General features: G+C 39.0%; 4 protein-coding genes and 1 long non-coding RNA gene across 10 annotated transcripts; 2 read left to right on the forward strand and 3 right to left on the reverse strand.

The window, feature by feature from the left end:
• Positions 1-2,395: 2,395 nt before the first annotated feature.
• On the reverse strand, positions 2,396-16,524 carry LOC134538150 (baculoviral IAP repeat-containing protein 7-B-like). Of its 4 annotated transcripts, none has more exons than XM_063379194.1 (5): positions 16,275-16,524; positions 13,049-13,407; positions 10,014-10,187; positions 6,786-6,967; positions 2,396-2,601 (listed from the first exon to the last, which is right to left on the reverse strand). In XM_063379194.1, the coding sequence occupies exons 2-5, from the start codon at positions 13,374-13,376 to the stop codon at positions 2,578-2,580; spliced, it is 708 nt and encodes a 235-aa protein (XP_063235264.1). In that variant the 5' UTR covers positions 13,377-13,407; positions 16,275-16,524; the 3' UTR covers positions 2,396-2,577. The 4 variants fall into 4 exon arrangements, with proteins under 4 accessions (XP_063235264.1, XP_063235266.1, XP_063235265.1 ...); XM_063379196.1 differs by having other exon boundaries at positions 2,396-2,604; XM_063379195.1 differs by having other exon boundaries at positions 13,049-13,451.
• A 1,346-nt stretch (positions 16,525-17,870) lies between these two features.
• On the forward strand, positions 17,871-26,401 carry LOC134538634 (peroxisome assembly protein 12). The gene is made up of 7 exons (XM_063380068.1): positions 17,871-18,224; positions 19,224-19,332; positions 19,760-20,093; positions 21,133-21,286; positions 22,646-22,731; positions 24,156-24,305; positions 25,802-26,401. The coding sequence occupies exons 1-6, from the start codon at positions 18,105-18,107 to the stop codon at positions 24,271-24,273; spliced, it is 921 nt and encodes a 306-aa protein (XP_063236138.1). The 5' UTR covers positions 17,871-18,104; the 3' UTR covers positions 24,274-24,305; positions 25,802-26,401.
• Positions 26,402-47,109: 20,708 nt separating this feature from the next.
• LOC134538147 (otoferlin-like) lies at positions 47,110-218,423 on the forward strand. 3 transcript variants are annotated; one of them, XM_063379189.1, is made up of 36 exons: positions 47,110-47,245; positions 80,507-80,565; positions 122,059-122,247; positions 142,969-143,228; positions 144,306-144,497; positions 155,253-155,439; positions 157,067-157,129; positions 158,987-159,071; positions 162,698-162,854; positions 165,157-165,343; positions 168,215-168,401; positions 169,894-170,108; positions 170,282-170,471; positions 172,429-172,622; positions 173,630-173,827; positions 176,183-176,299; positions 178,022-178,174; positions 179,829-180,029; positions 181,497-181,748; positions 184,137-184,298; positions 184,560-184,690; positions 187,881-188,049; positions 189,622-189,808; positions 190,646-190,758; positions 193,239-193,379; positions 196,344-196,583; positions 198,136-198,270; positions 200,188-200,459; positions 201,871-202,041; positions 202,891-203,060; positions 204,715-204,863; positions 208,351-208,538; positions 212,389-212,627; positions 213,930-214,108; positions 215,331-215,431; positions 217,513-218,423. In XM_063379189.1, exons 1-36 carry the CDS (start codon positions 47,164-47,166, stop codon positions 217,691-217,693), a joined length of 6,096 nt encoding a protein of 2,031 aa, XP_063235259.1. In that variant the 5' UTR covers positions 47,110-47,163; the 3' UTR covers positions 217,694-218,423. The 3 variants fall into 3 exon arrangements, with proteins under 3 accessions (XP_063235259.1, XP_063235260.1, XP_063235261.1); XM_063379190.1 differs by having other exon boundaries at positions 204,733-204,863; XM_063379191.1 differs by lacking the exon at positions 47,110-47,245 and adding an exon at positions 54,580-54,703.
• A 6,270-nt stretch (positions 218,424-224,693) lies between these two features.
• LOC134538148 (uncharacterized) lies at positions 224,694-226,304 on the reverse strand. Its single transcript, XR_010076098.1, has 2 exons — positions 226,222-226,304; positions 224,694-224,846 (listed from the first exon to the last, which is right to left on the reverse strand). It is a non-coding gene; the product is annotated as an uncharacterized LOC134538148 (long non-coding RNA).
• A 2,708-nt stretch (positions 226,305-229,012) lies between these two features.
• On the reverse strand, positions 229,013-235,113 carry LOC134538149 (COP9 signalosome complex subunit 9). The gene is made up of 3 exons (XM_063379193.1): positions 234,918-235,113; positions 230,499-230,571; positions 229,013-229,175 (listed from the first exon to the last, which is right to left on the reverse strand). Exons 1-3 carry the CDS (start codon positions 234,984-234,986, stop codon positions 229,138-229,140), a joined length of 180 nt encoding a protein of 59 aa, XP_063235263.1. The 5' UTR covers positions 234,987-235,113; the 3' UTR covers positions 229,013-229,137.
• Positions 235,114-266,492: the final 31,379 nt, after the last annotated feature.

Genomic DNA, 266,492 nt, shown 5'->3' on the forward strand with positions numbered 1-266,492 from the left:
AGTAACTTGTGTCTCTTTTCTTCTTTTCCTTCCAACCAACCATTCAGTTGTCGAGAATCAAAAATGTATGTTCAACGATGCTCAGTACGTAACATTCTGTGCAAGAATAACTTCAGTAGACTTCAGCATATAGGTACATGCTATTCAAAGAAAGCAATCCTACAGGTAATCATAGTACCTATAATGGCTTCTAATTAACATTTAAGAAGGGCATAAACACATCTTGTGCCAAAATTTTAGTGAGTGAAAAGCCTATTTTTCAGTTACCTGTCAAATAAAAAGTATCAAAAGTCAAATTAGACATACTTAGCATCTAGTTTTCACCATAACAACCCACAAAGTAGATACTACATTAGTGTCTTTGTATGGGAAAGTTAGAAATATTTTTATCAAGAATAAAATTAACTACAGCAGACCTGCCAACATTCAAATTTAAAAAATCATGAGATCCTCGATAAAAATTTTCAGGCCCATAAATACAAGTTAGAAATAAAAAACAACAAATGAGAATCTTTAAATTTAAGTGACATACCTGTACATATGTTACATGGTCTCTGCTTCAAAATTTATTTCAACAAATTATAGGTTGCAGATTTAATTTAGTTGAACATAATTTAGCGCTGTCGTGTAGTGATCATGCAGGGCCACAACTAAAAAAGATGTAAAATAACATTCTGCTCGTGTAACAACATTATCACTGTTCACAGCAAAATTAGTTTTTTTTTTTGGAAGCAATGCACTTCACGTGTTAGTTGTGTTTTTTTGTAGCGACATGTTTCACAATGTCTCCTCTTCCACTATGCGAGATAGAAAAATCAGCACGGCACATGCTACAAAACGCAAAATTGCTTCCTTTACGTGACTCGAGTATTGATGGAAACTCGTTACTGTAAGCGTTCGTAAAACTTGTTTTGTAACATTTACAAACAAAATCTTGGGGCCCCAAAAAATCGTGATGAAACACTATTTTGGCGTGAGGGTGTGAGATGGACCTTAAAATTGTGAGCCTCACACCAAAATCGTGAGAGTTGGCAGGTCTGCTACAGTAGATAAGTCTAGGTTCAAAATACGTAGTACTGACTATAAAATCCAAAGGACCTACCCACAACTAGGTGTGAGTAGCAATGCATTTTGATCCTTAAAAAAAAAAAAAATAATCTTTCAAGCTGCTTGTTTGTAGCAAAGGGAAATTTTGTAGGCCTGTCCAAATATGGTATTTTTGGTTGGAACTAAATTTGGATACCAAATTATTCTCCAATACAAATGTTGAGTTTGAATAGAAAAAATTAAATTTTGAATATCACTTTAAAAAAAAATTATCCATATCACATAACAAATACATAGAAAAATAAAAAAGTAAATATATAGTAAAGTGACTTCTGGGAAAGTAGACAAATGAAATAATACTGAAGTAAAAAGTTAGATTAGTCAGCAACAATAATTATAAAAAAAATGTCGGTTTTATTAATTTAATCTTGAGGGGGGAAAAAGTGATTTTATGTAATCTTATTACACTTCAGTTTTCATTCGCATAATTTCCCAGAACCAGTTACTCTACATATTGATCTTAAAACATTTTTTGCAAACTGCAAAATCCAATCCAAACATTTGATGAAGAAAGTGGAAATTCTTTTTTCAATGCTGTATTTGCAGAAAAAGTGATTAAATTAGCTCATTTTTACATATTTAGAACCTAGTTCTCACATTTTTGTTGTGAACAGCAACCAGGTAAACTGTATTTCAGTTCCGCAATATTACAAACACATGCGAGTTAAAGAAAACTTAGTAGGTAATTCAGTAAAACAATGTCTAATTTCACAAGGATTGACATTTTAAAACTTTTGTCACCCTTGAAATTCCATTTCCATTGATAAAGTTTTACAATTCTTAAATGGTTTCATTCAATTATGAATAAGTGGAACTGTGGTAATGGAAAGAGAAAAAAAAAAAGGGGGTGGGGGGGTAAGAGATTCTATGATTTTTAAAATAAAGACATTTGTTTATATGTTACCATTTAATTAATTTATCGTGTTTAATTTTCCTTTGAAGTAAAAATAAATCAGTGCTTCAGATCCATAAAATTATATTTAAACAGGAAAAACAAAATTGCAGATAAAAGCTGCAAAAATATTATCACCACCACAACTGCTAAACTGGACAAAAAAAAAAACCTACCTATTTACAGCCTAGTGTGAAATGCTAGTGCAATGATGTGTTGCAAAATACAAAAATTAATAATGATTAAAATGTGAAAATTCCTACCATGTTACTGATACATACCAAGGCAAAGTTTTAAATAAGTTAAACACAATTACACACACACACACACACACACACACACATTATTTTATGAAAGCAAAAGATATCCTAATATAAAAACTTAATACCTATGTAATTTTTGGTGATGTTAGCAAACGACAGAATACGGCGTGTCCTAATTACTCCTCGAAATTGTGGCCAAGCAAAGTCACAAGCACTGTTCCGCACGGCTCCTGATTGGCCAGAGCCACGCTAGGTGGGTGCACACAGAACACGATCGCAGTAACTTTGCGCGAAGGAATGCATCTTCCACTCTTATCAGCTCCCTGCCTCAAGAAACTGCTACTGCAAGCAAACAAACAAAAGCAATTCAGCTTCACATTTGGACAAGATGATATCTTATTTTGAATAAATGAGCTCATTTTTAACTGTTATACTATCAATGTACGATTAAACTTTTTCCTTTCAAAAAAAAAAATTACTTTAAAAAAATATATAAAAAACAGTACACACAATAGAATTGAAACTTGTTTGGCAATTCAAACCTCAACTCTAAGTAGGGTATATCGTAAGGGGTAAAACGGCAGAGAGAAAGAAGACAATTTTCTAATAATGATTAATTAACAATGAATATTGTTACTCGTGTCGAAATACACCGTAAAGAAAATCTGTGCGTGTTACTGTTTCCTCAAACAATTCTGCCATTTGGAACACGCCAAAATCTCTGAATGAAATATGAAATTCACAACACGCGGCGCTATCTACGCGGGAAATGCACATAGCCACGTCACTTACCAGTGCCGCCCTTGTAGCTGCCCGTCACAGCTTGACGACGCAGTTCACTATGCTTTACACGCACCGCTGAGATATTTTGACTAAACAATTTATACTTGCTCCTTACATATTTATTAAAAACCAACACAGACTAGTCACTTACGCACTTATTTAACCATACAGTGCAATGTTAATTTTTTTTACACAAAATGAAAAAAATGGCATATATCGCAGTACATTTTACTAAAATAAAATGTGCTATCCATACGTGGGTAAATACGGCAATACAGCAATTATGTTATTTTTATATCTGAACTATATCTCTGGAAAACCCCAGGATGCAACCGGAAGTTTTCTACGACGCGCCGCCAGCATGCCCTTGCATACACTTTGAGAACCACTGCCCTAGGGCCTAGACAGTGACCAAGCTGTTCGAAGCGCAGGAAGCCTAAGATGTACATAAAGTTCTGTCCCTGCCCGAACACGCAGGGATATTCACCTTCGGACAACCTCGGGTTCATTTATATATATATTTATATTTCTCTGTTTATTTTAATGTAGCTATACTAACCTAACTAACCGTCCATAGTGTTTTAAAGTGTTTTAATGTAGCTAACCTAACCGACCACTTTTAATATTTGAATTCATTTTTTCCTGCGCAAAAATAAAACAAATCCCGAGGTTGGCCGAAGGTGAATATTCGGGCGTGTTCGGGCAGGGACAGAGCTTGATGTACATCTTAGGCTTCTCTCGAAGCGCACTATCATCTCAGAGGTCTCGTCAACTTACACCTCTGCCTCACATGCCAAACTGGCTCTTTGATTATATCCTGATCACTACTTATATGTGATTTTCCTCGAAACTTATTACATGGTAGTTCTTTAGCATCTAGAGTCCATTTTTTTCAACACTTACTTATCGTTACTTGGGTGATGTGAAATATCACACAAGTGATTGTAGTCATGAACACTTGTGTGGCTTTTGACTGCTGTTAGTTCAAACAAGATTTTATGGTTTTATATTTCGTCTAGAGCTGGGCCGATGCCGATCCCCGATCGTAATAATCGGCCGATTTTGTTAATTTTGCCGATCATAATGATTGGCAAAACGTAGCCGATTATTTGAGCCGATCATTGGTCTCCTACTGCAAACTTATAACATTGAATAATTACCTATACCTAACAACTTTCCATGTTTGTTTACGGTACTTTTCGGGAAGAAAATTTGATTATTCATCGAAAAATAATAGGCTTTAATAATTTAAAACTAACCACACACGAAAAAATATACCAATGAAGTAAACAAATACCGTAAGTTTTATAAACATTGAACAGTTACATACCTAAGTATCAATTTCCACGTATATTTACGGTACTTTCGGTAAAATAATTTTCCATTATACTATTTGCAAAGTCATTTATCATTTACGAACCGAAAACTATGTATTTGTTTACCATTTACGGTTAATATTACCGGAATGGCGAATGGCGACTGTTGTTTAGGTTGGTTATGTGACGCCAGAGATTAGAGTGACGCGCGTCGCGCGACGGAATTCGTACGGATTAATGGCGCTAGTAGTTTTGTGGTTAGTAAAGAACTACTCTTCGGGAATTCATCTATTTAGTTTTTTCTCGCTAAATATGGCCTATTGAAAGTTTTGTTTAGCGAAATTAATATTCTTATCCTGTTTAGTGGGAAATAGAGCTTAACTTTCTTTTGTATAAAAACCTGGTTGATGAAGAGTTTTGTTTCCCACAGTAAAACCTCGTTAATCCGTGACGCGCTAATACGGGAATCGGATAATCCGGGACGATTTAAAAGTGCAGAAAAAAAAGAGAAGCTAAAATTGTCAGCGCTTAAAATTAACCGTCACGCGGGCCGGCGGCCGGCAAACAATGCAAGCCATTGCGTGGGCCCAAAATCTGCAACGCTGTTTGTACCGACCCTAAGTGTCGCCCCCCCCCCCCCCCCCCCCCCCCCTTTTCAACTGTCACATTTGTCACTCTTTAAACTTGAGGGAGATGTCCTGACTTCTGCTTCCGGTCTCCCGTTTGTTCGAATGTTGTTTCACGTGCTGCTGAGTTACTTTCCGCCCGCCAACGCACGGCAGGCGCCTGGCGAGTGATGTGTCTGTCTGGCATTCGGCTGGTCGAAGGGGTGGAGGGGGGTGGGGAGCTACCCAAAATTTATGTGTACAAGGTCAGCACGATCTTATCTTTCTCTCTTCGGCTGCTGTAAATGACAGTGAACTAATGGCTAGGCAGTGCCGTATTTTTTAAAGCCGAGACAACAATTCGAAGGCGGCCCTTACCGTTAACCGATTATCCGGGTTTATTATTTTTTTTTTTTTTTTTACAGAATTTCAATTATCCGGGCATCGGGTCCCAATGAACACTAATAATGGGGAGTTTACTATTTTTATCCATCTGCTGCCAAGGTGCAGTAAGCCTCGGGAGATGTTACGTCACATGACCTTGGCCTTAACCCAGCTGCACGCTGGTGTCTGAGAAGCTTGACAAGACCTTCCGGGCTTACCTGTATAATCGCTAGTCCGTGAAATTTATGTCGTGATTTTTAAGTAATCATGTCAATGAAAAGTAGTTTTGTCTGGGAATACTTCACCGTTTATAGTGATCCGTCAAAAGCAACATGTAATCAGAGGTACTTGAAAGGCTATAATCGGCTCAGAAGATCGGCAAGATCGGCAGCAGATGATCGGCATCGGCATGATCGGAAAAATAGGTGATCGGCCCAGCTCTAATTTCGTCCAATTTCATTTTTAAAACAGACAATTCTGATGTTGCTTTTATTTTTATACACGTAGTTTTGGAAAACATACTCAACAAAACAGTGGTACTATTTATACGTTGCATTTTTACAATAAAAAAATTTGTAATAAATTGGTCAAAACAGATACATTCAGAATAAAAATAAATTAGTGAGCACTTGCGGTTTAAAAGTGATTCAATAAGAGATGAACAATAAAAAAATTAAGTTAATTTTTCTGATCCATGCACTTGGGTAAAATCTTTTGTCCAGAAATAGACATTTCTTTAATTTTAAAACATTTAAAGATTACTTTTTTTTTTAAGATCTGAATCAAGTTTTGGTTAAATGCTACTTAATTCTTTGACCATTTCGGAGATATATCTCGCATTAACTTGCATTTTGGTTTAATTGTAATTCACCGTATAATCTTGTCCCCAGCTATCAGATAATATTTAGTAAATATCTGTTGATAAAATATGATATAAAACATAAAATGCAAGAAAATTATCATGATAAATGTATGGGAAAAGCTCTCAAATGATAAAATATGAGTAACCAACGTGGCACATGAGACTAAGCCTTGAAACTACGGGTAGAGACCGGAAAAATTCGCGAATTCATTTCGCGATAGGCTAAAATACAAATCGTTATACCTCGGTGCTGCCTCTGATATTGGTTCACAACTCACCTGGATGACTCCGGGCCAGTGAGAAACGCCCGACCAAAGCTTTATACGAATCACAGGCTGCTAACGTTGGGACGTCTCACAAGACAGCAAGCAGCCAATGAGTGGGTGGCATTTGACCGAGTGTACGTAGAACTGTGGAGTTCATCCTGGAGGTCACTGAACACGCGAATTTTTCTGGTCCCTACCTATGGGCAATAACCGTGCAATGAGAACACAGTTGAAGGGCCGGTGATCATCTTCCCGACGGTGGAGCGTCCGGGAGCGTCGAGGTAGGACCGGCCGGGCAGCTCCTCACCTTGGCAGCGGAGAGGGAGGCCTCTTTGGCGCAGGCCTCCCTCACAAACACGTCCCCCTTGGCGCGGAGCACGAACAGGCAGTTGGGGTACCACAGCGCGTGCTGCGACCACGGCACGTCGCCTTCCTCCCAGTTCTTCAGCGGCCCGCCGCAGTGGAAGCACACGGTCTCGTCGTCCTTGCCTGCGACAGAACACTTCTGCTCTCACCGGCCCTGGCGACTGTACAGCTGAACTTATCAACGAGGAGGCCTCAGCGAATCAACCAGAGCTCTCTTCCAACATTCGATCCGACTCCACCAGGAAATTCGCTACACTCGTTTCATTTGAAGCTTCGGGTTCTGGTGCAAAGCCTTGCGTTTTTTTGCGAAGCTTCAAAACGTTGGAAGCCTAAGATTCGCTTGTGAAACTATTTTCGATTTATTTATTTATTTTTCTGCTGCAAATGTGTTGCTCGAGCAAAGTTGGTTACTCGAGAGAAAAAAAACACAAGAAGGCAATCCATTAATCACTTAATTAGGTCAAACATTTCAAGAGCTAAACGATTTTTAAAATTCAAACTTATATTTTATAAAAAATAAGTGTAATACAGCTTCGCAGAGAACAATATTCACAATCCGATTCTATTTTGTGGATATTTAAAACATTCAATTTGATATTGGCTTCGCATGAAAAGAAACTATTATCCACACAGGCCTATCAACTTGATCACCCGACCTGGGGCCCTATGCTGGAGTTTTAAGTCGTATGCGAGTTGCCAGCCGAGTGGTCTTTTCCGATCGGTTTGATGCTTTGGTATGCACGAACTGTTCCAGTTTACTCGTGTGCGACTCGAGTGTTCGGAATGGAAACCGAGGGGTCCAACTCGAATGAGATAACCATTACGAATGCGAAAAGTCACGAAAACAGTGAAAATGGCGGAGTGGTTGGATGTTTTGGACATTGAAGAGCTTGAATTAGCTGAAATAGAAGCAGCTAGAAACCCTCGTCGATTCCTAGAACGGAAGGATGCGTTTGAACTGGACGACAACAAATTTGTTAAGTTGTTTCGTCTTAACAAGCGGTGTGCCGTAGACCTTATTAGCAGTCTGGAAGAGGTTATGCCGGCACCTTCTCGTACAACTGCACTTTCTGTTGAAACTTTATGTGCTTGCTTATGTGTAGTTTCGGTGACAAAACAAATGGTTCGTTAGCTGTCAGAGTGCAATGTTATGCAGAAGGCAGTTAGGCCTGTAGTACATTTTTAATATAATTATTGACTGAAGTCAAACACTAAAGCATCATTAACACAGAATGGCAGTTTATCCCTCCTTGGAGCATACCTGAATTAAGTTACCAGTTACAATAAATAGCTAATCAAAGATAAACATAGTAAACCCCCTGTTTAAGCATTATACAGGTTTAAATAGGTAGGCCTATTTCAGTTATGTTAAAATGCTTGGTTTGTTCCTGTGACAGTGGTAATAACTTGGCATATTTAGTTTCAAGTGTACGTCTATGTCTTGTGTGTATCCACATTAAAATTAGCCTATGTAGCCTGCTCCCTAACGCCAAACTGAACATTAATGGTTAGGCCTACATGTTCATTACAATACTGTAAACACAACACTAGTTAAGGCTACTTATTCTTAATTTTGGTAAATATGTAGAGTAGCGGTATTTGCGGAAAAAAAAATGCTAAAAATCCGAAAATACTTTTATTATATGCTCTTTAACTTCTTCTTTTCAATAAACCCGGCGGAGATAAGAAATTCCACATAATTTAGGAGATATCGAATTTTTTAATATTCATATTTGGGCGATATTTGTTTAAAAAAAATTAAATTCCGAAAATACTTTTATTCTGTGCTCTTTAACTTCCTCTTTTCATTAAATACGGCGGAGATAAGAAATTCCAAATACTTTAGGAGATATCGAATTTTTAATTTTCATCACAATACCTGTGCTTTCATGCGGCATTCACATTTGTTGCTTGTTTACGAGTATGAATTCTTTTTTTTCGCGACGTACGTGAACGACATTATTTTCTACTAATGGCAAAGGAATTGTACCCGCCTCTAACTTAGGCGAGTTTTTAACGTTTCAAATTTTAATGTTTTGTTATTTTGATATTGTTGCGCAAGTAATAAGTAAAAAAAAAATTACGTGAGTTCCTACTGTTCAGCCTTTGTCCTGGTTTGTTAGGTCAGGTCAGCTACATTATAAATACTTTAAAACTGAACAACCATTAAAACTAATTCATATTATTTTTGATGTCAGTTTAGTTTGAAAGTATTTATAATGTAACTGACCTGACCTAATCGACCATTTTAATTAATTAGGCATTCACGAACACACGGCAAAATAAAAAAAATGTTTTGATAAAGAGTTTGTCTTCTTCCTACCAAACACGACAACAAACGAAACGGCGATCGTTGATTGGCCAGTTGGAACACGAGCAGAGTAGCCATCCTGACAAATTCACAGTTCTCTCCGAATTCCCACAATCCACTCGACTTCTCCGTCTCGAAGACTTTTGTGTAAGTCGCATGCGACAAGTAGCACCTCGAGCATAGCAAATGTCGAACACACCAAGTCGTATGCGAGTTCATCACTCTACTCGACTCGAATGGTCTATGAAGTCGAACGATTTCGAGCATCAGGGCCCTGGGGAAAGCAAAAACTCGAATAAGACAGATATATTTATGTATAAACAGAGTTCATATAAAAAAAAAGACCAAAATCTCCTGTATTAAAAACGAAAATAGCATTAGAATAAAACCATACAATCTTTGTCATTGGACATTACTGTCACTATTTGACTGTTGTCGATAGGTGATGTAATGACACACAAAAAAAAAGGTGGGGGTGGTTTCTCTGTAAAGTCGCTTTACGGACAATAATTTTACGTGATAACGTCATAAGAAAACATTGATGAAAAATTGCATACTTTTTAATTTTCAAATATTATTTACAGTTTTTGCAAATTTAATTTAAATACTTGTTTCAATATAATCCACGAAAAATTAGTTAAAAAAAGCCCGCCTTAACCTGTTTGATATCATGGAAGATTTTCTCGCACGGTGGTTGGCCGGTTCTTGCACGCTCGGCCCAGCTCAGGCGGAACGTGACAATGAGTCATGCTTTTACGTGCGTGCAGCCGGCGCGGCGTTCATCGACTTATAAGACGTTATCGCGTCAAAACAATCCGACGAAGGACTCGGGACTGCTGCGACGGCACACGTGCTCACCGGTGTGGTAGAAGCCGGCCTCGCTGAGGCTGGCCGGCTCCTGCTTGGCCGTGGTTGGCCAGCCCGCGAACGAGGAGAGGCGCGCCTCGTACGAGCTGTACTCCGGGAACGCAGGCGCGCAGATCGCGCCCAGCGTCCTCAGGGACAGGTCCCCCAAGTGGACGTCGTACACCACTGCAAAGTACCGTCACGTGGCCTACTGCAAATGTACCTTAATTTATACCACCCCAAAACAAGTAGTATCAATACATATCGATGGCTTAGAATGAAAACCTTGTATCTCATACCGAACATAGGAGGTTTTCTTCACAATGTGGAGTGCTACTGATATACGTGGTTTCTTTTTTTCTCGATAGAAAGCAGTAGGATGCACATTTTATTTCTTTCAGCCAAACATTTTGTGAGATACGAGGTTTTCCAGCCAAAAACATAAAAAACGTATTTTCGTCCAAAAATTGAGATACGAGGTTTTCATTCTAAGCCATCAATATAAAACATTTTTAATTCTACAACATTACAAATACTGTGTTTTATCACATAATCGTCGCCCATTTTATACTAAAATCAAGTTTGAAAAGTAGGGGTGCGACGTTTATGCGGAAAAAAAAAATTTTTGTTGGTTAAAGTTATTCATAAAAACAAAACCCATTCATGGAAAGAATGTTTATTTAAAAATGGAGTTTACAAGAGCACGTTGAACAATTTAATTTATGAGTCATGTAACAAAAACCTTTCTTCAACTTTAAATTGAAAAAAACAAAAAGTGGATGCGAGCTTGAACTAACGCATAACTATCGTTGTAGTACACACTTACCACAAAAGAGTGCAGGCCATCAAATGTATTTAGCTCGGCACTCGACAGAGAGCACGCGTTGCATGCAATTGACTAGATATCAATATTTGACTATGTTTGCGCGCTCTATACGGAAAGCAACATAACCAAACATGAATGATGCCAACTAGTGCTGGCTCCATTTTTATAAGCGGTACATTGCGGCGACGCAGACGAACAGATAAAGGTTATAACGTTTAAAAACGTCTTTAAAAGAAAATTTACACATCAGACAACTTCATACTTCCGTTCATGAAATAAGTAAGAGGTAATTTCCAAATAAATATTAGATTTATACTTTAAAATACATTGTTATATACGGAAAAGATACCTACACAAAGCGCTCGGAATCTAATAGCGGGACCAAAAACATCATGCGACGTTTATGCGTGTGCGATGATTATGTGATAAAAGAGGGTAAAGAGTAATTTATATACTTGTAATAAATAGCTTAAATTTTCATTATATAGCAGGCCTCCCTAAAATCTCTGTAAGTTTTGAAGCCAGGCATAGAATTTAGGAGCCAGCAATAAAAAATATATATTATAATTATACTTTTTGTGATCAGTTATACATTTAGATTTTATTCAAGCATTTAAGTACTAAACTGTACCTATAAGCAAGTTATCAGAGTTAACTTATTTCAATTTAAAATACTGTCCAGGTTTCTTTTATAAAAAAAGATTTTTCAACAAAAAAAAATGGTAAATCTACATGAGGAGGTATCTACTCAAGCATTAATATTTCTCATAAACTACTATACAAATTAGATATCAAAATTAAATGTGCCTAAACATTATCAAGTTTGAAAGAACTATAGCAATGTTGTGTTATAATGGGACCAATTTTTAAATACTTAGCTCTAAAATCACACCGAGAAGAAAAATCAAAATGCACAGCCAATAGGGAAGTGATTGTTCCACTCTAAAAGGGACTTAACACATATATGTTGGATTTTCACATATTTATTTATTCATAACTTAACTTTGGACTTTAGTGTTTAAAAACTGGCCCCATTGGCCACTGCAGCACACATAATATTGTGATGACATTATTTCTTAATTATTCTTCTTGTTTGCTTTCACTTAATTTTGGTACTTTTAACCCTAATCAAACTTAATTAAAGGCCCCGCTCATATGGACACACACAGTGTGCACACATTTGTTATATGTTTAAGAAAATCATTCAAGAATTCGCTGAGTGCAGATGAGTACAAGTTCAGTTTCAGATTTTTCTTAAACAATAATTTTAGAAGAGTACGAATGGCTGAAATGCCTCTTTCTACAATAAATTTTAGACATGAAACATGCAATACAGCACTCAAGGGACCTGCATTACGTTACACCTTTATATTTATTCTTTCGCCATAAAATGTTATGGTTACTGAACAAATCTCACAGTCGGCCTACGCACGATGAGAAGACTGCGCCCCAGTCCAGAGGCGACACCGCGCTAGAAGAACCAGCAAGTGTGGCACTTATCATCCTGCCTCACCAACACAAACAGGCATCTTAATTATATTTTCTATAAAAAAAAAAAAAAAAAAAAAAAGGGTGCGTGTACTTAGGTGCGCGGGTGAGAAGTCACTCACTCACATTTGTGTGTCTATGAAACATGATGATTTTTTCTGCAACTTAAATTGTAATATACAAAAAGGGGTATTGAAAATTGAAACAAAATATGGCGACACTACAAACTGTCAGGATCTTTATTTTTTTTCTTATTCTCTACTTAGTTCCTTACAATAGCGCGTTCGAGTGCCACGCATTCGCTCTCGCTCTGTCTCTTTCTATTCCCCCTCCTTGTTGGAAGTTGCATCTTAATTATATTTTCAAAAAAAAAAAAGTGTCCCAATGTGTACCTAATTATCTTTGAAAGATTTGTGCAATGTGAGTGCATGACTTGATGTAAGTTTTTGGACATACGCCATTGCTAAGCACATGTATGTCTGTAGACTAGGAAAACTACAAAAACCCACCTACTTAATATTTTTTTTTTTGTCTTTCGGGTTTTTGTAGTTTTCCTCTACAGACATACATGAGCTTAGCAATGGCGTATGTCCAAAAACTTACATCAAATCCCAGTGTGTGCCCGTGCCACAAGATGCTGATGAGGGGACGACAGGAGGGCACGGACCTCGCTCGCCGTGCATGCTGCTGAATAAATGTGTGCCTAACGGGGAGACGACGGGAGAGCACGGACCTCGCTTGCCGTGCAGGCTGCTGAAGCCGCAGCTCTCCAGCGCGGGGCCCGGAGCGTCGCCCCGCCCGCCCAGCGGCACGTTGCCCACGGGCCGCTCGCGCAGGAACGGGCAGCGCGGGGACTCGCGGCGGTGGTCGGCGACCGCGCTGTCCCCCTCCTTCCACTGCCACAGGGACACCCCGCAGAAGGCGCAGCGCACCACGTCCCCCGAGTTGGTGTAGTAGAAGCCGTCCCTGGCCAGCGCGCCCGGGTCCATGAACGGCACGGGCCACGAGCGGAAGGTCTCCAGGCGCTCCGCCTCGCGCTTCAGCTGGCAGCCGGCACTCATCCCCGGGGCTCCTCGTGGGACCGACCCCGAGCTGGGGCAAGGTCCGGAACCTCACTTACTCCGTCCACCGCCAAGCTTCCAACCACGTTCCTTATTACACACTGCACTATGAAACCTGACACGAGATTGTAAGGAACAAACACATATATTAGTAGAGACCTGCAAGATTCGCGGAATCGATGGCCTTCAGGATAGACTGCACATACCCCTGTACACTCAGGCAAATAACGCAAGTTCATTGGCTGCCGACTTGTATGTCGTCACAGCTGGTTTGTCTGTGATTCGATCCTTCCTTGGTTGAGGGCTTATAACTGGTTGATATTCGTCCAGATGAACAGTAAGCCAATAGCAAAATTATCTAAGAGGTATGTGTGTTTGAATTCTAGCCTATCACCGAATGAATCCGCGAATTTTGCAGGTCTCTATATATTAGTATCTTTAAAACTTGAAATTACTCTTTACTATGACTATTTTAGTTCACCAAATATATTTCAGGGTAATTTCACTACCATAAAGTTACATTTGGTATGTTCCCTAATTTTTCATGAAAGTAACTATAGGTATGGGTTTATGTAAATTTTGTTGCATGGTGCACGTACACAGTAAAAAATTCACTCTCGTCTTTTATTTCATAACGTGCCTAAATAAGCATAACTTCAAAAAAAAATGCTTTCATGGTCTGGATGGAAGTTGACTTGAGCAAGGGGCTAGTTTCGATGACTTTTCCAGGATTTAAAGTAAAATCCCTGACTTTCCAGAATGTGGCCACCCTGTGGGGCTGTCTCTGCGGTCTCTGTGGCAGGATGTGGGGTGGGGTAACTGCCGGGGAGGATCCCGGGAAGTACGGGCAGGAGCGTAGAAGTCCTTGAACAGGCGGACGCTGGGATGTGTTGCTGCAGCATGAGACCCATTCCTGGCGAAGGAGGGGCGTGAGCTGGTGTCAAGTCCAAACAGAGGACAGTCGGACGGTGATGTGAGGAGGGAGAGAAGGAAGGGGAAAACGCAGAGACGGTCCTTGACGGCTGGTAATCTGGGGTGGGGCATGTTGCACGGTAGTAGGCACACAGAAAGGCTGGTCAGGCTATTTTAGGTTGTCAGGATAGGGGTGGGCCGATAAATAGGCTGCAGAAGGAAGTTTGTAGGAGTAAAGATCAAGGGCGTAAGCTACAAAAGGTTCGTAAAAGGACAGAGGGATAGAAGCATCCCTTCTCGGTGATGTCTGGGACGAACTTGAAGGAAAAAAGGTAGCGACGTAATGGGTGCGGGATGTTAGGAGATTGAAGGACCTTTAAAGTGAAACCTTCTTACCACGGGGCAGATGCCCAACAGCAAGAATTTAAAGATCAGAATGACGCAACTGAACAATTTGTCACCACTCACCACCTCCGGCTAGCTCAAATTTGGTGATGAGTGGAACATACAGGTTGCAGGTCACGAAGAAAGAAGAAATTTATACGCAAAGTTCGATGTATTACCTGTTTGTATTTATTTATGTAAAAAAAATCACACTATAAATTGTACGACAACACAAAAAAAACTAACTGTAAATAAAAAAAATAATACACCACGAGCCATCGCTCAGCCCGCCGCCCGAACAACGACCGCTCGGCCCGGTGCTCGGACAATGACTAAACTTTACAGCCTTCCTTCTTTGTGCAGGCAGTGTCCTGGGCTCGCTGACATAATTTTCAGCCAATCACGGCGCATGGTAACAGAGGCTTCCACGAAATGCTTACCTCTGTTCCCACGACGCAGCGATTTTGTGTCTTTTTCTCACACTCCCGTGACCGTGACACACACGCCTAGCGTGTGAAACAAAGCCTCGGTCGTGGAGAAAAATTAAGGAAAATCACATCAGCATGCCTTCCCACACAAAGAAGCCAGCAAAAAAAATCAGATGAAATCAAGATGGTGGTCTCTACTAAATAAGATGGCTGCCTCCGGCACACAACGATGGTATATATTTTTTATTTTGATAATAAATTTATTTTAAAGAATCCGGTGTAACGAAAAATTGTAACAGGGATGAGTAGGGTGTTCGATGACTATGTCATTGTAACAGAGGAGTGGGAGTGCTAGATGGTGTATTCGTAATGTAGAGGAGTGGGGTGTTTGATGCGTAGGTTTTTAATTAAAATTTTATTAAATAATATTTTTTAAATTTTATTTTAAAATTTTGACTACCTATATCATTTTTTTATAATTTTTTAAAAATTTTTCATTAAAATAGTATAATAAATAAAGATTTACAAGATGGCGGAATGTTCTAGATTACTACAACATCTACATTACCTAACTAAAGTTCTTAAAAAAAAAAAATTTAAAACCCTCAAGTTAAAACAATGAATGTCTGCAATCACGTGATTACATAGGTATTGTAATTTAAGCTGAAAACTGTTATTTTTCACAAACCAGTAGGAATTAAGAAACCATCCTTTCAAGGTTAAGTCAGGAATGTCTGAAATATGTGGAAAACATACATTGATTTTGATTGATTGTTACACTTGCGATTGTCCTTTAACAGGGAAGTAATGAATTGCAGCTGCAGCATGAAAGCACAGGTATGTATTGTAATGTAGGATACAAAAATTTAATATTTTTATTAACTAGTAGGAATTACAGAACTATCACTTCAGAGTAACTTTATTAACGTGTGTAGTGTGTGAAAACCATGTTTTCCGATTTTTTTATCTTTCCGTTCTATAAAGCCGCGATATCCGAGTATTACCCCTACAGGTACACGCGCACACTTTGCGCTTATGCTGGCGGAAAATTATGAATAAAAACTAAGAGAGGGGAGAGCAATAGTTGGAATTCAGAACCGTGCAGTTTACAATAGATCATATAATAAAAAATTAACCAACTTACGAATAAAATAACATTGTATAATAAACTTACCAGTAACTTATTGGTCTTCCATTCTAGAACCACTTACTAAAGTAGGTCTACAGAACTGTAATTCGATTCAAAGAAAAATTTTTTCTAACAGCTTGTCGGCTAAACCGTTTAAATTGTTATATTTGTATTCAACAGTACAAATGCCCAATTCTGCTTCATGATAAACAACACAAGAGCTGAGACGCACACGGGTCAAAACATATTATTTACAAAGAAGAAGGAAAAAAGTGTCAATAAATTGTATCCTCAAGATAAAAGTCTAAAGGTTAAACCATAGAGTGCACTATCTACTAATACTTTACCTGGATATCATAAAAGTAGCAGAACATGCTTTCCTTTGAGTATTATATATTTTATTATTTATTTATTATTTATCTCCATTTGACCGTATACATATTTTTAACAAAAGGTAAAAATTTTACACACCACATTCGTGCAAGAAGTGGCACCCATTCCACTTACAAAAATATGCCAACTAATAATAAAGCTTCTCAAGAAGGTATTAGTAAGAATTTATTTCCCGGCCAGATTAATTCGAGCCATGATCGCGGAATGAGTGTATTGAGAAGTTTCGCAATACAGTATAGCTTGTGTATTTGTTCCAGATGGTATTTAGAATACCAGTAAACTAGTGTGCAACACCCCTGCAGCCTAGCAATTAACCTGGCTAACTTAGTCTCAGATCAATGGTCAGTGGTTATTGACTGCAAGGTAGGATTTTCTGAGGATTGAGGAAATGGCAGTTAGGTTAGGTGCTACTATCAATATGCCGTAGAGTGTATCGATGCGCCCCTGCTGGATGACTAAGAAATGAGTAATGATAGCTTCACCACTGTTGGAAATAATCTGAAAATGGAGGGAAAATGCTATAGGCTGTGTGCCCCGCTCACGGACTCCGCAATCGCAAAGCAGCAGGCTGAGCGAATCCATAGAAAAACTAAGACAAGCAGCAACTTGGCAGCTAACCCAAGTAATACGAGTGCAGGTTCGAGCCCTGCCCCGCCAAACATTGTCCCACTGGTAGAGAAAATACAGGTGAAACCCCTGTCCATGTTTGTAAACTCGGGTGTTAGGTACCCAGTTTTCAAAGTTATTTATTTATTTTCTTAGCACCAAATAGACTCAGTTGATGAGCAGTGGCTCTCTGAATATAGGGCCTGTCAACTTGCACTGGACAGAGCCCTACCAACTTGAAAAGTGATCGTGCATCAGCCGTGGTAGTAAGCAACTGCAACAGCGGATAAGTGTACCACAGGGCAGTGTGCGCACTGCACAAGGCCAGGTTCAACTTTCCATGCTGTTACAGAGGGATGAGATCCCCCAACAAATTCGTTTCCTGCCGCATACACAGCAGCACAGACAAAGAATTCATCCAAGATAAATTCAATAAGATGCAGCTGCCTGCTCAGAACTCCTGGTTCTTGATGAACATGCAGACCAGGAGCTCGATTAACAAAACTCGAAGTCGAGATTCCCAAAAGCATAGAGCCTAAGCATAAACAGGCATATGTTGATATTGGATTATGATATGATAAAGGTGTTTGACCCTATGGCTGTTGGTGTAAGCTGTAGGCCACATAGCGAAAAAAAAGTCTTCTTTGTATGTTTACAAACATTGCTTACTATACGATAAAAATAGTTGCAAATTTGAACAGAAAGTTAATATAAGTATAAACAAAGAAGTTTTTTTTAGTTGTATCCAGAAGCCGTTAATCGTTCCTAAAAAAAAAAAAATATTAAGTGTCTTTGGAGAGATGTTAAGTTCAGCTTTTTGCAATATTTAATCGGTTTTTATCAGGTTATGTTTTATATAAGCCAATATATGAGAGAATGGCTGAGCGGGGAGCAAATGTCACGTCATCTCTACAGATAAAACCTTCAATATTTGAATTGGTTGCCCAGGAATCATTGACCGATGCTTTGTATCCTGCGTATAAAAGGATTTGCACTGTAAGTACATTGGAAACCTGGGACAAACTTTTAAACTTGGATTTGATTTTGATTTTATATGTTACTCTCGCAATTGGGCTTAGACCCGGTGGCACTCACTTCCCCCCCTCTTTTAATGTTCTCCTCAGATCCCTGGCATCTCTCACCCATAATAGCATTCGTTCATCAAGTTCATTTCACTCCCTCCCTGTTCTCCCAAGGAAAGTGTTCCTATCGCTTTCCATTCCCGTCAGTTTCTTTCTGGAGCTTCCAACTGCGTTCTCTCTGCCCTTTTTACCCACCTCTGGATACCCTAGCCCTCATCTCCCTTTCTCGCCTTATACAGTCTTAATAAACTGTCCACCCTTCTCCTCCCTTGTGATGTTTATCACCCTAGCTTCTTAATCATCTCAGAGTGACTGTGCATTTCCCCCTCTTGCCCTTACTTTCTCCTCCACATACCCACCTCGCTTGTCTACACTGCACCATCACCAGCTCCGTTACCGCAGTCTCTAGGTAGGGGTCCCAGATCACAGCCGCATACTCCGTCGCTGGCCTGACCAATGTGGAGTGTCTTCTCCCTTGCCCTCCTCCCTGCCCCTTGCAGGGTCCTGCCAAGCAGCCCCAGCACCTTCGCACCCTTACTCACCATCAGCTGAACCTGTTTGCACAATCCCCGGTTATTGTGCAGGGTTACCCCTGTCTTTCCGTTCTAGCTGTACACTTCCCTCATCACCTCGTTTGTTTTTAGTCTGTTTTAACTTTGGGTTCAAGCAGGCTGCACCTTCCTCTTCCTTGTGAATCTTACCACCTTTGTTTTTTTTTCAACATTCAGCGACATCCCATTCTCCTTTGCTAATGTTTTATACATTTAATTTTTATATGTGCTTTGCATAAAAAAAAACTAGTATTTGTACAGGCCCAAAAAAAAATATTGCATGTATGTACACAGTGCTTATTCACAATGGGCGTCAGCTGTTTTGTCTTTTAATATATATATATTTTTTATTCATATTTCAGTGGCTGGCAACCAATTTCCCAGAAAAATTAGGATGGCTTGCCAGGTGGTTTGACGAACTTTATTTGGCGTACAACGCTGGAGTCGAGCTCGACAGTTTGCTCAGCAACGGTAAGACTGAATACTTGCTGATTTGAACCAGTTGCGTTTCGGAGCCTCTTGGAAGTCTCTGGAACCCGGCTCCGTTTATAAAAAAAAATTAATCTATAGCAGATGGAGCAGAAGTAAAGTAGTTGTTTGAAGTATTAATTGCTTAATTAATTCCTGCTTGAATGAATGAATCTGTATGAATAAGAGAGTTTTTGTCTCCAGTGCGGGACTCCTGACTTTGAAGCGATTTTTTTTGGCTTTAGTCTTAGTTTTTTTTGTTAATTTATTTTTTTTAGTGATTTTTGATTCTAATTTTTTTTATAATCTCCATGGCAGCCTACTAGAGCCAGTATTTCTGTCATTATCTTTGCCTTCATACCATTATAGAGGTTCCTTCCGACATGCAGTGCGACCAGCAATGAATGAGGCTTCGCGGTGTCGGTTGCAGCCGCGTCCTACTCGGAGCACTTCTACTCGCTCCGGAGGGTGAGCACGCGCGGGGACCGTGCCGGGAGGCTGAGCGCGGCCCAGCTGTGCTGGTCGCTGGCGAGCCTGTGTGCACTGCCGTACGCGCGGGGCAAGCTGGGGGCGACAGCGGGCCGCCGCTGGGGTCTCGCGGCCTCGACCCTCCTGCTGGAGGGGGCCTCCCTGGTGTGGCTCCTGGCCTATCTGCGGGGGCGCGCCGCGGCCCACTCCCCGCTCCTCTCCGCCGCGGGGCTGGCCCTGCGCTACTCGGCTCCCGCGCCGGAGACCCCGCCGGTCCGGGGCGCCACTTCCTGGACGTACGTGTGTCTACACTCTACAGGTTACTCTTAGTCACAAGGAAGTTACCAATTTAAGTGACTGGTTATGAAAGTAACCATATTAAAGTCACTCTTAGTCCCAAGAAAGTAACCAATTTAAGCGACTGGTTATGAAAGTAACCAAATTAAATGTCTGGTCACTCTTAGTCACAAGAAAGTAACCAATTTAAGTGACTGGTTATTATATTAACCAAAATTAAATGTCTGGTCACTCGTAGTCACAAGAAATTTACCAATTTAAGTGACTGGTTATGAAAGTAACCAAATTAAAGTCACTCTTAGTTCCAGGAAAGTAACCAATTTAAGTGACTGGTTATTAAATTAACCAAATTAAGTGACTGATTATGAAAGTAACAAAATTTAATGACTGATTTCTCTTAGTCACAATAAAGTAACAAATTAGATGACTGGTCACAAAAGTTACAAAAAGTCTCTATAAATAAACGTAATGGTGTTCAAAGTCATGGAACATAACATTTCTTTTTACTAACTGGAATTTGGTTTTTTTGACGCCTCGCCACATTTTATAGCTGCACGTTAAGTTTGAATAATTGAAGACTGTCTACTTGATCATGTGCAAATCATCTCTGGCAACTTAAATTTTTTTGTTTGCTTTTCAACATTTTACTTTAAAGAATAGTGCGAGGGTCTATTGTCAAAATAAACAATATATTTTTTTTAAATCTATTTAATAATAAATTATGGCATTTTTCTATTCCCATCCATGTGTGGTGTTATTGTATGTTTAATTCTTCTCTTGTACAGTCAATTAAAAAAATTCGGTATTTTATATTCAAATGGTTTTAGCAAAGAACTTGTATGCAACAGAGAGAAGTGTACTAATCTTTACAGAGTAGAGAATGTCATACCACTCCGTGATGTTGGGAGTTTCGGTTTCTCGCCAACTTGAGATCCGCCCGTGATAAGCCGGTGGTGAGCGAGCCTGGCGGGCGGAGGGGACAGGGGGACCGTCTCGGAGAGTCGTCGAGGATTGTGGTTGTGGTTGTGGTTGTGGCAGCGCCGCCCCCCTGCTGCTGCTGTCCGTGCTGCGGGCGTACCGCCGCTGCGAGACGGCCGGGCTCTTCTTGCTGCAGTTCCTCCACGCCTGGGAGTCCGACCCGGGCCGGCCCCGTCTCGGCCGCCTGCCGGTACCGCCCCCGCCCCCTCGCCCGGTGAGTCTCGCGTCCCCGTCCCGGCGGAGGACGACACGGTCCGTCCTCGTCGGTCGCCGGACACATGATCTCGTGGTTCAATTTCTACAGGCCGATTTAATTTTTTTAAAACGGGAAAATACGAAATACAAAATTTTGTACAAGTTATGTTACTGTCCTGAAACATTTGAAAATATACACTATTTTAACCATCACCAAACATACTTATAAATTCAAATTATTGAATTTATTTTTATTAATTTACAAGTTATGAAATTTTGATAGGTTTTTAGAGGATAAGAATTTTGGTACATTTTATTATGTGGGAAAATAGCTATATAGACACAATACTTTTTTTTTTGGTATCTTAGTGTTATATAAAAATACATACAAACAAACAGAGAAGAAAAATTCGTAGAACATCCCTTTTTTTTATGATTTTGAAAATAAATTATGAAGAAAAAAATCAGCCTTAAATTTACCTAAATTGAAAATTATGTATTTTGTATACAAACAGAACCAGCAACATGGATAGGCACACTCTTATGAGCCGGAAAGAAACTAACTAACACTAAAAATCCCATCTCACTAGCTTTGTTTTACAGAAAATATATATTATTCAATTATGGCTAATCAAGGCTGATTTTTCTTCAAAAGTTAATTTGAAAATTATTCAAAAAAAGGCTGTTTCTATTTGTTTTTTTTTCTTTACGATATTTATTGATGTGATTAAAATAAAATAAAACTGTAACACTAAGTTACCATCATGTTTATTGTGTCTACATATTAATGTAAAATGTACCAAAATTCTATTTTTATAAAACCTATATTATTTCATAACTTGTAAAAAATAAATAATTTAAATTTATATAAAATGTGTGGTGATGGCTACAAAGGTGTAAAAATGTACTAAAAAAAATATATTTCCATGTATTTGAGGAGAGGAACTTACTCATACAAATTTAGTTATGGTCCTAAACTGTTGACAGGTACTGTACTTACGTGTCTGGGATGTGGACTTATGTTCGTGTGGGGTTGGCCAAGTGGTGGAGGGCTCAGATTACTCTTCTTCCTCGAAGACGATCTGAGCTCTAGTCTCGACTTGGTCAAGTTGTATTTTTCGCAAGCGGGAAACACATAGCGGTTAATCGATGTGTTTTCTTGGAGTGTCCTGGTTTTCCTTCCCCAGTGTTTCTGTCATTGACATTCTCATTTTTATTTTCTTCTCTTTGTCGTCTCCAGCGACATTAAATTCGACGTGACTTTAGGTCCTGTATTCATTCATTCACTCATTATTTTGTTCATTTAGTTAATTTTTTGTAGTATTCACTAGTTGTTGGGTGTTTGAGGCATCGCACACCTGTTTTGATTCCATGCCAGTCGGGAGAGGGCGGGAGAAGCATAGCTGGGAAATGTCCCGTGTGCCTGCTACGTCCGAGCGTACCTACCGTCCTGCCAGTCAGCGGGTGAGTTCGGTAATTAAATAAAAACTCTCACTTTATGTCAGTTTTAAACATAATGTTGGATTACACATCTTGAGAGGTAAATTTTTTTTTCTTTCTTTTGCATCACACAAAGAAAGCCTTTGTGATAACATTTGCAAGCTAAAACAATGAAACCCTTCTGAGCTAGTGCGAAACCTTTGAATATATATACTGTATAGAAGTCGCCAGCCCAGGTTAAAATTTCTAATACGGTTTTGAGGTAGTTGGTTAATTCACCGCCGCAATCGCCACCATCTCTAGGGCATTGACTTGTGGTGGTCCCTAGCGGACAAGTGTCGAACTCTTCAAACACCCCTTCCCCCTCCCGTTGAACGACGTTGAGCTGCAGTGAATGATGGTTGGGGGGTGCGGGGAATGACAGCGGGCGACAGTGCTGCGCTCTAACGTCTAAATAACAACTAAGACGATACAGAGCATTATGGCAGCGCACTGCAGCGGTGAAGTTCCTAAGCTGATCATCATACGCTTCTGAAAAACGTAGAGTAAATCCTATCCACTCGCGACTTCTATACAGTATATATATTCAAAGGCGAAACTAAACTACGTATTGATTCAACCCTACTATTTTTACATTGAAAGGTGAACACAACTGAATATTTCCATTAATTTATAATGATTTCTAATCAGCACAACCTTAAAAAAAAATTAATTATTTACGTTCTAGTAGTGGTTTATACAAATTTGCTTACAAAATGATTTTTAACATAGCAAAATAGAACTAAGGACATTTATTTACAGGAGAAATCAAATGCAGCTTTAAACTTATAAATAGGATAATTTAACACTGTGTTTATGAGAAAATTGATGTAGAAGTAGATAAAGCGATGTAGAAGTAGATAAAGCAGTTGAGTATCTGCGCTGGGGAAACATATCTCTTGGAAATGTTTTAAATTATTTCACTTTTTTTATTTCTTTCACAAAAGTGCCACCACGATCTATGCAAGTTTTAATACAGCAGATTACATAAATACATCCTTTAAAAAAAATTTGGGTTAGAGTTTATTAAAAAGCAAAGACTTACTGATTGATTATCAACCACATTTTTTTTTTTGTTGGCACATCATATTTGAAATGTTAAACCACCATGCCTATGTTTGTTATGTTGGTATGTCGCATTGTCCTACGTATTAGTTTTTGGTTGCTTGTATGGTTCATAATTTTTTGCTTGGATCACATTTAGTTGATTCCATCACCAAAAATAATCTTGCTAGCAAATATTTTGCGCGGGCTCATAATGTCTGTGAGCGAGATCCTCCCATGGACATACATTGTGTGTTTGTATTATTTTTTGTATAGTGCAGTGATTATGTTGTCTCCTCTGCGGTTTACCACACTGTTAGCCAAGGAAAATGTCGGTGAAATTCTAAATATGTACTTTGTTCCAGTTACGTGTTCTGTTTCCGTTGTATCACGGAACATCTTTCTGCAACTTCGAGATGTCCGGTAACCAAGCACCCTGCGTTGGCCACTGATTTGATCAGGCTGCATGACCTGAACTCCTGAACTCTTCGAAGTTAACTGCACTAGACAATTTGGTAATTTTTTATTTACTTTTTTTTTTTTTTTTTTTTTCATTTTTTAAGGAATGATTCGTAAGGAAAATATCGTTTGAGTATGTAACGTAATGATTGGTCACCGCTCGGTTCTTCATTCAACTTCTCATCAGCCACTTATGGAGTACGTTTTTCCTTGGACCTAACTTCCGCTAATTGTACTAGCATTCCTTCTCGAAATTGTCAAGCCTACGAATAGTTATTCTTGTGCAGTTGCAGGAATGCTTTTCCGTCTTAAACTTTCTTTCTTGATACATACTATTTCTGTCACGTAGGCCAGTCTTCAGTGAATTGTAAACATAAGATTGCAGCTGCCGACAGTCACTGTAAATGATTTAATTTAATTTAATTTGGTTTTTGAATCTAATATATATATATGTATATATCTGAAATATATTTTACAGTAATAAATAAAATGATGATAATTTACGTCAATCATCATTACGCCAGTGTTGAATGAAGCTACAAGACTATAACATCTTATTGATGATTCCTTGGAAGAAAATTCTTGATGTTGATTTTTAATTGAAGTCGGAAAGCCTCGATTCGATTTCGACTTTTTCTAAGGAACCCCCTTTTAAATGGGTAGTCTGATCACTTGTGCTTTCTTTTAAGCTTCCAGATGACTAATGTCTAGTGCAGTGGTTCCCAAACTTTTCCTGATGGCGACCCACCTTTCCTTTTAGGAATATCTCCACGGTCTATCGGTCCATGGTGGAGTTAAAAAACCTTATTTGTATCGTATCCCTATATAGTTTACCATCAAATACTGCATATATTTGCTTTTTTTTTTAAGATACCGTTTGATTATTGATAAACAATTTGTGTTTTGATTTGAAAATGGTTGACAAAATATGTAAGCACTTTGTAGAAAAAAAAACAGTTATTTATTTAACAATAGATATGTGTTCACACACAATTCGATTTGTTTCAATTTTTCTTATCTTTTCTGATGGTTTATTCGATGGTATCTGATAGTTTTAGGATCGAGTCGCGACCCACCTGTAACCCCTTCCGCGACCCACTGGTGGGTCGCGACTCACCGTTTGGGAACCGCTGGTCTAGTGGAAGGGGTGGTTGCTAGTCCTGAGGTCAGGTTATGCTGATCTGAATTTACTCTCCGAACAGTAGTTATAAAAATCTCATTCACTAATAAATGAAGAATTTACAACATGAAACGCCAAATATCATAACATCACATCTTGATGGGGGTCTTCTACTTAAGTTGCAGTGTTCATAAAACTGTTATGCCATGATTTTTTTTTTTGTATTTGAGCTGGTTAGAACTTTGAAACTTAATTATAATGAATGTGAAAAAGTTGGGTAATTTTAAACTTATTTATCAATAGTTTTAAGTCTTGATTTTGTGTACTTTTGATCTTTGAATGCCTCTGTTAATGCCAGTGTTAATGCCAGTGTTAATTGTTCAATCAGTGAGTGCATGTAATATTGCAGTAGTCTTTCTGAACTGTTTGCAGATTTGTTGGTTACTCTTATCACCAGCTCCAAAGCACGAGGTGCCTACAGGTTACGAAAGACGCAACTTGAACGGGTGGTCACAAGAATCACGAAAATAACAGTGCTGAAAGTTGTGAAACTTCAATTTCCAGCAACCTTTCATAACTTACATTTTGTATTCTGATGCCTTACTTTATTTTCTAGTTACAAATTAAATATAATTAGTTGTAGACTTCCTCTTAAATCATGCAGAAATAATCTCTGAAAAGGTTTATTTTTCTAACATAAAAATTACTATGTTCCTGTGTAAAGAAGATATATTTCATATTATTTTGTGGTATGAAAATTGTAAGTAAATTTTATTGAAAACTGGTTCACCTACTTGTACACTTCCTGAAGTCATTGCAGACTGAACATGCTCAATTATCAACAATTACTAGAGATGAAAAACTTTTATCAAGTTTGCTATAGATGTTTTTATTAAAATATTTTTTTTCCGTGGTGAGAAAACATGTAAAATACTATTTTTTTTTTACAAATTGTAATAACTTTTTGTGAACTGTACCTGTAGTTGATTTATGTGAAGATGTATGTTAAATATTAAAATAGTTTATTATTTTTAATGATGTTGCTTTATTCATGGTGCTTCCTGGGTACATTTTATTATTATTTTTTGCTTTGGTGGTACATGACATTTACGTATAGTATCTTCTTATGTAGGTTAAACACAAATGAATAAAAAAAAAATTTGTTCATAAATTAAGCTAAATATGGTTTTCAATTTGCAATATTTCTAATCAAATGTTTCTGTATACATTCTCATTTCCATCTGAGTAGTACAATTTAAATAATGTTACAAGATTTATTCTATTTTTCAGTCACTTAATATTTAATCTGCATGTCATGCATATTTACTTAAACTATAAAAATTAATCTACAAGCCATTAGGCTTTGAAGTAAATACTTATCTATAGTGTCAGGTACCGCGCGGACATATTTAACAACCTCCCCCCTGCCGCGAGCTGGGATATGCAGCCCGCACAGCGCCGGAGGTGGTTGTGGAGGGGAAGGGAGGGGAGATGAATCATTCATCCCGGTTGACGTCACAGCGCCGCAGGGCGGAGCAACACAGCGTGTAGCGTCGCGTCGATTAGCCCCGCGCGAGAGGGCGCTGTTACTACCCTTGTAGAGGGAGGGGGTGGGACAGAGCACGTTTGACGGAGGTACTCAATAAACATAGCGACGCCGGCGCTGCCTGGAGCGAGCGACGCCAGTGCGCCGGCCATGATGGTTGAAGCATGGGCGTCGCAAGGATATATTTTTTTGGGGGGGACTTCAATTGATTTAGTTGTTGGGGAATATCCATCCCTTAGGAAAAAAAAAAGCAGGGGGTCCGGGGGTCCTCCCCCGGGAAATTTTGGAGTTTGAAGGTGCAAAATGGTAGTTTTTAGGCATTTTTCTTTCCTAAATTTTCTAATTATAGTTGGTTGCAATATATTATTTATTTTTTATAAAAAATATTTTCAGAGAACACATTTGTAAAAACACAGTTAACATATCTGCTGGTGCTATATCCACACAAAATCATTAATTTAAACATCAGGAGAAACTACCCCCCCCCCTCCCCCCCGGTTTTGACGCCCATGGTTGAAGGGCGCGTGGCCGCCATCACAGATAGACGTACCTGTATGAGAATGTGTGCGAGCGTGCAAATTATATGAAAACTAGCTTTTACCCGCGGCTTCGCTCGCATCGAAGCCATTAAATAAGTATCAGAGATCATTACAATAGAAATGAATCAATAAAATATATTTCTCTGTAACAAAAATAAATAATTTTGTAATTTTGACCGTCGATAATACAGTGCAACGGTATTACAGTACTCGGGGTTGGAACTTCATAACTGGAATGCTAGATGGCGTTAAAGTAGCTAGATTTTGAGATTTTTTGACAAACATTTTTTTTATCTTTCGTAAAAAATATATTTTTTTTTTTTCAATAAAAAGTATCATATGTTACTTCTAATACCTCCAAGAAAACGTGTACAAAGTTTCATGATGATCGGTTAAGTAGTTTTCGCGTGAAAGCGTAACAAACAAACTTACATTCATAAAAAACCACGCAGTTAATCCATATAAATTTGATATCATTATATATATTTTTTTATTGTTGAGATAAAAATAGTTTGATTTAAAATAGTTCATTACTGAATTTTTTTATAGTATTTATATTTTATTATTCAATTTTTGTCTGTTTGTTCAAGTATTATTATAATTAATAAAAAATGTATATATTGTATCTCGCTACAATGACGGCAGTCAGAGATATAACAATAAAACGATAGTTGTTTTTTTTTTTCATAACCAAATGCAACTAATACCTACATACACACTCTAATTAATTTATTCCATCGCAATCAATAACTATTACCACGCTTGATGATTACTTTTTTAATCACACGATGTGATAATTAAAGAAGGAAAAAACGACCGTGTGATTATTCGCACGGGGATACACACTAGTAGCTGTTCCATAATGCAAATATGTTGACCCCCCCCCCCCCCCCCCCCTCAATCCGTCCTGTTTGTACGCCGCGTATTTTTCCGGTCTCTAGCTATTAAAGAGGTTAAAATGTGATAAAACTAAAATAATGTTAATATGAATGTCGCGTGCGAAATAATTTTATATGTAAAAAGCATTTTATGTATCTGTCATTGAATTTAAAAGTAACCACTGAGTTAAAAAAAAATTCCACAAAAACATTAGTTCCTGCAGTTCAGTCAGCATTGTGGTGCGTTAAAATAATTTCAAAATTAGATTAAAATTGAAACGTTTGAGATGGCTCAGACCAAAAAAAAAATTATAACTTTGATGGTGTGACATGATTAAAAATATTATTCAAGAATATCTGTCCAACTTTATTTTGTAGAGAACATTGGAAGCCATTTCCTGTCCGACTCTATTGTCAAATATAGTTGGAGGGAAAAAAAAATTTCACACTGACAACATTAAAACTGACAAAGACAGATAGGCGTGTGGAAAATGTTTGACAAAATAGGATATTTCCATTACTGATGATTAAATCCAGTGAAACGTAAAGAGAGAAAAAAAAAGAAAATATATAATTTAAAAGGCATTGTTACGTATGTTTTGAAGTCGTCATTTCAACGCAGAGAATTGGATTCAGCCCGTTATACAATGGCACGGAAGCGGAGACGAATCACGTAAACGGAGACGTATCTCACTGAAAGAAGTATCTACAATAGTACGCATTCGGACACGGACCCGTATGGGCTAGTTCGGCAATGCCCAGCTCTTCCGTTCACGTCGCTCCGGGTGACGAATAGAAGCCGAGTTTTTGGACGCGGTGGTAACCATGTTTGTTTACGTTTCCAATACGTTAAAAATGGTTCGAAGTATACAAGGACATCTAGTTTTATATCATTGCTTTTTTTTCTAGTTTATTTTATATTTTATACGTAAGTTCTGACCGAGTTATGTTCTCGTACACATTTTTTTCCCCGTAACTGTAAAATTAAATCTGATTGGTAGCCATTTGTTGCGTTGCGTGCATTGTGGAAGCGGCAGACGGATAGCGAAACGTAACTATATTGCCAATCCGTTATCCGTTTCTGTTTTGACGTTTCGTTCCGTTGTGGGACGGGCCTTAGTAGGGAAATGTAATAAAAAAAAACTTAATATAGCTTCAGAAATCAATAACCAATCGGAAGCGACAGAAAACGTAATAAAATATTCACAGGGAGTCAATCCAAAAGAATGCGATTCGTTGTATTAAGGCCCTTGTCCACTGTCGAACACCTTCCAAATAGCTCAGCCACGTTTCTTTCAAATGTTGTATGACTTAAGTTGCCAACAAATAGTTTGTATAAAAGACTGGTTATAAAATATGTTGCATATTAGACGTAATCAGATTCGTACCCTCCGAAGAACATATGAGTGATAAATAATGTTATAAATGTAAAATAATCCAAATAATGTTTACATAAAGTCCCATGGGGAGTAATTTCATATGTAAAAAAAATCAAATGATATGTCTTTAACTTAAAAAAATCACAGAAGATTTTAACATACAACAAATATTAATGTGATTTAAATTTACAGACGTTTTAAAAGTTCAGAAATACTCGAAAATTGTAATTTCGAAATTCTGATCCTGCACTGGGGTGCACCATTTTAATTTCGAAATAAGATGAAAACGGAAAATTTTGAGCTAGATAAGTCCAAAAATAGAATTTTGATAGTGCAAAAAATATTTTAAACATATATTAGGTTATCTATCCAACTTAATTTGGTGGAGAAAATTTAAATGGCTGGAGGCAAAAAATTTAAAAGCGTGACAGAGCATTTATACACAGAAATATATATATTTTTTGTACTTTTACAAAATATTATTTTGGAAACCAGTTGTCAAGAAGTTATGTGATACTACAAGAATAATATTCTAAATTCGTAAAACACATTCTACGGTTAATTTTTGCATTTATGTTTTATGCCTAAAGATTACTCCGAAAACGCGCGTCTTTTAGCCATTTTAACTCTTCTACAAATACAGTTTGAAATATTAATACAGAAAACAGAACAACTTTTCTGACCTCAACAGACTCTCTAAATGCTTTTGCAAACAGGCGCCACTGGGATGTCTCGAATAGTTTCGAAATCGCGTTGTTTTTCCTGAAGCTCTGTGCACCGTGTGTGTGCCCGGGTAGGCGGGGGCCTTGTGGGGTCTGCTTACGAAAAGCACTTAAGAGTTCGCTGAGGGCCAAAAATTACTTTTGATTCCGGATTAAGTTTTTAAACTGTATTTTTAGAACAGTTAAAATGGTTAAAACGCATGTTTTCGGAGTAATTTTTAGGCGTAAAAACAACCAGTACAGATTCTTGGAAGCACTTAAGGGACTTGCATTACACCTTTATCTTCATTTCTCGGCCATATAATGTTACGGTCACCACTCATATGCACGACGAGAAGACTGCGCGCCAGTCCAGAGGAGACACCGCGCTAGAAGCACCAGCGAGCGTCGCGCTTATCATCCCGCCTCGCCGACACAGATACACCCCTGACGAGGCGAGGGGAAGCTTAAGATGTAGGTACATAAAGTTCTGTCCCTGCCCGAACACGCTCGAATATTCACCTTCGGCCAACCTCGGGTTTATTTATATATATTTATATTTCTCTGTTTAATTTCAATGTAGCCATACTAACCTAACTAACCGTCCATAGTGTTTTAAAGTGTTTTAATGTAGCTAACATAACCGAACACTTTTAATATTTGAATTCATTTTTCCCGCGCAAAAATGAAACAAATCCCGAGGTTGGCCGAAGGTGGATATTCGGGCGTGTTCGGGCAGGGACAGAACTTGATGTGCGTATTAGGCTTCTCACGAGGCGATGGGCCTTAACGCGCGTGCGAGGGCTGCCGCCGACCCGCGGGTCGATTAGGGCCAGCCGTCCATCACGCGGCCAGCACCCGCACGCCCTTGGAGACCGACACGCGCGCGAGGCAGCTGTTATAATCCGTCTCGTGGCGTGCGATGGCCCTGCGAGCTGATTGGCCCCGGCAGCGAAAGGTGAAAGAAAAGCACGTCTTTAAGTTTTACGCTCTGAGGCTCGTTCAACAATGTGACACGTAAACAGAGGCGTCTCACGGAACGGAGTACATTTATCTACAATGACACGCATACGGATTAGCTCGGCGAGGCCCAACTATTATACGTTTACGTAGCTCCGTGCCCAGTATTTGGCTGTAGTGGTAGCTGTACGTAAAATGTTTCAAATACAATTTGTACAATACAGTTTGTACAAATCCCCATATACATAAAATATAAACAAGTTTGTTAATAGGCAAAATCGGACCAAAGGTGTAAAGTAATTAAATATCACTATAACTCTCTTGATATGACATATCGTAATTGTTTTCAGTTATTATAAACCACCACCCCCCCCCCCCCTCCCTCCCAAGAATAAAACCAAAACAAATTTTGTTTTAAAGGTGTTTCTAAAACACCAGCCATTATCTCAAGGTGTAAAAACTTTGGGTTGAAAAGTTAACCCTATTAAGTTTCTGAAACAATGAGTGAAGCGATAAACCTTCATTGCTAAGGGGTAACATTTTGGGCGAAATTTACCTTGGCCCCGCTTTGTCCCAACGCACAGAAATTGGAACTTGGAAATATACCGGCGCCTATAGGGCGAGCCGAAAGGGATAATTTATTTTTTCCTCTTTTTTCCTCACGATGAGCTGGACCCATTCTGCTTGCTGTCAGGGCAACGAGGTTAATTGAAGCGGACAGTTCCGGAAATTAGGAGACAACAAGAAAGAACACAGGACCCCTGGGATGCCCCTAGTGCTTTATTTTGTGTGTTAGAGAGAGAGAGAGAGAGAGAGAGAGAGAGAGAGAGAGAGAGAGAGAGAGAGAGAGAAGGCAGTTTCCTGGTTCATCGCAGCGAACCCACGCTGCCGAAAGAAAAGAAAAATGCTCTTCAACTGTAAAACCATTTTCATTGCAGCAAAGAAAGAAAGAAAAAAACATTATCCAAACTAATTGTTTCTTCTTAAATTATAAAATACAATTTTAAATAAACTATTATCCCTACTAATGCATCCCTAATAATATTACAAATGCGATAGTGTGTTTGTCGGTTTGCCAGTCTTTCACGCAACAACGGAGCAACGGCTCGACATGTTCTTTTGCACTTGGATAGTTTTTGGGCCGGAGTTTGATAAAGACTACATATAATAATAATAAGTGAAAGAAGGGGAAAATTCAGTTTTATAATAGAAAATCAGAGGAGGTAGGACACAGACACACAACAGAGAGTTTCTCAATGTCCACCACACGGTCATACAGTAAGGTCTGGCCACTTCCTATCCTTCTTGGCGAAACCCATCTGCTTAGTGAAGCTCGCGGCTGCCAGCGAACTAAAGGCGCTAATAACAGTTTAGTGTAGAGCTTCGTTTTATATATAAAAAAAACTGCGCGTGTTACTGTTTCTTCAAACAATTCTGCCATTTGGAACACGCCAAAATATACGAACGAAATTTGAAATTTCTAAACAAGTAGCGCTATCTACGCGGGAAATGTAGGGACTGTCTCAACAGCTCTCTCTACGCTGCTGGTTGAACAAGGAGGAACGCGAACGCGCTGGTAGCAAATATAAAATTGAAGGCACTCACAGCTGACTGTATAGGATACATATATATATTTTCTGAAACAAGCCCATGCGCACACACTCTGTCTTATTCCTTTGTTCATTTATCTCGCTAGGTTCTATTTGTGGAGGGGGAGGGGGGTGAGAAACGAATCATCGCACAAAGAGAACGAAATCGAGCCCAGCAACGTATGTAGCATAGTTATCTTTTTATATCTCTTTGGCGAAGCACCTTTTTTCTGTACTTTTTTTTCGTGAACAATGGTTCACGAAAAAACGTTGCATTAAAATTCGGCCTTTAAATTTTTACTCTCATCGCGTGCAAAGAAATTTCACTTGTAAAACCTTTTTATGAACTATAAAAAACGTGGTTGTATTATGAATTTATTTGCGATCACGCGCAAGAACACGAAATTGGGTTGCTACCCCATAACCGGCTCTTATGCAGCCGCACCGACTGTTACATGTGGAATAAACTCGCTTCTCTCTTCCCATAACACTCTCTCTCTCCCTTTTTCTCTCCCCCTAACACTCTCATTCTAACCCACTCTCTCCCGTGTCCCTCCCCTTTCCCTTTCTGTCACCCATTCTCTCTCTCTCTCTTTCTCTCTCTCGGGTCGGAGCAGTTTACGGTCGGATTACTATGCAAATTCGCGCGATTCCGAAGCCCTTGAGGGCCCCGCAAAGGGCGGAGTCAGGAGGGCGTAGCCCCTCGATAAGACGTAATGAAGCGGAGCATTTCCTGCGGCGCGGGCTTCCAACTTGAAGCAGCGCGCTTCGCGGCGGGTCCCGGAACTACAGCAGCTTTTTTTTTTCCACCGTCGAGGCACCGAGTTGGGCAGTCGGCGTGGGGCAGCCTTCTTTTCACTGACGAGAGAGCCAAAACCCGAAGTTCCCCGAAGTTCCCCGAAGTTAATTTTTTTTTTTCCGTATCTTTAATGTAGCTATCCTAACCAAATCAACCGTCCACTATGTTTTAAAGTATTTATAATGTAGCTAACCTAACCTAATTGACCATTAGTAGAGACCCGGAAATTTCGCGGATTCATTTAGTTGCAAGCTAGAATGCACGCAGTTGTTTGGACACGCCCCTCTATAACCGTGAGCCAATGATGCCCAGCTAGGAGAGAAGTAAGCGAATCAGGTAGTGCCAAATAACAAGGATAAAAATGTTCTCGCTAAGAAATCAACCAATGGGTACGTAAACATGGGTCGAGCACACCTATAACTTTTAATTCTATCCTGAGGCCAGAAGAATCCGCGAAATTTCCGGGACTCTAACCATTAGTATCCTTTTATCAACACCGCCATATTTATTTACAATTAACAAAAAAAAACCGAAGATGCATGATCATGCGTTTGGCTCTCTCGTCTGTGAAAAGAAGGCTGCCCGTCGGCGTGTGCAGGCTTTGTCACGTTTGTGTTAGAAGTAAAAATGAGGATTTTTTTTTGCGCAGGGAGGGAATTTTGAAAAAAAAAAAATGTTGAACATATGTATTTACAAAAAAAAAAAACTACAGTACTTTTGACCTTAACACACTGATATATGGACCTGCCTACGGTTGTAGCAGTAGGCTACTCACACAGTAACATACTGTCTTCACTGATATTTTGGAAAAGATTTCTTAACTTCGGAAGACGATCCCCCTACCATACCACCTGGAAATACTCAGTAGTGGGAATGTTAGGTTTTCCCCACGTGTTTGTGATGGTTGCAAAGTGAAGAGTCAGTTGGGCTACATTAAAAAATAAAATAAAAATGTTTTTTATGTGTACTGAATAATAATACATAATTAATGTAGTTGATTTAATCATATTTTTCTTTGCATTTTTATTTTTATTTTAATCCCACAATTTTCTTCATCGTTCTTCTAATAATCTACAGACATAAGTTGTGAATTCAAATACTATTTTCGGGAGTTCTGTTTTTTTTTATTTTTTATCTTTACGGTGGTGCCGCTGAAGTAACAAAATGCGTATTATAGCTTTAGCTGATACAGCCAATAATAATATATAGCTTAGCCATTAGCCGTTATGTGAAAACATCAGAAGCGTTTGTCACACTTTCCTTCCTTCCATGTTTCGATATAACAGTTTCTCACTTCGGCACTTGCTTGAACTCTGTAAATCGTCGTACATTTCTGTGCTTGTTGCGTAAAAGGGGTAAAGTCCAAAATCATAAGTTTGAGAAAATTGCGATTGAAAATCGTCAGGTTTCTTGAAGTAAGTTTTTTTTTAGATTTATTAACTGCTTTGGAACTTAAGAAATTAATTAATTGTTTAAAAATAATGTCTCTAATCTCCCTTATCAATTTCGCAAACTTGTCTGTTATAATAACTCATTTTTTAACCATTTGTGACTTAACCCCCTTTGCGCAACAAGCACAGATTTAATACTGGGAATTATGACTAACTGCAGGGAAGAGCTGGACAACGCAGTGACCATGGAGGTATCAGTCTTACCTCCTCCATGGCAGGAACACGCATTTGCTCTTGAAAGTCGCCGCTAGGGTCGCCAGCGAGGACACGTACAAAGCTGTATCTCACTCGACCAGCGCGAAGCTCCCGTACGGCTTAGAGCAGTATTTATCTCCGGTATACTTCCATGGAGGTATTAGTTTATGGAGCGAATGTTCGTCACGCCCAAAAAAAAATCGGAAATGGTGTGTCAGATCACGCGTGAAGATGGTTCGTAAGTAAGAATTAGAATTTCCACCGTTAAATATAGCCACTGCCATGTAATGCAGTCGTTTGAAAACTGTTTCTACAATGCAAACATTACACTTCAGCCAGTATTTTTTTTTTGGACGTCTAACCAATATGGCGAAGACCTTGTGTTAAAAATAAAGGGGGGCTTTCACCCGGTAACCATGTAATGATGCAGACGTGGCCAAGCCTTGCTTCTAACCGGTAATCTGAACGATTTGGAGGAGTATCCTTAACAAAAGTGTGTAAAAAAAAATGGCTGCGTGTACTTATGTACGCGCGTTAGAAGTTTTACTTACTTGACGTAGTAAAAAAATAACTTTCATTTCTCATGCAAATAATTAATAGAAATAAAATAATAAAAAGGCTGGAGTGATATTAAATGTATATGGCTGGTAACTAATAAATCCAATCAAATTAGAAAAAAAATGGATACTCAGTATTCAAAATAAATTTAAACATGTGTATAAAATTAATTATTTAATTTAGTAAAACTATCGAGATAATTTGTATTCTTATTGAATATTTATTCAAATGTATTAATTTGAATTATTTATTAAATACTTATATGATAAATCATAATTTATAATGCAAAAAAATTTACATACTGGAACATAACCTCACTTATTATATAAATACATTTGAAAAATTTTGCAAACATAAATCTTGTCACTAATATTAACAATAAACATATTGTTTTTAATTATATGGACAAGTATCCAATATCGATCACTCAAGTAGATATATGATTTAAAAGCACAAGTATAATTTTTTATTTGTGATGTAATATGCATCTACTTTATTACCGAGTTCTAACACTGTCCGCCCGCCGTGCTGTGTTACGTTTTTACCGTCGTTGCCTAGCAACAAACTTTATTTGTTACAAATATAAACAGTAAACATTCCAGACTTATTTATTTTAATTTTTAATACATTTGGACGTTTTATTTGCGCTAATTTAAGCCATTTTCAGTGAATAAAGAAATTAATTAGAAATTCAACAGCCGTTTCCGCGATGGTGCGTCGTGATTGGCCGGCCGAGGAGCGGCCGGTACGAAAGCGACAATGTAAAAAATAGAAGGTTTTTCCTGGACGGCTGTCCTGAGTGCGTGCCGTGCCGACGGTGTCTCGGCAATCGGGATATTTTGTTAATAATCCGCGCACTGACACTCTTGTCATATATAAATCGGTTTCGCGACATCGCCGTGAACATTTGTGTGTAATAATCTCCGCGATTATTACGTGCGTGAGTGTGATATCTGCGTTCACATCTGGACCCCAGCAGCCATCGGCTAAGGTAGGCTGTTTCTACTACGGTTTGAGGTGAAGCCACGTTATATCACGTTTCCCTAGTGACTTTAGGACTTCAAGGTGAACTATTTCGACATTTTAACAAATTCAATCATACATTTTCACACGCTAGAGTTATCAAGACTAGTAGTCCTGAGAGTACCGTTTCGTTGAAATACCTTACCGAACTACGCCGGAGCAGTTTAAAAAAAACATTCCCTGAGATTTTTAGAACATTATAAATATAAATGAACTTTTGAAATAATTGTGTGCACCGTAACGGCAACTAGCTTTGAACATTATTTCTTCCTTGGTCATCATACGGATTGTCCTTATTATAGTGTGCTGTAGTGACCCAGTTGCTATTTCTATTTTTTTTTTTAATAAATATCAATTTGCTATCACAGTAATTCTATATGTATGAATCTAATCCTGACCATAGATAATGTACGTATTTTGCTAGCTGTTAAATGTCGTTCCACGCATATACTAGAGGGCCGCAGTAACCGTCATAATTCATTTAACTTAAACATTTGTCACGCCACTTTGTGGGGCCTTATAGGTTATATACAGAGTTAAAGTGTGTATCATTTTATCCTGTCAATTTTCGTTGCGTGGTGAGCGCGTAACGTAAAAATTCCCTACCAACATTGTTTTTTCATAACGCGCCCAAAAAAGTATAACTAAATATGATTTTTTTTGACGTGACAACGTCTAATAAATCGATGAACGCCGGATGCACGCACGAAAAAGTGTCCCGTTAAGCACATTGTTCCGTTTCGCTGAGTCCCGTTACGCTCATTTTATATTGCTCTTTGCTAACTCGAACCTCCTAGCATTGCGACCGAGTCCGTGGCGTAATTCTGTTTTCATGCATTTCAATGTAACATTTTCATTGCTCTTTGACAACCCGTTCCTTCTAGCATTGCTGCAGAATCCGTGGCGAAAATATATTATTTTTGACTGCATCTTGGTGTTGGGTAAGCCATTTTCCTTCACATCATCCTTGAAACACTCCCATTCGTTTTCTACTTTTCCTATCATCGTCCTATCCTTAACAGAATAACAGAAATTGGAATCAATTAAATAGCAAACATGTATAAATGTTATAGTTAAAATAATCTCTTCGTTAAATTAATAAACATATTTGAATTAATGAGTGCAAATAAAAGTAAATTTATCAATTGAATTGTAGATTTCATTTCACCCCTTCTTTGTATCCATACAAAATAGTGATAATTCAATAAAAACGATTCAATTTTATTCATAAAAGTATGCAATCATTTTATCAATGTTTTGTTATGACGTTGTCACGTTAAACTATCGTCCGTAAACCGACTTTACAGACAACCAATACATTTTATTTTCATCGTCATGAAGTTGGTGTGGTATACCTGAAACTAATGCCACGTGGATACAGGGCACACATTATCTGCGATCCTTCGGACTTGCGTGGTAACAACGCCAGAGATGTCTTGATGCGTGTTAGGTTTTAATGTACTCGTTTCGAGGGCTACGTGGCCATTTCGTGGAGCGCAGGCAGTTAGCCCGGTCAAAAAGGTTGGAGGGGGTGGGGGTTGGAAAGAGGGGAGGCTGCACTTTGACGCGTTAAGCCGACGTGACGCTCAAACCACACTGTCCCTGTCACAAGGGTCGGGCTACCGGGACAGATCAAAGGCCGGCGACGGGGCGACACGTGTGAACCAGGCGGCAGCTGCAGGGGTTCGTCATGTGACGAGGTGTCGACGTGACGGGCAGCACCGGAAGCAATTAGTACACTGTTAAAAAAATCTTCATCTCAATTTTATGAAAAACGCTGGTTACAAATCATCCATGTTCACTGTTAAAATTTTCCACTTTAAATTTACGAAGAAAAAAATGCTGGTTGCAAATTATTCATGTACACTGTTAAAATTTTTAGATTTAAATTAACGAAACACAGGTTACAAATCATCCATGCACACAGCTAAAAAATTTCACTTTAAATTTACGAAGAACACAGGTTATAAATAGAGACCGGAAAAATTCGCGAATTAATTTCGCGATAGGCTAAAATACAAAACGTTAGACCTCAGTGCTGCCTCTGCTATTGGTTCACAACTCACCTGGATGACCCTGGTCCAATGAGAAACACCCAACCAAATCGAATCACAGGCTGCTACGCTGGAACGTCTCACAAGACAGCAGCCAATGAGTGGGTGGCATTTGACCTAGTGTACGTAGAACTATGGAGTTCATCCTACAGGTCATTGAACCCGCGAATTTTTCCGGTCCCTAGTTATAAATTATCCATGTACACTGCTAAAATTTTTGGCTTCAAATTTACGAAGAACGCTGGTTACAAATTTACCAGGGATCCAAATGTAAATTTACGGACACCAAGTTATCCTTTTTTTTTTTTACACCTTTTAAATGGCTCTTGGTAAATATCTGTTAAAAACATTTGTGAACAAAAAAAAAAATGCAAGAAACGTATAAAGTTAGCTTTCCAGAAATAGCCCTTAACTAACACTAACGACGAAAAAATTAACAAAAAAAAAAAATTGGGTACGCGTACTTATGTAAACCTAGCTAGAATTGATAATTACTTGGCGTAGTAAAAAAACTAACTTTAACTTTAAATGCAAAAAAAAAAAAGAAGAAATAAAATGATAAAAATACTGAAGTGATATAATACGGTTGGTTAAGTATAAATTTAGTCCAATACAATTTTCAATAAATACCTACTCAATACTCAATATTAATATAAACACATGTATACAATTAATTATTTACTTTAGTAAAATATTCCAGATAAAGTTTAATAACTAATGACAAAAAATATTCTGTATGCTATTCTAATTTATTATTTATAATTATTTATTAAATAATGAAAATTTATAATGCAAATAAATTATGCGTACGGGAACATAACCCCAGTTATATAAAATACACTTGCAAAAAAGTTTCTAAACACAATTTATATCACTCATATTCGCAATACATAGATATATATTTTTAATTATACAGACCAATATTCAATATCAGTCTCTAAAGTGTATATATATATATATATATATATATATATATATATATATATATATATATATATATATATAGTAAGAACATATATAATTTTTATTTGTATCTGTAGCCTTTTTTTTCGTCCTGTCAATTTTCCATGCATTGTGCGCGCACTTCGGAAAAATTCATTCTCATTATTTTTTTTTCGTAACGAGCCCCATGCAACAGTAAAGGGAGACAGCGCTGTTGCCCGGGGCAGGACTCGAACCCAGGAGTGGGAGGAGACGCCTGGTGAATGATTGGACGGACCGGACAGCCGCGGCTCCATTATTGGCTCTTGGATCCTCAACACGTGGTTTGGTCGATACCGACCAATTAGCTGAAGAGTTCCAGGAGCGCGTGTGGACACCTCCGTGCCAGAAGGGAACAAGGCTCGGCCTCGCTTACGACTAGAGACCTGGATGATTCGTGGAATCATTTTGCGACGGTTAAAACAAAAAAAAGTGTTGTCTGTAAAGTCGGTTTACGGACGATAATTTTACGTGATAACGTCATAAGAAAACATCGATGAAAAATTTCATACTTTTTAATATTCAAATATTATTTACAGTTTTTTGCAAATTTAAATTTAAATAATTTGTTTAAATATAATGACGAACGATTAGTTAAAGAGCCCTCCTTAACCTATTTGATATTACAGAAGATTTTCTCGCACGGTGGTTGACCGGTTCTTGCACGCTCCGGCTCAGGCGGAACGTGACAATTTTTTTTCGTGCGTGCAGCCTCCGGTCATCGATTTATAAGACGTTATCGCGTCAAAATAATAATAAATAAATAAAACAATTTTTTTTTTCCTTCGTGCCGCTTCAGTGATAGAAACAAAATTAATATGATGGATTCAGAGACAATGAAAATCCTTCAACGCGGAAATTGTCGAATCACATAGGGCTCACAAGTCATCATCCAATGAGGAGTTGGCATTTGGCCAAATTATTTTCATTTTGCACAATATTAAAATTAATTGATTTTTTAAAAAATATCTCGTGTATATTAAAGTTTTTGTTACATTCATCATTTTTTCAAAGGCACCTCAAGGCACTTTACAACTAACTAGTTATGAATATAATGAAATGTAGCAACGAAAGTTTGCCTTGTGCGATAGCGGCGCGGAAGGAGGAAATTGGAAGGAGGTATAACAACAGGAAGGAGGTAACAACAGGAAAGAGGTAACAACAGAAAGGAGCGGTAGTATACGTGCTAGGTCACGTGACGTACAGTCCTGCCGCTCGTGCATTGTTTATGCGTGTGCTAGAGGGCGGTATTGATTAGGGCGTGAATGGGCTGGCGGGTTGTGGAGAAGGGGGGGGGGGGGGGTTGGGGCGTTCTGGCCGTTTGCAGCCGTGCCGACTGTTATACGTGTGGAATAAACTCGCTTCTCTCTTCCGCGCTCTCTCTCTCCTTATCCCTCTCTCTCCCCCCATCCCCTCCCTCTCTCTCTGCCGTTTCTCTCCCCCTAACACTCTCATTCTAACCCACTCTCTCCCGTATCCCTTCCCTTCCCCCGACTGTCAGCCATTCTCTCTCTCTCTCTCTCTCTCTCTCTGCCTCTGGTTAGGGAGCCCGCCAATTTACTCGCTGTGCGACTTTCAGTTTTTTTTCCCAACCAAGACCGCATTCTACACTGGAATGATCCTGTAGAAATAAAAATTGGTTTGTCTGTAAAGTCGGTTTACGGACGATAGTTCAACGGGACAAAGTCATAAAAAAAACATTGATGAAATTATTGCATACTTTTATGAATAAAATTGAATCATTTTTATTTTAATAATAAAATAATAAATACTTGAAATTATACTAGTAATCAAATTTTTAAAATGCAAGAATAATTAACCTTTATTGCCGAAATTGTTGTTGTAATAAGCAATGAAAACCACATAAACTTTTCACTTCACTTTATAAACAGTCGACGAAACAGTTCACGCCTAGATGTAAGTTGTGTGCTGCCGCTGTCTTTCTTCTCCTCGGACGCATAGGCTAATCGAGTGGAAGAGAGATAGATGCGGCGCAAGTGTACAATGAGCGCAACGGGACACAGCGCAACGGAACAATGTTCGTAACGGGACACTTTTTCGTGCGTGCACCCGGCGTTCATCGATTTATTAGACGTTGTCACGTCAAAAAGGTAAAACATACCGATTTTGTATAAACATGTTGAATTATTTCTGATTGTTTCCCCTTGTTTTTATTCAAAACTAAAAAAAAAACTAAAATAAAATAAATTGAAAACACAAAGTTACGAATTTGCATTATTGTTTTAAACGTTTTTTGACGTGTCACGTCAAAAAGTTAACTTTTCTGTGTCTTTAAAACCAAATAAATAAAATGTTTATACAATAACTTCATGCTTGTAAGCACACACATATTTTAACTTAACACACTCTTTTAATATCTAACATTTTTTTCAAAATAACTTTACCATCGACAGTGCAAGCTATTACATATGTTTTTACTAGTCTATATTTCTATATAATTATTGTACAGCGGGACTGTAAGTTTGTTTGCAGGAAATCCACTGAAAAATTTCCAGACTAGTTACACAAATTATATTTCACTGGTATGAAATTATATAATTCATGCTGAACGAACAACATAAGAACACATAAATTTGTTCGTTACCGAGGTTAGATGTTACTGCACGAAACTACAGTAAACTCGTGGAATAACATCATGTCAGTGTTAAGAAGACTGCAAGTATCCGCTCTACCACTCTGGTTCTGGGGTAGAGCGCCTGCCTTGTGACTTGTAGGACCCGGGTTCGCGCCCCGGCTCCTCCAAGGCGGATTGCCCAGACAAAATGGTGGCATTTTCTCTGGTAGGAATACAATCCCTTGTAACAAGTCAGGCTACCAAAGAAACGGTGGGTGGAACAGAAAAAAACCTTCCAGGTGGCTTCCAAATGGGGAGCCCGTTTCTTTTCTTGGGCTCCCCATGCGGTGGCCATTCCGGGGGTTTCTCCGGGGGAACGGAGTTTTGCAAAAAATATTTTTTTTTTTTAGTTTTGTAGCGTTTTAGTTTTTATTAACTTTTATAAATAAAGGTCAAACAAAAATTAAAAACTTTTTTTTTTTTTTTTGCTTTTGTACATAAAATATTTGAATTAAGTGTGGATCAGTCAGTGAGTGGTTGTATACCGTTGTATCGGTATATATTCTTGAAGTATTATTGACCGTTTTGTAGTATTTTAGAAGTTTTTGACGAAAAAAAAATACTTATAGGCACATGAATTTTATTCCTGTAAACATAGTTTTCAATCAGGAATATCGTCTTTAACATTGCATTTGAAAATTTGCCTGAAAAGCGTCTATTTGTAAGATAATTAAAACATATATACCACGCATTGCTTGACGAGGCTAACAATTTACTATGTTTTCATGCAAATGTACAAATTTACAGATATCTGTAATTTTACACGTATAAAACATTTACCGAGTGTTATTAACAAACAAAACTTTTTATATATTCGTAAATTTACCGATACTTAATTCACTTACTTTAAACATCGATCCACAAGAATAATCCTCGGTATGGTAAAATAGAAAGCAATAAAAAAAATTTGTTTTCCCTTCAGTCAAACACTATTGTTTCTTTCAATTGAAAGCGTGTGTACGCCCCATGTTTAAAACGGAACACGATAGTCCACCCGTCTAGAAACAACGCAGAAACATTCGTTTATTTGAGGTTAATTCTTCGTTATAAATGACGTAATTTTTCTTGAAAATCCAAAAACGTAGGTACATATGCCTAATCTAGAAGAAAACTCAGCTTTTTTCTGGATAGTAGCGGTTCGTACACGAAAAAAAAACCTATCAGATATAGATAAAGTACCAAAACATTATATGGGGGGTATTAGGCCTACAGCTAATCCATGATATCTCATATAAATACGTTCAGAAAAAAAATATTAAGTATAGGAAATGTATCTTATATAGTATGGTAAATCTCGCATAAACTTGTATACACTAACAGAAACATTATCAAAAATCCTTTGCAGTGGAGGGAAGCAGTTACCAACACCAGTGCGATAGTCTGTATAGAGAACGTTCTGAACCAGATACTGCAACAGGCTAGGGACCGGAAAAATTCGCGGGTTCAATGACCTGTAGGATGAACTCCATAGTTCTACGTACACTCGGACAAATGCCACACACTCATTGGCTGCTGTCTTGTGAGACGTTCCAGCGTAGCAGCCTGTGATTCGATACAGCTTTGGTCGGGTGTTTCTCATTGGCCCAGAGTCATCCAGGTGAGTTGTGAACCAATAGCAGAGGCAGCACTGAAGTATAACGATTTGTATTTTAGCCTATCGCGAAATGAATACGCGAATTTTTCCTGTCTCTATGCATCAGCTAGGGACACTTGTATTTCGCGATTTAATTTCATGTCAAGGTATTTCACAAAACACAGTAGCTTTTTCTAAGAGTCATGGCTAGATACCTGTAAAATTCGCGATTTCAAATCCCTAAAGGATATACTCCATGATCCTCTATGCACTCGTGCAAATTACATCTGCTGATTGCTTACCGACTCGTAACACCTGTTGATTGGAATGATCGTGATTCGCTAATTCTTCTGTTAAAGATTTTTCATTGGCCCAGAGTCCTTCAGATAAACTGTTGCCCAATCACTGAAGCAAAATAATGTCAAAAGTATTTGGACTATATCCTATTGCGAAATGAATCCGCGAATTTTACAGGTCTCTCGTCATGGCAAATTGTGAGGGTGCAGCAAGCAGTACGGTGACCACATTCTCATTGGCCCCCGTCAAGAGCGGGACGACACCTCTCACCGACCTCAGCCAATAACCACAGGAAGAAAGCTACAGTATTTTGTGAAATACCTTGACACGAAATGTATTCGCGAAATACAGGTGTCCCTATGCATCACCAATGCCGTGAGCTGAAAACGCACGAGGAAAACGGGGAGGGGAAGCTCGGTGACGTAATCTCGGCCTTACCGGCCGCACTATGGTCTGGTGACAGGGGGTGGAGTGATAGAGCAGCAGTGGTCGTACCACCCGCCCGGGAGGCTGACGAGAAACGACGTGGTGTAGAGTAGCTATTGTAGAGCTTGTGTCACAAATTAGAATCACACAAGATAGAATCTTCTAAGTTATGCCAGTTCTAAGTTGCGAGTTTCTAAGTTATGACTAGAGACCGGAAAAATTCGCGAATTCATTTCGCGATAGGCTAAAATACAAATCGTTATACCTCAGTGCTGCCTCTGCTATTGGTTCACAACTCACCTGGATGACTCTGAGCTGCTAAGCTGGAACGTCTCACAAGACAGCAGCCAATGAGTGTGTGGCATTTGTCCGAGTGTACGTAGAACTATGGAGTTCATCCTGCAGGTCATTGAACCCGCGAATTTTTCAAGTTGTGTGGGACCAAGTTACGTGTTTCTAAGTTACGACGTTACTAAAGTTGTGTGATTCTGCGTTGTGTGTTTCTAAGTTATACGATCGTTCTAACTTTATGCCGGTACTAAGCTACGTGGATTTTTTTTCTTTCGGGGTTTCCAAGTTACGACTGTTCTAAGTTGCGTCTTTCAAAAGTCACGTGTGGTTCTCGCCATTGCAATAATTCCCGCGCGGAGACCGTGGCGTGAAGACAGGGATGCAGAGTGTTAGAAGCAGTCAGGGCATGGCCCCCGCATTCTATTACGGGCCCTGGACCCAGGATTGGAGACGCTCCCCCCCCCCCCTTCCTTTCCATAATTTTAATTTTAAATTCATGTGCTACATTATAATCGCATTGTTATTTATTACCTACACTATATTTAGAACGTTATTTAACCTGAAAATACAGGGTATAATCATGGTTACTATTTTATAAGTCCAAACTAAGCTTTATTTATAAAAAAAAATTGGTTGTCTGTCAAGTCTGTTTACGGACGATAGTTTAACGTGACGTCATAACAAAACATTGATGAAATTATTGCATACTTTTATGAATAAAATTGAATCATTTTTATTGAATTATCACTATTTCGTATGGATACAAAGGTATGAAATGAAATCTACAATTTAATTGATAAATTTACTTTTATTTGCACTCATTAATTCAAATATGTTTATTACTTTAAAGAACAGATTTTTTAACTATAACTTTTATACATGTTTGCTATTTAACTTCTTCCAATCTGTGTTATTCTGTTAAGGATAGGACGATGATAGGAAAAGTAGGAAACGAATGGGAGTGTTTCAAGTTTAATGTGCCTCGAAAAAGTCAAATCGATTGTTGTTTCTATCGAGTGGAAGAGATATAGATGCGGCGCAAGCGTACAATGAGCGTAACGGGACAATGTTCGTAACGGGACAATATTTCGTGCGTGCAGCCGGCGTTCATCGATTTATTAGACGTTGTCACGTCAAAAAATATTCAATATGTTTTTTTCTAGTTCTTAAAAAAATTATAATAGTTAAAAATTTAAAAATAAGCAGGCCCGGGCCCTGGACCCAGGGGTCATCCCAGCCCCACCCTTGAGGGAAGGGGGCCATGAGTCATGGTCTTACTACCGGCCTTTGAATATATATACTGTATAGAAGTCGCGAGTGGATAGGATTTACTCTACGTTTTTCAGAAGCGAATGATGAGCAGCTTGGGAACTTCACCGCCGCAGTGCGCTGCCGTAACGCCCTGTATCGTCTTAGTTGTTATTTACACGTTAGAGCGCAGCGCTGTCGCCCGCTGTCATTCCCCCGCACCCCTCATCCATCATTCACTGCAGCTCGAAGACGTTCAACGGGAGGGGGAAGGGGTGTTTGAAGAGTTCGAGACTTGTCCGCTAGGGACCACCACAAGTCGATGCCCTAGAGATGGTGGCGATTGCGGCGGTGAATTAACCAACTACCTCAAAACCGTATTAGAAATTTTAACCTGGGCTGGCGACTTCTATACAGTATATATATTCAAAGCTACCGGCCTTTGGGAGCAGGACAATACACAGGATATGGGGAGTGATGACGCAGTGACGGCCGTGCTACCTGGCCGGGGTGGGGGGTTGCTGGAGTGATGACGCAGTGACGGCTGAGAAGGGGAGGGGGGAGGACGACCCTCTGCGCGCGCACGCGCAGTAGCGCAGGGCCCCGTAGACCCGGCAACGCACCGCCAGAGACACCCCAGTGGCCAGTAGCAGTGTCGCCCGCGCCGCGTCATGGCGCTCACGCTGCGAGTGCGACACCTGCAGGTGCCCGCCAAGTTCCGCGGAGAGAAGATCGTCAAGGCAGACTTCAGAGGTCAGTTCCTCGCACCTACATCCCCCACTACCATCTGACATCGCTCCTACCCCCTCTTTTTTCACTTTACAAACAACAATGGCTACTTTTTAAAAAAAATATGTATTGTTGTCAGGATCCTCATTCCATCTAACATCCCTCCTCCCCTCTTTTTCACGTTACAAACAACAGGGGCTACATTTTTTTAAAATATGTATTGTTGTCAGCATCCTCATTCCATCTAACACCCCCCCTTTTTTTTCTTCACTTTACAAACAACAGTGGCTACGTTTTTTTTTTTAATATGTATTGTTGTCAGCATCCTTATCCATCTAACATCCCCCCCCCCCTCTTTTTCACTTTACAAACAACAGTGGCTACTTTAAAAAAAAAAATATGTATTGTTGTCAGCATCGTCATTCCATCTAACATCCCTCCCCCCTCTTTTTCACTTTACAAACAACAGTGGCTACATTTTTAAAAAAATAAGTATTGTTGTCAGCATCCTCATTCCATCTAACATCCCTCCCCTCCTTTTTTCACTTTACAAACAGCAGTGACTACTTTTTTTAAAATAAAATATGTATTGTCAGCAACCTCATTCCATCGAACATCCCCCCCCCCCCCCTCTTTTACACTTTACAAACAACAGTAGCTACTTTAAAAAAAAAATCCATTGTCATATGTTCATAAATTCACGTTCCACAGTTTCATCGTACGTCATCCGATATTCCGTTCGCTCTGGAGAACTCCTTGGCAGAATTCTCACATGATTGCATTTCGCGGATAGGGTCGAGATCACACGAGCCGACTTCTCGTGCCGTCTGACGTCATTTAGTTCACGTGAATCACGGAAGAATGGGCCATTGAATTGATGACTTTAAATCACAGTGACGAAGAGAAACAGTACTAATTATCAAAATTACCACGTAAATTATTTCAAATTCTAATGAAATTGTGAAATATACTAGAAAAAATTGAACTTGTAACGGTAAATTGCTAATTTGACACCTTGTTTATTAATGTAAAATTGTATAACTAAATGTCTTTATTGTAAATGTAACGTAAGATTTTGTGTTCCGCGCTATTGTTGCGCGCGGAATTGATGTATTTTATTTAAAGGATTTGTAACTATCATTAGTTCTCGGCCAATCAGGAGCCGTATTTTAAATGTGGCACGCATTCTTAAACTACTTAAATTAAGAAGGTTTTAAAAAAGGGAATGTAATGGCCTATCAATGAATGGACACGTATCTGACTTCGTCGAAAACTATCTTGAAGAATAGCTATTTAGAAATAGGCATCCGCATAAAAGGATGAAAGAAACGGATTGTTTAAGTGTCATTGTATATCCAAAAGGATAAAGATTCTAGGCGTGCATAAATACGTGAGTAATATATGACTGTTTGTTACTCCATCTCGTTAATACGAAACACGTATCACGCCCATAACGAATTATATAATTTTAATAGGATAAATCATGATTTTTTTTTAATGGGACAGAAGAATTAAACTACCTGAACGATAGTGTGTTCTGAAGTTATATGGATTTTTGGATGGGCGTGTGCAAACTTAAGAGCGAATCTTCAAATTACAATGCAATCTAGAAGTAGACCACTTAATCTGAAGAAACATGTTCTTTTCTCCCGTCTAGCGGGCTACCGAGTCTCATCAAGCGATATTGAACCTTAATCGCATCTATGGGGGTGTTTTCGGCAAACTCAAGAAGTAGTTTGTAGCACTACAAGCAAGATATTATAACATTTTACAACACATGGCTATGGTTATTTTTGCATATATGTAACGTTTTAGAGATAATACTGAGTATTTCTTACGAAAAATGGCGCATAGTTTAATATTTTATTTCATGTTTTATTCAAGCATAATTTTTTTAAGCCATGGAAAAGATAATAGAAGATTCAACAATTTGACTTAATTTTATTGTATCATGCTTATTGTGTGAGCAGTTAATACTGGAAAGCTATTCAGGGAACGGTTTACAAATAACATTAACTATTGGAGGTACTGGGACAACACACAGCATAAATGACCGGGTAATAATCTGAACCCAAAATTACTGCAATCGCAATTTTTTTGTGATTCAGTAATTGTCTTCATGTACATGTAGAAATTTACAAATAGCTATATTTTTATATGAACACTAGCTGATGTCCGGCATTGCATTGCTATGCTTCTTTCAAATATTTGTAATTTGTTTGAAGTAGGTACACACTTACAAGCATCTCTATCTCTCTATATATGTCCCTCTATATATCTCGCAATCTGTCCATATATCAAAGTCTATTTTTCTCTATACATCTATATCTCTGCATGTCACTATATCTCTCTATGCATCTATGTTCCTATCTATATATCAATACATCTCCCTATCTACATCTCTCTATATATCTATATATTTCTAGCTCTATCTCTCTCAATATCTCTATCTCTCTGTCTATATCTTCCTATCTATATCTTTATCTTTACAAAACATAAGACGAACACACAAACATTAATTTATATATATTTACCTAGCAATATTATTATCTATAGTTTTACCTGTCACAGTTGTGACATAGGTATATAAGCACGCGCGTATTCGAATACGACGTCGTGTCAAAATGTCATAGTAATCGGTGAAGAAATTTCGGAGATTTCAGATTTTGAACGAGCGAACATTTTCATTCTTATTTTTATAGGTTTCTGTTCCATTTACGAAAAAAAAAAAAACAGTGTATCGCAACTGTCTGGGACCACGTCTTCAGCTGCGGTCACGAGCACATCTTCAGTGATAGTCGGAGTGAAATAAAACACGCAGATAAATGTAAACAACTAGACGGGAGTACCAGCGCTTCGCTACGGCAGTCCACAGACAGAACACACTCGCACTGCTCGTTATACTAGCCCCTCCTTGTGGGTGCGCCACTGTTGCATCTCGAACGAAAAAAAAAAACTTAATACAATTTTGAAAATCCACTAATGAACAAAAAAAATTCGTTAGAACCAAGTTATCTGAAAGAAAAATTAACCAAAGACGCCATCCTGGGCTCAACAGTTATTAAAGACCTTAAATTCGCCTTTATTTAAACAAATGAAGTTGTACAGTTATGACGTCACCGTAAACGTCACTAGAGCAGCCATATTTGTTTGGCATGCCTACTGTGCCAATATAATGATAGAAGCTTAAAGACCAATTTTAATGCCAAACTTATCATGAAATAAGAGAATTAATTGTTTTTTTGTGAAGCCTTTGGTATGTACTGATTAGTTTTTTTTGTATTTTATTTATAAATGAATACAAATTTGGATATCCCAAAACTAAAAAAAAAAAAAAAAAAATCTCCTGTTTGTAGGATTGTGGGAAACCCAATTTTTTTGTTTGTTGATTTATGAATGTGGTCTGGTAAAAAATTCCCGTATTCTTTGACTTCCAGGATGGACTACACGGTACTCTGCGGGAAAACGTCACATGTTCATTGGTTGCTCGCTTTGAGACGTTTAAACTGGGTAGCCTGAGATTCGTTACTTTTTTGGTTGAGAAGTTCTTATTGGCCCACAGGCTTCCGGGTAAACTGAAAGCCAATTGAAGAAGCAGCACAAAGTTGTAGTAATATGAATTTAATTTTAAAATAATTTATATTAGGGTAGACCGGGGGAAATCGGGTCAATTTTTTGAAATTCCTGAATAAGTATAAAACCTATTAATTTACCATAAAATAATGTACAGTAATATCAGTCATTCATTTATGTACATATTTACATACAAACATTAGCCAATCTTCCTTACGAATTGACATTAAACTTGATTAAAGGAAAATGAAATGTTTTGACCCGATTTGGACAGAAGTGGGGTAAATCGGATCACAAGTGGGGCAAATCGGATCAACAGATGTTCTTTACTGTTTTGACAGACACATTCCGCATAAAAACTGTTTACACTGAAAAGCATTGACACAGCGCTCATGGTACCACATTTTACAAGACTGGCACTGAATTCAGTCTCCAGCAGTGCAGCTTCTGATGTCTTTGTATGCAATTTTGCACATGTTGCAGAGAACATCTTCCTCATCATCCTGGCCTTCTTCCAAAATTTCCAACTCGGATGTGTTTTTAGTTTTTGTTCGCTTCTTCGTCTTCAGAGGTTCAATTTAGCTTTGCTTTGAACTTAATTTAACACCTGCTTCTTGCTTTTCAATTTCCTGGATTCCAACAATGTGCGATTCTCTTTTGACAGTAGCCTTAGAGAAGCAACAGTTTTTCGTTCACCTATTCTTTTTGGTGTTAATTTTTCCGGTGTTGGTAACAGGCATCTCACTTCTTCTGTGGTGCTCCTTCCACTTACATCTTTGGCAGTGAACTCGTAATTCTATATTTACATGGATAATATTTTCATTATTTTAACATGTCCTAAACTTCAATATTATTATAAGTAGGTACTTACAAATTTTAACTAAAGTTGAAGTCATGTGCCTTAAATTCATTTTTTCCACTTATTTAGAATAGGTCTTGACTTAAAAATTGAGAAAGAAGAATAAAGTGCTTCACAATATATAGCAAATATATGAAGCGACCCGATTTCCCCACTGTATGCAGTGACTCGTTTTACTCCAACGGCAGCGACCCGAGTTACCCCATTTCGCACTTTTAAGAAAATAAAAATATTATAAATTCTGTCAAACATATAGAGCTTCAGTAATGCAGAAGAATGTTAATTGGGTACATATTTTCGTACTCCATTACTTAAACTATAATACTATTTCGAAATGCGAACGTAAAGGCTTATTTGAAACAGAATAAAACTTACATTGTTAAGAATTTTCCACTTCAGGACTACACAGGTTCGGGTTCATGTCGCACAGACTACCAGAATGTTGTTACAGACGATGTTCGCCTTGTAGTGGACGGTTGTATAGACAGATAGCAGCACTCTTTGGTAGGTTCCGTAGACTGCAGTTCATTCTTTCGCCACAAGACAGCAGATCTTGTTACGATGACCCGGTTTACCCCGTGACCCGATTTCCCCCGGTCTACCCTAATTACGTTTATAATTAATTTTATTATAAAATATGTTACTATTAACTACTGCATATTAATTATATATTTATTAAAACCATTATTAATTTATACTATTACTAAATTTTATTTTATTTGATAATAATTTATAATACCAATATTTTATTAAATCTGAATCTTTGCAAAATTAAACTGCGAATTTTTTCCGATTGCTATTTATGAATTACATACAAAGCTAATCACAAACGATTCATTTAAAAAAAAAAACTGTATACTAAACGATTACATGATCTCAGTTCATGCTAGAGTCAACATAAAAATTTGGCTTTTAAATTTTCTTAAAAACAAATAATGAATGAATAAATACGTATTACATTTATAAAACATTTAAAAAATATATATATGGGTGTATTTATAAAAATCGTTTAAAATAACGAGCAAAAAAACATGATAGTTATGGAAGCAAAATAATCTAGGTTACTTCCCCTTTAATGCGATGTACAAGTGTTTTTCCCCCCTCCCCCTCTCCAATAGTGGCATCGTTTCAGCTCGCGCTAACTTGGGCCTCGCTCGACGGAAGAGAAGACGCTCCCACAAAAAAAAAAAAAAAAAAAAAGGAATGAAAAATTAATTGGTTCGGAAACCGTTTCCCGGCGAGCCACTGGAGCTCGCAGATTGCGACGGAGGAGGCCGCTGCAGATAAGAGCACTCCCAGCTATTGATAAGGGGGGGAAATGGAGGAAGGGAAATTGGTAAAGTGGAGAGGGGTTCCCGCAATATTCCCCGCATCCCGATACAAGTGTTTGGTGCCCGTGTGTGTGTGTGTTTGTGTTTAGTTCCCAGAATATTTTTTTTTTTATGGCCAAGTCAGGGGTATATTTGTGTTAGCGAGGTGGTATTACAAGTGCTGGTGCTTCTAGCGCGGTGTCTCCTTTAGTTATAACCTCTATGGACTGGCGCGCAGTCTTCTCGTCGTGTACGGGACAACAATTATATTTTGAGCGGTGACCTGTAACATCACACGGCGAGAGAATTGTTCCTTGGATGCTTTCAAGTATCTGTCACCTGACGGTTTCGTTTCTAGAAAGTATTCCGAAACAAAACAAAAACAACGCGTTTCAGCCCTTTAGTTATACAGAGTTGTGGTCAATTATTTGGCTGTTAAACAAAACAAAAATTATAGTTTTATTTTTAGCCCATTCAATGATAAAAGCTTTTTTTTATAGTTTTTTAAAACCTATGTGTTTATTTAAATTTTAGCTTACACAAAACAAACAAAAACACCAAATATTCTGCAGTCGAAATTGAAACCACAAGTAGTGAGTGACCTTTTTTTATAAAATAACACGGCAACAAATTTTCACATGCCAACATCATAATCGAGTTTCAGATATTAATTTTCCCTGGCGGTATTTCTCTATAAGAATTAACATTTAACAGGTTTATAGCTAGCCTGCATGGGATAATCAGTTTAAGTTCTCCGTATTCCCAGGGCAAAATTTGATCAAATGTAACTAAGCTTTAGACTTTGTCGAACGCAACAAGTCTAATCATTTTATCGGCAAAGCAAGCACATTTTTTTCAGACGAGGTGATTGCCAATCATAAATGTAACTGGTTTATTTTGAATATAAGCGCTCCAATGAGATCTCGAAAATAAATCTCAACTCCCACACGAGTAGTATATAAATGTCGGTTCTGCGGCTGGGTTCTGGGTGTGGTGGTGGTGGTGGTGGCGGCGGTGTCCGCCATCTTGGATTGTGACGTCACGCGGCCATATTGGATGACCTTGACATTTGACCTTGACATTTGACCTTGACCTTTGACCTTGACCTTTGATCTTGACCTTCAAAATTGCCAAAAAAATACTCAAAATTTACCAAAAATTCACCATAATTTTTGGTTTATAGGAAAAAAATCCGCCAAAAAATCTCAAACAAATCAGAAAGATAAAAATTTCCCTATTCCCACTTTGAAGAAACATTTCTCGTTTTAGTCCTCAAAAAATGCCAGAGGCTTGAAATGAAATTCCTCATGTACAATCCTTCAATAAATTCTGAGGGATTTGAACTAGACCAACAGGATGTCAGGGGCGCCATTTTGTTTTATGACGTCATAGTAGCAATTTTCGTTACGGTCGCCTTATTGAAAATCAGTATTTTTTATGCTAGAAAATCGGGAATTTTTTTAAAATTAATAAAAAAAATTATAATATATATTTTAATAAAAATTTCAACGTTTTTATATTATTACGTCACGTCTGCCATCTAGAAAATCCGTAATTATTTAGCTAGATATACGGGAATAAACTATAATTTAATAAAAAATAATTTTAACAAAATTTTTATGAAAAACGCACATTCATAATGGAGTCCTCGTTCGAGTTCGATGAGAACAAAAAAATTGGCGATGAAACCTTCCTAAATGGAAGCCACCGACAGACTGTCGTCCCACCACCAATGCCAAGGTAAATATATTCACGTCACGCCCGCATTCTTGTTTACATCTGGTAGAGGAGCCATCTTGGATCCAACATATTGTTTTCGTCTGACAGAGGGCGCTACCGTCATGTTAGTTTAATTTTTACATGCTAGAGTGCAGTAATTATTTATTGCCAGGGCGCCCGCCATCTTGTTGGCTGTATTGGCCGCCATCTTGGAAATATGTAGTTATTAAGCTAAAAATTTGGGGAAAATTCCAAACACTATAAAAAATCACTTATTAAAATAATGTTTGATTTGATCGATTCCGATTAGGGATAAAATCAATTACAAGCTTCTAGAACAACACAACATGTTTTACGCTTACTAAAGGACCAAGAATCCTGAAAAAAGTTTTATCAAGACCAAAATATGTTTTGAACCAGTAAATATTCAGAACTGACTACAGACTTGACTATGCACATTTAACGAAAAATCACGCAATAATTATAACAGCTTAGTTAACCTTTGATTGATATTTGATATTTATGCACCTATACATCCACAAGTGAAATTAATCTTGAGAAAAAAATGTCCTTCGCCTAAGCTACTAAATGGCAGCCTCAGATAATTACGCTTTGCAGAATTTTTGGCCTAAAATGTTGATTTGACGTGGAGTTGGAGGGAGTGAGAGGGAATGCGAATTACCGTTTTTAATCACGTCGTTTGAGAAGGCTGATGTTTTCTTTCCCCGGGGGAGGTGTTTCCGAGCAACTAATTAAGTGCCTTAATTACTTTGCTTCTCGTTCTGTTGCGTTCGTTCCACCGGCAGTTCGACGACGGCGGCGTTTAAGTCCGCGCGGCGCACATTTCAAACGGCGGCGGCGGTGAAACCGGGCACACACCTACGTGAGCTCCCGATTAAAATTTTAATCACCCCGCGACCCGACGACAGCATCAAGAACTAATTATTCGCGCTGTTGGTTGACACAGGCAAGTGCATAATTGTGGGGGAAAACATAATATTCACTGATCCTTAGTCGGACGCCCGAATAATTCACGTTCCTGCATCTTCGGAAATTTTTTCGTGTCGTGTAAAACGGGTTTTTGTTACGTAACGTCGCTTAGCTAACAATGCCGCCTAATCATAATTTTAGTAACTTTACTGAGGGTAAAAAAAATTTAAGTACGCGCAGTGTGTTTTTTTGACGTGACAACGTCTAATAAATCGATGAACGCCGGCTGCACGCACAAAAATGTGACCCGTTACGAACATTGTCCCGTTGCGATGTGTCCCGTTACGCTCATTGTACGCTTGCGCCGCATCTATCTCTCTTCCACTCGACTGTGTAGAAAGTGAAGTGAAAAGTTAATGTGGTTTTCATTGCTTATTACAACAACAATTTCGGCAATAAAGGTTAAATATTCTTGCATTTAAAAAATCTGATTGCTAGTATAATTTCAAGTATTTATTCTTTTATTATTAAAATAAAAATGATTCAATTTTATTCATAAAGTATGCAATCATTTCATCAATGTTTTGTTATGACGTCACGTTAAACTATCGTCCGTAAACCGACTTTACAGAGCGGCAGACAACCAATTTTTTTATGTTATGGTAGTTTTATTTTCTGACAAAACTTGAATCCTTTTCAATATGAAGCAAGTGTAAAGAAATACACTCCTGTCTCAGCATGAAACCTCCTACAGTGTCTGGTTTGTGTATTTTGGGCGGTTTTATTTTTGTGCGATGAATTTTTTTTCCCGTAAAAATTGCACCGGTGGATGCGGAACGTTGGAGCCAAAAAAGTTAATCTCGTTAAGAATGTAAAGCAGTATTGTTTGCTGAGTGACAAAATACAAATTTCGCAAAAAAATGTAATTTTTTTTGCGGAGAGGGCAGGTTTTAGTACGTTTGGTTATTTTTTTAACTCTAATGAAAAGTTAATTAGGTTATAAAATCTAGCTTTTTTCCCCCTCCCCATCCGTGAAATTGCACGAGTTAGCGGCGAACTTCAGATGTTTTTGGGGACTGATCTTGGGTCAGTGAATCGTGAACGTTTGGTCTGGTGTTCAGGATTATTGACTGTGCGAAGATTACTCAACCAAAGTTGTTCATGCAAGCAATGATATTTTATTCACTGTGAAATATGACAAAAAAAGTTTTTGTTTCCAAATTTTTATCATCCACGTTCCTGTTTGTAAAAACAAAATATATGTATAAAATTTATTAATATAAAATCTAGCATTTTAATAATTATAATATAATATTTATAACGATTAGTATAACCATTATTAATTTATATTTGAAAGATTGAATTAGGTATTGTTTTAAAATAAATATCAAGTAATATCTAAAAATATATTTTAATAAATAAAAAAAATTAGTAAAAAGAATTATATTTTAAAAGTGTATTTAATATATTTTTTATTATTAAAAAAAGTGGCCGTCCGCGAGAATAAAAACCCAAGCGTCTGGGCTGCAATTTCAATCCGAGAGATGTATTGACATATAAAGGTACATACACTTTACAATGGTTTGGCATATTACAGAATTGAACACCCGAGCACATGGTGCTCTTTTACCAAAATTTACGCATGGTAACAACATATAGTTTAATGAAATGGATAAAACAGGAACAATATTAAACCATAAAAGGAAAATTAAAAAAAAAAAAAACATTTTACAAGCGTCTAGGCTGTAAGAAAGTACGTTACCTCCATGTCCGCTCCGCACTTGGGCAGAGTAAAACTTAAATAGTCGGCCATATAAACTGTGCTTAAATTTTAAAAGGCTTTTTTTTTCTTCTCTAGGAACTGGCGTGCCATTTCGCTTTATCATATTAAAGGGCGGAACACCCTATAAAGTTATACAACTAATGCACCGAGTCTCATCCCGAAATTAATTTCCCAATTGAGAGAGTGTATAGGGGCCTTAACAAGACGTAAAAGTTCCAGACGTTATTTACTTCAAATAAAAAAAAATTTCCCCAAGAAAAAAATGTCGGAGAATTTTTTTTTTCCGCAACGGATTTTCTGCGAGAAATTTTTATTTTTCTCTCACGAAAGAAGCAAGTTTCCAAACTATACAAAACACGACTCTTGTATCTTTGTTTTGAAATAGTTATGTAATACAAGACTCAATTTAAAACTGGTGAGTTTTTTTTTAGGATTGGTACTGTGACGTAATTTATTTCACGGTCCGCCTCGGTTCCATCTAACCGGGCGTTCATCAAACATGCGGCGACGCGGCCAGGCAGCTTTTACGCGTGTATCGGTCTGCTGTTTTTTTTTTCCCGTCGGAAACGGTCGTTAATAATTCACGAGGTGCCAACACACCGCTCGCAATATTTTTTAAAAAAAATTTAAAATTTTTTTTTACACCCGGTCACAGGAGCCACAATTTTGTTTCTAAAAATCATAATTGGGGCGATAGTGACGTCCGTCTCCATGACAGGACATGTACATGTACGCAGTTTTTTTTAAATATTTAATTTCTCTCTCTTCCCCCCCCCCCCCCCCCTGCCACCACGGTTCTCACTACGTCACAACGCGTGCGCGCGCCTGCATTAATTAGCGAAGTCCGCCGCTGGGAGCTCTGTGAGCGGGAGAGCGGGGCAGGAAACTGACGGTTGACCGCCGGGCGGAGAGGAATTGAATAAAAGATGAGTTGTAGGGGGGGAAGGGTGATGGGGTTTGGCGCGGAAGACGTGAGGGTGGCTACCCTGCTTCCCCCCTCCACTGCTTCTCGTGGTGCCTTCCCCCCTTCCCTTAAAAAAATCCCAGCAGCTGTTGCACCGCGCTTCTGTTCCGGCAGCGCGCGCCTGTTTCAGGCCAGACGTGTTTCGTGGCCAGCGCCATTTTTTAATGCCCCCGTCTCGTCAGGGCTGTACGTGTGTCGGCGAGCTGGGATGATAAGCGCGACGCTCGCTGGTGCTTCTAGCGCGGTGTCTCCTCTGGACTGGCGCGCAGTCTTCTCGTCGTGCATATGAGCGGTGACCGTAACATTACATGGCCGAGAAATGAAGATAAAGGTGTAATGCAAGTCCCTTGAGTGCTTTCAAGAATCTCTACTGGTTGTTTTACATCTAAAAATTGCTCTGAAAAAATGCGTTTTAGCCATTTTAACTCTTATAAAAATACAGAATAAAAATTTATTCCGAAATCGAAAGTACTTTTCGGACCTCGGCGAATTATTTATTAAATGCTTTTCGTAAGCAGACCCCCACTCGGATATCTTGAAGTAATTTGGAAATCGCGTTGTTTTTCCCTGAAGCTGTGCGCGCCGTGTGTGTGCCCGGGTGGGCGGGGGCCTTAAAAAAAACTCAAGCGAGCCATGCACACGACTGTGCTTGCACACCTGTGCACACCACCTGTGCGAAACCGATTCACGATTGAAATTTTGCTGACAATTTCGGACGATGGAAATTTCGCGACTTGTCCGACATCTGTTGGTAGCGTTAGTAGGCCTACACAACTATATATCGACTACCAAATGATTATCCCACGACGTCCGGCCAGCAATTTGTGAACCAAAGTTTTTCAACATATAAATGGTTTTTGGTTATGTACCATTTTTATTTTACCACTCTACCCACGAAACATTTTTATTTTTTACTAGCTAATGCCCGGCATGAGTTGCAATGCCTCCTTCTTTTTTTTTTTTTTTTTGTAATTTGAAGTAGGTACGCCTATACAACGCATCTCTCCATCTCTCCAATTCTCTATATATCCCACTATCCCTATACATATCTCTTTATATGTATCACACCATATATATCCTCTATACATATGTATCTATGTATGCCGCTCGATAGGAATGAAAATATTAAAAATATAGGTTTTTACTTCTTTATCTTTTTATTTATCTTTTTGCTTGTCACGATGGTGTATCATAGGTATACAAAAACCACACGCGTATTCGAATGCAACGTTCTGTCAAAATTTCAAAGCGATCGTTGAAGAGAACTTTCTGAGATTTAAGATTTTTTGAAACGAACAAAAATTAAAATTTTTATGTATGTAGATTCACATTAATTGCTAGTGACGTTTTTTTACAAGCCATGGCAAATAAATAATTTTCAAAGCAGGAATTATATACACATGAGCATTTTAACATCTCGACAATTTATCGCCACGATATTTTTGATTACCATAAACAGTTCTCTAGCCCCGCCAAATTGGAACCCCACCCTTCTGCCGTTGGACGCTGCGTAATGCATCCGTAACAGAAATAAAATATATTAATTTTTCTTCTGTGCGAACGACCTGTCTCTCACACACAGTACCGTCCTATGCGCCATTGTGAAACAGTAGGTTCGAAAACATGGTGGTCAGATCATAAGCGCGCGACCTAATGTTATTGTTACAGTTTTTTTTTGATGTGACAACGTCTAATAAATCGATGAACGCCGGCTGCACACACGAAACAGTGTCCCGTTACGCACATTGTCCCGTTACGATGTGTCCCGTTACGCTCATTGTACGCTCGCGCCGCATCAATCTCTCTTCCACTCGATTGGAACAACCATCGATTTGACTTTTTCGAGGCACATTAAACTTGAAACACTCCCATTCGTTTCCTACTTTTTCCTATCATCGTCCTAACCTTAACAGAATAACACAGGTTGGAAGAAGTTAAATAGCAAACATGTATAAAAGTTATATTATCTTTGAAATATTTGTGCAATGGGAGTGCATGACTTGATGTAGGCTTTTGGACATACGCCATTGCTTAGCACATGTATGTCGGCAGAAGAAAACTACAAAAAAACACAAATGACAAAAAACACAAATTAGGCAAAAATTGCTGTTGTCAGGATTTAACGCCACACAATATTCCACAACAGGAATATTCATGTGCTAAGCAATGGCGTATGTCCAAAAGCCTACATCAAGTCATAAAAGTTATAGTTAAAATAATCTCTTCGTTAAAGTAATAAACATATTTGAATTAATGAGTGCAAATAAAAATAAATTTATCAATTAAATTGTAGATTTAATTTCACTCCTTCTTTGTATCCATACAAAATAGTGAAAATTCAATAAAAATGATTAATTTTTATCCATAAAAGTATGCAATCATTTCATCAATGTTTTGTTATGAAACTATCGTCCGTAAACCGACTTTACTGAAAACCAATTTTTTTTAATATTGCACCCAGTTTTATTAAGCACATACATGAACCGAAGGACGCCATCTTGGTTTTAACAGCTTTTAGCTAGAATTTACTTTAACAAAATAAATTTTTAAGCTTTGCGAGAGGGATATTTCAATTATTTGTCTGTGTTTCATGATAATTGACAATGATAAGTTAAATTCCATGCAAAAATTTTCAAATAGTTACAGTCTAGCTAACTGAGTTTTCCGTTTATTTTCAGCCCGAGAAAATGCTAAAAAAATGGGACCTTCCCTCGTTTGTCTTTTTTAGGGATTTCATTCCGAGCACTTCTCCTTATTAATGTCTGGTTTAATTTATTCCAAGGCTTTAAAACTTTGAGTAACTCGCGTCTCTAGCAGCACCGCGCAATGCACCGAGAAGAAACATTCCGATAAAGAAAACAAGCAGTAAAGATGAGCTTCCTAGAGATCGCAAGAGGGAGCCTGCTTGAAAAAGGATGAAAAAAAGAATAGAAGAAAAAAGTAAAAAATTTAAGAACGAAATTGGTGGGCATCGCCTCTGGAGAAGTAAGATAAAAGAGGGGCGAGGGAAACGAATGGATGTTTGCAATGTCTGGAAGCTACTAGAAATGAAACAGATGGAGATGAAACAACTCGCAAAGGAAACTAGGAAAGCATTAAAAATGTAGATGGTAACTACAAGAACTGTCGGTCGGGGTTATACGTAGACTTGAATTCATAAATTTTATTACAAATGCTCTTAACATAAGTTTGTGTACATAAACTATTTACGCGGGCTGTTTATTTGACGTTACAACGTCTAATAAATCGAAAAACGCCGGCTGCACGCAAGAAAAAGTGTCCCGTAACGCACATTCTCCCGTTACGCTGTGTCCCATTACGCCATTGTACGCTTGCGCCGCATTTATCTCTCTTCAACTCGATTGGAACAATCATCGATTTGACTTTTTCGAGGCACAAACTTGAAAAACTCCCATTCGTTTCATACTTTTCCTATCATCGTCCTATCCTTAACAGAATAACACAGATTGGAAGAAGTTAAATAGCAAACATGTATAAAAGTTATAGTTAAAATAATCTCTTCGTTAAAGTAATAAACATATCTGAATTAATGAGTACAATTAAAAGTAAATTATAGAATTCATTTCACTCCTTTTTTGTATCCATACAAAATAGTGATAATTCAATAAAAATGATTCAATTTTATTCATGAAAGTATGCAATAATTTCATAAATTCTTTGTTATGACGTTGTCACGTTAAACTATCGTTCGTAAACCGACTTTTCAGACAACCAAATTTTTTTTTCAACCTCCGATGTACTGTATATGAAATGACAAATTTACACAACATAATAATTTTATCACCAAACGTATAGTAGGGACTTACTTATTTTTCTACATAATCGCCAAAAACAATCGAGGCATTGGTCATATCGCAACACAATCTTTTCGATGCCTTCTTCGAAGAAGTCAGCCGCCAGTGAATAGAGATACAGGGCCAACGCCTGGACTTCTCTCACCCTCACGAAGCCGCTGTGAGGCGGGTGGACTAACAGCGCGGCGCATTCCGCCCAACTATTAGCAAATTTTGCGATAATTCTTGACGCGGGAGCCTTTTATAATACCTCTTATCTACTTTTGCTCTTTTTATTATTTTTAGGCATGATGTTAAATCACGATCACCATAAAAAAATTGTTTGTCTGTAAAGTCGGTTTACGGACGATAGTTTAACGTGACAACGTCATAACAAAACATTGATGAAATTATTGCATACTTTTATGACTAAAATTGAATCATTTTTATTTTAATAATAAAAGAATAGATACTAGAAATTATACTAGTAATCAGATTTTTAAAATGCAAGAATAATTAACCTTTATTGCCGAAATTGTTGTTGTAATAAGCAATGAAAACCACATTAACTTTACACTTGACTTTATAAACAGTCGACGAAACAGTTCACGTGTAGATGACTTGTAATTAATTTTAAAAACTGGCGTTTAGCTATAAAGTTTAAATATAATTATGAACAAGTTTTCATATAAATAAACTGTAATCAAATATCTATCATCAATTATATGAATCACCATACTTTTTTATTCAATTTTAACATAACCTATTATTACTGCGCTCGCCGACATCGTAACGGAACACAGCGTAACGAAACAATGAGCGTAACGGGACACAGCGTAACGGAACAATGAGCGTAACGGGACACAGTGTGACGGGAAAATGTGCGTAACGGGACACTTTTTCGTGCGTGCTGCCGGCGTTCATCGATTTATTAGACGTCACGTCAAAAAAAAAAACAGCTTCACGTCTGACGACTAATGCTCCATCTGTATCCTTGCCTGCTCTGTGGTGGAGACCTGGAGTGGCGTGAAGTAACCTCCGGCGACAGCACGTCCATTGATCCGCGCCGTGACGTCACCGCTGGGGGACGCCGAAGCGACGTCTCCTCTTCGACGCCCGTCCGTCAATCGCGGCCGTAAATCACTCCGGCTTCTGGGAATCATCAGGCGCCTATAGCTTTCCTCAAGTCCAATATCGCTCCAGCACGTCGAGCTATGCTTTTATATTTGAACCGATTTCGTTTGTGAAATATATATAAGATTACGTTTTTTTTTTGACGTGGCAAAGTCTAATAAATCGATGAACGCCGGCTGCACGCACGAAAAAGGATGACTCATTGTCCCGTTACGCTCATTGTACGCTTGCGCCGCATCTATCTCTCTTCCACTCGATTGGAAAAACAATCGATTTGACTTTTTCGAGGCACATTAAACTTGAAACACTCCCCGTTCGTTTCCTACTTTTCCTATCATCGTCCTATCCTTAACAGAATAACACAGATTGGAAGAAGTTAAATAGCAAACATGTATACAATTTTTAGTAAAAATAATCTTTTCGTTAAAGTAATAAAAATATTTGAATTAATGAGTGCAAATAAAAGTAAATTTATCAATTAAATTGTAGATTTCATTTCACTCCTTCTTTGTATCCATACAAAATAGTGATAATTCAATAAGAATGATTCAATTTTATTCATAAAAGTATGCAATCATTTCATCAATGTTTTGTTATGACGTCACGTTAAAACTATCGTCCGTAATCCAACTTTACAGACAACCAATTTTTTTACCGTTTTTATTTTTGAGGTTATACTTTTTTAGGCGCGTTCGGATAACGTGTCTGAAGCACACAGTTTCTTAAGAATAAAAAGGTGCGTATGTTTGTGAAATTTTCAAGTTTATTCCTCTGAGTATTTTATGCATATTTGACTAAGTGAGTAAATTTATATGTATTATTTCGTTATTAAAATAATGTAAATGTATTATGTTTCTGTTTTTTTTTTTGTTACTGGTTATTTATACATTGAAGTGAGAAAAGCGAGAGTGGTGGTTATGTAAACTGACACACACTGATGTTTCGCTTTATAGTATCAAGTCGCGACGAATAATTAAATACTTGCTTCTAACCTGCACTGTATTTATTAGTTTTTCAGATGACGTGTAAGAAAAATAAAAAAAAAACTGCTCAAACTTACTGTTAACATACAAAACTGTACATCGGTTTTGGTGTTTTCCTACACTATAAAATTAATATTTGATTTAGATAGTTCATAATTGTTTAAATTTAAATAAATATCTAAACTGAAAGTTTTGCGAATTGAGGGTCACATTAGGTGAATTTTGGTTTTATCACTCTTTATTATACAGTCTTGCTTACAGGTAGGTATAAATTAAGTACAAAATTATGTACATACTTAAGTTCATATAACATTTACGCTGTTGTAAAAGAAGACTGATTAAATAAGATAATAAAAAAAATTTCATGTAAACATTTTTATTTAACAGTCTTTATTGTTTATACGCCTTACGCATGTACTAATGTTTCATTCAAATACTTAGACATTGCATACAATTTTCAAAACGTTATAGAAGCTATTGTTAGAGAGCTGTGAGAACAGCGTGGCTTTCCATCACCGGAAGTTAGAATCCATGTTTTCATAAAATAAATTGGAACGCCGTCTATTTCCTTGAATAGCGCCCCAAAAGCGGGGTGAATTAATGCATGTTTAAGCATGAGTTACACCAGTAATTACAAATGCCAGAAGAGCATAGAAGTTCAGAGTGCTTCAAATTTGGCTCATTTACAATCGTGAATGGCAAAACGATGTTGGTTAACAAACACTGTTGGCAAAACTAACAGCGGCAGCATGATACGCCGACCCGTGGAACTACTTTTGAAAACTATCAAATTTGGGGCAAGACACAAACCTTATTCAATTACATATATGCAATAAACTATGTTAGCGCGAATAGCCTACGCATCATCCTAATAAAGATTAATGCATAGAGACCGGAAAATATTCGCGAATTCATTTCGCGATAGGCTAAAATACGAATAGTTATACCTCAGTGCTGCCTCTGCTATTGGCTCACGACTCACCTGGATGACTCTGGGCCAATGAGAAACACCCAACCAAAGTTTTATCGAATCACAGGCTGCTACGCTGGGACATCTCACAAGACAGCAGCCAATGAGTGGGTGGCATTTGACCGAGTGTACGTAGAACTATGGAGTTCATCCTGGAGGTCATTGAACCCGCGAATTTTTCCGGTCCCTATTAATGCACTATGCAATATGCTTTGAAATACGTTTTGTATGATGTTTTAAAGATTAAAAATAAAAAGAGAAGGAAAATAAAGTTGAGTTAAAAATTTCTATGTGCATATTTTTTTTCGGTTGTTTAGTCGCCATTTTTTGAAGTAGAGTTAACACCAAAGTGACTCGACTGTCTAATGGGGTTAGCCAGCCACGAAAGCCCTTGGATGAGTGGGTGCGTGGAATATCCTCCGGAGCAGAACAGACGCTTGCGTGGTAACAGGTTATTGAATTTCTCCGGAAGCAGTAACCTCGTTCCCTGCTTCTGGGGGAAACGCGTCGAAAACTTGGTATTCGGCGAGAAACTCGCTGTTCTAGCAGCTTCCCCGCGGTACAGTCGCGATCGCAGGCAAATAGGCACTGCGCTTTATTCGATTCCGGAGTCGGTACTGGGGCCACGGCTTATAAACTACGCGAGAGACGTGGGAACGTGATAAATTCCAGACGCAAAAAAAGAAATTAGTTCAAAGTCATGAGTAGGAGCAGGAAATATTCGCGAAAAAATCTGAACGCCCACTAGACTGCAACAAGTTATATACCCACACCAGCGGATTCTTCCTTGTGATTGGCGGCCGTCTGCGACAGAAGTCGTTACCTTGTTTTCACGAGCCACTAAGGACGAGTTTGCTTCCACACTGAATTAGTGTGATTGGTTGTTGTAACAATCGACATGCACCTCAAAGTAACTCACCCAATCACGAAACACAGACGACGCTACAGTGTTTTAACTTCCAGCTACTCTCGGGATGTTTTCGCGAAATTTTCATGGCCCTAGTCACGAGGACTGCCGACAGAAATGAAAACTTAAAATTATAAACAAACAGTTGTTATTTTAAGATATCCAAATTAATCTTTGATTAAAATAGGAGTTTTTTCGCCATTTTTACGAAAAAAATATTAGGCCCTATCACTCAACAATTTTGTTTTATCACGTTCGTAAAATAACTTCTAAATTACTACACAATACGCATTGCATGGTAATTGTAGGTATTAAAAAAATAATTATGTACTTCATTTTTAGGTTATATTGCTACAATGACTCCGTTTTCTTCGTTATTCAAACAATATACATATTTATATGAGAATATTAATATATTTTATTCTCACTTTTTACTGCATACACACATTCGATTCACATATACACAGCACTGATGTACAGGGACTGAAGACGTGTATTAATAAGATATGTATTGGCATAAGTTATGTCGTGTGCATTACTTGTCGACCTGTGTTATGTGTACTGGCTGCGCGCGCACCACTGAGTATATATTCACAGCTGACGTCACGTGACCATGTCGATAACGACTTACATGAATTAACTCCCTATCCGAACCTTCCTATATAAGTTTTCACTTCAAAAAATTAATGATTTTGAAACGTCTATTCTCTCGTTGCAATGAAGTCGGTTGATCTTTCTTGTGTGTCGAAATACCGTCACGTTTGAATCGCTAATAAACTAAGAGACTAAATAATGCGTCAGAAACGGTTGGGGCCCACAGCGGATGGATCATGTCTGTACGTGTTTGTCGCGCAGTGTTTTGTTTCGCCTGTGACGTCATCGCACCAGTGTAGGCGTATGCGCGTGACTTGGTGTAAAGTTGTGAATTGATGAAGCGTGGGAACACGTGTAGCTAGGACATTGATTCGGGTGTCTTTGTGAAGAGCTTGCTAGCACTACTAGGACCAAAATGTGAAGTGAGACAGTAAAAAAATTGGTTGTCTGTAAAGTTGGTTTACGGACGATAGTTTAACGTGACAACGTCATAACAAAACATTGATGAAATGATTGCATACTTTTATGAATAAAATTGAATCATTTTTATTGAATTATCACTATTTTGTATGGATACAAAGAAGGAGTGAAATGAAATCTACAATTTAATTGATAAATTTACTTTTATTTGCACTCATTAATTCAGTAATGTTTATTACTTTAATGAACATATTATTTTAACTATAAAAGAAAAGAAGGCTTCCCCTTCACTGCAGGGTGGTCTGTGCAGTGCAGGAAACACTCGGAACAGAAACGCGCTCCCGCTGTCTCCATGGAATGGGCAGGCGGCGGGGACAAACAATGACAATAGCCGCGCGCGCAAACCTCTCTGGGAAATGGCCGCGGGCTCGCACGCGACGCTGCACGCTTATGGGAGGAGAACAACAACATTCTCCTGTTCGCCGGCGGTGCGACTGCATTGTGCCGCTGCTTCCATTTCTTTAACGGCCCTCACTTCAGGGGATTGTCTCTACCCCCCCCCCCCCCACCCCCAACCAACCTTCCGCAAAACACCTCACAGATTATTATTTTTGAAGTGAAAACTTCTATAGCAATACTTAATGAATAGGGGCATGCAGATATTTCGCGAAAAGATTTCGAGACTAGATTAAAGTTAAAAAAACTGTAGCACCGTCTATGTTTCGTGATTGGGTGAGTTTCTCCCAGGTACATATCGATTGCAACAACACCAATCACAGTGATTCAGTGCGGAAGCAAACGCGTCCTGAGTGGCTCGTTCGAATAAGGCAACGACTTCTCTCGCTAGACGGCCGCTAACCACAAGGAAGAAACCACAGGTGCGGGTATACCTTGTTGCAGTCTAATAAGTGTTCAGATCTTTTCGCGAAAAAGGCCTGCTCCTATTAATGAATTGATGCCTGGTTAGTAAATTTTGTATAAAGCGAAATGAACTCCTTTTAGTTAACGAAATTTCCCTTAATTATTAAGATTTGGAAATCAAATCAGCGTATTCTTGCTGTAAATTTTTTTTAACTGGATTTAGTTTTGTTCAATTCACAAAAAAAAAATCACAAAATTTAATTTTTTTTATGAGGAAAAACCTTTTAAAACTGATGGCTATAATAAACACTTTAATTTAATACACAAGAAATATTTATTAAAAATAAATTTTTTAATGTTGGGCAAACGAAAATTATTTCTGATACACACACACACCTACACACACGCACACACGCATATATATATATATATATATATATATATATATATATATATGTGTGTGTGTGTGTGTGTGTGTGTGTGAGTGTGTGTAAAAAAAATTGACAAAACATTTTTCAATAGGAAGGTTTGGATAGGGAGTAAATTCATGTAAGTCGTCATCTCGACATGGTCACGGGACGTGTTAATTTTTCTATATTTCAAGGATAAAACTTAATTTATTCTATTTTCAAAGATACAAGTTATTAATTTTATCTTTGTTTTCCAAGGAACTTTCAACGTTATAGTGTGGTACATATTGCGAGTATTGGATATTTTTTTAGTAGGTAGTTAAGTTGAGGTTATGTTTTTTTCTTTTGTTTATTTATTTACGATGTGAATTCCTACAAAAGTCAGGTTATTGATTTATTAGAGATAATGTTGATTATTTGTAGATATAATTCAATAATTTTTTATTCTTTCAATGAAATTTTTTTTTTATTTCTTCTAGTTTTAAAGTTATTATTGGTAGGGGCAAAACTTATGGGTTCGCGTCACCGACATGCTAGTGATATAATACTTAAATATTTTTTTGCGTACATTTGACGTAGAAATGATTTAATATTACACATTTACAAACAAAATTTTAAGTTTTCTCTTCTATCAATTGACTGACTGACTTTCAGTTTTTTTTTAATTTTTATATTTGAAACATGCAAGCCTGCAGTTGTGAAACTATAGGTGTGTGCACGAAATACAATCAAATACAATACAAATAAACAAGGAACAAATAAACACGATCACGTGTAAAAAAAAAGGGAGTGGGGGGAACAGGTAACAAAAATCATAAACGTAAACAAAGAAAAACACACAATACAAATTTTAGGACACATACCGAACAAATTATCAATTATTAATCACAAAATAAATTGTGAAATTTTAAAAATTGAACTTGGAAATTATCTAAAGATAAATGAATTATTTGTGATATTATTTTTTTACTAAAATTAAAATCTAACTTAATGATATAAATCGCAAAAAAAAACATATTTGTTAAAATTGATATTCAACTGTTAATATGTTTATCAAATTTATAGAAGTTTGTAATTCATCTGAAAATAATGTCGTTGTTATTCAAAGAAAAGAAACATATCCCAGTTATAAATTTTAATAGTATCAAATGTAAACGTTGTATAGTGTTGGTTCGAGGTCACAATTGAAGAGTAACTCAAAACGTTTGAGATAAGCGCAGGCGCGAGTCCTGCTTTGTTGTTTTCTCGCTCGCAGCGCCACCCACGCAAAATGGCGACTCCTGAGCGTATAGCGATTTGTGTTCTGCAATTAGCTAAGAGTGAATGTGTAATTTCAGTTCAACTCGCGTTTCATTTAAAGTTTAATTGTGATCCCCCGTGTGGCAGAAACATCCGCCGATGGTATAGGCAATTCGAAACGACAGGATGTGTTTGTAAAGGGGAAAAGGACGGGACTAACATAACGCCATGCCATTTTTTTTTCCTTTGGGGCTTTATAAAAGATCGTGTCTACGTTCCGCCGCTACCTAATGATGTTCCCGAGTTTATTGGAGAGGCTATTGCTTCCATTACTCCGGACGTGTTAACCAAAATGTGGGAAGAATTGAACTACAGGTTGGATGTGTGCCGTATAACTAAAGATGCACATACTGAACATTTGTAAGAAAAACTGGGTTAGTTTACCTTAATTTTTATGTATGATTTGTTGTAAATAGTCTAAATTAAAATTTTATAATATATCATTGAATCTGAGACATTATTTTGTGGACATTATTTAATTCTTGGCATTTGGTTTCCAAAAGGAATTTTTTGTAAAAGTACAGAACAAATGGATCTTGGTACAAAAAGGGCGTCATTTAGGTTGATTTGATGAAATGTGGATCAACAATTTTAGCCAAAAAATTACAAAATAACGATTTTCAACTGGTCTAATTTCCAGGTGGTGAACCTTTATGCGGAGGAGTTGAAGAAACTGTTGGAGCGTTTAGAAAATTGATTAGAACTGAATGGCGATTCTATGAAAATGTAAAGTAGGTCGTGTCTCGTTTGAACTGTTGTGCTGAATTTTTTTGGGTTCATTATTTTTGTGCTGTCATCATTTGTGGGCTTTTTTTTTCTTTCTCTTCTGTTTTGGAAAACTATTGTGTTTGTTTCGTCTTTTCGTTTTGTCGTGTTTTTGTCTCGTTTCAACTGTTGTACTGAATTTTTTTTAGGGTTCAATATTTTTGTGCTGTCATCATATGTGTTTTTTTTTTTTTTTTCGTTCTCTTAGTCCATTTTCTCTGTTTTTTCTTTGTTTGTTGACCATATTCCTGTTATGGAATATTAAGTGATGTTTATATCCTGTTGACAACAGCAATTTTTTTGCTTAATTTGTGTTTTTGTCTTTTGGGTTGTTTGTAGTTTTCTTCTACAGACATGTGCTTAGCAATGGCGTATGTCCAAAAGCTTACATCAAGTCATGCACTCCCATTGCACAAATCTTTCAAAGATAATAAACACTTTTTCTCAAGTGTTAATTATTTTTTTTAATGACCAAACGGAGCTCGCTTTAAGGATAGCCACTTATAGTCTTATCACACGATATTGTTGCGTCCGGTATTTTTTCGACGCGCCGCGCCGGATTAAAACAGCAAGCGTCCTGCACTATACGAGCGATGTGCGCGGGTCCGTGCAATCAGTATCGAGCAATAAACCAGGGACATGTGACTCGGAACTTTCACCCTCCGGATGCGAGAAGCCTTCTTTTCACAGACGAGAGAGCCAAACGTCCGATCTTGCATCTGCGGTTTTTTTTCCATTGTAACTCATGATAACTAATGGTAAGAGACCTGTAAAATTCGCGATTTCAAATCCCTAAAGGATAGACTCCATGATCCTCTACGCACCTCGTGCAAATTACATCTGCTGATTGGTTACCGACTCGTAACACCTGTTGACTGGAATGAACGTGATTCGCTATATTCTTATGTTAAAGATTTTTCATTGGCCCAGAGTCCTTCAGATAAACTGCAGGCCCAATCACTGAAGCAAAATAATGTCAAAAGTATTTGGACTCTATCCTATCGCGAAATGAATCCGCGAATTTTACAGGTCTCTACTAATGGTCAATTAGGTTAGGTTAGCTACATTATAAACACTTTAAAACATTGTGGACCGGTTGATCCGGTTAGGATAGCTACATTAAAGATACTGTGAAATTATAAATAAAAAAAAAAAAGCGAGCGTGAACTTCGGGGAACTTCGGGTGTGGCTCTCTCCTCTGTGAAATGAAGGCTTTCCTCCGGATGCCCCTGTGGACTGAGGAATGCGTGAGGGGGAAATAATTCCCCGTGTGTCGCGACTCCCGTGGGAATGTTCTCTCCGAGGGTTGGTGCGCATGTGTGTGTGTGTGTGTGTGTGTGTGTGTGTGTGTGTGTGTGTGTTGGCTGGGAAGGGGGGGGGGGGGAACCGGACCTCCGAGGCTAGAGACTGAATACTCACTACGGGGTTTCAAGAGACCAGAACTGTACTCACACACTTTTTTGTCCTGCTCAAACATTCGCGCAGAACGAGGATTTTAATTACGCTTTATGTTGACATTAAAGGAGAACGCTTTCGACCGCATAGAAAATATGATGAACAGGTCCCCACACGACATTTATTCACGTCGTAAAAATTAAGCGAATGAAATATGGTATTTAAGTTCTGGTACGGACTGATTCCTAACAGCAATAATAAATAGCAATATTAAATGAATTGCCGCCTGGTTAGCAAATTTTGTAGAAAGCGAAATGAACTCCTATTCGTTAAAGAAATTACCCTTAGTTATTAAGATTTGGAAATCAAATCAGCGTATTCTTGCTGTAAGATTTTTTTTACTAGATTTAGTTTTGTTCAAATACACAAAAAAAATCACAAAAACTTATTTATTTGAAGAGGAAAAACCTTTTAAACTGCCTAAGGCGCCCATTGTAAAATGATGGCTATAACAAACACTTTAATTTAATATTCACGAAATATTTATTAAAAAATCATTTTTTTTTTAAATATTGGGCAAATGAAAATTATTTCTGATACACACACACTCCTACAAACACACACACACATACATATATATGAAACAAATTGACAAAAATTGTTTTTAATAAAGAACCTTTTGAAAAACTACATTGCGTGATAATTGTGTCTGTTCATTCAAAAAAAAAAATAGTGCGTGGAGTCCCTCCGCGCTGAAGAAGTGAAATATCGTAATGTGGAAATGAAATTAGGAAGGGGTAGAAATGGATTTTTAGTGAAATCATATTGTTTCTTTAAGACAAACTTTATTAACATTGCTTACAATTCACAATTGATCGCATCTTTTAATTATAATTTTCGAGTGGAGAAATATCCAAATATATAACATTTGCAATGGGATTATGGTAACTAAAGTAAGATACGAAATGTTTGAGTTCTGTTTTTTCAATATTTCTTGCAAAAAACTGCATCAATGGTAGTTCCCCCTTTGGTTTTCACGACGCTCACACTGTTTACTTCGCTGCATAGCAAGAACACCACGCGCATGTGCTTGGGATCTACCGGCTCACTCTCTTTTTGTCTCCTACTTTCTACCTTTGTGTTTCTTTCTTTCTCTCTCCCTCTTGCGTTGGAATATTGGACGCTACTCGTTGCTAACGCTCGCGCTGGCCTGTAACAGGTATACCTACTACGCGCATGCGTTCGAGTGCCACGCATTCACTCTCGATCTGTCTCTTTCTATTCCCCCTCCCCAGGAGCGTTGAACGTTTAACGCAACCTTGTTGGAAGTCGCATTAGAAGTTTCACTTCAATAATCTTCCTTGCTGAGGTTTCGATTCAGTACACACCAGGATGGCAACCATATTGGCAGTGCGATTGGTAGGAAGGTGCTCAGCAACTACATCAGCGTGCTAGTCCCTGGGCACCGTCGGACAGCGTGGTCGGACAGCGTGGTCGGACAGCGAGGTCGGACAGCGTGGTCGGACAGCGTGGTCGGACAGCGGACAGACGCGAACTGCGCGAATGTGGCAGGCCGTTAAGGCCCCGCCTACCCGGGCACACACACGGCGCACAGAGCTTCAAGAAAAACAACGCGATTTGATAACTACTCAAGATATCCGAGTGGGGGTCTGCTTACGAAAAGCATTTTAAGAGTTCGCTGAGGCCCGAAAAGTACTTTTGATTTTGGATCAAGTTTTTAAACTGTATTTTTTTTAGAAGAGTTAAAAATGGCTAGAGAAAAAAAACGCATGTTTTCAGAGTAATTTTTAGGCGTAAAACAACCGGTACAGATTCTCGAAAGCACTTAAAGGGACTTGCATTACACATTTATCTTCATTTCTCGGCCATATAGTGTTACGGTCTCCGCTCCTGTGACGACGAGAAGACTGCGCGCCAGTCCAGAGGAGACACCGCGCTAGAATCACCAGCGAGCGTCGCGCTTATCATCCCGCCTCGTCGACACAGATACACCCCTGACGAGGCGGCGGGCCTAACTCCGCGCGCGTGCGCAGTAGGGGAGAAAATACGACCCCAGACGCGCACTCTTTATCTCTCCAACTGCTGACTTGAAGCTCGTGGCTGAAGAAGAGGTACTGGGAAGGGGTAGGGGGTGGAGCGTGGCTTTTGGCTTCTGTGCGCGCGCAGACTTGCACACCTGTCACTCGCCTCTTCCTCGTCTCATCTGTCATTCACTCGTCATACGCTCAGTTAGTACTTTCGTACTAGATCTAGTACTTTTATAAGTTTTTTAGTGGTCTAGTACATTAACGCTCAGGTCTAGTACTTTTTTTTCTTTAATATAATAATATTACAGTAACGCCAATATGTGTTATTATTAAGCATAATTATTTTTAAAAACTAAGGAATGTATGTGTGTGGTGTGATATTTAAGTTAAGAGCATTGCAATTTCATAATAACTTCCTAAATTGTCAAAACCATAACAAATTATAATTTCAATTCTATATTTTATAATTCTATAATTCAATTCTATAATTTCAAATCTAGTACTTTTTTCTCGCCTAAGTTGGTACAAAATATTTTTTCCTTGTGGATACCCTGCATCCGCTTCCCGGTCGACGCGTTCAAGCCAGGCGGAAGACTCGGAACAGGAAGGATTTACGAGGAAGGAAGGGGGAGGGGGATAATATGCTGGAACCGTGATAGCGCGACAGCAAAAACATCGTGTTGTAAATGAAAGTTTCTCCAACCCAGCAAACAATAAATAAATATTCTTGATAAAAAAATATACGCTAATCACTGACTCACGGACTGACTCTGTAACGCTGTGTGAAATCTGTTTCCATGCGCTTACTGTGTAGCATTTCCATTGCTCTTTGCTAACCTGTTCCTCCCAGCATTGCTGCCGAGTCCGTGGCGCAAAGATAATGTGCATAGAGTCATATTTTGACGAGGTCCATAGTTTCTGCATTTTCCAGTGATAAATATAGCGAGGAGTGGCTTAGTTTGCAACGTTTCGGCCGCGTACATCTCTTCAATGTAATCGCCACCTCGTTCCAAGTTTACTTCGCAACGCTACACCAATTTCTTTAACCCCTCTGTATAGACGTTCGCCGCCGGGAAATAAAACAAGTTGACAATAGTAAATTTGTAATTTTTGCTGTAATTGTTCCCCCATGTTTCATTTAATCAACCAAAATGGCTCCCTTTTCTTCCTAAAAAAAAAAAAAAAAATTGGTTGTCTGTAAAGTCGGTTTAGGGACGATAGTTTAACGTGACAACGTCATAACAAAACACTGATGAAATGATTGCATACTTTTATGAATAAAATTGAATAATTTTAATTGAATTATCACTATTTTCTATGGATACAAAGAAGGAGTGAAACGAAATATACAACTTAATTGATAAATTTACTTTTATTTGCAATCATTAATTCAAATATGTTTATTACTTTAACGAAGAGATTATTTTAACTATAACTTTTATACATGTTTGCTATTTAACTTCTTCCAATCTGTGTTATTCTGTTAAGGATAGGACGATGATAGGAAAAGTAGGAAACGAATGGGAGTGTTTCAAGTTTAATGTGTCTCGAAAAAGTCAAATCGATGGTTGTTCCAACGTTCCAATCGAGTGGAAGAGAGATAGATGCGGCGCAAGCGTACAATGAGCGTAACGGGACACCGCGTGACGGGACAATGTGCGTAACGGGACAATGAGTCATCCTTTTTCGTGCAAGCAGCCGGCGTTCATCGATTTATTAGACGTTGTCACGTCAAAAAAAAAAGGTAGCCTTCATTTTTCGACTATAGTACGGAAATCGCTCAAACGTTTTCCGGGAGATGTTTACTGAGCGCCTGCACTTAGGCTACACGCATTGCGTACTCGAAGTTCACGAAGCCTCTGGCCGAGGCGTGCCTTCCATTCCCAGGCGGCGAACTTCTGTGCATGAGTATTTATGTTCCGTTCGCTGAAACAACATTCATAGAGAAAGGAAAAATTCGCTAATTCATTTCGCGACAGGCTAAAATACAAATAGTTATACCTCAGTGCTGCCTCTGCCATTGGTTCACAACTCACCTGGATGACTCTGGGCCAATGAGAAACACCCGACCAAAGCTGTATCGAATCACAGGCTGCTACGCTGGAACGTCTAACAAGACAGCAGCCAATTAGTGGAGTGGCATTTGACCGAGTGTAAGTAGAACTGTGGGAGTTCACCGGTACCTAAACATTACTGTTTGCTTGTGATCATAAAGGCGGGGGGCCTGAACCAGAGGGACATGTTCTTACCTGTTCACGGAACTCGCCCGCCGAGTACACAATCGCGGAGAGACTTAGAGACGTAAGTTCCCGGAAACCCGACCGTCGAGTTCCGCTGGCTCGCCGCGAGACAAGCCGAGCCGAGCGCAAACAAACTTCACCCGCCGCAAGAACAAACGGAAGTCGATGATTGGCTGGGGCGCCGTGTTCAAATTCCCCGATCGGGTGTGTTTGGATTCCGCGAACTTCATTCCGTTACAGCCCGTCGCAGCGCCGTGGCAGCACCGTGGTCACACACATTTTCCGTTCCTTACGACTTCCGTTCCACTCGCGAAATTTGTCCTACCAAATGCCGCACACCGAGAGATACGATGTTACATTAAAAATATTGTTATGATTAGGGACCGGAAATATTCGCGGGTTCAAGACCTCTAGGATGAACTCCATAGTTCTACGTACACTCGGTCAAATGCCACCCACTCATTGGCTGCTGTCTTGTGAGACATTCCAGCGTAACAGCCTGTGATTCGATAAAGCTTTGGTCGGGTGTTTCTCATTGGCCCAGAGTCATCAAGGTGAGTTGTGAACCAATAGCAGAGGCGGCACTGAGGTATAACTATTTGTAATTTATAGCCTATCGCGAAATGAATTCGCGAATTTTTCCGGTCTCTAGTTATGATTTATGATGGGGGAAAACTGGGTTAGTAAGGGATTGCTCAAATATTTTTATTACATTTCTAATAATTACTAATATTTACATTAATAAATAATTGTACTTAGAAATTTCCGCTCACAAATCACTGGCACTTGAAAACGTTTATTCGCAAGTCACTCAATGTCTTGTCAAGATCCGCGGTTCGCACTCCTCGCTGGAGCTAGGCTCAGCAGTGGTTCGCCCCTCACCTCGCGCCTGTCCACGCACACATTCTCGGGCCACTCAGTCGCACTCTCTCAATCCCGTCGCTCCGCGTCGCGCCACTCTCGAGGGGGTCTCTCTCCCTCCTCGCCGATGTCGCACTTCCCTTCACTCTCGGAACTCGCTCGGAACTCCCACTGAGGCCGGCGTCGCTGCTTAAGTACCTGGGGCGCCCTCCTCGAACCGACGAGAACGGCCGTGACGAGTCGCGTCATACCGGGCCGACCCGACGCCCGAACAGTACAGAAGGGCGGCGTTCATTCTCGCCACACCGCGCGGCGGCCCGCGGAATTCCCAAGGCCGCTCAGCGGTAGATAGCAGCGCCGAGGCAGGACGATGCGTCGGGTGTGGATAGGGGGGAAGGGGGATAGCTACGACCCTTGTAATCCGGCCAGGCGCGCGTGGCATGCCTTACGTCAGTGGCCGTGCAGGGCCACCAGCCAGCTCCGAACCTGGTCTCTCGCGTCCGTTAACAACATTCTCATAAACGGTTGATTTTTTTGTTTGTAGTGTGAGACATAATTTTAACGTGCTCGGTGCCGGGATTTTAAGTTGGCCGACCTGGCAACACTGCGCGGGCGATCCGACCTCCCGTCGGATCGGACGAAGAGGAACGATTCTCTCGTAGATGGGGGGGGAGGGTGTTTCCCTTCAGACCAGTCGGGGACGCGGAAGAATTCAGTTCCCCTCCCTCCCCCCCCCCCCCAACTAACCACGATTCTCTTCCGCGCCCCACCCACGCAGTGTTTCCTCCCAGCGCCGCTGTTCCGCCCCGCTGGAGCGCTAGCGTCGCCTCTCTCAGCCCCCCCCCCCTTCTCTCTCTCTCTCCCCTGCAGCGGAGAGCTGCAGTCCGTTCAGACCTGGGTTCTGTGCAATTCTGTCCCTGCCCGAACACGCCCGAATATTCACCTTCGGCCAACCTCGGGATTTGTTTTATTTTTGCGCAGGAAAAATGAATTCAAATATTAAAAGTGGCCGGTTAGGTTAGCTACATTAAAACACTTTAAAACACTATGGACGGTTAGTTAGGTAAGTATAGCTAAATTAAAATAAACAGAGAAATATAAATATATATAAATAAACCCGAGGCTGGCCGAAGGTGAATATTCGGGCGTGTTCGGGCAGGGACAGAACTTGATGGACATCTTAGGCTTCCCAGATCAGACAGTCGCGTACTACATTATACCTGCGTGGTTATTTCTCACATACACTCTTTTTTTTTAGAATGTAATTCAACCTGAAGATGCAGGTATTATGGTAAACTATTTTGTAAGTTGAAACTGAACTTTAATTATATAATTATTTTTCTCAACAATGACCACACAGCGAGCATGTTCTGGAGTGGCGTCGCCGCTGACGCACTCTCCTCCTCTACCTGTTCCCCCACCAAGTACCTGACTATTACCCAAATTGGAATCTGAATTATCTCAACGCTCAAAAATCGTAGCCTCCTCGGCAAAAAAGTTTCTCTTCAAAATTTAAAAAAAAAAAATTGCGTAGGGTTGGGCCCGGGCCCTCGACCCTGGGGTCCACCCAGCCCCATCCTTGTGGGGGCTACGCGCTGTGCACGAGTGAAGAAGAAAAATATAACAGTAACGGTAACGCACAAGATTCGACCGCCGTGTTCCACAACATATCGCTCCCCAGTAGCGCGTAGTAGGAAAAATTCGCGGGTTCAATGACCTGCAGGATGAACTTCATAGTTCTACGTACACTCGGTCAAATGCCACCCACTCATTGGCTGCTGTCTTGTGAGACGTCCCAACGTAGCAGCCTGTGATTCGATAAAGCTTTGGTTGGGTGTTTCTCATCGGCCCAGAGTCATCCAGGTGAGTTGTGAACCAATAGCAGAGGCAGCACTGAGGTATAACGATTTGTATTTTAGCCTATCGCGAAATGAATTCGCGAATTTTTCCGGTCTCTACTGATACGCAATGGCTTGTGTTTTTTTTTTTTTAAATTGGGAACCCAGCATTAGGTCCGTTCTACAAAGACTTGGAAACGAGTCGTTACCGTGGTGCGACTTCCAAAAGTTTTTTATATGGTTTTTCGTTTCATGGTCCATAGACCCCAAAACCATCGTCAACTCTAAAGTTTATATAAATAATTAAATCCGTTATTATTAATTTAAAACTCCTAAACTTTATCTAAAACCCTTGACGGAAACAATTTTCTATGAAACGAACTATTACAGTAAAACAGAGGTTGACATTAAAAAAATTTAAAAAAAAAAAAACTTCTCTAGTTCTCTAGTATCAAATTTGGTAGGAATTTATTTTTAACCCTTTTAATATTACTTTAAATCTTGGTCCCAAAAAAATTTATAAGACTATATGTTGGGATGAAAAATATTTGTTAAAGGTAAAAAAAATTATTGCATAACAATCTTAGTATATATAAAATGATTTTTTTTTTTAAAGTCTTTCAATGCTGGATGCATTGAGTTAAATCATTCAAAATATTCTTGCTGTATGTAGTATGAGAAAATGTTTAATGTATAAATTTTTGAATACTAGTGAACATTAAGTATGTTGTGGACGTTAAGTTATTAAAAAGTTCCCGGAGTTTATAGAAGTGATAATTTTTTTTGTGTGTGCGTTTGGAGGGACGTGATGTTGAAAGGGAAGGGAACGCGTGTAAATGTTTCCTGCGGAATGTTTCAGCTGATGAAAGTGTTTGAGTGAGTGGGAGTGGGGTGGAAGGGGTCTTCGTGCCAGGTCTAATGGCGTCGTGCGCTGCAGTTAGGCCCCTGTATGCGGGGCGGTGAGGCTCACCAACCCTCTTGCAACCCTCTGAAACCCTCCTAGGACTAACCCCCCAACCCCCAGAGGGATAAAAAAAAAATTAATCATCTTCAGTCCGCACCTAAAGTTTGCAAGCTTGGTTCCTGTGTGTGTGTGTGTGCGTGTGTTGTTTTTTTTTTTTTTTTAGCTGTCAATTTAATTTTTTCTTCTGATACATTGCTCAGTACTTTTTTTTTAACTTTAGTAATACTACTCTTAAAAATAAAATACAACCCTTGTGATGACGACTTTTCAAGAAATGAGTATGAAACAGCTTTTCAAGTTTCGATGTCACACGCCATGTTATTTTTTTTCTTTTCGCTTTTTTTATTTAAGTGATATTTTCTAAAAATGTTACCTCTGTAACTCCCTTGCCACAAATATTTTCAGCACAATGATACACGTCTATTTTGGCCATTTGAGTTGCGGGAATAACATAAACAAATAAATTACAAAAAAAAAACACGTCTGCATTAAAAAAATATATTTTAAATTATATTTTAATTTATAATTTAACTATCTGATAAAAAATAAAATTAAATTTTTTTCCTTTTTATCAAAACTTATTCAGTGTTTGTTCTTAAAAATCTAATAATAAAATAAATAAAATATTTTGTCGAAAAAAAATTGTGTTCTTTTATGGTTGCAGGGGTGTCGCATTTCTCCAGAGTCCTTGAAGACACAGGGGAAAACATCGCAGTGGAAGAGGTAATGTACCAACATGTCCTGTCTTTAGAGACCTGCAAAATTCGCGGATTCATTCGGTGATAGGCTTCGAAGTCAAACACATATACCTCTTAGATAATTTTGCTATTGGCTTACTGTTCATCAGGACGAATCTCATCCAGTTATAAACCCTCAACCAAAGAAGGTTCAAATCACAGACAAACCAGCTGAGACGACTTACAAGTCGGCAGCCAATGAACTTGCGTTATTTTCCCGAGTGTAAAGTGGTATGTGCAGTCTATCCTGAAGGCCATCGAAACCGCGAATTTTGCAGGTCTCTACCTATCTTGGGGTTACTGGAAAAAAAGTTGGTAACCATCAGAAATAGTCTCAAGTATCTTCCTGTCAACAAATGAAACCAAATACTATGTAATTACTTGCCGAATCAGCCAATGACTGCAACAACTCAAGTAATAAGCTCAGCACTTTCCGATTTATTTCCGATACCGAAATAGATTTCTTTACTACAGATACGATAAAAACACCCAGATTCAAGTAACTCGATTCGCTAACTTTTTTTTTCCCATTAACCTCACTAATGAAGGATGTACCTATGTTTTCTTTAGCTTTGAATAAATCCCTGAGCTAAATTGTTGTTTATTAGTAGACGGAGAAAAATTTCATGAAGGTAGTCTTATTTAATGCTTTCATAATCTGTAACTTTAACGTTGAAGTTAATAGGCGTTAAAGGCTATTTGCCGAATTATCTTTGGTTATGTTACTTACAGTGACAAATACACTGTGACTTTGAAATGGAAGCTGCAAAAATATTGTTTATTCAAAAAATATTCTACGCAGCTACCCTGCTTTTAAAATTTTGTCCTTCAAAAAATTTTTATGTAGTGAATTTACATATCAAATAAATATATTCAAATTATCTGCCTTTAAAGCTTCTTAAGCTATTCAAGACAAAACTCTAACACATGTCGTTTCCAAATAAAATAAAATCTTCTTTAAAACACTGTTACAAACATTAATCTAGAATTTAATTACTGTTTTCACGGAAAGTTTTAATTTGCGTATACATTAACCCAAAAGTACGTGCCTTCAGTAAGAGACATTAATGCGATTAAGAACTTTTCTCATTAGAGAAGAAAATTTCAGGTAATTTTTCTGTAGTAGCTTATATAACTTTAACTTTAACTAGACAATAGTTTTTACAAGTTTTCTAGTTTAATAACAAGAGTTATCTGGAAAAATTTTTTTCCAAATCGTACAGTATTTTTTTTATGTCCACAAACGTGTTTACCCATGAATTATTATTTTATAATTCCGGCACCCGAAACTTAAATGACTGGAATCGACGCAACTTATTATTAAAATTTAACGTAATTTTTACACATCTTTGTTTTAATTTCTGTGTTTTAAATTTGTATTAATTTATAATGAAAATTAATTAATTTTTTTTTCTACTGGAGTACACAATAAAGGTCGTTTTAAAACTGATTAAAAATACTTCCACATAGTTTTTATGTATTATTGTTTTAACTAACAAAATTTTGTGGTGAACAGAAAAAAAATTCAGTGCCTTTACAAAAGATTCTTTTGGAAACCAGTTGCAAAAAAATATATTGTAACTTTTACAACACATGGCTATGATTATTCATGTAAATATGAAATACCTTTATCAAGATAATACTGAGAATTTCTTACGAAAATTGGCGCATAATTTTATAGTTTCATTGATGTTTAATTCAAACATTTTTTTTTTAAATCATGGAAAATATAATTGAATTGCACTTTATTTTAGTTTATTATACTTATTAATGTGCGCAGTTAATACTGGAAAGCTATTCAGGGAACGGTTTACAAATAACTTTAACTATTGAAGGTACTCGGACAACATACAGCACAAATGCCCGGATAAGAATCTGAGCCCAGTATTACTGCGAAAAATATTTTGTAGTGACACATTTGTTTTCACGTAAATCTACAAATTTACAAATATAATGTACAGATGTACAAATCCTAATGTAATTTTACATGAATATTTCTGTTCCATTTACAAAAAAAAAATATGTTGCGTGTACTTATGTATGCGCGTTAGAAGTTATACTTCCTTGGCGTAATAAAAACTAACTTTAATTTTGCATGCAAATAATTAATAGAAATAAAATAATGAAAGAACTGTAGTGCTAATGTAAATACAGTTAGTAAAATATAAATACAATCAAATCAAAAAATAAACATTAATCATCGATTTCACCATTTTGTATGGAGAATTATGACTGGTCCTTGCTTTCAATGAGAATTCCGATTTCCCCGCGAAGAATTTTAAGCGGTTGAATTCAATTTCTGGCTCGCCGACACTTGACCGGAGCGGAAATGGTGCTTTTTCCTTGTGATTTGCGGCCGTCTGCAAGAGAAGCCACTGCCTTGTTTGACCGATGTTTGCTATTTAACTTCTTCCAATCTGTGTTATTCTGTTAAGGATAGGACGATGATAGGAAAAGTAGGAAACAAATGGGAGTGTTTCAAGTTTAATGTGCCTCGAAAAAGTCAAATCGATGGTTGTTCCAATCGAGTGGAAGAGAGATAGATGCGGCGCAAGCGTACAATGAGCATAACGGGACACAGCGTAACGGGACAAGGTACGTAACGGGACACTTTTTCGTGCGTGCAGCCGGCTTTCATCGATTTATTACACGTCGTCACGTCAAAAACTGTACGCCCCTCGTTTGGGAAGTCGCGTGCTCGTACGACGCCGCAAGCGAGATCTGACGCAACCCGGGCAAGGTTATGTTTCCCCGTCGTGCCTTTGCACGCCGATAGCATTTTATCGCCGGGTAATTCCCAGACCGCGAAGAAGGCGTATAGCGTGTGGCCGCACCGTTACTTCGCCTCGGATATTCGTTGTTACCTGGGCGTGGGTCCGACTGGAATATTTTTCCCGTTCAGCCATGCAAATAAGCTCATGGAAAATCACTTGATAATGGTTTTTGCGGTAATAAATTCTCCGTGGCTTTTTTTTTTTTTGGGGGGGGGGGGGGGAGAGAGAGAGAGAAATATCCGTCGCTGCGAACTGTCAGTTCATACGCCACTTTTCCACCGGTTCGGGCTTTTTTTAGTTTTGCCACTCGCGTTACAACATTACCTTTTATTTTTTTTCGTCCATACGTCTGACACTCAATCAGTTCTTACTTTGCCGAAGAACATGTTTCCTCAACTATCAAGGAAAAGGTAGAAGTAAAGGCCAGCTTTGGAGAAGGAAAGATACGGAAAATGGTGACTGGGAAACAAAGAATTTCGGAAGTTGAAAGCACCTAAATTAGAAGGAAAACGCACTTAGTAGAAATCTGAAGAAAAAAATATTAATTAATTAATTTAAGACTAACGTATTTCAAGTTGTAGACCGTTACAGAATAGACCGTTTCATAGAAGACCTTCGTAGAGAATACCTAAGCAGACGTGCAGAATAGACCTTCGAAGAGAAGACCTTGGTAGGAATTTGTAGAGCAGATCTTTGTAGAGTAGACCGTTTAAAAGAAGAGATATGTAGAGAAGACCTTGGTATACTTTTTGTAGTAGAATGTACATTTGAAGAGTAGACCGTTGCAGAGTAGACCTTTCTAGAACAGACTGGGGCCGATGCGGTTTTCGCCGCGTCCCATTGCCAATATTCATTCGGCCGTGTTCCTTTCCCACTAATGCCTTACCACCCTCCCTCCATAACTCCTTCCTATGAAGAGAGGGGGTGCTTATATTAAGGGAAGGGGTGGGAGACGTAACCCATTATGCGAAAAAAAAGGGGGGGGGGGGGGGGCTCACTTCACGCTGCGTTCAAGTGCCGGCGAGAGTCAGAAATTGAAATTCAACCGCTTAAAATTCTTTGCGGGAAATTGGAATTCTCATTGCAAGTACAGGACCAGTCATAATTCTCCATACAAAATGGTGAAAGCGATGATTAATGTTCAATTTGTTCGTACGAATTGTATCACGTGATGCTTCACTTATAGGATGTGTTCCATGTTGATGTCGTAATGACAGTCGCTCTAACAAATTTCGGCGAACGCGTCACAATGTTTCTTACACACACACACACACACACACACACACACACATATATGACTTACCATGTATTGTCATTAAATCCTTCGTTACGCATATTTATTATCCCGAATGTGAGGGAAATTTTGCGAAAAGTAAGGCAGGAATGCATGCGTGAGGATATGTAAAATATGTATTTTTTAAATTTTTCATCATTTTTGTTCATTAAGCCATGTTGGTTATTTAATTTTCCTGTCATTTCTATTACGTGAAGCTTTTAGTGTGAACATATTACCACAGAGATCTTGCGTTTTATATTTCCTCTCAAATTTTCTTGTACAAATATTTTCTAATTGAGTTAAAGAATTTAACGCAATTCTTTATGAATGTGGTCACTTGGGTGACCTTTCAAGCTCGAGAATAAAGTTTAGTAAACACCCAGTGAGAAAATTAGTGAACAACGATAAATGCAAGATAGTAATTGAAATAACTTCACGGGTAAAATCCTTAATTATTGAAACGGAAAGAAAATGTTACAACCAACTCTGTCAATGAAACCGAGCCGTTAGACGCACAGCGCATGCAAAACTGTTGCAGTTGATCTACGGCTATTATCAGAGCTGTACTTTATATCTTTCAGTTTTTTTTGTTGTGTCGTCGGGGCTTGTGTTTCCTTTAGGTTGGTCATAATCTCCAGTGCTTTACTCAACAATGTCTCTCAACTCGCTCGACTGGTTACATTAGTATTTTTGACGCGAATACGTCTTTAAAATTGCTTCCACAGTGGGAGGCAATTAAAATAAAAGACTAGTGATAACAAAATCGGGGGATATAGTTTGGTGTTGCAGCTACATATCTATAATCTCCATACAAAATTTAATTACACCACTGGATAGCTAAAGGATCAAAGAATTCGTTACACTAAGTGAGGACTGTGACGCATCGCGCGCGGTGGAGAGGGAAGCGCCGCCATTTTGAGGTCATTTTCCTACGTTTTCGAGATTTCCATTTAGTATAACTTTTGACTCGGAGAAGCTACGACGTTCGTTTGAGTTTCAATTGTCAGCTCTCGTCAAAATCTATCGATTGCATATAAAAAACATTAGTGTAAAATCGTTGCAGTGAATATATATGGTATTAAAATAAAAATAGCGTATTTTATATTTTGCATAGATAATATTACCTGTTACGTACACTTATTCACGTACAACACACGGTCGTGTCCATAACACAGCCACACCCCATTTTTCATTCTTTTTTTAACTCCTGTTGTGCAGCCAAATAAAACAGTGATGACACTTTTTTTCAACACACACTGTCAAAAATTTTCACCTTAAATTTCCGAATAACGCTGGTTACAAGTTACCCGGGAATCTTCGTAATTTTGCTGTTTATCTTCGAAAGTTTACGGTACTGTGTTAAAGTATTTTAAACATGGATCGACAGTAATAATATTATTATTATTATTATATTGACGAAACATTCATAACCCTGTTAAATATATACAGCAAACACATTTAATTTTTCCCTCCTCCAAGCTTGTGTTCACCCTGTTTATGACGAAATACTCAACTCAGAAGTTGAAATCGGGCGTTGTTCCTACGAAGATCCAATTATCTGAGATTACGAATAACTCTTCGTTTATTTGATCTAAGTGGACAAAACTAAATTTTTATTCCCGCATTGTTGTATTTGTATCGATACAAATCGATACAAATACAACAATGCGGGAATAAAAAATTAGTTTTGTCCACTTGGATGGTTCGGATGAAACACCGCGCGACCGAGGTGACTTGGCTTGAGCGAGGGGGAGGGGGTGGAGGACGCAACAGGTCGGGCAGGGCTATCTCACCCTCACGCAACCCTTCGTGAGGTCCACAATTGCTGTCAACCACCCTCCATCCCCCATCCTTCCCTTCCAGTTCCAGGGGCAATTCATCAGCTACACCCCACCCTCCTCGCTCTTCTGTTGTTATTGGCTAGGGAGCAGATGGAGGGGAGGGGAAGTATGGTCCTCTCTAATTGGCACCGCATCGAGGATCGACACAGCGCCAGGGAGGGTGGAAAATTGGGGCTATCGGAGGACTAAAAATACCGGCAGGGCAGTGTAATTTTCTCTCCCCCCCCCCCCCCCCAAAAAAAAAAAAACCACCACCCAACAGAAAATGTTTTTCCAGACCGGCCGGTTGTTAAAAAATTTGCAGTATTTGTCCGTGTTTCGTGGCTGGCCGGGTGTGTGTGTGTGTTTCAGTCACGTGCCTAACTTGTCGCCACACCGACCATTAGCTGGCCGAAAAGAGAGAGAAAAAAAGGGGGGTTGTCTGTAAAGTCGGTTTACGGACGATAATTTTACGTGATAAAGTCAGAAGAAAACATTGATGAAAATTTTCATACTTTTTTTAACGTATCAAATATTATTTAGTTTTTTGCAAATTTAATTTAAATATTTTTTTTAAAAATATAATCACGAACAATTAGTTAAAAAGCCCGCCTTAAGGCGATTGGTGCATGGAAAATATTACGACAAAACTAATTTAACTGTACATATTTATTTTTGATGCTTCTTTTTAAGACATAATATACCTAGGATATTTTTAATAAACTTTTTTTTACTGAGTTATGTCATTTTAAATGCATTTATTTTTATTCCAAGCCAGAATTATTTAGAAAACACATAATTATGTTAAACTTAAGTATAGTTCAAGAAATGAGTGTACGAATAGGTTTCTGCACATATAAAAGTAAGAAGAAAAAATTTTCATCGTCAAAATTACAGTTTAATATTGACAATTTCCATTGATCACTGCTGGAATACTTCAGGAGCGATTTAAAGAATAAATTTAAATGAAAATGAAAACATAATTGGCAGAACACTATTGAGTTATATATATATTTTCATATCCTTTTGTTTTTGATACGATCCGACTCAAAACACGCCCTCTGGAGTGACAGTTCTAGTGCTGCGTGTAAAACTCTCGCCGCCGGGAAGAATGTCCCCGCGACGTGGCGCTGAGGGCGGCGCTTGTCGCAACCAGGTAGTCCGGCGGAGCTCCAGCCGGCGGGCCGCAGCCTGCGGGTGGGGAGGGGGAAGAATGGGGTGTAGAGGGATGACGAGAGAGGAGACCGAATAAATGAAGGGTCTGTCAAGGTCGCGCTCATGGAGCTAATATACAGTAATACATCTGGAGAGGACAAGGGAAGACCAGCAGAGGATGCGAGGTGAAGCCGGGTATCGGCTTCCTACGCTGGAAGAAAATGAAAAAGAGCCAAACACGCCTCGCGCGGCCGAAGAATCCTCCAAACTAAACTCGCAACAGCTCCGAAACTATCAAAACAATCAAACTGAAAATTTTACTGGATTATCTATAAACATTTTTCCCCACATCACTTTAATATTTTTTTCGAAACATGAATGCTTTCATTTTTAAAAATTAAATACTTATTTACTGCCAAAATTTTTTGTGATTACGCAGAGTAAATTACAACATCGAGGAAAAAATTTTGTTTGCAATTGTAAGTGGGGGACACTAGCATATGAAATAAGGAAGAAGCCTCAAATTTTATTTATATACCCCTTTTGACGCATTCAACCCCATGCTTTTATTTTTACAGAGAGTTGAAGTGGGAATAATGTTTCAGTGGGTAACACTACCGACATATGTCTTCGGAACGCACTTCTTTTTGTTATTATACATCTCAAAATTTATAATTTCATACACAATGTTTATAAAAACGAATTCTTACTTACCTCATTTAATCTATTACAAACCTCTTGTAATATACGTGTATTAGTAGAAGAACCAACGTAACATGCAAACCTTAGGTAAACAGTGGTAGAGAATTGTTTGGAATAACTGTAATGCTATGCATATACTGACAATGTAAGAAACTTTCAATTTTATTAATTGTTTGCATAAGAATTAATAATTTTAAAAAATCATAGAATAGGCCTTTATAGACTGAAAACCTTTCACGTAGTTTCAAGTCGCGTACATAAAAGTTTTTTAATATATATAATTACCAAATATTGTTGAATATATTTAACATTTTTATACATGTTACAACACACATATAATAACAAACCTATATAGTATATAAAAAGACAAACGCCAAATTTTAGCATTTTGTATTTCTTTTCTCTGTGTGAATAAAATAACAGTTCTTAACGTAGTTGCTAATACTGTACTATATTTCTAAAAAAAAAATTACGAAAACCCCTGACATCGTCACCATAACAATGATAAATTTGCAAAATAATTAAGGCACATTTTTTAATGCTAAGAAACACACTCTTAAGAGAAATGTTTTAAACTTATGTTGGGATGTAACTAATATCTTAAAAGCATTGTGAAACCGTTACTTTGAGGGAAACCTTAATATACCGAACACCATACCATCCTTTAATCGAGTACGATTTTCGCTTCTTAAGACCCATTTGTCTTCAAAATGCACTGTACTGTGTAAGTAATAAATCAGTCTTAAAATCAGTTAATTATTTTATCTTCCTATTTCGTATTCTAATTGAGATAAATATCAGATAAGCATGTGTTACTTGTATCACGACATCAAGGTATTATTTATCAGTAATTAATATTTCATTTTATTTTTTTGTTAACTAATGTGCATAGGGCAGTGCACTAGACATCACTACCTGTGTGTAGTGTTGCGTTACACTTTTTAACGCATTAGAGTTTACATAAAATGATAAATTCAAAATTTCGTTTAAAAGTATAAATATCAGCGATCAATTTAATTAATGTCCAGTATAACTCAGTCAGTAAAACATTCGGAAATATGTATAGGACCTGTTAACCTAAATATTTGTAAACAGTTAAACTGAACTAAGATGTGTTAGAGTGGTTTTTTCTCTGTCCGTATATTAGAGGTATGGAACATCAATAAATATAGTTTAAAAAACTAAAGAAACATGCTTTTAAAGATTATCAAACTAAAAAGTTAAAAATAATTTTAAAATTTAATTTATGACAATAGTATATAAGCAATACTAGTATAAATGAGAAAAAAAACTTGAGGCACTTTGTGCCATATTTTTTGTATATTAAGCGCCCCATGCTTTTTTCTCATTTATACTAGTATTGCTTATATACTATTGTCATAAATTAAATTTTAAAATTATTTTTAACTTTTTAGTTTGATAATCTTTAAAAGCATGTTTCTTTAGTTTTTTAAACTATATTTATTTTTAACTTTTTAGTTTGATATTTTTTAAAAGCATGTTTTTTTAGTTTTTTAAACTATATTTATGTATAATTATCATAGGGAAATGAGTTACCGACACTACCTATTACCATCTGAGATAACTATTTGGAGTTGCAACGTCACAAAGAAATGGTCAAGTCTCTCCGAATCATTTACAGTTAGATGTATGGATATAATCTTAGAATTTACCAGAAAAAAAAACATTTTTTTTCCGGCGTGGCCGGGAGTTAGAACCCACGATTGCTGAATACGAAAGCTGACGTCTCAGAAGTCGCGCGCCTTAGACCGCTCGGCTGACGAACATGATGAAATTGGTGGGACATTTTACAGTGATAAGCCACTCACTCTTAGTCGAAAGAGTTACAGACGGACAGACAAACAAACATACAGGTGAAGCTAATATAAAGCATGTAATAAAATACGCATCTGTCGCCCATTTACTTTAAATACAGAATTATAAACTACATATTGTGAAAACATTCTGCAGCAGTTTTTGCTGAACGGAAAAACACGGATGAGAAGACAGACGAAATGTGTTTGGTAAGTGATTTTTCGTCAAATGAAATGGAACAGGACAGTGCTTATCAGAGTGTAATTACAGAACTACTTTTGTACAAGGAAATGTATTTTACAAAGACATTTCAAGAGAAATCACCTTTAAATGAAATAGATCTTGCTGACATGGAAGAAATAGACTTAGATTTAGAGGCCAGGCCCCTTTCAAGTGACGAAATTTCTTTTGAAGGGCTGAAATATGTTTCTGGCTATATAGCTCACCGTTTCAGAAATAAATATCCTGACCTTGGCACTACGGATTTCAATTCGGAGGACGATAGCTGGATACATGTACAATCAAAGGGTAACTTAAAATGTCCCACTAATGAATTTTTTGAATTAATAAAGATCGCTGAAATGTGTTTTGATAATATTCATGGCAACAATTTGTGCCAAAAAGAGCGGATTTTTGAATCACTGACTAAAATTATTTGCGGAACTACTGAAAATAAATATCCAGAAGAAGTTATATACTGTTTTGTCAGGACAAGAACGTATATGCGTATCAAGTATTTGAACATGAAATATTTTAACGAACAAGACCAAAAACGCAAAGAAAGAAATAAGATGAGGAAAACTACCCTCTAAGATTTTTCAGTGTGATAGTGTCCACTTTCCTTCACCATATATGTATGTTCATAATTTATTTACGATGTTTTTTAATTACTATATTTAAGAAAAGCATTTATTGTGAATATCGCAGCAATTATGTAGGGCTTAAGGTATTTATTGTATTCCAAATATTGAGTATGTCATTTTTATTGCCTTTATTAAAAATAATATATATATTAACAATGTAACAAAATTGCGATATTTTTAAATTGCTATTGCAATTTCGTTTCTTGTAAACATTATTGTAGACTTTTTCATATTGAAATTAAATTTGCTATAGGGTTGTTTGTATTTTAATTTTACAGTTATAAGATTTTTTATATGTTGTTTACTGTTTACAAACATTTGAAAAATATTTCCTTAAACATATTTCCATTTCCATGGCAATAGTCTTGTTAGCTTTTCGGGTAACTCTTCTACATTGATGATAAGATGGTGCGACATCTAAAACATATCACACCACCTTTACATAACTATAAAACTAAGAGGTGTTTTCTTTACATAATATTAAAGCACAATGTTTCCTTGTGGCGTAGGTGATTTAGAATTTCCATTTATCTAGAAAAATGGGCTTTCAGAATGTTTTTTAACACCCAGTGTTTGGGAAGGTTTTTGAAGAAAAAAATTGACTACACATTTTATTTTTTTGCAGCTGAATTCGGGCACTTGCGTGAAATATAATTAATCCGTAGGAAGCGCAATGGTTTAAAGTATTGATGTTGAAGATTTGAAAAGATTTATTGAAATAGTGTGAGAGAATGAGCGAGTTGAGTGAGAAGAGTGCGGGAGTGGCCACATGACGTCTGCGCAGTTGCGGACAAAAAATAATCCATTCCGCCTCCCCATGGCGAAGGACGAGTGAAAGAGAAAACCTGATAAACCTTCCCCTCCTCCGGGCACGATAGAACCGTATCGGCTGTGTGTTAGAGGGAGAGGGAGATAAAACCTTCGAGGTTCTGTTAATTCCTCCTAGATGGCAGGCCGCAGAGCGACCGCCAGCAACACCCTTCCCGTATGAAGGCCATCTCGCCACTGACGAGCTGGAACTAAGCTCCTGACCTCCCTACATAGTAACGGTCACCCACATAGGCATCTAGACTCTTTAGTGGTCATATGATACAAAATTCATTGTTTTCGGGCCTGTGACCGGTTTTTACCGTGCACCAATCGCCTTAACCTGTTTGGTATTATAGAAGACTTTCTCGCATGGTGGTTGGCCGGTTCTTGCACGCTCGGCTCAGGCGGAACGTGACAATTTTTTGAGCGTGCAGCCGGCGTTCATCGATTTATAAGACGTTATTACGTCAAAAAATTCTAGGATTTATTTCGTGATAGTCTGAAGTTCAAAAACGTAGGCCTATGTTTTTTTTTGTTACTGGCTCACTGTTTGTCCGAACGGATCACAGGCAAACAAAATGACGACGGCTCACAAACCAGCAGCCAAATGAACTGGTGTTATGTGCCCGACCAATGTTGAGGCTTTTGTGGTCCACCCTTGGAGGTGATCAAGACCGCAGCCGTCAATTCCTGACGGATGCCCCGGTCAAACAGGGCAGTGGCTTCTCTCGCAGACGCCCGCCAATCACAAGGAGGCAATCGCTAGGGCGGCTGTACCTTACAACCCGATGAGTAGAGACATGCAAAATACGCAGATTCATTTCGCGATAGGCTAGAATCAAAACAACTATACCTTCGTACCGCTTCTGCAATTGGCCCACATTTTATCCGGCGAACTGTGAGCCAATGGGAAACACTAAACCAAGAAAGTGCCGAATTACGGACAGCCTAGTTGAGACGTCTCACGCGTCAGTAGCCAATGAACAGGTGTCATTTCCGCGAGTATTTAAATGACTGTGGAGTCTATCCTAGAGGTCAATGAATCCGCGAATTTTACTGGTCTCTACCAATGAGGCGTTCAGATTATTTCGCGGGGTGGGGGAGGGGGTAGGGGAATACATTTCCCTAAGTATGGGCCACAGATCCTCATCACTAGGGACCGGAAAAATTCACGAGTTCTAAGACCTGTAGGATTAACTCCATAGTTCTACGTACACTCGGTCAAATGCCACCCACTCATTGGCTGCTGTCTTGTGAGACGTTCCAGCGTAGCAGCCTGTGATTCGATAAAGCTTTGGTTGGGTGTTTCTCATTGGCCCAGATTCATCTAGGTGAGTTGTGAACCAATAGCAGAGGCAGCACTGAGGTGTAACGATTTGTATTTTAGCCTATCGCGAAATGAATTCGCGAATTTTTCCGGTCTCTATCAATAAGAGAGAGAGAGAGGGAAAATGACGAATAAAGCAGTGTGTCAAGACAGCTGTAAAACTGTCTGCAGGGTTTATCGACGCCATGTTTGTTAAAATTGTGAACATCCAGCGTAAGCCTCCGCTGTGCACTTAGCCACATCTTAGCTAGGTATCAATTTTGGTTTTGCCGAAAACACAGTTGGCATCATTGCTCGATGGCATGTTTGCAACGAAACACACTAGCGCACTTTCATACGCAAAAACTTGCATACTCGCACATGTTATCATACACTCGCATACATGTATACTATACCATACTATACGCTCGTATACTTGCACATTTGTACATGAGATTCAATTTGTGTACCCCCTCAAATTTCGTATCCCTCTATCCGTGAAGTTTCACTTCTAAATCTGGAGTTCAAATGCCACGACGAATACGACAGACAGGTCCAAACCATTCGGTAGCCAATGAAATACAACGTCGCCGTGACGTCAACACGATAAAATACGCGCTCCAACGGCCCGTTAAAAGAGTATTATGTTTCTACCTACTTGGTAAATATTTATGCTGAAAAAACGAAATATCTTTTTAAGTGACCTCAACTGTTCGTAACGTTTCCTTTTAGTTCTTCGCATAGCTTACAGCTAAATTATTTTTTCTGTCCCTTATTAACATTTCTAAATCATGCTTCCTTGTATCTAAAATAAACCTAATCTCAATTAGTCTCAAAGACGACTAAATAGTAAGCTGTTATGCATCTCAACTATATAAATATAAGGAAATAAAAGATTTTATTTTGTCTACGCTGTTTTTGGCGCATCCTATAGTGTATTTTATGGACGCATTTGGCATGGAAATATTTACCGACAGCCGTGTTAGAGTTCGCCATATTAATGTTTATTGTGGTATTGTGACCGCATGCTGTTAATTTTGTCGTGCTGAAACGATGTATGACGTATAATCGGATTTGTCGTATCGGGTTCAACGTGGCATTATGACGCCAGCTTAACTTGTGTGGTAGCCCCGCACTTATTTTCGTTTATTTTATCATAAATTAAGTAAAATTTGTAAACTCGAACGACGTAACTGTTAACACTATTGAAAATCAGTGAAACTGCATTGAAAAACTGGTTGAAACCTCAGAGGGGTTAGTCTATCGATCGGATTTTTGTTATAAATTTGAAGTCTCTGGTTAGAAATTGTTTAGAAAAACAGCCAGCATAAATGTATAAATAATGCCATAATGAAGTGAGCATGTAATTAACGTCAAACTTCTACACAGACTGTAAAACATGATAGGGTCGTTCTCATATTCACTTCAATTACTAACATTTAACATCAGAAAAAATTCCATTCACATCCACAGTCAAACTTCTTAACTTCACGATTAAAACTGTTCCTATCAAATTTGTGATTAAGCATTTTTGGCAGATTTTATGTGGTTTTTTTTTCTTTTCCTGATTTGTGGAGTTTTTATAGATTCATATTATATTAAATAAGTTTTCAAATGCTTAAATAAAATTATTGACGTGCTTTCAATAATTTACGCTATTGCAAGGTTGAGGGACGAATAATTGCCTAGTTTGTTAAAATTCATTTAAAAAAAATTCATGTCTGCTTCGGTAGGTGTAAATAAAAAAAAAGAGAGAGAAAGGTAGGCCTACACAAGGAAACCTTAATGTTTTTAGTCTACTTATTCTGTAATTTTTTAAACAAAACAAAAATTGCTGAAACCATTCTCACATATTTGCCTGGACTGAACAAGGATTTTTATTTAAGGCAAAGACTTTCCTTTTAAGTACGAAAGTAATGATAATATTGCAGTTATAACGTCATATGGTTACAGTGATCTACCCCGTCTGTCCGTCCTGCATCCTTTCATCCGCCAATCAGCCGATAGATTCATAAGAATCTGCTCGTCTGTCATTATATATATATATATATATATATATATATATATATATATCCCCAATTTGGCATCTGCCAACTAGTTGTATTCTAGATTTTAAGATGGAGGAGTTGGTCATGGTGATGCGGTGGCTGGCAAATCCCCGAACACATCACACGGCGCATGCGACCCTCTCCCTGCATGGCTGAAGGCACATGTAGGGACGACGTAAGACTGCCATACTGGAAAACTACCATAACGGAAAAAAATTCCCGCCTGGCCTCCTCCGAAAAAGGAGGAAAAGTTACCATAACGGAAAACTGCCATAGGTTTTCAAACGACGGGGCGGAATTCTGTCGTATTTTTTCCTTGTGCACTCCGTGTATTATGGTAGTTTTCCAGTATGGCAGTCTTCCGCGCCCCCGGCGCGTGTACCCCTGCCTGGGACGCACCTAGAGTCTATCCTAACCCGGTACCCTCCCCAAACGAAGACGCTTGGTTTTAGCTTTGAATATATATACTGTATAGAAGTCGCGAGTGGATAGGATTTACTCTACGTTTTTCAGGAGCGTATGAGGAGCAGCTTGGGAACTTCACCGCTGCAGTGCGCTGCCGTAACGCCCTGTATCGTCTTAGTTGTTATTTACACATTAGAGCGCAGAACTGTCGCCCGCTGTCATTCCCCGCACCCCCCACCGATCATTCACTGCAGCTCAAGGTTGTTCAACAGGAGGGGGAAGGAGTGTTTGAAGAGTTCGACACTTCTCCGCTAGGGACCACCACAAGTCGATGCCCTAGAGATGGTGGCGATTGCGGCGGTGAATTAACCAACTAACTCAAAACCGTATTAGAAATTTTAACCTGGGCTGGCGACTTCTATACAGTATATATATTCAAAGGTTTTTGTTTGGTTGAGGGGGAGGGGATTTTTTTTTTTTTTTTTAAATGAAATTTCCACGTCTGTGATTGGCGGAGGGTTTGCGGTTCCTCCGCGCCGCGACCGGAGATTGTCGGGTATCGATCCCGGTTCCTGTGTCGGTGCGGCGGGCCCGGGAGTTCTGGGAAGTGCGGCCTCTATTGTCGCCGTCGGTGACAAAGGGTGGAGGGAGGAGGGAGCCACAGCCACAACCCCAAGACGTCGAAAACCGCTAACCCCTCCCTCCCCATAACCCAGTCAACCCTAGCGGCCACCACCACAGAACAAGGAGGGAGACGTATAGTAGAAGCAAGCTGGCTTGCAGCCCGGCGGAAAACGATGAAAGTCGCCCCCGAAACAAACAAGTGCCACCAACAGATCTGCGGACAGCAATGTCTCAAATTCCCGCTCTTTTGCTTAGCAGTTTTTTTTCTACTCTGTCCAACTCTTCTTCCGGAACCATCTTTCTGTTTCCCGTAACCAACCTGCTTTGTTATTAATGCGTGAAACTTTTGCATCCCGCATGTAAGACCCCCAAAGTTTTCCCTGTGTCTATGCAGGTTTTACCTGGGCCCAGCTTATCTAGTATTAGTCTAGAATAGTCAGTGTGGGAGTTAGTCACGGCGCAAATCGCAGCCAATGTTGGCCAATCCCCCTCCTAGCACATTATGCATGCTATCCCTCCTGCATGGCTAATACCCTGCATGATTAGAGCGTATAGGCTTCGGCCTGAGACGCACTTAGAGTCTTTCCCTAACCCAGACCCCTCCCGCACACTCATAGCTTTAAGTTATGATAGGGGGGAAAAAACGACGTAGAAGTGAGACTCTTACAGTGGAAACTGGAACCTCGTATCGCGCGACGTGTGACGCTACCTGTTGGGTGTGTCCGTAACTACTAGCAACAACAACAACTCTGGATAGAGGTTCAAATATAAAGTTTTAGGTTAGTAATACTAATTTTTATTCTTGACTAATTGAGCAGTAAAACTGATTTAACTGTGCGAAAATCTTTTTTTTTTTTTTTTTTTTTTTTTTCAGTTTAAATCAGTACGACTTTCGATCTATTGTGTCTCGGTCAAACGACTTTATGTATATTGAGTGTAAACGACTTCCGGTCTATTGCCTCTCGGTCAAACAATTTTTTTTATAGCCTTTCTCTCAAACGACCTTCGGTCTTTACCTCTCGGTCAAAGGAATTTACGTCTTTCGGCCTATTGCCTCTTAGTCGAACGACTTTACGTATTTCGGCCTATTGCCTCTCGGTAAAACGAGTTTTTTTTTCTATCGCCTGTCCATCAAACAACTTCACGTCTTTCGGCCTATTGCCTCTTAGTCGAACGACTTTCGGTCTTTGCCTATCGATCAAACTACTTTACGTCTTTCGGCCAATTGCCTCTCAGTCAAACGAGATTTTTTTCTATCGCCTGTCCGTCAAATGACTTCGCGTCTTTCGGCCTATTGCCTCTTAGTCGAACGACTTTATGTCTGTAGCCTGTCAGTCAAACGACTTTCGGTCTTTGCCTATCGGTCAAACGACTTTACGTCTTTCGGCCTATTGCCTCTTAGTCGAACGACTTTATGTCTGTAGCCTGTCTGTCAAACGACTTTCGGTCTTTGCCTATCGGTCAAACGACTTTCGGTCTTTGCCTATCGGTCAAACGACTTCACGTCTTTCGGCCAATTGCCTCTCGGTCAAACGAGTTTTTTTTTCTATCGCCTGTCTGTCAAACAACTTCACGTCTTTCGGCCAATTGCCTCTCGGTCAAACGAGTTTTTTTTCTATCGCCTGTCCGTCAAACGCCTCGCCGTCGCGGGCCCGGCTCGGGCCCCGTAGACCCCAGGCGAGACGGGCCCCGGTGCCGACTTCTGCCCCTCTGGCCCGTCCCGGGACATCGATCCACGAGCACCTCTTGTAGCCGGAGGGGGGTGTCTCTCCCCTCCGCCCTCGGCCGGGCTGTTTGACACGCTTCCCGCCTGTTGAGGCGACCGCAGTCCCTCCCCATGCCCTGCTGCAGGTGGCAGCACCGTCCAGGTAAACAACACCTTGCCCGTCGAGCAGGTCGTCATATTAACAATCCATAGAGACCGGAAAAATTCGCGTATTACCTTCGGGACAGGCTGGAATCCAAACTCGTTTAGCTTAATGCTGCGCCAGTGATTGCTAGGGACCTGAAATATTCGCGGGTTCACTGACCTGTAGGATGAACTCCATAGTTCTACGTACACTAGGTCAAATGCCACCCCACTCATTGGCTGCTGTCTTGTGAGACCTCCCAGCGTAGCAGCCTGTGATTCGATAAAGCTTTGGTTGGGTGTTTCTCATTGGCCCAGATTCATCCAGGTGAGTTGTGAGCCAATAGCAGAGGCAGCACTGAGGTATAACGATTTGTATTTTAGCCTATCGCAAAATGAATTCGCGAAATTTTCCGGTTTCTAGTGATTGGACCGCAATTTACCTGAAGGACTCTGAGCCAATGGCAAACACTCAACAAAAGAAGTATCGAATCATAAGAATCGCAGTAAACAGGTGTCCCGAGTCGGTAGCCAATGACCAGGTGATAGTTGCCCGAGTACATAGAGAATCGTGGAGTCTATCCTAGTGGTCATTGAAACCGCGGATTTTTTCCAGTCCCTAACAATAACTATTCACCACTAACGATAACAAAAATAGCTATGATCTCTAAAAATAACCCTTGAATTAAAGATGCCATGTGTCTGCTCTTATCTTCCCCCTTTAGTAGTCGTCTCCGCACGCCATGTTGTTACAGCCCTTGTATAGTTAAAGAAAGAAAAACTGCACATGAATTTATTTATCAAAGTTCTGGAAGCTGCCTTATATGTGCTGCACAGTAACTGGGACGCAAGGGAGAATCCATTTAACAATTTAGTTAGTTCTCACAACAGGAACTAGGAAGGTGGATCGTATTCTAAGTGAAAAAAACAAAATCTGGTTTGCTTATCTTCTACCTGTTTTTTTATATTGTTGATTAAGATTTGTTATGTTTTCTTTGGATATTCCTTGAAATTACGAAATTTCACAATGACAGAATGAATTATGAGGAGGGCCCGGGCCGCTAGTAAATATCAATTAGAACTATCTGATACATCTTACAAATTTTAACAATCCTATTTTCACCGAAATAAATCTAACATTAATAAATTTAATTGATTTAAAACATTAGTTGTTCTGGTTGGTATCCTCGACATTGCTATTATTTAAGTGCTATATAATAATCATGATGTTAAAATTAACATGTTCATCACACCACGGAATTAGTTTATGCCATAATGATATTAATACAATGAACGATAGGGGTTGTGAATGGATATCGCATATCGTATATCCTAGATCGTAGGTAACATTATGGGAGGAATTATTACTCAAGCTGAATGATTTAAAGATTTTTCATCTTACAATGACGCTGACATATATATTCATGCTATATCCGTCTATTTATTTAAAACAGCTCACTTTATACAGCAACTTTTTTCACGATTAATTCTGCATGAAAGATGTGACAAGTCGAAGGGTGTGGGCCCGTCTGCGTCCGTAATGAGTGCATTAAGGCCCGTCTACGTCCGTAATGAGTGCATTAAGGCCCAGTCGACGTCCGTAATGAGTACATTAATACCCAGTCGACGTCTGTAATGAGTGCATTAAGGCCCGTCTACGTCCGTAATGAGTGCATTAAGGCCCGTCTACGTCTGTAATGAGTGCATTAAGGCCCAGTCTACGTCCGTAATGAGTACATTAATACCCAGTCTACGTCTGTAATGAGTGCATTAAGGCCCGTCTACGTCCATAATGAGTGCATTAAGGCCTAGTCGACGTCCGTAATGAGTACATTAATACCCAGTCTACGTCTGTAATGAGTGCATTAAGGCCCGTCTACGTCTGTAATGAGTGCATTAAGGCCCAGTCGACGTCCGTAATGAGTACATTAATACCCAGTCTACATCTGTAATGAGTGCATTAAGGCCCGTCTACGTCTGTAATGAGTGCATTAAGGCCAAGTCTACGTCCGTAATGAGTACATTAATACCCAGTCTACGTCTGTAATGAGTGCATTAAGGCCCGTCTACGTCTGTAATGAGTGCATTAAGGCCCAGTCTACGTCCGTAATGAGTACATTAATACCCAGTCTACGTCTGTAATGAGTGCATTAAGGCCCGTCTACGTCCGTAATGAGTGCATTAAGGCCCGTCTACGTCTGTAATGAGTGCATTAAGGCCCGTCTACGTCTGTAATGAGGGCATTAAGGCCCAGTTGACGTCCGTAATGAGTACATTAATACCCAGTCTACGTCTGTAATGAGTGCATTAAGGCCCGTCTACGTCCGTAATGAGTGCATTAAGTCCCGTCTACGTCTGTAATGAGTGCATTAAGGCCTAGTCGACGTCCGTAATGAGTGCATTAAGGCCCGTCTACGTCTGTAATAAGTGAATTAAGGCCCGTCTACGTCTGTAATGAGTGCATTAAGGCCCAGTCGACGTCCGTAATGAGTACATTACTACCCAGTCTACGTCTGTAATGAGTGCATTAAGGCCCGTCTACGTCTGTAATGAGTGCATTAAGGCCCAGTCTACGTCCGTAATGAGTACATTAATACCCAGTCTACGTCTGTAATGAGTGCATTAAGGCCCGTCTACGTCTGTAATGAGTGCATTAAGGCCCAGTCTACGTCCGTAATGAGTACATTAATACCCAGTCTACGTCTGTAATGAGTGCATTAAGGCCCACCTACGTCTGTAATGAGTGCATTAAGGCCCAGTCTACGTCCGTAATGAGTACATTAATACCCAGTCTACGTCTGTAATGAGTGCATTAAGGCCCGTCTACGTCCGTAATGAGTGCATTAAGGCCCGTCTACGTCTGTAATGATTGCATTAAGGCCCGTCTACGTCTGTAATGAGTGCATTAAGGCCCAGTCTACGTCCGTAATGAGTACATTAATACCCAGTCTACGTCCGTAATGAGTGCATTAAGGCCCGTCTACGTCTGTAATGAGTGCATTAAGGCCTAGTCGACGTCCGTAATGAGTACATTAATACCCAGTCTACGTCTGTAATGAGTGCATTAAGGCCCGTCTACGTCTGTAATGAGTGCATTAAGGCCCAATCGACGTCCGTAATGAGTACATTAATACCCAGTCTACGTCCGTAATGAGTACATTAATACCCAGTCTACGTCTGTAATGAGTGCATTAAGGCCCGTCTACGTCTGTAATGAGTGCATTAAGGCCCAGTCTACGTCCGTAATGAGTACATTAATACCCAGTCTACGTCTGTAATGAGTGCATTAAGGCCCGTCTACGTCTGTAATGAGTGCATTAAGGCCCAGTCTACGTCCGTAATGAGTACATTAATACCCAGTCTACGTCTGTAATGAGTGCATTAAGGCCCGTCTACGTCCGTAATGAGTGCATTAAGGCCCGTCTACGTCTGTAATGAGTGCATTAAGGCCCGTCTACGTCTGTAATGAGTGCATTAAGGCCCGTCTACATCTGTAATGAGTGCATTAAGGCCCGTCTACGTCCGTAATGAGTGCATTATGGCCCGTCTACGTCCGTAATGAGTGCATTAAGGCCCGTCTACGTCTGTAATGAGTGCATTAAGGCCCGTCTACGTCTGTAATGAGTGCATTAAGGCCCAGTCGACGTCCGTAATGAGTACATTAATACCCAGTCTACGTCTGTAATGAGTGCATTAAGGCCCGTCTACGTCTGTAATGAGTGCATTAAGGCCCAGTCTACGTCCGTAATGAGTACATTAATACCCAGTCTACGTCTGTAATGAGTGCATTAAGGCCCAGTCTACGTCCGTAATGAGTACATTAATACCCAGTCTACGTCTGTAATGAGTGCATTAAGGCCCGTCTACGTCCGTAATGAGTGCATTAAGGCCCAATCGACGTCCGTAATGAGTGCATTAAGGCCCAGTCGACGTCCGTAATGAGTGCATTAAGGCCGTCCACGTCCGTAATAAGTGAATTAAGGCCCGTCTACGTCCGTAATGAGTACATTAAGGTCCGTCTACGTCTGTAATGAGTGCATTAAGGCCCAGTCTACGTCCGTAATGAGTACATTAATACCCAGTCTACGTCCGTAATGAGTGCATTAAGGCCCGTCTACGACAGCCCGAACCTGTGGGTGGTCCGTGTGTCCTTATCCTAGTGCGAATAACTAGTCACATTGTCTCACGGGAAACTGCCCTGTCTACAGTTGCGATGTCCGATGTTCGAAGCTACTGATTTCTAAGGTAGTCTCTAGAGAGCAGTAAACATAGAGGGCCAAAATTAATGTTTTTCGATAGTTTTTTTTATTTTATTGTTTTCATGCAGCATTGTAAAATGAGCACGCAGTTAAGTTCTAAATACCCATTTAACTTTCGAAAGTTGTGGGAGTTCAGTAATATTTATTTATTCCGTAGGCGAGGCAAAGATAAATGCTGAAAAGAAATGAATTTCTAAGCAGACTGAAAAAAAAAATGCATTCGTGTGTTAGGCTTTTCAAAAAAGCGCCGGTCGCAGACGGCTTCCTACCACAACGGCCGTTATTTTACGTTTGCATATTTTTTTGAAAAGGGGAACAGGAAACAGCGAATGATCACGTCACGAGTGTTCTTCTTCTTCTTCTTCTTCTTCTTCTTCTTCTTCTAAGCCACGATCGCAGGTTTGGGAAAAAAAAAAGGGTTCAAGCTGACCCGTGTGTTTCGGGAACATCGCCCACACAGCCAAGTGAAATTCCGAGGGTCACGCGAAGCAAATTCGGCGATCAGCGCCCGTCGGACACACAGGACAGAGCAGTTTAGGACAAGGGGGGGGGGGGTGCTCTCAGTCGTGCGCGACCCGACTCGAGAGTGGTGTTCAATTCAATTCAAGAGTTTTTATTCGCATATAGATAGGGACCGGAAAAATTCGCGAGTTCAAAGACCTGTAGGATGAACTCCCATTGTTCTACGTACACTCGGTCAAATGCCACCCACTCATTGGCCGCTGTCTTGTGAGACGTTCCAGCGTAGCAGCCTGTGTGTGATTCGATAAAGCTATGGTCGGGTGTTTCTCATTGGCCCAGAGTAATCCAGGTGTGTTGTGAACCAATAGCAGAGGCAGCACTGAGGTATAATGATTTGTATTTTAAGCCAATCGCGAAATGAATTCGCGAATTTTTCCGGTCTCTACATATAGAGTACACTTGACATGGTTCTGGTACAACACATAGTGACACGCCAGCACCTCTGTGCTCTTTTGTCCAAACTTACATTTGTTAGATTATAGTTTTATAATATGGATAGAAAACAATTATATATGATTTATTAGAAGGAAAAATTAAAAAAAAAACCAAGGGATTGTCTTTAAAGTCGGTTTACGGACGATAATTTTACGTGATAACGTCTTAAGAAAACATTGATGAAAAAATTGCATACTTTTTTTTTAATTTTCAAATATATTATTTACAGTTTTTTGCAAATTTAATTTAAATAATTTGCTTGAATATAATCACGAACAATTAGTTTAAAAATCCCACCTTAACCTTGTTTGGTATTACAGAAGATTTTCCTCGCACGGTAGGTTGGCCGGTTCTTGCACGCACGCTCGGCTCAGGCGGAACGTGACAATTTTTTTTTTCGTGCGTGCAAACCGGCGTTAATCGATTTGTAAGACGTTATTACGTCAAAAAAAACCTTCTTGTAGTGTGGTGTTCCAGCACGCCGGTACTGGATGCCACGCGAGAGGCAGTTCGTGTCGCGGCTCGGAGAACTCCTGCAAGCGGGGGAGGGGTGGAGTAGGGGTGGATGGTGGGAGGGGAGGACGTGACGTCAGCGTGTAGTTCGGGCGCGCCGGCCAACCAGGGGCCACCAGCACGCGCGCCCCAGAGCTTCGGTCGACCCCTCGCTGCGAAATCGCGTTATCGACTTCCCCTCTGGCCGGCGCGAATCCCGCCCGCCTCACCCCGGTCCGACAGGTGTTACGTTTTTAAAGTTTAATATGAATGTTCTTTGATGGATAGGCTACAATTTACGAGCGTCACTAAAATTCTAAAATTCCGATATCGTAGAGGAATAGTTAGGTACGTGGTGGGGAACTAGGAAATAAGGGGAATGGTTAGGTACATGGTGGGGGAACTAGGAAATTAGGGGGAATGGTTAGGTAAATGGTGGGGGGACTAGGAAATGAGGGGAATGGTTAGGTACATGGTGGGAGAACTAAGAAAGAAGGGGAATAGTTAGTTACATGGTGGGGGAACTAGGAAAGGAGGGGAATAGTTAGGTACATGGTGGGGGGACTAGGAAAGAAGAGGAATGGTTAGGTACATGGTGGGGGAACTAGGGAATGACGGGAATAGTTAGGTACATGGGGGGAACTAGGGAATGAGGGGAATAGTTAGGTACATGGGGGGAACTAAAAAATGAGGGGAATGGTTAGGTACATGGTGGGGAAACTAGGAAATGAGGGGAATGGTTAGCTACATGGGGGGAATTAGACGAGGAAATGAATAGTTAGATAAAATGGGTGAGGGTTCCTTAAACAGGGAGACCCAATAGCTAGCTGCGAACCAGTCTCTTGGGCAAGCCCGCGTGAATCTTCCTCACCTCCATTAGACGCGACGCGCAAGCACTGAACCCAAATCTGGAACATCTACCAAGGCGATGCCGAAATAATCTTAACAGACGGAGGAATGGAAGTAGTCACAGCTTTTCTGGTAAGCGACCAGGATGTATTTTCCTCAGGGGATCCTGACCTTGGTAGAACAAGCCTGGTCTATCATCACATCAACACAGGCGATGCAGAGCCGATCCGACAGGCACCACGGTGGCTGCCTCTAGCAAAACAGGAAGAAGCAGATAAGTTGATTGCGGGTATGATGGAGGGTGGTGTGACAGAACCATCAGCGAGTCCTTGGGTTGTCCCCAGCCGTTTCATTGGCGAAGAAGGATGGCCAACTGAGGTCCTGCGTGGACTACTGGAAGTTGAATGACATCACCAAAAATGGAAGGCTACCCCCTCCCACGTATCGATGACACACTTGATACACTCTCTGATACACAAGATGGTTCTCTACACTGGACCTGAAGAGTGGTTACTGGCAAGTGAAGCTACACCCAGAGGATAAGGAGGAGACTGCCATCACAACAGGTAGTGAACTGTTCCAGACCACTGTGTACCATACGGGTTATGTAGTGCTCCTGCAACGTTTTGAGAGATTGGTGGAACTTTTCCTGCGTGGCTTGACTTGGAAAACATGCCTAGTATTCCTGGACGACATTTTTGTGGTGGGTTAATACAGTGAAGCAACATTTTCGAAATCTCCAGAATGTATTCGACAGGCTTCGCCGTGCCCAACTTAAGTTAAGTCCTAAGAAGTGCTTATTGATCCAGCATTAGGTAACTTTCCAGGGGCATATTGTATCACGGGATGAAGATCCTGAGAAGATCCTGTCTGTTAAAGAATGGTCTCAATCTAAGAATAAGCATGAAGTATGGACTCGGTACGTACTATAGGAGGTTTGTTCGTGCCTGGGTTCTCGATAATCGCAAAACCATTGCATCAGCTGACCGAGGACAAGATACATTTTATATGGACTTCAGCATGTAAGACGGAAATGAACGAGTACAGCAAAGTTTTGTCTAAGCCTGAACGCAACTATCGTGTCACACGAAGAGAACTCCTGGCTTTAGCATGGTCTCTGCAACATTTCCACAAATATTTAAATGGGAAAAAATTCCTTTTACGCACTAACCATGCCGCACTTAAGAGGCCACTCCAGTGTTGCAGGGGCACTACGCAACCCGCGTTAACCTCATAAGATTCAATGCTATTTTCATTTTGCTTATAACTAATTACTAATATAGATTTCAAAATGATGCTTGCTTGATATGTAAGACAACGATGCTCTTATCAAAGCCCCTTTCTTCAAAAACGTGCATAAATTATGGTTCAAACCTAGACAATACACTTATGCATATTAGTAAAGATTAGTATAAAACCATAATTTATGCATGTTTTTGAAGAAAGGGGCTTTGATAAGAGCATCGTTGTCTTACATATCAAGCAAGCATCATTTTGAAATCTATATTAGTTAATTAGTTATAAGCAAAATGAAAATAGCATTGAATCTTATGAGGTTAACGCGGGTTGCGTAGTGCCCCTGAAACACTGGAGTGGCCTCTTAAGTGGCTACTACACTTCAAGTATACAGGAGGACAACTTGCTAGGTGGATTGCAAAGATACAGCAATATGATTGTCGGATAGAAAACAGTAAAGGCCGAATTCACAGCGATACCGATTTTCTCTCCCGGGGTTTAGTATTTTCTTCAAGTCTTTTTTTTTTTTTTTTCGCTTTTATCGGAGCCGTTCTATTATATATTAAAATTTCGGTCTTCAAATGGAATGATTCGATAGTCAACGTAGCTGCTCCGGAAATGAATTCTAGCGGCGGGCGCGGAAACTACATGTGATTCTCGTCAAGAAATGTTGTTGAAAACACGATTTGCGTATTAATTTGTCACGCTCGGCATTATTTTAAATGATTATATATTAAATTTCGTGTTGGAGTTACGTTTTATAAGTGTATTTACGGCATGAGAACACATGAATTTGATCGTTACCGAGGTTAGGTGTTAAATATATCTGGCGAGTGCTGAGGAACTCGCTCATATGTTTTTCATTAGTAACATAAATAATTATGTGGTATGATAATCATAGAAAAAAAATTGGTTGTCTGTAAAGTCGGTTTACGGACGATAGTTTAACGTGACAAACATTTATGAAATGATTGCATACTTTATTAATAAAATTGAATCATTTTTATTTTAATGATAAAATAGTAAATACTTGAAATTATACTAGTAATCAGATTTTTAAAATGCGAAAATAATTATTGCCGAAATTGTTGTTGTAATAAGCAATGAAAACCACATTAACTTTTCACTTCATTTTATAAACAGTCGATTGGAAGAGAGATAGATGCGGCGCAAGCGTACAATGAGCGTAACGGTACACAGCATAACGGAAAAATGTGCGTAACGGGACACTTTTTCGTGCGTGCAGCCGGCGTTCATCGATTTATTAGACGTTGTCACGTCAAAAACATCAATTAAAAAAAACTTGTAACTGAGTTCTGCTATGCTTTATTTGTATTCTGAATTTAAAAAGAAAGGGTCGTAACTGAAAAATAAAGAATAGAAAAATATTCATCGGTTTAATGTCCACGAAATGCCCTCAGTGAAGGTTGTGAAGCTAAGATGAGGAAACTGGAAGAAGAGGGAATCTCTTCAGTATATGGAGACGTTCTCTTAAGTCCACGTCGCGTGCATAGAGTCATCCTTGCCGGAGGAGTTTAAATTTTCAGTGCTCGTGTGTCGGCGGCGACTGAAGGAAAAGGAGGGGTAGGGAGGAATTAGGGAAGGAGTGGGGAGGAGGGAGCCTGACTCATTTATGTAGCCGTCCGTTCTCTAGGAGTAACAGAATCTTCAGTGACCCGTGCGGTCTGCCGCGAGAGAAACACTTACGTCCACTGACCTCGAGTCAGACACCCGGACAACCCGCATTCCTTCATTTCCACCTTCTTTTTTTCTTTTGACGTGATAACGTCTTATAAATCGATGGACGCCGGCTGCACGCACGAAAAAAGTGTCCCCGTAACGCACATTGTCCCGTTACGCTGTGTCCCATTACGCTCATTGTACGCTTGCGCCGCAAGTATCGCTCTTCCACTCGATTGGAACAACCATCGATTTGACTTTTTTCGAGGCACATTAAACTTGAAACACTCCCATTCGTTTCCTAATTTTCCTATCATCGTCCTATCCTTAACAGAATAACACAGATTGGAAGAAGTTAAATAGCAAACATGTATAAAAGTTATAGTTAAAATAATCTCTTCGTTAAAGTAATAAACATATTTGAATTAATGAGTGCAAATAAAAGTAAATTTATCAATTAAATTGTAGATTTAATTTCACTCCTTCTTTGTATCCATACAAAATTGTGATAATTCAATAAAAATTATTCAATTTTATTCATAAAAGTATGCAATCATTTCATCAATGTTTTGTTATGACGTTGTCACGTTAAACTATTGTCCGTAAAACGAATTTACAGACAACCAATTTTTTTTTAACTGAAACCTTCTTTATCCGCGTCCAGCGATTTTTAGTAGGTGCAAAACTTACGGGTTCGCGTCACCGACACGCTGTTGTAGCAGTAAATGAAGTTAAATTGACCGCGTTGAGTGATTTTCTTAGGTTTTCTTTATTTATTTATGAAGTGAATGTTGATTATTTGAGGATTTTAGTTCATAGGTTTTTTTTTTCTGGGTAAAACTTCATTTATTCTAATTTTAAAGTAATAAGTATTCCAGATTAGTTTTATTTTGCAAGGAACTTTTAACGTTATTGTGTGGTACATATTACGAGTATTGGCTATTTTTTTTTTTTTTTTTTGGTTATGCTTTTTCTTTTGTTTATTTATTTACGTAGTGAATTTCTTCAAATGTTGGGTTATTGATTTATGAGAAGTAATGTTGCTTATTTGTGTGTTTAAGTTCTTTTATATTTCAATGATAAAACTTAATTTCTTCTTATTTTGAAGTTATTTTTGGTAGGGGCAAAACTTATGGGTTCGCTTCACCGACATGCTAGTGATATAATACCAAAATCATTTTCTTACGTACTTTTTAAGTCTAAATGATGTCATTTTACACATTTAAAAATAAAGTTTTCAGTTCTGTGGACAGTTCCCATGACTGCCTTTTTGTGTTATTTTTCTTTCCTGAAAGTTTTGATGAGTTTTCAGGATGTGAGTGACGTGAAGGACACATATGTGGGTGTACTGTATATATATACATATATGTAATTAAAGGGAAAGTAATTATTAATGAACCGTCTTCCCTCTCGTGAATACGTGAGTCGTCCCTTTTACGTCACAGCTACAGCCATCACGTGATTACACCGTGGAAACTGACGTAAGGTTCTCTTTGATGTGGACCTTTTTTGTAGCAAGCTGGTTGGATGGTTGTGTGTACTTAGTCAGATGGACGTTCGCAATTATTTCATTTGCGAGATTCTCATCTTGTTTGCATTGTTATTTAGTATGAATTTTATAGTAAAATATATAGATTTAACATATCAGATTTTTTTCTACCGCTGTGTGAAGATGTGCATATCTACCAAATAAAAAAAAATGGTTTACGGACGATAGTTTAACGTGACAAAGTCTTAACAAAACATTGATGAAATGATTGCATACTTTTATGAATAAAATTGAATAATTTTTATATAATTATCACTATTTTGTATTGATACAAAGAACGAGTGAAATGAAATCTACAATTTAATTGATACATTTTATTTTTATTTGTACTCATTAATTCAAATATGTTTATTACTTTAACGACAAGATTATTTTAACTATAACTTTTATACATGTTTGCTATTTAACTTCTTCCAATCTGTGTTATTCTGTTAAGGATAGGACGATGATAGGTAAAGTAGGAAAGGAATGGGAGTGTTTCAAGTTTAATGTGCCTCGAAAAAGTCAAATCGATGGTTGTTCCAATCGAGTGTAAGAGAGATAAATGCGGCGCAAGCGTATAATGAGCGTAACGGGACACAACGTAACGGGACAATGTGCGTTACGGGACACTTTTTAGTGCGTGCAGCCGGCGTTCATAGATTTTTCAGACGTTGTCACGTCAAAAAACTAATAACAACATGGCGAATAAGGAAGTACGTAGCAATTTGACTTCTGCGCGAAACTCTGTCCTGTTACTTAACTTCATAGCTTAATGTTTTGGGAATAATATAATCATGTGACGTGAAATGCCATTGGCAATCAATTACATAAAAATATTTTTGGAAATATGCAGGACATTTAGTGGTATATATAATAGGGCATAGGCTATAAACACTTTCACTCCGATTCAAGAGGTTTTCAAAAGCCTCAGCGACACTTTCATTCGCCTTTAAAAAAAAAAAAAAAAAAAAAAAAAATCGAAATTCGTGGTTTTCTGATGATAAAATCCCCATATTCTTCTTGCTACGCCCCGATGACGTCATTGCTTAAATTCACCCGACCGGCTATAAATAAGTTTCACTACAAAAAGACACACAATACACTCTTTGAGTCCACGCGTTCATATAACTAACATTATCTTCAGGACGCCAATAATCAGTAACGGTAGTACGATGTCCGAACCCACTGATTTCTAAAGTTTTCACTAGATTGCTGTCTGATGTCCGACCATGCTGTTTGGTAAGTTTCCTGGCCATACTCACTTTTCTGATACAATCTGAGTTTATCTTGGTTTAGGGAAAAACCTTATTTTTTGTTAATTTGTGAATTACACACTAAAAATAGTATGAAGACAAAGGCTACATACGAATGTTTTACCCAAAACTGTATAACAGATAATTTCATGCTTCCAGTACATGCAATAAAAAAAACCGCCTTAAGGGGAGAAGGCATGTATATTTCAAATATTTTGATACCGCTTTGTAATAAAGCTTCCGTGTGAAATTATTTTGGTTTGACATGGCATAGTAGGTACTTAGCTTTGTCTACTTCTTGGAGTCATCACTTGTGAACTTGTGGAAATAGCATCTTAGTTGTAGTGCCCACGGGAAATAATAAGTAGGGACCGGAAAAATTCGTGTGTTCAAAGACTTGTAGGATGATCTCCATAGTTATACGTACACTCGGTCAAATGCCACCCACTCACTGGCTGCTGTCTTGTGGAGGTGTCCCAACGTAGCAGCCTGTGATTCGATAAAGCTTTGGTTGGGTGTTTCTCATTGGCCCAGAGTCATCCAGGTGAGTTGCGAACCAACAGCAGAGACAGCACTGAGGTATAACGATTTGTATGTTAGCCTATCGCGAAATGAATTTGCGAATTTTTACGGTCTCTAATAATAAGTTGTTCCGTCGTGGCACTTACAGAGTAGGGCCTGTTAGTAAATATGTGGTTGTAACAAGGTATAGAAAATTTGGGAGATATGATTAGTGCCTTAACAAGCTAAAAAAGAAGAATAAATGGTTTAAAATTATAATTATTAGCAAAAATATGGAAATATCCGAGAGTGCATGGCCATGCCCCTCTTAAGTTCATAAAAAAACAATTATATAAGGCCTTGTTTAGTTGAAATAAAAATGTCATTACAATAAGATATGGTTGTATCATGAATTTATTAAAATCATTTATTTAAAAACACGAATTATTGTAAGTAAAATAATTTAGCTTACTGTCCCCTTAAGGGGGAGATATATAAACCGAATGAAACTATCTCGGTTTCATCAGGTTTTAAGACATGCCAATTTGCTATCGTTTGGTTTTCAAAATAAATCTGGCTTCGTTAAAGCATCATATGTATACATATGAAATATTTTATGGGAAAGCGTACCAATGTAAATTACGGCCGATAGAAACAATATGATCTCTGAATCTATGAAGGAAAATTTTCAATCCAAGTTTTTTTTTTTTTTGAGAATGGAACAGAAATGTGCATGTAAAATTACAGATAATTGTAAATGAAAACAACTGTGCAAAATTCGCGGATTCATTCGGTCATAAGCTAGAATTCAAACGCATATACCTCTTAGATAATTTTTCTATTGGCTTACTGTTCATCTGGACGAATATCAACCAGTTATAAACCCTCAACCAAAGAAGGATCGAATCACAGACAAACCAGCTGAGACGACTTACAAGTCGGCAGCCAATGAACTTGCGTTATTTGCCCGAGTGTACAGGGGTATGTGCAGTCTATCCTGAAGGCCATCGAAACCGCGAATTTTGCAGGTCTCTACAAATTAGGGTTCGCAGTAATACTGGGTTCGGATTCCTACCGGGGCATTCATGCTTCGTATTGTTCCAGTACCTCCAGTAGTTACCGTTCCCTGAACAGCTTTCCAGTGTTGGCTGGGCCCGCTTAATAAGCATGATAAAAACAAAATATGATTACTGAATATTCGATTATTTTTGTCATGTTTTTTTTAAGGTATGTTCGAATGAAACATCAAACTAAAATATAAAATTTAGCTTCAATTTTCGTAAGAAATACTCAGGTTTTATCTCGGAAAACATGTGCTGTATAAAGGTTACAATATCTTTCTTGTGGCATAACGGACTATTTCTTGACAATTGGTTTCCTAAAGGGAATCTTTTGTTGAAAGTGCAGGGAATTTTATTTATTTTTTTCCCCCCGTGTGCGATATAAACGTGCAGTGGCGCGAGGGATTGTCCTAGAGGCCGTGGAATGCCAGGGGGGAGGGGGGTTGTTGCGCCGCAGGTTGGCAATAACACTAGGAATGTCACGGGGTCAGGAAGGCCTGGAAGGGGTTGGAAGGGGTGGTAGGGGAGGCGCCCCGCACGCACAAGGCATCACGAAGCTGTGACCTTCACAAGCTTGTGCCGTAAATTTGGTATTTCGACACTTTTTTTTTTTTTTAAATTTTACTATAATATTAAATTATTTTTGTAAATTTTATTTTTCATTATAATTTGGTTTCTTTGGGTGATTTACACTTTGTTAGGCTGGTGTACTCCCCTAAGTTAAACTTTGTGCCAGTAGTCTGAAGCACCTTTCCCAGAGACGTATCTGATATTTTGCAGATCTAATACTTTGTTGGCAGCTCGCTTAAAATTTCCCTCGCTTCCAGGCACGTCCCAGTCCTGTAACGTTACTTCACTTCATGACTAAAACTGCATACAACAGCTCTGGACGAGTTGTTACCTTTTCTCAGAGGCAAGCTGACCATAGCTTTTACTGTCACGAATACGTATTAGGTTCTCTCCTCGAAAAGCACGTTATGGATGCTTGTTCCCAGCATCGTTGCGTTTTCTCCCCCCCCCCCCCCCCTTTACTCCACCAACCCCCTCTTTCAGTTCTAAGAATTCGTCTAAGTCCAATGACCGGTCAGAGACCCCAGCAGACAGCGACCGTCTCCAAGGACGCCTTGCATAAAAAATGTGTGTGCCAAGATGGACCGCACACGATACCTAGCGGCAAACTCGCGAACCGCCCAGCCAACTTACCCTGTAGGCCGCCAGAGTGTAGCACTAGACTGCGCCCTTTTATTCCCTTGGTAAAGCAGACGCCTTGGGCGAGTCGATTCTTTTTATCTCAGACACCCCTCAACAGGTAGCGCTAAAGTCGGCCAGTGCTACCAACTTAGAGACATAAGTGAGAGTTTTTTTATGGCCCTCACTCGGGGAACTTCGGGACCTTTCGGTCCGGACTCCCAGTCACCCCCTCCACTTTTAATAGAAGACTTACTTTTAATTACGAGACGCGGTTCTCCGCGAGACACTTCGCGTCGCGACTGCAGACGGTCCGTTTGATTATCGGCGAGTCGACGAGACACTGCAAGACTTCCATCCGGCCGCAACAGACTATGTAGTCGCCTAAATAAGGGATGCTATCCCTATAATCTTTTTCAAGTAGTTTAGTCCGTCTGCGTAGTACAAGTGTAATAGTTATTTTTCTTTTAAGTTTTTTTTTTAAATTAATCAATCAACCGCGCCCAGCCGCGTAATCGCGGGATCCAGTTCCTGGCTGGCGACGCATCTGTAAACAGAAGCCAACTCCCCTGTCTGGTGAGTGACGTTCCGCGACTTTCCTCAACCTCCCCTTAACTTTTCCGGGCATTTTCTGCCCCGTATACTGTCTGTGTACAAGTTCTGATCAGTTTTGATTCGGACTGTTCCAGACAGGGTCCGAGAGCCAGACGCCGAATTGGCATTTTCATCTCCCTTCCACAACAGGACACAAGCGCCCTGGCATCATGTTCCCGCGTGATCTCCGGGAAACGAAGCCCCGACCTCCGGTGCTTCTGTATCTTTTGACCCTTTTCTGAACTTTCTTTAAATTACGCCGTCAGATGCGGTTAATTAGATAAACATAATTTCTGGACGTTAAGTATATATCCTGGGATCGTTTAAACATATTTGTATTTTTTTTATTGTTTTATGTATTTTTTAGTAAACGAAACTTTTGATAATTCCATGTACGGCCGGCCAATATTTTTTTTTGAATATACCTAAGAGCTGTTTAAGAATGTTATTAATATTGTACGTTAATATTTTCTTGTATCTGTTATAAGTTTCCTCAGTATGGAGTAATTATATTGCAGACGGAATCACACCTTGTTTTTGTTCATTTCTAATAGACTGGTGAAACCTAAAGATCCACCCAGCAAGGCAAAGATGGTAATCAGACCGTGGTTTGCTGCTACAAAAATAATAGCAGTTAGCATGGTCAGAACCTTGCTACAAGCTGTGCTCGACCGTCACGTGACCGCCCCCGCCCCCGCGCCCGTAGACAAAAACAGTGGAGGCACATAACGCCGAATGTCAAAACTGACCACAACGCCGACAGCTATAGGAAACTGCTGTGTACCATAACGCCGAGATAACAACTGAATGCATTTGTGGGTGTTTCTTAAATGTACCTTAACGCCGAAATACCACAATCAAAACCTAACCTAACCTAACCTAATCTAACCTAATCTAACCTAGCGTAATATAACCTAACCTAACCTAGCCTATCCTAGCCTAACCAAAACTAACCTAGTCTAACCTAACCTAACCTAACCTCTGTGGCAGTCCTGCAATGACATTTTTCGGCGTTGTGGTATTTCGGCGTTGTGTTGCATCCCCGAGGCGCACATATGGGCCAGTGAGGCACATTGATGTTCCAGAACTCGACAAAATTAAAAATTTCAAACCTCTTTATTATACATATTAACACTACACAGTTTTGCTTGGTTACATGAGCATTCCAGCATTCATTGCTCCTTTGCCAAAAAAAAAAAAAAATTAAAAATGGTTGTATAATTTAACTTACATATAATAAAAAAACATTACACTAAAATAAAAGGAAAAAATATCCTTTTGTGACAAGCTGAGAACGATTACGGTTATGAATTAAAAATAATAAATAAATAAAGTCTCAAAGTTTTATGGTTAGGCCTATAGACATTTTTTCCAAACTTTTTTTAAAATTCCCCACCATGAACCAAATTATCAGATACTGTTACTACAAAATTTTTTGTTACGCAATCATGAATAACCCTACAATTCTTAAAGGGGGTATATCCGAATCCAGGCCATAATTTAATATTTATATTGCTGACTTTTTGGAGTGGCTGAATGTTCGCAAAATATTTAAAAATATATATAATATATAGTGTATAATTTTCACATAATTAGCTGGCAAAGTTGCATTTTTAACGTTTTCGTACAGTACGGATGAGAAAAATTATATATATATATATATATATATATATATATAAACTGGAACTTTTTATGTTTAGATTCTATTTTACTGGGTACTACAGGTATGTGAAATGGTGATTGCCTTTTTAAATCGTCAACATTTTTTATGATTTTCAACGAATAAATAATTTTTTTTTTTGTATTTTTGAAAGAATTAAAATCATACCGTGCACTAGCCACCGGCATTGCCTATAAATCCAAACATTTTTAGTTATTTATACCATTAATTCCCATTGTCCATACTGCACAAAAATGTAAAAAAATTAAACATTTTCAGCTAATTATTAAAATATATATATATTCATTATATATATTACTTTTGTTGAAGTTTGGCCATTCAAAAAGTCTTCAATTTTAACCATGTTAAAAATAAAAATAAAATAAAGAACCTGGAATCCAAAATAAATCAAACATTATTTACTTGGGCGGGGGGGGGGGGGGGGGGGGGGGAAGAGGAGGAGGATATTCTGTACACGATTTTACTGCAAAATCTTCTGGGTGCATTAAATTTGACTATTCATAAGTGCTGTAAAAAAATTTCCTAGGCTAACTCAGCATTTTTTTTTAAAAAAGGGGGCTCATTCAAGCAAATAACTTACTTAGATAGCATAGTCTAAGTTACCCTATTAAACATTTTTGCCATGTAAGTCATGCAAGGAATTTTTTTTCTCAGAAGTATAGCATGTTTTATTTTATTTTTGAGTGGCAACGTCTAATAAATCGATGAACGCCAGCTGCACGCACGAAAAAGTGTCCCACTACGGATGTCCCACTACGGATGTTCCTGTTTGCTCATTTGTACGCATGCGTGGCAGCTCTCTTCATGCTCATTGTACGCATGCGTGGCATCTCTCTTCCACTCGATTGGAACGACCATCGTTTTGACTTTTCAATCATATTTTCGTCGTTTGAATTATTAATATTATGTAATTTAACGATAGTCAACCGATTTTCAGCACAATCGGTACGGTTATTTAAAAGTAACGGTGAATATTCAAATACGTTTTGAACCAACAATGGTGTTTTACAGTTACACATAATAATTCAAATTACAATCGGGATCTTTTGCACAATGTTTTAAAAAATATTGTAACACCTTATAAATAAGTTTGGTGTATTTGGGATGCGTATTTGTTATAAAATCGAGTTATTAAAACGAAATAATATTATTCCCCTATCATGAACAAAATGATTATATATAAACTGTATATGCCATCTGAAACAAGGACATTTCATGCATGGTCTCGTGGCTGAGCGGTCAGCCGCGCTAGTTTTAATCGTAAAATTGTCGGTTCGAATCCCGGCAGGTGCGAAGTTTTTTTTTTTGGACTTGTAAACATAAATACGGCGCACGTAACATTTCAAAAGTAATAAATATATTTGAATAATGAATGCAAATAAAAGTAAATTTACTAATTAAATTGTACATTTCATTTCACTCCTTTGTATCCATACAAAATAGTGATAATTCAATAAAAATGATTCAATTTTATTCATAAAAGTATGCAGAGGTAGATTTTATCATACAAAAGATAGAAAAATTAAAAAAAATTCTTCCTCAAAGAATATGATATTATTAATGCCTAAATGGTTTGGTTGCAAAAACCTATTACGGCTCAGTCTCAGGCCGAATATGATATTTCCTTTTCTTCTGGATCAATCATTTCATCAATGTTTTGTTATGACGTTGTCACGTTAAACTATCGTCCGTAAACCGACTTTACAAACAATTTTTTTATTGTTATTTATAGTATGGTTATTCATGAATGCAGAACAAAAATAATAATAATATACTTAATAATTGAGTACAGGTTGGAGATTTTAAAGATTTTGAAAAAAAAAATAGTTATAATTTAAAACCTACTATACTTTTTTAATTTTGTATTATTTTATTTAGAACTATAATTATTTGGAATATCAGCTGTTCTTGGGTTTACGGTTAGTTCTGGAATATTTTTTAGGTATAATTAGCAGCGAACTTAAGGGCAGGAAATAGTGTACAAAATGGTTTGTATCGGTTTGGTCGCACGGTTATGCGATATATTCATGTCGCGTTTGCTTTCTTCGTGTCTCTTCTGTCGCGATTACAGCATCACCTTGCCACTTTGCTATCGGAATAAATGATTTCAAAGCAGTGCAATATTTTGTACCCCGCGCTAGATAAATTCTACTTCAGGAAGACAGGCATTACTGATTCAAAAGCTACGGGATTGCGCAGCTCAGCGTGATGTCGAAAGTTTTGAATAATTCACGACCTGATCTTCCGTGATGGTCCTCTGCAGAACTACGACATTACATAAGGACACTTACTGTGTCGTAGCCGTTGAAAATAAGTGCTCAAAGAATCACGCATTGTGTGGAGGAGGTAAGTGGTAAGGTTCTACTGCGAGCATTTAGGTTGCCTGGGGTAATGCACGCACAAGCTACGAAGAAACGGAAGAGCAAAGTTTGAAAAATTGAATTACAAACTTAAAGTGGAAAAGTTCAGGAGGTACCTAATGTTGTTGGTACACAGTAGCATTTCTTAAGGGCAGTTCTACCTGTTAACCCGTTTGGTTGGCATCAAACCTTCAAGTTTATTTAACGTAAAGTTACGTTTAATAAAATGAGAGAAAAATATATATATTTTTGCTCAATTTAATTAAAATACAAATCAAAATTCCAATTTAATTTATCATATAGTTTAAAAAATAGTACAATTGCGTTTAATAAACTGAGATATGAATATAACTGAATTTCGGTCTACTTAATTAGACACTGTCTGTATTAAATTACATAAAAATGTTTTTAATTTTTAAAATCTCAATATCTTAGAAGTGCTTAAAGAAGTATAACCTAACCTCACTTACATAAATACACTTGAAAAAGTTTATAAAAACAAAATATTTCACTAATATACACATTTAATATGTTTTAATTGTATAAACCACTATTCCATATAAATCACTAAAGTGAATTATTTAAAAGCACGTTTATAATTTTTATTTGTATGAAGTCATTTTTTTTTAGCCCGTGAAAATTCGTTGCACGGTGCGCGCGTATCTCGTCATTTTTTTTCCATATCGCACCTAAAGAAACATAACTTAAAAAAAACGTTAAAGCAAAGTATATAATTCAAAAGAATTTCTGTAGTTAAACATTTCTAGCTGCTACAAATAGTTTCCCAAGTCAAGTCACTTACGCTTAGTATTTAAATCATTTTTGTTTATGATTACAACTTTAATAATAAATGTATAGCCAAAATATTATGGTCTTTTAAATATGTTAAGTGTGATATCTGCTTTGACGAAGGACAATTAAAAATATTATGTTATGGTATAATATCTGTTTAAACCAAAATTGTGTAATTATTCTAGTATCTGTGTGTGATCAATCGTGATGTTTGTAGCGTAGTAGGGAGAATTTATAGCCACACAGATATAAATACCTAACTCGGTAATTTATGCTAACAATAGTAGGGAAAACTTTCAGGCATTCGTTTTTTTTTCGCTCTAAAATTTTGACAAATTTCTAACAAACAGTCTTTAGAAAATTCCTTAACATCGAGTGCTCACATAATCGTCAAACATTGTATTACATTTGTTCGATTGAATAGGTCCAAAATTCTTTAATCTGCGTACAGATATTTGAACAGTTCTGTTCACCGAATAGATTTTTGAAGGTAAAATATTTGTTAGAAAATATTTCAAAAGCTAACAATATGATATATAAATGCACTAACAATATGAGGTATAGATAAGCTAACAATATGAGGTATAGATAAACTAACAATATGTGTTACAGACAAACTAACAGTATGAGGTATAAATAAACTAACAATATGAGGTAGAGATAAACGTCGTCTATCCGATTTTTATAAAACGTTTACTTTTTTTAAAGAAAGAAATTATCTAAGTAGATTGGAATTTGTCGTATCAAGCGATGTCACAATCAATTGTGAAATAATAAAAATAAGTCTTAGCAGTAATGAATAAAATTGTATTTTTCATTAGGCACTTATAAGATACCTGAAATTCGGGAAAATATGTCCCATCAAGATACTGTTTCAATAAACTACAGAATTTTTTCTATTGTGATGGAGAATCTTTAGCATTCAGTTTTAAAGGAACCCCGTTCTGATTCGCCCAGTCAATGACAGAAAGCACCTTCCTCCGAATCTAGCCAATAACAAAACATATTGCAGAAACATTAACACAGTGTGTCGAAACCTAACAAACAGTCAGTATTTCTTTTAAAATACAAGAACCTCTAGAAATTTGTTGTTATGATTTTGGCAGCGCGAAGCAGGTATGCTATAGTGTATTGTGCTTTCTAGAAAAGGGGGGGGGGGGGACGCAAATGTACAGGTAAAATATGGCCACTAAAAGAACTGTGCTTTTGAGAAATGCCAACATAAAAAATTAAGTTTTAAGTATAAAGAAAACAAAAACTTTAACATTATTACTTTAAAGAAAGAAAATTTACAAACATTCTTAGTTCAGAATTTATGGAACGGTGTTTTAACGGAGTGGTGTATTGAGTACAATATTGCAAAGCATTAATTTTTTTGACAAGTTTAATTACCTTGGTAGCAATGAAATAATCATGGCTGCCATGTGCACGTGTGTAGACGTGTGGACGTGTGTATTTTTTTTTTTTTTTTTTTGCGATTGAAACTGAAGTTCTAATTTGCAGCACTCCTACTTTGTGGCTATTCAGTTTTTTTTTAAAGATTTGAAACAAAAGATAAAGCACTTTAACGTAGTGTTTCGATATTCCGTATTGGAATATATGGTGAATATGCCCAACAATGGAATGTAAAAAAAAAAAAATAATAATCAAGGTAGTAGCTTGGCTTCTGGGTTGTAGCCATATCCTTGGCGAACAATTCACCGACGTTTCGGTCGACATTGCAGTCGCCATCATCAGGGAGCAGTTACCTACTGTAGGCTACGTACCAGTAGGTAACTGCTCCCTTATGATGGCGACTGCAATGTCAACCCGAAACGTCGGTGAATTATTCGCCAAGGACACGGCTACAACCCAGAAACCAAGCTACTTCAGACAATGGCCGTGAAAGCCTACGAACATTAAAATAATCAAGGTAATCAATATTAGTAGTTTGTAAATGGGTGTCCGGGCGCAGGCTTCAGGCTGTGGTGACTGGTGCCGAACCGCCATCTTGGATTGTGACGTCACGGCGGCCATTTTGGACTCAAAAATTCCTCAAAATTCCTCAAAAATGACTCAAAATTACTCAAAAATACTCGTTTTGAGGAAAAATTTCTCGTTTTCTTCCTCAAAAATTCAAAAATTAGGATTTCGAAAAACCTCAAAATTCTTTTGCCTTAGAAAGAACAAAAATTCCTAATAAGAGGCTTAAGCATCCTTGTCTACAGCCTCCGATAATACTCTTTTAGGATTATGACGTCTCCATTGCAATTTCCGTTACGGTCGCCATCTTGAAAATCCGTAATTTTTGTTAGAAAATCGGGAAAATGGCCGCCGTGACGTCACAATCCAAGAAGGCGGATCGGCACCAGTCACCACAGCTTGAAGCCTGCGCCCGGACACCCATTTACATACTACTAATATTTTCTTTCGAAAAGTTAATGGCTTTTAGGTTGTTAGGTTGGCCGATGAATACCGCGCCGAAGAAAGCGAGAGCGTCAGTTTCAGGGATAGAGTTGCTACTCTTGTGCATCGCTTGCTCTGTGATGCTCTGAGGAAGCACGAAGCAAAATCACGGCGTGTGCTCTGTTGCCAAATGTTCGCTTTATTTCCAAAGAATGTAAGAGCGTCAGTTTCAGCATTGAGTTGCGACTGTTCTTCATCTTGCTTGCTCTGAGGAAGCACGAAGCTAGCTCGCGAGGTGTGGGTGCTCTGTTGCCAAATGAATACGGGAAGCCTTCTTTTCTCAGACGAGAGAGCCAAACGCCCGATCGTGCATCTTCGGTTTTTTTTCCCCCTTCATTGTAAATAAATGTGGCGGTTTTTGATAAAAGGATACTAATTGTCAATTAGTTTAGGTTCGCTACATTATAAATACTATAAAACATTGTGGACGGTTGATTTGGTTAGGATAGCTACATTAAAGATACGGGGAAAAAAAAAAAAAAAACATGAACTTCGGGGAACTTCGGGGTTTTGGCTCTCTCGTCTGTGAAAAGAAGGCTTCCCGATGAACACCGCACAGTTAGCTTTATTTCCAAAGAAAGAAAGTGAGGGCGTCGGTTTCAGGAACTGAGTTGCTACTCTTGTGTATCGCTTGCTCTGTGGTGCTCCGAGGAAGCACGAAGCTAGCTCACGGGGTGGGGAGACCTAAGATGCACATAAAGTTCTGTCATTACCGATTACACCATAATTCAACTTAGGCTAACTTCGGGATTTGTTTAATTATTGCGCAGGAAAAATGAATTCAAATATTTAAAAGTGGTCGGTTAGGTTAGCTACATTAAAACACTTGAAAACACTATGGACGGTTAGTTCGGTTAGTATAGCTACATTAATATAAACAGAGAAATATGAACGTATATAAATAAACCCGAGGTTGGCCGAAGGTGAATTGTTCGGGTGTAATCGGGAATGGCAGAACTTTATGTGCATCTTAGGCTTCCCCACAGGGTGTGTGTGCTCTGTTGCCGACGAACACCGCGCAGTTCGCTTTATTTCCAAAGAAAGAAAGTAAGGGCGTCAGTTTCAGGGATAGAGTTGCTACTCTTGTGTATCGCTTGTTCTGTGGTGCTCCGAGGAAGCCCGAAGCCAGCTCGCACGAGGTATGTGTGTGTAGCGGTTCGAGTGGCCGGTTGCGCGCCCCGTGGAGAGCCACGAGCAGCTGCAGCTGCAGCTGCTGTCCCGCAGCAGGTACCTCAGCAACAAGCTGCTCGCCGCCTACGCCCTGGTGCTGCAGAAGGTCGTCCAAGATGGCTGCGTGGCGCTCTCCGACACCATGCTCGACCTCAACAACAAACCACTGCAGGTCGGTGCCTCCGTCTCCGCTCCTTCACTACACCCTTTTGGTAGCGACCGGAGAATAGACTCCATGATCCTCCATGTGCTTGTGCAGATCACACCTGCTGATTGGCTACTGACTCGTGACACGTGTTAACGGGGAAGCTTGTGATTCGATACTTCTTTTGTCGAACTTTTTCATTGGTACAGAGTCCTTCAGATGAACTGTTGCCCAATCACTGAAGCAGCAAAAAAAAGCAAATGTATTTGGTTTCTAGTCTGTAGAGAAATGAACCCGCGAATTTTTCAGGTCTTTACCTATTGGGTAGATAAGGGGGCGGGGGGGGGGGGTGGGGAGTGAAGAAAAAGTACATACGTTCATTGGGACCAAACCCCAGCACCCTCAGCCCGTGCAAGACCACAAAGGCCCGTCTACCATGCAGATTTCGCGGAAAATAAAACATTTCGAGACTAGCTGCCCTTGGGGACAATAAATGTTTTACTACACACCAGGCTACAGTGTACCTACTTAAAATACTAACCACATAAAAAAATTAGGAAAAACCTAGATAAAAGAAGCTATGCAATAAATAATAATTAATGGTAAAAGTTTCGTATTCCCGCATTTATGTGTATCCGTTCATCCTGATGACAATGATCCTGTATGGATTGATCCTGTGGTACAAAACGATTGCTGTTGGTAATTTAGTACGCCGAAAGATCCTGGACAAAAAAAAACTTGCGATGTAACAATGATTATGATCGCAAACTGTATACGAAAGAAAACATTACCACAAGACCTGACAATTTGTTCGTATTATCATATTCAAGTTTTCGTTATGTCCAGGATCTTTCTACATACTAAATTAAAACAGCAAGCATCATATACCACAGTATTGATGTATACATAGGGACCGGAAAAATTCGCTGGTTCAATTACCTGTAGGATGAACTCCATAAGTCTACGTATACTCGGTCAAATGCCACCCACTCATTTGGCTGCTGTCTTGTGAGACGTTCCAGCGTAGCAGCCTGTGATTCGATAAAGCTTTGGTCGGGTGTTTCTCATTGGCCCAGAGTCATCCAGGTGAGTTGTGAACCAATAGCAGAGGCAGCACTTAGGTACAACTATTTGTATTTCAGCCTATCGCGAAATGAATTCGCGAATTTTTCCGGTCTCTACCTATTGGCGAGCGGGGCGGGAGGGGGGGGGGGGAGAGAAGAAAAAGTACATACGTTCATTGATAGAGACAGGAAAAATTCGCGAAATCATTTCGCTAAAATAGGCTAAAATACAAAATCGTTATACCTCAGTGCTGCCTCTGCTATTGGTTCACAAAACTCACCTGGATGACTGGACCGATGAGAAACACCTAACCAAATCTTTATACGAATCACAGGCTGCTACGCTGTAACGTCTTACAAGACAGCAGCCAATGAGTGGGTGGCGTTTGACCGAGTGTACGTAGAACTGTGGAGTTCATCCTACAGGTCATTGAACCCGCGAATTTTTCCGGTCCCTACAGATCACAGTGATTCAGCGCGGAAGTAAACGGGTCCCGAGTGGCTCGGTCAAATAAGGCGACGAATTTTCTCGCAGACGGCCGCCAATCACAAGGAAGAAACCGCAGAGTTTCGTTGCACCTTAAAAAATTTACTCTCACCCTTTTTTTCATCGTAACTTGCCTAAAGAAGTGTAACTAAAAAAAAAAGTTTTTACAACGAAACTCTTTGAAAACTAGTCACCAAAATATATTTCTTTGTTATCCCACGAGCGAAACGTAAAATAATACACTCTTGCTAAATAATTGCTATGGATATGCTGCAAGGATATACACAATAGATCTGAAGAGGGGCGAAAATCTGCAGTATTACCCAGGGGTTTGGGATGACCCGTGGGTTTACGTTTATCATTCCTGTTTCACAGTAACGGTTTTGTAAGCGGAGCACGCCGCCCCCCCCCCCTCCCCCCCGCTCAGGGAAGGGTTTTATAATTCCTGGGGGGGGGGTCCCTGCCCCCCTACCCCCCTCTTCCGATGTTCGCCCATCGTCCTACTAATCCGCGCTCCACTCGTGCGCACATCCGATTAATCCGCCGGGATTCTATCACAAAGACTTTTTTTTGTTTGATTAATCCTAGGTCGATTCGTAGTTAAAAAAAACTATGGCCTACGTACACAGCAGTCTCTACACTATTATACAAAACTGTTAACAGATGCGTGACTTGTCTGTTCATCTGTGTTTGTTCGGGCATCACGCAAAAAAAAAAAAACTGCTGGACCGATCTGGATGAAACTTTGTGTGTTCAAAATCTCATGATAAAACTTTAAAAAAAAATCTGGTATGTATTTTTTGTTCTAGCTACAGTGATGTTTGCCGGATTTATATAAATGAAACCACTTCTTTTTCCCACTACCAAGTGCAATGCAAACAGTGAGTGTGCGTCATTTTTCTGTGTCCGCCACACGGTCATACAGTAAGGTCAGGCAACTTCCCATTCTTCTCCTTGACGAGACACGTTCGCTTAGCGAAGTTCGTTGTGGCTAGCGAACTAACGGTGCTAATAACAGTTTTTAGTTTGTAATACGCTCAATAGATGGCGTTGCCTTAAATGCCACAACAGGTCTGTCCCTTGGGTAGGGCAGCGGGGTATCCTATGGCCGGTATTCCAAGATACATCAAATGAGGGTTTGGTGCACGGTAGGACACGGACAGTCCCTTATTTTTAGGGAACGTATTTTGGTGACACGTCCATTGCCGATTTGTTGCCCAAATTCCGTGCATGCGCAGAGCTCACTTTTTTTTTTGTTGATTTCGTCCAGATGCCGGACTCTCGTCTGGCGCCATTAACTCGTATATAGTCATTTTTTTATGATAATCGGGGGACGTACCAAGCGTGTTTGTGTGCCAAATGAGTGTCTATAATAGCGACACTATTCTAGAATACATTATGTACACTTAAATGGTCATAAAATGAAATAATTACAACTTAAAAAGTACTTGAGAAACTTTGAAATGCCATATTATTTGTTTTTAGCTATTGTGCTGCTCTCTCTAGTATTTTTACCGTGACAAGTTTATCGATGGTTGCGAAACGTCCGCCAGAATGCGTTGAAACCAGTTTCTAGCCTCGCGCGGGGCATTGTTTATTGAAACGGTTACCGATTTGTTTCCTCACTGAGATTCGGTTTTTGGACACGTTCTGGAATACGGTCCGCGAGTTAGGTTGCGGTTGTGTCCCCAACACGGCGGAGCTCATTCGCTACCTTACCCGAACGTTTTGGAATACCGGCCTACGTGTTTGGTTTTTTCCAAACAAAACAGCTGCGTTATCCGCGCCCGGACTGCGGTGACGTCAGAGGCGCGCGAGACGACGGGAGCGCTAATTGGACGTGCAGCTGACGGTGGCTAAGAGGGGGGGGGAGAGACGGGGGTTCGTGTGCACAAATCGCCGCGAGCGAGCGTCTCGTCTCGGTGTTGATGGCGTCTGGACGCCTGCTGCCACGGGGTAGAGGTGGTGAAGGACGAGGGGGGGGGGGGGGGTTTGTTGTTAGCTCTAGCCACTCGACGTCCGGCGAAACCCTCCCCCCCACCCCCTTATCCGCTACCCACAACTCAAGCAAACACAAGGGGTGTTGCTTCCAAGCCCCTTCTTCGCTTCTCGCTCTTCTGTCGCGATGCAGGCTGCATTATTTATACACACAGGCGTGAGTCGGGAATGCGACCTGCGAAACTTCAACTCCGGGTCCATCGCGTCAAAAAATGTAGGTAAGTCCAAGGGCGGTATTCAAAGACATTGTCGGGCTACGACCGTAACCTTAACTCGCGGGCCGTATTCCAGAACGTGTCCAAAAACTCAATCCCTGTCAGGTAACCGTAAAGGCGACAGTTTTAATAAACTGCGCCCTGTGCGAGGCTAGAAACTGATTCCACTGCATTCTGGCGGACGTTTTGGCAACCATCGATACAATTGCTGCGCATCCTGCATCCTACCGATAGCAGCACGATTACCCGGATTAAATGGTGTTCATTTTTAATTTTCTCTCGAGTACTTTTTAAAGTTGCGATTATTTGGTTTTTATGACCATTAAAGTGCACAAAATGTATCCCAGGATAGTTTCGCTACCATAAAGTTTCATTTGACACACAAGCACGCTTGGTACGTTCACCGATGATCACGAAAGTGACTATATACGAGTTAATGGCGCCAGATGCGGTTCAACCCATCTGGGTGAAATCAACGAAGAAGTGAGCTATGCGCATGAGCGGGATTTCAGGTTACAGAACGGCAACGGATAGGACACATGAATCGGTTGGCCTAAAAATAGATAACTGGCCGTGTCCTATCGCGCACTTAGGAATACGGCTATGTTACAGGTGTAGCATATTCAGCATCTAAACCCTTATTTTTATGTCTTGGAATACAGACCCAAAACATATATACGACTTATGGTAGTAAGTGCTTTCCAAGTCTGGGTATACGTCTTTGATGTTGGGCTTAGCAACATTTTAATTGTAAACTCTGTAATTCCCTGCATGCGTTGTAATTAGGGACACCTGTATTTCGCGATTTCATTTCATGTCAAGGTATTTCACAAAACACTGTAGCTTTTTCTGAGAGTCATGGCTAGAGACCTGCAAAATTCGCGGATTCATTCGGTGATAGGCTAGAATTCGAACACATATACCTCTTAGATAATTTTGCTATTGGCTTACTGTTCATCTGGACGAATCTCAACCAGTTATAAACCCTCAACCAAAGAAGGATCCGATCACAGACAAACCAGCTGAGACGACTTACAAGTCGGCAGCCAATGAACTTGGTTATTTGCCCGAGTGTACAGGGGTATGTGCAGTCTATCCGGAAGGCCATCGAAACCGCGAATTTTGCAGGTCTCTAGTAATGGCAAATTGTGAGGGTGCAGCAGTGCGGTGACCACATTCTCATTGGCCCCGTCAAGAGCGGGACGACACCTCTCACCGACCTCAGCCAATAACCACAGGAGAAAAGCTACAGTATTTTGTGAAATACCTTGACACGAAATGTATTCGCGAAATACAGGTGTCCCTAGTTGTAATGCATCTTTCATTTTTGTTGTTGATAATTTTAAGTAGTTACAGATACACACTGCATCTCTTTCTATATCTCTCTATCTCTACGTATATATCTCTATATACATCTATATCTCTTTCCGTTTCATTCTAACTCTATCTTTCACCATTCGTGCGTCACCATTATTATTTGGACCGTATAAAAGAGGAACGGTCATAAAATACTTACTGGAAACTATCAGATACTACTTTCGCGCCACCTTATTTTGCTTTAAGGATTTTTTTTATCGAAATCTTACCTAGGCAGTGACCTATCTCGCGTTTGGTGGGGTCGAATGTGCAAAATTTAATCGCAATCGAATGAATGGTTGTAGCACGCCACGCATTCATTAAACCCATTTTTTTTTGTTTTTCTTGTGAATTCAAATTCGAATTTAAAATTTCAAAAATGTTTTATATAGTAAGTTACTTTATTAACGATTAATAGTATTCTATAATTTATAGTATATTATATATTTACATTTTGTAAATACTATCAAAAAAATTTGTAAATGTACAATTTATGAGCACGGTTTATTTTTTTTCTCAATATTTTTTATTATTTTTTTTGTCTTGTTATTGACGCATTGTTTGCTTTGTAATGTTGCATTCTGTTTATTCTGACGCGGCTAATAGTACGAGAATTACGGCATGACTTAACTTCCCTAGTGGAAACCAGTAGCTAAATAAGTAGGCTAAATAAATCCATCGGAAGCATGCGCACAGTTCTCAGACCAAACGCGAAAGTCTCTTTCTGCCGGCAGAGAGAGAGAGAGAGAGAGAGAGAGAGAGAGAAATAGAGAAAGAGAGAGAGACCAAGCGGGCTTTTCGCAGAAGCAGAATTATTTTCGAAGCGATCTCGAATGACCGTTATCTCACCCGCCCTCGAGCCAGACTCCTCCCGCCCTCTGCACTAAGCATTCCCCGTCCCACGGGAGCAGCAGCTACGGATCACGTAATGCGCGGGCGATATTGGAAGCGACTGCTGGTACGGCCTCCTGGGCAATTGGCCCGGCAAGAGTTAGACGTACCATTTTTGTGGTACGTGCACCATTGTTCTGGTACATGTACCATTATAATGGTAGAAGTACCATTATTCTGGTACACATACCATCATAATTGTAGAAGTATCATCATAGCGGCGCTTGTACCATTATAGTAGTATTTTACCAATATAGTGGTGTGTGTACAATATAGGGGTGTATGTACCTTTTTAGTGGTGCATGTACCACTATAGTGGCGCATGTACAATTATAGTGGTGCAATTAGCAATATAGTGGTGCATGTACCATTACAGCTGCGCATGTACATTTGTAGTAGTGTGCACACCATTATAATGGTACGTGTACCAATATAGTGGTACGTGTACCATTATAGCTGCGCGAGTACCATTATAGTTGTACATTTTTAATTATAGTGGTGCATGTACCAATATAGTTGTGCATGTACCATTACAGTGGTACGAGTACCATTATCGTGGTAATTGTGCCCATGCAAGCTTCATGAGAAATGCTGTGTGTCCACATGATGGTTTGCGCCACAATTGCGGAACACTCTAAACGCTGGCTGAATTGTAGGTTTTGAATTGTGGAAACAGTTTTTAAGGAATGTATTGTATGTAGGTGACTGTGTTCAACAACGGAAGTCCTAATTCCTACATATTAACAACCATCGGGCGTGGTCAATTCACCATTGCCTCAATGGCTGCGATATGGCGACAGTAACTCCAACCTCGTCACAGAATGCCTTTTCCCGACTATAAATTGTACTATTGTTGAGCCCATGAAACCATAATGGTCAGGGTTAGATTTTAAAATGTGCGGATTTAAAAATTGTGATGATTTGATATGTGTTTATTCTGACCCATTGTCGGAATACAGTGTTTCAGTGAGTTTTTTATTTTTTATTTTTTTAGTAAAATACAGAATGTGATAATAAATAAAGCGTATTTGGAAAATCCGTTACATTTATGTAATCACAATGGGATTTTGTAGTTAGTATTTCCAAAATTTGTAGTATCAGGTTAAACGGCAACACGTCACATTTTGCCCATTTTCATTTTGTCGTATTCAACAGGGAAAGAGTCCGAGACTAATTGTAGTGCTACGATAAATGCCAGGTCATGTAACGGGAATAAATGAGCAGGATGTGTAAACACCTTATCTCTCGGTATACGGTGTTTGGAAGAAGTGTATTTATGAAGATGAAACGGAAGTCGGTGGACGGAAAAGTGACACAAGGAAATCTAATCCAAATGTAGCAACATAAACCCGTATTTAGTCACTTTCGTAAACAATAGGAGACATACCATACGTATTGGTGTGCCAAATTAATATTTGTGATAGTTAAACTACCCCAAAAAAATTAGTTGTCTGTAAAGTCGGTTTACGGACGATAGTTAAACGTGACAACGTCATAACAAAACATTGATGAAATGATTGCATACTTTTATGAATAAAATTGAATCATTTTTATTGAATTAAAAATATTTTGTATGGATACAAAGCAGGAGTGAAATGAAATCTACCATTTAATTAAACATTTACTTTTATTTGCACTCATTAATTCAAATATGTTTATTACTTTAACGAACAGATTATTTTAACTATAACTTTTATACATGTTTGCTATTTAACTTCTTCCAATCTGTGTTATTCTGTTAAGGATAGGACGATGATAGGAAAAGTAGGAAACGAATGGGAGTGTTTCAAGTTTAATGTGCCTTGAAAAAGTCAAATCGATGGTTGTTCGAATCGAGTGGAATAGAGATAGATGCGGCGCAAGCGTACAGTGAGCGTAACGGGACACCGCATAACGGGACAATGTGCGTTACAGGACACTTTTTCGTGCGTGCAGCCGGCGTTCATCGATTTATTAGACGTTATCACGTGAAAATTTATTTGGTAAAATAAAATAATCATAGTAAAAGTATTCATAAGTTTTAAAATACTCAATAAAACTGACATTACAAATGATTATAATACACATTCTCCTTTTATATCCACAATAGGCATAGTGCACAGCAATAAAGCGCGCGCTTTTTAACCTCAAGGGGCGTGGTCGTATCATCACAGAGGTGATTTTTTTTTAAATAATAATGTTGAATCAGCTCAATAAGGTTAAGGGTTGTTTGTAGAAAGTATTTACAGACTGATTTCAGTAGTTTAAGCAAAAAAAAATTATACAAAAATATCGTTAGTGCTATTATTTATGTGTTAAATTGTTTCAGGTTAATATTTTAAGTAATGCCATTAAAGTTTAATTTCTAACGTTAGGGGAACTATATAATATTAACGGTACAGTGAATTCAAAAAAGCTGGGCAGTGTTCTAATGAAATTCCTTGTCGAAAATCAGGTCCAAACCGAGTTTTTTATCGTAGTCGTTTCTAATTGGTTAATATTTAGGTTTGTTTCGTGCTGCTAATTGTTATCTGCTGTGGCAAGCAACATCAGGCAGCAAATTCTAGCGATGGGCGAAGAAAGTATGTGTGTTATTCGAGTCCAGAAATTTTGGTATTTGAAAAGCGACTATTTTATATTCATCAGTTTATTTATCACGCTCGACAATTTTTTTGACGTGACAACGTCTAATAAATCAATGAACGCCGGCTGCACGCACGAAAAGTGTCCCGTTACGCACATTATCCCGTTACGCTGTGTCCCGTTACGCTCATTGTACGATTGCGCCGCATCTATCTCTCTTCCACTGGATTGGAACAACCATGGTTTTTTACTTTTTCGAGACACTTTAAACTTGAAACACTCCCATTCGTTTCCTACTTTTCCTATCATCGTCCTATTCTTAACAGAATACCGAATAACACAGATTGGAAGATTTTTAAATAGCAAACATGTATAAAAGTTATAGTATAATAATCTGTTCGTTAAAGTAATAAACGTATTTGAATTAATGAGTGCAAATAAAAGTAAATTTATCAATTAAATTGTAGATTTAATTTCACCCCTTCTTTGTATCCATACAAAACAGTGATAATTATATAAAAATTATTCAATTTTATTCATAAAAGTATGCAAACATTTCATCAATGTTTTGTTATGACGTTGTCACGTTAAACTATCGTCCATAAACCGACTTTACAGACAACCAATTTTGTTGAAATATTCTATGTTAAATTTCGTGTCCGAGCTTTGTTATTATAAGTTTATTTGCAGCGTGAACAACACGAGAACACGTGACTTGACTTTGCTCGTTACCGAGGTTAAATGTTTTCACATCAATGGCGAGTACTGAAAATACCCGCTCGCTCTTTTTTTCTTCTTCTTCCAGTGGTTTCATTTTTTACACTCCACAAATGCACGGATAAATTTCCATGAGAAGCTCTTTTGAAACAGAAGCATGGTCCCGCATACATTAACTGGGATGAAATTGGTTCAAAGCTACGGACTTGACTTTGTGTTGCATTCTGCGCGGTTTTGTTCCTCGCTGGAGTCTTTGTTTCGTGTGCGACTTTAGCTGGCAACAAAGCACGCTCTGAGAGCAAAAAGAGAGGACAAATACGTAAAAAGGCTTCGTCAGCTCAAAACTGACGCCTAACTCGCGAAGTCGCCTAGCGGTTATTATTTCAGCGAGATTCGCGGTGGAAAAAAGCACATTGAAATGCAGGAGCTGTCGAATTGGAACACTGGAATAATGAGCTAACTTTGTGTCTCTTTTTTATTGCGCTATTATCGCTTCCAAACGTCGTGGCGCGGTTTTTTTTTTAAATATCGATCTTCATAAGGGTTATGAATAAAGAGTCTCTGATTATATCTGGCCATGAACAATTCTTTTAAAGAAATATGCATGTGCTCTAACCTCCCAGAAATCGCCAGCCAACAAAAAAAAAACTTAAACGTTCATCTTATTTATTACCTACTTAAAAAACTTTCCTGATAAAATGTAATTTTTAAGCTTGTAAATATCTGCGCAGATGTAAATTATTTTTTTTTAATTTGTCATATTTACTAACGTTTATACCATAGAAATTTTTAAATGGCCAAAAATTATATTTGTGCCGACCGTAACGATATTTTACTTTAAATCCACTGTTTTTTTGGTTACTATAAAACTTTTTTTTATAAAAACAATTTTATTTTACCACAATTGTTTGTGTTGCTACAAACAAAAAAAATTTCCAGTATATTTTTACTGCTAAGAAAGTTTGCTTTGTCAATTAAATAGCGCAACAACATTCTTATTCAAGAAGTTAGCTACTGTCACCCATAAAGAAAAGTTCTGATTAGGAGTGGGATTGTTGTAACTTCAAATAAATAATTATGTGCAAAGAAGAAACAGATTTACTAGCGATAATCATAAGAGTTTTTAAATATTATTTACTAGCTGAACTACCCGGCGGTTCCCGGGCCAAACACATTGTAATATAAGGAACATCACTGCCGAGCTTCATGTCTGTAGGGAACACACTTGAAAAACGGTAAGTTTTTATTTTGAAGTCCCATTGATTGCACAATCTCGGTGCATCAAGGCTACGCACCTGCTAAACCGAGACGCCAATCTTCAGCTTCATTTTGTGGGAAGGCAGGTAACCCCTAGGCAAGACGTGACGGACGCACCAGACGATAGCGCGTTACAAATTCAAGGTAACGCCATCTGTTGACGAAGTTCTAAACAAAAACTTATTTAGTTAGCCTTTAGTTCGCTAGCAGCCACGATCTTCACTAAGCGAACGTGTCTCGCTAAGGAGAAGGATGGGAAGTTGCCAGACCTTACTATACGACCGTGTGGCGGACATAGAGAAATGACACAAACTCACTGTTTATGTATCTCTGACCTACCTCCTACGATTTTCTATCATAAAGCTGAATTTACGCCTTTTTTTTCACTCAGGGATGGAATTTCATAATTATATGTAGTCCATTCACTCTCCAGCCCATAAACTATCTACATGCCAAAAAATCATGTCGATCCGTTTCTGCGTGAAATAAGAAGGGGGAGTAGGGGTGGGAAAAACCAACAAATATACTTTCGCGTTTATGTTATATTATTAGTAGGGAGGGTTTCGTGTTGTACTTATTTATTTAATTTGAGCGAAAACTAGCTTCGGGCGTGTTTTTGTTTGCCACGTGGAGGGGTGGTTTCGCAGCGTACAGTGTGTGTGGTCATGTGATCTGGTCTCCAAAAACACCCCAGAGAGCGTCTCCCCTCCCCTCTTACCCCCACCCCTCTCCTTCCTCTCCTGGGGGGGTGGGGGGTGGACGGTTACACGTGGACGGGAACTATTTAAACTTCCAGTCAGGGCGCAATCTGTTAAGTCTCACGGGCGGGCCTTATAATTACTTCCTCCCTCCAACGGTCTCGTGACAAAAAAAAAAGTTAGAGAAAAAAAAAGACCTCCTTAGCCAACGGTCTTTTCATGAGAATCTTCATTGTAGTGCTCTAGAGAAAATAATTATGGTATTCAGGTCGTCAGAGAGAACGCTAAAGAACTCGCATAACCTTTATATTATTACTGGTCGGACGAAGATTAGATTAGTGGATTCCAGGTTTTCGCATCTTGAACGACGAGGTTGAGCCATCATTTTACAAGTGGTCGATTTCACTGACGTTTCGCCACTGCATTGCAGCAAGCATCGTCAGGGTTGAGAAATAAACTGTAAGCTAGAAAGGCGGTGAGGTTCTGTATACTACACTGCAATGGGTCTTCTTCAGGTGGCCAATCACGAGAGGCCTCTTCCTATTGGCTCATGTGTCAAGCCAATCGGGTGGCGGGGGGAGGAGTAAGTTTCCTGTCATTGGCTTCTGTCTCGGCGTTAATTTTACGTTAGGATACAATGCCTCCAACAGTCATTTGCTCCAACTGTCTTTGACTCCATTAATCAATGATGTCGAAAGTATTTGACTCCAAATAGTCTTAGGCCTAGCGGTATTTGTCTACAAGTCTAGGAGGCTACGAAGATACGAGACTATAGGACTGCTTGTCTACATGAGTACTTTACTACGAAGCTACAAGTAACTATACAAGGCGATGCCTCTCGGAGAGACCTGGGTTCGAGTCCCGGCGTATTCATCGTGGTTTCTTTCTTCCTTGAGTTCCCGAGATCACTTCGGGTTAGCACTAAGAGGGCGCATTTGAGGCGAAATTGAAGCTGAGTAAAAAAAAAAAATTCAATTTTAATTCCTATTATTATTTATTTTATTGTTAATTTTTATATTTTATTATTTATTTTTTAATTTTTGACGTGACAACGTCTAATAAATCGATGAACGCCGGCTGCACGCACGAAAAAGTGTCCCGTAACGCACATTGTCCCGCTACGTTGTATCCCGTTACGCTCATTGTACGCTTGCGCCGCATCTATCTCTCTTCCACTCGATTGGAACAACCATCGATTTGACTTTTTCGAGGCACATGTAATAAACATGTTTGAATTAATGAGTGCAAATAAAAGTAAATTTATCAATTAAATTGTAGATTTCATTTCACTCCTTTGTATCCATGCAAAATAGTAATAATTCAATAAAAATGATTCAATTTTATTCATAAAAGTATGCAATCATTTCATCAATGTTTTGTTATGACATTGTCACGTTAAACCATCGTCCGTAAACCGACTTTACAGACAACCAATTTTTTTAAATATAATATTATTATAATTCATAAGAATTTTCATTATTTTTTGCATTTTTTTTGGGTGAACAATAAAAAAATTCTAGTAAAAAGTTACGAATTTAAATTTCCATGAAATAAATGAGTGTAAATGAGTATATAGGTGTATATGTATATATATGTATATATGTATATTCATATAAATATATTTGTTATTGCATATTAATTTGTTAATGTGTATATGTGTCTACTCTTTGTCTATATTGTCTTTATTTTTAAACTATTTATGAATATCCTTTTACAAAATTTCCATAAAGACATTTATAATGTAAATTTAAATTCTTGATTTTATTTTTTCCCCACTCAAATATAGTTTTGTTTTCAATACACCCTCTTACTGCTCGGGTTACTTGCTCATGCCTTTCGGTAGTTTGAAAAGGGGGAAGTGTGGGGGGGGGGATGTTACAGTGTTTAGTAGTCGTTTAATGAGATAATTCGTTCACAAGGCACGACCCAGGATAGCCAGCGTCTCGTTTGTAGGGCCGGGCCTTAAAATAACTTCGTTTACGCCGAGTCGCAGGCCATGTCGGGGCGGTTAATATTGCTGACATCTCGCTGTCCCCTCTCGGGCATAATCGATTCGAAAGAAGGGGGGGAGGGGACATCCCATCAACATTCCTGTCTCGCTTCGAGGAAAATAAAGAAAGAGGGACTTCTTCTACTGAAACAACAATTGTGAGGGGGATAGGTGGAAGTTTTGTCATCGCCAAACATATTTTGACGTGACAACGTCTAATAAATCGATGAACGCCGGCTGCACGCACGAAAAAGTGTCCCTTTACGCACATTGTTCCGTTACGCTGTGTCCCGTTACGCTCATTGTTCCGTTACGATGTCGGCGAATTCAGTTATAATAGGTTATGTTACAATTGACTAAAAAAAATTATGGTGATTCATATAATTGATGATAGATTTTTGATTACAGTTTATTTATATGAAAACGTGTTCATAATTATATTTAAACTTTATAGCTAAACGCCAGTTTTTAAAATTAATTACAAGTCATCTACACGTGAACTGTTTCGTCGACTGTTTATAAAGTGAAGTGAAAAGTTAATGTGGTTTTCATTGCTTATTACAACAACAATTTATGCAATAAAGGTTAATTATTCTTGCATTTTAAAAATCTGATTACCAGTATAATTTCAAGTATTTATTATTTTAGTATTAGAATAAAAATGATTCAATTTTATTCATAAAAGTATGCAATCATTTCATGAATGTTTTGTTATGACGTTGTCACGTTAAACTATCGTCCGTAAACCGACTTTACAGACAACCAATTGTTTACCAATATACAGGTTGTTTTCAAAATTTGTGGACATTGATTTAATAGGTGGATCTTATTTAAGAAAGTATGTCCGGAAGACGCAACAGTAGTTGGTAAAATAGTTCCTTCTGCACCTGTCTCACGGTTTAGGAGCATACGAGACGGCCGCCATCTTGGATTGTGACGTTACGAACGCCATCTTGGATGACATTGACGTTTGACTCGGACCTTCATCCCGGCCGCCATCTTGAACCCTCAAACTTACAGCTAGTTTGAATTTCACCCTTTTTTTTAAATATGATGTCACATGTGTCATTTGTTTCTATAGCTTTCCAAAATTATGATTCCACGATTTTTAAATATGACGTCGCATACACCGCACTGAAAATTCATAATTATGTTCCAAAAAATTGAAAAGAATTAAAAATTCATAAAAAAATATTTAATTACAACTTCAATATTTTTTAGTACAATTGTGAAATCAAACTTTTGGCAAGTTTTAGATAACGTAATGGCGGACACCTTCCTGACTTTTCACTTACTTTCTCTGACTGAGTACAACTTTCCTAACCTTTCCCGTGACCTCCCTGTCTTTCCCTGACCAATTCCAACTTTCCTTACTTTTTTATCTTACCAACGCCCACCTCCCTGACTTTTCACTGACTTTCTCTGACCAAGTACAACTTTCCTAACCTTTTCCACTGACTTTTCCTGACTTTCCCTGACTATTTCCAACTTTCCTTACTTTTTTATCTTACCAACGCCCACCTCCCTGACTTTTCACTGACTTTCTCTGACAAGGTACAACTTTCCTGACCTTATCCATGACCTCCCTGACTTTCCCTGACCAATTCCAACTTTCCTTTACTTTTTTTCACCTGATCAAGTGAAACTTTCCTAACCTTTTTCCACTGACTTTTCCTGACTTTCCCTGACTATTTCCAACTTTCTTTACTTTTTTTTTTTTACCTGACCAACGCCAAACCTTCTCTGGTTTTCCCTGGCTCTCCAGACCGTGTGCACACAGGAATGAGCGCACGTGCAGTGTTGGGTCGCTGCTGCTCCCCCCCCCCCCCCCTCCTTGTCCTGTGACGTGAAGAGGCGGCGGGCCGCAAGTCACTCAGTCCACACTCCCCGCGTGGTAATGAGGCCGCACCTCTTCTCGCGCACTCGGCGAGAGCGCTCTCTTGCGTGCTCGCCTCGCCCCCTCCGCCCTCCGCCCTTGGACCGCAGCTGCTCCCTGGCAGGGACACTCCGTCCGCACTTGAGCCGCCACCGGGGGTCCGCAAACTGTTGCGACGAACAACAGCAAGCTTGTTCCTGTTTAAGAAAACTGTTGTGTTTGTCTCGTCTTTTCGTTCTGTCGTGCTTTGTCTCGTTTTGACTGTTGTGCTGAAATTTTTTGGGTTCAATATTTTTGTGCTGTCATCATTTGAGGAGTTTTTTTTTCTTTCTCTTCTGTTTTTTTTTTTGAAAAACTATTGTGTTTGTTTTCGTCTTTTCGTTTTGCTGTGTTTTTGTCTCGTTTCAACTATTGTGTTGAATTTTTTGGGTTCGGTATTTTTGTTCTGTCATCATTTGTGGGGTTTTTTTTTTTTCGTCCTGTTAGTCCATTTTTCTTTGTTTTTTTCTTTGTTTGTTGACCATATTCCTGTTGTGGAGTATTGTGTTGTGTTTATATCCTGACAACAGCAACTTTGCTTAATTTGTGTTTTTGTCATTTGTGTTTTTTGTAGTTTTCTTCTACAGACATATATGTGCTTAGCAATGGCGTATGTCCAAAAGCATACATCAAGCAATCTCATGTCCAATGAAATGAAACACTGGGTATGGAAATTTTTGCTCCAAGCTGCTTCAATGCTGACACATTGTTGGTGCCCGTGTCACATACTGCGGCAACAGTATTTAAAAACCAACTGCGAAAACAGCAAGCTAGTACTTCTTCAACTGCAGCTTTTTTTGTTTTCCACCTTTCATGCCACCATGCGTGAAATAACAGGCAACTGGCTTCACGGCGGTGAAGAAGAACCCCGCCCCGCCCCCCCTTCTCCACCATAGAGAACCCTGCTCCTGACCGTTTCACGTTTGACATTAATACGTCTTTAAAATTGCTTCCATAGTGGGAGGCAATCCAAAAAATAAAAACGAATGATAACAAAATCGGGGGATACAGTTTGGTGTTGCAGCTACATGTTCATAGTTAATGCTAAGATTGACGTAAAAAATTGTCCTTTAGGTTTCTAAAAACTATTAAATAAATACGTATCTAATGTGTAAAACACTTCCCAAATAATTAACTATGGTTAAATTACGAAATTTATTTAAATAATGAGCAAAAACACGAAATAATGGAAGTAAAATAATTAGAGACCGGAAAAATTCGCGAATACATTTCGCGATAGGCTAAAATACAAATCGTTATACCTCATTGCTGCCTCTGCTATTGGTTCACAACTCACCTGGATGACTCTGGGCCAATGAGAAACACCCAACCAAAGCTTTATCGAATCACAGGCTGCTACGCTGGAACGTCTCACAAGACAGCAGCCAATGAGTGGGTGGCATTTGACCGAGTGTACGTAGAACTATGGGAGTTCATCCTACAGGTCATTGAACCCGCGAATTTTTACGGTCCCTAAAAATAATTAAGGCTAGCATCCCTTTAACGTCCGGAAACGAAACCTTGTGAAGTTAACGGGCACGATCGGTAGCGCTGACAAGCAGATTTTTGAATTTGGCGGGAGTTTCAGGGGACTGCACTCCATTGGCTGAAAGGGAGCGCGATTGCAGAACAGTTGCGTTCAAGTGCTCCGCGGGGGGAGTTTCTAAGATGGCGTCGCATCGGAGCAGGAAACCCCCCCCCCCCCCAAATTCTTTCCGCCGGTGGCGCTCCAGCGGACTGCGCGGGAAGTTCCGTCGAAGAGAGGGAAACTGATAAAGGCCCGGAGAAAATAAAGGGAGAGCCGAGATCTCTTTTTACCCAATAAAACTCCCCGCTTCGAGTTGCCCAGACATCTTTAGGCTTACAAGACACCGACTATCTCGGCACTATATATGGAGCATAGTATTTCAAAAAACCGCTATACAATAATGAAAATTCTTATAACGTGTATTAAATTCACTAAATAATTATCATTTACGTTTACGGACATCACCGCTGAAATTTTAGTTAGCAAGTTTATCATTGACGTTTTGAAAACGTAGATTTTGGTTTTAACACTTACATTTTATACTATGCATGCATTTTTTTTTTGGACATTCCCTTTTAAATATGTACATTTCACCTTATTTATTTATAATAATTATTAGGCATAGAATATGGGTAAAGAACCGGTCACCACACAGAAAGCGTAACTCATAGGTAGGGGCAGGCATTTTTCGCGAAAATATCTGAACACTTATTAGACTGCAACAAGGTATAACCCGCACCTGTTATTTCTTCCTTGTGATTGGCGGCCGTCTGCTAGAGAAGTCGTCGCTTTATTTGACCGAGCCACTCAGGACGCGTTTACTTCCGCACTGAATCACTGTGATTGGTGTTGTTGCAATCGATATGTACCTGGGAGAAACTCACCCAATCACGAAACACAGATAGTGCGAAAGTGTTTTAACTTTCATCTAGTCTCGAAATCTTTTCGCGAAATCTGCATGCCCCTACTCATAGGTCATTGCTGGTTTTCATTCCTGGTTTGTACTGTATATATGTTGTAGAGAAAACCTAAATAATAGATAAAAGAAAAAAATAAGTTATTACACAAACAATCAGTCGATGTCGAATGTTAAATGTATAGAAATAACAGATAATTCCGTGGTAGGAATAAATTAGTAGAATTCCACAGCACATGCGAACACGTTGAGCAAACAATGACGTGACAGTTTCAATGAAAAACTGTAAAAATAGCTAGTACCAAGTTCTTGGACACTACAGCGACAAGCAGAGAAACACAACGATGATACTTAAGAGGTAATCCGAACAAAACAATTCAAATACAGTAATGCACAGTAGTGCCCATTTAAAGAACGTACTTCGTGTTTCGTGGCGTTTTAATGTCGAAACGTAGCGTTTGCACTGGGAGCTTTTTTTTTTCTTTATTTCATGTCGATAATCGCATGCGTTATTTCTAGTGCTTATAAACGTCCATGCAATTTCATAGTGCTTTTTTTTTTCTTTTAAAAAGCCATGTCGAGCTTTCGTGCACGGACTTGTCGATGGGGGAGGCGTGTTTCGTGGGAAAAAAAAAAACAGTTGGCACGCGTGGGAGTGACGCAGCGGCGCGCCTGCGACGGACCGACACGCAACCCGCGCGGCACACACGCGAGCCCGGTCACCTACTTCGCGCGCCGCGGGGGGGGGCAACCGGCTTGTTTCACAACGAGCCCGTTTCCTGCGCCCGCTGTTGCCAGGTCCGGCCTTGTGAGTCGCAGTAAGGCCTTGTGGTTGTGCCCACGACACCGCTACTAAGGGCTCTGTGATGTGTTTAGTGTGATACACGTGCACCCTAACGGTATTCCTAGTGCGCGATAGGACACGGCCGGTCCCTTGCTCTTAGGGTGACCTATCCGTGAAATATGTATCTGTTGGCCAGATTCCGCGCATGCGCAGAGCTCACTTTTGAGTTGATTTCTTCCAGATTTCTTCTTTCTTTCTGCGAAGTGTTTAAAGTTTATCATGGCAATGTCCTGCATAATTATTGGAGATCTGCCCGACAAAAAAAAAAAGTATAATATTCAGAATTTCAATGAGTAGCATATATTCGTACAAACTTTTTTTTTTTTACAAAATCTAGGAAAAAAATCCATTTTTTTTTTTACAAAAACCGTGTTTCACGAAAAATTCACTGTTATGTATAGCTAGGCTTAACATGATCAGACTGCCAAAACTGTAGCAAGCTATAAATAGAGACCTGTAAAATTCGCGGATTCATTTCGTGATAGGATAGAGTCCAAATACTTTTGACATTATTTTGTTTCAGTGATTGGGCCACAGTTTATCTGAAGGACTCTGGGCCAATGAAAAATCTTTAATAGAAGAATTAGCGAATCACGATCATTCCAGTCAACAGGTGTTACGAGTCGGTAACCAATCAGCAGATGTAATTTGCACGAGTGCATAGAGGATCATGGAGTCTATCCTTTAGGGATTTGAAATCGCGAATTTTACAGGTCTCCAGCTATAAATCACTTGAGTGGTTAATTTTCCATTCATTACGGTGGAAATTGGGCATGAATCACGTCTGGCGTCTGACGCCATTAACTCGTATATAGTCACTTTCGTAACCATTGTGGGACGTACCATGCGTGTTGGTGTGCCGAATGAAACTCTCTGATAGCGAAACAATCCAGGAATACATTACGTACACTTTAATGGTAATTAAAAAGAAATAATCACAACTTAAAGAGTATTCGAGAAAATTAGAATTGCCTGTCTATTTTTTTTGCGATGGTGCTGCTATCTCTATTATTTTTGCCGTAACAAATGCATCGATGGTTGCAAAACGTCATCTTTGAATACAGTTTCTACCCTCGCGCAGGGCACCGTTTATTAATAAGGCTGCGGATCTGTTTTCTTACCGGAATTCGGTTTGGACACGTTTTGGAATACGGCCCGCGAGTTAAGTTATGGTTTTATTCCAACATGGCAGTGCTAATTCGCTATCTTACCCCGAAAGTCTTGGAATACCGCCCTACTTAAATCGGGTTCCTTTTAGTAACTGTCTCATTTTTTTTGTTGTAAATTTTGGTGCATTGCCAAAGCTCCTGTTGCGATTCCCTTCGCATGATTTGCAAATTACTGCCAGTAAAAATTTTTAAGAAGCCAGCACACATCTGACAGTATGACATGGGAGAGTGCTACTAACATTAAATGCTTTTGCGACTGCCCCCCATGTCGATCCGAAGGATGGCTCAGCCATGCATGATGACAACAGTAATATTTCAAATTTTGTTGCTATTAGGAGGTGCTTTGTACAAACTCTGTCCGAGGTTAGATGTTTACACATAACTCCTTAACACACATATCCAATTACTAGAGCCATGCAAAATTCGCGGATTCATTTCGCGATGGGCTAGCATCAAAACAACCATACCTTCGCACCGCTTCTGCGATTGGCCCCACATTTTATCCGGGGGAACTGCGAGCCGATGGGAAAAAACACTAAAACCAAGAAAGTGCCGAGTTACGGACAGCCTATAGTTGAGACGTCTCACGCGTCAGTAGCCGATGAACAGGTGTCATTTCCGCGAGTATTTAAAGGACTGTGTGGAGTCTGTCCTAGAGGTCAATGAATCCGCGAATTTTGGCAGGTCTCTAGCAATTACGTGATTTCCCCTCCAGTTTCGGCGGACAAGGTCCCCCGCGCGACTCCTCGCGAGGGAGTGTCTGGTACGCGGTGTTGATCTGGCACACGTAGCGGCCCTTGTCCCTCCTCCTGCACGTTGCTGATGTGCAGGAACCACGTGCGGGTGCTTGTCGTGCGACAGACACGCCGATGCGCGGGTTGCGCGTGATCACGTGGTTGTGCACCGTCAAGATGGCCGACTGCTCGAAGTGCATCCACGCCACCTGCGTCACACGCCTTGCCCGCGCTGTTGGCCAGCTCTCTCTCTCTCCACTCACACTTGCTACAAGTCCACTACCCCTACTGCCGCCATATTGGCTGCCATCTTGAATTATGATATTCACCCATAAATTAAAAAAAAAATATTCAAAATAAAACAAATACGGAGAGAAATAAAATAAAATAAAAAATTGTCACTGCAGGCGGTGGTCTCGTTCGAGGTGCAGTACGCGCCGCCCGACGGCCCGGCGGGGGGGCCCTGGCCGGACGGGGACGACGAGCAGCAGATGCTGGTGGACATCGAGCAGAACATCGCCAACCTGGAGCGCAGCCTGTCGCAGGGCCGGCGCGGCAGCTGGGGGCAGGAGGAGGAGGCGGGCGGCCAGCGGGGGGCGGCGCGCGTCTTGCGGCGCGGCGGGTCGCTCAGCGCGCCCGAGAAGTCGCCCGCGCCCGAGCGGAAGAGGTCAGTCCTTTTCCAGTGAAACTAATGCGCTGAGGGAAATACAGTTGGAACGAGGGGAATATTTAGGTACGTGGTGGAGAAACCAGAAGAAGAATAGATATGTATGTGGTGGGGAACCAGGAAAAAAGAGGAATAGATGGGTACGTTGTGGGGAAACCAGAAGAAGAATAGATACATATGTGGTGGGGAACCAGGAAAAAAGAGGAATAGATGGGTACGTGGTAGGGGAACCAGAAGAACAATAGATATGTATGTGGTGGGGAACTAGGAAAAAAGAGGAATAGATGGGTACGTGGTAGGAGAACTAGTAGAGAAGGGAAACAGATAGGTACATGGTGGAGGAACCAGGATAGGAATAGATAAATATGTGTTGGGAGACTCAGAATAGAAAGAGAATTGATAGGTACGTGGTGGGGGAACCAGAAGAGAAGGGAAATAGATAGGTACGTGGTGGGGGAACCAAAAGAGAAGGGGAATATATAGGTACGTGGTGGGGGAACCAGAAGAGAAGGGGAATAGATAGGTATGTGGTGGGTGACCAGAAGAGAAGGGGAATAGATAGTTACGTGGTGGGGGAACCAGAAGAGAAGGGGAATAGCTGGTACGTGTTGGGGGGGGGGAACCAGTAGAGAAGGGGAATAGATAGGTACGTGGTGGGGGAACAATGAGAGAAGGGGAATCGATAGGTACATGGTGGAGAAACCAGGAGAGAAGGGGAGTAGATAATAGGTATGTGATGGGGGAACCAGGAGAAGTGGAATATTTAGATACGAGGTAGGGGAACCGTTAGAGGAGGGGAGTGTGTTAGTGGCTACGGCAATCGAACACATGTAATTGCGGTTGAATGGGAAGATTTCTAGAGGCCAAATAGGTATGTAGCTTAGCATGCTATATGCTATTTTTAACTGCTGGAAGGGGAGATGGAAGAGGAGAGGTAGAAATGACGCAGCAGTGATACTACATAAATTGAGATTATAATGTGAAAAAAAACAATTATATTTTTAAAATTCCAAAAATATCATTGCAAAGAATAAATACTGGGTTGTGAATGGCTGACTGCGGCATCGCGTTTCGCAGGAGCTCGACGCTGAAGAGCGTGAAGAGCTTCATGCGGCTCGGCAAGCAGCGGCCGCCCCGTGACGAGGAGGGCCGCCCCCTGCTGGAGGCGGAGCCGCCCCCGCTGTCGCGCTCCGCCAGCCTCGTCTCGTGCTCCAGCGAGGAGAGCCTGCAGTCGGGCCCGCCCCCGGAGGACCGCCCCCGCTCCCGCAGGTACCACTCCCTGCCCCCGCTCCCCAAGGTACACCTCCCTGCCCCCAACTCCCGTAGGTACAACACCCGCCCCCAGAGGGCCGCCCCCGCTCTCGCAGGTACCACTCCCTGCCCCCGCTCCCCAAGGTACACCTCACTGCCCCCGCTCCCGTAGGTACAACTCCCCGCCCCCAGAGGACCGCCCCCGCTCTCGCAGGTACCACTCCCTGCCCCCGCTTCCCAAGGTACACCTCACTGCCCCCGCTCCCGTAGGTACAACTCCCCGCCCCCAGAGGACCGCCCCCGCTCTCGCAGGTACCACTCCCTGCCCCCGCTCCCCAAGGTACACCTCACTGCCCCCGCTCCCGTAGGTACAACTCCCCGCCCCCAGAGGACCGCCCCCGCTCTCGCAGGTACCACTCCCTGCCCCCGCTTCCCAAGGTACACCTCCCTGCTCCTGCTCCCGTAGGTACAACACCCGCCCCCAGGAGACCGCCCCCGCTCTCGTAGGTACAACACCAGCCCCCAGGAGACCGCCCCCGCTCCCATAGGTACAACTCCCCGCCCCCGGAGGGCCACCCCCGCTCTCGCAGGTACCACTCCCCGCCCCCACTCCCCAAGGTACACCTCCCTGCCCCCACTCCCGTAGGTACAACACCCGCCCCCAGGAGACCACCCCCACTCCCGCAGGTACCACTCCCTGCCCCCACTCCCCAAGGTACACCTTCCTGCCCCCGCTCCCGCAGGTACCACCACTTCCTGCCCCCGGCCCTGCACGACCGGTTATTAGGAAAGGACACATATGGAGCACTAGTCATGATACGTGAAGCCATTTCCCCTCCTACCGCCATTTCCCCCTGAACATCACACACCAATATGGCGGTAGTTTTGTTTATATTTGTATCAGCTGTTCTAGCCTACTTTTACTAACAACTGCATTTAAACTGTTCCGAAGGAAATTAGATCAAAATGTTACTGGTTAATATGTTTATATTTATATCAAATGTCCAAAACTAATCTTCCTACCATAAATGTAATGATGTGAGTTGACATTTTTCTCCAGTTTAACCACCAATACATGTACAGCTGAAACATTTGTAAACAAACGGCCGCCATATTGGTACGTGTAGCGCACTGAAGTCCTACTCCCCTTTTGGCTTCACCCCACCTCGCCTAGAATCGGACCTCACGCTCCATCTGTATATTTCCGTGAACTCTGTTCGCAACACCCCAAGCGGGCGTGAACCTCGACTATAGACTGTTCGACTCTTGGATTGCAGTGCACGGCTTATGAAGCTCGCTTTTTCCAGGTAAACATGAGTTCGAATGGGTTAGTCTTGTGACCTCCATGGTGCGCATAATTAACCACGCTTTGCTACCACTTGTTAAATTACAAAAATCTGCCAACGTCAGTTAAACGTTGGCGTGACCAAGCTTTTATATATATTTTTTTTTGCATCAACTTTCTTCCCTTGCCTACTAGCCAATAGGAGGAGTCGCCCTCCTCGATAGAACCCCACCCCCTCCTTCTTTTCTGAGGGTCCTTCTGGTTGCTTTAACTATACGAGCTACCTCTTGACACGGGTGAGTCTACCACTACCGTCGTCCTAGTCTCTCTAGACTTGTATATGTCGGTCCAAGACCGAAAAGTAGAACAAGTATCGAGGTGATACTAAGGTGTAGTTCCCGCAGATTCAGCACAGTTTTCCCTCTACACAAGGAGTACCATCGGAAATTGTTGTGTTGAGTTTTAGAGATGTTAATCTCGGGTTGTGCTCAGCGTGATTTTCTTCCGCGCCCACGGCTACTCCAACTCCATCATGTGAGATGATTGTCGGATTATTCCCCACTGTGGTGAGTAGAACTCCATCACCCCCCCCCCCCCCCTTCCCCACATTTTATTCCCATTTAATATCTTTACGGATTATTTTGCAAGTTTAACTTTTGTGGACCTTACTATATCTGCCTTTATTGTGGAGACCTTTGTGTTACAATTTACTATGTATGTTCGACTTCTTACTTTCTGGAGAAGATTTGAGACCCAGCCTTCAGCTATCATCTTCTGTCCTTCCTTGTCCATCAACAATTACTGGAGACAGGAAAAATTTGCGAATTCATTTCGCGATAGGCTAAAATACAAATCGTTATACCTCAGTGCTGCCTCTGCTATTGGTTCACAACTCACACCTGCATGACTCTGGGCCAAATGAGAAACAACCCGACCAAAGCTTTATACGAATCACGCGCTGCAACGCTGGAAACGTCTCACAAGACAGCGCAGCCAATGAGTGGGGTGGCATTTGACCGAGTGTACGTAGAACTATGGGAGTTCATCCTAAGGTTCATTGAACCCCGGGAATTTTTTCCGGTCCCTAACATTTTACTCTGTTGCCGCGTGGGTGCCTTCACCTTGGCCTTGAGAATGGCGCGAAGGTCGCGGGCTGGTGGTGGTAAGTCCCCGGGAGAGGGGAGGGGGAGAGACTGCGTCAGCCGGGAGAGTTGTGCGTGTGTGAGGGAGGGAGGGGGTTAGTCTGTGGAATCCAGGGGAAAGGCGTGTTTCAGCCCCCAGTGCCCCCCCCCCCCCCCCCGTCCCGGATATCGATTCCGACGGGCGTCGGTTGCCAGATGTCGGCGTGACCCCGGGGGGGGGGGGGGGGGGAGGGGGGGCTCCTCGTGTTGACCCCTGGATCGCCGTCTCTCGTCCCGTGAGGCTTCCCAAGGAGGGGACATCCGAGCCATGCTTGTGCCCCGTTGAAAACGTGACAGTAAGGCCGGGTTTATAGAACACGCAAGAACGCAGAAACGCAAGAACGCAGGACGCGACAACCGCAAGAAATTCACAGTCGTTTATAAAAAAAAAAACGCAAGGACGCCGGCCATCGCCAACGTCAAAAAATAAAATTTCAGGAATAAGTCATGATTATTTTTAAAATCTTTGTTGTACTTATCGTACAGGCAGGGAAAATTTTTGTATAAGCTGAATAAGAAATTCATCAGCTTCCTCCATTGCGCTGTATACACTAGAAGAATGCCAGCCCAAAACATAAATAAAGAAACACAAGCATAACGATTACAATCGCAGAGTCTTCTATATGCATTACATGACAGTTTCAGTTTCCACATACTAAAGCAACCAGTATAGAAGGCCGAAACGCAAGGAGAAAACGCAAGAAGTAGAAAGTTAAACAACTTCTGCGTTGCGTTCTTGCGTTCTTGCGTGCCTTGCGTTTTTTTATAAACGTGCTGGTAGAAGAGTTAAGGTTGGACTTTTACCGTAGTTGCGTTTCTTGCGTTTCTGCGTTCTTGCGTTTTTTATAAACCCGGCCTAACTCTTCTACCAGCACGTTTATAAAAAACGCAAGACACGCAAGAACGCAAGAACGCAACGCAGAAGTTGTTCAACTTTCTACTTCTTGCGTTTTCTCCTTGCGTTTCGGCCTTCTATACTGGTTGCTTTAGTATGTGGAAACTGAAACTGTCATGTAATGCATATAGAAGGCTCTGCGATTGTAATCGTTATGCTTGTGTTTCTTTATTTATGTTTTGGGCTGGCATTCTTCTAATGAATACAGCGCAATGGAGGAAGCTGATGAATTTCTTGTTCAGCTTATCCAAAAAATTTCCCTGCCTGTACGATAAGTACAACAAAAAATTTAAAAATAATCATGACTTATTCCTGAAATTTTATTTTTTGACGTTGGCGATGGCCGGCGTCCTTGCGTTTTTTTTATAAACGACAGTGAATTTCTTGCGGTTGTCGCGTCCTGCGTTCTTGCGTTTCTGCGTTCTTGCGTTTAATATAAACCCGGCCTAACAGTAACAGGTTTTGTCCATATTGAACATATTAATGTGAAATAACAGAAAGAAACCTAAACTATACAAATGGAAATAAATTAAATCCACACATACCGAAATGAGTCGGAAACGTAATACAACAAATAAAATCACTTAATACAATACAAATTGAATTATTTGTACCTAAATGTAATTAAATAAATAAAATTAAGTAAAATTACATGAAAAAGCATCAAAAGAACCCATTTATAACGAAATAAATGTACATTAATAGAAACGAATTTCAATGATTAAATTGTGACGAAATAAATCAAAGGAAAGGACTGAAATGTGTGGTTATGTTTCCTAACTGTACATTTTAATGTGCTTATACGCCCGTGATTTGTAAAAACAATTTATGCTGTCGTCCTACTGTTTTATAACAATTTTTGTTTGTTTGCGTATGGGAAGCATAATGATTGAATTCAAATTACATATTCTTAGTTAATAAACGTAGATTTGATAAAACAGTAATTTTTCAATCCCCCCTCAAAATCTCATTTCTCTCAAATTATTCGTTCGTGATTTGAAAAAAAAAAAAAACAGGATTGTAAACGCTCGAGTGACGCACCGCAGGGTGCATTATGGGAAAACGTGAGCGGCTGCAAGCCACGCGTGGGAGTGACGATTAGATTCGCGCCACTGGGAGGTTATGTTGGAGCGTGTCTGTCATTTGTTTATTTACAATTACGATGCAGTTTGAATCAGGGGAAGCCTAAGATGTACATCAAGTTCTGTCCCTGCCCGAACACGCCCGAATATTCACCTTCGGCCAACCTTGGGTTTATTTATGTATATTTATATTTCTCTCTTTATTTTAATGTAGCTATACTAACCTAACTAACCGTCCATAGTGTTTTAAAGTGTTTTAATGTAGCTTACCTAACCGACACTTTTAATATTTGAATACATTTTTCCTGCGCAAAAATAAAACAAATCCCGAGGTTGGCCGAAGGTGAATATTCGGGCGTGTTCGGGCAGGGACAGAACTTGATGGACATCTTAGGCTTCTCTTGAATCAGTGGTCGCTGTTCGTGCTGATCGAAGGGCATATATTCGTGTATCTGACGCACGCACATACGAAAGCAGTCGTCAAGTCATCCAATCATCATGCGGGACATAACAGCCTACGCGTATTCACACTATAGAACTGTAATTTCGCTTTGTCGTTTAAAACAGAATTTTTATTTTTACGTGTAGAGTGTCTTAAAAGTAGAAAATTTAAATGAATTTTAAATTCTTAACCAGTGATTATATATATTCTTTATTCATGCTAGGATTTAAATACTAATTGGTCTTCAAGGCTCTCAACACCACTAAATAACACTTATTGAAGTGATAAAAACCATTTATGAACTATTTAACTTTAGTAATATTATTGTTTTAATTCAAACGAATGGCATGAAAACTATTTTTTTCCATGCAAAATAATTTAGGATATTACGCCCTCAAATACTAACTTCAGGGAGGAAGATGTAAATATGTTTTCTTGTTGTTTTCTCTTGTGAAATCACGTACCAGAAAGCTGTTTGGAAATATTACTTATACTAGCTGCCCGACCCGGCTTCGCACGGCTATACTAATGGAAAAAAATTAAGCCACATCTCTCATTTACAGTAATGGTAAATAAAAAAAATTCAGTGAAAATTTATTACAATGCTGTATAATGTACCGGAGAGAAAATGAATAGCACCGATGGTTTCCCGACTCGTGCGCGCAACGTACAACTGATGTACCCGTACTTCGCTACGGCAGTCTACAGGCAGATCACTCTTGCGCCGCTCATTATACATGCCCCTCCTTGTGGGTACGCCACTGCCGCGCGATGCCCGTTGCCATGGAGACGCAGAAGGCATGAACAATGCAAAATCCTGTTCTCATGCAGACAAAGTACCCACTGTTGCCTGGTTTTAACCACCCATGGGATCTAATTTTCGGAAAATGTCATCCTGCGTAACATAAGGAACATTACTGTGAAGTTTCAAGTCTGTAAAATTTATACTTGAGAAAAAAATGACAATTTTTGATATTTAAAGTACCCGCAAAATTTAAACGCTGATGAAGACTGCACTAACAATGGATAGTCGTTAACTTCTAGCACCTGCGGCATCGTCAACACACACTTCGTACGTGTACTGCATGTTGTATCCAACCCCCTCCAACGCATTTAATTCTAAATTGGACTTTTAGTAAGGATCCCTAATGTTATTGATAATATAATATAGCCTATAGCCTTCCTCGATAAATGTACTATCCAACACTGAAAGAATTTTTCAAATCTGACTAGTGGTTCCTGAGATTAGCGCGTTCAAACAAACTCTTCAGCCTTATAATCTTTATATATATATATATATATATATATATATATATATATATATATATATATTTCTTGTGTGCGTGTGTATGTCACTGAACTCCTCCTAGACGGCTGGACCGATTTTGATGAAATTTTTTGTGTGAGTTCACGGGGATTCGAGGATGGTTTAGATTCACAATTGGATATTTTATCTCGATTCTGAGTTAAGAAAAAACTAAAAAAAAAAAACACGCTTTAAAAGCAAAAAAACTAAGCATTGTTGATAATTAGCCTCCATGGCAACGGGCTTTTGCATTGTTGTTGCCTTCTGCGTAACCATGGGAAAGGTTTTTGGTAACGGCAGTGGCGTGCCCAAGAGGAGGGGTATGTATAATGAGAAGATACAAAATGTCCAGAGTAGAAATACTTACCGCCATATCCATATCTCACAAAAAGTACATTTGGGCAGGGCAATGTCTGTCGGGTCCGCTAGAAAGATATATAGAGATATATATGTAGAAAGATATATAGAGAGATAGAGATATAAATAGAAAGACAGAGAGAGTTATAGAGATATACATAGAGAGATAGAGAATTAGAGAGATAAAGAGATGCTTAGTATACGTTTAAAAAATTGATTGTGGCATTGCAACGCATGCCGGGCATTATCTAGTATTAGTATAGATATAGATTGACCGTTTCGGGGTGATTTTGATTGTGAATTGTCGCGCATAAAAGCATTTTTTTAAAAAAAAAAAAAAAAAGGACGTTCAGTTCTGAGGTTTGCCTGGTGTTTGCTCACGTGTGTCGCCTCTATCGAGCCGTCAGAAGGGCTATTGGCTCTCGGGGGTTGTTTACACCCCCTTCAGTCCGAGCATCCATCACCATGCGCTGTCGTCGCCACCTACAGGGTGTGCGCGCGCTCTACCGAGGAACCAAGCTCTAACTTACGATCATTTTCACGAACACCGCAAGCCTGCGTTCGTTATTAAAACTAGTTAATCGAATTCTGTCCTTTGCACACCGTTCTGAGGTGCCGAATAGTTACTGTACTTTCAGTTGAAACTTATTTCCACCGTTTAACAACTGTTTAAGTTGTCGCGTTCTTTGAATGATTTATGCGATGGGGAACATTAATCTAATTTTTTTTACGCCATTGTTGGTTGTATTGTATGTCATGAAAAAATCTCAGTGGTGGAAAAAAAATAACTACGCTAAAAAACAGAAAACAAGCTTAAATAAGCCTACGTGAAAACTTAAATCCGTAGACAGCACTCACAATTTCGAGAGAAGAATCGTAAAAAATATTGCAGCATAGATGAACATAGAAGGCTTTCTAAAACAAAACAGTTGTGATAACGTTGATAGCTTATTTTTAATTTCTTGCACGTTTTGATTATAATCTTGATACCGAACGAAGAAAACGCCCTTTACAGATGAACAAGGCTAATTTAAAGGCAGAAAGACAGCAACACAATATTTATATTGAAGCACTAGCTGCCCGACCCGGCTTCGCACGGTTGTATTTATGGGGGAGAAAATGAGACCAAATCTCCTATTTACAGTTATAATAAATGAAATAAAATGAAAATTAATTAATTTTGACAAAAACTTAATACAATGCTTTGTAATGTACCGAAGAAAAAACGAATAGCACCGATGGTTTCCCGACTCTCGAGCACGCAACGTTGTCATGGAGACGAAGTACCCACTGTTTCCCGGGCTTAAACACCAATCAACATTGATAATAAGTTTATTATTAATTACAAATTATTAAGAACATTAATCGAAATAAAAACTACCCTATTTCTCAAGTTGGAAACAATTACACATAAATGCCAATTTTCATCGAAATCGGTTAAGTGGTTTAGGAGTCCATTGAGGACAAACATTGTGACACTAGATTTATATATATTAAGATGTGTCCTTCTCGTGAATATGAAATTTTCAAACAAGTAAAATGGCGACATTTAAAAGACGTTGATTTAAAACCAGTTTTGACGCTGTTCAATCTACCGCCAGGATGGCCCTTCAAATAAACGGAATCAACCACCACAAAGAAACGATACACGAACTACATGATTAGAGCCAAAACATTAAGAACATAAAAAAAAAACACGATAAAGACGAAAACTGTAGGCTTCGTGTGACAAAACAATTGTGACTTTTCGGCGACAATAATGTACGTCGCCCTTCTCTTTGATATTTATTATTTGATTGTTTGATCTTAAATACTGCAAGTGATCTTCGAATTCGATTAGGTAAAAGGCGTGGCTCAAATTCGGCAAGGAATATAATCCAGTTAGTACAGCGTGCCACTAAAACAGCCGCCATCTTGGAACGGTGAACCAGATTGAATTGAAAACGTTCTATGTTATTTTCAGGTATTCAAGCTTTGTTATTTTAAAATTTCAGCTCTTAACAGTCGAGTTTTTTTTTCATATGTAATATATATTAAATAATTTTAATATTTATTCCGTTGAAATTTAATCCCTATGATAGCAGCACTTCTATTAAAGCATGTTAAATGAGAACGGGTCAAATAAATGTCAATATTTGGTTTAAAAAAACACATCAAATCTTAATGTATGATCAAATAAGTAATATTTATTTGGTTTTCCCATCATCTCTTTTCAGTAGTTTTGAATAGTTATGCGTAAAAAAAAATTTCACAGACATTGCACCATCCGTGAGTATAAAGGTTTATCTTCAATAATAACATTTAAGCTGTAAAGCTTTTGATACGCTAGAAAATAATCATTTCAATTTCAAACTAAAGCGCAATACAAGCACAAAATTCGATTCGTACGTAACCCCCATTCGTTTGGATTGAATCTCGGTTTCCGCACAAACGCGCGAAGTAATTGGATGTGTGATGATTATTGACCTACAGTCCTCGACCACAGGCTAATTCATCCATCTGCGAAACACGACCAGAGTGGGTGGTTGTGGAGTCAAATTAAGCAAGTTTATGTTTCATGATCGTATTGGCTTATGTTCCGCTCGGCAATAATCGCGTGTGGGGAACAGAGGATTCACAGTGATCCGTTGCGTCCGTTCGCCATCCGTCCGTCATCCGTCCGTCCGCCATTCGTCCGTCCCAGGGGCCTAGCCAGGGGGGGGGGTTAGGGGATCAAACCCCCCCCCCCCCCCTTAGCACCAAATTTTTAATTAATATCTTATTCATCACTCAAACAATTTCATATTAAAATTAATAAAAATTTTACCATTACAATATTTAAATTTAAGTACCGAAAACTGCTAGAATAGCACTATTTTACACCTTAAAATCCAAATGTTCTCGGGGGAGGACCCCCGAACCCCCCACTTTAATACGGGGGGGGGGAAGGGGGGCCATGCTTCTTAACACCCCCCATACACAAATCCTGGCTACGCCACTGGTCCGTCCGAGAGATTCACAATGATCTGCACAGGATCTCCACTAAGATGCTTCCAAATGACTAGAAGGCAAACATTTCAGAGAAAATATATCTTGTAAATGTTTACTTGAGGTACGATGAAGTACATGTAATCACTTATAAAGCATTAAATTAAAATATTTTGTTCCAAAACATTTTATTAAAAAAAATGCCTGGTTTCCAAAGAGTGTTCTGCTATAGCTGATCGTAAGTTTTCATGTTTATGGTAGCTGATATGTTCTTCAAACCCTTGTGTTTATTCTCCTGCAAGATTTACCTATGTATACTTTTCCGTGTGAACATGTAAACTTATACACACCGGCTAGATTTGCGGCTGGAGTTTTAGCCTTGACCGAGGTCACGGACCCCTCAATCTTGTTTATAGGTTTGGGAATTACCTGTATTCTGAGCTTCCTAAGAATCCTGGTCACTTGGTCGGATATTCCTTTAATGTAAGGGATGAAGGCTTTGTCAGGGAGATGCTCGATCTTTTTCTCTTGAAGTGACTTCATGGTTTTATTAGTTTCTGATTTTGAGTAGCCATATGCTTGAAGAGAAGTTATAGGTGTTTCAGCTTTTCCCCAATATTTTCCTCTTCGCAAATGGCTGTAACTCTGTTGATCATTGTGGAAATAACAGTTATCTTATGATATGGTGAGTGTTGTGAATTCGCCTGCCTGTCTGTGTGGGTTGGCTTTCTGTTAACAACAGGTTTAAGTCCTATCCATGTATCTTCAGCAGTCTGTGGTGTTGGCACAGGCTGAAGTCCCTGCCACGTATCTTCAGCAGTCTTGTGGTGTTGTTCGGCACAGGCTGAAGTCCTTGCCACGTATTTTCAGCAGTCTTGTGTTGTTCGTCACAGGCGGAAGTCCCTGCCACGTATCAATAGCAGTCTGTGGTGTAGTTCGGCAAAGGCTGAAGTCCCTGACATGTATCATCAGCAGTCTGTGGTGTAGTTCGGCAAAGGCTGTAGTCCCTGACATGTATCATCAGCAGTCTGTGGTGTTGTTCAGCACAGGCTGTAGTCCCTGACATGTATCATCAGCAGTCTGTGGTGTTGTTCAGCACAGGCTGTAGTCCCTGCCATGTATCATCAGCAGTCTTGTGGTGTTGTTCGGCACAGGCTGAAGTCCCTTCCACGTATCTCCAGCAGTCTGTGGTGGTGTTGGAGACAGGCTGAAGTCCCTGCCATGTATCACTAGTGGTGTGTGTTGTTGTCGGGCACAGGCTGAAGTCCCTGACGCCGCAGACGGGCTCGGCGCTGAAGGCGCAGGACTTCCAGCTGTGCGTGACGGTGATCGAGGCGCGCCAGCTGGCGGGGCTGAACATGGACCCGGTGGTGTGCGTGCAGGTGGGCGACCAGCGCAAGTACACCAGCGTCAAGGAGAGCACCAACTGCCCCTACTACAACGAGGTGAGCCCCACCTGATTGACCATGAGGTCCTGCGCGCCATGAGTAGAGACCGGAAAAACTCGCGAATTCATTTTTGCGGTAGGCTAAAATACAAATCGTTATACCTCAGTGCTGCCTCTGCTGTTGGTTCACAACTCACCTGGATGACTCTGGGCCAATGAGAAACACCCGACCAAAAGCTTTATCGAATCACAGGCTGCTACGCTGGAACGTCTCACAAGACAGCAGCCAATGAGTGGGTGGCATTTGACCGAGTGTACGTAGAACTATGGAGTTCATCCTACAGGTCATTGAACCCGCAAATTTTTCCGGTCCATAGCTATGAGGAGTTCTTCGTGACTCACGAGGATTACAAATGCATCTACGAGGATCGCTGTGCCTTCGCCCGCCTGTTGTCCGAAGTCGCTTGGCCTTTTTTTTTGACGTGATAACGTCTTATAAATCGATGAACGCCGGCTGCACGCACGAAAAAAATTGTCACGTTCCGCCTGAGCCGGAGCGTGCAAGAACCGGCCAACCGCCGTGCGAGAAAAATTATTCTATAATATCAAACAGGTTTTAAGGCGGGCTCTTTTAACTAATTGTTCGTGATCATATTTAAACAAAAATTATTTAAATTAAATTTGCAAAAAAAAAACTTTTAAATAATGTTTGAAAAATTAAAAAAAGTATGCTATTTTTCTTCAATGTGTTATTGTGACGTTATCACGTAAAATTATCGTCCGTAAACCGACTTTACAGACAATCCCCCGGTTTTTTTTTATTTCTGTCTGCGACGAATGACCGATGTTTCGATCGGCGTTGCAGTCGCCATCATCAGGGTATCAGCTACCTACCAGTAGGTATCTGCTAACCTGAAGATGGCTATTGCAGGGACGAACAAAACGTCGGCGAAATCTTCGCTTTTCAACTCGGAAAAAAAAATCCCCTCCCTCAAGCCAAGCAACTTGATACAATGGAATGATTTCACCAATAAGTGGAGAACAACTTAAACTATTTAGGCGAACCTTAAAAACTTAACTATATTACCAAACACATGCTGTAACATACAAGGCAGGAATCTAAATTCCGTGTCACCTAAAATAATATTACTAAAGCTATTGAAATAATAGAATGATATAATATAAGAACTAAAGATCAAACTACATTTAAACATGTGGAAAAAATAATTTAATTTCTAAAATAAATAATTTTATTTGTTACTAGATAATGTCCAACATGCATTGCTATGCCTCTTTCAATTTTTTTTGTTATTTGTTTTTATGTATCTATGTATACACATACAAAGCATCTTTCTATATAACTATATATATCTAACCATATCTCTCCATATCACTCTATCTTTTCTATATTTATGTTTCTATACATACATATCAATATATTTCCCTATTTATATCTATCTCTCTATATTTCTATATATCCCCCTCACCCTGCTTTCTATATACCTCTGTATATTTGCATTTATCTATCTCTATGTACCTCTATAGCTTTATATAACTATAACTATAACTTCCTTTTAATGCAGTTTTTTGGAAATACGCCATTACAGTTTTGCACTGTGTTTCAAACTTATATATTACTAGTCAAATTATTATTCCACTAAAATGATTTTTGTTTTGTGTTTCAGTACTTCGTCTTTGATTTTCACATGCCCCCAGTCATGCTCTTCGATAAAATTATAACGTTGTCGGTAAGTTTTGTTTCAAATGTGTTTCATTATTTAGCCAATTGTTAAGCATGTGGTTATTGATTTTGTGGTTAAATATTTGATAATCCTATAGATTATATTATAAATCTTCTGTTTTAACTTAATGCATATCTGATAATTTTGATATTTATTGTAGTATATTAATATTAGTTTTGGATGTTTTATCTCTCCAAATGCAGACATTAATTTGGTATACTTAGATTAAGTAACAAATTTAATTTTTAGTACCATATATACATGTAAGTTACACTTGTTTTTTGACAAATATAATTTGATTTCAGATAATGTTTGTTAATAATTTAAGGTAAATTAGGAAAAGTTATCTGAATTTACAAATACGTGCATGAGCTTTGTTCATAATTTATTGCATTGCCGTATTATCATTTTATACTCATAACTAAAAAAATTGCACACTATTATATTATTAAATTTCTAATAGGCTATACCATAAATAAAATACTATATGATAATATTCCAGAATGAAATTATGAATTGTAAAATGTATTGTTTATGAAAGAGTACCTTTTATTGTGAATGTAAACTTTTTTTTTAGGTGTTGCATTCTAGAAAGTTATTGTGCTCTGGGACAGTTGTTGGCTCGTTCAAGATTGATATGAAGACGGTGTATGATGCTCCTGGTATTTCCGCACAACATGAGATACAGCATCTTACAGATACATAATGAAACTGAGCTCCAAACTTTTCGCCACACACAATTACTTCGATTGTATTCTTGCAATGCAGCTCGCAGTAACGTTAAGAATCAATTTTAACAAATTGAATATATAAAGCAAAATTCACGTTGGTGAAACTCTTATTCTTACAATCTGGTCTAAGTGCAGCCGTTTGATTCTATTAACTTGCCTTCAAAACACTGTTTGAACATATTGGAGGAATCTAAGTGTGTGGCAAAGTGTATACCTGCTGACTCTTCATTTAGGAGTTGAAGTGTATTTTTCAATATCTGACGTGTATGGCTAATTCTAATTTGTTGATTGAAATTTAATCACTAACACGCACAGCACGACATCTTGTTCATAGCAAACGCAATTGACCATGACCTTCAATTTTACGTTTATTGAAAAAGTAATTCGTTTCTATTCGTATGCAACCAACTTAAACCTTATTGTAATAGAACTTTCGTGGGGTAAAAACATATCTTTTAAAATTTTCAGAAGCTACGCTTGTGATATTTTGGGTCTCTATGTTATTTGGCTTATTTCTGCCGTAAGTTTGCTTTCATATAAATTTATTTTAGAAACTTAAAACTATGTTTCTCGAACGAAAAGAATTATAAGTTTAAAAAAAACTAGCAGGTACAAGATTATTTAGCTGAATGTTCATTTCGAAATACTTAGCAATTTTTATTGGGCTTTTGCTTTTTTTGATAATCATCCCGATATTTATTTTTCGATTTATTACTAAGAAATTATTTTAACACTAACCTCATATTTTAATCTGGCTAAGAAAGACCGTCATTTATTCAAGTACAACAAAGAAAAGCTTATTAAAACGTAATTTTGTAAATGAACTGATTCAAATAAATATGTGGTGAGTAACTAGAGGTTTGGAAAACACATGCGGCAAAAAATTAAAATCAACAAAATTGACTATCCGCAGTTGATGTGTGTTGTGAAATAGTTTCGGAACTCTGTTTCTATGCGTGTTTTAATACTTTTGTGGTTGTTTGCCTCAGGAAAATTGCACTGACACAACAATTCCATTCTCTTTGTAAATTCTTTTTTTTAACTCATTCCTCTTCACTTATTCTGCTTGTTATTTCTTGTTATGTTTCTGTATGCCAATTTTTTTTCTTTCTTTTTTTGAACTCGTCAACAGGTACTCCAATCAAGAAACATTCTCAGGTCTAACAAAATGCTGGGCAGCTTTAAGTTAGATGTGGCAACGGTGTGGTCCCAGCCAGGTACAGTCATAACTGTGTACAGTTTGCAGTCACTTGTGTAGTGTGCAGTGCGTTGTAGTCACATAGTGTACATAGAACACGTCTATCAGTGTTTCTTTAGTGATCGGTGCCTACTGTAAAAAACATAGCCAGACAGGTGCGGGAAAAATTTTTTTTTACAATATTAAGTCTATAAAAAAAAAAAATTTTAAAATTCTCAGTAAATTTAAATTTAAATAATAGAATTTTGGTTTTCTCAAAAAATTTTATTTTTTCTGCCTAAATTTAGGTAAACTACAAAAAAAACTAATATTAATATTTACACATTTGAATAAATTTCTAACTTTTCACTGTCAAAAATTTGCCAATAGTTAATTATTTCATTACAAATAATTTATGATACTTAAGTTATCTCAAAGTTGTTGTTTTAGTGTAATTAAAACACTATTTCTTGAAAGAAATATTCTAAAAAGGCTTTTAAAATTAGTTAAGTAATTAATGCTAAGGCATTGTCTATTTCACGTGAAATACTGTCATAGTTCCCTTACATAAATAAAATTAATGAATTCTTAAATGGCAAAATAATGTAGGCCTTCGAAATATTATCAAATTGAATAGGTATTTAGTTCAAACCACATACTAATTCAAATTAAAATAATTTTTTTGTTATTTTTCTAAAAAATCTCACTTCTCTGTATTCAGGCCTAAGTCTAAACGGTTGTTTATTGTAAACAGTACAAAGATTTTCCCATATGTTCCATGTGGGAAAATGAAAATATATGTTCTGAATAGATTATGCCTTCTTAAAATTAGCACGTCGAAATAACATCAAAAACAGTCTGACGTGAATTGGTAAACCTCAGCAAAGCAGACATAGTTGAATATGTTTTAATTTTCTGAGCATGAATTTGGGTTTATCACGCATCTCTCCTTATCACATAGTAGTAATTTATCACTGCACATACTATACTATCTGCACTGTCACGTTTTTATGATTTTTTTTGTATGAACTGTTTAAGTTAGTGAAGTAAGAAATTCATTGTTATAATAACTTTAATAGTTTAAAACCTAATAATTTCTGATGGTATGGCTCAGAAATTGTACTGCATTTACTGCTTGCATTAATATTAAAAATGCCCCTTTTTGCACAGCCTACAGGTTTAGGTAGATTTCGAAGTACCTACCTATTCCTTCTGGAAATATTTTGGATACATCTACAAACTTCTGGAAAATTTTAAGTACTTAATGTACTTAACATATTTATGCTCTCCAATATTTCAATAATATTGATTAAATAAATGCTCATTCCAATGCAGAAAAAATATTACGAATGTTTTTTAACTCAATGCTTCCAGCATTTGATCGCTTAGAAATAATTTCATATTATGCCAACTAAGGTAATTATTTAATTTTTTTGATCTTCAATCACTATTTTCATCCCTTGCATTAATAACGTGGTCATATTAAAAATTTGCTTTGCTCCAAGGTTTAAGATAATATTATGATGGTTTAATATAAATTCAACTAATTTTATACTAAAAAAGTTTTGAAGTTTTTTTTTTTTTTAAATTTCAGTGCTTAATTTAAAGGTAATTATTAGTTTTGTCAAAACATTGTTTCAGCCAGAGTTTTAGATGAAGTTTTGGATTTATACAATGAATTATTATAACGGATGTGATACAATATCTATAAAAAAAGTAATGAATTTTTTTTTAACCCTGTAATTTCTACCCCTTGCAGTAATGGTTGGTTACATTAAAAATTATTTTAACAAAAGGTTTATATAATATTTAGAAAGTTAGGCAAAAATAAGAATGGATTCGATAGTGTACATGGTAGGGAAGTTTTATTTATTTTCTAATTCCAACCCCAGGTATTTTCAACTCCTTGCAATATTGGTTTGTATTATAAAAAATTATTTCAGATAAAAGTTTTAGATAAAAATTAATTACGGCAGTTATGGTGTCCATAAAATATGATTTTATATATATATGTTAAATTAAATACCATAAAAAATTTTTCCGAAAGTCACACCATGATAACTGCAACAATATGTAGTATTTCTTCTAAATCTACCTAAAAAAAAAAGGACATATTTCTGTTTCTGTGAGTTGTATCTGATTAAATACAACTTAGAAATTGTAATGCATACTACATTTAGGCCCAACCCACTGCTTGCATTAAAATAAAATGATAGGAGTTGCCTGGCTTCTGGGTTGTAGCCGCATCGAAGGCGAAGATATCACCGACGTTTCGTTTGACCACGCAGTTTGCCATCATCAAGGCTTTTGTTGCAAGTTCTCCTGTCTTTTAATACTCTCCCTGAGAGGGAAAAGTTTCCCAGTTGGCTGCAGCTGTAGGCCAAACAGAGCCTTCCCCCTTTTCTGGTTGGCCTGTTGGTTTGTGTGCAATCGTAGCAGGGGCTTATGTGATTGGCTGGGGGGGTGCTGGCCAATCAGTGGCCTCTTCTCTTCTGGTTGGCCAACCAGAGGCGACCTCTGTTTTGTTGAATACAGAGCTAGGTTTTGAAGATTTTTGTAGAGTGGCTTAATTTGTATCCATTTTTGAGGGGTGTTTTTAATATTTCTACCGTTCCTAAAGAATTCTACAGAATCTCCGCCTTTTGATGCGTCTACAACCCAGAAGCCAAGCAAATCCGGACATTGCCCGCGAAAACCTGCGATCTTTGCTGGTAAAATAAGAGGCCTACTTACATTCACATGTATCATTCTTAATGTATGCATACCATTTTCTTCTGTGTAAGTTTATTAAATAAAGTAATTCACATAAAAATTTCAAAACATGTAATGCTCAAAACTTTTTTTTTTCTTCTCCTTTTTGAATTTTTTAAATCTTAGTTGATGTTATGCGCGTGTTATGTTAATTTTTATATTCACCAATGAGTAGAGACCGGAAAAAATTCGCGAATTCATTTCGCGATAGTCTAAAATACAAATCGTTATACCTCAGTGCTGCCTCTGCTATTGGTTCACAACTCACCTGGATGACTCTGGGCCAATTAGAAACACCCAACCGAAGCTTTATCGAATCACAGGCTGCTACGCTGGGACGTCTCATAAGACAGCAGCCAATGAGTGGGTGGCATTTGACCGAGTGTACGTAGAACTATGGGAGTTCATCCTGCAGGTCATTGAGCCCGCGAATTTTTCCAGTCCCTACCAATGAGGTTTATCTATATACCGACTGGCCAGATCTGGGAAGTACTAGGCTTGGCGGGTTCCTCTGTGGTCGTGCGTACAAAAATGTTGCGTCCACATGACAAGGAGGAAGGACTGACAATTATTCTGACGAAGAACACACATTTGAATTCTGTCGGATGCATTCTTGTACGAGTTCTTGCACAGTCCACTGCACTGCCTGAAACTTCATATCAGCCGACACAAACTCTAACCACCGAACTTGTAAATACTTGCGACATCCAACAAAGAGGAAACTTCCTCTACTTTCTTCTTTTTAAGCGTGAGGAGTTTGAAAATGAATGCGCACCTCCTGGCGTGTCCGTGTGACGTGACAATTGTTTTTCGATGCGGATACTCTGTAACAAAGGAACGTCGCGGTAGGGATCCCCCAGCATTGTTGCGCCATGCTTTTGCTGTGCGCCATTTGTTTTTGTTTTTTTTTTCCAGATCACCAGTTCTACCACAAGTGGGCGCTTCTGACGGATCCCGACGACATCGCTGGCGGACCGAAGGGCTACCTCAAGTGCGACATTAGCGTCATCGGCAAGGGAGACACGATAAAAGTTCCCCCGAAAAGCGAGAAAGATGAAGATGACATAGAAGCGTACGTATAACCATTGTCATTAAGGGGGTGCATCCCATTTCAGGTCATGATTTTATATTTATATTAATCACTGATCAACTTTTAGACTTTTTCAATTGTTTAACTTTCACGAAATGAAAAATATATACAGTGCATACGTTTTGCATAGTTAGCTGCCAAAGTTACATTTTTAACAATTTTGGGTTGTACAAATAAGGAGAATTTAATTTATTGCAGAACTGAAACTGTTTAGGTTTAACTGCAATGCCACTGGCTACTTCATGATATGGTTTGCATTTCTATCACAAAAACTCATTTCATGGTTCTTGGCTGCCAAAATCATAACAAATTTGAGAATTTTGAAATGCCAGGTAAAATTAAAAATGACAGATATTTCTAATTTTTACATTTACATGAAAACAATCTGTATCACTACAAATAGTGTTTGCAGTATTAATGGGTTCGGATTCTTACCCAGGCATTTATGCCGGTGTTGTACAAGCACCTGCAGTTATTTGATAAACCATTCCCTGAATTGCTTTCCAGTATTAACTTCAAACATAATAAGCATGATACAAAAAACAAAGTCTATTTATTGTATATTCAACTAGCTTTTCCATGGTTTAAAAGAAATATTCTCGAATGAAACATCAATTAAAATAAAAAATTATGTGCCAATATTGGTATTATATCAAAAAATGTATTTTATATTTGCAAAAATAACCATAACCATATGTTGTATAAAGTTGCAAGATCTTTCTTGTCGTAGTATTTCAAACAATCTTTTGGCAACTGGTGTACGAAGGAATTTTTTGTAAAATACAGATTTTTTTTTCTATACGCAAGAATGGACAAGAAAGACGAATACACAAGCACTGAAAAACTAACAAGCCATGATCACCCTATGACAAATGTGTGAACAGAGAATTCCCTGAAAGGAAATAGTCTGGATCAATACATCGCGGCATAGACTAACACTGTGGGCTGTAAATGACAATACAGGTATAACCAGAACAGAAAATACAGACAAACAACCACTTTGGATAATACAGCGACAAACAGACAAACCCAGCGATAACAAAGAAAACAGACATTCTGTAAAACACTACTAATTACATCCACGGAATTCTCTGTGCTGTCTAAGCGATCACACATGATTTGATGTGTGTTTGTGTATTCATTTTTCTTGTCCATTGATGTGTTTTCTCTATGGTATATAGTGAAAACAGCAGTGATGTATGGCCATTAAAATATTTTAAGTCTACATTCAACCTCTGTGCATCTGTGCCCTTCGTGAGACTTGCGAATGTAGCCCGGCTTACCTTAATGATTATTATTTTACTTAATATGATATTACTTATTTATCTACACAAGTTTATCTCTTAAAAATACATACATTTAATGTGAACAGCAAAAATTGTAATTTAAACCTAAGTGAAATAAATATGGCTAGGAAAAGCTATTTAAATTTTTTTTAAGAATGATTAGTAATGTCATATTCATTTAAATTTAAATTTAAAAGAAATTGTTTGTGGAGATTTTATTGGAAGAAAACATTGATATTGGTTTTTTAAAAAAAATTTTAGTCTTTCAGTACTCGTCAAAAATGTGTAACACCTAACCTCGGTAACAAGCAAATTCATAAGGCCTCACGCTACAAACATACTTATGATATTAAACTCTAACATGAAATTTAATGTAAAAATTCTTTAGTATAATGCAGAGCGTGATAAATACACGCATATTGTTTTTTTTTTTTTTTTTTTCCAGCATTTCTTGACGTGAACAGTTTCCGCAACCCGCCACTAGAATTCGCTGCCGGAGCAGCTGATTTTCGCCAAGGAATTTTTGTTAAAATACCATGTAATAAAGTTTCCCTTTTGGGCTTTGCGAACTTTGGTCCGCGCCGTCTCCGCGGCAGACGGCAGCACCGTGGTTGCAAATTTCCAGAGACCGGAAAAAATTCGCGAATTCATTTCGCGGCAGACTAAAATACAAATCGTCATACCTCAGTGCTGCCTCTGCTATTGGTTGACAACTCACCTGGATGACTCTGCGGCCGATGAGAATAACCCGACTAAAGCTTTATCGAATTGCAGGCTGCTACGCTGGGACGTCTCACAAGGCAGCAGCCAATGAGCGGGTGGCATTTGACCGAGTGTACGTGGAACTGTGGAGTTCATCCTACAGGTCACTGAACCCGCGAATTTTTCCGGTCCCTACACATTTCCGTCCCGTGTCCACAAAAAGACTCCCTCCGAGGGCTGAGACACTGCGCACCGGTGTCACGTGACTGCCTCACTGTGATTGGTCGTGCCGGCAGGAACCTGCTGCTGCCGGACGGAGTCCCCGTGGAGCGGCAGCGCGCGCGCTTCATCGTGCGGGTGTACCGCGCCGACGGGCTGCCCAAGATGAACCTGTCCATAGTGGCCAACGTTAAGAAGGCCTTCACCGGCGAGCACAGGGACCTCGTTGACCCCTACGTCCAGGTGTCCTTCGCCGGCCTCTCGGTGAGACATCTGTACATTTGTACATATGTACAGTTGTGAATCTGTATATATTTAGTACATTTTACATCTGTACAGTTGTGAATCTATATATGTAAATCTGTACACTTGTACATCTACAGTTATACAACTGTACATATGTACAGTTATATATCTGTACATTTGTACATCTGTACAGTTGTGCATATATATATATATGTAAATCTGTACAGTTGTACATCTGTACACTTGTACATATTTACAGCTGTAAAGTTGCACATATATACACTCGTACATATTTACAGTTGTACATCTGTACACTTGTATATCTGTACAAATGTACATATGTACAGTTGTCATCTGTACAGTTGTACATGTGTACATTTGTCATCTGTACAGTTGTACATCTGTACAGTTTTACATCTGTATAGTTGTACATCTTTACAGTTGTACATTTGCATGAAAACAGCTCCGTCACTAGAAAATACTGGGTTCGTATTCCTACCCCCGAGCATTAATGCTCTGTGTTGTCCCAAGTGAACCGTTCCCTGAATGGCTTCCCAGTGTTAACTGCGCACATTGATAAGCATGATTTTAAAAATAAATTAGCCTCGAATGGAAAAATCAAATTAAAACATAAAATTACCAGCCTAAATTCGTAATAAATACTCAGTATTTTTCTAGAAAATAAAAGTGTTTCATGTTTTACTATAGTAATGCAAATTACTTCGTGGCAACTGATTTCCAAAGGAATCTTTTGTAAAAACTCAATTTTTTTTCCCTGTGTGCTTTGTTACATTGTATTGTAGTGTTTATTTGCATCCATTATAACACTACATACTATAGATTATTTGTCAATGGAAGAACAAAAAAAAATATGTATGGAGGATATGTTTACGTATATTTATAGCTAAGCAATGTAATAAAAACACTGAATTTATTAAATTAAAGAAAATCAAAGACCTGATTAAAAGTATACATAACAAGTACCTAAAATTGTAATAAAATTTAATATAACATTAATTAAGGTGTCATAATAAACAAAATTAAATTCACTTTTAGTGTTTTATTTCAGTGAACAATATTTTTTAATATAAAACTATTTGGTTAGATATGTTTTCGACTCTATCAATGGATCCCAGGCTAATTATTTACTAAATATTATGTCATATGTTATACAGGTAAATAAATGTTATATTTACTCTCCCGCAATGTAAAATTTGTGACAAAAAAAAAACATTAAAATTTGATAGGAACTCAAAAGCGTTTTGTGTAACTTTGCCCAATTGTTACACAGCTTCAAGGAGAAATATCTATTGGTCTTCTCATAAATGCGCCTCTGAAATTTCCACATGAATTAAAGTACCTATCACAAATTCATTCAAGCGTAATGGGTGTAGTGTTACTGCTTTCTCACGAATATATCTGTGGCCATGGCGTGTACGGTATGTGTTCTCAAGTAGTTTTTGCTGTAAATAAACTTAGAATTCTTTAAAATGATACCAAATGTACTGATAAATAAACTGAAAAATAAAATATTGCTTTTCAAACACCAAAATTTCTTGATGCGAATCACACACATATATTCTGGTCCTGCCGCTAGAATTCTCTGATTAAATCGTAAGCATCGCTTGCCAACACCAAACGCAGATAGCAGTTAGCAAGAAGTACGAAACACGGAAAATTTTAAACTATTTTGAACGTTTCCGATAAAACCCCTACTTTGGAACTGATTTTTTACGAGGATTTTTTTTTTTAATACTCCCCAAGTAGTTAAAATTCACTAATAAGTTAAAACTCTTAAGTTACCGCACACAATAGAATTTATACTTCTGTGGAATTACTAAAATTACTAAGCTGAAACATTTTAAAACACATATTATATATGTATAACATTAAATATATGTTTGTGTAATTTTTTTTCTTAAATAATTAATTTCAGTCTGCAAATACTTCCTAAAAACAAACCTTGACCGTATTAAGCTGGTTCAACATTATTATAAAATATTAATCATATTATGTTATTAAAAAACAAAACAAATTTTTTCCAGTGATGGGATTTGATCCAAACCCCTTGAGGTTGCCTAGCGCCAGCTCTACTGCTGTGCTACTAAACATCGTAAACTTTAGAAGGAGAATGTTTATTATAATCTATTAAATGCCAGTTTTATTAGGTATTTAAAAACCTGTAATTACTTTTTACTACCTATGTATAGTTTAGTTTGCAGAATATATTTCGGGGTAGTTTCACGATCATAAAGTTACATTTGGTACACCAATATGTTTGGTGTGTCTGCTAATGTTCGCGAAAGTGACTGCATACAGGTTTTTATGTTGACACACGTGGGTCCGAAATATCTTTGCGACACATTTCCGTTCGTCGACTTCCGTCCCATTTTCACGAAATGACTCCTACCAAATGCTGTACACCGAGAGCTAAGATGTTTACACAGAAACAAAAGGGGGGGGGGGGGGGTTTGTCTGTAAAGTCGGTTTACGGACAATAATTTTACGTGATAACGTCATAAGAAAAACATTGATGAAAAATTGCATACTTTTTTAATTATCAAATATTATTTATAGGTTTTTGCAAATTTAATTTAAATGATTTGTTTATTATATAATCACGAACAATTAGTTAAAAAAAGCCCGCCTTAACCTTGTCTGATATTATAGAAGATTTTCCTCGCACGGCGGTTTGGCCGGTTCTTGTAGCACGCTTCGGCTCAGGCGGAACGTTGACAATTTCTCGTGCGTGCGGCCGCGGCGTTCATCGATTTATAAGGCCTTTATCACGTCAAAAAAAAAAAAAATTGCAAACGCATAAATATTGTTACGTCATGAATCTGTTCACAAAAAAGGAACGTAATTATAGAAACCGCGTGCTCCCCGCAGGGCAAGACGAGCGTGAAGAAGCACAGCTACGCGCCGGTGTGGAACGAGCAGCTGATCTTCACGGAGATGTTCCCGCCGCTGTGCCAGCGGATCAAGATCCAGCTGCGCGACAACGACCCGGTCAACGACACCGTCATAGGCACGCACTTCATCGACCTCAAGACCATCTCCAACGACGGGGAGAAGGGTGAGCCGCGAGCGACGTATGCCACGCTACGTCCAACTTTTTAAAGTTTTTCCCTTCTAAAATGAATCCCCTAAGGGGCAGGGCCGCAACAACAGGGGGGGGGGGGGGGGGCAAGGGTATTTTGCCACCCCTCTGAAACCTTGAAGTGGGGGCAAACGGGGGCAAAGAAAGTGCTGTGTAATCAATTTTTAGATAATAAAACTGCTTAAATAGCACCATTTTCCACCTTGAAATACAAATTTTCCCGGGGGAGGACCCCCGGACCCCCCGCTTCAATAGGGGGGAGGATTCTTTATAAAAAGGTATTTTGCCCCCCTTTTGGAAATTTAGTTGTTGCACCCCTGCTAAGGGGGTTAGACTGGGTGTATGAAATTTTTATGGAATTTTGTCATTTTTTTTTTTCCTTTAGTGAAACTTCTTTTGCTGAGGAAGGCTACAATTTTTGAGCGTTATGGAAAATCCGATCGTATAACGGGAATAGTGAGGTTCCTTTATGGGGGGGGGGGGGGAGAACAGTTAGAGGAGGAGACGGCAAGGGGGGGAGGTAGAAATGACGCAGAATACTTGCACACTTGCGCAATAGCATAATTTAGCACTCGCATACTTTCATACTTTTTTTTTTTTTTAAATCTGTGACCTCTGCCAAAGAGAATTATGTTTCCTACACCCAATAATACAATAAGCAATAAGTTTCACATCCGTCGTACAAGGTATCCACGCGCACATTTATTTATTTATTTATTTATTTTTTTTTTTGTAATATTCATGTCAAATTAAAAATATTTGTACATTGGTTTTACAGTTACGTGAAAACAACTGTATCACTACAAGAAATAAAAGAAGTGTTCGCAGTGACACTGGGTTCAGATTCTTTACCCGGGCATTCGTGCTTCGTGTTGCCCCAGTTACTTGTGAACCGCTCACTGAATAGCTTTCCGGTATCAAATCTGCACATTAATATGCGTAACAAAACAAAACAAAAAAATTCAATTATTGCATATTCGATTATATTTCCCATGGTTTACAAAATTATGCAAATTTTTGTATGAAATACTCAGTATTATCTCGGAAAACGTATTTAGAAACTTGCCATATTTCTCTCCACCTATATTTCTATCTCTCTACTTCTATCTCTATCACTCTAACTCTATCTATATATCTATAGATCTATCTCTCTATATTTATATCTATCTCTTTATATGTCTATATATCACAATCTCTTTCTCTACATATATACATATATACATATATATATATCACTATGTCTCTATCTATATCCCTCTATCCATCTATCTCTCTATATCTATATTTCTATATATCACTCTCTCCAGCACTCTCTATATCTATATATCAGTATCTCTCAATCTATCTCTATCTCTATTTCTCTATATCTCCACCTACCTCTGTCTGTATATCTCCCTGCTGGTCCACCCGTCACGATACACCCAGAGAGTGGAGTAGTACCGGGCTGCCAGAGAGGTGTGTACGCCAGGGTTCCTGCCGACGTTCGGGCCCAGCTTCGTGCACCTGTACGGCTCGACGCGCGGCTACAGCCTGCTGGACGAGCACGCGGGCCTCAACGCCGGCCTGGGCGAGGGCGTGTCCTACCGCGCGCGCCTGCTGCTCGCCATCCGCACCGAGGTCACCGACTGCGTGGACCTGGCGCCCTGCGAGGTCGAGCTCGAGCCCACCTACCCCGTCAACGAGGTGACGTCCCGTCGCCTTTGTCTTCTCTTTTCTTATTATTATTTTTTTTTTGTTTCAAACAGCTCTCGTATCTTTCTTGCAACTAGTTCCGGAAGGTATCGTTTGTGTAAGTACAGAAAAAAAAAATGTTTTTTTTTTTTTTCCTGTTTAACTGGCTTGGTTCCCGTCGGCAGGCCTCCTACGGGAAGAACGAGGAGTTCTTCCTGTTCGCCACGGTGCTGGACGCCACGATGATCGACAGGCGGCTGGGCGACAAGCCCATGTTCATCGAGATCAGCATCGGCAACGCCGGGAACACCATCGACGGGCACAACCAGTCCGTGTGCAGGGACGCGAGCAGCTCCGACAGCGAGGAGAACCTGGGTGAGCGGGCAAGCACACCGCACGTCGGTGACTTTTTTTTTTAATTTTTCTTTTTGACGCAATGACGTCTTATGAATCGATGAACGCCGGCCTACGCGCGCGCGGAAAAAAAGCATCACTTAACTCCCTTGGTAGGAACAACATCAGATCCATTTGAATTGTTTTTAAATGTTATTAATATTATCCAAAACTAGTCTGAGACATTTTTTGATGGGACAAAATCATTGATGTGAGGGGTTGAAAAAACAGAAGAGTAATTTTTGTACCATGTACACTATTTCATCATCGTCACGTTCCGCCTGAGCCGAGCGTGCGAGCGTGAGCGCAGAACTAGCGGCGATAGAGAGGGCACGTACGGCTTGTGGCGCGTCTATCTCTCTTCCACTCCATCGGCCGATGCGTCGCGAGTAGAAGAGAGACAGCGGCGGCACACAACCTAACACGTGAACTGTTTCTGTCAACTGTTTGTAAAGTGAAGTGTTTATGTGGTTCGCATGCAATTTTTCGTCAATTTTTTTCTTACGACGTTATCACATAAAATTATCGTCCGTAAACCGACTTTACAGACAACCCCCTTTTTTCGTAAACGGAACAGAAATAGTCATGTGATATCTGTACATTTACGTGAAAACAACTGTATCACTACAGAATAGTGTTCGCAGTAATACTGGATGTTTCAGCTTTGTTTTGTACCTGTTACATTTGTAAACCCCTGAATAGATTTCCAGTATTACCTGCACACAACAATAACCATAAAATAAACAAAGTAAAGTCAAATTACTGAATAGTCGATAATGCGCGAATGAAACATTGAATAAAATTTAAATTATGTGCCAGAATTTGTAAGAAATAATCAGAATTATCTCGTAAAATGCATTTCATAAATGCAAATAACACCACAGCTATGTTTCGTACAATGTTACAATTTTAGTATTGTTTATACAAACTATATCTTGGTTGTTGGCAGTTGTTTCCAAAGGAATCTTTTGTAAAAGTATGGAAAAACTTCTTTTCTGTGTACCTCGCCCCCGTCATATTGTTAAAGCCCAAAATATTGTGTCAATGGTTGACTTGCTGTTTTCCAATATAAATGTCAAAATCTGCTGATCGAAACAATCCCATTTGCATTTATTTACACTTGGTTCTCAACAGAAATGCATAGGTATTCATTAACTTTATCAAAGCAGTATTTAAAGTTGTATTTTTATGCAATACATACTAAATGTACTTGTCTCAAAGTATCATACCCTTACTGCATTTAACTAGCCTACTTAAGACCTATTAATATAAATTTTAACCATATAGTTACCTTAATTTTTTATTGTCACTAACATTTTCAACAGATATTCACTAAGTGCAATATCTGTTTAAAACTTACTACTTAAAATAGTCATAACTTTGAATACAAAAAATCCATATAACTTAACACTGCCATAAGTTAGAATGATCATAACTTAGAAATGCACAACTGAGAACACCCATAACTAAGAAAATCACTACTGCTGATATGGAATATATAAACTATGGTTATTTAGAAAATAACTTTCAAAATTAACTTAGAAGCAACCATCCTAAAACTGTCACTTCTTAGAAAAACATGGAATCATCATAAGTTAGTAACATATGACAAGTTAGAACCACATAAGTTAGTAACACACATTTTAGAACTGTCACAGATTTGAAACACGCAGAACCATCACAAGTTAGAAACACATTGTTAGAAATAATGCAAATTAGAACCACGTAATTTATAAACACAAAACTTATAACTATCACAGATTATAAAAACACAGAATCATCACAAGTTAGTAACACATGACAAGTTAGAACCACATAAGTTAGAAACACGCAACTCAGAACCATCACAGCTCAGACACACACACACAAACTGACGGAGGTCAGAAGCACGCGAGCTAGCACGGGGGCTGTGTGTTTGAGTCGCGGGGGGCCTGCGCAGCGGAGGTGGTGAGCGCGGACGCGGCGTCCTGGCAGAGCACCACGCCGCCCATCAGGCCCATGACGGGCGACCGGGTCTACTACTACCTGCCCTACTGGGACGACAAGCCGTGCATGCACGTGCGCAGTGCCTGGCCCGACTACCGCCGCCGCATGTACAACTCCAACATCATCGCCCGGATCCTCGACAAGCTGGTGAGCCCCCCGGCCCGCCCGTGTGTAGCACCGGTGCACTAGAGCCGTGTCATGTGGAGTGCCATATTGATCATTTGGGCATAGTTGAGGCCAGTTTGCATGTAATAGATTCTTCGTATCTTGGATTTCTTTGAAGTAGAGTAGATAGAATATGTCTCCCCAGGGTGCCTGGCAGGGTGCATAGTGTTTTCAATGAAAGACGAATAAGGAAAAAAAAAGAATCACAGAATATCCAATATTATTTTTATTTCAATCATTATCAGTAATCAAGTTTTTTCAATGGTAATCGTTATTACTAAGTTTGTGTATAGTTTGCGTGGTATTCTTGCGTAGATTTCATGAAATATAACGTGTACTTAAACATTGATATCTACTCAGGGTTTGATAAAATTTTACTTAAAATTTGCATTTAATATACACGAACGGGAACCAGTATGCCTGGTACGTTTGGTTCTTAGGATACAAAAAAGGGAAAAGGGGGGGGGATGGGGCACAGAATCAAAATTTCTGCTCCGGGTGAATGAAAGCATGGATCCATCCCTGTCTGGTGTGTGGTCAGGCATCTCGGCGAGGTGGCATCCCGCACGACAGCGCTTCAGTACGCCTCCTTGAACGTGGTAACGGCAACGGCACGGTGTCCTGGGTTGGTGTGAGTTCACGGTGTCGAGGTGTGTGTGAGGTCACGGTGTCGAGGTGTGCGTGAGGTCATGGTGTCGAGGTGTACGTGAGGTCACGGTGTCGAGGTGTGCGTGAGGTCACGGTGTCGAGGTGTGCGTGAGGTCACGGTGTCGAGGTGTGCGTGAGGTCACGGTGTCGAGGTGTACGTGAGGTCACGGTGTCGAGGTGTGCGTGAGGTCACGGTGTCGAGGTGTACGTGAGGTCACGGTGTCGAGGTGTGCGTAAGGTCACGGTGTCGAGGTGTGCGTGAGGTCACGGTGTCGAGGTGTGTGTGAGGTGTGTAGAGGCGGAGTGTTTGCGGGCTGGCGAGGACGCGCCCTTGTCCCCAGGAAGAAGGCCTGTCGGAAGTTCACGGGCTGCTAGAGCTGGAGGACCCCGGAGGGGAGCCCCGGCTGCGCTCCGTGCTGGACGAGCTAGCCGCCGGCTGCGCGCGTTATGCCTCCGTCGCCAAGGGCAACGGCTCCTCCGCCGGCGTGGGCCGCACCAAGCTCGACAAGGAGCGCGCCAAGCTCTGCCTCAGAGAAGTGGTCAGCCTCTCACCCGCCCCTCGACGTCGTCAGCACGGTTCCAGCTGTAGACACTTCACGAGCGGACGAACCACAGCAAAGAGAACCTCGCCTCGGATATACCTCTCGAATTACAAACCTACATCTTAAGGGCCCAAGAATTAAAAAAATATATATATATATACAAGAAATTAAAAAATAATATGTTAACAATGGTATTCAAACGTCGTACACCCTTTGAGTGTTACTTTCATTAACTAAGTTTCCTGAATCAATAAATTTTTTTTAATTTTTTTTTTTTTTTTAAATTTATGTATTACGTATTAAAAGTACAATATAATTGGGGAAATGGTAAATATTTTTTTTTTCATTGATATATTTTTCCTCGAATATCGAACCATTCGAATAGAAGGATTTTGATTTTATTTGAGGATTTGATTGACCCATCCTTTATATATGTATGAGGCATGTGTCAATCCAATCCTTATATATATATATATATATATATATATATATATATATATATATATATATATATATATATATATATATATATATATATATATGATGGGTCAATCAAATTCTCAAATACCATCATTTCCTTAGTATTTCAATTGTTCTATATTCTAGAAAAAAAATTTGAAGGAAAAAATGTTATAAACACACACACAAACACAGTCATATTTCATATTATGAACGTTCGTCTGCTAGTTTGACCGTGCGTAACATAACGTAAGTGTAAAACGGTGACCTGTGACAGGAGACAGTCTGAGGAAGCACCGAGGACTTCAGCCCAGTCACGCCTGCAGACGGGGCAGCACGAGGAGGTGCAGTCTTCTCGTCCTGACGGGGCATCCGAGAGACTTCAAGTGGCGATCCTGTCTTTTCCCAATGGAAAAAATTGTGCGAAAAGTTTGTGCCGACGCGCAAAATAATACTCTTTACACACCATTACACGTTATACAGGCAAACCAGACTGATCGGACTAGTTTGATAAACATGCAACTGTTACGGTTCAAACAACGATGGTACAATTTGCAATCGGGATAATCAAAGTGCTACCATCTATTGCTCATAAAATGAATTAAAATCTTTAAAACGTAATTATCGAGGTAAATCATACCAAAGCAAACTTTAAAAGCTAAAAATTAATATTTAAGTGTTTTTCTATGTCTGGAATCAGAAATCAATCATTAGAACAGAAACCAAAAAAAAATCCTGACCTGTGTTATATATTCTTTACCAAAATATCATCACAAATGACCAGCAATCCAAAGTTACCAAAATACATAGGTTTCGCGCTATAAAAACAGAATCATCCGACTACTACCTGAAGTTAATTACTCGTTAACAGCTCGTCGGGAGTAATAGTTTAATTCTGCGAATTACTTCTTGTGACCATCCGCGCTTTGACACATTCCTTCATTAATTTCTCGTCTGTGTGCATGCTATGTTCTAACCCAGACCTCACAAAAAAAACCTAGTTTTTAGTTAGATGATAAGAAAAAAAAATAGCACATCCATTGTGTAGCTTTGTAGAATTCAGATGGGGTATGTTTAGACACAACAGTTAATTGCTGTGTTAGAAGGCTTCTTTATTAACAGCTAAAAGTCTTAAATTCAAGCATCCAATGTAATAAAAAAAATTTTATTGCTGAAAAAAAAATTGTAAATATGTTTAATTTCCTGTTAAAAACCTCTCTTTCGAAGATTCTACAGCACATGTCCGTGCAACGTGAACAGATATCACATGAGTGTTTAGATCTACTTGTCCACATTGTAAGTCATGTTCATACAATTTTTATGCCTAACAAGCTGTGAAAGTGATGAAAGCATTGTAGAAGTTCGTGTGACATGTTCTCAGATGGTTGGTGAGTCATCACTAATGAATGACAAATCCACGTAATGGGAGGGTCTTTTGTTGAAATTATCTCAAAAAAAAATATTCCATAACGTATGTTCAAAAAAATACACCAATACTTATTTTAATTTGAGCTATGTGTTTTCTAGGATATTTTTGTGACTTTATAGACTGAGTTTTAAGATTTTTGTTTTGCTGAGATTAAACATGATTGTGGAACATAAGGTCACTATCAAAACTTTGTGAGATTACAAAAAAAATTGCATGTACATGTTAACATTTTTTTTTGCAATTAGGTTTTTTTTTTTTTTAAATTTTACTGTACAGTTTTATTTTGTACATTATTTGTTTGGCAGTCGAATCTCAATATTTTCCAAAGTTTAACCATTTCAATTTTTTGATTTGAGATACATATTTTTTTTTTTCCAAATTTTACACTTTGCAGTTATTTTAACCAGACTTAACATTTATAGCATAGCAAATGTTTTTAACAGTTCATGTGTTCCATGTTTCAGGAGCAGATAGGAAACATGGCCCGGAACCTCAAGGCACTTGTGACGAAACATTCGTTCAAGGACAGATACAAGACTGCGCTAACATACGTGCAAAAACTTAAATATTTAGTTGAAGATGTAAGTACAAATGATATGTATTAGTGTTTGCACTCTCCAAAATTCTTAAGCTCGTAAAATTTCATCTCCTCAAATAAATGGCCAACGTGCTGAACTTAAAATACATGGTAAAATAACATTTGATAATTTGTTTGTAATAGATTTTTTCCCCCATACGAAGAAATCAAGTAGGTAATCGAATATGTAGTTTTTAACACAGTTCATTCTTAAATTGAATCTTAAATATTAATATTCAAAATTAATTACAAGTAGAATTTCTTAAACCAAAATTGTCAAACTTCTGCTAATCTCTTGACGGTAAAAAATTATGACATTTTCAAAAGTAAATACAGTGAAATTTTTTTTATTTCGGCATTCTATGTTTCGCACATTCTGTAGCCCGGCACCAGTAGAACTGCTTGTGTTCAGATATTTTTTTTATTGCAATCCGGCTTTCGATCTTGGCCATCAGGTTGGATTACTGCGTTACCAGCATCTTAGTTTGCTCAGAGTTTACCATTACTGTCGGTTTTCATTTCAGTGTTTCCAGTTTTATGGAGGGTTGCATTTCCCATTTTTCACATTGTAGACTTCCGACAGTCCGTAATAAAACAGTCTGGAAAGCCTGATGGTCCAGCACCACTTAGGAACTTACTGTCTTAAGCCAACTAAGCGAACTTAAGCTAAAAACTAAGGATGGGCCAATCAAATCCTCTAATCCACAAATACCAACAAATCCCTAGTAATAGTAGGATTCTCTATTCAAGGATAAATAATATAATCAATAAATATAATAATTAGGGACACCTGTATTTCGTGATTTCATTTCATGTCAATGTATTTCACAAAACACTGTAGCTTTTTCTAAGAGTCATGGCAAATTGTGAGGGTGCAGCAGTACGGTGACCACATTCTCATTGGCCCCGTCAAGAGCGGGACAACACCTCTCACCGACCTCAGCCAATAACCACAGGAGAAAAGCTACAGTATTTTGTGAAATACCTTGACACAAAATTTATTCGTGAAATACAGGTGTCCCTAATAATAATAAAGTTAACTAAATTAAGTTCAAACATTGTGAAAAACGTGAAAGGTTACTGGATCAATTTTTTTTTTCTTCATACCTATCATGATAATTATTCCCCAAGATATTTTTAATTTAATGTGAGCGAATCTTTCAGAACTCGCCTGTGATGAGTTACAGTCGACCTCTGTATCCAGCAAATTCAAGTGTTCTCACGCTGAAAATACACTTATAACACGAAATTAGCACACAAAATTTAACGTAGAATTCTTATGAATAACATCAAAGCATAATCAATACACGTAAGTTGTATTTTCAATTGCATTCCTGGAAGCGAGTCACAAATGGTTTCCACACCCGCCGCTAGAAATCACCGCTGGAGCAGCTCCGTTGACCATCGAATCATTCAATTTGCAGAGCGAAATTTTAAACTACATATATAATAAAACGGCTCTGATAATAGCAAAAAAAAAAAAAATTGGATAAATACTAAACCTCGGCTTTGAACACTATCTTTGACACGGAATTGTATTAAAATGTTACCCTTTTTTTTTAATTCATTACATAGTTAATACTATAAATATTCCCTTACGTACCTGAATTGCTGTTATGTTCTGATTCTGTTTTCGCCCGGAAGGGAGGGGTCGGGACCGAGCGCTGAGGGGTTGCCGGCGAAGGACAGAGCTCGACCGACGAGCGGTGTCCCGGTGTGGTTGCAGCCGCAGCACGCCATGCCGGACGTGTTCGTGTGGCTGATCAGCGGCGGCAAGCGCACCGCCTACCAGCGGCTGCCCGCGCGCGACCTCATCTACTCCATCGTGGATGAGGAGTGCGGCCGCGACTGCGGCAAGGTCCAGATGCTGCTGCTCAAGGTGACGGCCGGTCCTTGGTGTAACGGTCAGTCCTCGGGGTGACGGTCAGACCATTGGGTGACTGTCAATCCTCTGGGTGACGGTCAGTCCTCGGGGTGACGGGTCGGTCCTCTGGGTGACGGTCAGTCCTCGGGGTGATGGGTCGGTCCTCGGGGTGGCTGACGGTCAGTTCTCTAGGTGACGCTCGGTCCTCGGGGTGGCGGGTCGGTCCTCGGGGTGACAGGTCAGTCCTCTGGGTGACGGTCAGTCCTCGGGGTGATGGGTCGGTCCTCGGGGTGGCTGACGGTCAGTTCTCTAGGTGACGCTCGGTCCTCGGGGTGGCGGGTCGGTCCTCGGGGTGACGGGTCAGTCCTCGGGGTGGCTGACGGTCGGTCCTCTGGGTGACTGTCAGTCCTCGGGGTGACGGGTCGGTCCTCTGGGTGACGGTCAGTCCTCGGGGTGATGGGTTGGTCCTCGGGGTGGCTGACGGTCAGTTCTCTAGGTGACGCTCGGTCCTCGGGGTGGCGGGTCGGTCCTCGGGGTGACGGGTCAGTCCTCAGGGTGGCTGACGGTCGGTCCTCTGGGTGACTGTCAGTCCTCGGGGTGACGGGTCGGTCCTCTGGGTGACGGTCAGTCCTCGGGGTGATGGGTCGGTCTTCTGGGTGACGGTCGGTCCATTGGGTGACTGTCTGTCCTTGGGCTGATGGTCGGTCCTCGAAGTTACAGCTAGTACTCGGGTGACTGTCTGTACCTTGAGGTGATGGTCGGGTCTTGGGGCTGTCGCGGCAAACGGCAGCACAGTTGCCATCATGGCCGTCCATAAAAAGGAGGGGGGTTTTTATGGCATAATTTGCACCATTGAAGGAAAATTGGTTGGAGGGGCCAGGTGGTTTAATATACTGGGTGGTTTGGGTAGGTTAAGAAAAAAAATAAAAAAAATAAAAAATTAACAGTTAACGTTTTGTTCACCTAAAGTTCAATATTTTGCATAATATTTGTACTAAAACACAATTTTGACAAACTAATTTTTTAAAATTAATTCCTAGGTAATCATTGTATTTTTTGAGGTGGGACGGGGGGGATGTTGGTTTAAGGACGAGGCTGCACCATCATTGTTTGGTTTGGGGGGTGCTAATATGATTTTAATAAAATATTTGTGTCTGTTTCTTTTTTTAAACGTTATACATAGCCTAAATCCCTTTTATGTGTAACAAGTAATCTGTAGAGACCGGAAAAATTCGCGAATTCATTTCGCGATAGGCTAAAATACAAATCGTTATACCTCAGTTCTGCCTCTGTTATTGGTTCACAACTCACCTGGATGACTCTGGGCCAATGAGAAACACCCGACCGAAGCTTTATCGAATCACAGGCTGCTACGCTTGAACGTCTCACACAAGACAGCAAGCAGCCAATGAGTGGGTGGCATTTGACCGAGTGTACGTAGAACTGTGGAGTTCATCCTACAGGTCATTGAACCCGCGAATTTTTCCGGTCCCTAGTAATCTGTGATTATAATTAAAGCTTATTAAAAATGTTATTTTTCTGTTTATATAAATTGTAAAAAAATAAAACAAGAGCTCAAATTTTGGTTGTTGAACAAAATGAACGGCCATGGTGGAGTGATCTGGCGAGCGCACCGTGTGACGACGCGTTTGAACCGTGCCTGACGCAGCTGCCGGGCAAGAAGGGCGCGGGGCCGAGCGGCTGGGCGATCCAGGCCAAGCTGCAGATGTACATGTGGCTGGGGCTCGTCAAGCACAAGAAGCACTTCGTGGACGGCCTGCCCGAGGGCTACGAGCTGTCCCCGGAGATCCGGAACGCGGAGAGGCCGAGGGCGCTGCCCCCGTCCGTCATACACTACGTCGAGAAGCACGTGAGTCGTGCTGCGTCGAGACCGCCGGCCCCCCGGCTCCCAGCTGTTCACGCAGGGCGCAGTTTCAAGACTCTCTCTGACGAGTTCCTTCCGCGGAATAGTAATAAAAATCATCATAAACTAGTCAGCCAAAACCAGAGTAAGGCGTGCCTTTGTCGACAATTTTTTTATACTCACACATGTGCAGAACTCAGCAGCCATTGGACCGTCTACTCGCGACGAAGTTGGAGCGGTCATATGATGTTGTTGCCTCGTATGTGATCGCGACAGTTTTGTCACGTCGTGCCGCGTGTCTGATTCTGAGTGTTATTTCTTGTGAAGGGTGTCCATGAAAGAATCTCCCAGTTTCAATGGCTAATTATCACAGTTTAATTCAGACTATTTACAACAAATCATACGTCAAATTGCAGGTAAACTAACCTCGTTTTTCTTAAAAATGTTCAATGTATGCACCTTTATTTATACGGCACACATTTCAACCTTAAGTACAATTCATCCCACACTTACGTTAACGAGTCCAGAGTAATAGAAGCAATAGCCTCTTAAATTCTGTGTCTCGACTCTGCCCAATCATTAGGTAGCGGCGGAACGTAGACACAATCTTTTATAATGTCAGAAAGGAAAAAAAATATTGCATTGCGTTATGTCAGTGCGGAGGCCGATGAAAAAAGAGCTCTGTCGTCTCGACCATCAGGACCAATCAAATGGCCAGGGACTTATAAGTTAGACCACTCTCGTACAGAGAGATTACAATGGGGAGGGCTGAAATTACCAAGTCGCTCTTAGCAAATTTGAGAACAAAAAAATTCTTTACCTTCAGGAGTTGCCATTTTGCATAGGGTGTGCTGCAAGCGATAAAAATAAAAATAAAAAAAGCCGTACTTGTGCGTGCGTTTGAGTTACTTTTTTGATCGTGACCTTGAACCATCACTCTAAAACACTTACAATTGGACGTAGTTATGCAAAAAAGGAACCAACCCACATGAAACCTATTCGGAATATTTTGAAGTTAAAAGTTAATTATAAATTGTAATTCTCCTATTGATAATATAATGTGGGTATAATTTTAATGGTCTAGTTATAAATACTGATATAATAATAGCAACGACGGTACGATCAACCTTGTACCATTTTAATTTATTTTCAAATAAAATATAGCAAAAATTGTGGGTTGGTTCCTTTTCGCATAACTACGTCCAATTGGTATAGATTTATAACCGGCAGTGGTGGATCCAGGATTTTTGTATGGGAGGGGCTTGACCCAGCTGAGGCTAGGCTTTATCAAGGCAAACACCAAAACAGTAGTGGACCCAGATGCTTTTGGGGGGGGGGGGGGGGGCTTGAGCCCCTTAGCCCCCCCCCCCCTCTGGATCCGCTACTGATAACCGGGTAATTGTTTTGTTATTTCGCCGGACGTGCCGTGCGCGAAACGCCGCGAGAGACGGGAACGTTCGTGTTGCCCCGCAGACGTTCCAGCTGCGCGCGCACATGTACCAGGCGCGCTCACTCATCGGCTCCGACGCGTCGGGACTGTCCGACCCGTTCGCGCGGGTGGTCGTGGGGGAGTTCTGCAAGGCGACGCAGGTCATCGACGAGACGCTGAGCCCCACCTGGGACGAGCTGCTCGTGTTCGACGGGATCCTCGTGTACGGCACCGCGCGGCAGATCAAGGCCGAGCCGCCCGACATCGTCGTCGAGATCTTCGACCAGGACAAGGTCGTAAGTCCGCTTTCCGGCTTTTTTTAATATAAAAAAAGGGTGGTTGCTGTTAAATAGGTTTACGGACGATAATTTTACGTGATAACGTCATAAGAAAAAAATTAATGAAAAATTGCATACATTTTAATTTTCAAATATTATTTACAGTTTTTTTTTTTTTTTTGCAAAATTTAATTGAAATAATTTGTTTAAATATAAATCACGAACAATTAGATAAAAAAAAGCCCGCCTTTAACCTGTTTGATGTTATAGAAGATTTTTTCACATGGTGGTTGGCCGGTTCTTGCACGCTCGGCTCAGGTGGAACGTGACAATGAGTCGCTTTTTCGGCGTTCGTCGATTTATAAGACGTTATCACGTCAAAAAGTGTTTAATATATGGCGGCTTTCCCGGACTTCTCATGACCGAAAGTACAAATTCCCCCGACATATTTTTTTAAATACACTGTAAACATTTTTTTTTGACCTGATTAACGTCTTATAGATCGATGAACGCCGGCTGCGCGCGCGGAAAAAAGCACGACTCATTGTTAGAGAACCGTGAATTTCGCAGATTCAATGACCTCCAGGATAGACACTCCAATATCCTCTACACACTCGGGCAAATGCCAACTGTTCATTGGCTGTTGTGACTTGTGAGTCGTCTCGGCTGGGTGGCCTGTGATTCGACGCTTCTATGAGTGAGGGGTCTCTAATTGGCCCCTCAGTCCTCCAGATTAACAGTGGACCAATGACAGAAGCAGCACTAAGGTATAATTATTTGAATTTTAGCATAACACGAAATCAATCCGCGAAATTCATGGGTCTCTACTCATTGTCACGTTCCCGCCTGAGCCGAATGTGCAAGAACCGGGCCAACCACCGAGCGAGAAAAAATCTTCTATAATATCAAAACAGGTTAAAGGTGGGCCATTTTTTTAAAAGCAGTAATTTAAAAAATAATTTGATTTATTTTGTTCGATTTCGTCGTTTCAATTTAACAATTTATTGAAATTTGATTTGATTTCAGTTTATTTCTATAACTAATTGTTCGTGATTATATTTAAACAAATTATTTAAATTAAATTTGCAAAAACTGTAAATAAAATTTAAAAACTAAAAAAGTATGCAATTTTTCATCAGTGTTTTCTTATGACGTTATCACGTAAAATTATCGTCCGTGAACCGACTTTACAGACAACCCCCTTTTTTTCTGTACTTCTTACGAGGAAAATCCTTGGAGACTCAGTTGCCAACGATGTCTCTTGTAAAACTACAAGGCAGAGCTTTGTAGAATTGCAAATGGTACAAAGATCTGCCTCGCAATTTTACAAATGATATCGCTGGCCACTGAGTTTCCAAAGGACTATCCTTGTGAGGGTACAAAAAAAAATTTAAAGAATTTAAAGCCCAGCCGTCTGTCTTGACCCAATTAGGGTCCTAAAAAAGGGATAATTTTACTTTGCAAGTTGCGGGTCTCGCAGGCATTAGTTACATAATTAAATAAATTTTCAGAGATTTTTTAAGTTGTACAAACATAATTTCATTTTTATGCATAAAATTTTTTTTTGCATACAATATTCACATTAACCTTATTTTAGGTATTTAACTTTTTTTTTTAACCTCTTTAATCGGTCATATGCTTTCCGCCGTATTAAAGAATCGTTTTCGCTATGAACGATTTTGATTGGCAGATCGCATCCAATTTTTTTTATTATTTTTTTTGGAACCCATTCTACCTACATGCAAAATATTCTGTTGATACTCAAAATAAGCCAACTTATCGTACAAACGTGGCTGCTGTAGTGACGTTTTCGGTGACGTGTCATAACCCTCCCGACTTTTGATTGGACACGACACGTCGGAAGGTGTCGGAGGAGAAAGCCTGACCGTGCGACCGGGTCCTCCGGGAATAATTGGAGTTCAACCAAATGTAACGAAAATGAATTGAAAACTGGTGTTCCAATTGAAATGATTGTTTTACGATATAAACGGTCAGAAATGTATAGCCTAAAGAAGAGAGATAAATCTAATTTAGTGAAATTGCATGAAGTGGAATGGAAACAATGCAATGTTAATTGAAATAAAACTATTTTTTAACTGAAACGAAGTCAATGAATCGATCTTTTGAATTGTAACTAAATAAATCAAAATAAACTATTGAAATATATTGAAATGATTCATAACCCTTCATATCAAAGCGGTAACAATCGAAATAATCTGAAACGAAAACGATTGGAGGTGAAATACAACCAAACGTAATGAAATGAATGTGTTTCTAGTGTTTTAATGTTCATAAATGTAGCCTAACGAAGAGAGATAGATCTAATTTAGCGAAACTGCATGGAGTGGAATGGAAATAACCCTGGGACGGGGGGCGGGGTGCCACCCCCCGTTGCTTCGCTCGCAGGGCAAGTCGGAGTTCATCGGGCGGGCGATCGCGAAGCCGCGCGTGAAGCTGCTGGGGGAGCCGTACGGCCGGCCAGAGTTCCCGCCGGCGCTCGAGTGGCACGAGATCGCGCGCGGGCCGGACCGCGCGGGCGAGCTGCTGGCCGCCTTCGAGCTGCTGCAGGTGAAAACGCCACCCCGGGGGGCGCGCCCCCTCTTCACGACCCCGCCCCCGCCCCGCCCCCAGCATCTTAAATTTAAAATTTCATTTGATATCAATATTTTATAGCAGCAGTTCCCAAACGCGGGTCATGACCCAACTACAGTTACCAGGTGTGGTCCTGATGGGGCAATGACTAGTTCCAAAAAAAAAAAATTAATTACCTGCGTTACAAAACTAAATGGGCTGTGAAATGTGCGCGTGCGTGTGTGTTTCCCCCGCCAGCTCGCGAGCACGGCAGACAGCGACCTGCCGGCGCTGCCCGAGGCGAAGGCGACGGCCGAGGCCCAGGACCAGGACACGGGCCCCATCCTGCCCGTGCCGAGGGGCATCCGGCCCACGCTGGCCAAGTACAGGTAGCCAACCCCTGCCGAGCCAAGGCCGCACGGGGACCTACTACGCTACGTCCGCTATGCACGCCACGTTCGCAGGGCCTGATATTAACCCTTAGGCTATTTAGGCTGCAGCCTAGGGCGCGAGGATTGGGGGGGGGGGGAGGGGGGTTTCTGAAATCGTGTCTTCGCATGCACTATTAATCTAGCATCATTGCATCTACCTTACATATTTCAACTAGACCGAGACAAAAACACTAAAACTAAATGCGCTGTGAATTGAAAAAAAGCTTGGGGACTACCCTGATTTTAACTTTTTATAGGTAGTATGTATGAACCATGTTAAAAATTTTCACACTGGTAAACAAAGTCAAAAATCCGACCGTAACACACACACACACACACCTGGCGGGGAGGGGGGGGGGGGAGGTCCTCGTAATTAGCCCAGGGCGGTCAGAACTCTTGATCAGTCGCTGTATGTTCTCAGCGCCAGGATAGTCTAGTTCGCGACGTCGGACGGTTGCATGCCGTGGGATCCGAGTTGACGATTACGGCGATGATAATATCCTGCTGGCTCAAAGTATGTGAACGTAAAAAATAAATGGATTTCGGAAGTTAATCTACAAACAAAATAATTTGAACAATTTCATCATTTTATGAAGCAGTTGCGTGTGAGGACGAAACCAAATTTATGGATCATTTCAGGATAAATACAACTCAGTTTGATAGCATTCCCTTTGAAATAAAATCCCAGGCATGGTCCTGCATATCCTGCCATCAATGTTTTTTCCATTGATTTATTTCCTAAACATGGATATTTTCGTGATCCTTCAATGAACTATGCAGCCGACGTGACTATTCAAAGCACAATACTGAAAAATAATTAAAACTCATAAAAAGCAAATGCAGAAGTACAGCATAATTCCAGCAGAAAACAGATGTTATGTTTGGTTATCTGCGCAAGCATGAAGTCAGCGACATTTAGAAAAATAGCCGAGAACCAACACCTAGCAACGTCGCCAACATAGCGAACACAGAGAACACAGCTTTGTGTGGCCAGTGACAACTGAGATGCTGCTAAAAGATTTGTCTCAAACAATATTTGATAAAACAAACCTTGATGCAATGTTTTTAAAAAAAGGGGTGGAAATTTAAAAACTTAAAAAAATCTGTTCTTTTTACACTATTAAATCCATTCCTTTATAATATAAAACCTAAAAATATTATCTACAACTTTCGTCCAAAATTATTTTTATATAACCAAACAGTAATGATTACTGCAAGGGGTGGAAAATAACAGGGTTTAAAAACAAAAAAAATTCATAACTCCCTTAATATACACGCTATTAAATCCGTTCAAATTGTTTGTAAAGCATATAAATATTATCTTAAACTTTCTGCTGAAATAATTTTCCATACAACCAACCATAACTGAAAGGGGTGGAAAAAACAAGGGTTGGAAGTCAAAAATATTATTACTCCCTAAATATTGACTAACAGTTTTTAATGAAACAAATTATTACTGTAAGGACATGGGTTTAAATTTAAAAAAATTCAAAACTTTCTTATTATCGATTTCGTTTGAATTTATTTCAAACCATCTTAATATGATCTTAAACCTTGATGCAAAGAAATTTTGTATACAACCACGTTATTACTGCTGCAAGAGATGAAAAATAGTGTTTGAAGGTCAAAAAAATTAAATAATTACCTTAGTTGGTATATAATATAAGCGGTCCAATACTGCTGTGTAAACTACTGAATGCTAGATAAACTGAGTTAAAAATATTTTTTTATATTTTCGCTGCATGGAAAATGGGCAAATATTTAATCAATAATTTTTTAATATTGGAGAACGTAAGAATTTTATATACATTAAGTTCTTAAAATGTTCCAGAAGATGTAAAATATTTCCCAAATATTTCCAGAATAGGTACTTCGTAATGTACCTACGCCTGTAGGCTCTACCGAAAGGGATTATTTTTATATATATTCGCCATATATTAAACACTTTTTGACGTGATAAATCGATGAACGCCGGCTGCACGCACGAAAAAAGCATGACTCATTGTCACCTTCCGCCTGAGCCGAGCGTGCAAGAACCGGCCAACCACCGTGCGAGAAAATCTTCCATAACATCAAATAGACTAAAAGGCGGTCCTTTTTTAACTAATTGTTCGTAATTTATATTCAAACAAAAATTATTTAAATTAAATTTTGCAAAAAAAAAAACTGTAAATAATATTTGAAAATTAAAAAGTAAGTATGCAATTTTCCATCAACGATTTCTTGTGACGTTATTACGTAAAATTATCGTCCGTAAACCAACTTTACAGACAAACCCCCCCCCCCCCCCTTTTTTTATATTAAAAAAAAAAGTTTCAAAGGCAAAACAGTATTGTTTAGTCTACGAATATTTTTGTCGGCGGGAAGCCTTCTTTTCACAGACGAGAGAGCCAAAACCCAAAGTTCCCCGAAGTTCATGCTCGCTATTTTTTTTCCGTATCTTTAATGTAGCTGTCCTAACCAAATCAACCGTCCAAAAATGTTTTAAAGTATTTATAATGTAGCTAACCTGACCTAATTGACCATCCTTTCATCAATACATTTACAATGAACACAAAAAAAAAACCGAAGATGCACGATCGGGCGTTTGGCTCTTTTGCCTGAGAAAAGAAGGTTTCCCCCTGTACACTGTTACATAACCTATTTTGTTTCAGGGATGTATAAATATTTAGTTTTGGATTTAATTTTTGTTTCAAGCATTAAAACTTTCTGTGATTAATTCAATAATTATTCATTTAAACATGGAGTAAAATAAATTTATGTGTTCAATGTTCCAATACCTGTGTTATTTTCCTTAGCAAACATAAAAAAAACCATAGATAAAAATACTACTGCAACAGTTCCTAACCTCAAATATTGTTTACATTAAACTTCATGTTTGGCTACTTACAAACCTGGCTATGTTAAAAGAAAATTGTGCTACAAAAATTTCACATTATTTAATACTTATTATAGTTATTTCATCACTAACCTTTTATTCGTTTCACACCGCCAACTGATACACATGTGGTAAATAACTTAGCACTAGTGTGAAAAGTGTCACAGCATTATCTGTAATCGGAGTTAACGAAAAATGTTATGTTCGTAATCACGAAGCTTCCTGCGAGAATCTCCATGACCTTCAATGTTTACGTGTCTTGTTCCCGAGGATCGAGGTGCTGTTCTGGGGACTGCGGGACCTGAAGCGGGTGCACCTGCTCACCGTGGACAAGCCCCGGGTGGACATCGAGTGCGCGGGCCACATCCTGCACTCGTCCGTCATCCAGAACGCCAGGAAGAACCCCAACTTCAACAACCCGGTCAAGTTCCTGGAGCTGGTAACTGACGGAACACTTTCTTTTCTTCTTGTGTTGCATTTATTGAATTTAAAAAAAAATGTTCGTACACATGACTGTGCAGGAGTGCAACAACTAAATTTCCAAAGGGGGGGGGGGGCAATATACCTATTTATAAAGAATCATCGACGCCCCTATTGAAGCGGGGGGTCCGGGGGTCCTCCCCCGGGAAGACTCGTATTTGAAGGTGGAAAATGGTGCTATTTAAGCAGTTTTATTATCTAAAAATTAATTACACAGCACTTTCTTTGCCCTCGTTTGCCCCCACTTCAAGGTTTCAGAGGGGGGGCAAAATACCCTTGCCCCCCCCCCGCCCCCCCCCCCTGTTGTTGCGCCCCTGATTATGTGTTATATCATCAATGTTTTCTCACTAATCTATTGTTTTTCAGCCCCTTTTGGGTAGCCTACAGTTCACATGTATGAGAGTGACACCTGAACAGTTCCAATTTTCTTCAAAGATTGCCAATTGCTCGTAAAAAAATAACACCAAATAGAAAGGCTTTCTATACTTTAAGGTTATGACGTATTTAAAATAATGCTAACCTACCAACCTTTCATTTCATTTATGATAACCTAACCTAATCTAACTTAACCTAATCGAACCTAACCTATCTAACTTAACCTAATCAACCTAACCTAATCTAACTTAACCTAACCTAAACCAAACTAAATGGTTGGGAAAAAATTATGATTTGTTAATTACCCTGACGAAACCTAATCTAACCTCATTTTTTACTTTGGTAAACTTCGGAACTGTTTTAGTTGTGATTGTGGCTTCTATCCCTGTGAACTTTAGGTTATCCGAAGCTTTTGAATGCCATTTGTGGTCATGATTTCCGTAAAAGAATGGATGTACTTTTGCAAGAATTAAGACCGCTAACCTAAAAATCGGCGTGTTCCCTCAAACAATGTCCGCCGCGTGTCAATGTGCAAATTGCGTGAGCTCTAAAGACTCGTCTACAATTGCAATTTCATAAATTGTGTCCGACGGACAATGATCACTGATTGACCCACATAGCCCTCTGCCACGGCTGAAATTCTTGCCATGGGCAACACCGAAGTAGGAAGAGTCAGATTAAGGGGCACCAGCAGGAACGGAGAGAGTGTTGGGAAAAACCTCTGGAGAAACTGCAATATCATTATTGAAGCAGGGTTGGGGAAACAGTACCTAGGTTATGCGTGAGTGTGCTAGCAGAGTGGCATCTTTGCTGTGAGAGTTACGCCAGGTGATATGAAATGAGTCAGGGGTACGCTGCTGGTATGTGACAAGGTGTGGGGCTTACCGAACTGAGCCACCCACCGGACAGATGCCGCTCGCCTCTTGGGGGGGGGGGGGGGAGGAGGAAGGGGTTGTTGGTTTGCGATCAAAGTGGCAGCTTCGGTGAGAGTTACGCGAGGTGATATGAAATGAGTCGGGGGCGCTGCTGGTTTGTGACAAGGTGTGCGGCTTACAGAACTGAGCCACCCACCAGACAGAAACCGGGGGGTAAGGGTTTGCTGGTTCGCGAGCGCACACCCGCCCCACGGGGTCCCGGAACGCGTGGCCGGTTGCAGGAGCTGCCGGAGCAGGAGCTGTACCGGCCGCCGCTGACGGTCCGGGTGGTGGACTGCCGCAGCTTCGGCCGCTACACGCTGGTGGGCACGCACACCATCAGCTCCATCCACAAGTACATGTACGTGCCGGCCACCAAGCGCGAGCGGGACGCTGAGGAGCGCAAGAGGTCCCTGCTGCAGCTGCAGCGTACGTGAGCGAGAGCACCCGGCCCTTCCCTTCCCTTCCCTTCCTCGGGACCTTGTAGCGCGTCCGGTCTCGCTTATCACCCGGGGCGAATACTCAGCTTGGCGCTCCAACCAAACAGTACGGACCATGAGGCCCGCAATTAGCTGTGATGACAACACAGTCTGCGGCACACTGTGTCGTGGGTTTTGTCTGACTACACTCTAAAAAAAAAAAATTTGTACTTTTACAAGGGAGATTCTTGGAAACCCTGTTGCCGAGGATATTTCTTGCGAAACTACAAGGCAGGGCCTTGCAAAATCGCACATGGTACAAAGCTCTGCCTTTTAGTTTTACAAGTAATATCCTTGGCAACAGGGTTTCCAGAGGATTTTCCTTGTAAAATATACAAAAATTTCTTTCAGTGTAAGCAAACAGTCTGAGCAGTGTGTTAACTTTCCGTCGACGCCAGCTGGCGCGAAAACCCTTTCAAACCTACTTACTTTCCCCCCCTTTTTTTTTCTCTCTCTCCACCACAATCTTGCTTCGTTGTGCACGAGACTCCTGCCTCGCCGGCCAGCCCCTATGTTATTTTGGGTACACTCCACATTGTATTGAATTGCAACTATGAAAAATTGATGCTGCACTCAGCTACACAGAGAAATGATATGGATGGAAATGGAATTTTGGTTCATGAAAAGCTCTCATCGCGTATTGCAGGAAATTAAATAAAATAAATGACGTACACCCTTGTTGGTCAAGTTGACATATGTAGTGATGTTTCATGAAGATGTTAAGACTTGTGGTTTCTACTTCTGCGTGCTAATCGTGCTTTCGTTTATTTTTTTTTTATTATTCCAGATGTTGATCCAAACAACCCCAACCAACTGTCGACGAGCACGTACAATGTTGTTGACAGCGATAAAGAAATAAGTCCTTTGCTTCCAAAAGATACTCCGATTACACTGAGCTACGTAAGTCACGTTGGGTACTTTATTTAATCTTGGCAAAAAATTATGCTATCAAATCTATATATATGTGATAAAGTTTAATTTAGAATAGTTTCCTGCAATTTTCTTGCTCCTCAAAAAAATTAATGGTACCTAGTTTAATCAAAACCAAGGATATACAGTACACTCCCTATTTAACGCGGTTGTCGGGGGACATAACTTTTACCCGCATTGTTGCATAACCGCGATGTTTCGATGTGCCAAGGTCAAAAGGCATAAAACACCGCCTGTGTTCTAATAGGTCGGCAAGCACGCACAGTATAGACGGCCCGCCTTTGTGCGGACTTTGCATCCGCAGTTTTCACTAAACACGGGTGAAAAAATAAAAATAATAAATTTTAAAGATAAATATTAAATGTTGAATTGTTTTTATTTTTCCGCGTGCCGCGCACAGTTTGTCGCACGGCCTACGAGCGCGCCACACGCCGCCATACACACGTGCGGCACACAAGCTGCTGCTGCCAGTCTCGTGGTGTTAGCCACAGTATCTGCTTCGTCAGAGTCCGTAACAAAGTAAGTGCAGTGTGTGCGGTTACACACGATTCTGTGGTCCAAGTCTTCTAAAAAGAAAGGCCGTAGTGATACTTCAAACCGAATATTAATCGCAAAGTACCGAGTTTGATTGACAAAATAAAAATTCTAGATTTACTTACAGATAGCTTGTATTTTGTAGAAGCAGGCCGCAGATACAGGAAAAAAACGAGTCTAGCATTCGTACAATAAAAAATAAAGAATCGTCTATCGTGTCAAGTGGTTAAACTTTATTATCCATGCTTACAGTAAATTATAAATGGTCACATGTGGGAAACAAAAATTGCGCCAATTCAATTTTAGCGCCATCAGTGACGCCGTATTAAAAACCGTGTTAAACTTTGTCTTTACTTATTTCACCAAACGCTGTGTCGAGTTGCTGAGTGTGTGTGGCTCGGATCGGCAAGTGTTATATTCCCCAGCCTCTGTTTAAAGGTCGGGAGACCGCTACACATAAACATTTCCGGGACTTGTTTACTACCTCACGGCAAAAGTGGTACAGTATGGTTCACGTAAATATTGGACCACTGGGAATTCCTGGGCAAAGATTAAAATTACGCTAGCCGATTTACTTTACTATTTAATGTTAAAACATTATACCAAAGTTAAAAGATGAACTTGTATAATACAATGAATTACCCAATAATATTACGTCTGTAGGTTTAAGTTGTAACAAAACATTTATATACAGATGTCCAGTAAAGTACCAATTAATATTCTGGAGTGGAATTTTAAACACCGGACTACCTGATTTTGCCTTGTACGCAGCGACGCTGCTCAGTCAAGTGACTCATGCTCTGCCTGTGTGCTGCGTGAACACATTCCCTCCCCCACTCCCCCTGGTGTTTCTGCCCGCTCTAATCTCTACCTCTCTCCATGTTCTCGGCTCGCCTCTCCCTACCCAGGGCTTGCCGACAACCAAGCCTATCCAACATCAATCCCCAGCCGAGTCACGCTGGATAATGTCGCTGGACGGTGGGCTTTATCAGGTCCCCGTTCCGATGCTTCATTTGTGAGATAAAGCGACGTTAAGAACTAGTGTTTCAGAAAATATCACTGGGCTGGATTGGACCATAATTTGAAAACCCTACAAGATAGAGGAATAATGTACGGAGATATCTTGTTTAGAATTTTAATGCGGACATTTTCTACGCCTAGGCTTTTTTCTGCCCGATGCTTAGTTTGTTAGTTACAACGCAAAATTATCCTAATCGGCTGTTAACCATTTATTCCATTATTATTATTCATTTCTGACTGGGGGACATGGTTTGACCCGCGATATACCCGATTCCGCGATCAATCGAGGCGCGATATACCGGGAGTTTACTGTATGTACATTGCATTTTAAAACAATTTGTTTGTCTAGCTAGCTTTTTGCAATATATGTTACTAAATAAATGTATAACTTCTGCAACTATTGTAAACTTAATTTTTTTTTATATTTACCTGAAAGCATAACTTAATATAAAATATTGTACAGAATATCATAATAATATCATTTGAACAATAAAATACAGACTGATCATTAGTTCATTTTGTTTAATATTTATTAGACAATTCTGTCAATTCAGTAATTTTATTTTGTAAATGGTTAAACAATTATTATATTAAGAATGCTTGTCAAAATAAAAGCAGAAAATTGACCTCCACAGAGAGCTTTGAAATATTAGCTAAAGCATAAACAGAAAGCATTAAAAGAATTAACACGTCACAAATCTTAGTGCATAAGAACACTTTGAAACTGAATTGAAATCCAACTTGGCGACTGGTTTCTGCCAAAGATCGTAAGTTGAGCATATAAGTTCATTAAAAAAAAAAACCCACTTTATTGCAGAATTGCAGAACTCTATTCACATTTACACAAACACAAGCTAAAAAAGTTTTGTTTTGAATTTCTTCTTATTTTTGTCCAGGGCACAAGACAGACAACGAGAAAAGAGATAAAGACTGAAGTAAACAAGAAACGGAAGCAAAGCCTGACTGAAGAAGTGGAGGACGAATCAAACCGGGATTGGTGGACCAAATACTTCGCCTCCATAGAAGCAATGATAGAGGTTTTCACATTATTTTCCTCTACTGATGTAAATCAAATGTACACTATTGATATGTAACATTTAAAAACTACATGTTTATATTTTTTTTTCTTTAGGATTATTCTCACGTGCCTTTTTGTTTATTTCATTTTATTTTCATTACCATTAATTTAAAAATTTTCTGTAAATTTAAAATGATAGCGCTTTAGAGAGTTTTACTGTATGTTCATAAATGCTGCTACAAAGTTGTTGACTACGGTACGTAGAGGTGAATTTCCCGCCGCTCTATGCATCATCTACATACTTCATCTCCCCAACCCTCACCCTTCCATTTAGAACCCCTTCTCACATTACTAAAATCATGAATTTAGCACTAAAACTTTAACAAAGTAAAATTGTTGAAGCGTACAATTGCGTATTCCCATGAAAGGAAGCACCAGAGCCTGCGAAGGAGATAACTCCGGACAGTTATTGCAATACCAACCAGTCCCCTTGAAGTAGGAGACAAAGTAAACAGTCACTGCTACCCTATGTCTTTAAAGTTTCTAAGAAAGCAAAAATTTATTCGATAGCAGTTCTTTTTATTCAATAAATGATTAAATTGTAAAGACATGACATGGTAGATATACTCCATATCATTTACAATCAAATTCAAAATGTACATGTTTATGTAAATACGTATAAAACGTGTAGTTCATCTTGCATTAATATTATGTTTTGCAAATCTATAAATGTAGACGAGGGCGTGAACAATAACTAGCCTCGAAATTCATAGCGTAATGAACGCAAAAATAATTAAACAATTAATTACGCAACAGTCTACGCATCTAATTATAGAATTATGTCTCATTTTTTTCCTTTGATAACGAGCAAGAATTAAATAATACTGAGATGGCGTACACAACAAGCGTTATGTAGCGGCTAATCTGACATAAGAAAAATTAACATATGCGTACCATTGTGGTGCCGATCATGGGTGCAAGAGCCAATTAATCCTAAACTGATAGAACCCATGAAAATAAATAAATAATTTGGAACGTGGCAATGAAACAGAATTTTAGAAACAGTAATAGCTAACACGGGTCTAGAAGCCACTAAAACAACCAAGTCGTGAATTCGAAACGTGAAACTCACCCATGATCGACCCCTAACACGGTTGTAACAAGTTTCTCGTCCGAGATCTGTCGTGGAAGAATCGGCAGAGGTATGCTAACATAGCCTTATATAAACTAGGAGGAGTACGCCTCCGCAACAAGAAAATAATCCCTGCAAAAAGAATGGAGGGGTGGTCACGGTAAAACTGGAGAGTGTAGGAGGGGCAGTCGGAGAATGGAGGGGAGGGGGTAGTAATACGACTCTGATGCCGACGATGTCCGGAGACTGACAAAGGGTGATGGTGATGAACATGAGTTCGGCGCATTGTAGAGTCTATATGTTGTTCAATATTTGCTAATGAAAGGTTTTTCGTGTTGTGTGTGATTTTTAAACTGTGCAAAACGTAATTTTTTTTTAACTTTTCTCGTATCAGGACATTGTTTAAATTCATTTAAGATTTTGTGTGTCAACTTAAGTTAAACACTTTCAAGACTAACAAATTATGCACTTTTTAATGTGTCCGACTGATACTTACTGCCATGTCGTCCACACACTAGCGCATTTTCAGTCAAGCCTCTTCCTTCTTTATAGCTCTTTCTTCGAGTGATGGCGGGATTAAGTTTCCATGCCGAAAGGTTTAGTTTAGAATCGCAGGAGGGAATCGCACCCTGCAAAGGAATACTCGGAAGGTTAAAAAAAAAGTGTTGGTTAGAACTCGATTATGTTATTGCTTAACAAAGAATCGGTTAAATCCAATATCCTCTGTCTTTACGGCATTTATTTCTCTCGATCAACAACACAAATAATGCACTTGCTTCCTCTAAATCCATTGTTACACTGGCAATTGGGAACATGGCAAAGTGGCGTGTTTCGAATGGCCCAGGGTGAAGGAGCTTAAATAAGTCAGAGATATATAAGGTAGTATTTACAAATTTATGGTCTCAAATACTATTATTTATTAGTTTCGAACATTTTTTTTGATGAAAGAAATGTTTTAACATGTGAATCAAAGTGTTTAATAAAGATCGCAGGCTTTTCACGGCCATTGTCTGCATTTTCCTGGCTTCTGGGTGTAAACAGCCACCCGGACACCAGGGCATAAAATTACCTGCATCCCCTGCACCAGTCGGTCAGACTAAAGTCCACCTGATGACGGCAGCTGCAATGACTGCCGAAACGTCGCAAGACAATCACCTGACACGGAACGCACCCAGAAGCCAAGAAAATGTGAAGTATTCAAGTTTAAAAAAATATATATACCCTACTGTAACCCGCCTTCCGTCCAACATGGAAGAGGGGGGGGGGGGGGGGGGGTTGCGCCCCCGACACACTCAGGGTAAAAATACAATTAAAAATATGAAATACCCAAAAAAAAAAAAAAAAAACAGCTCATTAAAAATCAACACCTCTATTTTACCCAAAGTTGTCTAGCCGAAAATAGGAAATGTTATCAAACAAATTATAGGCTGGTGACTATAATACGGAATACAATGTAACGTTTTGGCTCGGGTGGGTGTGTCGCCCCCTGGGTCCTCGGGAGGCGGTGGAGGGGGGGGGGGAAGAGAGAGAGTGAGTGAGTGAGAGTGAGTTAGAGAGAGAGAGTGTGAGAGAGAGAGTGCATGCGTGAGTGAGAGAGAGTGTGTGTGTGAGTGAGAGAGAGTGAGAGAGAGAGTGTGAGAGTGAGAGTGTGAGAGTGAGAGAGTGAGTGAGAGAGAGAGTGAGAGTAAGTGAGAGAGAGAGTGAGAGCAAGTGAGTGAGAGAGTGAGTGTGTGTGTGAGAGAGTGAGAGTGTGTGAGTGAGTGAGTGAGAGAGAGTGTGTGAGAGAGTGAGTGTGTGTGAGTGAGAGAGATAGAGAGAGAGTGAGTGACGGCAAGTGTCCCCCGGGGACAGGAGAACAAGGAGGCGCGCAAGGAGACGGCGCAGACGCGGAGCCAGCAGAACGGCGTGCTGCCCACCCGCCCGGAGGACGGCAGCCCGCGCGAGCCGCGGCGCGAGCTGTCCTGGACGAGCGACCGCAGCGAGCGGCGCAAGGTCACGCTCAAGGGCGCGGCGGCCGCCGCCAAGATCGTCGCCAGGCTCAGCCCCAAGAGCGTGCGGCGGAAGAGGGAGCTGGGGAACGCCACCATGAAGGTTAGCGTGCAAGACCCCGTTGTTTCCTCCTCGTGTGTGAGTGTGTGTGCATCGTCAACACCACCAGCCTGTTCTTTCGGCACTCCCCGCCAGGGGCGCAGCCAGGAGGGGGGGAGTTTAGGGGTTCAACCCCCCCCCTCCCCTTAGCACCAAACCTTTAATTAATTTATTATTCATCACTCAAACAAATTTCATATTAAAATTAATAACAGTTTTTTACCATTACAATATTTAAATTTAAGTACTAAAATTTTCCCGGGGGAGGACCCCCTGGACCCCCCCCCCCCCCTCCCATACACAAATCCTGGCTACGCCACTGCTCCCCGCAGATGTGTAACGTCTAACCTCTGCAATGAACAACTTCACGTGTTCCTCGTGTCGCAAGTACACGTAATACGAAACTCGGACACAATATTTAATGTAGAATTCTTAAGATAATGCTGATTGTGATGAATGTGTTTTCAACTACATTCGTTGCCACAACAGCTTCGTAGACTATTGAATAATTCGATTTACAGAGTGTCTGGTTAAACTATGTAATGAAACAGCTCTAAATAAAAGCGAAAAAGACATTAAAAAATATACTAAACCCCGGTATTGGACCTGATTTTCGACAAGGAAATTTTTATCAAAATACTACCCATCTTGTTGAAATTCATCAAACAGTTAATACTGTCAAAATTTCCCCTTTGGCTTTGTTAACTGATATTTGGCACCATCCTCCACAGATGGCAGCACCGTGGTTACACATTTCCGTTCCAAGAAACGTCCCTATTTCCGTTCACGAAATTATTCTTACCAAATGAGATAGCCCTATGTCAATAACACAGGCAAGATTTAAAAAAAAAAAAAACCCCAAGTGGTAGGGTACGTTATGAATTTATTTAAAATCAAGAGCAAAAAAAACACTCAATTACAGAAGCTAAGATTATTTAGGATTATATCTGTTACGAGGATTCAGTACGTTACTGAACCAAAGCATGGGCGTCGCAAGGATATATTTTTTGGGGGGGGACTTCAATTGATTTAGTGTTGAGGAATATCCATTCCCTGGAAAAAAAGCGGGGGGCCCGGGGGTCCTCCCCCGGGAAAATTTGGGGTTTGAAGGTGCAAAAAGGTGGTTTTTAGGCATTTTTCTTTCCTAAATATTCTAATTATAGTTGGTTGCAATATATAATTTATTTTTCTAAAAAATATTTTCAGAGAACAAATTCGTAAAAAACACAGTTATCATTTATCTGCTATCGGTATCGGACCTGGTTTTGATTTTACACGAAGATCGAATTAAAAAGTGCTCTCACATTACCACGATTGGACTAAATGCACCATGCGCAACATATGGGTTGTATCACGGAAATCATATTTTTTAATATAACTACGAAACTAAATATATTATTGGAGGGGACGAAATTGAAGACTTTTTATTATTGGGAGGGGGGGGAGAACGTGTCCCCCCCGTCCCGTCCCGTCCCCCCGGTTGCGACGCCCATGACCAAAGTATCCCGCGGGGGGGAGATCTGCTCGTCACGAGGCCGGCGTGCGCTGTGTCCAGATCTACTCCGGGGAGCTGGAGATGCAGCCGGAGTACAACGGCTTCAAGGAGTGGCTGCTGACCTTCGACCTGTACCGCGGGAAGAAGACGGGCGACGACGCGGAGGACGACAGCCGGGTCGTGGGCGCGTTCAAGGTCAGTGCGAGAGCGACGTGTCTCGGGGGGAGATAAGAGTTTAAAAAAAAAAAAAGTTTTTTGAAGTTGCGATGAGTTTTAGGTTGGTACTGCTGCAACGAGTGCGAGGTTTTGGCAGGAAGGAGAATGATATGCAAGATGGCGGCGAATAAAGGCTGATCGTGAAAAAACACTTCTTTCACGCTAACATCAGCCATTATTCAACCCCCATCGATGTATTTTTTTTTCTTCGTGATCAGCCTTTATTCACTTGCCATCTTACATATATCACCTCCTGCCAACCTCCGCACTCGTTGCAGTACCAACCTAGCACTCCTCACAGAAGTGAAACTTCTTTGCTGAGGGAGCTACAATTTTTGAGCGTTACGAAAATTCTGAGAGAAACTTTCTTTGCTACAATTTTTTTAGTGTTACGAAAATTCCGAATCATGGTGGGGGAACCGGTAGAGGAGGAGAATGCGTCAGCGGTCGAATGGGAAAAGGTGATGGTGGGGGTGGGGAAAGGTACGCAGCATAGCATGCTATATGCTAGTGGTAACAGCTGGAAGGGGATATGGCAGGGTAGAGGTAGAAGTGGCGCAGCAGTGAACGCTACGGAATTCTCGTAAAGCTGCTTGTGTTTGTCTACACCTAAGTATTCGTAATGGCTAACGATCGATGCTACCAAATTTATTTTATTTTATTTAAAGTATCTACAATTTATTTATTCGTGTAGAAATTTGTGCAATTAACTTAATAAGTATCAATCATTTTCAATGTGAATGGTGTAATTGAAAATGTAAATAATTTTTCTGTATCTATACCTAATAATAAAAAAAGTTTTATATGTATCTCATGTAGACTCCACGCAAACACATTTTTTTTTTAAATTATGTCATAAATAGTATAACACAATATATCACTGGTTATGTTGCCAAGGAAGATATTGAAAGAGATACAATTTGAGAGGATTTACAGGTGTAATTTTTTAAAGGTTCTACTTCAAATAAAGGGAAGCCTTGTAGCTAGAGAACGGAAAAGTTTGCTAATTAATTTTGCAATAAGTTAGAATCCAAATAAGTTTACCTTCATGCCGCTTCAGTGAATGGACAACAGTTAATACGAATGATTCCAAAGCCAAAGAAAAACCTTCAATACGGAAAGTATCGAATCCTAATCTTTCCATTTAACAGGTCTCACAAGTCATAAGCCAATGAACAGTTGGCATTTGCCCAAGTACGTAAAGGATCATGGTAATTATCCTAGAGGTCATTGAAACAGCGAATTTTTCCAGTCATTACTAGGGACCGGAAAAATTCGCGGGTTCAATGACCTGCAGGATGAACTCCACAGTTCCACGTAGACTCGGGTCAAATGCCACCCACTCATTGGCTGCTGTCTTGTGAGACGTTCCAGCGTAGCAGCCTGTGATTCGATAAAGCTTTGGTCGGGTGTTTCTCATTGGCCCGGAGTCATCCAGGTGTGTTGCGAACCAACAGCAGAGGCAGCGCTGAGGTATAACGATTTGTATTTTAGCCTATCGCGAGATGAATTCGCGAATTTTTTCCGGTCTCTAGTCATCACTTACAGCTGAAAACAATAAAAGTGCACGAAGGTGTAGTAGAAAGAAATTGTTTGTGGTACAAAGGTACCGTCAGTTGGGATAACATTGGCCCTTTGAGGGTAACTTTGGCCCAAGACAAAAAAAAATATTTGGAAGAGTTGTAACATGGTTTAACTTTTTTTTTGTCTTGGGCCAAAGTTATCCTCAAAGGGCCAATGTTACCCCAACTGACGGTACTTAGCAACTCTAATTCAACATTCAAAACAGCGTTGTTTCGAAACTACAAAAGCTGTGTTTCTGACTGAAGTGATGATGGACACGTGCATGCCACTGTGCGTGGTCGAATTCTTCCTCGTGACGTGAACCGTTCCCAGGGAGCCATCAAGGTGTACAAGTGGCCCCTGCCCAAGGACATGGAGGACCACACGATAATGGGCCTGGACCCCCAGTACGGCTTCTTCCAAGGGCTGCCGTCCAACGACCCCATCCACGTGCTGGTGCGGGTGTACGTGGTGAAGGCGAGCGACCTCCACCCCATGGACCTGAACGGCAAGGCCGACCCCTACGTGGTGCTGCAGCTGGGCTCCAAGCGCGTCAGCGACAAGGACAGCTACATCTCCAAGCAGCTCAACCCGGTGTTCGGCAAGTGAGTGGGGTGCTGGCGTCGTAGACCGGCGATGGCCGGCTCCACTCTTCGCAAGGGCCAGATATCATTTTTCAAAATAATACGAGAAATTTTGCCCGTCCCCACCCCCTTGATGATGCCGCATCTCCCCCTCCCCCCCCCCCCCCCCCCACCAGGGACCAACAATCGTCTCCCTCCATATATATATATATATATATATATATATATATAAATATATATATATATAAGTTTTTGAAGAGAAACTTCTTTGCTGAGGGAGCTACAATTTTTGAGCGATACGAAAATCCCGAGAGAAACTTCTTTGCTACAATTTATATATATATATATATATATATATATATATATATATATATATATATATATATATATATATATATATATATATACATGTATATATATATATAGACACACACACCTAAAACTTTCAATTTAATATTTAGTGTATACCAGTTGGTACAGAGGTCATAACACTGAAAAAAATTTTAAAATTTGTTTTTATCAAAATCAAGTTTTAATGCAAATGTAACACTAAAATATCAAGTGAAATATCGTATGTACTTGGTAGGGGAAATTAATTTCAACTGATAAACCTTTTTTTTAGATTTTGTGTTTATATTGTTTTCTTATCAATCCCCACTTTCCTCCACAACCGAGGGCCAGACACAGATTATATAATATTGAAATTTTAGGACAATTCTAATGTTTTATATGTTCTAAAAAATGATTTATACGGAAAATATCTGGCACATATTATGTGTTATCCAAGTTATGATAGTTCAAAGTTGTGTGTTTTTAAGTAATGTTTCTAATTTATGTGGTTCGGTGTTGTGTAGTTATGACTGTTCTAAGTTGTGTGTTTTTATGTAATGATGTTTCTAATTTATGTGGTTCGGTGTTGTGTGTTTCTAAGTTATAACAGTTCTAAGTTGTGTGTTTTAATGTAATGATGTTTCTTATTTATGTGGTTCGGTGTTGTGTGTTTCTAAGTTATAACAGTTCTAAGTTGTGTGTTTTAATGTAATGTTTCTTATTTATGTGGTTCGGTGTTGTGTGTTTCTAAGTTATGACTGTTCTAAGTTGTGTGTTTTTATGTAATGATGTTTCTAATTTATGTGGTTCTGTGTTGTGTGTTTCTAAGTTATAACAGTTCTAAGTTGTGTGTTTTTATGTAATGATAATGATGTTTCTAATTTATGTGGTTCGGTGTTGTGTGTTTCTAAGTTATGACTGTTCTAAGTTGTGTGTTTCTATGTTATGACTGTTCTAAGTTGTGTGTTTCTAAGTTAAGATTGTTCTAAGTTGTGTGTTTCTAAGTTAAGACTGTTCTAAGTTGTGTGTTTCTAAGTTATGACTGTTCTAAGTTGTGTGTTTCTAAGTTGTGTGTGTTGAGGCTGCTGCGCGTGGTTGGCAGGTGCTTCGAGATAGAGGCCACGTTCCCGCAGGACTCGATGCTGACGGTGCAGGTCCTGGACTGGGACCTGGTGGGCGCGGACGACATGATCGGCGAGACGCGCATCGACCTGGAGAACAGGTTCTACAGCCGGCACCGCGCCACCTGCGGCATCGCCAGGAAGTACGAGGAGTGAGTTGGCCCGCCCGCCCGCCTCGCGACCGCTGACTGCCGTCAGTCCGGAACAGACGGGACCGCACCCTGTCCGGATCGTGTAGAAATCGATGTTTTTTTTAACTTGTACTTCTTCAAGCGTGTTACGAAAAGATGGCGAGAGTGAACTTTTATGATGCGCATAAAACATTCAACAATTTTTTTCACTGAATGAAAGAAAGGCTAAATGCTAGTTAAAAAAAGATACACGTGCTTTTAAAGTCTTATACTTGCCCGTGAAAGCCTGCGAACATTATTACTATCATCTGCTTACAGGACTCAACAAGATTTCAGTTCTTTGAATCAACATGACACATAGAGAATAATAATATCAATATGTATTTAAATTACCTTTTTAGAATGACTTATATCAACATGAATACGTATTAGGATATTTTTTTTTTTAGTGCCTGAAATTCAAACACTCTCAACACGTGTCCCCGAGTTTAAAAATCGTGCATTTAAAATCTTATCGTTAGGGACCGGAAAAATTCGCGGGTTCAAAGCCCTGCAGGATGAACTCCTTAAGTTCTACGTACACTCGGTCAAATGCCACCCCACTCATCGGCTGCTGTCTTGCGAGACGTTCCAGCGTTAGCAGCCTGTGATTCGATGAAGCTTTGGTCTGGTGTTTCTCATTTGCCCCGGAGTCATCCAGGTGGGTTGTTGAACCGATAACAGGGGCAGCGCTGAGGTACGATGACTTGTGTTTTAGCCTATCGGCGAATTTTTCCGGTCTCTACTTGTCGTCCGTGGAGGGAGGAGAAGAGGAGATGAGGTGTCGGTGCAACGCGAAGTGGACGGCGGTGTGCGTGTGTGTTGCCTCAGCTCCGGCTACAACCGCTGGCGGGACCCGATGAAGCCCACCCAGATCCTGGCCAAGCTGTGCAAGGACGGCAAGATGGACGCCCCGACTTACACCAACGGCAAGGTGAAGCTGGGGCGGCACACCTTCTACCTGCAGAGCGACGAGGCAGAGTGCAGCATCAACACCAAAGGTGCGGGGCAGTAGCGGGTCCCGGACTCTCCGGGGCGGGGGCCCTTGAGGTCTCGCCCGGCGGGGCGTTATAACCCTAAAAAATATTTGTACTTTTACAAGGGAAATTCTTGGAAACCCTGTTGCCAAGGATATTTCTTGCAATACTACAAGGTAGAGCCTTGCAAAATAGCACATGGTACAGAGCTCTGCCTTGTAGTTTTACAAGTAATATCCTTGGCAACAGGGTTTCCAAGGATTTTCCTTGTAAAATATACAAAAATTTCTTTCAGTGTACCGGGAGCCTGGGAAGGGGGAAGGAACACCTCCCCGTAGACTTCGGCAGCTCCGCCAAGGAAAAGATTTAAAATTTAACGATTTTTTTTTTTTAAGACAAGCTGGAACTCAAAATTTTGATTATGATTTTTTATAATTTGTCTTAAGAAATTTGCAAATTCTTTCCTGATAAATTATACACTAATTAGTTGGGTTTTTTTTCCATGCTAACGTCAGACTGTCAATATTGCGTCATTTCATGAGGCAATAAAATATTTGGAAGTTTTTTTTTTTTTTTCGTTAATATGCAATCATGAAAACCCAAGTGAAATCGACTAATATATAATGAATTCTTGTCACTTTCGATGTTTGGCCCTGGGATTTTTTTAATTGCCATTGTAAATTTCTGAATTTCGCGTGAACTGCAGCCTCTTTAAGTTGTAATGGAAAATTTGTGGGAATTATTGGAATGCAGGGAATCAGCACATTCTCTCCTTTAGCTCCTATAGCGAGAATAGTCTCCTTTACAATGTTTCTCTCTAGCTCTGTTAACGTTAGGTGCATTTCTGTTGGTGGGCTAGAATGATATGAAGTCACTACAATCGGCAGCGACAACGTGAAAAAAAAGTTTTGATGCGATTGCCACGGGACGGCAGCACTTTATAAGTAGCTGCCTCATCTTTTCAATTTTAATAACGACTGAAAACACATACTGGTATTTAAGAGGTAATACGAAACGAAGCAGTGGGAGATATGAACAGGTTTTGGCTTAAAAAAAAAATATGCTTGTTCAATATGGAAAAGTAATCAACACAAAAAAAAAAACAGTAAGAAGAAGATGTAACACTATAATATTTTAAATTTTTGAGATATTTTGTAAATAATAGTCTAATATTTGCGTTTGATTGATTCAACCCACGTAAAGTCGGTGAAAATGCCTGCCGTGTCTCTTCGCGCAGTGTCGATCCGGAATCGTTGCTGTGAGCCGACCCGAAGAGTTCCCAATGATCCCCGCTCGTGGCTCACAGCGCAGCGGTTCAACAGGGAACGTGGTCGAACGATGACCGAGCCAGCCAATCAACCAAAGATCACACCTGAATGCTGATTTTTCATAATTAATCATCTGTATAGTAAATAGCAATACTAATATATTTTAAACAGTGATTTTTGTATTCGTAGATGATTTAGTGTTAAAACTAAAATTATAAATTATATTTTATGTATAGCTTGATGAAGGAGAATTAAAATACTTTTATCTTCTAATTATTTGTATGGTCATCTTATATAAGGGTGAATATTAAATAACATTGTTTAAACTTTCAAAATGCTCTCCTGAAAAGTTACTACTTACCGGAGATTGTAGCGCAGAGCTGGCCGGGCGAAAGCGGGCCGTGTGGTAGCCGTGGCTGTCTGCGCAGGTCTGGAGGAGCACATGGCGCTGGCCGTGCTTTACCGCTGGCACGAGTTCCCTCGCGTCGGCTGCCGGCTGGTGCCGGAGCACGTGGAGACGCGGCCGCTCTACAACCCCGACAAGCCGGGCATCGAGCAGGTCAGGGACCGTCTCCCCCACCACAGGGCCGCAACTAGGGGCACACGCCCCGGGCGCAAAGATGTGGGGGGCGCGGGCGCGCCCCGAAATCGCTTTCATTGTAATTCCCACTACTACGTACGACTGGTAACTGGTAAAAATTTTTTTTTTAACTTGCATGCCAGGAATGGCTGATCTTATTTACAGTATAACGTCTCTCAACATATATTTAATGAACAAGTCTAGTGATTATACGGACTACTTAACGGAAATAGTGGGTTCATGCACGGAAGGTACAGCAGTAGGTATGGAAAATGCTTAAATAGCACGATTTTTCCGTGGGAGGCCCCCCGGACCCCCCCCCCCCTCCTTCCCGCTTTATTGGTGTGGTATGTGCAAAAAAAAAGAAGGGGGGGGGGGGGCATGAATCCGTTCATGCCCCGGGTGCCAGAGACTCTAGTTGCGGCCCTGTCCCCCACAGGAGTGTCGTGTCGTCAGAATCCCCGAACCAACACACTCTTAGAGCTTCGGAAAAAAAACGACGTCCCTCGGTCGTGACGATGCTCTTCGGAGGCGCGGAATGCACACCAGGCAGTCCCCTGCTGATGGGAGTCCTATATGTACTGTTAGGAAGAGGGAGACGGGCATTAACTGGTAGCCGCCGCCGAATCCTCATATGACAAAACCCCACCACTCCCCTGAGGCCTTACCTGGTCGCAGAAGGGGTTTCCCCAGATGTAAGAGCGACCACCGCATCGCCCATACGTCTCTGGCCGCCTCATACAAATAACGTTAGGCTGCCAACGCATATTTTTTTTTTTTTTGGAATTAGTTACGTAGAATTCGAAGAAATAGTACTACCCATTGTAGCCGTTACCATGGTGCAACTTCCTAAAAATGTTTTTATAAATTCTTTTTTTAGTTTCAGGGTCTGTAGACCCCAAAATCATCTAAAACACATTTTTTTTTTGTGGACACGATAGCTGCTGTAGTTAAAACAAACCACTTTTCCAAACTGATAACATAAAATATAAATATATGGAAAAATTTACCTACGCCTGTAGGCTGTGAAGAAAGGGATTTTTTTTGTTATTGTGATAATCATGTTTCATTTGAAGTATTTTGTTTTCTTACAAAAAAAAAATATTAACTAATATTTCAAATTTTTTGGATAGGGCAGTTTATGATTGAACTTGTTTTATTTTAATATATTTTACATCTTCCTAATTTTCAGTAAAGATATTGTTGTCAATTTTTTTAATTAATCTACTATATTTTACTTATTTTCGGTAGCAACCTTAATGGCGATGGGTTTTTTTTTTATTTTAATCTACTATATTTCACTAATTTTCAGTAACAACATTGATGTCAATTTTTTTTATATATATATTAATCTACCTTATTTCACTAATTCCCAGTAACGAAGTTTGGAATTTTTCCCGAATTTCTAGGTCAATATATACAAATTTCCAAGAGGGTGGTCATAATTGCTTACTGGAGGCTTGTATATGAGGAACTTGTCTCTTTTAGGATTTTGAACATTATTTATTGAAAATATTTTTTTTATACATTAAATATTTTTGACGTGATAACGTCGAAAATATTTTTTTTTTATACTTTAAATATTTTTGACGTGATAGCGTCTTATAAATCGTTGAACGCCGGCTGCAGTCACGAAAAATTGTCACGTACCGCCTGAGCCGAGCGTGCAAGAACCGGCCAACCACCGTGCGAGAAAATCTTCTATAATATCAAACAGGTTAAGGCGGGCTTTTTAACTAATTGTTCGTGATTGTATTTAAACAAATTATTCAAATTAAACTTGCAAAAAAACTGTAAATAATATTTAAAAATTAAAAAAAGTATGCAATATTTTTCCATCATTCAATGTTTTCCTATGACGTCATCACGTAAAATTATCACCCAGGGGTCGGACTAGTTAAGTGAACTTAACATTTTGGGGGATAAAATGTTCTTATACTGCACTACAAAAAACAGTGAGTAGTTCATAAAAACTGTAATTATATGGTAACAGTAAGCCAAACTTTAATTTGTGTATCGACACATTTAATACTAAACGAACATGTATGAGCACCAGCGATAACATTGGCAGAGTACAAAGTCTGTGCATGCGTACTTCCGTATCATTATTGTCACAGAGGCGCAGCCAGGGAGGGGGGGGGGGGCGGTTTAGGGGTTCAAACCCACCCCCAACCCCCCCTTAGCACCAAATCTTAAATTAATTTCTTATTCATCACTCAAACTAATTTCATATTAAAAATAATAGAAATTTTACCATTACAATATTTAAAGTTAAGTACCGAAAAAAATGCTAAAATAAAACTATTTTACACCTTAACCCATTTGCATCCACTCACTTTAATGTTAGACACACCATGGAATCCATAAACTTTTTTATATATATTACTATTATTAAAGTTATTTTCTATTTTCATTATATTTTTATTCTTTAAATAAAATTTTTTAAAAATAGTTTTAAGTTTCACGATGATATATACCTTTGTTATAACAATACTATAGCTACTCTGAGGGGTTATTTTCATTCTGAAGAGAGATTTTTTTTCAAGTTTTTTCCGGGGCAGATCAGCCGTTTTGTGCACCGGTATGCCTATGGTGTTATCGGCCAGGAAAACAGCTGCGTACTAGTACGCTTGTAGATGCAAATGGGTTAAAATCCAAATTTTTTCCCGGGGGAGGACCCCCCGGACCCCCGGCCCCCCCGCTTTAATACGGGTTGGGGGGGGGACATGCTTAACACCCCCCATACACAAATCCTGGCTGCGCCACTGATTTGTATAAATTATTTGTATAAATGATTTGTAATAAATTATATAATGCAACATAATGCCAATATTTGCTATAATTTTCATTGGTAGGCTGAATAGTTTTTACTGTTAAAGTAGGTGTTTATAGATAAGGGTAAAAATTATATTATTTATTATTATAATTATATGTAAGTGTAAAGTGAAACATAATTTAAGAAAATTGGATTTTTTTCAATTGCTTGCTAGTAAAATGAGACGGCTTAATACTTTTGGTTATATTCATTTCAGAAATTACAGTCAAGTTGAATTTCTATTTTGGCTCTATGTGTCCATTCAAATATATTGTAATTAAATAAAAAATGTTAACGGTATCAATTTTTAAAATTCTTTACCTTCGAAAGATATTAGAGTAAATGACCCACCTTAAAAGGCTGTGAATTATTTATCCAAAATTACTATAAAATTTTAACATATTTTTTTTTTTTTTCAATAGCTTAAATATAGAGGACACAGAAAATTTTTGAAAAAATAGATTTTCATTTTGGAGAATTGCGAGGGTAACGTTTCTGAAAGTCTATTTAAAAAGCAAGTCAGGTGTGTGGTGGTGGGGGGTGGGGGGGGGGGAAGCTTCTCAACACCACCCCCCCCCCCCCCATACACAAATCCTGGCTACGCCACTGATATGTGTCGCGAGTCGAGTGTGCCCGCCCCGCGTGCCCCAGGGCAAGCTGGAGATGTGGGTGGACATGTTCCCCATGGACATGCCGCTGCCGGGACCGCCCGTGGACGTGTCCCCGCGCAAGCCCAGGTCGTACGAGCTGCGCGTCGTCGTCTGGAACACGGACGACGTGGTGCTGGAGGACGACGCCTTCTTCACCGGCGAGAAGATGTCCGACATCTACGTGAAGGGGTGAGGACCACCATTGTCCGGGCGGGAGCGGGGGGACCAGACATCCGACCGCTCGCGTCTAGTCCGATGGTAGGACGAAAAATTACAATTCTGTTCACTTAATATAAAACTCTTTTAACACCGACTGACAGACAAAGCACGGCTTAAATCTGTGGGTCTTGGAGCATGAAATTTTGCATAGAAGTTCCTTATATAACTTAGGTGAGCAGTAAGAAAGGATTTTTGATATTTCATCCCCTAAGGTGATTAAGTAGGGCAGTGATGGCCAACTGGCGGCCCGCGGGCCAGATCCGGCCCGTGGTAACGTTTTATGTGGCCCGCAAAAACTATCCGTCGAGACGAAAACACACTTATGCAACGGCTGTACAATAGCTGGAAAATTTCAAAAATAGATGTGGATTTTAAGTCGTTGGTGAACAGTGTCCAAAAGCCACAGTGCTCTCACTAAGTACTAGAAAACAAAAAAAAAAATATAAGTGCATTTATAAAAGGTGTCTGTTTTTTTTTTAATTTTTTTTATTTAGCCAATTGTAATAGAGTTCATAAGTAAAAGTAAACAGAACGTACAAAACATGTGTTTTATTAGAATTCCCAAAAATTGTAAAAATTATATCAGTGCGTGGTTTGGCCCTTGAGTGTACTTTGAAGTGCTATGTGGCCCCTGAAGTCAACAAAGTTGGCCATCACTGAAGTAGGGGATAAAAGTTTGAGAAATTCCCATCAGGCATATGGCTAGTTGCTAATAAAATGAATTGGATATCCTATAAGCTATTAAATTTTTTTTTCCCAAATCACGTTTACAGTTTTGGCCGTGGTAACTTTTATTATTTGGCTTTTTTTTTTTAAATTGACTGTGGGGTTAGAAAAGATGAGGACTGAGTAATGGAGAGAGGGGCCCCCCGGGCCCTCGGACCCCCTCAACGGCCCTGCACAGGGTGGGTCCCTGCGTCCCGCCAGGGTGGTGACGTCCGTGATCAAGATTGTCGTCTTTCCGCATGCGTGTGGCGAAGAGTCGAGGAACCGATCCCAGCCAATGGCGGCTTCAGGATGACTTTTTCGGGAGGGGCCATCGCACGGAGAAAGGTCGCAGTTGCAAAAAAAAATGAAAGTGGTCAGATATTGGCCTTGGAATATTATTTACAAATTGCAGGTTTCAAATACAGAACCTTTGTTGCTCCATGCAACTTTTGATGAGATAAAAGTTTAACATACGAAATTAAATATCTAAGTAAACATAAATGTACACTAATGAATGAAATTGGTCTCGGGAGGGGCTATCGCCCCCGCCGCCCCCCCTTCTGGAGCCGTGCTTGATCCCAACACCCCAGCATCACTCCAGGTCCTGAGCTCCGGGTCGGCAACCGTGTGGTCCGGAGGCCTCTGTGACCCTGGGGTCAGGACACAAGTCAACTCTCTGGTCAGCTGAGTGTGGTGGGGGGTACGAGGTGGCGACCGAGCTGGGATGGGTAGCCTCGGCCCCTCTAACGGCTTTCCCGATTCGCGTATCTGCGCCCATCGGGGCCCCGGGGTGTGGAGAGGCTTCAAGGCTAAGAGCGCTGGGTTAACAAATAAAAAGGGGTTTGGGTGGGGGGGGGGGGGGGGTGACACTTGTATTGATCTGTGGATCTGGAGGTCCCGTCGTCACCTGAGCCCTCATAAAGTTGCACTCACAATCAAATCAATCATCCATCCCGTCTGTCCCATCACATGTCTGTCCGTCAATCACGTGAATGGCAGCCAATCGGATAACCCTGAAAATGTCCATCTGTCCATCCGTCAAAACATTTTGACGGACGGACGGATGAAATAACCTTCCTAAATGTTAGCAAGATACTTATTCCCGGCAACCTCATAAGGTTTTTAAGTATATTTATTTATTTATTCAGCTGCTTCCATTAAATGTTATTAACATACGTTTGAACATATTTTTAACAACTGAAAACATTTTGATGAATTCAGAGCGAAAAAAAATTGAATTTAACTAAAATTTATTAAGTGCTTAACTTTCATGATCATCAATATAATATATCTGCATATCTATACATTATAAATTTTTACCAGTATTTAAGACTTTTGGTCTGTTGGCAGCATTAAAATAAAAAAGTATTTGACGGATGTGTTGACAGACAGACGGGTGACGGATCATCGTGAATCCAGCTTAACCGAGCGATGTAAAACATTACCAAAGGAAAAATAAACATTTTTCTAACGTTAGCATTTATAGTTATTTCTTTTAAAATTGCCCTTTTTTTTATTAGGAATTTATGTTATTTCACATGACCACAGTTCCATAAAAACTCGTACCAGTACTAAATTAAATACATTCAACTTTTAATAAATAAATGATACCCACCTTTTCCACAAAATAAAAGTCTGTCTCTTCTTATGTTTGTGAGTGGTGTTGATTAAACAATGCATATATAGCAAGAGATAGCAAGCATTCGTTATAATTGAAGAGAACAAACAACATGTAAATATAATTAATGACATGTAAGTTGTAACACGATGTTCTCAGCCAATAAATTATAAGTAAACATTAAGAAAATCTAAACTGCAGAAACTGTGTTCGCTGGAAAAAATATATATATCGTCAACTTCGTTTATTGCATGGATAATTTTTAATTTGTTTGAAGAAAAAATCACATGCTGTAGTGTATATTTTGCTTTTGAAACAACGTGATGAAATGTCCACACAAAAGCATTAGACTAGATAATTTTAAATTTCTGTTGAATACAAAAAAAATTCACCCTCAATAAGTCTTAATTATAACTTCTATCTCTCTCTTTTTTTTTTAATTTAACGTCTATAGCTAGTAATAAGCGTAATAGTCTCAACACGAAGCAACTTTACATCACGGATATATCCTTCACATTATGGTTTTCGTTGTTTGAAATTTCCAGATAAAGGGACTTCGTCATCTTGTTGCTCTCAGATTGTTTGCCTAGTCAGGCAACACTGACTCTGTTGCGAGCCTCGTGGTCCGTATGCCAGAACTGAGCATCGAACTGAGAGCCCCGGGCGGAGTGCCAGGCTGGCCAACTGTCTCTTGTTGTGAAACAAGAGTTCATGGGTGCCTGTTAAAGAGATGACACAGAGTTACTTCAAAAGTGTTGTTAGATTTGTTTCTTTGGCGGGTCACGGTCAGGACTCGAACCCTCGCCACTACTGATGTGCATAGCCATTAATAAATAAGTGGTGGCGGTGGTGGGGGGGGGGGAACTAATCAGTGATATTTGCGAAAACTGGTTCGAATCCCAGTGTGAGCAGTTTCAGCCGCACTGCCTGCCCGGTGCTCTGATTGACAGAGTTTGCAGACTGATTATGCAGGGAGTGTATATTTTGTCGTTTTGAATGTGGTTTTCGAAGTCGTTCATTACTGGGCTTGCGAAATGTGGTGTGATGCTGGTGGTGATGATTATGGTGATGATGGTGATGATGGGTGATGCTGGTGGTGGTGATTATGGTGATGGTGGTGATGGTTATGGTGGTGATGATAATAATAATGATGGTAATGATGGTGGTGATGATGGGTGATGCTGGTGGTGGTGATTATGGTGGTGATTATGGTGATGATAGTGGTGATGGTTATGGTGGTGATGATAATAATGATGGTGGTGATGATGGGTGATGCTGGTGGTGGTGATGATTATGGTTATGGTGATGATGGGTGGTGATGCTGGTGGTGGTGATGCTGGTGATGGGTGATGCTGGTGGTGGTTATGATGGTGATGCTGGTGGTGGTGATGATTGTGGTGATGCTGATGAAGAAGTTGATGCATGGTTGCGGCCAGCGCTGGCAGGAGCCAGTGAGGAAGTGCCGGGGCTAGAAGCCGGAGCGTGGGCCCGCAGGTGGCTGAAGGGCCCCGAGGACTGCCAGTGCACGGACATCCACTACCGGTCGCTCACCGGCGAGGGCAACTTCAACTGGAGGTTCGTCTACCCCTTCGACTACCTCGTGGCCGAGGAGAAGATAGTCATCTCCAAGAAGGAGTCGCTGTTCTCCTGGGACGAGACGGAGAGCAAGATCCCGGCGCGGCTGGAGCTGCAAGTGTGGGACGCCGACCACTTCTCCGCCGACGACTTCCTGGGTAACCGGAGCGGCGCCGGCGCTATCCCCGTAGCACTCGCTCCTTGCCGTCGACAGCCGGTCCAACTTTCTCCTTTCTCGGGTGACAAAACACCATTCACGCAATCAACCACAAGGCTAATAATGCGTCGACAATGGTTAAACCCACAACGAATAGATCATGGTACGTGTTTGCCGCGCAGTGTTTGTTTTGCCTGTGACGTCACGGTACCGGTGTAGGTACATGCGTGATTGGTACAATTGATACAGAATTAAATTACATATTAGTAGTATACGCGTATGATTTTATCACATTTTCACGAAAATTCTACAGAGCGATTCCAAACTGCGGCATTCGTTAATTTTTTTTTAAATAATTAACACCGAGGACTGCGACGGCACGTGTTCTCAGCGCTGTCATCCGCAAACCCAAATTTTCACATACAAATAAAGCGATTAATTGAGCTATCAAACTGTTTATGGAAATTCAACATGATGGGCAGTATTTTAATCCAATTCCTTATCAAAAATCAGGTCCAAAGCCGGGGTACAGTATTTTTCAAATCTTTTTCCAAATTTATTGGAGCCGTTTCAATTTATAGTTTAAAATTTCGATCTGCTAACAAAATGATTCAATAGTCGACGTAGTTGCTCCGGCAGCAAATTCTAGTGGCGGGTGCAGAAACTACATGTGATTCGCGTCCAGAAATATAGTTAAAGACACAATTTGTGTTTGTTTATTACATCCGGCATTATTTTAAAAAATTCTGCGTTAAATTTTGTGTCCTAGTTTTGTATTATACGTGTATTTGCGATAGTAAACACATGAATTAGTCCGTTTACTGATGATTGGATGTTATACATCATTGGTGAGTACTGAAAGACTCGGGTCACATTTGTTTGGCCATCTATCTTAGTTTATTTGCCATGAGTTTCCTTTTTTTATTATTATTTAAATATTTAGCTAGTAACTATATAAATAACTACATAATAAGTAATAACTCAATTTTTGGTTCCACACACTAATCACAAAACCAGAATGAATCTTCTGGAAGATGTAACATTTTTATAATAGTAATTGCCATACTCCCCACACCAAGCAAATATGTCGATGTCCACCTCATAGTAATACAAATTTACACCCCTAACACTTTACATTAAAAGGTGGTTACAATTTTTTTAACAACCCCGACAACAATAAAACAATTCAGCGAACATTTGCAGAAAAGATAAATTGTTTTTGTCAGAAAATAAAAATTTTATTGCGTAAGTATTCATTAAGTAACGAATGGCAACGCTCATGGTGATGATGTTCTTGTTAAAGGTGCCATCACGCTCGACCTGAATCGTTTTCCCCGAGGGGCGAAGTCCTCGAAGCTCTGCACGCTCGACATGTTGAAAACTGATGGGTCCGTCCCCATGGTGAACATCTTCAAACAGAAGAGGGTCAAGGGATGGTGGCCCTTCTACGTCAAGAAGGAAAACGAGGAAATGGAACTTACGGTGAGTTCGCAGATTGTCTTCGTGGGCTATATAAACCAAGGCACAGGAAGATAAATGTACTGACCACTGCGTGGCTGGTTAGTTGCAGCAGGGTTGTGTTTTGATGGATACTAGGCACAAAACTTAGCGAAAAAACAGAAAATGTCTAAAGAAGGATGCTGCTTTTAATATTCAATTGTTATTGCACAACGTGGTAAATAAATTTCAAAAAAAAAATATTACAGTCTCCTAAGGAAATGAATTAAGACTAGGGATGGGTCTATCAAATCCTTAAATCCTCAAATACAATCAAATCATTAGTATTTGAAGGATTCGATATTCGAGGAAAAAGATTTTAAGAAAAATATTAGGGGAACTGAAGTAAGTTACAAAAATTCAACACCAATTACCTCTGAAGTTTACGGATTCAATTTTACTTTTTTTTTTCCTATCCTGTTACCATTCCCCATAATATCATACTTTTTAAATGTAATTATATAAATAAAATTACAATATGTATGGATTCAGAAAATTTAGTTTGTGAATAAAACATTTTGATGGTTAAATGGTTCAATGAAATGGTTAATACTTTTAATATCTTGTATATTATTTTATTTTTGACTCTTGAGACTTTGATTCGTATTTGAACGGTGCTCTTTGGGTATCAAATTAGAGATTTTGGATTCGAGAAAATAGAGATTAAGTCCATTTCTAATTTGGAATAAAGCTATTTAAAATATATTTTTTTGCAAAAAATAATAAAATTTTGTACAAAATCCTTTTTTTACTTGTTATGAAAATGAAAACTACAGTGACTACTTGAACGGGGGATGACGAAAATCATGAAAATGTCATGAAATAAACCATAACGATTGGTGCTTTAATCTCCAGTAGCCTTTTGCTAACTTTAATTTTGTTTTTTGACGCCTCGCTTCAGTTTATAGTCCCACATTAAATATGAATAGTTGGGGACTGTCCTCTTAAATTATTGTGGAAAAAGTTGGGTATAAAAATGTTGTAAGAAAATGTTATTAAAAAGTCCTAAAAAATTCTTGCAAATTTTCACCAGTTTTGTAGACACCCTGTTGGGTAAATATAGCCCATATTAGAGAAAATTTACTGTACGCATGGCTAAACTGATAAATATGTTCAGTCAGTATTGTAATTTTCCTTGTATACATTTTTTTGTCCTTGATTTGAGGAAATGTGTTTGAAGTACTTATTGAGTTCTCTTATGTTGAAGGGTAAAGTTGAAGCTGAGATTCATTTGCTTTCGAAAGAAGAAGCCGAGAAGAACCCAGCGGGTCTGGGCAGGAACGAACCTGACGCGCTCGATAAACCCAAGTAAGTAGTTTCACATTCACGTTATATTCAAATCTATTTTAAGGCTAAGTGTCAGTTTCAGTGGCAGATCCAGAGGTTCACCTCGGAGGGGGCACTCTAGGATTTCAGAGAAGCCAGAGAAAAAATGTCTTAAAATTACTAAATTTGTATTTAATCTACACACACTACACATAACATCCAACCACCAGATTTTATGATTCTACAAGAAATTCGTTAATCACATTAAAATATTTTATTGGTTTCAGAAACAATCATTTTTGTCGGCAATATTAATGTAGCAGACAACTGGTTTTTGGGGGGGTGAGGGGGGGCACTTGCCCCTGGTGCCCCCCCTCGGATCCGCCATGGTCCTTTTAAGGCTTTACAGGCTTTAGCCGTATCATTTACACTGTGATTACTGAGTATCGAACTCAAGGAATTATTGTTTTAAATTCAAGACTAAATAATATTTAACACTGTGGAAAACTTCAACACAGCTTCATTATATTCCCAATGCTCGTAAGATGATTTACGTATTACTGTGTGTCTGCAAGAAACGTAGAAGGTAGACCAAAAGCAGAACGTTAGGTCTTTGGAGACATGTGAAGATACTTACAAACAGTAGTGCTACCTAGCGGGCAATGCGCATCTACTATCCTGACGATAGTTTCTGTGGCTATGACTGAAACTTTGGTATTGTCCATGAACTTGAAAAAGCTTGAACTCAAAAGACAAGCGTCAGAAACAGCCACAAAACCCTGCAAAGTTTATTTAATTCTTAAGCTTAGCAAATCAAAGTTTGTTTACGTATTAAAATTTAATTCTATAAATTTTGTGGTGCTCTCTGTGGCCTACCACACCATATTGTATTATGTTGTTTGATTACTTGTTCTAATAAAACAATTAAAATATCTAGAGAAAACTATAAAGTTAGCATTACATTATAGACTTTATTTTTAAAAACCCTATCTGTGAGTAATTTTCATATAAAAGCCATTTTTTACTAGGCAAATCTTTACAAAATAATTATATGGTTAAGGTGTTTCTGCAGGTTGGTAGTGTGATGAATATTAGGAACAAAGTTTGACAGTGAGTAAGAAAACAATAGTGCCTCATGAAAAATACGGAGAGTATTAATAAACTCGATTCCTTCCTTGGATACACCATAAATGAAAAATAAGTTTGAGTTTGAAAACAGCTTAACATTTTCAGTCACACTTTTTCAATTCCTAAGTTAAACCTAATTTTTATTTTATAATTGTAATTTAACTATATTTTAATTTTGTTGCGTGGTAATAATCTTATTGGATAATTATAATATTGTTACGAATGCGAGAGACCAGACCACAACACCAGGTTCGGAGCTGGCACTCCGCCCTGCGTCAAGCGGTCATGTTGGTTAAAACAAATTGTTAATAGATGTTATACATGTTAGAATATATTTTCATTAGGAATGTCATAAACAGATGACATTCCTAATGAAAAATATGCTTTTTATAAAAAGTTCTTTAATTAATTTTTTTTAATGAAAACATTAATTTTAAACTATTTGTCTATTTTTCGTCAATAGCAGGAAACATAAGCTTCAAAATTATATTTGAATCATTAATTTTAATGAAGAATTAAGGGTGATACGTCATTGCCACACAAAAAAAAAACTTTGAGATACGATATGATAATAAATAAAAGTAAAATAAAATTTGTTTATTTCATGGCCATGTAAGCTAGGGTGTTGCCAGGGGGAAGGGGGGGTAAGGGGGGGGGGCAGTTTCCCCCTCCTAGAGCCCTAGAGATTCAAAAAAAATGTAGCCAAATGCAAAAGAATACATACTTTTCCCACAACTTGCCCCCCCTCCTAGGCCAATGGCTGGCAACGCCCTTGCATATAAGTATAATGTCCACTGGAATGTAGGTTCACCTTAACACACGCATCCATGCATCATCAAGTTATAAATTGTCTACTTCAGTGGACGAATGGACCGACAGGGTCAAAGAGCTGTATGTACTGCTAGGATGACTGGACCAACCAGTTTAACTGTTCATTCAAAATGGAACTGAAACGAGCTCTGATTGATGTGGTTGGTTTCGTGACTGCCGTCCAGCCGGCCGGACGCATCGTTCATGTGGTTCCTGAACCCCCTGAAGTCGATCCGGTACATCGTCTGGCACAACTACAAGTGGGCGATACTCAAGATCCTGATCGCGCTGGCGCTGGCGATCGTTCTGCTGCTCTTCTTCTACTCTGTCCCCGGCTACACCGTCAAGAAGATCATCGGCGCATGAGCCGCGCGAGCGAGACTCCGACTGCTGTGGTGTGCGTAGAGAGAAAAAAAAAAGCAATCGTAAAACAAAAAAGAGTGATTAGTAGTCGTATGCATAGGAACAAAAAAAAATTGAGCCATGGAAAGTGTGCTCATTCGAACATAAAACAATACTGCTCGGCAGTAAGACCAATATGTTAAGAGCTCAGAGTTCATTCAAATAGCGTTCCTCTTTCAACACTGTTACGAATTCATCTGACCAATTTTTTTTAGCCTTTTACTCATATCATTACTGTGTGTGTGTGTGTGCGTAGTTTTGTGAACCCTTAATCGTTCTGGAGACGCTCGTGTCGAAACATTCAACTGTAGATGATCCTAGGCAAAAACCTTAATTGTGATTACAAATGTCTGCAGCACGTAAGAGCATGAAAAAATTAGTAAAAATTAGCTAACTTATTTTTTTTTTTTGTAAGTTCTTATACTGTGTATAACAAAAAATCGTTTTAAATCCCATGGTTTACAATATGGAGTAAGGTTTGCTTATTCTAAAGCAGTGGTCTTTGACCTTTTTTTTTTTAATCAAGGCCCTATTGTTTCCTTAGCCAAAGTATTGCGTGCCGCTTTGTATCTCGGTTCAAATCCATTCAAATTGTTTGCAAAGCCTACAAATATTACCTAAAACATTTGTCTGAAAATTTCTGACGCAACCAATCACTGCAAAGAGTGGATAAAAATGGGTTGAAATACAAAAATTAATTAATAACTCCCTTAGTAAGCATACTATCAAATCTGTTCAAATTGTTTGTAAATCTTATAACTTTTATTTAAAAATTTTGTCTGAAACAATTTTTGATAATACAAACAATTATTGCAAGGGGTTAAAAAAAACCTGGGTTTGTAATAAGAAAATACATAAAACTTTACTGCGATGTATGATTTCGAAACCATTTTTACTTTTGCTCAACTTTCTAAATATTGTCTAAAACTTTTGTTAAAATAAATTTGTGTCTAAGCAACCATTACTGAAAGGAGTGGAAATAACAAGGTTTGCTAGTATACTATCAAATCCATTATAATTTATCAAATAAATCCTAAACTTTATCAAAAAAATTGCTGAAACAAATTTTCATGTAACAAATTATTACCGTAAAAACAGGGGTTTAAATGTTTAAAAAATCAAAACTTTCTTAGTGCCGAATCCGTTCCAATTTATTTTAAACCATCTTATCACCTTAAACCTTGGTGTAAAGCAAACTTTTATACGACCACGTTATTACTGCAAGAGATGAAATATAGTTTCTGAAGGTCAAAAATATGGAATAATTACCTTAGTTGGCAGAATATGTAATTTGTTCTAAGTTATTCAAGCGGGATGCATTGAGTTAAAAACATTCGTAATATTTTTTCTGCGTGGAAAATTAGCAAATCTTTAAACGATCATTTTCTAATATTGGAGAACATAAATAGGTTATGTACATTAAGTTCTTAAAATGTTTCAGTATCTTATAGAAGTTTCCAAAATATTTCGAGAAGAAATAGGTACCTCGAAATTTACCTACGCCCGTACGTTTTGCCGGAAAGGATTTTGTTTTGCTCTTTTGATGAATGAAACAAACTTAGGCGATATTTCTCGCACCAGTTATAAAATGTTTCCAATAGACAGTGAGCAGATGTCTTTCTTATAAGAAGTTACCTCGTACTTGTGGAGGTTGTAAGAAAAATAGCGCTCACTAATCACTGCTCGTCAGCTGCAAAAGAACACCTGACTAGCTACAGGTTGAAGACCACTGTTCTAACGTACATATTGTGACAGAAGTAACGTTGGTATTAGTAATCACGCAACTTCATTAAATGATTATGGGAGAGAAAAAAAAACATTATCTTGCTTAATTTACTGAAATAAACCTTGCATTACTGGTTAAATGAAACCATGCATTTGAAACGTTATAGTAAAACCTATATTTATCAAATCCAAAGGGACCGAATCTCGAGAACATACCTATGCAAATGTGTCCATGAAAGCAGAGAAAATAAATATGATAAAATACATGTTTCTCTCAAGATGATATTTCTCTCAAGATGATACCATGGAAGTCATTAATCTTTGTGAGCATTATATAGAAAGGCCAAGACTTAAACTACAATACATTTTTTTTGTGAAATAATGAAATTCATTTTTTTTTTATTTCTCATTATTTTGAAATATATTAAAAAGTTTGTGTTGTATGAAAATGTGAGTAATATTTACGGATCAAAAACATGGGGGGGAAATCGTTAAGTATTTGGTACTTTTGCAACTCTGAAAATGCATTAAAATGGTCACACTATACGATACGAGTTGAAGGCTTATATGTGTGCCTAGAGTAGATTCAGATTTTAATTACTGAAGTTCATAGAGTTTATAGATATTCTTAGTATACGCTGATTCTTCAAGAAAACTGCCTTTAAATCAGTTACTATTGAGACCATATGGATAAAATAAAAAAATTATTCTGGAATGATTTGGAACTAGGGGCCGGAAAAATTCGCAATTTGCGATAGATGCGATTTTTTTGCGAATTTTGAGGTTAGATGCGATTTTTTACTAATTGTTGTTATAAATGCTATATTTGCGAAATTGCGGTAAAATTGCCATTATCGGGCGAAAAACCACTATAGAATGCAACAAAATGGCTTGAACACACATTCCTCAAAATATTTTTTTTTGAAAATAGCCACCATAACACAATTACCGTAAACAATAGCTTCTGACAAGGCTTGTTGAAGGAATAAAATCCGAATCCTAACCTTTATTTATAAAACATTCCTTAACCAAATATCACGCATGATAGTATAGAATAAGTAATTTTGTAAATTTATTCTTTACGATTTACTCAAGATACCGTTGAATGTTGTTTAGAAAAGAATGTTCACACTACTTATCGACGCAGTTATTTTGTTTTGTTAGATCACATCACGTTCGCCTACGTTCGCCATTGCATCGTGTGTTGCCTGTTCATGAAGAGTATCTAACCTAACAAAACAAAATTTCCCGGGAAGCGCATCACGGAAACCAACAACCTAGAAAATATCTAGGTCGTTGACGGGATCGTAGTGAACTTGCAAAGATAAAAATTAAAATATTTTAAATGCTGAAAACTACTACAAATATTTTAGTACGCGGTTTTTTACATTCGTTGATAATCACTTTAGTCTTCAAATTTTTTTTCTGATCAATATTTTACATAGGGACAAATCATACATTTTGTGGTGCACGTTTAGCGTACTGAAGTTGGTCAACTCGAATCGTCAGTTTGTTTCCATCTGAAATTACTAGTGGTCAAACGTTTGTTTACAAATACCGTTTAATGATTTTGGTTTGTGTTAAAATTCGTCATAATGGGTATAAACACTATTACAACTTCTTGTATTGTTATGTAACTTTAATATCTTATGCAAATTTCTCAAAAATAGATGCTAATTTCTGGAAAATAGATGCTAATTTTCAACATCATAAATGCTAATTATGTAATAAATAGATGCTAATTTTTCCAGGCCCTATTTGGAACACTTTAATGACCTGAGCTGGATAATTCTTGTACTCATAAATCACACACAAAATTTCAAAGATGTAAAGCAATATTTGTATTACATCATAAATCATTAAGAAAGATGTCATATAATTTATTTTTTTATTTTTTTCATAATTTTCTGAGATTAAAAATCATCAGGATTAAAAACAGATATCTGTCTACATTAAAATGTAAACTAATCGAAACAAAAACTTTATACAAACATATATGAAAATCCATACAGTATTATAGTATCTGGTTTAATTGTAAATAACATTGTAGTGTACATTTTTGTAAATAATTATTAAATAGAACTTTGTAAATGTGTGTTTTAGCTGCTAGAACTAACAAATATCTGTGCTACATTTACCTGAGCTGTAAATGACGTTACGGAATTTGGGTGATGATAATGTAAAATTTATATCATGCACTCCCTAAATTATTTTTCAATTTTTATGCATGATAAATGGCTGGATACAATATCAAGTTCTATAGTGACGACTTCAAAAACAGTTTGTACAATACTGACATGCTTGAAAAAATAATGTAATTTAAAATTTAAATGGTCTCTTAAAGAGAATATTACTGATGCCTGTCTCATAAAGCAGGTTTAAAACCAATGCTAGAGCATTCAGTGAGATAAAATAAATAAAAATTTTACTAAATAAATATCTGGCGGCAAAACAAGCCACCAAACAACAAATGCAAGAATCCTAATGTGATAAAGTTTACAGAAATAACCCTCAGAGCAAAGTAGATTAACAAAATTTAAATTACTGTATTTACATGAAAATAATGCGTCTCTGAACACAATGCGACCCCAAACTTTTTGATTATAAGTACATACACGAAAAAAGACAATGGTTTGCAAAATTACAATTTGGGTACATAGCATTTGAAAATTATTTAAATTATTGGATTGATTCCATGTTTACTAGACCCTTTATGGCTACTTTTGTCAATAGAGTGATTTACGTGGTCTTTTTTAAAATCGCAAGCCACAGTTAGAAAAAAAAATTGTGTTTTGAGACTAGTTCAAAAGGGGCGGCTGTTCAGAAAGCAAGGAAGGTGGTGATATACGGTGGTCATCTGGGAGGGGGAGGAGGGGTGGGTGGGTAGGGGGGAGGGGTGCCTCCCCCAGCAACCAGTGAAGAGAAGCAGAAGGAACCCAGTGACTAACTCCATTTGCCCTCTCCTTCATCCTGCATCTCTCATCTGTCTCACTCGTGCAGAAGTTCAGCAAGCCCCGGACTAAAGTGGCATAAGTGATGCAGTTTACAGGCAGAGCGTGTAGTTCTTCAACTAAGTGGAGGTTCAGGAGTAGGTAACTTAACAGTGGTCTAAAGTGGCATAAGACATATCTTTGAGAGACAAGAGCCGGTAGTCCTTCAACTAAGCTATTTTCTAATAGCAAGATACAAGTTTGCGATTATAATGCGACCCTCACTTTTAATTTCTGCGGTTTTGGTAAAAATCACAGCATTATATTCAGGTAAATACGGTACCTACTTTCCAAGTGAGTCAGAGACTTAACTAAAATCTTGTATGGCAACATATAAACGTGTTTCAGTATAATTCATACATTTTTTTTTTAATTTTTAATAAAGACAAAACAGCAGAATAGCAGTATGAATAAGAAAGAAAATATACTGACTGCCTGACTAAGCACTTAAAACACGCTGTATCGTGAAGTAAATAATTAGCCATTGTGAAAAATATACGGCAACGGATGTTGCTTTGCAGTCCACTCAGAAAGATTAGATGATTAGAGTACTAATTTTGGTTAACCCACCTTCACTTTTTATGTAAGAAGTACTCTGGAATGATCCTAATTAATTAATAATTAGTATTAGTTTTGAACTCAAGAAACAGAACTCCATCAAATGTCTTAACACATCTATTAAAAACTACAAACAAAGACTGAGAAATTCAAGTGAAAATTTAAAAAGTTCTGAATTCTATTATTAAAAAAATTGGAACTTAAATAAAATCAGTGATTTGCGCATTCTACATTAAAACCATTAACGGAAACAGCCAATCATTATTCATGTATTTATTTACATTTTTATGTCATATAAAAAATATTCCGAGAATCCTTGGTATCACAACAATTTACAAACTCAACTTCTTGGTGCGATTAAAAAATGTAAATTAACATTATTTAACTTTGCATTTCTATGGCAAAAGTTTGTCTGAAAAATATTTTTTAATCAGCTTCTGTAGTCAATATAAGAAATACCAGTCTAACATTATACTTTGCCATGGTATTTCAAAGAAAAATAACGTTCATAAAATGCAGAGCATAAAATAAAATTATATCAGAGAGGACCAAGTCTATCAAGAATTTATTTTATTTTATTTTATTGAAATAACTGCTTTACTTTGCCATTCTTGTCAATTATTCCCCAGTTGTGATTTGTAACCATTAAATACTGTATAATCATTTTTTACAAAAAAAATACATGATGTAAATATTTATATTAATACTACTCAAAGTCTCAAAATATATATTAAAAAAATATATACAAGTTATTTTTCACGTGTGCATATCAGTGTATTATATTTTACAAAAAATACTGTAATTATATTTACTAGAAAATTCTGTAAAGGTCCATATTTTATAATAGAAATTTTTAAAATATATTTGTTTGTAATTAGATTAAGGGAACATGTGTTATTACATAATATACCTTCAGTTATAATCACATATGCACAAAATGTTTTAGCATACAAACACCAACACTGTAAAGTATAATATGTGCCTATATTTAGGAAAATAGAGAACTGTTAAAACAAACCCAGATAGCAAAACAGAACTTCTACAACTTTTATGAAATAAATGTACAGTTTCAACCTTTCACCCGGATGTTTTTTTTTATCTACTCCACACTTCCTGATATGTTTTTTTTTATACAGCCCGTGCTAATAAGAAGAATCCAGAACTGGGGCGGGATCTGGTTAGGCTGTATTTTGGACTACAGCTGCCAGGGGTTTGTTTCATGAATTTCCATCGCGCTGAGCGGCCAATCATTCACCACCAATGGCTCAACTGACTCCGTATCATTATCAGAGAACATATCTATGTCCACTAACAAACAATTTTCTGCATTCTCATTCACGTGTTAATTCATGTAGGTCTGGCCCTCAGATCAGTTCCAAAAATAATATCTAACCTCGAAAAGAGTCAAGTTGGTCATCACTGTTCTAGAAATAAACATGTTAGACAAACATCACCAGTTTTGCCTCAAATGTTCCCACCTAAGGACAATTAAAAAAAGCAGTCATATCTACCCACTGAATTTTTTTCACTTTTTTTTTATAATTATTAATGCCAAAAACAGCGTGTGTATAGTAGAGCGAATGAGAAAACTTAAAAACGTAGAACAGCACAGACATTCGAATGATGCTTGTGTTCACTACCTGTGAACGGGATGTGCGAGGGTGTTTTTTTTTGTGCCAAAACACGAAAGGTTCAAGCTAGATATTTATTGACATAGTCCACTCAATGGCACGTGGTACCAAATTCCAATTATGGGCTTTCATTGAACTTTGGGAATGCTTGTACGTTGTGGACTTGCCATACTAACAGGCGACTTCACAATGTTGTCCTTCGCTGTCCATCGGCTGTGAAAACAAAGAATTTGGGCATTAACGACATGCATTCAAAAACAGACAACACCCACACAATATAAATAATAGTGATGGGCCGAGACTCGAAAATTCGAGTCGAGTCGAGCGAGTAGCATCAGCTCGGCTCGGCTCGGCATTCGAGTTTATTTTACTCGACGGGGCGAAACTCGAAAGGAAATTGGATAAAACTCGATGATAAAATATAATAAAATTGAATTACAATTCTTAATATCTCCTTACGTGACTTCAGCCGACACTAAAAATACGTACGTAAGACCGAAACACGTACTTAAAAACAATGACGACAATCGGCCATATTATTTATATTTTAGTTTCACATATTTTTTTTTTTTTTTTTTTATTATTACTTAACCTGCAATTGGGCTTTCACCCGGTGGCAAGAACTCCCACTCACTCCCCTCTCCCCCCCCCCCCTCCATCAGCTTTCTCCTCAGCTCCCTCCCATCCCTGACCTCCACCATTTCCTCCCCCAGCCCATTCCACTCCCTCCCCGTCCTCACCAGGAAGGTGTTCCGCCCTCTCTCTGTCCGCCTCCACACCCTCTGGAGCTTACATCTGTGGTCTCTTCGTCCTCTGTACTCCCCTCTATGTACTTTGCTTCCCAATTGCCCCCATCCCCCTTCCCCCTTCAGCACCTTGAACATCCTGACCAACCTTTCCACTCTTCTTCTCCTCTGTAACGTTTCCCACCCCAACTCCTTAATCATTTCCGTTGGGCTATGCAGTTTCCCATCCTGCCCCTCCCTCCTTCTCCACATTCCCATCACCCACCTAGCCGCTCTGCGCTGCACCCCTTCCAGCTCCTTCACCTCAGTCACCAGGTAGGGGTCCCAGACCGCCGCCGCATACTCCAACATTGGCCTGACCAATATGGAGTATGCCTTCTCCTTTGTCCTCCTCCCAGCTCCCTGCAGGGTCCTACCAAGCAACCCCAGCGCCTGCCTTCCCCTCCTGACCACCCCCTCTATGTGCTCCGCCCATCCTAGGTCATTTTTCAGTGTCACCCCCAGGTACTTATATCCTGCTGCCTCTCTTATCTCCTGCCCCTTCCAGTAATATACATTTCGTGTGACTTTCCTCCTCTTAGTAAATCTGACAACTTTTGTCTTACCAACATTCAAGGACATTCCATTTTTCTCCGTCCATTGCTCCAACCTTATCAAGTCCTCTGCTAAACATCCCCCTTCCCCCACAACCTCATACACTACACAGTCATCTGCAAATAGCCTCCATCTGGCTTTCATGCCCTCCCCCAGATCATTTATCATAATTGTGAACAACAGAGGCCCCAGCACACTCCCCTGTGGCACCCCCGACGTCACTTCCCCCTCCTCGGAGCTTTCCTCACCCACTCTCACTCTTTGTCTTCTATTCCTCAGGAAATCACCCACCCAGTTTACCACCCTTCCATCCCTCACCAGCAACTCAACCTTTTCCATTAACCTCCTATGGGGGACCTTATCAAACGCCTTTTCAAAATCTATAAAGATTGCCAACTTAACAGGTGTGACCACATAGCAAAGAAGACGAACACATTTTTAATAAACAAAACACAAATTAAATTTTATAATCTTAATATCGGCCCAAATATTACTTTTTTTTAGTAAATCCGTGCTACAATCGGCGCAACGTTACAATAATAAATTAACGGTAGCGTTATATTTGTGTTACAGAGCGCATGTTTGCGACTGATACGCCACCAATCACGAAATGGCAGTTAAAAAAAACAACTGCGCTCCACTAATTTTAGGAAGTGTAGGGTGGCGAACATGAATTTTTTTTCCGTGTTTGTTTACACTATTACGTTCGGCGAGAGTGCATTTTGTATAATTGTTTGCTATCCAAATTAAGTGGCAAGTTAAAATTAATTATGAAGTATAAAGTATTTTATAAAGTGAAAGTATTTTATAAAGTGTAACTATTTAATACAAATACAAAAGCATGGATTGGTTGGAAGTGCCAGCTTGCGATTGGCCGGCAACGTAACGGCGTTAGTGTTGTAGCAATAATCTTTAAATGTATTATATTTGTTATGGGAACGTTTATTGTAATGTTGCGTTAATTGTAGCACGGCCTTACACTTCCCATAAGTGAAAGTTTTCAAAAATGTTCTAATGATTGTGTGAAACGTAACCTAACCTTCGCGCCAACAAGCCTAAATTATATTCATTTTTTTATTGACTCGTGAATGCTGCAGGCCGCAGCTAACTCGTTCGGTCCAAAATAAGGTAAATATGTAGTTGAGCGGTATTTGCGAAAAAAAATGTTAAAAACTTAAAATACTTTAATTATATGCTCTTTAAATTCCTCTTTTCATTAAAGCCGGCAGATATAAGAAATTCCAAATACTTTATGAGATATCGAATTTTTTAATTTTCATAGTTGGGCGATATTTGTTAAATAAAATTTAAAAATTCTGAAAATACTTTAATTATATGCTCTTAAAATTCCTCTTTTCATTAAAGCCGGCAGATATAAGAAATTCCAAATACTTTAGGAGATATCAAATTTTTTTTAATTTTCATAGTTGGGCAATATTTGTTAAATAAAATTTAAAAATTCAAAAAATACTTTTTTCTATGCTCTATACCTCAATTATTGAATTGTATTATATCAGTTAAGAATTTATTCTAAATGAATTATTTGTATTAATACTTGTATTTTAAATATATTTGATTACGTGGGCCAGTCTAAGGACTCTTAGCAGTAAAGTGCAAATATTCAAGCTCAACTTAAGTGTCAAAGATTCAAATAAAAATTCAGACTCGAATCGACTCGACTTGAATTTATGATCTACAAACTCGACTCGAATCGACTCGAACTAATTATTGTATAATTCGACTCGACTCGACTCGACTTAAAAATTTGCAGGTTCGTACATCTCTAATAAATAATTTATATTAAATAAAAAAGTGACTGTAGGATTCAACTGGCCACAGCCAGTTGCAGTGGGACTCGAACAAGCTGTGACATTCGGATCACCTCAGCGTCCCAGATGTCTCACGGGGCGAGCCGATCTCGCTCGCTGTTGGCACGCTGGAACATCTCATCCCCTGTCATTGGCCTCGGTCCCTCGCTGACTCGTCTGCTTGCTCCTACTCGCTGGGCGAGTATCGCTCGCTCGTCCAGGGTGTTGCTCACTCGTCCAGGATTCAAACAAGCACTTAAGAGGCCACTCCAGTGTTTCAGGGGCACTACGCAACCTGCGTTAACCTCATGAGATTCAATGCTATTTTCATTAACTAATTAACTAATATAGATTTCGAAATGATGCTTTCTTGATATGTAAGACAACGGTGCTCTTATCAAAGCCCCTTTCTTCAAAATCGTGCATAAATTATGGTTCAAACCTAGACAATACACTTATGCATATTAGTAAAGATTAGTATAAAACCATAATTTATGCACGTTTTTGAAGAAAAGGGCTTTGATAAGAGCATCGTTGTCTTACATATAAAGCAAGCATCATTTCGAAGTCTATATTAGTTAATTATTTATAAGCAAAATGAAAATAGCATTTAATCTTAATATGTTAACGCGGGTTGCGTAGTGCCCCTGAAACACTGGAGTGGCCTCTTAAACCCTGCTGGCAATTTAATCTAGCCCAGTGTTTACTCGTTCCTTCAACGTTTCTTTACTTGTTACTCACCAAAACGGGTATTCACGCGTCGACTCAGGATTTCAATGTTTTCTTCTGGGATTAGAAGTTCTGAAAAGTTGTAAGGTCACAAGTTCACAGTTCTTGTTAATGCTACCCACTTCTCTTCTCGCTAATGCTCTCTGTAAGCTGTAGCATCGTAGATGTGGCAACGTGATATATTACGATCATTAACTTGGAACGCTAGCTAGCCTGTTCCACCCGAGATGTGTGCTGGGAATTCGCTACAGGTAAATATTTTAACAAACTTATTTGTACTAACAACAGGGCACTACTAAAATAGTTTCAGTTTTCGGAACAAAAGAAAAATTGCTTCCGGTGACTGTTGGACTAGTGAGGGTGGAAACTCTCCAGCAAAAATGTCACCCTGATAAATTAAATACAAATAACATTCTTTGAATTATTACGTTCCATTATCTCAATCAGTTGAGGAAAGGCAACATCTGTATTGCTAATGAAAAAAAACAAATTTACAACGTAATTTTGTTTCAAACACTGTAATTTACATTAGGCTCACTTCACAATATACAGTCCATTACAATAAAATAATTTTGTACTGTCCATTCAGCTAACATTGTCACATCAGTCCAATGTCATTCCACTCAGTTACTGGAGATCATCATCATCATACAGGTCATCAAAATCTGAAACAAAAGAAAAAAATAAGGCTGTATTTATTATTGCCTTATTGGTACTGTAATACATACATGATACTATGCAGGTGTAGTATTGAATCACTATTTTAGACTTTTCTAGGGGCAAAAAAAAAAAATTGTGAAGTAAATGGAGAGTCAATTGAAGAGAAATATTAAAATTTAAAGTTATAACATTGCATATTATTCAAATAACATATAAATGTACGTTCTGGGCTTTAAGGGACTTGCCTAGTGAAGGGTGTATTTGTGTTGGTGAGGCGGGATCACGAGTGTGACGCGATACTTCCTGGTGCTCCTAGCACCGTGTCGCCTCCGAACTGGCGATCAGACTTCGCAGAAATGAAGATGAAGATAATGCAAGTCCCTTGAGTGCTTTTAAAAAAATCTCTACAGGATGTTTCATGACTAAAAATTATTCTTAAAAAAAAATGCATTTCACCATTTTCACTCTTAAAAATAAAGTTTTAAAATGAAATACAGAAACAGAACTACTCAGCCACTTGAAATTCTTGAGAAGTTTTCATATTGAATGATTTTTTTTATGATGCTAAGCATCCTGTACGTATTCCTGGCAGGGTTGACTGATTCTAACTACAATGGCTTAAACCATGGTTTAAATCAAGTGATTTTTATAAAAAAAAAAAATTAATGTATTTTTTAATAGAATTTTAATGTAAGGTCTAATTCCACTCCGATATCAACAATAGTTTGCTCATTAACGATTCTTGTGATTTACTGGAAAATAATAATTATATACTAATCAAGATATTATCATTTAAATTATCTGAATAAGTTGTAAATTATACCCTGCTAAATACTCTTCTAAAATTAAATTAATCATGTAGTCAAAATTGTAAAAAAAAAAATATAAGTATATTTATTTATTTATTATTTTTAAAAAATTCAGAATCCGTGGGGAACACCCTTTCTATAGAGAATCCTCCTCCTGTGGGGAAATACACTTTCTTTGAGAAGTCCCAATCAGATTTGCAGATTTGCTAGATTTCCGTTCTTTAATGTTATATTTTTTCTGGTTCAACGTGAGTGGCAGAAAGTGGGATGTTGTATGGCTTTCGTTTGAACATGCTGAGAACCAAAATAACTGATTTAATAAATAAAATTAAAAAAAGTTTAAACCAAATAAACCAGGTTGTTTAGGTTCTTTTTAAAACCCTAGTTTTTTTCCAACACTGGTTCCTGGATGTTCCCTTCAAGGCCGGCCGTATAAACAACACCAAGTGCAAATGAAAGAGAATACACAAAATACACATGGCCTTCAAATTTGTTCAGCTTCAAAACGATAATACTAACCATTAAAGAAATCAGCATGAACAGCTTTCTCATTGGCAGCAAGATCCATCAAAAGACGGCAGGAACCTTCTGCCTGTAATGATACATAATTTTTATTAACATAGGTGCTGTACGCAGTAATAATCTTTATTACGTTAGTGTATTGATGAATAACAAATACTTGACACCTAACTAGGTGAGGAATTGCACATTGACCTGGTATAGATAAAAAACACCATGGAAGAATCAACTCCAGTGAACAAGGGGGGGAAAAAACCAAGAACACTTTCATGTGAATCACCAATTGGGCTCACTTACATATACATAGCATTGTAGTAGGCAAACACACTGGTGACAATACGTATGATGAACAAAGCTACGAATCTGTGAAATCAAGTTCTCCAAGTGTGAATCAGCCGAAAGAAACATAATGCTGAAAGATCATGCAAAATAAGGTAGAGACTAGGAGAAGAAAATATTTAAAATTAGCTGTAAATGGAACGGACAGCCTTTGACTGAAATAATTATCTTTTTTTTTGAGTCAGCACTCTTTCATTAGACATTCTTGGGTTCAGCGAATTCTTTAACCTGAAACCAACCCAGCCGCTACTCTTGGGATAGTCTGGGGTATATTCAGGTGTTTATTGATGTGATATCGGAGACTTTTCATGTGAATACGTCTTATGAATCAGGATGCCGGTTTGAAAAGTGGAGTGTAACGAAAATAGAACAGATTTTTAAACATTATAAAATACAAACCGAGCTTAGTGTATTTGAGTTGCGCACATATATATGTGTTTATAGGTAAGGTAAGGGTTTACAAATACACCATTATAAACAGTTTTTGTATATTTTCATGTCACTATGAGTAATAGGCAAATTTCTAAAATGTTCGATTCCGGGTGACTCATCTACTTTGAGAGAAGACATTGCTCACAAACGTTAACCAATTTTAATGGAATGAAATTAATTTCATGCAGAAAAAGGTGAAACGCTATTTTAAAATCACGTCTGAAAAGTATTAAAAAAGTTTACGCAATAACAAATGTGGGGCAAAATTTCAAATATTATTGCGAAAAAATTAAAATGCTGAGGCATATGGTGAATTCATACAATCAGAATTGAAACGAACAATGATTAGAAGAACGAACAGTTTGTGACGATTCCAAAAAGGTGCCAAGCAGACCAGATGGGAGAGGAAGAAAACTCAGATGGCAGACATGTTCGATATCAACTGCGCAACACAGGTGGCAACAGCCAGGACTCTGGGCAACTCATACCATCATCCAGTGTTATAACGAGCGATGAGATGCCCACCAGAGCTGCCGTCTGTGACACACCTTTTGTCCAACAAAGACGATCAAGTGTATTTGTTTCGTTCATTCAGTGATATTGTTCTTATTGCCATGAGGGATTACAGTAATTATGGTAATAAAAACATTTAACTAAAGCCGTGGCCACACACAAAGCTACACTATGTACACAATATTCGCTGCACCAGGCGGCCAGACAGACAGTCCGGTTCGCAACGTCGGAGTCTCGCATGCCGTGGGATTACAGTGATGATTCCGACGATGATGATATTCTGCTGGCTCTCGCAGTATGTGAACGTAAAAAGGAACGGGCTCATGAATTTAATTTATAAACAAAAGATTTTGAACAATTTCATCATTTTATGAAGCAGTTGCTTGCGAGGACGAAACCAAATTTATGGATCTTTTCAGAATGAATACAACCCAGTTTGATAGCATCCCCTTGGAATCAAATACCAGGCATTGTCCTGCATATCCTGCCTTCTGTATTCTTCCATTGATTTATTCCATAAGCATGGATATTTTCGTAATTTTTCAATTAACTTTTCCGTCGACTTGACTATTTAAAGCACAATACTGAGAAAAATTAAACTTCATGAAAACCGAAGGCAGAAGTACAACACAATTTTGTGCGAAAACACATTTCTTTTTTACTATCTGCGAATGCGCGAAGTCAGTGGCATTTAGAAAAATAGCCGAGAACCACAGACACACCCGGCAACGTCGCCAGGATCGACATCACAGCGAACACAGCGAGAACATCTCAGTGTGGCCAGTGACACCAGAAATTCAGTTGACTATGTTTTACTCTCGTAGTGAACATTGCAAAAATAGTGATATTAACGCCCTGTGTGGCCGAAGCTTAAGACTACAATAATAATAATAATATTACATAATCATATTGGTTTCATGTTTTTTATATAAATATATAATTAAGTTATATCAGAAATAAAATTAGTATTGTAATTATAAACAGTTGATTAGAACTACTGTATTTTTCGGAACACCCCAGTTACAAGTTTGCCGAGTTAATCTGTAAGGGTCCGTGTCCGCATGCATGCCATTGTAGATACTTCGTTCCGTGAGATACGTCTCCGTCTAGGTGATCCGTCTCCGCTTCCGTGTCGTAGAACGGGCCTAAGAATGAAATAGTGGTAGAAGCTACTACCTTGTTAACGTGTTGCTACTAATAATTAATTAATTGGTTGAATGGTTATCGGCTTCCGCCTACAACCAGCACTAGATGCCTTCTCTTAAGGCCTTGGCAGAATGAACAGTGCTGATGGCAATGCTGATGGCTGCTAGCTGCTGATTGGTGGCAGAATCAGCCAATGAAACAGGCAAATGCGATGCTGATGGCAGATCCCAAATTCACTAGGCACATCACGGCCGATGGCTGATGGACAGATCGCCGCATGAGCGGTAGAATCGGCAGTCATGTTGTAATTTTGTCTGTCAGTTGTTTGTTTGCAAACTTTGACGCTCGTGTTATCTGCTGTGATGAAAAAAATCATGTAGACCTTTGTCAAAAATTCGAGATTTTTGTTGCTGTTTTAATTTGCTTTAATATAGAATAAAATCACTGTCTAATTCCTTTTACTTACAAGTTTTTCTTATAATACTTTGTTTCATGTCAGTTTAACATGTGTACTTTAGTTTGAATTAATATAACGGGAGGGAATTCTCATAAGAGTAGGTCTTTCAAATTGATAATTATATTTGCGGAATTATATTTAATAAAAGGTTGCGCAAAATAAAATCATTATCGTAAAAATATTAATAGCAGAACTCAGCAACAACAGACCAGAAAAGTCGTTTTCGCGGCAAAACGATGAATAATGAAGTGATTGTCGTCTTTTGTTCATATAAACATTAAGAACATTTAAAACAAGGAATAATGTTAACACATTTAAGTTGCATTACGATTTATCTTATTCTGTAGGTTCCCATTTGACAGCATATTTTAATGTAAACAAACGTCCACGTCTGCTGAAAATCATATGAAATTTGTTGCGCCCAAGCCAAAACATAAACACAGTTTACTGCGCATGCGCGAACGCACAGTTTTCAAAATACATTACAATTGGTTGCTGGTGGTTGTCACGTGATGGCTGGTGTGCTGACCAGCCATGAAAAGATGAAGTTGGCCGAACTTGGCCAGCCATTAGCCATCAGCCACATTCGAATGCTGGTGGTGACGTAGTAGTGAAACAAATGGCCAATCAGAGTTCACCAGACTGAGCTGAACTTAGCTCTATCCTGCGGCTCTATCCGGCCGCCCGGGACTGAGAGCTTGGAACAACAACAGCCTAAGTCATTCCACGCAAATACGGCAATTACCATCCAAGTTTTAATTGTTTTCCAAGAGAATGAGCAGTCATAACGTTGAAGCAGTTACAAGGTGACATAAATACATCTGTTTACTATAAATAAAAATTAAATTTACTGTGTAAACCAACGTACAGGTTGTCCCAAGGACTCTGAAAGCCACCAAAATGTTGTTTTATGTTGCGTATTTCACAAATGAAGATGACCCAAAATCCTCCAAGAGATATACAGACCAAAATAATATATAGGGATGTTCATACAGGTGTCCTTAATAAAAAATAAAAAAATTTGGAAGAAATTACAACGTATCCGTTGCACCAGGGCCTCTTAGGGTGTCCAAAGTGTGGTTTTCAAGGTATTTAACAGAAAACTATTTTTTTTTCGAAACTTTGGCCTACACGTAACGCCACGGCAGGTACATAGGACCTTTCCTCTATGATCCTTCTAACAAAAAAATATTAATTTCCAGAGGTAACCCCCGTACGAGATTCTCCAGGGCCTCCTAGGGACTCCAAAGTGTGTTTTTTTACGAACTTATCACAAACATTATTTTTTTACATCAGTTTCACCAGCCATCAGCATTGCCATCAGCACTGTTCATTCTGCCAGGGCCTTTAGTCGAATACTTTTAATATCACATCATCAACCAAATATCCGTACGTAGATTAACACCTTTGCCTTAATCGGGACTCGAACCCAGAACCCCTTGCACCGTAAGCCGGTGTGCATCCGACTACATCACGGAGGTCGGCAATATTGCTACTTTGTGGGGCTATAATTCCCAACCACGAAAACATACCTCTTCCATCTCTGCGTAGGGCCCAGCCCCTTCCGGGAACATTTCATCGACGGCAATAGTGGGTTTCATGATAAAAGAGAAGCTAACCTCGTTTAGTACAGATCAATGCTAGTCAAATCTGACAAGTTAGTAACTTGTGAATCAACGAGTTGTGAATGTAAACACTACAGCTAACTCAAAACAAGTCAAAGATTAATGACGAGAGACGTCACTGTATGGACGCGTGTTATTAAAACTTTTGACAATCGATAGTATGAAACTATCGTTAGTCACGACTGATTTGAAAATCTTTCGTTTAAATTAGACGTAATAGTTGTATTTGCTCGTTCCAAGGCAATAGGTGTGTTATGTTTATTGGTGTTTATTAGTAACTAAATTTAGTCGGTCACTTTGAGCTACATTTTCATGATTATACTTTTTGATGATGCTATCTCACAAATCCATGTAGGTAAATTTTGAAAATAAAATGTTTGGTTGAATAATGTTTATAAAAAATACTCACTCCATTAGCAAGTTCACGTTCGCAGTTAGAGTTAGGGCGCGGTTACACGGGAGTCTGAACTACTTCAGGTGAACATGTTCAGCTGTTGAGTGCGGTTACACACAGTCAGAACATGTTTCGTTCGAGGCCATTTCCCATTTAACTTAAACAGGTTGGCAAAGTAGTTCCAGAGATTAGAGAAGTTACAGATGGAGCATAAGCTCTGAAAAGTGAGGCCAGTTTGTTCACGTAAGAAGATGGCGGCCATTTGTTTCCACAGTAATATCAAATAGTAATAAACACAGTTATCAAACTAGAAATAGATGTGATTTACATTTAATCACACATAGAACAAAACTATTTTCACAAGGACCCTACTACAGTAGTATCAAACTAATTAATAAATTACCAATTGAAATTAAGGAAATTGTCCATTTAAATAGGTTTAAACAAGAACTAAAGAAATATTTGGTAAAAAAAAAAATCCTTTTATTCAGTTGAAGAATACCTTAGGGTATAAGCATATTAATATGTTGGTTTTTGTATTTCAGCAAGTATGGTGGTTAGGATGTATCAGCAACCTAAATAATATTGCCAAGACAAAGATTGTAGTATCCAGGAGTGTGGTTATGTTTTGTATTTAAGATTTGTGTTTGTCTATATGTTTTAATTTTTTGTTTGTATTTTGTATATTGACAACTCCCTTCTTCAGTGGCGTAGCCAGGATTTGCGTATGGGGGGTGTTAAGAAGCATGCGGCCCCCCCCCCCCCCCCGTATTAAAGCGGGGGGTCCGGGGGTCCTCCCCCGGGAAAATTTGGATTTTAAGGTGTAAAATAGTGCTATTTTAGCAGTTTTCGGTACTTAAATTTAAATATTGTAATGGTAAAAATTTTATTAATTTTAATAGGAAATTTGTTTGAGTGATGAATAAGAAATTAATTAAAGATTTGGTGCTAAGGGGGGGGTTCGAACCCCTAAAACCCCCCCCTGGCTACGCCCCTGGGTGAAAGTACAAATCTTTATCGTATCTTCACTTCTTGAAGACACGTGTGTAGCAATAAATTAAGAAAAAAAAAACCTTAATTTCAACATAAAAATTTAAGACACTTCATTTTTTCGCAACCCTCACCTTGGTAATTGTTCCGTATCACGTATCCAAGTTTATCCCTTGATACTGTTGGCATTATCATGTATGATTTATCCGGTGGCACATGATGCTTACTGTTTTAATTAATGTTAAAACAGCAAGCATCATTACCACAGGATCAATGTATTCAGGATCATGCCATTTATTAGTATCAAGGGATAGACTTGGATACGCAATACGAAATTTTTACCCACACCTCCCTCACGACCTAAAAATAAAATTCATACAAAACATTTAGACTAATTAAAGTACATAAGCAGCAAGTTTGAGCAGAATTTGAGACTCATTGACATTTAGAACAGTACCTACCTAAGTATTTATGTATTGTGTGCTTGTCCTCAATGTGCGACTACACACTACCTAAAAAGAGGAAATTCTGTAGGGCATGAAAACAAAATGCTCATCACTATTTTAATTACACAAAACTTTTATTTTGTTTCGTTTTAATAATTTACACATACCTAGTTTCGTCAAGCGGAAACTTAAAGTAAAGTTAATTATTATTATCTCTTCTCTTGTTGTAGCAGTAGTTAACACAACACGTAGCTGAATCAGACATGTTTCATAACAGTGATTTATAAAGCAGTTCATGAAATCATTGATATTATTTAACGAGATTACTATTTCAACATGATTGAAACAAAATTTCCTTAGAAATTTTTTATTAACCTAATATCACTTAATTCAACGCCGACGCCATTAATTATGGTGTTGATGGATAAACAAGTGGTTCAACGTGCCTACGAAAACTCGTTTATTTTTATTTACGTAAATATATTATTTTCATTTCAACAATATCGATTTATGCCATAAATTTGATAAAATGTTTAAACAAAAGTAATAATTATTTAATCAACGTGGTATTTTGATTATAATATTTTTGTGCTCAGATGTTGGATAAAGCTGTATAGCAACTAGAAAAATGCGTTTGCTATACCCTATGAAGTGTCCCCCCCCCCCCCCCCCCCCCCCCCCCGCTCCATATACACACGTATTCTGTAACGAGAATGCTGATACCTTGACAAGAGTCTAGCGACAGCAATGCTACCCTCCTGCAACTGGCCGCAAATGCCGATCCTTTCCGAAGTTAGCCGATCGGGAGCGCCTACCCCCTGGATGTTTTTTATTTTTAAGCGCGCGTTTTTTCTCTCCAGTATAAAAATGCCACATAGACTGTTTAGTGGATGGTTGGTTATATTAGGTAAGTATAGCTGCATTAAAATTACTGTAAAATCATTTTATGGTTGCTTAGCAAATAACTTTTTAATATGTAGCTCTCCAGCGCTAGGAAACAGTTTACATGATTTCACAGTATCTTTAATGTAGCTATCCTAACCAAATCAACCGTCCACAAAGTTTTAAAGTATTTATAATGTAGCTAACCTAACCTAATTGACCATTAGTTATCATGTCCTTACCTGAAAATTACAATTTAATTAATAAATATACTTTTATTTGCATTCATTATTCAAATATATTTATTACTTTTGAAATGTTACGTGATCGTATTTATTTTTACAAGTACAAAAAAAGTTCGTACCTGCCGGGATTCGAACCGTCAACCTTACATTTAGATGATAGCGCCGCTGAGCGGCCCCGGAACGAGCGTAAGCGGTGCGGCAGTTGCAGGAAGGTAGTATTGCTGTCGCTAGACTCTTCTATACCTTGTCGCTCCCTGGGACCGCTACTGCTCTGATACAAAGTATCAAAGATTACTGTATAAGTTACAGGTTAGAACAGAAACCGATACTTGCTGTAACAACTAGTGATGGGTCGTTCGTGAACGATTCGTTCAAAAAGAACGAATCTTTGAGAGAACGAAATCTTGCGATTCGTTCGCGATGTAAAGAACCGGCTCTTTGAGAGCCGGTACCTTGAAAGATTCGGAAGAACGAAAACGCGGAGAGAACGAGAGAACGAGATGAGAGAACCGGCCACGCGCCCGGTCTGATTCGTTCGTGAAATGATTCATGACGTCAGGAGTCTGAAGAATTAGTAATCACAGCGTGCGCATGTTCACAAGAGCAAACGATAACTGATCAAATAAAATAGGGTAACATGAAAAGTATCTATACCTGAAAATTTCAACTGTTAAGTAATGGTTTAAAATTGCTTTTTCACATTCACATACACAAATTTGGAAGAAAAAAAACTAAAAAAAAAAAAAAACGTATGAATTAAAAAATAACAGGGAAAGTAACTACAAATGTTCACACTTACCATTTTTGGGTTAATTAATGTACTTCATTTGTTTCTCTTCATACTGAATCGCAGTAGTAGTATTAGATTTTTGTCTTTTTTCTCTAAATGTGTTGGTCTACATGTAAACACTTTACTGTCACTAGAGTGTAAATAGCCTATATATTAATATTTGTAACTTAAAAAGTAATAAAATATAAATAATATTGTTTCATATACGCAACTGTGATTCACTGGCTACGGAAAGCAATGTTCAAATTCAAATACAAAAACACGTACGTAATACTCTAAAGGAAGAACGAGTTACGACACCTGATTAGAGAGGCAGATCCCATACACAGAAAAGAACGAATTGACCGAGATGAACGAATCGTCCTGAACGAATCATTTCACGGAACTGATCCAAAAGAACCGATTCGGTCAAAAGATCTGTTCTGCCCATCGCTAGTAACAACCCAATTCCAGGTTTTAGAAGCAACGGATACATGTTCGTTAACATTCCGATCTAAAATTAGCGCGGAATCTAAAAGTACTTATTATTATTATGAGGGTTTAATGTGTTACAAATCAATTTTCGGCCAGTAATTAATAAAGTTCTTTTCTACATTTGTTCGTGTTAAAATATTACATATTGTTATTCTTTTGGATGTTTTGCATTTACAATGTTACTTACATGGCTAACAAACGTACTTACGTCGATACTTAATAGTCTTCATAAATATTTACAATCATAACATATATTAAAATAACTATAATACATTGTCTGTTAATATTCACAACTGCCATCTGGTACCGAGTAGTGGCACTACAATGACCATGATGAAATGTTGCGACACGGATTGGAATGTGACCCGGGTTTTTCTTTAAATAAAGAGCAGATACAACGTCAAAACACAGCTATAAATTATGGTAGTTATAATTTGTTATAAACAAAAATGTTGTATTACTTTCAGCTCTCAATATTTAATATGTAGAATTTATTGAAAAGATCTTTGATGATTAGACTAATTTTAAACAATACTAATATTACTATCTTAGTCTACACCCTTATCATCATATAAACTCAGGAATTTTCCTTACGTAAACAATGAACCGGTAATTATTGTTTCAAAATAGGATATATATATATATATATACAGGGGCGGAGCCAGGGGGGGGGTTTAGGGGTTCAAACCCCCCCCCCCCCCCCCCTTAGCACCAAATAATTAATTAATTTCTTATTAATCACTCAAACAAATTTCATATTAAAAATTAATAAAACTTTTACCATTAAAATATTTAAATTTAAGTACCGAAAACAGCTAAAATAGCACTATTTTACACCTTAAAATCCAAATTTTCCCGGGGGAGGACCCCCGGACCAAACGCTTTAATACGGGGGGTGGGGGGCCATGCTTCTTAACACCCCCCATACACAAATCCTGGCTACGCCACTGTATATATATAAATTATGTTTTGATGTATAAACTCAACAACATCTATTGCCGGATAATGTATTTTATTTTCACCACAACTAAATACAAACCACTAACACACACCGCCATCTTGCTAGACTCCTTGTTTGTTTTTTATATATATATATGTATATATATTGCAGGTTAAATAGTAAATTGGAACAGTTTTCAGTCGTTCAGGCAAATTCAGTCTTCTTCAGTTTGCAGTCGTCCGGGTTCTCGTGTTCGAGACCAGGCGTGTATCCTAGCGGGAAATTGGCTCTTATTGAAATTACATTCTGGGAGGGCGCCAGGTTAGCACAGCGGCTAATCAAATGTGGGTCTTGTGGGTGTGTTGCCCCTATGTGGCCCGCTAGGACCGTCGGCAGAGTTCGTGGTTGGAGGGGCCCCTAGCTGGTGTAGGGATGCTCAATTCAATAACACACATGAACTCGAGATTTAGATGGTCGTTGGCACATCGCGCTCGGAGGGTGCGGAGTGGCCTTTTAATTAGCTGAATGAATTACAGTCGCAAATTACACATACATGTCGTCGTCCGTCCGAAGGCCATAAAGCCCGGCCTCCACCCGCCAGTATTAAACCCCGCTAACGGAACGCAACCCTAGACCAGGTCACGTGAGTCAAGCCAGCCGTCGACGTCGGTAAGTGTTTAAATAGATTACGCCCATATGCCAACTCCACCAAACAGCTATTATGCTTCGTTAATTACTGGGAGGAATTAAGTGATTTTTAATTATCAAAACAACCCTTAAGAGTGAAAGTGCGTCGTAGGGGTGCAGCGGTTTTCCCTGTGGGAAACCGCAATTAATAAACGTTCGGAACATCCCTTGCGGCCTTCCGCCAATAATTAACAACAGCATAAATCAACCTAATTAACCTCCCCGTTTTCACCTGCAAATAGCCACTGGAGTAGTCAACAAGTGACAGACATTCTCCAGCTTGACTTTCTATTTTCAAATATTATTAATCTCAATTTTATTATGTATTATTATTATAGGCCTTCCGCCAACTAATTCAGACAGATGTCATTAAGTTACGAGGGTTCTAGAAATCATAATGTCTAATTATAATTATAAATTTGGAATAACGGCACATTAGAAAGTTCGGCGCGTCATGACGCTTCCTCCCCCCCCCCCCCCCCCCCCCACCTAAGACGGCACAAAGAGGCAGTAGAGTTTTACTCACGGGCCGGGGTGGACACGTGATCCCGCGGGGAGACTTCAACTTTTGTGCTACTGATTTCTTCATACTGGTAAATAATAAATATTATAATTCATTAAACCTCTTTTTTCCTCTCCCCGCGTGCCCCCGTGCCCTTTTCCGGTGCAGGGCTTAACCCGGCCGCATTAATTTTTGCTCGTCGCGCAACAACGGTTCGCGACGCAGTCACCTTACGGTCCGGGCCGACTCCCGCGAACAGAACTTAATTTAATTCGTCGAGCAGACGCCTGCCGGCTACAAACGTAAAGACTTTTCTCTTAATATTACCTTCGTGGGCCCGCGACTCACACAGGTGAGCCCGGGCACGAAGCTAATTCCAGTTTATCACGGGAGTGGCCGTTAACCCACTCAAACTCTTCGAGGACCCCCAAGCCCATGTAGGGATCTTATTTGCAAGTGCCGCAACGTAACACGTAATTAATTATTCAGTGCGAGTGTGTGTAGTGTTAGCATATTTGTCCAGTGTAATTGTATAACTTGTGCCCATCCACACTTTGTGAGATGCGGGATTAAAAACCAGCACCTAATTAACGTGTTCTTTATTTCATAGACGCCCCCTGAACAGTTAGGAAACAGTCCTCTACACTGTTTAGGGCCAGTGCGTATTAAAAGCAGGAACTCCCTTCCACCACCAACAGCCGCCGATCCTAGTGGAACACGCAGGGGCAAAAACCCACGACCACCTCGGTTAATACTCAAATTAACCTGGCGCCCGCCGGAGATTTCATTAAGAGCCACTCAAACCACTAGGACCGCCCCGAGTCTCGATCGCGAGACCGCGGGTGACGGCATTCATTACACTTGTATTACACTCGCACTTCGCACTAAGAATTACCCTACTAAAATTACAATTAGTTCAATATGACTGCTCTGACGCACTGTCACTATTTAAACCCTCAGGCCAGTCGAGTTTAAGGGGGAGGTTGATTGGAGATGGCCAATCCCGAAAATTGCTAACTTGGTGGCGCCGCCCGAATTCACCTGTGTGAATCGCGGCCCGCAGTTAAATCAGTTATAAAGTTTACACTTAGCTGTCGTCGGCGCCTGTGCACTCGACCGTAGTGAAAGTTCCTTGGTAGCGGGAGTCGGCCGGTGCCATAAGTTGAACTGCCCCGTTTAATTTCTTGCCCAGGGAGTTTATAATTAAGCGGCTGAGTTAGGCCCTACACCATAAAAAAGACCGGGGATGCACTGTGAGTTAATATAACATAGAAAAAGGTTTGGGTTGAATGACTGTATTTACTAGAAGTACGGTTCGGTGTCGACAAAGGATGATGGCTCCCCGTGGTACGCACGTCCGCCCTGGTCCGCGAGTCGCACAGTACTGGCATTTGCTCTTGGCGCGAGGGAAGTTCTCGGCATTCTCAAGCGCCAAAGTTGCTAAAGTTCCGTTATTCGGAAATTATTTTAATAACAACAAGCTAAGAGCAGCTCTAAATCTACACATTAAATATTAATAACTAATCTGATTTAAAGATACTCTTTAATAATTAGGGTTCGTAAAATTACGTAAATTAAGTTTAAATATTAAAAGTCACACCAGAGACTGTTCGTTGCTTGCTCTAGTGGCTAGTCACACATAAGAAAACAGGGAGGTAATATCTACGTTAACACAACACTATAATTAATTAAGGCTGAAGGCCGCAATGAGGCACTCACAAACTGATAAATTCACACGTGAGCAGTGGCGTAGCCAGGATTTGTGTATGAGGGGCGTTAAGAAGCATGCCGCCGCCGCCCCCCCCGTATTAAAGGCGGGGGGGTCCGGGGGTCCTCCCCCGGGAAAATTGGGATTTTAAGGTGTAAAATAGTGCTATTTTAGCCATTTTCGGTACTTAAATTTAAATATTGTAATGGTAAAAATTGCATTAATTTTAATATTAAATTTGTTTGAGTGATGAATAAGAAATAAATTAAAGATTTAGCTAAGGGGGGGGGGGGGGGGTTGAACTCCTAAACCCCCTCCCCCCTGGCTACGCCCCTGCACGTGAGTGTTAATTATACTCCAGGATATCAGTCATCAAAGTTACGAATGGTTTTCCACCTAATTTAATACTGTCACACCGGGCACTTCTCAGTACAGACATTCTAACATTAAAAAAAAAAAGAACATCAGCATTGGACCATAGATGACAAGAGAGCATAGATACATATACAATATTGATGTTACACTCAACACTCCTCCCCAATGATTATGTTTTTTTTTCTTTTTTTTTTTCTTTTTTTTTTTTCGAATGTAACAGTATATACAAAAACAGAACTTACATTTTCCACTTGACATTTTCATGATACAATTCTTTTAATATTAACCTTATATAATGTCATAACATATGACTAATACAATCCTAACTCCTTCAACAATACTCTAAATACCTCAGCAGTTAGTGGCTTAGTTAAAATGTCAGCTAGCTGGTCTTTTGTGTTAACATATTTAAGCACCACCTCTTTTCCTTCAACTTTGTGTTTTACAAAATTCATTTTTACGTCTATGTGTTTCAGACGTTTTTGATCCCACCTGCTCACTGCTTTTATGGTACTAATGTTGTCTTCATACACTATCATAGTATCACACTTAATATTTATTTCATTTAGTATCTTTTTAATCCAACACCCTTCCATCACAGATTCACATAGTGCTACAAACTCAGCTTCAGTAGTGCTCAAGGCAACTGTTGACTGTTTCCTTGAACGCCACACTACTGTATTATTATAAACCTTAAAAACATATCCTGAAATTGATTTTCTGTCTTGTTCCCTCGCAAAGTCAGCATCAGCATACCCTACTAAAGGGTAATTTTTTTCAGTTTTATTGTAACGCAATTTATAATGAAGTGTGCCCTTAAGGTACCTTAGCACCCGTTTCAGGCTGTTCCACAATAGTTCACTGGGTTTTGATTGAAAACGTCCTAGGTAAGACACTGCAGCTGTTATATCAGGTCTAGACCCAACTGAGGCAAACATCAGAGAACCAATACATGACCTGCACTTGACTTCTAGCCTCATATCAATCATTTCAGATTCTGACAATTTACAATTAACCTCCATGGGTGTCTGCACCGACCTGCTTTCATACATTCCGAACAATTTTAATACATTCTTTAAATAGTCCCTCTGGTCAAGTACCAAACCATCTCTCTCTTTACAAATATTAATACCTAAATATCTCAAATTTTCACAACCCATGTCTTTCATTTTAAACTCTGAGCTCAAAATTTTCTTAACCCACGTTATTTTTTCCATTGTATTACTTAGAATTAATATGTCATCAACATACAAAAGAATGTAAACATCTACATTCACATATAAGCAATAGTCATTTTCAGAACGTTTAAACCCGTGATCTGTAACAAACTTTGAAAATCTCTCATACCAGCACTTGGGAGACCTCCTAAGACCATGCATATATTTCTTAAGTCTGAGAACACAATTCTGGTTTACTTCTATTCCTACCGGAGGTTCTAAATACACTTCCTCCTTTATTTCACCATACAAAAAGGCTGCTCTTACATCCATTTGATGTATGTGATAATCACGTTGAACTGCAATTGACAACAATATCCTCAGAGTTTGTAATTTCAACACTGGTGAATAACTATCCTCTAATAAGCCTTCTTGTTGGAACCCCCTTGCTACTAAACGAGCCTTGTACAGACATGAATCACCAAATATCTTTTTTGAAAAAATCCACTTAGTATCAATAGGTTTAATTCCCTCAGGTTTTTGAACTACTTCCCAAGTCTGATTATCTTCTAATACACTGATTTCTTCTTTTATTGCATTATACCACTGATCACTATCCTCCATGTTACCTACATCCTCATACCTCAACGGTATGTTATCCTGATATGAAGTACACATAGCAAACAAAATTTCATCCTCACTGTCTGAAAAATATTCTACATAATTATCAAATCGTTTGGGTCTAACTACTGCCCTTTTTCCTAAACCTCTTGCATTCGATTTGTCCATACCTGTATGTTCCTCACTCTGTTGAACCTCTTTATTTACATCCATACCTACGCCGTTATCTACATGTGTCCAGTCCCTGTTAGGTAATTCATGAATTTCTGATTGTGTTTTTTTTAGTCTCTGGTACTAAGTTAGGTATACTCTCATCAAATATCACATTCCTTCCAATTGTTATTTTCCTCTGCTCTTTATCCCACAGGCGGTAACCTCTTTGGCCATAGCCAACCATTACTAACTTCTGTGCTTTAGGGTCTAATTTTGATCGTGTTTCTTTTGGAATGTGATTAAATGCACTACTACCAAATACCCTGAGTTTACTTAAGTTAGGTTTTTTACCTTCCCACAATTCAAAAGGTGTTTTGCTATGAACTGAGGTTGGACTTCTATTTGTGGCATGAGCTGCAAAATAAATCGCTTCTCCCCACATATCTTTAGGCAAAGTAGATTCAACCAAGCAAGTTCTTGCTTTGTCAACTAAGGTTCTATTGAACCTCTCTGCCACTCCGTTTAATTGGGGATTGTAGGGTACAGTGAACACCATCCTAATACCCTTACTACTACAAAACCTTTTAAATTCTTGATTAGCATATTCTCCTCCATTGTCAGATATCAATTTCAAGATATCTGCACCAAAATGTTTGGTTGCATAATAGAAAAAATCTTTGAATTTTTCCAGTACCTCACTCTTATTTTTTATCAAGTAAATTACAACAAAATGTGTGTAATCATCAATGAATGTAACAAAGTAATTACATCCATCCCAAGATGTTGGGCTAATAGGACCACACACATCAGTATGGATTATTTCTAATGGTTTGACTGCCCTATCATATTTTCCTTTATAAGGTAGTTTAGACATTTTCCCTAAGATACAAGGTTCACACATTGCGTTGAAACTATCTACATTTGCTATATCATTTAAACCATCAACCAAATTATGTTTCCACAACAGTTTCAAATTTGAATATCCTAAGTGCCCAAGGCGTCTATGCCATAAATTAACCGATTCAGTTTCATTGACATTCCCCTTTTGAGTACATGAATAGTTTGTCTCTGGACCATCCAATATCATCTCAACTGTATATAGTGAGCCTTGCTTACAACCAAACAAGATCAACTTGTTGTGCAAAAAAATCCTTACACAGCCCTTATCAAATAACACTTTCATACCTTTTTCTTCCAATTTTGAAACTGACAGCAAGTTTTTTCTGACCTCAGGGACATGATACACATTTGTGATAGTACAATAAATTGGATCATTATTATAGTTGTAACCACATACCTTTACATTCCCAATACCAACAGCTTCCAATTCGACTCCATTTTTAGCAGCACATATTCGTCTTGGTGCACTTAGCTCTATGTAATCTGAAAAAAACCCTTTCTCTCCCACAATATGAACTGAACTTCCCGAATCAACACAAAAAACAATTTTACTACCTTCCTTTTGTTCACTTTCATTTCTAAACTCATCTGCCAAAAACACCACTCGACTTGAATCACTATCTTCTTCTGCGATGTATGATCTAGCTGGCCCACCTCTTCTTGCGCCAGAGAACCTGCCTTTACTTGTTGCTCTTCCAAAGCTGTAGTTGCTGCTGTAATTTCTGCCTGTTGTTTGCTTCGCTCCTCGGGATGACCCCTCTGTCGGTTGTACTGCATCTGGACTTCTGTAACTTGATCCTCGTAACTTCACACGACACTGGTATTGTTTATGGCCCTTTTTCCACATGAATAGCAGAAAAAGGCATAACCTCCAGTTTCATTCTCTTCACCTCCACTTTTCTTCCGTTTCTCCTCCTCCCCTAGGAGGCGATCCTTGACCAAGTTCATGGTTAGGTTTTCCATAACCTCTAATGCAGTGACTATACTTGTATAGGATTTAGGCATTGAGAGTAAAATATAGTTTACTTTTTCTTCTTCCGACAGTACACTACCAGCGTCTTTCAATTTGGAGTAAACTTCTTCCATTTGTACGAAATGTTCCATGAGCGAATTTCGTTCATTATATTTCATTGTATTCAATTGTCGGCGCAAGAAAAGTTTACTTCGCACTCCTTTTTTCTTGAAATTGTCCTCCAAGTTTTTAAACATGGCGAATGTGGAGTTTTCATTGCGTAAATATTCTAAGTGGCTATCCGCAACAGCTGCTATCAAAATAGCTTGTGCCCGAGCCTCGGCTGCTTGATTTTTGTCATCCGCTGCAAACCGATCATCTTCAATTGCCTTCGCCACGCCATTTTTTCTCAATATACTCTTGACCCTAAATTCCCAAGCAGAAAAATTTTCTCCTGCAAATGGAACTATACAGTATTTCTCTCGCGATAACATAATGCATTGAAGCCGCAGTAACCACGCTCTGCTACCACTGTTAATTATACTCCAGGATATCAGTCATCAAAGTTACGAATGGTTTTCCACCTAATTTAATACTGTCACACCGGGCACTTCTCAGTACAGATATTCTAACATTAAAAAAAAAAGAACATCAGCATTGGACCATAGATGACAAGAGAGCATAGATACATATACAATATTGATGTTACACTCAACAGTGAGTGACTCGGGCACTCCTGCGTCGCAATTTCCTTGGGCGGGGGTTTTAATTCATAGTGGCGTTACTATGAAATTAGGTCTGATTTTTAATGAATTTGGGTCTAGGGGCAGTATTCCAAGAGGTTTGAGTAAGGTAGCGAAAATACGCTGCCTTGTTGAGCAACTGCCGTACCCTAACTCTCGGGTCATATTCCAAAACGTGTCCTAACTGAACCCCTGTAAGGTATCAGATCGGCAGCCGTTTTAATAAACGAGGACTTGTGCGAGGCTATAAACAGTTGTACTTCGTGGAATTTATCGTTATTTAAACTTATTTTTTAAAACTATGGAATTATAATGTGAAATAAAGTATTTAATTTTGGTTGTACAATAATAAACGATGAATTTTTGGCCATATTTATGTTTGCTAATTTTTAAGATATTAAGGGGGGAAATTGTAATCGTAAAAGTTCCGTTAAAGTTCATTAAAAAGGAATATATATATATATATATATATATATATATATATATATATATATATATATATATATATACATACACACACATACAGTTATGGATCTAATCAACAACAGATAGGACACCTAAAATCAGTGACCTAAAAATAAGGGACTGGCCGTGTCCTATTGTGCTCTTGGAATATGGTTAGGGTACAGGTATTACATATTCAACACTTTGATGCCGCCGTCGGTGCTCCCTCTGAGAGCACAGGCCGCTATGTGTCCTCAACACCTGAGTCAGTGCTAGTGCAACGAACACGCCCGCGCATGTGCCTTAGTGCAGCGCCTCGAACGGCGTGATGTCAGTCACGGCCATCTAAACGCTCAAAGCGCCCGGCCGGGTGTGGCAATGCGCATCAGGTATCTATTCATTTAACAAACAGAAAGTAAAACTTTTAATAAGTATAAAAATTGTCTTTAATTAATTAATGGTTGTGTCAAATATTTCCGCTCACAAAACTGGCCGGCATCGCCTTCCCGCGCTCCGTCGTTTTTCCCGCGAGTTTTCCTCCCCTCCCTGGCCCGGTTGCCAGGGAGAGGAGTCAGTCGCCATCCAGCACTCACCAGGGCCGGCAGCCCCGCGCACGGGGAGCATCCAGTTTTCGCGCCAGTTTCCACGTTTAGCATCAATAGGTAATTATCTCCGAATCTTCTTTCAACAGCTCCCCGGTCAGCCCTAACCGGCCGTACGTCATGACGTGTGGTCCTTAGATAAAGTGTGCAACCCGACCACAGGTCTTTCAACGTAATACTTAATCCTGTGTTTTAAGGCGGCCCGCCGAGGCGCCTGCGCCTCACGCTATAAAACCTCCCTACGGAGAATTATAACTTTGCCCACGCAGGGCGGCATTGCGCCAAATGCGTAACTAAACTTACGAACGCTTCAACCCCTGGGACGTGCAACGGACGTGAACGAGAGACCACGTTGGGTCCCGTCGCGCCCGTTCCCAGTTTAAACGTGTCTCACGCCACTGTGAGAACCAATCTCGCATCACGTGATCATTAGAAGTCCGGGTACCGAACCCACCTCGAGTCCGGGACGTACTCATAATTATTTAGTGTTACTTGCCGTGCTAGGATTAGTGTGTGTCGTCATCATCACATCCATGTATAAGTCAGTGTTAATTGTAAACCCGCACAGACAGTAGCAGATTCACGTAGTAAGTGTATCATGAACTATCACGTGCTATGCTCCAGACTTGCCGCGCCACGCGCCGCCATCACCGTAACTCAGGTTAGCCTGCACCCCTCGTTGGAGTAGTCCTCGGAACACCGTGAGATGTAATCAGTGCCGCCATTCGAGGGCCGTATAGGCGGAGTGAAGGTTGACGACGATACGGCCAGTCACGTGCCAGTGCCTTGTGTGATGTTCTGTAACGTGTGCTACCGGAATAAAACAATCAAAGTTACGTGTGTATTTCACTAATACGGCGTCCTGGGAGGCCATAACAGCCCGGGAGGTCCTTTGTCGACGCGTCCCTGCCTGCTGCCGCGAGGCCAGGAACCCCGCCCTTGAGACCGAATTTCCTTTATATCATTTTAATTAACGTAACTTCAGGACAGGCAGCGGGGACGGTGTCAGTTTTATTCTATATTTTATTGTTAAGAACTGAAATATTTCCATTAAAGCACAAAGAGTTTTCTTTGAAACTCTTATTACACGCTTTATATTAGCTTCACCTGTATGTTTGTATGTTTGTATGTTTGTAACCGACTCCTTTGGGTGCGATTTTGACCCACTTTAAACGGCCAGATTTCATTTAAACTTTGTTGATTTATCGAGGACCGATGACAAAACACTAATTTTATAAAATTATTCCATTATTCAATTTGCAAAATAAGATTTTAGTCAATTTATATAATTTCAGGCTTTTTTTATATCGCGCCAAAGACAAACTGAAATAAAAGAGTTCGCACATTGTAAAGAAAACCATTTCGCACATGTGCGAACTCTTTTCTTTCAGTTTGTCTTTGGCGCAATATAAACAAAGCCTACTAAATATTCTGACATTTAATTAAATTAAAAGTGTGAGTGGGTTATGATTATTGTGAACAATATACTTTCTTGAAGAGAATATTATTACACGCTTTATATTTTAGCTTCACCTGTATGTTTGTATGTTTGTATGTTTGTAACGACTCCTTTGGGTGCGATTTTGACCCACTTTAAACGGCCAGATTTCATTCAAACTTTGTATATTAATCGAGGACCGATGACAAAACAATAATTTTATTACTTTAACCCGAAAAGTGAATAAGGAGGGGGGGGGGGGTACATAGGAACAAATAACCCTACTTTTTTGCTATGGGCAATAACTATGCTTTTTGTATGTCCATGAGTCTGGGACTGGCCCTTCCATTGTGTTTTCGTGTGTGTGTGAGGGGGGGGGGGGGATTCGAAACACTGAAATTTAAAAAAATTCAAAAATTTATTCTCTTTCGAGCTCTTCCGAGCAATTCGTGGTCTTCAACCTCTCAACCCTCCCCCACCACCCCAGGGGAAAGGTCCTTTGCCCCCGAGTTTTCGAAATTTGGTACAATGAAAGTACTTCATTTTGACGTGCATCCAGGGCTTTCGCGCACCATAAGACTTTTGGGGGGGAGCAGGAGGCAATGGCCCTTGTATGTTAGTATGTAACGGAATCTTTGAACATGATTTTGACCCCCTTCAAAACTTTGGATTAACTCAAAATTTGGCATACTTATCAAGGACTGATGATAATTCAATATTTTAAACAGACCCATTATCCCTACTAGGATGATCAGGATTAGCAATTTTTTGTTTTCCTAAACTGGTAGTGTCTTTGCACCAAGCCCAAGAAAGGAAACTACCAGGCGCGCCGATCACCTATTTCTCAGATAAGTTACCGACTTTGAATAAGATGAAAATTTCGGAGAGGGAAACTGAAAACCGGCTATCTCATTCAAGGGAGGCAGCAGGCGCCCAAATTGCTCATTTCTCGAATAAGTTACCGACTTAGAATAAACAACAATGACTTCCCGATTTTATTGAAAATCATTATTTTTAGTAGGATATTGAAAATATTGTGTATTATAGTTCTTCAACACACTATATCGAATATATTGTTACGATTTACTGCGGGTTCGTAAAGGATAGCCCGATTAAAGATCTTTATCACACACAGTTTTATTTATTACCACTACTTATCACTTACAAAAATCTTCTAAATTGGAAAATAATTAATTATACTTAAAGAAATGTCAATTCCCCAGACACTCGTTCCGCACACCTCGCTGGGCCGCACCTCTGGCGCAACTCTCGCCGCAGCACCCCTCGTGGGTCTCCGCCGCAGGACTCCGTCGCCGCACTCCGCCGCCGTCACACCCTTCACTGAGATCCCACTCGAAGCCTCACTTGGAACTTCCCTCGGGACTCCGCCGCGCCCGCGACTCTATCTCCCGGAAACTCAGTCGCGGCCGACTCCACTGAACTCACTCACTTCCTGCCTTGGAACCTTCGTCCAAGGACTTCGCCACTCTGCCGCACTCGCGGCACTATCGCCCGGAAACTCCGCCGCGGAAGAACTCCCCACTCAGACTCCGACTGACTCGAAGGTCGGCCCCACCTCCTTATATAGCCCTTGGGTTCCCGTCCAGAACAATCAGGAATGTCTCCGAAATATCGCGCGACCTTCGCTGTCGAAAGGCCCAGAAGCGCGTCGTGAGTCCTGTCGAAGGACGTGGCGGCTGCTCAAAGAACGCCGATAATCGCAACAAGCATAGGGTTCCCACAAAACGCGCCGATAAACATGTCTGAGTCCTTTTATGCCGCAGTGCGGCCTTTTTAAGCAACTCGATCTGAGGCAGGTGCGCGCTGCGGTCAGGATGTCGCGAGATAGTATGATACGAGATACCAGGGAGTGAATGGGGGTGGAAGGGGGTGCATACAGGCCGAACGAGCGCGGCGACGCCAAGCACTTCAGCCAAGCGCGACCGTAACTATATATTTTATAAAACAGCCAATATCTAGTCAAACTCGCTATAATAGAAAATTGATGTAATAAAAAAATCAAACTAAAAATGAAAAATAAATACTAGTTTAAAAAAAACTAAAACAAACCTTTTATAGAAAATCAAACTAAAAAATTTTTTTTAATAAATATAAATTAAGAATAGTGTAAATAAGAAAATAATGTACTTTATTATAAAAAAAAGTGTGGGGTGCTTTTTAAGATATTATCAAAATCTTAATCTGTCTACTCATGAATGTCCATAAAATATTTTTAACTATTGACACCATGCACCCCACGCTTTTTTTATAATAAAGTACATTTTTTCTTATTTACACTATTCTTAATTTATATTTGTTAAAATTTATTTTTTATTTTTTAGTTGGATTTTCTATAAAAGCGTGTTTTTAGTTTTTTTAAACTATTATTTATTTTTTTATGTTTATATTATTATTACATCTATAGATTTCACAAAATTTACTTTAGTATCAACAATTATGATTTCACTATAACATAGTATTTGAGGCGGTCTACGTAAAACGGGCGTATGGGTCCATACGCCCTTTTTACGCAGATCGCTTTATTTGATCCGCCATTTCGTGTAGAATTCAGTGGTGCAAGTTTCATCGCAATATCTTGAAAATTGAAGTTGGTACACCTGTTTTTGTGAGGTGATGTCAGCTGGTTTTCACAGTCAGGTTTTCTTGTTTTGTGGTTATGTTATGTTTTGATAGTCCTGTGTGATGCTGCTTATTTATATTATTAATAGTTAAAATGAGTGACTCTAATGAAAGTGATGAAAGTAAAATAGTTCAAGTTAAGAAGAAAAGAACAAGAAAAATAATAAACAAACAGAAAAATAAATTTCATGAGGAAGTGAAACGTAAACGCTCTCTTGGCCTAGGCTATACAACTAGTAAAGGTAAAAGTGTTGATTCTAAAGTTCATTCTGTCATTGAAAACTGTTGTAGTAGTAAATGCTATCAAAATGTGTCATTTGAAAACCAGGTTGAAGTATTCGATGCTTTTTATTGCGGCCAATCAAAAAGCCTTCAAGATGCTTATTTGGCTCGGTGTATGGAAAAGTCGGAAGGCCCTAAAAAAAAGACTGTAAACTTAAAAAGACCAAGAGAAAATTTATGGAACTATGTAATTTATGTCGGTGGAAGTAAGCTATCCGTTTGTAGAAAGTTTATACTAAATTTATTTCAAATTTCAGAGAAACGATTGCGTATTGTACAGGGCAAACTTCTGTCCAATTATTCTTTCGAAGAAAAGCGAGGTACTCATGATAATAGACCACGTAATACTCCTGATGATGTTATTTCGCTAATGGGTGATCATCTTAAATCGATTCCACATGATGAAAGTCATTATTGTAAAGCTAAAACAAACTTGTTATACTTTGACAACTGTATGCTCAACATTAAAACATTATATGAAATGTTCAAGGACTACTACAAAAATCAAACTAATAAGGATCTAAAAATGTCGTATAAGACCTACTATGAATATTTTAAAACTAAATTTTCCTATGCTGCCCGAAAACCAAAAACTGATGTTTGCGATTTTTGTGAAGAATGCATAAACAAGTTAAAAAGTAATCCAAATGATCCTTGCCAACCCATGTATGAACTACATAGAAGGAAGGCATTAAAGAGGAAGGAAATCCGTAATGATTACATTGCTAAAAGCCAGCAAGAAAACTCAACAACACTCACTCTTGAGTTTGATTACTCCCAGAACCATCCAATCCCAAAGTTGAACGTTAACAACCAGTTCTATAAAAGGATGTTCTGGCTTTATTGCTTCAATATTCATGTGTTTAATGATGATTCAAGCTATTGTTACGCATTCACTGAATGTGATGGTGTTAAAAATCCTAATTCAGTTATTTGTTTCTTGTATGACTGTTTAAAAAAGCAAATTGAAAAGTTCCCTGATATTTCTACAGTTGTTTTACTTTCTGATGCCACAGGTGGCCAAAATAGAAATTTTCTAATGTGTAAGTTCACTTCTTGGTTTGCAAGGACATTTAAAAAAAATGTAATGCAACTTTTCCCTGTTAGAGGACACAGTTTCTCGCAATGCGATAGAAACTTTGGTTTGATCAGGAACAAAATAAAAAATAATGAAGTGATTGGAAATCCGAAGCCTTATTTAACAGCAATGTCAGAGTGCAGAACAAACCCTTCACCCTTTGAAGTCCTTATGGATCCAGAACTTCTGCAAGACTGGGAACCTTTTTTAAATAATTTATTTCTGAAGAAACCTGTCTCAAGAAATAAAATCAAATTTACTCTCATGAAATATGTCATAATCAAATCATTACAAAATGGTGCTCTGCTGTGTTCAAAAACTTTTTCTGGACAGTTTGAAGTGTTCAGTTATTGGCGGCCTATTCATCAGATTGGAGATTTTCGCAACGTTACGACTCAAAGGTGTCCTTACCCACAAGTAAACCAACTTAAAGTTAATGATGTTAAATGTTTATTCCGTTTTTTACAGGAAGAGGATGTGGACTTTATTGAAACAATGATTTCTCAAAATGGATAAAGTAAGAAAGCATAATGACAAACAAACGAACTGAGTTAATGTAGAATATAAACTGTTTTCTTTGATTTATTCTTGACAGATATGAACAATTTTCCAACTTTTAAATTTTTCCCTTTTTTATATGTCAATTTTTATTATTATAACAAATAAATATGGTTTGATCTCTTTACTATGCCTTTTTTACTAACCTTTTTATATAAAAAAGGTGTTCTGGCTAAAAAGGGCATATAACATGGCAAACATTTTTTATTTATTAAAAAAAACACATTCGTTTGATTTGTTTTAAACTCATTGACTGTGTTTTCATATAGATCTAGTATCTATATTAAATTTAAATTACAGGAATAATAATTACTATGACAACAGGAGAAAGCAATGAAATATTCTTTTTGTTTTTTCTCAAAACATCATTTTTGCTTATACGCCCGTTTTACGTAGACCGCCTCATTTATATTATTCAGTCATTCCAATAAATGTGATACCCTTTAAATAATCAAAATTTGTACATACAACTTTTGTAACAAATGAGGCGTGTTTTGGATTTTATCTCTCCCGTTAGGTACAGAAAATATACAACGGCAATACGTTGATCTAGTTTACACCAGAGATTAGAAAAAGTTTTCTCTAATCTCTGTATTTCTTTAGCTTTTTTTAAGATACGTTGTTTTGTACTGTTTTGCGTTATCTTTGACTATTTTAAAATTTTAAATAGGGCGTCGTATTGTACGTTGGAAGATTGTTAAAATGTGAAATTGTAGTATTTTAGTGATGTTTTTGATGTACAATGTCTTATTTTGATGTGTAGGCGCAAACCACGGTCTGATTACCATTTTTGTGCTGGGTGGATCTTTTAGGTTTCACAATGTTATTGGAAATGAACAGAAACAAGGTGTGATTCCGTCTGAATATAATCACGTCAAATTTATTAAAGGAAAATTTATAACAGATAGAAGAAAATATTAACGTACAATATTAATTACATTCTTAAACAGCTCTCAGGTATATTAAAAAAAAAATTATGGGCTGGCCGTACATGAAATTATAAAAAGTTTCATTTACAAAAAATACAAATATATTTAAACTATTCCAGTTGAGGTATGTACTTAAAAGTCCAGAAATTATGTTTGTATGATTAACTTTGTTTGACGGCGTAATTTAGGAAAGATCAAAAAAAGGTTGAACAATACAGTGGCGCCGCAGGTCGGGGCTTCGTTTCCCGGAGATCGCGCGGGTACATGATGCCAGGGCGCTTGTGTCCTGTTGTGGAAGGGAGATGAAAATGCCAATTCGGCGTCCGGCTCTCGGACCCTGTCTGGAACAGTCCGAATCAAAACTGATCAGAACTAGGACACAGACAGTATACGGGGCAGAAAATGCCCGGAAAAGTTAAGGGGAGGTTGAGGAAAGTCGCGGATCGTCACTCACCAGACAGGGGAGTTGGCTTCTATTTACCGATGCGTCGCCAGCCAGGAACTGGATCCCGCGAATGCGCGGATGAGCGCGGTTGTTTACTATATTTCAAAAGAAATAATTTAAAAGAAAAAAACTATTACTCTTGTACTAAGCAGACGGACTAAACTACTTAAAAAAATTACAGGGATAGCATCCCTTATATAAGCGACTACATAGTCGGTTGCGGCCGGATGGAAGTCTAGCAGTGTCTCGTCGACTCACCGATAATCGCAAAATGGTCCATCTGCAGTCGCGACGCGAAGTGTCCCGCGAAGAACCGCGTCTCGTAATTAAAAGTAAATGTTCTATCAAAAGTGGATGGGGGGACTGGGAGTCCGGACCGAAAGGTTCCGAAGTTCCCTGAGTGGGCGTCATACGTGGCGACGCGGCACAGGTGCTTGACGGCGTGCGCAGGCAACCGCTGGCTGCTGCCCGTCTGGACCAAGAGCCCGCACCAGCAGCCGCCGCTGGACTGCACGGAGCTGGAGGGCAGCCGGCCGGTGCAGCGGCACGAGGCCTCCCAGCAGTTCTGGGAGCTGAGGAAGCGCGAGAGTGACCTGTGACGTGTTCCACGCCTACTGGTCAGCCGTCACGGCCCTCGCCATGTTCATGCAGGGCGTGGTGGCGGTCGTGCTCAGGTACAAGGGGTGCGTGCAGGAGGTGCCCGGGACCTAGCCCCCTCCTCGCACACGTCCCATTGGCAGTTCAGGCATACTTGTTAGGTAAGCTTGATTATTGAGTCATTTTTATATCTGTATGGGAATGAGATGAGGATGACATATTGAGCATTATTTTTTTACATGAACAAGCGTTCTATAGCATTTTTAGGAGCTTATAGTTATTTTTAGCAACTAGGTTCTTTTTGATATGCTTGAATGCAGATAAAAGCAAAAGCTAACCAACTGCTGTTACAGGTAAGTTGTTTATTGAAAAATTTATGATGCTTGGTAGCAGTTTTAAGGTGAAGAAATGAATTTCACTAATTGGCTACAATTATTAGAATTTTCGGAAAAATAAATATACAATTATTGCCATTCGTTATAATTAACCTTAGTAGTGGTTTTAACTAGCAGTATGGTAATAGTATTTTTATTTGAAAACTTAGTGTGTAGGATATTAAAATATAATTTTGGGTAAATATGTATTGTACGGATTAGCGCCAAAAAAAATCGTACAAATATAAAATAACTTTCATTATATGCTCTTTTACGTCCTCTTTTCATAACCGCCTGCGGAGATAAAAAATTCCAATTACTTTTGGAGATATCGCCGTTCTTATTTTGCAATACAAGCCCTATGTAATCATTCAACAGACGCCATTTTATGTTTTGCCATGTGTGCGTGAATGCCTAAATAACATAAATTTTCCATTAGGTAAGGTTAGTTACATTATAAATACTTCAAAATGAACGGACATTAAAAATAATAAAAATTAATTTTAATGGTGTTTAGTTTTAAAGTATTTATAATGTAGCTGACCTGACCTAACAAACCGGGAAAAAGGATGAACAGTAGGAACTCACGTAATTTTCTTTTTACGTGATGTAGTCGTTCAACTACGTCGCGAAAAAAAAAAAGAAAAAAAATCATACTTGTAAACAAGCAACAATGGTGAACGCGGGAAGCCTACGATTCACTCATCCTTCTGGACATACCCGAATACTCACGTTGGCAAGCATTCTTTCAACAGACGAGAGGCAAACGCCCGATCGTGCATCTTCGGTTTTTTTTTTTTTGTTTATTGTAAATAAATATGCAACTAATGAAAACTAATGGTCAATTAGGATAGGTTAGCTACATCATAAATACTTTAAAACATTCAGGGTGGCCACTATATTTGTGATAAAAAATTCCAGGTTTTTTCGGGTATTTTCAAGATTTTCCAGGTTTTGCAATATATATACAAAATGACATGTTTTTATTTATGTAATACATTATACAAAGCACACATTTTAAAACACGGAACTGTATAGTACTAAATATAAAACAAAAATGCACAAAATGTGATACATACCCAACTAAAAAAACAGGTGGCAGTTTACTAAATATATATTTGCCACATAACTTTAACCTTTTTTGTGTTTAAAATTTCTTCGTCTATGAGAGCGGTCTGTTTTAAGGCATCACTCATTATTTTGACTCTTTTTGCCTTGGTTCTTTTCTGTTTTTTTTTTTTGAACCAAATATATTTGGTATATTTTGTGCGTATTAAACAGGGCACAACACTGGCCGGCTGGTGGTTGTTTTCATTCAAAACGTGGCTAAAGAACTTGCATGGATCAAGCTGAAAACATCAGGCTATACGTGTAAGTTATAAGGAATCTTATTAGTGTCATGAATTGAGATATGTTTTTCGAGTAGATATACACATCGACCTACCGGATGCTCGCCCGCGTCTTGTTTTAACTGTCGCAGCGATGTTTATTTTGACAGCTCAAGCAATTATCTTTTCCCGTGAGTTGATAGAAAAAGGTCGCTTCACACAGCATAAAAAAGGAGCTACGCCACTTATTCCCCACGCAGGAAACACACTGGCTGCTGTCTGTCATCCCCCGCATTTCCCCCTTCATTTCTTCTAACATTCCACGTCCCGCCTCTCGCGCGAGCAATAACGAAGCGATGTAGCAGTTGCACCACGCATTGGGTCGTGTTTATGCTTTGCTGGTGACCGCAGGAGGTCCAACATGCTTTTATTCGGTATATATGATCTTTCATTGCGTTTTTTTTAAATATTTTTTTCTGTTTTTCACATTTTGGTCAAAATTTCCAATTTTTTTATGGTTCCCGAGAATGTACTCGTAAAATCACTGCTTCGTTAAATCCGGTGTTCGTGAAATCGGGGTTCTGGTGTACATAATAATTATATGTTTAGTATTATTATTTTACAAATTGTAAGTGAACATAGCATTACAAACGTTAAAGGTAAGTTAATGCGGAAGGTTTATCGGCCGGCCTCAACACGCTGAGAATATTTATAAAAAAACGTGTTGTGTCGTTAGTTACTGGACATATTTGATAGTTTATTGATAAGCGATGGATTACAAGACGTCGTAGTTTATAACACCGCTAAACCGTTGGAAGCTACTAGTATAAATTAAAGTACTAATAAAACTTTGTTACAGGAAGTGTGGGCTTCATCCTGAGCAGGTTGAGTGGAAACAAAATTCTGTAACTTGCAGGTTTCTTGATTGGTTAACTTATTTATAACTCTATTGTAATTCTTAGATTTGGCATGGCTTGTAAATGCTCCCCTACCCATCGTATCGATCTTGAAACTTTTATTGCATATCTTGCATCTCGCACAAGTTCTGTCTTTCGCATCCTCAGTAGCCCATGGAACCTCAAGACTCATAACGACAGGAATACCTAGTAGACATTGCCGCAATAGCTTCCTAACAAACTGCACAGCGTAAGACTAAAACCGCTCGAAGACTTGTAATGAACAGAACAAATTAGAACAACACCCCGTGTTGCACGCCGTAGTGCGGTTCATATTCCCCCTCCCCCTCCGCCTCTTAGTGACGTATTGCGTCTATGAGGAAAGAAGAAACATGACACGCCTGGGAACACTACAGTCGCTGCCAACATGACACTGTACAGATTTGCCGCGTGATTATCAGACGCCGCGATGTACGTCTTATATAAGTTGTGCGCATTTACACCGCAGCATTTGCCCAGGAAAGAAATAAAATTCCAGACAGTTTCCCGGTTTTACCCGGGCCCTTTCAAATTCCCGACATATTCCCGGTTTTTCCCGTTTTCCCGGTTTGGTGGCCACCCTGAACATTGTGGATGGTTGATTTGGTTAGGTTAGCTACATTAAAAATACTGTGAAATCATGTAAACGGTTTCCTAGCGCTGGATAGCTACATATTAAAAATTTATTTGCTAAGCAACCATAAAATAATTTTACAGTTTTTTTAATGTAGCTATACTTACCTAATATAACCAACCATCCACAATGTTTTAAAGTATTTTTAATTACTTCTTGCTAATTTTAAAAAAAGAAGGCTTGCCAACGTGGGTATTCGGGTATGTCCAGAAGGATGAGTGAATCGTAGGCTTCCCGCTTAACGCCGCATCAGTGCACAGCATGAAAATTAAAAAATTCCATATATCCTAAAGTATTTGGAATTTCTGATCTCCGCCTGGTTTAATGAAAAGAGGAAGTTAAAGAGCACAGAATAAAGGTATTTTTGGAATTTTAAATTTTTTTTTAACAAATATTGCCCAAATATTGAAATTAAAAAATTCGATATCTCCTAAAGTATTTGGAATTTCTTATCTCCGCAGGCGGTTATGAAAAGAGGACGTAAATGAGCATATAATGAAAGTTATTTTATATTTGTACGATTTTTTTTGGCGCTAATCCGTACACTACATATTTACCTAATTTTGTTGTGTAGTCATGGCCTAAATTTGTGTAAAAATAATTGTAAACTTAGGATAGTTTACATAGGCTAACTTCACTTGTTTTTGTTTCTGAGCACAACAGAAGGTTTCTTATAACTGTAAGTAAGATCTGTAATGCTGCATATTTTCCATAGCAAAAAAAAATGAATTGCTTATAGGATTGATTTATTTTGCTATTTATCAAAATATGTTTACTTTCTTGAAAAGGCTGAAATCGTTGGCAGTCAAATAATATGTAATTTTTCTATTATTTGGTAGCTACGTGTTCTCGTAAATTTTCTATATTTCGTGTAGGTAGTTAGTTGGCTATTGAAGTTTAGTTTTATTGCTTTGTTGCTCTTTTGAATTTTATAATTAAAGCTAGCCATTTCTCATGTTGATTTTCTAGTAGGTATGTAAAGATGTCAGATCTGTGCTTTACTTTTTAAATATTCAGTTACATTAGCAATAACTAGGGACTGGAAAAATTCGCGGATTCAATGACCTCCAGGATAGACTCAACGATCCTGTGCATACGCGAGCATACATCAGCTGTTCATTGGCTACTGACTTATGAGGAGTCTCAATTGGGAGACCCATGATTCGATACTGCTTTGACTGAGGGTGTGTAATTGACCCCACAGTCCTCCAGGTTGACAGTGAACCAATAGCAGAAGTTGCAGAAAGGTACAATTATTTGCATTTTAGCATATCACGAAATGAATCCGAGAATTTTTCCGGTCTCTAGCAATAACTTGTACTCCCATGGTGTGACACATCAGTGTGATGTGATAGTTGTGTGCACGGAACACAGTACCACATTCCATCCAATCCAGCCCCGTCCAAGTTTTTATAATACGTTTTTAGGTACTTTTTATAGATATACAATTTATAAAGGAACAAGATGTTACATACCTCTATGTAAGTTTATGTGTACTTTGAGAATAAATTTTATTATCAAGAGTTATATTTCAAAGTTATTTAAATGTTTCTAGGGACAACAAAATTCTTGTTAAGATGTTCAGAGTTACTCCTTGAGCTTTTAAAAATTACCAAAAATTTTAACTGTGGTAAAATTACATGCTTGGAATTTTAACATCTGTAACGTCTGTTCAGCATAGTGTACAACTATGAGGTTGTAATTACTATCACAAAGAGTTACTTTTTTTTTATATATATAGTTTGGAACCTGCGATTCATATTTGCAATGCTATACGCAATTTGAAATCTTTGGAACATATACAATGTAAAATTATGACCAGCACAACTTGTCTTCCATACAATTCAGGTTAACGTGATAGGAAGGGCAATATTTAGGAAGGACAATATTTTCAACCATAGACAAGGATAATAAATATTTACAGCGCAATTTCCATTTAGGTACTTAATTAGACTTTTTTTTTTTATTTGAATTTAATTTTGGTGCTATATGGTGTAATAACCTATATTTCTGCATCACATAGTGAATTGACATTCTTTTCAGCATTATTTTTGTTATTGCAATTCACAGTATGTATAATCTTGTCCTTACTTTTTACATAAATTATATTGGTTAATAAGATCTGTGTTGTGTGGAGTCCTTTGAAATCCAAACAGTTTGTGTTTCGTCATCTTCGCAAGGAATTCCAGGTTGATCCCCAGCTGAGTCACACCCAGTTTAAGGTGGGAGAAGGATGGAGGGCTCTAGTGTTCACGGAACGAAGGAATTGTATTACCTCGGAAAGGGCACCTTTCATACTTTTGGTGGCGGTAGTGCAGCTGGGTAGAAACTGGAGAGGTACCCTTTCCGATTTCTTAAAATGTTTTAGTTTTAATTCAAATATGGAAGGTACCCTTTCCAATTTCTTAAAATGTCTTTGTTTTAATTCAAATATGGAAGGTACCCTTTCCAAGGGCAATTCATCCCCCCTGTGTTCACCAGGCCAGTCGGAGCACAAAGCGTATGTCCCCCAAGGCAGAGCGACTAGCTCCTGCGAGTGTCAGTCCCTCGTAGACACTACTATGTGAGGGATCTACATTTTCCTAACTCTTTACACAAAGCTTTAATAAAATTTCCTTGACCATTGGTTTAAATATGTAATTTACCATATTTATCAGATCATAATGTGACTTAAACTTTTTGATTAAGAGTTTATGGACTCTGAAGTCACAATTCATGTACATAGCACTTGAAATAACTATCGCTGTAGAATTTCCATAGTTTTTCCAGGATTTCAAGTAAACATCCTTGGTTTTTCTCTGACCAATTCCAACTTCTCTTACTTTACAGTGTGGAAACCCTTATTAATTCAGCTCCTCTAACAATATCACTTTCAAATAATGACCACACAATGCTACATAGGACCTAGCGATTGAAGGTTTACATTTCTCCCCTTGACATAGCAATGCTGTCTCCTAGTGCAGCAGTTAGTTAGTCTTTGTTTGAAGGTGATATTGTTCCAAGTGGTTGTATTTCACCTACAAGTGTTTGACAAGTTAAATCTTAATGCATTCACCTCAACAGAGTCAGACCATTATCACAAGTTGACCCCTACATTTTGATGTCTCTCCTCCAAAAAAAAAAATCATTTTCCTTCTTTCACATCAGAATCACTTTCACCCACTAATTTTCCTGTGTCTACTTTTGATACATATTTCACCATCACACATCTGTTCAGCATAGTGTACAAATATGAGGTTGTAATTACTATTGAAAAGAGTTTTTGTTATGGTTTGGAACCTGTGATACAAATTTGCAATGTTGTTTGCAATTTGAAATCTTTGGAACATATACAATGTAAAATTATGACTATTACGTGTTGTCCATACAATTCAGGTTAATATGATATGTAGGAGGGACAATATTTTAACCGTAGACAAGCATAATAAATATTTACAGTAGGGATGGGGCGACCGAATCCAATATCCGCCGAATCCGCCGAATCCTGGGGATTCGAAGGTTCGGCGGGTCTGATATAGGATTCGTCAAAGGATTCGGTTTTTTAATATTTACGGGAAAAAAATACGGTAAAACTCGCTTACGAGGTCCCGCATGGTAGGTTTTTCCGTATAAAGCGTTTAAATTACCCGAGGTCTCATCATTTACTACATTAAATGTGTGATATAATGTCCGTTAAAATTTTTTCTGGAACTTCCTTCTCAAATAATGGCCCACGTAAATATGAAGAAAAGACAAATGAACAACATACGAAGAAATATGGATGATGTACCATAACTACAGTACAAACCCAATAGTTATTTTAAGATAATTACCATAAAAAGAACAAGATTCTTTGTAGAATACCATAATTACTACAGAAGCATGATAGCTACCATATTTGCACTATAGTTACCGTAACAACTGAGATGTATATTTACCGTGATAGTAATGTATTATTTATTTATGACATATTAAATTAAAGAACATTGTTGGGAAAAAAAGGATGTTAAACTTTGATATGTACGGTTGGCACATGTTGCTAAGAAATAATGTGATCTGAAAGAATGCAGTACTACTACGAAAAGTGAAAATGGTACTCGTGGATTTTTAGGTTATGGCAGTCTCTTTAGTTTTTCAGTAATATCGGCCGAAAATTAACGAGCGTACTGTATCGGAAGTCGGCAGAAATGCCGATTCAACTAAATATTGGCAAAATCGGCTTCTTCAATACATGACATGAGTAAACATATTTCAGACTTCAGGATATTGAAAAAGACTTTAATTTCCATGTAGGTTTATTGTGTGTGTGTTTTTTTTTTTGCAAATGTAAATTGAATGAAGTAAAATGCTTTTATTTTTATTACTTTCAATTGATTAAACTTTAATGACCAGTTACAGATATTTATGACACTAATTTTGAGGTTAAGCAATTTTACTAAAGCATTCCAGCCAAGCAGGTTGCCAGCGAGAGACGCTTCTCTTTTGCTGGAAACACTATCTCCAATCGTAGAGCTAATTTAACTCCTGAACGTGCAGAACAAATTATTGTTCTGCATGATAGATTAAAGAACAGAATTTAATATTCTGTGACAATATCTCTCAGAATTATTGTGCTGAAGAGTGGAAATGTTGAAACAACATGATTTTTGGTGCTAAGTTTGTTGAAGCTCAGTAAGGACTCCAGAAAAATTGACTAAGATGAAATTTTTCCAAAGATATGTTACATTTACACAAACATATACTTGGTTATGTTAGTTGGATGATATCAGTTACTAATTAACCAATGGAAACAGGTAAGATTCAATGGAAAAAAATGTTATTTTTTATATGGCAGTGCAAAATGTAAACACACTCTGTAAATAGTTACCCAAAATTAATAAGCCCACTTCATTTTAATACTTTATTCAAACATTATACTAAGTTTAAGATAAAAATAATTTCCCAAAAGTGTAACTGTACACAAAAGCTCGAGCTAGGCTCGAAGTAAAATTCTTAGGCTCGCAGACCTCTAGCTTATTTATAGAAAAAATCCTAACCGCTAATCTGTACTAAAACTGAAATTTCTCAAGAAAAATTTTTTGTCTTTATATACACTTATACCAGAAATGTACCAAACTACATGTGATAAAGTCAAGGGACTTTTAGTGCAAGCAGAATACATCTCACTTACATTAGATATGTGGACATCATCTGTTAAAAGATTCGGGTTTGGGTTCGAGATTCGGCAATTCCAGTCTAGGATTTGAGTTAGGATTCGGATTCGAGGAAATCAGGATTCGCCCCATCCCTAATTTACAGTGAAATTTCCATTTAGGTACTTAATTATGAAAACTTGTACTTCACGTAGGCAGTTAGAAGTAATGGAACACACTCGAAATCATTCCCCCCTTCACTTTTCTATATGTATCTTGGTAACACTACAAGCAAATTTTCTGCTAACACAAGTTTTTCCTATCTGTTGATGGAGAAAATAATGCATTCTGAGATTGATTTTATTGGAATAAATTTAATTAAGGTGACTCAAGAAACACACAATACCTATTTAATAGTTTTAATGGATGGTCACATATACATATTTACTTTTCTTTTTGTGTGTATGAATATAGGTATGCTGGTTTTTCTTGTACATACTATCAGCACATAGCTGGGTATCCTGAATTATTAAAGAGTTAATTGGTAGAATGAATTTATTTTAGGCTTCCGACCAGCTAAATCTGCACTAGATCAAAAAAAAACTCAAGACGTGTGTGTATTAGGGATGTGCGAATCCTTGATTTTCAGTTAGGTTTGAATTTGATTCAAAACCCTGACAATATTTGAGATATGAATCCCATTCCGAATATTAAGCACAGAATAATTAAAAATAACTGATTAATTTAAAAATAATGTGTGTTCTATTTTTTTCTAACTGTAACTACTGGCAATTATTTATTACACTGAGATTGAAATGTTTATAATTATGTAAACTTGATTAATAATAAACTGCACACCACAGGGAAATCTTAGTTTTATAAACGTTTCAGCAAACGAAACCATTTTTTCTCCAATAAATAGCCAAGACTATTTTTCTTGTAGGTATGTAATTGTTTTTAGTTTATAGTTTGCTATGAGATGAAATTCGTAATTATAGTTTAAGCTCTCGAAATCTAGAAATTCTATTAATGTTAATTAATAAAGTTAATTATTTAATTTACATATCTTTCTTTGATATATCATATTATAAATACTTACGTAATAGTAGCCTAATTTTATTTTTCACT

The sequence above is a fragment of the Bacillus rossius genome, chromosome 13 (assembly GCF_032445375.1).
Source record: "Bacillus rossius redtenbacheri isolate Brsri chromosome 13, Brsri_v3, whole genome shotgun sequence".
Lineage (NCBI taxonomy): Eukaryota > Metazoa > Arthropoda > Insecta > Phasmatodea > Bacillidae > Bacillus > Bacillus rossius.

Excerpts from the sequence above, each read along its gene's own strand:
- LOC134538634 (XM_063380068.1), top strand. The coding sequence starts at position 18,105 with ATGGCTGAGCGGGGAGCAAATGTCACGTCATCTCTACAGATAAAACCT. Across the intron at positions 20,094-21,132 it reads CGGGGCGCCACTTCCTGGAC|CGCCGCCCCCCTGCTGCTGC; the intron begins GTACGTGTGTCT and ends TGGTTGTGGCAG. Across the intron at positions 21,287-22,645 it reads CGCCCCCGCCCCCTCGCCCG|TCGGGAGAGGGCGGGAGAAG; the intron begins GTGAGTCTCGCG and ends ATTCCATGCCAG.
- LOC134538149 (XM_063379193.1), bottom strand. The coding sequence starts at position 234,986 with ATGAAACCCACTATTGCCGTCGATGAAATGTTCCCGGAAGGGGCTGGG. Across the intron at positions 230,572-234,917 it reads CCTACGCAGAGATGGAAGAG|GCAGAAGGTTCCTGCCGTCT; the intron begins GTATGTTTTCGT and ends GTATCATTACAG. Across the intron at positions 229,176-230,498 it reads TCATGCTGATTTCTTTAATG|ATTTTGATGACCTGTATGAT; the intron begins GTTAGTATTATC and ends CTTTTGTTTCAG.
- LOC134538150 (XM_063379194.1), bottom strand. The coding sequence starts at position 13,376 with ATGAGTGCCGGCTGCCAGCTGAAGCGCGAGGCGGAGCGCCTGGAGACC. Across the intron at positions 10,188-13,048 it reads CAGCCTGCACGGCAAGCGAG|TGGTGTACGACGTCCACTTG; the intron begins GTCCGTGCTCTC and ends GGTACTTTGCAG. Across the intron at positions 2,602-6,785 it reads CCTCCCTCTCCGCTGCCAAG|CAGTTTCTTGAGGCAGGGAG; the intron begins GTGAGGAGCTGC and ends TGCTTGCAGTAG.
- LOC134538147 (XM_063379189.1), top strand. The coding sequence starts at position 47,164 with ATGGCGCTCACGCTGCGAGTGCGACACCTGCAGGTGCCCGCCAAGTTC. Across the intron at positions 143,229-144,305 it reads CCCGCGCCCGAGCGGAAGAG|GAGCTCGACGCTGAAGAGCG; the intron begins GTCAGTCCTTTT and ends CGCGTTTCGCAG. Across the intron at positions 200,460-201,870 it reads CTCAACCCGGTGTTCGGCAA|GTGCTTCGAGATAGAGGCCA; the intron begins GTGAGTGGGGTG and ends CGTGGTTGGCAG.